The 288358-nt window shown below is 34.9% G+C and overlaps 1 protein-coding gene across 2 annotated transcripts; it reads right to left on the bottom strand.

Moving 5' to 3' along the window:
* Positions 1-74668: 74668 nt before the first annotated feature.
* NOVA1 (NOVA alternative splicing regulator 1) lies at positions 74669-225898 on the bottom strand. 2 transcript variants are annotated; one of them, XM_055309294.1, is made up of 5 exons: positions 224982-225898; positions 223007-223150; positions 113193-113359; positions 103189-103260; positions 74669-80466 (listed from the first exon to the last, which is right to left on the bottom strand). In XM_055309294.1, the coding sequence occupies exons 1-5, from the start codon at positions 225115-225117 to the stop codon at positions 79462-79464; spliced, it is 1524 nt and encodes a 507-aa protein (XP_055165269.1). In that variant the 5' UTR covers positions 225118-225898; the 3' UTR covers positions 74669-79461. The 2 variants fall into 2 exon arrangements, with proteins under 2 accessions (XP_055165269.1, XP_055165270.1); XM_055309295.1 differs by lacking the exon at positions 224982-225898 and adding an exon at positions 178400-178501 and having other exon boundaries at positions 223007-223121.
* Between the last annotated feature and the right edge of the window lie 62460 nt (positions 225899-288358).

Raw genomic sequence — 288358 nt, 5'->3', positions numbered from 1 at the left:
TATCTTAAGCAAAACAAAAGAAATCCAAAACACAATTTTGGTAAGTTTGTTTATATTGAAATTGAAAATTTCTATATGACAAATGACATCATGAACAAAGTAAAAAAACAAGCAACAGAACAAAAGATATTTGCATTATGTATCCCTTATCAAAAAGGAATATATTTAAAGAAACAAATATTAAAGAATTCCCATAAATCAATAGGAAAAGGGAAATTAGGTAAATAAACCAAAAGAAAAAAAATCAGCAAAATATATGAGCAGGTAAGTGGAGAAAAGACATCACATTTATGAAAAAGATGTTAAATATTTTTATGTTGAATAAACCTGCCCTATAGTCCAGTAACCTCACTACTGGATATTTACACACAAAATACAACACTAATTCAAAGGAATATATGCACCCTTATGTTTATCACAGCACTATTTACAATAGCCAAATTATAGAAGCAGCCAAATGTCCATCGATAGATGAATGGATAAAGAAGATGTATAATAATAATAAAGAATGAAACCTTACCATCCACAACGACATAGATGGACCCAGAGTATAATGCTAAATGAAATAAGTCAGAGAAAGACAAATACCATATGTTTCAGTCCTATGTGGAATTTGAGAAACAAAACAAAGGAGCAAAAGGAAAAAGAGAGAGAAAGATAAGCTAAGAAACAGACTCTTAACTCTTGAGAACAAACTGGTGGTTACCATGGGGAAGATGGGTGGGAAAATCTGAAATGGGTGATGGGGATTAAAGAGTACACTTATCATGATGAGCACTGAGTAATATACAGATTTGTTGAATCACTATATTGTACACCTAAAACTAATACAACACTGTATGTTAACATATACTGAAATTAAAATTTTAAAAACTTTAAAAAAATAAAGTAAATTTTAAAAATACATTTTTATGTTTAAAGAAACATTTATTTAAATACATGAAATTCTATTTTATATCCTGAACATTAAGAACAATTAAGAAAAAAAAACAATTAAGAAGTCTGATAACACTAATAATTTGCTAGCATATGGACACATGCAAATTCTTCTACATTGTTAGTGTATGCCATTTGCATCACTGCAACACTTTGTAAGGCCATTTGGCGATATCTGGAAAGTTAAAGGTGTACATTGCCTATCTCCAGCAAATCCACTTTTAGGGGATCCTAGAAGAGTTTGAACAGGGGCATAAAGAATCATATAGATAGAAGGAATTCATTGAGTTCCACTTTGTAATGGGAAAGTACTGTAAACAATATGAATGGTCATCCATAAGGGAGTAGATAAATTTATAACTGAGTATGTATTGTCTGCTTACATGATTATTGTATATTTATAAATGAACTACATTTACATAGAAAAAAATCTCTAAATAATAATATTGATTTTTTAAAGGATGCTGTAAAAAATACATACTGTATAGCATCACCATGTAAAATATTAAATCTTACAAAATAATTCTAAACATTGAAAAAATGTATATTGTTTTTGGATAAATATATATGTTTTAGTGTTATAAACATGGACTGGAAGGATACATATCAAGTTCAGGATAATATTCACTTTTTTTTTTTAAGATTATATTTATTCAGAGAGAGAGAAGAGGCAGAGACACAGGCAGAGGAAGAAGCAGGCTCCATGGAGGGAGCCCTACGCGAGACCCCATCCCGGTCTCCAGGATCACACCCCAGGCTGCAGGCAGCACTAAACCGCTGCGCCACCAGGGCTGCCCTAATATTCACTTTTGAGAAAGATGAGGAAGGAATGAGAATGAGGAGCTTTTAATGAAATATGCAATATTTTGATTATATTTGTAAAATCTAAATGAAATATAAAAAATATTAACATCTATAAACTCTGGTGTTAGGCAGTACATAGATATGTGATACATAATTTTCTAATCTTTTAGGATGTTTGAAATATTTGGTCAACAAAATAGAGACAAAGAAGAAAAGGAAAAGGAAGAAGGAGACAGGAGGCAAGAGGAAGAGGAGGGAGGAAAGTGGACATGGTCTTTGGACACAAATAGCCCTGCAAGCTAATTGTGGCAAGCCACGTGGTTTAGTAGAAGGAGCTTGGCTGTGGGCTCAGATAGACTTAATTCTAGCTTTTTTCAGCTTGGGCAAGTTAACTATTCTAGGACTCCATTCATTCACCTATAGGAGGGACATATTAAAATTTAACTGACCATGTTCTGTGAAGACTAGGTTATGGGAGGTATCTTTTTAGATACCCTATGCAGGGTCCACCAGGTACACAGAGTGCTCCATGAATAATACAGCCTCCTCTCTCTCCTTTTAAGCAATGGGAAACAGTAAGTTCTGTGCAGGAAGTATACCACCTTAACTCACCAGATGGAACTCAACTCCTCCTTCTGAGGCAGTCTTTTTTTTTTTTTTCATCTCAGTAAAAGTAATTTTGAAAAGAGATTAAATGCCTTTGGCATGAACAAAGATGCAGACTATAGAGAAAATTGTAGGGCTTCAGTCTCCACCAAAGTATCCATTATAAAGGCAGGTGAGGAAGTTCCCATGGCTCTGCATTTAAGCTCAAACCACTTATTTAAAGAGATCATGGCACAGGCCCTTCACCTTTGGTTGTTAATGACCTTACTTTGAAGTACTGAATGGAACACGCGGTAGGGTCAATTGCAGACTCAATGACAAGAATTAAAGCGCAAAGCTCCCTAATGAGATCTGTGCTTATTCCTTGTGGTTCAAGGAACACTGTGGTTAATAGTTTACAGCCTACAGGGTCAAACCCCTTGCAGAAGCAGAGTTAACTTAGGCATTCCCTGGGCTGTATAAACAACACTGTCTGTAGTAGAAAGCTTGACCCTCCTTTTATCATGCCAGGAAATTCTTGGAATGTAGCCACTGTCTGATATTTATGGTTCCATAAGCATTTGACTCTGAAAAGTCTCTAATTCTGGAAAACGGCCACTGATCATTTGTTAATGCACAAGCAGTAGGAAAAAAGTCACCCCTTGAAAGGAGAGAGAGGACAAAAGGAACAGCTTGTGAGGCTAAAAGTATGGCAAGTATGACGTCTACCTATACAGGAAGTGTATATGCATCTTTAATACATACATACATACATACCAAGGTCCTATATATGTATTTCCACATATAGACACGAAAATGGTAAAACACATGCTTAAACATATAAAAAAAATTTTAATTTTCTTTTGTATAAAAAATTATGGCATATAATATTTATCAAAATAGTAGAATAAGACAGCCTAAATTTACATAGGCTTCTGTCCCTGTGTAAACTTACTTTTTTGAGCTCTTTGGGCTGAAAGGAACCTTGAGAAGTCCTTTCATCCATTTCCCTCTTTGCATTAACAAGGATCTTCAGGGAAACCCAGAGCATTGTTCACCTTATCGTTTAAAAAAAAGAAAAAAGATTTTTAAAACTTCCTTGGATATATGTATCTCCATGTCTAAAAAAAAAAAATCATCCATTTTGAAATTCCTTACCAATCTTTTCTAAAGGATTTTTAAATTAAGCAAAAAGAATCACATAAGATACCTAATAACTGAATCAGAGGTAGTGGTTTCATACATTTTCCAAACATCTTGTCTCCAAGGTAACCTGTTCCTTCCTGACAGGCTGGAGGGCTAGAGACAAGTGAGAAGATGGAAACATGATGAAGTCGCATCCAAGGATGAGGTGGCCACTGGCTGATGGATCGATTCCGACAAGAATAAAACAATTCATAGAAATCAATGTCAGTGGCCTGCAGGTGCATCTCAGAATTGCTGCTGCGCTGGAGATGAGTTGCAAACACTGCATTCTTTTCTCAGTAACACTAACATCCAGTAGTCAGATACTACCTTTTAAGCCTGAACTCCATGGGGTGGGTCGGGGGGTGGGGGTGGGCGCCTGAACTCCATAATAAAGTCACCTAGAGATCTTCAGCAGATTATTCTGGTCTATATAATCCAGGCAGGTGATGAAGAAATCAGAGGCATATTGGTGGAAATAACTGGTATCTTGCTAGGAATTTCTGGTATTATTCAAGGAAATGTAGAATCTCCTTTCCAAGAGTATTTGAAAATATCCAACCATACAGGATGCTGTCATCCAGGAAGTGGCCCAAGTTTGAGCAGTGGAGACTGGTTATAAAAGTACTGTTCAAGGTGGAAACCACACCAAACCTGGCCCCGTGTCATGCATTCAGCACTTTTGGCAAGTTAAAAGACCCAGGCAGGGTTTGTAAGATAAAGATACTCAGTTCTCAACCCAGCAGTTAATAAATTTATACACGTTGCCCCTTTTCTGCTTCAGGGCAGCCTCCAGTACAACCCCTGTGTCTCCTTCCTAACACCTTACTCCTACCTGCAATACCACCAGCATTGTGAAGACACAGAGCTCCCAGTCTGAGTGAGTTGGGGCATCCTGGAGACAGCTGGCCTACAGAGGCAGAAAACTCAATAATACCAGCTCCTATTTCCGGGCAGCCACTACATACCTACATACTGGACACTGGGCTGCATGTCAATATTTCATAAGATCCTAATGAGGGAGTATTATCATTATCCTTTTTAAAAAGATTTTATTTCCTTAAGAGATAGCATGAGTGTGGGGAGGAGCAGAGGGAAAGAGACAAGCTGATTTTGAGCTAAGTGTAGAGCCTGATACAGGGCTTGAGACCATGACCCTGAAATCATGCTCTGAGTGAAATCAACAGTCTGACGATCAACTGAGCAACCCAAGTGCCCCTATTATTATTTTCATTTTAAGAAGAAGGAAACTGGGGCTTAGAGAAGAGAATTTATTGAAGGATATGCAGTGAATAAGAAGAGCTGGAAACCTAACCTTGGGACTTTTACCTTGAAATTCATACTCCTTTTTTAAAAAAAATATTTTATTTATTTATTCATGAGAGACACACACACACAGAGAGAGAGAGAGACAGGCAGAGGGAAAAGCAGGCTCCATGCAGGAAGCCTGACGTGGGACTCAATCTCGGGACTCCAGGATCACGCCCTGGGCTAAAGGCAGGCGCCAAACCACTGAGCCACCCAGGGATCCCCAAAGTTCATACTCTTAATACCATATTCTACTGCCTAAATTTAATAAGACTGCCACCAGCTAGATGTGGAAAGTCAGGCCAAAGTCTCTCTGAATCTCAACCTTTTTATGCATAAAAAAACCTCTTCTTTTTTTTCAAGTGAATTTTAAGAAGTCTATGTGACACACCCCGGCTACTTACTGGCATTAATAAGCAAAGGAAGAAGGAGGGGGAAAGGTAAAGGGACTTAAGAAAGAAAGATGAGAGCTAAGACTGTGAGGGTGAGAAAGGGCCTTTGTTATGTTAATGAAGAGGCTTTGGAAAGCTCTAGATCACCTAAGTGGAGGCTGGTCATCAGAGGAACCAAGTGATTAGAGGGTTGGAACTTTCATTCCCATCCCCCTAACCCCCAAGAAAGAGAGAGGGGCTGAAGGTTAAATCAATTGCCAATAGCCAATGACTTAATCCATGTTGTCTACATCATGAAGCTTCCATAAAGTCCCAAAAAGACAGGGTTCAGAGAGCTTCTGGGGGATGAACACGTGGAGGTGCTGGGAGAGTGGCCCACCTGGAAAGAGCATGGAAACTCTGAGCCCTTTCCCCATACTTGTCCTGTGCATCTCCCCTATTGGGTGGTTCCTGAGGCATAGCCTTTCGTAAGAGACCATAAACCAAAGTTCTAGTAAGTAAAATGATCATCTGAGCTCTGAGAGCTGCTCTAGCAAATTAATCAAATCCAAGGTGGGGGGTCATCAGAACCTCCAATCTATAGTGGCCGGTGAGAAACACAGATGCCTGGGCTTGCAACTGGCATCTGAAGTGGTGGTGGAGCACTCAGGTGAGACTGAGACCTCAACCTGTGGAATCCGAGGCTATTTCTGAGTAGATTGTGTCAGAATTCAGTTGCACTATGGGGAACCCAGCCAGAGTCCACAGAATTGCTCACTTATTGGTGTGGAGAAGTGCCTCCTAACTACATACACACACTGGAATTGGGTCTGAAGAGCACAGAAGACCATTCCTAGCAGTGGTGATGCTATATACAAAAGCCCTCAAAACAGGAAGAAGTATGAAAGTGAGAGGCATGAGCCTGGAGGGTTCTGGAGGTTATTCTAGGGAGTTTTTGGGTGCAACTCTATCCCATCCTACTAATTCAAAAGATATTGATCTATTGCCTACATTTATCAATACTAACAAGATTCTTGGAAACAGTAATGAAAAGTGTTTGATGTAGAAACCTAGAGATGTAGGAATTGATTGAGGGGGAGTGTGAAAATGCTTGGGGAAAGCTCAAGTTTTAAACAGTTTAAGTTATTTCTGTGAGCAGTGCTTTGGGGAGGGGAGGTGCTTTGTTTTGTTTTGTTCTTGCCCTTCTCTCTTTCACTGGAGGAAATACGCAGCCTGAGGTGGCTGGTGGTAAGGCATGTTATTCCAAGAAGGAGCCCTGAAGGTTGTGTGGAGCTCTAATGCCAGACTCCTAAAATCTTCATCAATTCATCCAACAAAGTTTTATTAGATGTGTGGCAGTCACCGACACCAGCTGGCCTTGTGATCCTTGCTAATGATACCCTGTTATTTTGTGACATTGTATTCTCTGCCCCAAACAGTAGGCTCAATTGCACAATTCCCCAGCCTCATTCCCAGGCAGGGAAAACCATATGACCCATATGGAAAACCATCTGACCCAACAAGACATACAGGGAAGGTATCTGGGGAAAAGAAGGCTTACCTGATACTAAAGCGCCTTGCAAACCTCCAACTATAGGGGACAGAGCTGACTGAGGCCCCATCTGCTACACTTTAAAATTTATCTCAGTGTTTCCCAGGAGTCCATGCTATCCCTGTCTGCTTCCAGATCACAACCCAATCCATCAGGGACATTCTTGGGAGACTGGAGACTACTGACAGGTAACTGTGACCAAGGGCTCCCTGACACTCTTGCCAAACCGGATTACAATCTAAAACACACCCAACCAACTTTCCTTCTCTCTCTTCCACTTGAAGCAGACTTGTATTGTGATCTGACAACTCTCCTACACCCCTTTTCCCACTTTCTCTTACAGGCATTTCATGGTGAATCCAGTTTTGGCATCTGCTTCTCACAGGACCCAGACTAACACAGAAAATATGTAATGTATATTGTTATAAGAAAATCTCCAGGATATATTGTTAGGTGAAAAAAATCAAGGTTCTGAACAGTATGTAAAATGCGCTACCTCCTGTGTCAAAACGACGAGGAAATAAGAATATTATGAATGTGTATTTGGTTTTGAATGCAAATAGAGTAGTTATTTATGATGATGAGTTGAGTAGGGCCTGGAAAACAGATGGAAAATGGAGAAGAGAGGGAGAGATTCTCTATATTTTTATACACTTTTTGTTTTTAACTGACAATATTATGTATACCTTTTTTTTTAAAGGATAAAAGAGTCAATGTCTTAAGAAACTAATACGGATTTTCTGGGTTCTGGTTGCTCTGGAACGTGTGACACATATTCTTAATAAGGCAATTTAAGAGTTGGAAAAGCTTTTTGTAAGCTATAAGAAGACATCAATTACTCAATGCCGTTGCATGCTAGAGCCCCAAAGCAGCAACACTCCCTGAGAAGCTGAGAAAACTATTTAACACCCTTCTAACAGGATTCCGCCACCACTCACGGTACACACAGCCACGTCAACAGAGCCTCTATTCAGAATCTGAAGCTAACATCTTCTGAATCGATTCCTGCTTATAATTTTAAATATGTGGTCATATAACCTTTCATTCTAATCCACAAATCCTAAAGATGGCAGGTTTCATGATGACCTGTGTTCATTTGCACTCCAAGGAGGTGATTGTGTAATAAGAAGCAATGCTGTTTCCCCTGGTGGACACACCATCAGGAGCTGTAAGATGGGCTTTCTCAACCACCTCAAACCGGCTTGCAAGACTATGATACTTGTAAGAATGGATGTCAAATTATTGATAAAAATGCTTTATTAATAATCTTGCTAAAAGTTTTATTAAGGCTTGATAAATATTCAGTGGTAGTGTTTGGAGAAAAAAAGTGTTTATGGTCTTTTGTGCCATTTCACATTAGGATTGATGGGAAAAAAATTTGATTGGGGGAAATAGGGCAGATAACTTATATTGTCAAGCTTAAATCTTTCAAAATTTCAGTAATTCATCTAGTATATTTGGGAAAAGAGACTGTAGATGGTTTTAAGAGTAATGGTATAGGAAATTTAGACTACAATTACTCTGTTTTTCAACCCTCTAAAAGTTATCCATCATGTTTCCAAACAGGAATCCTATATATTATAAAGTAGCTGTGTTCTGTAAAGAAAATTTTACCATCTGGAGCTCATTTCCCTATTAACTCTGGTGAGAACTTTAGAAGGTTTTTGAGATGGTATTGGGAATAAGGGCTACTCTTTATTGAGCTTCTACTATGTTCTAGGCCCTATGTTAGAAACTTTACATATATTATGTCCAAATTTCATAACTATATTACGAGCTAGGTATTATCTTTCCTTTTTTAAAAGATGAAGTTCTGAAATCAAGTAACCCTGATGGGGCAGAACAAGATTCAAACTCAGGGCAATCTGGCAGCAAAACCTATACTCTCTCCCCCATGCTAGTCGCTTTACAGCACAGACAAGGGGCATACACCCCTCACAGTACCTGCCACAAAACATATGACGGGAAATTGTTAGTCTCCTTGGTACTTGTTTTTTATTCTCTAAGCACAGAATTCACCCATCTATCCAGAGGTTGTCCTGACAATTGTATTTCTGTCCACCCCAGTTGGATTTGTGGTGGATCCAGGGAAGCTCAGCGGGTGGATGCATTCTTCCATGTCATTTGGGTAATATTTTCCAGCCAGATTAGAACCAGTACCACTGAGTCTTACTCTTTGAGGTGAGGCCTCCACATTGTAGGGAAGACAGCCCTACAGGATGACTTTTTCCACCAACATCGGAAAACAAATGTTCCCCGGGCAAGGCTGTTCAGCACACCTCGTGGGCATCACCATGGCCCAGCTCTGGTTAATACCCACCATGGCTTCCAAGGAAACCTCAGATGGTGATGTTAATAAGAGCCCCAGAGAGTTAAAAGCACAGGAATGAAATACCTTAGAATTCCACTGTTGGAACACTGGAGACCTTTATATGGTATTTCACTTAAAATTTTACTATATAACACGTTGATACATGGCAATAAGAAAGAAAACACAATCCAGAAGGTGTGTTCAACATGAAAACTAAGCACATTGGTAATTATTTTTTTGCATATCCTTCTATCTTTAACTCTGTAATCATGTATAAAGACGTGTTCTTCATATAATACTCATTATTCTCCATCTTTTCACTTCACAATCTTTGAGATTTTGCTATATAAATGCATAAAAATTGCACCAGTCAAGGTTGCCGGTCATAAGCAACAGAAATCTGTCTGATTGAAACAGATGACATTTATACAAATTAAAATGAACACTTTCAGAATTGAGAAGGCCTGAGTACTAGGCACAAGGCCCTCCCCACAGAGGCATTCTGAAACTTCCCTGTGAAGCTGGCTACTTTGCTCAAAGCCCCACTGCAGGGTGCTTGGGGCCAGCAGGACTTCCTCAGGTGACATCTCTGAGGCTGCCCAGGCACCATTCCTCCTCCAGAAACATTGCCTCTGCTGCCCCTGCAGGAAGAATGAGCCGTCCCCTCTATCACCTGTCTTGTCAGAATGGACTCTTCAGTCCTGCTTCTTGGCCTCACAAGCTTCTGCTTGAGAGTCTATGGTCGTTTGTTCTGAATGGAAGAGTCTAAGATGGGTGCCCACATCACAGTGAAGGGAAACTTTCCAGAAACCACAAAAAGCCACAGTCCCTTACTGGTGAAGATCTTTCCCCCAAATTATTATTTTAAGGCGGTGTCACTGGGAACATATTGCTTTCAAGTCAGGGACCAGCTGTATACCTTAAAGGCTGGATTCCTGGAGAATAGCTAGGGAAGGCAGGAAAATGAGATTTCTTTTGTTGAATTTAACATTTAGCCCTACAATGGGAGTAATTCTGCATAAAAGTGTCTCCCTTATAAAAGCTCTCCAATTATTATCATAATTTTATCTCCTTCCAACCTTCTAAAGTGGGAAAATGAGGAGACATAAGACTGCGCCAGCTCAACAGCAATACCTATAATTTAGCATTTCTCATCAAGTGCTTTGACATCAACAAAATATGTAAAATTGGGCAAATAGAGAGAGATGCCTTCATTTAAGGTGGAGTTGTGTTTGCAACATGCATGCAAGCATCCAGATTGGGTGTAGGGTGATCATAAATCAGTGTGCTCAAAGTGGGGTTCCCAGGCCAGCAGCATGAACATTACCTGGCAACTTAATAAAAATGCAAATTCTTTTTTTTAAAGATTTTATATATTTATTCATGGAAGACACACACACACGAGGGGGGGGCAGAGATACAGGCAGAGGAAGAATCAGGCTCCACGCGGGGAGCCTGAGGTGGGACTCAGTCCGGGGTCTCCAGGATCAGGCCCTAGACTGAAGGTGGTGCTAAACCGCAAAGCCACCCAGGCTGCCCTAAAAATGCAAATTCTTGAGGCCCACCCTAGCAAGTCCCCCAAATCCACTTGTATTTATTCATTCATTCATTTTTAAGATTTATTTATTTGAGAGAGAGCTAAAGCACGATCAAGCAAGGGAAGTGGCAGACAGGGAAGAATGGGGAGAGAATCTCAAGGAGATGCCCCTCTGAGCACAGAGCCTGACTTGGGGCTCAGTCTCATGAGCCTGAGATCATGACCTGAGCCAAAACCAAGAATCCCATGATCAACTGACTGAGCCACCCAGGCACCCCAACAATCTATTATTATTTTTTTAAATTTATTTATTTATTTATTTATTTATTTATTTATTTATTTATTTATTTATTTATTTATTTATTTATTTGAGGGAGTGAGAAAGGAAGAGCACAAACCCCAGGGGAAGGAACAGAGGGAGAGGGAGAAGCAGGCTCCCGCTGAACAGGGAGCTCCAACCCAGATCCCAGGGGATCATGACCTGAGCCAAAGGCAGATGCTTAGCCCACTGAGCCACCCAGGCACCGGAACAGTCCACTTTAAAGAGTCTTCCAGGTGATTCTAATGCAGGTTAAGGTTTAAGAAGTGGGCTGTGTGGAGAAAAGCTGCCGTACTTCACCTGTTATCCCTCCTATGGCACTCTCTGCATGCAAGTGGCCTTGCAGAAGACAGAGAGCTCCCTGCCCCCCAAAAGCAGCCCAGGTAATGATAGTGCCTTGGATAAGCTTGCCCTCCCTAGGACTCAGGGTAAATTGCCAAAGCAAATACCTGGAGTGAATTTGACTTTCACCCAAGCTCTTGAAAGTCTTGCTGTGGCTTTAACTCTGACATACCTATTTAAGAAGGGGGAGTTCAATGCATGTCTATTTACACATCCACATACGTAACTATGTCCATCAGTAAAACCACCTGCAGAGCAGAGCTGTCCAAGGGAAGTGAAAGATTTGCCTCCATTAAATTTGCTCACTGTGTTGCAACTGTATTTTTGGACTTCCCTTATCACAGCGTGACGTCCATTTGCACAACCACATTTTTTCAGTGACTGGAAAGTGATCGCCACAGCTTGGCAGCCTATACTGCCGCACGATCATTTATTTCTCACAGCACTCCATCCTGGACGTTCTCATTGAGCACAGAGCCTTTGAAGTCCATGGTGCATATAATTCAGCTGACAGTGGATTGGATTGGAGACCATCTAAATAAAGCCCAAGCCTGAGCAGGCATCAAAATATCTCCCCCATAATTGGCAAGCACTATTATTCTACTGAACTTTTTTTTTTTTTCAAGAGAGACATTTTCTTGGCTACATATTTTATCGACTTTTGCTATAATGATTTTCTCTTTACTTTTGAAGGTGTTTTGTTTTTTCTGAGTCAAAATCTTCTTCCACTCTAACAAGCTCTCCAACTTTGCCTCGGTTTATGTTTACCGATTTGCCCACTGGAAGAAAACAGGTAATATTTTAAATAATTTCTCAGGCTTTTTGACCTATGAAGATCGCTTTGGTCTCCCTTGAGCTTTTCCATCTAATTTGCTTAAATCCTTTTTAAATTGGGGTTCATTTACTTAATGTTCGATGTCTGCATTGACTTCCTAAAGCTAATTTCAGAAGGCAGGGGCAGTTCCAGGAGAGAGCTTCTTCTCTGAATGGCCCTATAAAAATGAGAGAGGACTGGAGGGAAATTTGGAAACATGGAGACCAGGGATGCTAATTTATTGTAATGGTAACGTAGTAAACACCAAAAAAGCCACAACAATAACCCATAGCTTTCTACTTCTTCCCTTCACAGACGCAAAGTTAGGATATGAAACATTCTGCCTATGTGAGTATGTTTAACTCTGTGTTGCAATATAAGTAAACCGAGCCTAAGAAACACCTGGGGTAATTTAATAATAAAGCAGGACACAGAGGATGCTAACAGTTGGCACTAGGGCATAAAAACACAGAGAATATAAAATGTAATAGCAATTTCAAAATGTAATACAATTGCATGAAAATGCAATTAAATCAGGTTGGATAAATAGCTTCCAGGATATAATAGCAAGAAGAGAGAGTTCATTTCAATGAAGTGAAAATGGCAAAAAACTGAATAAATAATTTAAAGCTGGAAATGAAAAAAGTTCTGCGTGGAGTTTAGGAGACAATTGAGCTCCTGTGACCTTGTGCAAGTCGGTTAACCTCCTGAGGCTTTATTTTCCTTATTAGGAGGAGGGGACAGAGGGAGGGTTAGACTATGTGATCTTAAAGGTCTATTCAAGTTCTAAATTCCCCTCCTGGGCATGGGAGGGAATGGAAATGTAGGGCATCAACACAACAACATTAGTGGCTCTGGAAAAAAAATGCACTTACACAAACTGTAAATTTGGGTTTCATATGAAGCATTGATTTTTTCTGCTGAGATTTCTTGTTATTCTTTACAAAAATAAAAGATAAGAACAAATGCCCGCAATGGCTGGATTTCCCTGTTTCCATCTTAGTCTGGCTACAGTTTTCCCTTATCTGGGGTTACAAAAAAGGCAGTCTGCATACAGATAAAACAACTCATGTGGATAATGTGGATAATGCTATGCTGAAGTTTTGGGCTCACTCATTCTCTTCCCTTTCTACCCTTCCGCCACGTTTCATTCACCTGATCCCCCCAGGGTAGGAAAGTTAGCTGGGTGCTAATCAGTGGACAAGGAAAGGGGAACCGTATGTTATTGCAACCTGAATGGATCATGGATCATGGGTCAAGCAAGCAAGGATTCCAGTGAGGGTTGTTAAGAGATATAATTCATGTAACTACAAAGACATGGTGAGGGAAAGAAATGTCCTCACGCAACACATAGACATCAATCACAGAGGCTAAGGGGGAAATGTGTTTATAATGCTTATTTATAATGGAGGATAGTCAGCAAAGGCAGGGAGGGGCAAGCCGCAACCTCCATCCACACCCCCCATCCCAAGAGGAAAACTACCTTTAAAAGGAAAAAGACCTCATCCTATTATTCTACACCACTCTGGAAGGAGCCCTCCACTTTTTCCCACATGAGCAACTACTTGATAGGTAGATAAGCAAGGGAACAAAACCTGATTGGGTTTTTAGAAGGTTAATCATATTAAAATAGCTCGCCAACAATCTCATAAAAACTCCTAGACTTAGAAACTCCAAAGGCAGTCCTCTAAGGCCCCTCTGCCTTCCAGAGCTTTGTACTATTACTCAATAAACCTTGCTTGGCTGCCCACTGCTTTGTCTGGTCTACCTCTTCATTCTTCCAAAGGATGTGACCAAGAACTGTGGGCACTAGAGGAAAAGAAATCCTGAAACATTTATATAAATCTATGGGATCTTGAGAAAAAACAAAGAGGTGTCTTTTGGGCCATATTATGCTTTAATAGAAATAAAAAAGCAATCAGTTCTTTGTTCTTCATTGTCACTTGAGGATAGATTGACTTCAGAAGGATTTTCTACCCTTCTCTACTCCCAAGTAGCTAATCAGCAAACATGATATTTAAGCCCAAACTCTGTCAATGAAAGGCTGTTGGCTATGTCCAATGGTTTAATACTTCAATTCCTGATTTAAAATGCATCTATTTTTCAGTTATGTGATGATTCTAACTGCTGAAGATGATTTAGTAGCATTAATATTTTCTTCTTCGTTGAAGAAAGACAGAGGATATACTGGAGATGGACGTCACTGCAAAACTATAGGGAAGAGATTGGGTGATGAATCCTGGCATCAGACTACCTGCGTTTGAATCTGGTCTGTCACCAGCTAGACCTCAAGACCTGACCTGTGCTTCCCACATGTCTGTACTCACCTGTCTTTGTCCCACATTTTTTCTTAAGCTCCTCTTCCATATTCTCTTTTAATTCAGGCAAATGGAAAGTGAAAACCACCCCTTGAGTTGTAGCGGCGTCCCTGACAAGACCTTCAGCTGGCCCAGACCACCCAGACCAGTTGGAGAGAACTCACATTAGTTTGGATATAGGTTCCTTCTTAGGTATGTGACCCAGGCAACATACCTAGGTATCAGTGTCCTCAAATATAAGGTTGGTAATATTAACAATAGCACCTTTCCCATAAATTTATTGTGGTGATTAAATGAGGTGCTAGAAGGCAGATGTTTGGAACAGTGCCTAGAACATAGTTAAGTACCCTTTGTGAGCAATTATCACAATAAAGAGGCTTTGGGAGGAGTTAACAATAGCAATAAGAATAGTCCTGTATCTTAATTCCAAGACTCAAATAGCTCTGAATTATGTGCAAAAGTCACAATTACAAAATATCTGTCTAATATCGTGTCCTTCTAGACACATATTCTCCATCCCCAGTTGTATTATAGATTATTTGCAAAGGAGTTTGGAAAGGAATCCTATGAGCATATATTAGGAGCTATTGTTGGTGTTTTGCTTATGGGAACCAGACTGGGGAAATTATAGTACATTCCCAACAGAGACACTTGAGCTTGCCTGGTTCTTTTCAGGAGGCAATAACATACTCGGGTTACCAAGGATTACAGGAGTTAATCTTACAGGAACACAAGGAAGAAATACAGCTCAGGAAGATGTCTAGTTTTAGAAAACAGAGCTTATGAAGAACTGAATCATCATTCAGAACAGAACAGCAGTCTAGAGGTCTCCTTTTCTCATGACTCAGCTTCTCTAGCTCCAATTTCTTTTTCCACTTATTTTCACTACTAATTGAAAATCCCCACAAAATACAATTAGTTTAGTTACGTTTTGTTTGTGTGCTCTGCTTTTGTAGGAGTAGATGCATCCCTTGGACAGTATTTCCAATCCAAAGCCTCCATAATTTCCCCCTCTACCTTGTTCATAGTCTTAAATTCAGTCAGTAGTCCCTGGTCTAATTGGTTGTGCTCAGTAAAAGAGTCTTGTGGTATAAAGCACAGCAAGTCATATGCAAAGAATGGCTCCCTTGTTGAATTGTTCAGAAGGTGGAGATGTGAGTGTGGCAGATATTCATAATGTCATAAAACATCTTTCTAGTGTGAGACCCACAGCATTTTTGAGAGTTTGAACTCAAATTAGGTGCCACATCTTGCCTTATTGATAGTGATAGACCAAAAGGCTAATATAACTGGCCTATAAGTTATTTCTGATTCCTCACTATTTTGTTTATTTCTCCAAGGCCACAACTAACTGAAGTAGGTGCCATGGCACTAAAACTAATGAAGAAAAAAAATCCTAATAGCAGTAGCAGGAAAGCTTTGATGCACATGAGTTATATGGGATTTTACAAAATGTATAAACCAAGATAAGCTAAGTTAGTAAGCCAAAAATAGCTAAATTACTCCTAAGTACAAATAAATATTATTATGAAGAAGGTTCTTTTCAAAAGAAAAAATCTGCCTCTTAAACAAGTCGAAACTTTGAAGTATAGGAAAAGCCAAAACAAACAGACAAACAAACAGGTGCAGACTGTGCCCATATTACTAATAAGATTACCTTTCTGGGTTTCACTTGTGTTCATCTCTGAACCAAGTTTCACAGGGTTTCAAGATATGCAAAACTCATGAGATTTGTCCAACTCAGAAAGCGAAAAATTTACACACATGAAGATACTGAGTATTGTCACACTGAATTTGTAATTTATAATTATATTATGAATAAGTACCTACATGAACAACATAGTTTGTGAATTCTCTAGGACAGTGATTTTCAGTCCTAGCTCTAGCTTAGACTGAAAAGCTTTTAAACCGTGATGATGGCAGGAATATATGATTTAATTGATGTGAGGTAGTTCCAGACATTGGTATTTTTATTAAATGGGAACATTTATCAAAGTTCTCTAGGATTCTCATATGCAACCAGCACCCAGTGAAGCAGAGGGGATTCCTGTGTGCCAGAAGAGCCTGAGAAGACTGCCAGAAAAGGTTTTAGAAAAGACCTTTAAAGGATCCTCTGGTTATAAAAGAGGCAAAGTCTATTCTAAGACAAGGAAAGTTTGAGCAAAATTGAGATTCATGTTGGGATAAGTGATTTGTTTTGTGACTATGTGAGGTAGTTACAGTGGAGCAGGATAATAGAGAAACACAAATAACAAATTGAGAATTTGGAGCTTAACAAACAAACCAGGGAGGCTAAAGGAGAGACAGTAGAGGCCTTCAAAGAAAAAGCCAACAAGACTCTGGAACTGGTTAGATATAGTTGCTAATGGACTGAGACATCATCAATTCACTATTGCTTTGAAGATTATGAAACATTTTTTCACTCTGAGGGACTCTCTGATTCCACTCAAAGCTCAAAAAATATATATAGCAAGTTAATGTTTGTACACCTAGAGCATTTAGTTAATGCTTAGCCACAATGTCACCCCTGACTGGTGGGTTTTACTCTGAAACAGAGTATACCCAGTCTACGAAGTCTTTAATAGGGGAGTCAGGAAATAAAAAATAAATTACAGTCATTTCCTATCTTTCAAGTTCATCTAAAATGAGTAATATCTGTACTATACATCATGTACAAGGACATATTCTTTCTTGAAGCTTTCTGTGTCATTTATAATTGAACTTCTATTTGGGTGGCTTTTGGTCTAGGTGCAATATCAGAAGACAGCAATCTCATCTTTATGAAAACCTTGAAATTGTATGATAGAAGGGAAGTAGCAATGGATTTAAATCAAGTTCTCTCATCAAATAACTGTCTGGACTCTGAGCCACTCAGTTAACCTTTTGGGACTTCAATTTCCTCATCTGTGAAATCAGGAAAGTGACCCAGATGATGTCTAACAATCTTTCTAACTCTAAAATTCTATGATCCATTTGCTCCCCTAAATTCTCTTTCACTGGGGGTTAAAGGTTTCAAAAATAAATATTCTTTGGCTTATCTACTTCTCTTAACATTTTTTTATCTCCCAGAATTTCTGTTTTCTTTATATTTAACATATGTAAAAGCAAATATTGTATGAGTTTATTCAATGTACTCAAGGGACCTGAGATCAGGGTCATCTCAAAACTTTCCACAGTAAACAGTCAGTTGTGCTGCCACAGCCATTGTTCCAATCTTATCAATATCTCCTTTTCTGGTACAGTCAGAAGCTAAGAGTACATGCTCTAGAAATGCCATTCCTTCTGATTTTCCATTTAGGTTTTCTCTAGGTATTCCTCCCCTGCCAAGTATTTTCCGGGTTCCATGAAAACAAAAATATTGCCTTCATTTAAATAGCAGGAATTTTTGACACTCATTGCCTGGATTGTGACAAAGAAAAGGATAAAAAAACTGGAGTTGACAAGACAGAGTACAGCAATCATTCAGAAATGTTTACCAGGACCATAATATAGTACAGTTAGAGCATTCTTACTGTATAACTGCCAAAGTGATTTGGGCCATTGAAAGTATAATAGTGTGATATTGTAATTTGTAATAAACAATATATGTTTGACAGAGCTCCTAAAACCCTTGGAATTTCCTAAGTGAAGTAAGAGATAAGGGTGCTTTTTGACAGGTAGACAGAGGATGGGGTAGGGGGGCTTGTTGCCAGGAGAACCACCAGGTAATTAGAGGGTTGGGAGTTTCAATCCCACCTCCCACCTTCACTTTCACACCCTTAACCCCTGGGAAAGAAGAGGAGAAGGACTAGAGATTGAGTTCAACAACCAATGGCCAATAATTTAATTAATCATGCCTATGTAATGAAGCCTCCATAAAAACCCAAAAGGACAGTGTTTGGACAGTTTCCAGACTGGCATACGTGGAGATTTTGGCAGAGTGGTGCCCTGGAGAAGGTACGGAAGCTCCAAGCTCTTTCTATGTACTTCACCCTATTTACATTTTCATCTGGCTATTGATTCATATCCTTTAACATCCTTTGTAGTAATCTGGTAAATAAAATGTTTATCTGAATTCTGAGAGTCACTCTAGCAAATCAGTTGCACCTGAAGAGGGGTGTCATGAGAACCCCCAATCTGTAACCATATGGTCAGAAGCATAAGTGATAACCCAGGTTTGCATTTGGCATCTGAATTGGAGGACAATCTTTTGGGATTGAGCCTTTAACCCACGGAATCTGATATTGTCTCCTGGTAGATAGTGTCAGAATTGTGTTGAATTGTAGAACACCCAGCTGGTGTCTAGGGAATTGTTGGGTGTGTGGAAAACCTTACACACACAAACACATACACACATGTGCACACACGTTAAAATAGGTGATCAGAACTATTATAAGGAGTAAAGACAAGTTAGGTCATGCTGAGTTATGAAACCCCATAATCAACAACAAAGGTTTCTTTCTTGTTCAATCTACATATACTCTGCATATCATTTGCATATGAACAGCCAGGCCAACAACGTAGCTCCCATACCAAATGGTTACTGCCAGAGTGCCAGAACAGACCAAGACCCTCAGAGTTTGCAGCAGCAAATAAATGCTCAGCTCCAAAATGACACACAAAATTTCCCTTATAATGCATTGTCTAGAACTTGTCACAAGCCCCTTCCATCCACAAGGGCCCAGGAAGGGCAATCCTACCACGTGTTTAGGAGTCAGAAAGCTGGAAATAATGAGTGGCACCAAAGACTACTCTAGAATGTAATCTTAGAGATATTTTTTTCACATACTAATCTCCTAGAGGAATCTGAAGATTTGAAGTCCTACCCTGGTGCTTAGGAGAGTTCCTATATGTCAAATAAATGAATTTTAATAGATTAAAATCTTAGGCTCTAACTCTTTGAGAATCATTTGTGATTATCATTATATTATCATGTCCATGGCTAAGAAGCCCTGAAAAAAAAACAGAGTGAGGCTAGATGGTGATGGATTGGCTTCAACCAGTATGACAGAAAAAAATCCAAATTTTTTACCCACCCTGCAAATGTATTACCCAGTTAGCATTTCTGTATGCAGTGAACAGCACATTTGAATTGCCTTACTTTTAGAATAAATTCATGTAAAAACTCATTAGAAAAAGAAAAGTTACTACCTAGGTAGACATCATTATTTTGTTATTTCACACATCCTATGACACAGAGTTTATATTTTCTGGAATGGAAAAGAAGCAAGATGTGAAACCTCAAATATGAGAAAACACAGAGAACTGTTTGTCTTTAGCATTAAACCCACAACTCACAAGGACCCAGATATTTGTTGTGTCATTTAGTTTTGAAAGAGTAAAAGTTGAAGGGTAACCATGAAACTGATTTAATCAATATGATTAATATGGAGATTCATGCTATTTCAAACTTTTAAAATCCATATTGTAATAGCAATTTAGCTGGACTAATTTTCTTCATTGATTAACTGTAGATTAATTGCTCCTTCTCTTTTTCATTTTGCATGATCTTAGAAGTGTGATTCTGGTTAAAGAAAAAATTCCTTTTCCCTATAAGGAAATAAATGGCTCAGGCTAGAAGAAAATACAGGAATAGTTGACTCCAGTGCTTTCTTCTTAGAGTTCCCTATATTGTCTGGTCTGTTGCTCTTCTTGTCCTCTTTTTCCTTGAGTTCTGATGGGGCCTTAGGGATTCCAACTGGCTTCAAAGAAAGGTGATTTCTGACAAGGAATACTGAGCTCTAGATACTCTCTATTCATCTTCAGTTCAACATGCAGTCAAAGACAGAAGCCCAGGTTAACATTGGAATAGTTCGCAAACCTACACAAATTTCTAGATTTAAATAATCCTGGGTCAAATGATGACACCTCAGGGGCTGGGATCCTTAGTCACTTCTAGAACCTGTCTTGTTTCTTTCACTTCCTAAACTCTTCCTTTCCCCCATTCACTTTAACCTTTCTTTTTGTAAAAACATTTTGTTATAATTGATACATGCACATAATATATGCAATGTAAATATATAATTAAGCAAAATAATGAAATAAATATTCATGAACCGAACACTATAATTAAAAGTAGAATGTTATCAATCTCACTATACTGCCTGGGATCTTCTCCCCCCATTATCCTGTTTTCTGCCTTTCACCACCATCACATATTTTGTGTTTATTGTTTTATTGCTTTTATTTATAGTTTTACCACATGCATAAATATCACTAAATCAATAGTTTTCCAACTGCAAGTTATGACTATAAAATCAAAATAATGAGTCACTGCCAGAATTTGGTTTTCATGATATATAAAACAATGGAATGGCAATTGCCACAGTACATTGGATATGGTAAGGGTAAGTAATACATGTGCTTGTGTGTGTGTGTTTGTGTGTGAAATTATTTCTTACAGTGGTCCATGAATCACAGTATAAAATGGATTTCTTCTTTTGGCCAATTGTCAAATAGTTTTAAAAACACTGCCCTAAACACTATATTATCAATTCTGTTTGTTTTGACCTTTATAAAAATTGAAAAATGTTGTATGTATATACTTTTTAGTTATTTGCTCTTTATGGTCTAGGATTCATTTATGCTGATTGATTTTTACTGCCAAATAATATTCTACTGTGGGACTACAATGCAATTTATTTATACAGTCTTCTGTCACTCATCGTTTGAGTTGTTGCCAATGTTTCATCACAACAAAAAGTGCTTTTGTGAATATTCTTGTAATCTCCTGTTGTACTGGTATAATTGTTTCTGTAGAGGATATATCTAGAAGTGGAATTGTTAAATCTTAGGGTGTCTGCATGACGTTGCATATGATAAATATAAAAATATCTTCTAAAATAATATCTTCCTTTGTGTGCCTTTTGCTTTCCTATTCCCATATGCACCCAGAAAATACCATCATGGTCTAGAATTCACAGCACTGCACTTGTACTCTGAAGCTACACTGACCCTGAAAGTTTTTTCCTAATGCTTTAATCTGTGGCACATGGAAGGCATTCTCCTGTCTGAGCAATGAAATACTTTCTTTGAAATGGATTCTTTTGTAATTCTGATAGAGGTCTGCTCAAACAGCTCTGGGCCCCTGAAAGTACCTCCCTGATCCATGATCTGTTTGATTCTCAGGAAAAGTATCATACAACTAGCTGCCATTAAATCAAGCCCTGTCCCTAAATTTAACTTGCTCTCCCTAGTATTTGTCAAGAACTGTGAAGGGTCTGAGATTTTACCTGACTTGCAAAATAATAAGATACTCCACCATATTTCATGGATGCTGGCAGAAGACATGAGAATCCTGGGTCATAAACAAAGATGTTTCTTACTCACAAAATAGAAGTAGCCAGAGTATCATCAGCATTTTCTTGAACTGGTACCCAGGTCCCAATTCCCGCAGGGCAACTTGAAGAGGAGTAGGTAACACCTGAACAGGCAGTGGGCTGCATTATAGAAGAGGAACTCTCAAGTTAGGGAACCTGAATCTCTTATATATAACATAATAAGCATGGCTGTTCATTGTTCCAGAGTGGTATACTATTATCTATTATCTTCCAAGGCTGAATGTAATCCTACCATTTGCTCCAGAGAGGGACATTATTTCTATTTTCCAAGGATGTTCACTCTACAAATATCCCTAAAAAGATAGTACAGAAAAAGCCAATCAGTTCCTCTGATCATAAGACATGCAGACATATGGGGGATCCATGGAGGATTGTCTCTCAGTAGTATTCTGTAAGAGTATTCAGGTCTAAATGTCCTTGGAGAAAGACATCAACTTACCTGCATTAAATTACTGTCATCCAATTTTAAGAAGGACATTTCTATGTCATTGTTTTTTTTTTCTAAATCCTCTCTATATTAGGATGATCTAGATTATGCTGCAATAACAAACACCTCCCCAAATCTCAGAAGTTTAGTATAACACTTTTTAGTTTTCATATTAGTCGGCACAAGGCTCTGTCCCATACCATGACCCAAACTGATAGAACACTACCTTCTTTTAGATGCAACATGTACAGCATCATCTCTTCAATTGCCCTGACATCAGAAGAGAGAAAGACTCATGCATAGGCTTTTCACTGCCTTATTCTGGAGGTGACACATGTCACATTTTATTAGTCCAGATTGTTTACGTGGTCATATCTAATAGCAAAGGTGCCGGCAAATGTAGGAAAACTGATGAATTACTGAGTGAATACTCTTCTCTCAGCCATGCTTTATTTGGCCCTCCAAACATTTTCCTACTTTCTGTCTTATGAGAAATTCCAATATACTTCTTTTTTTAAAGATTTTATTAATTTATTCGTGAGAGAAACATAGGGGCAGAGACACAGCAGAGGGAGAAGCAGGCTCCCTGTGGAAGCCTGATGCTAGACTCGATCCCAGGACTATGGGATCACACCCTGAGCCAAAGGCAGATGCTTGATCACTGAGCCACCCAGGTGCCCCTCTAATCCACTTCTTAGCTTAGATTACCAGATGTGCTTTGTCTAGGTTCTATAGGAATCTTTTTGTTGATATGCTCAGTCCTCAGAACACAAAATCACAATCCTATCCCTATGTATTTTTATTAAATGGGCTTTATGTTTGTCATTCTTTACAAATCCTTTACAAAAATATACTTTCCATCAAAGAGAAAGGAAACTTACTCCCTCAGAATGAGTTTCTACTGGGTTTGATCTCTTACTGTGTGCCATATATTAACCTTGGCTTCAGGAATAAAAAGATTAAAAAACAAAAGTGAAAACCAGAACTCTGAGAGTCCACAGGACAATGAGAGAGACACACATTAGCCAATGCTGTACAACAACATTGTGGGTGGGATAGTTGCTGGAACTGACTTTGGGAGCTCAAAGCAGAAGGTATGTAGCCCAGGTCAGGGAATTTTGAAAAGACCTGATTCTCCAGGAAACAGTCGCATTCTCTCACACCTCTGCCCTTGGGCCAGTTATTCTTTACCACTAGATTGGCTTTCCAGCCACCTTGACTTTTTCTGGTAAGCATAAATGGCCATTCCTTGTCCTTCAACATTCAAGCGACTGTTTTTAAAATTCAAGTACTTTGTTTGGTATGCCTGGGAGCGAGTGAGTATTATGTGAGTATTAGGAAGTTATAGGAGATGCAAATGGACCGAAGAAGCAGAACAGATTCTGCATGAAAACAATGGGGAACTATTGAAGGATTTTCAGCATGATGGGCGTTTTGTATTAGAATGATCACTCCAACAGTAAACTGAGGGATTAGAAGTAAGTGAGACTGAGTCAGTAGAAGTGATAGGAAGATTTTACAATATCCCAGACATTAGTGGCAGTGTGGATAGAGAGGACAAAGTGGATATCTACAATGTTAAATAGATACACTATCAGAGCATGGGAGTTAAATGGAGATTGGAGATGTGAAAGAGAGAAGACTTAAGTGTAACTCCAAATCTCCAAAGTTGAAGAATACAAATTCTAATTTGAAAATAAGTTGGCTCTTTGATTGGTGGCTATGAAACACCATGGCATATAGTCTTGTGTGGAGCTCAGCTGAGGCTGTGAATGCTGGTACCACCCCGGTCCAGGCAGATGAAGAGAGAAGAGAAAATGGGGATCAGGGATACATCAGCATCCTAACTGAGGAAAACCACAGTAGAACTGTGTCTACCAATAGTATAAACAAGCTCCTAGTGCACTTATGCATTAAACAATATAAAATTTTTGAAAAAGAATCACCAAAATACTTTTGAGATATTTTGCCTGGCCAACTTTCACCTCCTAAGCATGCTGGGCATGAACTCCATGATGAAGAAAATCAGAAAGTTAAAGTAGGTAGCAAATTGAAAGCACTGTTAGTCACTGGCAAACACTAAACATATTTTATACTTCCAAAGCTCTTGTCTTCTCTGGTGTGCTGCTGGAATAATCATGATAAACCTCACAAAAGTCCCAGGAGGTAGGAAACGAGCGTGGCAGTACTCTGTAGCATTCTTGTAAATAAGAACAGATGCTCATCCATCCACAAAATCATTCTGTGCCAGACTGCCTTAGGTCATAGGGTGGTTGAACAAAGGAAATCCCAGGTTTCTACCTGTCCCGGCTCAAAGACATTGGCATTAGATGTAACTGCTGTTGAACCAACTGGAGTCAGGAAATCTTGCACAGAGTAACACCTTGGGATATTTGAACTGTGCCAAGGAGCTCAAAGCACATCTGAGTCATTGATTCACTAACACCAGGAAGTCCTTGTGGGATAGGAAATGGTTTTGTATACAATTTTAAAAGATCTGAAGCCTTAAAGTCAGCAAGTTAGTGGCCAAGCCTAAATCCCAGTAAAGTCTTCTTTTCCTAAAACCCAAATACCTGGCACTATCAGAGAAGTACCTAGAGGCATCTTGGAAGGTGTATGTTTTAGAAATTCCCCCCATGAGCTCAGTCACATCCCCAGTTTGCTTGGTGTGAAACCATTTGACTCATTCTCTAAAATGGCTCAGAGAGGTGACCTTGTCGGCACTACACTCCCCTTTCTTCTATCCTCTCTTGAATTACTGCTGTTCCTTTTAGCCTGGTTCCAAGCCAGAGATCCTGCTGTTTTTACTGGAGGCAGAAAATGAGCAAGAAGAGTGACAATTTCCATCAACAAGTACCATGGGATGTTCACTTGTTGCTTTGGCCTGGCACCTCATGACATTCTGAGCTTCCACTTCACTGCAGTGGGGATTCTGATCACGCTATCCTGCCTCCAAGGCATATTCTGTGGTTACTTAAAGACTAATCTAAAAGCATTTAAGCTCCGTTGTCTCAGAGTTTACAACTTTTGATAGAACTTTCTCAAAATATACCTTTCAAAAGAAGAAGAAGAAGGGGATCCCTGGGTGGCTCAGCGGTTTAGCACCTGCCTTTGGCCCAGGGCATGATCCTGGAGTCCTGGGGATTGAGTCCCACATCAGGCTCCCTGCATGGAGCCTGCTTCTCCCTCTACCTGTGTCTCTGACTCTCTCTGTGTCTCTCAGGAATAAATAAATAAAATCTTTAAAAAAAAGAAGAAGGAGGAGGAGGAGGTGGAGAAGGAGAAACATCACTTCTTTAAAAACAGAAGAGTGGAAATCACATCAGTCATTGTCCGTTTCTACTCAGGGCTGAAACTGTTCTTGCAAGAATCTTTTCCATTGTGCTTTTACATAGTGTATTATGCGACGACGTCAAATCCTCTTTTAATGCAACGTATTGATTCTCTTATGGGCTAGGGTATTATCATCTTAAAGAGATTCAAAGTAAATGATTAAACATAGTTTATGCATTGCAGTCCCCAGCAATTTGGCATTCTCTTCTGATTGGTATGTTTAATGGCGAGCTGCTCAAGCACTGAGGGATAGAACACCTTACGCTCATGGCGATGAAATCAAAGTAACAGACACCCCAAAGTCTCTCGCTGTTCCCACCCCACCCTTTACACAAAAAGCTAACTTACATTAATTTTAGAGATACCATAGGCTTAATTCCTTCATGATAGATTTATCTCACCACGATAGGTATAGCTGAGAAAGCAAAGAGGAGAAAGTGAAAACATCCTTTATTTACTTGATGAACTTCTGTGGCAATGACTAGGGTTATGCTGATGTTCAGCAATCTTCAATGTGCTCTCACTAAAGCACACTTTATGGTTTTAGAAAGCATGGCTCTGTGGGAAGGCATTGAGGTAAGAATATGATTTCCTTACTGGCAGTAACATATAAAATGCAGCCAGTGTTAGTATCACAGAAAAATGCTGCCTGGAGAAGATCGGGGAAGGCAGAGAGATCAGAAGCACTGCTCACTGACTTATTTGGAAAGAACTGTCTGAACCAGCCCTTACATGAATGGCACTGTCACCTGTCGTTTGAAAGATACAAAATCCATAAGGGGTAGCTCCCCCTGGAAATGGTTGAAGACTGCTTGCTTAAGATGGGTCCTTGAGACCAGCTATGTAATTTTTCATGCCAGTTGCTCTTTGGCCACCAGCATCTATCAGATTTGCTAGAAAGCACAGTAATGGAGAAAGAAATAGAATCAATAGCACAGAGGTTATAAAAGTTGAAAATCAGGAAGTCATCACCACATAGAAGACAAAGAGGATGTTGGAAAGAGGCATTTTATCCAGGGCAGGAGTGTGTATCTTTTTGACTCATTGGGAACTATTCCAAAGTAGTAGGAATACCGTGTTCCTTCCAAGGACGATTCTTGAGAGATCATCTAACTCAGCTTCTCAGTTTACGTTGAGAAACACAAGGTTTTGATCAGTTGTGATTTAGCGAAACTCACTCATGGTTCCTTTGCAGAGCTGGGGCCAAGCCCCAAAGTGACCATTCAGTGAACCTCTGCTTTCATACTGACATTTCCACGTCAGCTTCGTGCTGTTTGCCTGAAGGCCAATCTCTATTTTTCAAGATATACAACCCATTTTAGGTATTTAGAGGTAAACATAAGCACAAAATCAGAACGGTGAAGTGAAGGAGATAAAGAAGAGTGCCAAAAGGATTGTTCCTAAATTAGCAGGGTATTTAAGAGTATGGGGCAGGGAGGGTCAACCATTTCTAAGAAAGAAATATGCCCTTTGGTGGGCAGAGTGGGGTCTGTGAGAGAGCAGGAGAACAGGAAAGAATAAGTTGGCATGTGACAGCCCGACATGGCAAATGAGGTTTTCCTACTCTAAGACGGGTGTGTTGTTCAGTGGGCATTTGGGATGAGAACTTGAAGGGAGAAGGAGAAAGTGATGATTTATTGGAATAAGCATTCCGGAGAAGCCTGGGTAGGTTTGGAAAATGGGTATCTCTTTTCAAATGTAGGTTTTGTTATTATTTAGGTATGGTTAAGCCCTACAAATCAAGAGATGGGTGCCTTTGAAAAAACCATTTATTACTCACAGTTCCCAGGAGGAAGGCAGGCCACATGGTGGAGGATCGCACCAGGATGCACCAGGATCGGTCAGCAGACAGAGTGAGAAAGGGGAAAGCATGGGCAGGAGCCTTTATTGTAGTTTTTGAGGCAAGAAATGGGCAAGGCAGGGTAAACAGGTTGAGGGTTGGTTGGTTTGATTAATTTTAGTGGAGGGGGTATAGGGTTTATCTTTAGTTGTCTGATCCATGGCCCTGGGATGCCTGGAGTGGGGAATGGTGACCTGGAGTGTAAGTCTGGTTAAGAGGTAGCGCAGAAAGGCCCTCTAGCAAGTGAGTTGCTTATTCTATCTCTAGGAACTGGCTATAGGGTTAGCTAAGCCCCAGATGTCAAAGCATCAGAAATATAGAAAATAAATAGTTACCTAAGGGTGATGTCCCTAATTTAAATAAGGAAAGAGTTTTCTGATGACATACCAGTAAGTGGCGTCCTGTGGAAAGAAAGTGCTTAATCTGACTGGACATATTATGAGAGGTGATAATATCAGGGAGTGTGAAGGCAATCCTGCGAATGAAAGACGTTGCCCCAGCTGTGGTGGGAGTGGTCATCTGCAGGAGAACGTCCCCCAAAAGAAGTGGATGGACCGTCTGCTGAGCTTGGTGAGCACAGAGGGAAATGCGCCCACAGTAGGAAATGACAAACTATATCAAATTGTAGGCCAAACAGTAAGTGGCCACCCGCTACACTCAGCACCCTTGAGTGCTGGCTTGGAACAGTTAGGATCACCACCACTCCCTTTTCCCTGGTGTCACAGTCAGGGAAGCAGAGTCTCCGAAGGCAGCCTTGCTAGTTGGGGAAGGTGGCGTCTACTGGAGCCGTACAACAGGGTCAGCTTGTACTTTTGGGTTCACAGCGATGTTCTCTGGGCCCTGATCAAGGAATTTTACTTGTGCTGTGTTGAGCCATTAAGGAAAATTGACTTTTCTATTTATTACTTGTGAAAATCATGAGAAGAAGCTCAGGGGGAGGGAGTTTGTGAAAATAAATAAGGCTTAACAACAACAACAACAACAAATTCTCTGTGCTCCACCCCTCCAATGCATGTTTTAAACAGCACTCTCCCTAGGAGAGTTGTGGCAACAGAATCCCTCCGGATTCAAATCTAGATGTGAACACTTGAGTGTAGTAGTTGAGAAAGTGGCTTTCAACCACCTGGTGAATGAGAAGTGGCAGCCAAGGAAACACAGCCATGAGTTGTGTTTCCTACTCCCAAATCAGGAAAACTATCGACATTTCATTTATTATTTGAGTGGCTTGGGGAAAGTACAAACTACAAAATGATTTGCAGTCAGATTTTCACTGTACCTCTAGAAGTTACAGTGGCATAAGGTAGGGCAACATTTGAGACTGCAACGATCTGGAAGGCAGGTTTTAAGGTGGAATGCGGGGAGGCAGGCAGTGGTAAGCAGAGCCGCAGGGGATGGAGTGATGGACTTTGAGTCCTGGTATATTCACCTCAATCCCCACACCTGGAACACCCCCCTCCTCCACTAGAAAAATCCTCCCCGGAACTGCAGTATGGCTACACTATATAGATAATGCAGCCCCTGGAAACTAGGAACCACTAGGTGGCATTTGTGATTTATTACTTTCGAAGCTGAGATTTTTAAAATGTCTCTGCTGATCCTTTGCTTAGACTGAACAAGACATTTAACGTTCCAAAGCATTTCATTCAAGAAATGCATAGTTCATTCTCTTTATCGCACTCAGAAGGGGTGGGGGCAGGGTGACTGGTTTGAGAAGCTGAATTTCAGATCATCTACATTCTTCTGCAGGTCCTCTTTGACCCCACACCATCAGCTTACATAAGTAATTACTTGTCTACAATTAAGCTGTAAATAATGCAATCACTCCATTCTTGTCCCGTCACTCCAGTCCCAACCACAACAAATAGTGCTAATCACATACTTATTCAAGTGTGTAATTATTCACAGTTAAACTTCTGTCACTTTCACCCTGTTTGGAAACAGCAGAACACAACCTGTAATTAGCAAATGTGGCTCCAGGCACTTTTGCTTGGGAGTACGCCAGGGATTCAGCACCTAGGCGCTCCTTTGATCTGGAAGCTGGCAAGGCGCCTCACCCTGAGGCCAGTGCTATCAGCACTCTGCAAGTCACCAAGATCAATGAATATGTCAAAGGCATCTATCCCAAATCACATATTACTTCCCTTTCTCACTGTGGTTTCTGGCTTTAGTATATATTTCATAGACTCTCCGTTTCTTTTTGAACCCTTTGACTTCAGTTTAAAGGGTTACCAATAAGGTCTGCAAGTCCCTGTGTTTTCAACTCCAGTTAAAGATGAAAGTCCCGGAAGTCCTGCTTGATGGTCCCTGTTCTTTCTTAACTTTGCAGTTTCCTTGGAGGGATGACCTTTGCTGCATCGCCTGGACCACAAGGAAGAGGAAACCAAAGACTTTTGACCAATTCCAGTGTGTATCACTTTTCTCCAAACCCCCACTAAACCATCTAGCATACAAGTACCCTGGTTACAAGGGAGACCAGATGTTTCAGAGCAAATCCCTTATATTTTGTCAGAGGAGCAACTCGGTAGCACAGACCCTTCCCAAGGAGGGCTGATAGTACCCTGCTAGGTAGAAAACAGGACACAGTAGCCAGCTTCTTTCTCTGTAAGAAATTGAGATATGAGGTATGCTTTGAGATAGCAAGGAGTGCTTTTCATAAAAGTATATTGGACCCATAGAAAGGAACAGTGAGGCATAAAGTATGTACATCCATGAATTAGACTTTTGTTTGCATGTTGTATTAAGAGTGATCATTTGCTTGTTTGAGGAAAGGTTATTTTACCTTCATTAAGACTCCAGCGCCAATTACCTAATGAAAACAAGTTTGCATATCTAGCCTGGGGACATCTTCCTTTCCTGACATACCCAATTAGGACAGAGGTTTTTCACTTCAACCAAACATGAATACTTTTCACAGTAAAAGGGTAAGCAGAATTGCAGTTCAGTTCTTTGTACCTACACACTAGTCAGCCTTGGGTTCTAACTGTAACAAAGCCAGCTACAAAAATAGTATTTAGAGGTCTCAAAAGGAAGAACACCTCTGTAAGCCTCTCTATCAGAGAAGATTGTCCTCAAAACGGCTCCCTAGAGTGGAAGATGTAGTGTGAACAATGGAGGGGGGCTGCCTGGCCAGCTAACTTAACCAAATGAGCCAAATTAGCCCTGGCAAACAGTGTGGTGACAGATGTGTGAGCCAGATTGCCATGATGTTTTTATTTCATAATTTTTTAAAGATGAAATACTATGACTGCTTCTATGTGAGCAAAGTGGAATGCTACTGAGTAGTTATCTGATGATTTTGATTAATCCAGACTGACAAGCAATCTGGAGGATTAGTTTAAAAACAGGACAAGAAGACTCCTATTTTCTCCAATGGCAGTGATCTTTAACAGATCTTTGCTGAAAATAGTATTGAGGATTTTAGGAGCTCCACTTAATTTAGCCCACATAGACACAAACGAGACTCTTATTGCTATTTTCAACTAAAGTTTAAAAGATCTTAATATATAGTTCACTAATATAGTAATAGTATGACAAAGAACACCAGCACTGTGGATTTGGAAAAACAGTGCAAGATGCCTTATCTGTACCACTCTGTATTGCTACTTGGAAGGACTAAAAACTTTTTACAAACTCCTTTCCATCCTGACTTCAGGACACAATTAGGGCATTTAGTTAAGAAACTGCTTTCTGCTTTTATGTATAACTCAGCAGAGAAGTCGAAGCAAAATAGGCCTGTTCAGCCCCCAACCAGAACACATTACTAGTCAATGTACTTTCTTTCACTCCCATAGCCACCATCTTGGCCTAAGTCTCTGTCATCTCTCCAGACAGTCTCTCCAACTGATCTCTCCATTTGGATTCTAGCACTGTGTCTAATGCTTGCTCACCATTAACAGGGGCAGTGATTTTAAAGCATAAATCTGATCACATCATACTCTGATTTAAAATTCTCCAGGGCCTTCCCATTGCATTAGAATAATACTCTTTGCAATGAGTTATGAGGCTCCACTGATCCTGTTCCTGTCTGATTCTTCAAATTCATTTTGTAGTCCACTCCCTTGTCAGCTTCACTAGTCCTTTAGCTGTTTGATGACGGCAAGTGTCATGCATACCTTGTACCTTCCATGGATTGCTCTTTTCCTAACTCTCTAAAGAACCTCATCTTACAGGGATGGCACTTTGTGACCATCCTCTTTAGGATGGGTTGTCCCCTTGGCCTCTTCAGTCTCAGGCCTGTTGACTCTTTTCATGACAAATCACCATTTGTAGATAGTCTATTTATCTGCTTATTAAATATCGGCACCTACTACAATGTAATCTCCATGGGCAGAGTCTAAAACTATCCCATTCACTACTGGATCTTCAGTGCCTAACCTAGTGCGCACTATAGAGCAGATGCCCCCCACCAAATTCTTTGTCAAATAAATGATAAATAGAACTTAGCTTAATCAAGATAAAGACCAAAGCGTGTAATGTAGAAACTGCCTGTTGAGAGTTCTTTGAATAACTACCAGTGAACTGAAGCAGTAACACTCCCCCCTCACCATATTTTATTTTGAAAAATACACATGAAAGAATTTTATAGTCAACACACTCCAGATTCTACCATTCACACTTCATTATGTTTACTTTAGCATATAAGTATGGTTTTATCCATTGCTCTATCTATACTTATAACTATCTCATTTTTGTCACCTCTCAAAGCCAATTGCAGATAGCAATACAGTCCCTTCAGAAATTTCAGCATGCTTATTATTAACTAAACTTCTATATTTGTTTAAAGTTTTTCTTTTGGTATAAAGTTCACAGCTCATGAAATGTGTAACACTCAAGAACTTTTATGAATTTTTAATAAATGCACACATTGCCCACATTGCTTTCCAGTTATAAATAGTATCAGGCCTCTTAATAATCAATTCCCTGCTCCAGTGACAATTATAGTATTTTTTACCAAGGATTAATTTTACCTTTTCCAGAATTTCATGTGAATCATACAGTATTTTTATTTTGTGTGTGGCTTCTTCCCCTTAAAATAATGTTTCTGAGATTCATCTATGTTGTTGCATATACCATTTATTATTTCTTTTTCCTGCTGAGTAGTATTCCATTGTGTGAATACACCACGGTTTGTTTACCCATTCTCCTGTTATTAGACACCTAGGTTAGTCCCGCTTTGGGACTATTATGAATAAAGCTTCCATGAACATTCTTGTACAAGTATTTTTGTGAACATAGTTTTCATTTCTCTTAGGTAAATACCCAGGCATGGAATCATGGGTTATGTGTAATGTTGGACATATGTTCAGTTGTACATGAAATTTATAAACTTCTACCAAAGCGATTGCTCAATTTTCCTACCAACAATGCATGAGTTTCTTTCTTTCTTTCTTTCTTTTTTTTTTTTTATCGGAGTTCAATTTGCCAACATATAGCATAACACCCAGTGCTCATCCCATCAAGTAATGCATGAGTTTCTTTATAGCTTTGCCAACACTTGCTGCCATTGGTGTTTTCAATTTCAGCCATTTTCATGGATGTTTAGTAGTATCTCATTGTGGCTTTAATTTGCATTTCCCTGATAACTAATCATGTTGAGCACTTTTTAATGTGCTATGAGTCACTTGTATATCTTCTTTTGGCAAGTTTTCAAATATTCTGTTTATTTCCTATTGAGTTGTTGTTGTTGTTGTTATTGAGGTCTAAGATTTCTCTAAATACCCTGGGTATGGAGTCCTTTGTCAGATATGTTTTGCAAACATTTTCTCCCTGTCTGTGGCTTACCTATTTTTTTCTTAAGTAAATTTTTTAATAAGCAATTGAGAAATTGTTAATTTTGATGTCTTCAAATTTGCCCATTTTTTGGTGGTTATTTTCTGTCACCTAAGAAACCTTTTTTTATCTCCAACTCATGAAGTTATCTCCTGTGTTTTCCTCAAAAACTCTTACCTTTAGATATGTCTCATTTTGAATTAATCTCTGTGTATGGTGTAAGGTAGGGATGGGGGTTCATGGTTTTTTTGTTTTTTACATGCTATGGATATCCATTTATTCCAGTAACCTTTATTTAAGACTTTCCTTTCCCAATTGCCTTGCTTTTCATCTTTGTCAAAAATCAGATGACTATGTAAGTATGGGTTAATTCATGGGTGCTTTATTATGTTCTATTGATCTACATGTTGACACCAGTACTATTCTTGATTACTGTAGCTTTATGGTAAATCTTGAAATCAGACAATTTAAGTTTTACTTTGCTTTCTTTTCCCCCTTAAAACCGCTTTGATTATTCCAGGTCATTTGTATTTCCGTATCAATTTTAGAGTCCGTTTGTCAATTTCTACAAAAGTTCTGCAGGAATTTTGATTGGAATTTTATTGAATCGGGGATAACACTTCTTTGCTGCAATTGTAACATGCCTGAAAGGCGATCCCCTTGGCCAGTCCTCTCTTGCGCATGGGAAGGTGGGTCCAGTCAATTCTCCGTTAGAATTTATTTGTTTGGATTAAGATGTTGTGTCATTGGATTTCCTTTGCTACAAGTAATAACCAGTATTTTAAAGTGCACTTAAGAGTATTATATTCATAATCTTATTAAATCCACACATACCAAAAAGCCCCTTAAGTGAGAAATTATTTTCTCCTAATTCCATGTGAGATGCCTGAGGCTCGAGGAGTTTAAATAATATGTCCAAGATCAGGCAGCTAATAAAGGAGGCTTTGAATTCAGATGCCTCTTACTCTGAAGCTGAAATGTTCCAGGACACTGAATTTTACTCTCCTTTCTTACCCATCATCATATGAGTGTGGACGTTTTGTATCAGCTGGGATCCAAATACTGAACAATAGTAAGGTGAGACAAGGTCATTTGGTGAGAGTGAAAAAAAGAGATCTTCCAGGACAGAGCCTGTGTGGCTTTTGTTTCAGGATATCCAGGGTCAGAGGATACCATTAGAGCCTGGGATCCAGGAGTGAGCAGAACCTTGAGGAGACTGAGGGGAGACAGCCTTTCTCCCAGATTGGCCAAGGGAGGCCCAGACTAGAGGTGATCATCTAAAAACAGCCTGTTCTAATGCCTTTAGCTGCCTGGGAATATTTATATCTTGAGAAACTCACATGTGATACACTTGGCAATAGCTGCAGGGCACTGGTTCCTCCTCCTCCCCTCAGATGCTCTCAGGGCAGCAGAGAGAACACAGAGATTCACAAATGAGCTTTCTTTGTAGGGCACTGGCTGCTTTGAAATTCTTCATTAAATCTTTTTCACAAATAAATTGCCCAATGTCCATGGGGAATATTTCCATCTTTTAATCATATGCAGTTTGAATTGACTCTAGAGTTGCAGTGTGCAGGGGTTGGTAGGAGGGCCTTGGTAAGGGAGGGGGGCAGACCTTCAGAAGCCCAGCCTTGGTGATTTCTTTTGAATGTAAGTAACAAAAGGAGAGCCTTAAAGGGAGCAATTGGGGTGAGCTTATATTTCGGGATGTATTTAGCACCTGTCGCAACTACAGATTTTTGAAACTCTGAAAGTTAATTATGCACCTTACCTATTGGTTTGATATTGGTTCCAGAATTGAAATCGTGGGCTTTGATTTTCCTCTCATAGGCTGGTGAGCCATTCTAGATTAATAGTTTAAATAAAATGTCAAGTATCTGATTACCATGGAAACATTAATGCAAAGTGGACCCTGTAGCACTTGTGCTGTAGAATTACAATGATATGAATTACCTTAGTCTCAAGACACCTTCTGAAATGGCCAGAGCTGCATCCCTGAAAAATGAGTCATTCATGCACAAAGCAAGAAATCATGTGAAATGCTCCTATTCAGTCATGTTACCGTGTACATAGTTATGAGTTGGACAGATGTCACTTTCTTCCAAAGGACAGAAACAGGTGATGTAGGCAGAACGTTCTGTGCTGTGGTCATTGCTTATTGTGGAGGAACCTGTGAGGACAGAGTGCCAGCTCCAGGGTCTCCAATTCTAGAGAGGGAAAGTGTCTTGAGGGGTGTGCCAGTCACCTGGGGTCAAGCTCAGGAACGTGCAGCGGCACTTTGAGGACTGCTCCAAGACCTCTCCATGGAACACATGTTCCAACTGCCTCCCCCAGCTTGATTATCAGAGCACTGCTGATTATGTTATGCAAATGATGGGAGATGGATTTCACATTTCTCCCAGCCAGGCTTCACACAGCTTTGCATTTATTATCCCCCTTTAAAAATACAGAGTCCTCAGAGAAGGGGAATGGCTCATTTTTATTTGTTCGCCAGCAGAGTTGGCACAGACCTGTCAAGCAATCATCCTGGGCTGTGATCTGCAAAGCTGCCCTTTGTTGTTTGATTCCCCCACCCCCTAGATTGTTTACAAGACACACACAGACATCTGCACGCCTCAAAACAAGTTATTTCCTGATTCGGCAAAACTTGTCAGCCTGGGTGATGAAAATGTTACAGCATTTGCTGACAAGCCATCAGATAAACCTGGAGTTACATCCCCAGCACCTTGTCCTCATTCACATCTCAGGATGGTAAACACTTAGCAGGTCCTGGTCCTAGATGATTGTGCAATCAACCATCTGCCCCTAAGCACTTCTGATACTGCTTCCCACTCATAGGTGCTGGTCCATCACCAGGAAAACAGTGACTACATTTCCCTCCTTTTGGAAACAGAGAACTAAGTTTGTTTTGGTATATTACCAATAAGATCTAAAAATCAAGGTCGGGTCTCTTGATTTTTAGATGAAAGTCTAGCCTCCCCAGTGGACATATATCTGAACCATATATCCATGGTAAGATGTTTTCCTCATTCTTACATAGTGTAGCTTTCCATTAACCTCTCCTCCCTCCCACACTCTCCCTCATTCTGCCTTCAGCTCCCACCCCAGGGAGAAACTAATATAATCTGTGTAAAATGAGCAACTGGAAATTAATGGGGCAGAGATCAGCTGACATATCCAATTCCTCCAGAAGAATTTGTATGATGATTTCCCCTGATTTACAAGATACAGTCCAGCAATAGTATGAGCTCATCAAAGTGGGGAAAAATAGCCTCTTGTCACAAGTTGGTAAGAGCTCCACAGATCTTCGTCGAGTGGGAATAAAACTATGTGGCTCTAGAAGGTTTATTAAATCAGAGATTTATAATCCAGCTTTGCAAATAGCTACTCGCCACCTACGTCTGGTGAATCATGACTCATGCCAGATTCATGGCACAGAATACTGATGTATGTGTGTATACGTGCACACACTCGTCATAGATGTACATGGGCATATATATGTGTGTGTGTTTTTTAACAATCACTGCTGACAATTGCATTGCCCATAAATGTGTAAAGCACCAGGACTTAGTTTAAATTGATAGCTGATGATAATAGCAGCTAATACTGGTTGAACCCCCTCATGAGCCAGGTGATTTATAGAAATATTATTGTTATATAAACTCTGCAAAATTGATATTATCTCCATTTTTTAGATACAAAAACTGGACAGAGACTCTGAGTTTATCTGACTATTCAGGTTATAATGGAATGTAGTCAGGATTCAAATACAGGTCTGTGCTGACTCACAGTCCATGCTGTACACATCAATAAGGAGCCTTGTTTTCAATGGCAGCAAACCCAGTGCAAACTGGCTCAAACAATAAAGAGAATTTATTGTCTCATATACTGAAAAAGCCAGAGGTTGGCTTCAGTGGAAGCTTGCTTCTGCAGTTTAAATGATATCAGCAAGAGCATAATTTCTTGCAGTCTATCCACCCTTATCTTTCATAAAAGGGGTTCCACTGGGCATAGCAGCTCTACCTCTTTCACAGGTTACCAAAATGTTTCCCCAGTGGCTCTAGATGGCATGCCTTCAACATGTCAACCAGGAAAGAAAGACTGATTCTTAATTCTCAGAAAAAAGAGAAGCTCCTTTTTCCTGAATCCCAACAAATATCTTCTATTAACTCATTAAATATGATAAGATTACATTTTAATCCTTGAACCAATCCCTTGGCCAAGGGAAGTGGACTAATCAGAGCACACATCTGGAGTTGGGGTTAGGTCAATCTCACCCAAACCACCAGGATGAGAATGAACAAGAGAGAAGTTTTACCCCCAAAAGTAGTTCAGAAGAACAATAGCAACAGCAAATTTCTCATTTTATGTCAATTAAGGAACATGTAATAGAGATAGATAAGGAAGCAAAAGATACACCTATGCAACAGATTTAAGAGCACATACAAGGCAGGGTAGCCTGGGTGGCTCCGATGGTTAAGCCTCTGACTTCTGCTTAGGTCATGACCTCAGGGTCCTGGAATGGAATCTGGAATGTGTCCAGCCCCACCCCTCCAGCCCCACACTAAGCCCAGACTTTGCTTGTCTTTCATCCTCTCCCTCTCTCCCTCCCCCCCACTCATGCTCTCTCTCTCTCTCTCTCTCAAATGAATATATATATATATATATATATATATATATATATATATATATATTTTAAAGAGCACATACAGGCAGCATTCAAACAGAGATAGTAAGCAAAAATTGTTAGATAAGAAATAAACAATACTAGAATCCCAGAACAGAAAGTTTGAGAGGTTTTCTTATCCTTGCTGTTGATTTGCTTTTTTAGTAGGAAATGGCTCAGAATTGGAAGAGAAAAGCTAAAGCGTAAAAGCAGAGAAATCTAACATCTGAGGATGGAACAAGGGGGAAGAAACCATGTGCACACACTTTTGGGTATAGCAGTAAGGAATTATTAGGTGAGATTAAGTTATAGCGAAAAGCTGAGCAACATAGGCTTTTTGAGAACATAAAATATCAACTTGTTACAGACTTTTAGAGTGAAAAGTAACAGGGAAAATGTTTTTGAGGACTCTTCCATTCTACCATGGGTTAGAGAGGAAAGATGATCAATATAAGGAGAAGACAAGTCAAAGGAAGTAAACCCAGTGCCCAGGATGTGAGGACATTACCTCAAAAAGCAGATGTTAAGCGCATACTAGACCATGTGTCAGGCTGTATACGAGGCACAAAACTAGGAGAGAGGGCACACTAATGAATTAGGTGTAGAATCTGTCTTCAAGGAGCTTACAGTCTTAAAGTGTAGTTTAATATGCAGATATCAATTGCAATCCAGCTGGGTAGATAGGATATGGAGATAAGAGAAAAATACCATGGGTGTGCAAGAGCAACGTTAGTTGCTGTGTCAACAGCCTAGAGATATTTGAGGAGTCCATAATTGGGCTGATTCTTACAGAGGCAACAATAGCATAAATTAGCATGGTGGCCTCAGAAAGTGAGCAGTGCATCCCAGTGAAGTTATGATGCAGGGGAGGCAAGTTGATTTTTAGAAGAGGAAGAAGAAGAAAGAGGAGGAGGAGGAAGAGAAGAAAATAGATTTTTTTTTTCTGATTGCACTCATTGGTCCTGTGGTTTAACAGTCCAAAACTTTCCTTTTTCTGTTTTTAAAATTTTCAGTAGGCTCGGCCTTAAAATATCACCAGTGGGAGCAGAAAATGGTAAGGAATAAAATAACATTTACAGTTAAAGTAAGCAAGAGAATGTGGTTGATTCAGGGTACTGTAACAAAATTTAGTTTGTACCCATTTCATATTTTTCAACCTTCAATCTGTGCCATATAGTAATTAAAAATTTTTATTTAAATTCAATTTAGTTAACATATAGTTTCAGGGGTAGAGTTTAGTGATTCATCAGTTGCATATTAACACCCATTGCTCATCACATCATGTGCCCTTTTTAATGCCTTCACCCCCGCCCCCTCCCCTTCAGCAATTCTCAGTTTGCCTCCTATATTTAAGAGTCTCTTATGTTTTGTCTCTCTGTCTGTTTTTACCTTATTTTATTTTTGCCATATGGTAATTCTTGATATAATATGTGATGTCACCTAGGAAAAAGGGACACTTTTTAAAAACAGAAACATTGGTTTGGCACTAGGGAGGGAAGACACAGATCAATCAATGATATTATTTTTCCACTAATTGATACTCTGCCAAGACACTAATGTATGCATATTAGACAGAGAAAGGGAGGATAGCAAACTGGTGTTTTGACCTTGTAAAGAAAACATTATAAAGAAATAATTTCAGATATCAATAGTTTCAACTGAGAATTTTTCTCTGTTATGATTGAGGAATGTCACTCTGTCAGAAATTCTGGAAAGTGGATCAGAGGTGAGGAGTAGAAGACCAGCAACAATATTGCCTGAACCTGAGATGTGTCATTCTCTAGCTCTGGAGTTTCTTTTATTCTTACAAAAATTCTTTCACTATAAGGTATTACTAAGAGACACATATACTGTATTTATATCCTACTGAACCCATCACTTATTAATATAACATTAAAACAGTGCCAATTATACGGTTTCATCTTGCATTTTGTGGCCGGCATTACAAACTTTCTGGTCCCTTTCTTCTGCAACTCATTTTTGTTCAATTATTCATTGAAATAGTCTCCCCAGAAATTTGGGAGAAATTAAATGTTATATCCACATTCATACCAAATTAATTAATCATGATTAATGTTCCTACAATGAATACAAAAGGAATTAATCATGATTAGCAACATATTGAAATGTGCATGCAACTCAGAATATGAAGTTTCCCCTGCTTAGTATGTACTGTAGAAGCCTTGAAAGGGCATTCATAGGTTTCTGCTTCTTTGTCCTTTCTTCTATTATTGTAGCTGTTTTAAATCATTGACTAGGGCTTGAGAAACAAACAGTGTGTCAATAAATAAAAATGGATAGTGAGTTTTTTGCTCCTGGGATTCAGGAGTAACTAACTCTTTTATAAAAATGGCAATCATAAGCCTTTAGACTAGGAATTGGCACATGATGGCCCGTGAGCCAAATCTGATCCTCTGCCTATCTTTGTCATTTATGCATTGCCTATGGCTGCTTAGGTGCTACTAGGGCAGAGTAGAATGGTTGTAACAAAGATACACCATATGGTCCACAATATACTATGCTTCTTTATGGAAAAAAATCAACAACTTGCCAACCTCTGCCTTAGATGGGCATGAAGGAATAGATTTCTCACTCATGGTTTTGTTGATTATCTCAACTATTTGAGGTTAAGGACACTTAAGTGATTCTAATTGAAACTTCCTTGAATATAGTGACTCTGAATTTGCCTTCCATGCCAAATTGGTAGCATAGTGCTTGGCACATCACAGGCCCTCACTCTGTTGTGTTTCAGTGAATGAATGAATGAATGAATGAATGCTTCACCCTATAGATCTTGAGCAAAGACTTTAACACCTGACTTTCATACCTATGGAAAAAGGGAGAGGTTTTTGTTGTTGTTGTTATAATGTATAGCATGTTTTGAGATTAGATACAATTATATAAGATGCTGTACTGTTCTGCAGCATTCACTTCTCCATTAGTTACTTAATAAACATATGTAGTGACAACCATGTGCTGAGCATCTGCTTTGCAAATATTAAGTCATTTAATCTCCATGCAACCATTGGCTACAGAGTTTCAGATAAGAAAAGTGAAATACAGAGATAGGAAATGTGTAGTCAATCACACAAGGATTAAGTGGCAGGACCAGAATTTGGACCCTCGTGGTGTAGCTTCAGAATCTGGCTTTTCTCCACTATGCAAAGCTGCATTGCATTTTGTGTAAAAAGATACATTACTTTTTAATAATTGGGCCCTCTTCTTTGAGTAATGATGCAAATGCTTTGATATCATCTAGCTTTCTTTTTTCTCTTCTCATTTGAAAGGACCCTATTGAAGGAGCTTGGTACCCCTAAATCTCCAAAAGTACATATGGATGTAGTAGCTTCTTTTCATAAGTTGGCCAATTCTGGTCAAAAGAAATCCTCCAGAAAATATTTAATCCTTCAAGAAATGCATTCTATTCTATTAATTCCTGATGTGAAGATTTCAAAGTTAGATAGGTAAAATTTCAGATGTTCATTCAACTTATCCATTTGATTCACTTTAAAATCAGTTTGAAGGATTGAATTAAATGAAGAAAACATAAAGATATATGATAAACTATATCAGCTAGTTAAGCATCAGGGAGTAACAAAATTAAGTAGGAAAGAAAATTCCTAAGAGGATAGTAGGTGGTTTATAGACTTGACTCCTGAGAAATCAGGCTCCAGTAATGAGTAGGAGTCTAAGCATCAGGGACAGACTAATTTTACAATCTCATAGCTCTCTGGGTAGGAACACCATCTCAGGTTCTACTATTCCCTGCCACGTCTCATTGCCTGAATTGACTCATAGGAATATTACTGCCATTTGTTGTAAATATTTTCTCAATTATCCATGTGTTTTTATGTTGTTCTCTCAAGATTTAAAGATCTAGAGGGTCTTACAGATACATATTCATAGATTCACTAGAAGTCTAGTTCAAATTCTTAGTGAAGAATTTAAAAACTGCTTTTCAAGTGTATCTCTGACTTTACTTTTTGTATTTATAATTGGACTATATATCTATTTCCTTTTTCATTTATTCCACAAAAATTCATTGAGCTTCTGGTAAATGCCAAAGTAATGTGCAGTCAGAGCACCTACTAGTGGCGATATTATGGAATCAGGAAAAACAACACTGGAAAAAACCTGTTTCATAGCATGCATTGTATTTTGATCAAATGTATGTATGGTTCAGAAATTTGGTAGATGGTTAGAATAATGACCTCTAATGAATCGTACTCCTTATAATGTTTGTTGTTGCTTCTTCCATCAAGAGAGGAGGGAGGTAGGAGGAAAGAGGAAATAGGTGAAAGGGGTTAAGGGGCTAAAAAAGAAGTAGGATCTGTTTGCCAACCCCTTAAATCTGAGCCAAACTTGTTATTTTCATTGACCAGAAAGCAACAGAAGTGATGAAGTGCAAATTCTGGAGTTCAGTTTGTGGTAGGCCCTACTGCTTCTTCTTTCACTATCTTAGAACCCAAAGACTATACCTGGCCATGAAGAAGACCAGTTTAGCCCACTTGGCAGCCAAATGACATATCCCAGCCAACAGCCAGCACCAAATGCCAGACTTGCGAGAGATGCCATCTTGGATCATCCAGTCTCAGTCAAGCTGCCAAAGGGCTGCAGCCATGTGAGAGCAGCAGAAAAACTATCAAATCATCCTTTAGAATTGTGAGAAATAATAAAATATTTTTGTCTTAAGTTGCTAAGTATATGGATTTGTTAAGCAGTAATAAATTACTGGAAGGGGAGGTATTTGTTAAGTGTCCATTAGCACTAAATTTGCCATTCTTAGATTGATTCAAATTCTCTGACAAGATCTGATTTCTCTGTGTGTGTTTTTTTCAATATAGTATTTATTTATTTGAGAGAGAGAATGTGTGTGAGCAAGTATTTATAAGCAGGGAGGAGGGGCAGAGAGAAAAGGAGGAGCATACTCCCCACTGAGCAGGGAGCCCAATGTGGGGCTCAATCCAATCACAGGAGTCTGAGATCATGACTTGAGTGGAAAGCAAGTGCTTAACCAGCTGAGCCACCCAGGCACCCCAGATCTGATTTCTTCACATTCATCTATGAGCCATTTCTAAAATTGGGTAGAATTCACTTACCTGATAAAATTAACAATTTCTGATTAAAATGATACTGAGAATTTTGTTTTCTCTTTCTGTATTTACCCCTTTTTCTTGGAAACTAATTGTAGACTTTTACATAGTCTCATAGATATTTAGAGAAAAAATTATATGTTCATTTTTCCTAATTATCTACAATTATAATTTAAGGGAAGAAAGAATACAGAGATGGAATTGGACAAAATCTTAAGAATGACATTATTATAATTTCAAAAGTTACTTGGAAAGAATACTTGTGAGTCTCTATGTCACGTCCTGTTTCTAACAATGTGAAGGCTGCGTGTATATCCGTGTTTGCACTTTACCCAACACAATTCAGAAAAGCCCATAAAGAAATGGGATTTAAATAAAAGCTAAAAGGTTTGTTTAACATAGAAGGGTTGTTATGACGTGTTAAATGATTTGCATGAAAACCACACCAAATATAAAAGAAAAAAATTAAAAATACAAAAAACAATCTTCACAAAAACAAAAAAAAATACTTTTTTCTGCATATGTCTTTCAAAACATACGTATGTATCCTTAGGCCCAGGAATTTCCAATAACTGTGTTGCTGTCTCCAAAGCAGGCACAGAAAATTGGCCTCTGGAATACTATCTCTAACCCTTTCGACCTGAGTTTGTGTCAGAAATGAATCGTATGTCTTGGAGCACTTGGCAGAGTGAGTGTGAGCATGAGAAAGCATCAGAACTATCCCTTTCCATGCTGAAGCAAAAACTATTTTGTTTCCTGTAGGTAAAACATTGGAGACTTCTTTCCTGTTCTGTCTTTTTTCATTTTGAAGCTGAATCATTGTTGCTTTCTGCTCTGTCTTGGAAAGAAGAGTAGGACATCTACTCAAACCCAAGCTCTTGTAGTCAGTGTGGTACATGTGAAGTGTATTCTGTACTGTCATTACATGGGGCAGGCCAAAAATAGCAAAATTCCCCCTGCACTTACGTCTGACAGGTAAAAGCCTATTAAACAGTGCCTCAAATTGTCTCATGGAAATTAGGCTCAATTTTCTAAAATTGAAAAGATCCACCCAATCTTGCCTTATTACATAGCAAATTGATAGGCATATTGAGATCACACTTTTTCTTTTTCAGCTGTGAATACCTAAAGTTCATCACATTTTCAGCTAGTGGTTATTAGAAACCTGCAAGACAATAAAAAATAATTTGAAAAGTTATATTATAAAAGAGAACACCAATTTTAAGCATGATCTTCTAGAATTTGAATTGTTGACTTGAATTGCATCTCAGAATTTAATACATCCAGCCCCAAGGTAAATACTGTTAAGCAAGCTTGAACTAAGCTTAACAGAGTTTAACATGCTCAGTTATAATGTTTGCTTAAGAAGAATTATTTCTAGCTCTTCTTACAGGTATGTATTTGCTACAACTCTTTAGAGCTTTGCTTTTCAGATGCAATCCCTATGCTTGAATAAAATGTTCATTACTTTATCTGGGAGGGAGTGTGAGTGCTTTTGATTTTACTATCAGGATAACTGGGCAAATAATATGTCTCAATCTGTGTGAATCTTTTTAATAGGATGAGTTCATTTTTCAAAGTATAAGTATTTATGATAAGCCATAGCTCATTGGATCCATCCAAGCAACAGTAACTTATGGTCCCCATATGTCTCAAAATGACTGGAAGGAAACTTTGAGTTATCATCAAATATACAACATGTCATTCTATAGGTAATCCGGAACAGATACTCTCCATCCTCTCTGAGGATAGAGAAGTATGCAATGGGCTTACACTCTTTTAACGAAATTCAACTTAGACTTTCCTCCTGATGCCTTGTTGAATATTAGAATTAACTGATGAGGGAAACTAACTATATGGTCTCCTTCACAATAGGATGTAAACTACTACTCCCTCTCTCTTTCACTCTCTCTTTCTCTCTGTCTGCCTATTTAATCTTATTGCTCAATGGTAATCAAAAGTTCAGTTGAGAAAGATACTACTTAGGAAGGATTGCCAGTAGAATGTGAAGCTCATTATGGAGAAATTCTTCTAGATTATCCAGTTTCTTGGGATCAAATAAGATTTGAAAGGAGCTAGGTACTTAAAGCATAGGCAGTTGCCACCACTCTCTGTCCCTATAGAATTATTTTACTAAATTATACTTTGGTGTGGTGCTATCACACGGCATAAGAAATTGGACTCAGGGATCCCTGGGTGGCGCAGCGGTTTAGCGCCTGCCTTTGGCCCAGGGCGCGATCCTGGAGACCCGGGATCAAATCCCACATCGGACTCCCGGTGCATGGAGCCTGCTTCTCCCTCTGCCTGTGTCTCTGCCTCTCTCTCTCTCTGTGTGTGTGACTATCATAAATAAATAAAACAATTAAAAAAATTGGTCTCACAGTAATGTCCATGGCGAGGATGTTGTCAAGATAATTGTTTTCTGCTCTACATAGTCTACTCTTTATAAGGGTCCCTCAAAGAAATGACTCCCAAGTCTTAGTAACCAGGATGGTTCCACCTTCTGTAATGAATACTGTTTGTTGAATAAACACCATGATTGTGTAAATCCCATTATATGGTGACAACTAGAAAACCTAGACCAATTTTGTGGTATACCCATGTGCAGACACTACAAACACATTTCAGCAAATTTTCAAGCTTAGTTTTGTATCTCCATCCTTATTATTCTTTATTTTTTCCCCTGCTTTTAAATTACATCATTTTGTAATAACAATGATAATAATATTTATAATAATAATTTCCATTTATAGTTTGTTTACTATCTGCAAGGATATATGCTAAGAGCTCAATATATACCACTAACTTAATTCATACAAAATACTAGGAATAATTGTCACCTTTTTTTATGTATAAGGGAACAAAAGGTCAGGACGTTTAATTTTTTTGAGATTTTATTTATTCTTGAAATACACAGAGAAGCAGAGACATAAGCAGAGGAAGAAGCAGGCTCCCTGTGGTGAGCCTGATGCAGGACTCGATCCCAGGACCCCAGAACCATGACCTGAGCCAAAAGCAGATGCTCAAACACTGAGCCACCCAGGTGTTCCAAGGTCAGTGCATTTTAGTATTTCCTAATACTAAAGGAAGGGGAGGAATTGACATTTCTTTAAAGATAGGCTCTCGATAGTAAAAACAAACATGTGGAGGATAGAGTCTAGGTACCAATCACTGTAATAAGTGCCTTATACGGGTTATCTTAATTAAAATCAGGAAAACACTATGCCATAGCTGCTATAATAAGAACTAGTACCAGTACTACTTATTAATAAAAAGGACTATTATTATCTTCATTTTCCTGATGAGGAAACTGATGCAGAGAGAGTTAAGTCACTTTCCAAGGTCCAAGGTCAGGGTAGAGCTGGGCTATGAACCCAGGTAGTTCAACTCCAGACTCTAACATGATAACTGGGACATCATCATGCTTATATTTTATATATCCTTGTGAATCACCTAAATTCATTCTGGAAGAGGTGAGGGATATCCTTGTTTAAGTACCTGTGTATTTGCATTTATGCCATTTTCATCTTTCCTCTGTGGAAGTGATCTTATTCAAGGCTGAGGTAAAAAGGATTTCTCCTTTTAATGGAAGAAGTAGCTCTGCCTGCAGTCTGGAGGAAGAGCTAGATAACTCTTAAAAATTCCTTTCTGCCCCAATTCAGCTGGGTTAAATGCTCCTTGAGGGCAGAGACTATGCAAATGTGCTTTGAGCAATATTAAGCCTAAACTGCTCTTTCCCTACTTGTTCGTGCCCCTTGGCTTTTCATGGGTCCCAAAGCTGGACAACGTTCATGTTCTTGATGTGACTCTTCATTAACCAAGAATGACTTCATTTCCTTTGTAATGAACTCTGCTCTGCTCTTAGACCACACCCACCAGCATTTTCACCGTGTGACAGCTGCCTCTGAATAGCTCTGTCTTCAGGTTCTGAACTTTTACCTACAGATTGAAGCTTTTGGTCTGAGAATGCACTAGGGCACCTGGTTCTTGTTGACCTGAATGATGTGTGTTGGATTCTCTTCTTGCAAATCTGGGCCAGGTCAAGACAGTGATGTCAGTAAGTCAAGTCTGAGTTAATTAGTACTTTTGGTTGCAAGTAAATACCAACGAGGTTAAGACAAAAATGGAATATAGTATAAACCCACCACTAACATGGAACATCCAAAGTGAATGAATTCAGGCTTTTGGTGATTTCGTTCCCAGGTTTTTTTTTTGTCTTTCTTATAAATTTAACCAGATACTCAGCAAACCACAATGGACCAGAGTCACTTGTCAAAAGAGAGAGGGTTTTGCTTTAGGTTTCTTTGTTTGCTTACTTTTTTGTATAAAAAATAAAATGGGCTAGAATAGAAATGAATTCCTTAGGGGTAAACTATTATGGTTTATCCTGGTTCTGTGGAATCTACCACATCCCAAGTAAATAAAATGTTTAATTTGCCTTTGGTGGTTATTTCCTATTTGTCATCTGTAGGGGTGCAGTCAAGGAAAGTGTCTTGGAAGTGCTCAGTATTTCTCAACCCTGGAAAAGGAGCTGGCTCTTCTGGAAAATCAGCAATTCTCTGCAAGCATTGGCTTCTTCATTAGATGAGGAAGTCAAGAAATTCGTGTTTCACCAGCACCTAGGCTGCATTTCTCCGAGGGGTTGAATATACTAACTGGGAGCCATGTGCTTTACAACTGTAAGGGTAAAGAAGATTGTCCCTCGGCACTTGGCTGTCTGTAAAATAATTGATAATGTCTATTCACGCTACCACATAAAGCTTATAAGTCACATGGGGATGACTATTTACCATGAAGGGCAGTATTGGACAGGGGTTAACAGCAGGGACTGTGGGCTCAGACTGCCTGGGTTCAGCTCTTAGTTCCATTGTAAACCACTTGTGTGATCTTGGCAGGTTTCTTAAGAACCTTGCTTGTGCCCTTTGTACGTCTCTTTCTTCCTAACAGTGTTCACCTCACAGATAAAAGACGTAAATCTGTGTAGTGTGCATAAAATACTTAGAAGTGTAGTAAGTGCCACATTTGTGTTAGCTGTTACTATCATCAGTAAGACTTCACACAAACATCCTCTGAAGGCTGACCTCATTTCCATTTTCATTGCTTTTACCTCCTGTGGATCCTCATCACCTCACCTATCTGTCTAGGATAATTGCTGCAAAACTGGTCTCTCTTTCCCTCCTCCTTTTGAATCAATCTGCCATGCTGATTTCTTGTTAATCTTTCTAAAATACCACTTTCCACTCTTTTCAGTGAAAAATCACTTTCTCCAGGGTAGAGTTTACTTGTCTTTGCCTAATACTTAAGACTCTCTACAGTTTTCCCCTTGCCTCGTTGTCAACTTGTATTTGCAACGATTTTATCCTTTTACTGCTCTACAGAAGTGGCTGTGTCTTTCATGGGGGAAGTAGGGACAGGGGGATCCAGTTGAAAGGAAGAGGCACAAAATGGATATTCCTAATTTCTATTTAGTAAATCAGTGCTTGTGAGGCTGGTTCTAAACAAGGCCTGGCTCTATTAATATTAAGGACTAAGGCTGGGTTGCTCTTGTGCAACTGAAGAAACCTCTGTGGACAGTGGGGCCCCAGTCACCTTGTGACATGTACAGTGCTCCTAAACCACCCTGGGTCATGAAAAGCTGAGCTGCATGGCATGTGATGGGGTCAGCAGCTTTTCTGAATGCTTTCTTGCACAGTGAGAGGTAACCACATTAGCTGCAGTTATAACTTGGCCTGTACATTTCATTAATGTAATACAATTTTATAGCTTTAAGAAATATTAAACGGGAATGAAGTCAAGCACTGCATTCCTAATGGGTTTACAACATCTCTTTTTCTTATTCCTCTTCACTCTGCCTACCTGAAATCAAAATTATTTTCTTTTTTTTTTTTCAGTGAAGCAGAATGGATTCATTTCCAACCTGGATCCTGTTATAGTTTCTGATGGAGTCTTGTGCATTGGGAGAGGCAAGGATACCGATATTAGATTGATCTCATTTCTCATCTGCAAAGTGTGTGAGTGCTGTGTATTGCATCTCAGTGTGTGTTTCAGTTACGTTTTAGAGATTTTCATAGTTGGCAGAGGCGCCTCGCTATGCTTCTTGCTTGTCTTATTCTGCTCCCCATGAAACTGATCAGGTTGCCAAGTTCTTACTGACATCAAAGCAGGCCCTGGGCTCAGATCATCTCTGTGGGATGCAGAGGAAGAGGAGAAATAGCTCTTGCCCAGAGAACACTTCTCTGACCAAATTCTTAGTAAATTCTGGAGCTTATCTGATCGTTTTTTCACTGGCCAGGCTCCTAGTGAGGTCAAATATTACAGCTGACGTCAATCGGCTTGTGGCCAGGTACTGGCCTATGCTGGGCAAAAATCTCAGGGCGACAGATCCACCCCCTTGGATCTTGATTTTTATAGTTCCGTTTTGCATGATGTTCTTTGAAATAGCAATAAAACAGTAAACAGATTACAAAGGGCGAGTCACCCATGCGTATATTCCTTTCTCCTGAACCCGAATGAATAAGACACCAACCCTAACAAAGGTTAATTAATAGCACAACAGAGATTTTGATAAAAAAAAAATTCTTCCCACAGGCTGCAGAGCTAGGCGTCTGCCAGTCCTCTGTTCCTTAGCCTCAGATTTCTTTGCACTTATTCTTCACATTTGTGCAAAGACTCTTGATTACTTTCATACCTTCCATTCAGAGATAGTTGCAAATCTGAGGCTGGCTAAACTGAAGCAAGTGACCTTAATTTCTGTATCCAAGATTTCCCCACGTGGATACATTCCTATGCATTTTGGATTTTGCTCAGGAGCTCAATGGCACATGCTGTTCCCTAATTTTCTAGGCTCAGGAGTGAGAAACAACAAAGCCTTGTGCTGCTAAATGTATCTTTCAAAAATCTCCAAAATCTGTACGACTTCTCATCCCCACAGGTCCTTCCCAATTCATGGATCCTCATTGGTGACAATGAGTTTGTGTTTAAGGAGAGCTACTAGGGAAAACATCTTCTATGTGAGACACTGGAGAGATAGTTCTGGTTCCTATTTTTAAGCAGGGGACACATTCAAACAAACACAGGAAGGTGACCTAATGTAACACATATATATATACAATCATACACAGTGGGCAAAATGATTTAGAACCCTGCAGGATTTGGATTTCCTATGAGAACAATCAGGCATTTATCTGAAGTCTACTCATGACCTGATGTATTTTCTCCTTTCAAGTGGAAGCAGGAAGCTTACCACCCCTGGAAACTCTGTTTAGAATTTTTCCATCATGGATGTTCTCCTTGGCTATGTTGTAGGGATGAAAAAAAAATAGAAATTTTACCTTGTTTACTCAGCAGAACCTCTGGTGTCTGTTTTTGGTATGAACTGCCTATCAATAATGCTTTAAAATATTAGAAAACACCATTAAGTGTTATCATCTCATGGTTTTAGATTTTTATAGTATCTCAGGGACCACCTATTCAGACTGTTTATTTTATAGCTTAGAGAAATATGAGCCAGTTAGTGAAAAGCAAGCCCGAACCAAGATCTCTTTACTCCCTGTACCACACTCACTTACTTTAGGAAAATTATAAATGCAAGCTATTCTCATGAAAATTTTCCTAAGCCCCCTAAGTTATTTTTAACCCTTTGAAAAGAAAGTTTTGTGCAATTTAATGTTGTGTAACTCCAGATGCCTGGGTGGCTCAGCAGTTGAGCATCTGCGTCTACCCCAAGGCGTGATCCCGGGGTCCTGGGATCGAGTCCCGCATCAACTCCCTGCAGGGAGCCTGCTTCTCCTTCTGCCTGTGTCTCTGCCTCTCTTTCTGTGTCTCTCATGAATAAATAAATAAAATCTTTTGAAAAAATGTTGTATAACTCATTAATTTATTTCTCTGAAGTGTTTGTGAAACATTTTAGAAAATAGTGTGAGTAAAATAAAGCAAAGCAATGGAGCCAGTTACTGCAGCTGACAACAGAAATGTAATCATGTCCTTCGTGATTTCATTGTTAATGCTTTATCCTTAGTCTTCCAAATGTGCCATGGCTATCACATGCATAAATTTTTTAAAAAACTGCCTTATTCTTTTCAAAATGAACTGGTATGTTAAAAACTAACTAGATACTATGCAATGTGGCTCATTTTTTTTTTATTAAAGATTTTTAAATCTGCCGTTGCAGAACTCCATCCCAGGATGCCGGGATCACGACCTGAGCCAAAGGCAGACGCTCAACCACTAAGCCACTCAGGTAGCCCTGTGGCTCAAGTTTTATGTGAAAAATAACATACATAATTACAGTAGCCCTAAATACTTTAAATATTCTTATTAGCCATCTTTCTGTTCTATCCTATCCCCAAACTAATCTAATTGGATTACTCTTTTCACTGTCCCAAATTCACTTTTGGTGCTAAGATCAAGGTTATGTGGCCTTCTTTGAACTTTCTTTTCCTAATTTGTATGTATTTTCAAGTTCAAGATCAAATTCTATCTCTCCCCCATTAATTCTTCTCTCTAGAAGTTATGCTTTTCTTTCCTTTAAACCCTTAAGAACATACAATTATACCACAAAATTCCATGCTTAATTAATTATATCCAGTCCGATATAAATTGCTGTTTTATGTTCATCTAGCTAAAATTTGCACTTAGATTGTGAAAATTTTCAGGCAGAGATTATATGTCTTCTCTATTACTACAACATCCAGCACTATAAAGCAGAAATAGATGCCCAGTAAGTATTTGCTTTTGATTAGCCTATGACTGAATAAGGGGTTATGTGATATGAAGCACAGATGTTGCTACTCCAAGCGTAGTCCACAGACCAATAGCATCCTCTGGGAGCTTATTAGAAATTCAAAATCTTAGATGCCACTTTGGACATGCTGATTTTAAAAATTCAGTGATTTGTAAAGTTTGAGGAGCAACAGTTTAGGGGGAAGGACTTCCCACTGTGTTCTGGACAACATGATGCAGCTGCATAGCTCTTCTGGCCCACTACTGTTACATGTTCATAGAGGGAAGTGATTCAACATTTGTAGTCATCATCTCCTTAGAGAATCTGGTGAAAGCTTCAGACTCTCTTTTAAGAAAGTGAATATAAATACACACACATAATATTTTACATGTAATTTGTGAGTGTAGGAATACATTAAGCTTATAAAGAGACTCTTCAGGGTACAACTGATACTGTTATGAGTCCTTTTAGAAAGTAGAGTATATGGAGGATAAGGATCATTTATCTGTCTGAAGTGCCTGGTTGTGTGTTCTATTTTACTGTTGGAAAGCAAGGAGGGTCTAATTGGCCTTCTTCTAAGGGGGGCAGTCTGTGGTATTTGTACTAAGTGTAAACAATAATAATCACGTGTAATGTTGTTCTTGCAGGTGGCATGATCAGTATTAGTGTGTAAAAGCTAATTTAACCATGAAAGAGGCCTTCATGTAATAGATTTCATTCATCTCAGTAACACAGTAAGCTTTGATTTAAGTAATCAAGATTGTCTTTCTACTTAATTGTGTACCTAATTTTTTTTTAAAAAAATTCTTTTTGTCTTTCTTTTAATCCAAGCAAAGAGCCAAATGCTTTTCATGTATTTTTTAAAAGACCTTTGGGGTGATGATCTGAATTGCTCTTAATTATCAATTAAATTTTCTCCAAGTAGATTGTTAAAAGTTTAGGTGAGCCCAATTAGTGAGAACCTCACTCTACCAGCAAGAGTGAAGTTGGTTAAGTCTTCTTTATTATATAAAAAGAAAGGATCAGACATCTCATATCAATGTTAAGTGGGGATTATGGAAATAGATGCTAAAAATAAAAGACATAAATTAAAAAGGTATGACCAGGAAAGTCAAAGAAGTGAGCTCTCTTTTTGATATGAGTCTTTCCAGATTGTGATAATATTAGTTTGAAAATATGTCCCCATTGGGGCACCTGCGTGGCTCAGTGGTTGAGCATCTGCCTTTGGCTCAGGTTGTGATCCCGGGATCCTGGGATCGAGTCCCATATCGATCTGCCTATGTCTCTGCCTTTCTCTCTGTTTCTCTCATGAATAAATAAATAAGATCTAAAAAAAAAAAAAGAAAGAATATATGCCCCTGTTTATGCTAAAGGGAGTGACAAATTTACAGTTATATTTATGTTTAAAAATTATGCTGTTTAATATTTACTAGTGCTTTTTTCTTGAGAGAAATAACATCTAAACCTGTATTAAAGGAAATTTATATATACCCGCCAGTAACACATAAAATTGAGAGTATGCTATTTTATCTCTACAGTGCATCTGTGGGCACACTTAGAAAATATACCTGATACTCTTCTATCAGTGAAATCCTAAAAGTAGTGTCCAAGAAAACTTGGTGAACTGTACTCAGAATTTCTCAGAATAGATTGTGCCTCAGGGAAAACTAATAGTTGAATAAAGAAGAAAATTCTCACTAGCCATAGAAGAAATTTTGGAGTTAGTACCAAGGGTTGGCTAGCAATAACAAGGTGTATCAGATTACTTCTTTAACTATTAATCTCCAAAGCAAGTTTTAGACTATTTCACATTCTTTGTTATTAAAGTACTGGATGAAAATCGGGGCTGAAAAGAAAAAACTGAATGTGATTTAATTTGACTCAACTGTATACATTTATTAAGCACCAGGTATATGTTGGGCACCTTTCTTGGTTAGTGGAGGAAAACAGAATTAGAAAAAAGAAAGGTATGGGGTTGGTATAATTAATGAAACATGTTCTCTATACTTAAGAATATTGTTATCTAGTTGAGCAACATATATATACTAAAGGATTAAATAACTGACAACTTGTGGAATTGTTAACCATTAGGAGACCAAAGGAAGCGAAGAAGGGAGACTTCATTATTGTTCCCTTTCAATTTTTTATGCCTTTTATATATCATATTCTCTTCTTATTTCACTGTATTTTCATAGGAGTAAAATTCTTATTAAAGAAGTGAGTCTCTGTACAATATCACCCATACATCAGCAGAGGAGAAGAGATTATTTGAACAGCTAGTTTCCATGGAGTTCCTGAGATCACGTGGCTCAGGAAGTCATATCTCTGATAATGGAGGCCTTGGTAAAATTATCGAGACCGAAAGTCAGATCAACAGCTTGAGGTGTGAATTCTAAAGATGGCTTTTGAGATGGTTTTGAAAAGACCAAGACTGGTCTTGGTGAATTTCTGAATCAGATGAAGTCTAAATTTGGTGTTCCCAAAGGTATTCCTGTTCTAAAAACAAAAAACAAAAACAAAAACAAAAAAACAAAATAGTACCATTAGAAGGGAAAAGAGGAAAATGATGTGTCAAAACCTTCTTTTCATCTTTTTCTTAATTTGCCTAATAGTTTAAAATCAGGAAGCACTTACATGAAACTTATTACAGATTAATCCCATTTCTTTTTGCTTTCCTTAGTGGAAAGAGAACAATTATATACTGTCATACTCAAATACTTAAGAAAACATCTGGGTTAAGTCTTACAAGTGGAATAATGTGACCTGACTTGCTTGAGACTAGGTCATTTTTTTTTACATTTGTATCATATAGTAGCTTAAGGACAGTCACATGCCAAAACCAAAGGCAAATGATCATTTGATTTCCCACTCATTTTTCAGAGGGCAGTTGGTTCCCAAGAAGGGAATGATGTTACAAGAGTCCTAGCTTTTGCCTAAACTGCATAACATATTCTTAGCACTGAAAATAAAGTGGGATTTGCACAGTAATGACCACAGTGATGATGGTGATGATGATTTCTATGATGATGATAATGTTTACTACTTTGAAGTTAATATCAATGAAACAGATTTATAACAGTATAGTCTCTGAAATATGAATTCTAAATTGGTTATATCTCTGAGACATGCTATTACTAAAAGCAGCAATGGCCCTACAGGCAGAAGCCTGATAAATATCAGGACAAAAGTAATAAAAAATTTGCTAGTAGGAATTCAATATATTCCAGCTCTTTTTTTGACTTCCCCTTGGGAAACTATGTTGGAATCAAGGAAGGAGGGAAAATTTAAGGGTAAAGTTGGTAAATGATAGGCCACTTCATCTAGGACTGGAAAGCCAGAGAAATGTGAATGCCTCAACGATAAATTTGGACTATACATGAATTAAGAAGAAATTTATATGATGAAATCTAAAATGAAAAATGGTAACTCTATGTAAATCTGTAGGTAAGTATTATGGCCTTTAAGTTAATTTCTTTTTTTTTAATTTTATTTATTTATTCATGAGAGACACCCAGAGAGAGAGGCAGAGACACAGGCAAAGGGAGAAGCAGGCTTCATGCAGGAAGCCTGACATGGGACTCCAGGATCACACCCTGGGCTGAAGGCAGCACTAAACCGCTGAGCCACCCAGGCTGCCCCCTCTAAGTTAATTTCTGTAACTAAATTTGAAATACTGTCTAGAGCTGTAAGGCATCTTAGAAATCATTTAGATTCTCTCATTATATAGAGACAAGGCTTTTAAAGCTCAGAGAAGTTAAATAACTTGATGACTGTCATGTGGTCACTGACTGAGTTGGGGCAGCAATATATGTCTAATTTCCTTCTGACAGCTTTGAGAGGCAAGTGGGTTTTCACAGGGGCTTCCACTCTGTGAACATATTAAGTGGAATGTGACAGATGGACTGTGTTTATTGCTGCTCCCATCAACATGTACAATTATTGAGATGTTACATGGTATAAGATTTAACATTTATTTGTCGACATCTATTTGTTTTTTACTCATTGTTTATCGTGTTGCTTGGAGAATGCTAAACATTTTGTAAACAATAGAATTTATTTTCCTGAAAGGATATATAATCAAGTAAAACCACAAACTGGAGTTTCAAACTACAGTTAAACTTTATTTTCAAAGTAAATTACTTTCTCTTTTTGGGTGATTTGCTTTTAATAAGCCACATATAGGGGTGGAAAAAAAACCTGTTGTCCCATTGTGGTTTTTGTTTGGGTTCTGTTACTCCAGCATGAATTCTGAAACCTGGATCTGCTTCCTCCCCCACACTAGAAGATTCTAATGTAGTTAGTGTGAATCTGAATATTTTAATTTCTCTTTTGAAATGACATAATTGGCTTAAATGCCTTTAAACTTGTGTTTTTGTTTCTAGGGTTTTGTCTCTTTTATTTCTAAACATACTCATTCTTTTCATTTTATCTTCCACGCTCTTGGCCCTAGAACAAAATAACTGCTACTGCTTTCAGACCAATTAGCCATCTGGCTAGATTCTATAAAATTCTTTTATTCTTTTTTAAAACCTCAGTAAATAAGTTTTATTTGTTCATTCATTCATTCATTCACTCATTTATTCATTCATTTGATTGTTTAATTTACTTATTTAAGCATTGGCTCTATGTTAGAACCACTGTTATTTCTGGGGCTGTGAAGATGAATGAGATAGGGTATCCTACCTGAGAGGGTTCAAAAGTTGGTGGCCAAAAGGTCATTTCAAGGGAGTGTGTAATTGCATTTTATATGATTTACCTCATAAGATCTGACATATACTGTAAGCACACTTAGCATCCTTTTATCATTAGGATTTATCAGTTATGTTTTTTGCTCAGATCGCTTAGCCTATTTTGATTTCTAAACTGTAATCCTCATATTTTGATTTCTAAACTGTAATCCTCAGAATAGAGGCTTTCCATGAGTTTATTATTTAGCCCAAGAAAAATATATCTATATTTTCTCATAAAAAGATCTCAAGGTCCACAGACCATTGGTCCCAGGTTTTTCATGCATGAGAAGAAAATATATGGTATTAATTTGATTACACTATGCACTATGAAGGTCTTATTTGGTGAAGTTTCCCTTAACTTCTTCTGGTATGTGTTAATATATTCATGATGTAGTCTGGTTAAGAAATCCATTTTGCTGAGAAAGGACATTAAAAGTAAGTTTTTTTATATAGTTCATTTTTTTAAAAAATATTTTATTTAATTGACAGGAGCGAGAGAGCACAAGCAGGGTGAGTGGTAGATAGAGGAAGAGGGGGAAGCAGGTTCCTTGCTGAGCAGAGAGCCCAACGTGGGGGCTCAATCCCAGAACCCCGAGCTGAAGGCTGATGCTTAACCAATTGAGCCACCAAGGCCTTCATAGTTCACTCATTATAATAGATCTCAACTAGATAAACTGAGGGGCTCAAGCATAGGTAGAGGTACAAACTAATTCATAACAAGTGCTGCTGCTCTGGGAGGTTCTAATTCTTGTCTGAGATGTACAATCCTGACAATGTGTGTATAGTGAGAAGAAGGAGTTTTCCATTGATTGAAATACTATGGCAACTAAAGATTGCTAAGCAGACAACCAACCAGATAAATTAGTTGTTATTCCCAATGAGGTTTGCATTTATTTTCTGTATTCATGAGAGGACAGAAAAAGGAATAATTCCTACAACACACGGTCAGTGACTTATGTTTGTTCTTACAATGTTATTCTTACAATATTTTCTAATAATTAAATTCAGAATTTAATGGGATAAACTGATGAAGAAAAAGAAAACAAATCATTAAGAGCAATCTAGTAAGATTTAATAATTCATATTCTAAATAAGATTGAGGAGATTCAAGAATTAAGGTTTTGAGGGATGAAACTTGTTTTCAAGGGACTTATAATTTTAAGGAGGCAGGAAGTAAAGTGAGAGACATGTATTTAATTATGTAAAATGTTCTTTGGCTTGAAATTCACTGATTATAAAAGGAGTTTGAATACATAATTTTTGTGTAGAGTTCCCCAGCAAATGAGTATATATGTATGTATGTATATATATGAAGTCTACACCAAAAATTGGATCTTGCACTGTGTACCATGCATTCAAGACAAGACAGTATGATTGAAAAGGTAATGGACTATAATACCAAGAAGTGGAATCTCTCTTGGGAAGCAAAAAATGCATCAGGAGATCACTTAGTTTCATGCATTAGCAAAGTAGAGCCTATAAGTGGTCTTTGGCAGGAGTTTACATAAGCTAATGAATAAGGAAAATGAAAGCTTATACTTCATTAGGTTGACAAGAAATCAATCACATTTGATGAACCAGTAAGTTAGATTTAAATGCAAGGGAGTTCCCTATGAGTACCCAAATCTGATCCACTGTTGTGTATTGTTGTGTATAGGTCCGACAGGTACCTGAAGTTACTACTCACAATGTCAGTGCCTTGAGTTCATGGAAAGAACATTCAGAAGAAGTTATTACTTTTTTGAAAATCTGTGTGCACATCTTGGCCATTCTTTGAATTGTTTATAGCAGCAGCAGCTAAATGCTGCCTAGCTTCTTGGGTTCTATTACTATCATTTGGAAGAAAATGTTATCCTCCTAAACACAGCATAAAGAGAAATACAACATGTCAAAGGCAAATGCAACATTATACAACATTGGATTGGCTGTTTTGTTTCCCTGGCCTCTTCACAGCTAGCAGAGATTAAGTATTTCTTATTCTACCTCATTTATTTTGGTATTATCTCTGAAAGGCAGCTAATTGTATTCTTATCTTTTATTTTAAGATAAATCAAAACTTAGGTGACTTCTTCCAGTAACATATAAGAAAGGGCTGTCCTGAAGTCATTTCTCAGTTCTGTGAGCCAAGCCACATAATAGAAATTGGAAATCAAGTTTGGACAAAGTAGTATGGTAGGAAGAACCACCAGAATATGTATCAAACTCTATTCTAAATGTAATCTGCCGTTTTTCTACTTCTAGAATAAGCTGTGTCACCTTGGGCAATTTATTTTATCTCAAACTGTTATCAGGTTCCTCATATGCAAAGTCATTCACTCCTTTGACATATGTTCTTTCAACAATATGCTTTAAGATGTTCTCTTAACTCTAAAATTTTATGACTTTACGTCATTACATCATTTTCCTAACTAAAAAAAATTCTTTAATAAAAGAATGTTAATTTAAGGACCAGGAAAACCTTGATGGGTCAGAAGAAGAATGTACTGTTGTAATATTAACAACACTAGAATAGTGAGCCTGAATTCTTCCATGAAGTAGAATAAAATTCCAAGAATTTTAAGATTATATAATTAGAACACCGAAAAAACACAATCATACCTGATTCCAGGATTATTTGTGCTTTCAGTAGAGGATTTGTCGTGAACATAAATGAATTATTATAAGAAGTGTAAGCCAACAAGAATTGTCAACTGTAAAATATCCTCATATGGATAATCTTAGTCCAAGATTATAAAACACACAATGGATTGTAATCTCTCCTGGAATGAATATCCCTGTTTTCTCCTTTCTAGATATATCTTCACAAATCTTCACACTTCTCAACACTTTATTCATGAAGTATTAATAGAATACTAATGTGCAAGACTCAGCAGAGACATGGATGCTGTCTTTAAGGAGAAATATTGCTACATTTATATGCTCACTAGATTTTTTTGAATGATAGACTAATGGTTGAAATAATCCTCTAGGGGGATCCCTGGGTGGTGCAGCGGTTTGGCGCCTGCCTTTGGCCCAGGGCGCGATCCTGGAGACCCGGGATCGAATCCCACATCGGGCTCCCGGTGCATGGAGCCTGCTTCTCCCTCTGCCTATGTCTCTGCCTCTCTCTCTCTGTCTCTGTGACTATCATAAATAAATAAAAAAAATTAAAAAAAATAATCCTCTAGAAGAAAACTTGTTTGGAAGTGACTTTTTATAGATACTTTAATTCCATAATTTTGTATTGAATTCAGTATGAGGAGACTTTGAATAATTATTGGGGCACCAGAAGATCTGCTTAAGAATAAAATTTAGGGGGATCCCTGGGTGGCTCAGCGGTTTAGCACCTGCCTTCTGCCTAGCGTGTGATCCTGGAGTCCCGGGATTGAGTCCCACATTAGGCTCCCTGCATGAAGCCTGCTTCTCCCTCTGCCGGTGAATCTGCCTCTCTCTGTCTCTCATGAATAAATAAATAAAATCTTTAAAAAAAAAAGGAATAAAATTTAGAAAGCCACACACTATTTTGCTGCCATGGAAAATCTGTCCTTATAATAACTCAAAAGAAAATATGACTGCTATATTCTTAAAATATTGCACAAGAAATCATTTATGATAAAATATTGTAGTACTATATATTTCTGACAGTGAATAAGTTTCTTTGACTAGGTAACATCTTTTTAAAATTTAAGACTATCCCAATTTGTTCCATTCTAAGAGAAATAGAATATAATTGATTACTCACCAGCCATGGGCATCTAAAGTTAGAACTAGTTACCAAGATATTGCCAGCCATCTCTCATCCAACATATGTCTTTTCACTTTTCCTAACTAGGACTTTAATTCTGGATTACTAGCTAATTCTGATGAAGAATCTCTTTGGAAATTTCCTACATCACATTTCAGTGATAGAGGGTTTTTTTTTAAATGTATTATTTATTTTTAAAGATTTATTTATTTATTTATTTGGGAGAAAGAGTGAGCATGAGTGGGAGGGGCAGAGGGAGAGGGAGAGAGAATCTCATGCAGACTCCCTGCTGAGCACTGAGCCCAACCTGAAGTTCCATCTTGTGACTGAGATCACCACCTGAGCAGAAACCAAGAAACTGATGCTTAACTGACTGTGCCACCCAGGCACCCCCAAAACACATGTTATTTGAAGAGAAAATAAACAAATAAGGGTAGGTGAGGGCAGTAGGATTTAAAAAAAAAAAAAAAGGCCATTCACTCACAAGATGTTCTAGAGGTGTTAGAAGAGACTGAGTGTTCCACTGTAAATGGTTGGACCTGAGGTAGTTCAAGGAGGTAGCTGGAGCTACCATTGAGCTCATATGTGCTGGAAATTCAGTCTAGATTCTAGAGGCTGTGTGCAGGCTCCTCACTATGAGTAAATTCCTTAGGCATTTAAGGACTCACCACCACACTCACAATAGTAACTCAGTTGGGGTGGGAATATATTTTTGCATGGGGTTTTCTCATCAATTCTTCCAAAGTCAATAGGAATGCAGTAAAATAGAACATGGTATAATTCTGACCTAAATTCCTTCTTGTCCCAAATATGAATGTTCACTGTAACTTAAGCCAAACGGAGGCTAGAAGGGGGTCCCTTCATTTAGGACTTATTTATCAAAACAATAAACATCATCTATAAAACACAAAACCTGACAGTTTTTACATTTGGATATGTTCTTATGAAGTAGATATATTTCATATCAGTGTTTTTAAGATTTACTTGTTCAAATCTTTAACTATTATGAAATACTGTTTCAGAAAGGCAAATTGTTGTTAACACAATAAAGAGAAGGCAAGCATTTTCTTTCAGTTCTTTTACTTGACCTCAGTGGTCTGTTTTTTATTCTCAGGTCTTCACTCTGTTGTAGTTTATATACTAATGTACAGGAAATTTTTCTTTGAATTCTATTCTCTGAACATAAGAACATTAAATTTTTCTTTTCAGATTCTTTTTCAATCATTTCTGGATTATATGTCCTAATGAATGTTAAAAACAGGCTCTCTTTTATCGAGGCATTATATAAACATTTTCCCCAATTAGATTTATGGATTTGGAATGGATTACTAAGAAGGAAACTTGGCTGAGGAACAGAAAACCGAATTTCCAGTCACAGCTCTGTCATGGGTTTGCCTATGTGATCACTAACTAATCTGCAATAAATATATACATAGGTAAAATAAAATAAAATAAAAAAATAAGTCCATTTAACTTGGTCACTTCTCCATTTACTAGTGTCCCCTCCTTTTGTTTCTTCCTATGTATTTTGTAATGATCCTATCAGAAACTTTTATTTTATCAAGTGTTATAGTGTAGCATAATTTTTGGTCTCCTATTATGTTTCCTCTAAAGTTAGGTCAAGATCTATTTCTTTTTTATCTTAATAAACCCAAGACTTATCCCAATTCTAGGCATATTGCAGACACATAATGTTTATTGAATTCAAGAATGAAAATCACAGATAAGATAACTAGTCTCTGCTATGTATTTCTGTGCTCATCTAAAGATAGGGAATAATTTAACATCCCTGGTTCTTTCTAACCCACAAGACAGATTGAATGACTTCATAAAGGAGGTCTTTCCTTCTTCAGCTGGCCATCTCCAATTCTGTCTAAAGTTGTCCTTCTCCACTTCTCTCCCATGCGATTTTCTTTCCCTTTACCCTGTTTTATGGTCTTCATGATTTAGTTTTTTACTTCCCGACTGAAATGTTATCTCTATCAGATGGGCACTTATCTGTCTTGTTCCATCTAGAATCTGTTATGCGTTATAGAGAGACACACAGTAGGTGCTCAATAAATACTTGAGTGAATAATGGACTTCTTTATGTGGCACTGGGGGGACTCACTCAACAAATGTAAATGCCTTATATTTTTATGTGACAAAATTGCTACGAAAATGCAAGTTGCTTTTATTATTTTATTGTCATTAACCTACTCTGAGACTTTCCCTTGTTTATAGCAAGAAAATATATGCTAAAGGAAAAAAGAATCTTATTTGGTACTAACTTTTATCTTACTTAGTTCTGTAGCTATTTTTGTTGTTGTTGAAAAGATCGTAAATATATGAACCTTTTAAAATGCAACTTCTGATTTTCTTGAAATTTCTCAGATTCCTTTTCAGGAAACTAAGGAATATTTCTTGAATCCTTAAGTCTTTTTTCAAAGTTGGAAGATAGTATTTAATATGAGAAAAATGTAAGTCCTTGTTTCAGGAACTAAACATATGCTCAGTTTTGTCTGGTATGAGAATTCAACTGGATACTTAATTGTTATGTTGGATTGTGATTTGAAGGTAGCTCCAGGAATAACACATAGGTGAAGGTGATTTCATGCTTCTTTCGGGTTAGTTTTCTGAATTTGTATCTGAATATAGATGCTTATGTAATTTGTAAAATCAAAATCATGTAGTCACAGATTTTTAGTATTGAGCTTTTGTGTCCTCAGTGTTTTAATAACATCAGTGTAAAAACTTACCAGCATAGATGTGCGTTGATTTGATGTTGCCATCAAGTAGTGTTTGACCCCACTCATTCCTCACATTTATTTTCACATCTAATCAATGATGATGTTGTTGAGAAATATTTGAACATCACAATTATATATTATAAGAAGTTTTAAGAAAGTTGATCATCTTCATGCTTAGGAAGGGAACCACCATATCTATTTGTATAGAATGTGGACTTTGAACTATGTCTACAGGGGGACAGTTTTGTATTTTGTGTCATTATTTAATTTGTTATAGCCATGTTATAGTCTATAAGCAACAAGCAACCTCCAGTGTCTCCTCCCCTGAAAAGAAGAGCTCTTAGGAAGCTTTTAAGCATAAATTTGATTAGCTTTAAATTCAGCCAGGATACTTCATCCTACTGTGCTTCACCATATCATTCAGCAGGAAAAAACATTTAAGACCAAAGTGGGGTAAAAAGGGTGGAGCTGGGCTTCAACCAGTCATGCTTCTCAGATTCAGCTGCCATACCCCCCAAATCTGGGCTTGTTTAATGCAAAAAGGAAAAAATTCTTAAAGAGATATAAAAGATTGTAGAGCCCATTTCCCACTTTCTATGTCCTACTTTACTTAATTGTGCTATATGAAATATATAACATCAAAAGGCCTTTTAAAATTTTATTATGTCAATGGTTGATATTTACTTATTTCTTGAAAGTCAGGCCTCTATAATGAACAATAGGACATAAAGAGTGTAATCCAAGCACACTTTAACTTACCTTCTCAAATTCTGGATTATTTTTGAGAGCTGCTGATCTAAGTAGGCATGAAGCAGGTTAAAATTTTAATACATTACACATTTAAATATTATTATTGCCATTGTTTCTGAATAATGTGTCATATTCTTCATGCACACTAAAAGCTAACAGACCCTAAAGATTTGGCCTTGTCAGGTATTCAGCATATATGTTGTCAGAACTTTAGATAAGTATATATACATAAAGATTCATATTTAAAATTATATTTTTTGCCTTTAAGAGAAATACAAGGAAAATTATTCTTGAATGATATTATATACTACAATGTAAAATTATATGTAGAAATAGATATATTTTAAATTAGTTGATATTCACCTTAAGAATTTACACAAAGTAGTTTTTGTTTTTGCTTTTTATTTCAAAGTCAGTCAAAACAAAATTTATGACATTTTATGAAAGATAAAAATGGTAAAAGCAAATTTTACTTAGTTTTTATTATCTTTCTTGGTTATGCTGAAAGCCAGGACACAAAAATTCCAAATATGTAGAAACTGAAATAACTTTACCGATTTAGAAATGAAATTTGTGAATAGGTCAAGAGAAATATTCTTTGCTCAAAAATTTGGAATTATAAAAGTAAAACAAGCTTACCTATTACTCCTTCAGTGTCATCAGTACACAACCCATTCAAGGCTTAAATGTTGGGGAGAAGGGTGTGCTATATGGGATTATTTGTGTTTATTTTTTGGGTGCTTTCTTTGATCTTTATTCTAAGGGAAGAGGCTAGCCTGCATAAAGCATTCCTATCTGTTAATTTTGTTCCTCTGATATTTTAAGTTCAATAGTACTAAAGTCAAGGCATATTATAAACAAAAGAAAATTTCATTCTTTTCTTACCGAAGGTTTTCCTGGAAAGGCTTCTCTATAAACAGTGTAAAACTAATAACAGTGCACAAATTTGAGAGAACCCAATTTATGGGCTAGATTTTGAAACTAATTTTTTATTTGATGCTTTATAAAATCTATGATGTGTGATGTAAACTTTTAATTTTCTTATTAAGTGAGTTTTGCTACTTTAATGGAGTGTTGTGAGAGATCAAATGAGATAACTGCCCTTTGTGTAGTAAAATACAAATGTAAGGTGATATGGTCATCTTCATCTTTGTCGTATGCATCCTGAAGATCATCTTCAGTCTTCTCACTGACCACAGTGTAGAACTGCTGTTTCTCTCAATATGCTGGGCCCATATTTCATCTTTTTCATGTATATGCAATTTTCCCTAGTGAATGCTCACACCATTTTTAGACAGAGAAGTCAGAGAAAACTAACAGCAAGAAAAATACAGTTGGATCATTCTTTTCAAGTACATTTCTGTACTATTGCTCCTGTTAACATAATAAAAGGTGTTTTCTTATATTGTGTAGTAACCAACTTGACATATAATTTTAATATATTTGGGAAATGAAAATCTTAAAATATCTTCTAATTAGATCAGTAAACATAGGTCTTTTAATTGAAATGCTCTTTTCCTCTTTTGCTTTTGAAGTAAAAAAAATATTTCTCGTGAATCAAAGAAAGTGTCTTAAGCTTTACATTGAGAATTTCCATTTGAAATGCCCAAAGACAGAGATAGCAAAGGGTTCTGAATCACAAATAAGGAAATTCCTTCAAAATCACCTCCCCCTTTTAGAATCATGGGTAAAATTTCACAGAGTTAAAAAAATATGCCTTCTCTTCAAAATCAGCTCTTAAAAATATTTGGTATGATAATCCTTTAAATTGAGTCACTATCTGTATTTAATTTTTACTGCACTTATTATAGACTGTTTAGAATTCCATATTCTATTATATAAATCGCTTTTGAAACTATGTTATGTTTTAGAACTATCTTTATTGGCAATGATAATAAGAGTTGGTCACTATAGCATTCATGCCATTAAGAAATAATGTTGAAGTGTTGATTTTTATATATCTAGGTTGTAGAATATTCATTTTCTATCTTCTTAATGAATATAATCACCTACCCAAAATGATTAAGATGATTACCATTGCTTATTACACACCAGAAATAGTAATAAGCTTAAATAAGCTAGGCCTTATAGTTTAATTTGGGAATAATTCATTTCCTTTTTTCCCCATTAACTTTGTATTCATAGATTTGTTTTTATTCAGACACCCTTTCTTACCATTTGTAAAACAGTGCATTTTGAACATTTATCACAATATTCAATTTAATGCTTTTAAGACCAGAGCAAGCAAAACTCTCTGAGATTACTATTTCCCATATTTAAATTTAATGAGAATGAAAATCTACTTAATTATTAAAATCTTGTTTTCAAATATCAAGAATTATTAACAATGTCTTATGTTTGGATATACATCTTGTCCTTTTCTCATGTTCCTAATGTTTGCTTCTTTCTCATACCATTGGTCTTAGAAAACATTTTAATGGCAGCAAATATACTTTTCCTTTACCCAGGAGATCTAGAACTAGGCTTTTATGTAATAAGTTATACTGAATATCATTTTTGTTAACCTCTATATAGTGCTTGATACATCCTTCACAGTGAATAATTCCTGCCCAGAGTGGAAAAGCAATCCTGTGTCCTTGAGTTTCCATTTTGTATGCTTTTCAAAAACATCTTTACATCATGTAAATTTTGTAATCCGATTTCTACAAAACTAGTAACATATTATATCCATAGTAAAACTGAACACATTTTAGCAGAAAAAAAGCACTGAACCATGTTTTAAATCTTTGCTTGTATACCAAATCATATGCGTAATGATGATTGCTTCTTACCCAAATATGGGAACACAACTTAAGAGCCAATTTCAGCAAAGGTATTGATTGTTCAAATTAGATGGGACAATGAGTATTTTAAAAATATATTTTCATTAGAGCTTTAAATATTCCATAACCAGTAGCTGTCGCTAAAACGACAGATATTTTGAGGATTTATAAGTCTGCTTAATACTAATCGAAGTGCCAGTTTTTCCTGTGGGATTGTCCAAATTACTTTGCACTTTCTGTTCTTATGCTGGTGAAGAACCTGACTGCAACTTTTAAATTTAAATATGGGGGTTTCTACCTGCCCAAGAGCCACCTCTGAATACCTCAACATGCCATGTGGCGTGTGTTAAAATTCCCTCAGTGAGTACACAGTGCAGTCTGCTCTGCCTTTCTCCTCATTATTGAAATTGGGTAGATTATTATCATAGCTTAAGGAAAGAACATTAAATTTGATGCTGGTTCTGCCATTTTCAAGGAGTCATTGTAAAGAAAAAATCAAAATTGATGTAGTGTCAAAGCACTTTGTAGATTTTTGGAAAAGCGTGGGATTCTTCTAACTTATTAAAACCTTAAATTATCTATGTGAGCAGTAAATACACTCTGTGGAATGCAGTACGGATAAAATTGTTCTACAAAATATACCCTACAAAGACTCCCAAAATTCCTCTCATTTTCCTTGTTGTGTAACTTACCTTTGACCATGTGCAATCTATTAATGACCTGATTTTTATCTGCTTTCTTACAATTCTCCCATTAAGGAAAAGAGAGATACCCCAGAATCTTTTTGTTAGCTTTCAAGAGTTCTTTTTTAGAAGTAGATATTTATTATCTTAAAATATTTCTGAATCAAATTTCCTTTTACTTATAATAAGACATGTGCACTAGACCTTTTAAATGTAAAGGTCTGTTGTGTTTTTTATTTTATGACATATTAAGTTCACTAAAGATAAAATAATAAATAAATAAATAATAAAAAAATAATAAATAAATAAATAATTTACAGAAATTATTTATTTGAAATGGAAAACATTAAGCACTAAACCCACAAAAACTTTTGCTGAGATACTACTAGTCAGATTTTATTAGTTTTTAATATAGTGCAATTATTGATGAATTTCAAGCTCTTCATTATTCTTTTGTTTACATGACATGATAAAGTAGAATTGTGTTTTTTTTTGAGAGGTTTATGAAAGACTTAAATTAAAATAAGACTATTAATAAACAATCTGATAGACTTGTCAGTTCACTAAACTTACTGTCTCAGATAAAGTCACTGATTGCCAGTGTTCATTTCATTTCAGCAGGTCTTTTTTTTAAGTGTGAGTTTTTTCTATAATAAACTTTTAGAGTTTTACAAGAGTTCATTTTCTTTCATTTACTCATTGAAGTCTATGGGCAAAGAAATTAAATAAGTTAAATAACTTATCTATATAATTAAATTAAAAAATGAGTTAAAATATGTTTTCCTTGAGTGTTCTTAAACACTTCCTTCTACCTATAATTACGGTTCTAATTCTACTGAGTTAATAAACCAGAATTAAAAATCTACTTCTTTATATAGTCATTTTTTCCTACTCTTTAATTTAGGATGTTGCAGATGTTTTTAGTCAATATGAGCATTTCTATTAAGGCTTTAATAAAAACCTGTTGTAATAGGCTTATAGGATCACTGAAATGGAAGTATAATGAATAAGTGGATATCAGCAAATATATAATTCTTCTTTTGTGTTTATATTGTACTTAGGCATTTTTCTATGAGATCTAAGGTTTTGATTTTAGGTCTTCTCTTTAGGTTCCTTCATGCTCATATATTTTATAAAGTGTATTTACAAACTTTACCAGGCTCTGATTCAAGTTTTACTAACTTATAAATTTGTTCCCCTTTAGTTTTAAAGGCAATTGATATTTATTGAAAATCTCTTATCTCCTTGAGGTTGAATTTAGGTACTAAGAATTAGGTATTTATTTATTTATTTATTTATTTATTTATTTATTTATTTACTTATTTATTTATTTATTTTTTAAATTTTTATTTATTTACGATAGTCACAGAGAGACAGAGAGAGAGGCAGAGACACAGGCAGATGGAGAAGCAGACTCCATGCACCGGGAGCCCGATGTGGGACTCGATCCCGGGTCTCCAGGATCGCGCCCTGGGCCAAAGGCAGGCGCTAAACCGCTGCGCCACCCAGGGATCCCCAAGAATTAGGTTTTTAGAACAAGTATCTCATTTATTTTTTATATCCTGAGGTAATTGTGATATCCATGTACATGGTATTGACATCTACAAAATGTTTAGCAGCAGTAGGAGTGAAACTAAGATTCAAATCCCTATTTGGGGACGCCTGGGTGGCTCAGTGGTTGAGCGTCTGCCTTTGGTCCAGGGCATGATCCCAGAGTCCCAGGATCAAGTCCCACATCGGGTTTCCTGCATTGAGCCTGCTTCTGCCTATGTCTCTCTCTCTCCTTCTGTGTCTCTCATGAATAATAAAATCTTAAAAAAAAAAAAACCAAAAACCCCAAATCCCTATTTGTCTACTCTAAGACCTTTTTCCCCTATATCAAGCTCTGTTGGGTTGTATTCTCTAGATTATGTTTAGTTAAAACTTCTGATAATGAAAACTTAAGAAGAGTCACAAAACTTTTTCTTAGTTATGAAAATAAGCACACTGACATTTATGTTTTTATTTTGAGATTATAGATACCACATCTATAACTTTTAAATTCTTAACCATGTTTCAATTTGGATATCATTTATTCTAGAAAATTTATTTCAATCTATACTTCTTGCCTAGGACAGCACAGATTCTGCTTTAGGGTAGATTAAAAATTGGAAGATCTAATAAAATGATTTATATGTCTTTTCATTTGGACAACAAGGTGCAGGAAGTAATTGTTTTGAGATTTAAGTAATTGTAATTTTCTTAGTAGGACCTGCTATTGATTGATAATTGCTATTTTAGAGAAAATAATTATCATATTATAGAATGGCTACAATAATCCTGAAATTTTTGCTATTATTCTTGAGTGTAAGGCAAATAGAATGTTTTATAAGGAGCATTTTCAGTGATAATGTAATTTGCTTTTCCTGAAGACCTTTGAAAATGAATATAAACATATTTTTAATAGTGAATATACAAAGGTTGCTTCCTAACTGGAAAACATCATCATCATTTGATGAAAAAGTTAGAAATAATTTTAATTCCTTTAATACTGTTTATACTTTAATTTTTAGAAATTAAAAAAAAACTTGGTATAAGGAATGTGTGAGCAAAGTAATCCTTTTAAAACAATTCAGCTACTTCTAGGATTTGAAAATTTAAGTGTTGTACTTATTCTACAAAGAAATAAGTATCTGTGGATATGCTGAATGTGATGATCAAACGTCTATGACAGAGTTAATTCAGTTCTCAGAAGTGTTTTGATAATCCAGTACGTAAGGAAAGATGAAATATATAAAGAATGCATTTGATGAGTAAGGATACTAGAAAAAATTGCGAACATTATATTAATGTTCAGTTTATACCACCTATGGAAATTGCCACATATTTTTAACTTTCCTGACTCTCAGAAAGAGAAAGGACAACAAATGATAGACCAAGAATTATTATTGCAGAACTTAAAAAAATTTCCTTTAGATCTTGCTCATATTTTAAAACTAGTCTCTCATGTCATTCCTGAACTTTTTATAACATGTAACTTTTTAAATTATAGAAACACATTAGTAATGTATTTTATACAATAATGTGTATAATTTAGTACACAAGAATTTAATAAATTTTAAAAATATGACAAAATGCTTCTTATAGATGAATACTTGAAAATATAAATTCCCAACAGAATTGTCAGGAAACTGGTATCTTCATGTATCGAAAGAAATTGAGATATAACCTCCATTTATTTTTCCATATGTGCTATTTATTCAATTTAATATTAATATGGGTTAATATTAACTAATTAACATTAATTCTTTTGGCTTGAAAATGTGTACTTCCGAAATAAAGCACCTTCCGAATATATTAATAACTCACTTTCCTCCCCACGGGTTTGGAAGATAAATTATCCATGTAAATGTTATTAAATTTTCCATCATTTGATTCTTCTATATCATATGCATTCTTTGATAACTTGAAATAATTTGTTTTTAATTGAAAAAATAGACTAAGTGAAAAACTTTTTTTAAAAAAACGTCTAAGAGCACAGTTGACCAACAATAGCACTTAGAAATAGTTTTGAAACTCTGTAGTAAATTGCATTTTGTAAGCACTCAAAATGAAATCTGAATTTTCTCTAGGGTCACAAAATTAATCATGCATTGGACAGAAGAAGAGATACACATTTATCCCAAATAATTCCATATGTTCCTATGATGTTATTCCAATTATTTAAATGTGTTATTTCCATAAAATGCTTTAGTTCTCATAAGGCTTATGGCTTTACTTCTCCACTTAAGGTATACCAAAGAGGCAACATATACTGTAACAGCCTTAAAGGTACAATTTAAATGGAAACATGCTTACTAGTTTTTTTTTTTTTTTTTTTTTTGCTTTCTATGAAAGCTATGGTTCTGAAATTTCAGACTATTGAAATTTTTTGGAAACAAAAACACAGCTTGTGTTAAAGTTATATTTTAAAATATTCTAGAACATTTTATGATTTTAATTTATAAATTCAAAACCTTTATATTCTCAGTAAAATGGGATATATCCTCAATTTATTAATTTGATCCTAGTGGCTTGAGGCTCAGTGATTTATATTATTCCATTTTCTAAGATACAGGGATAAAATTAATATCGATACCTTATAATATTGTGAGAATTAAATAAAGAATAAAAGTGTGTTATGTATATGACAGAAAATAACATAAACATTAGTTATTACAATCTCATCACATATTGGGAAATAATTTCTGAAAATACTTGTCCTAATAATACTTGGGAGAAAAATGGTCTCCTTTTTATTTAATTTTAGAAGTTCACCCTTTTAAATATACTTAAGAATTAATGGCAATAGAGCTTGTACTAATAAGGAAAATATTATAATATAAGGTTTTAGATGTAACTTTGTCTTAAACATTTGAAATGATATAAAAGAGGCATGATACACTTAGTTACACCACTCTTACTATTTTACCACAGACCAGTAATGACATTTTTATTGTTAGTGAAAATAATGTATTCTCAGTTCCAAATCAGAATCAGTATATACAGAATATATATTCACAATTGTTATAACATACTATTCAGAAAAACAGGGGTTTTGTATCTGTACTTTTTTGTCATTTTTGTGCTCTTAAATATAATACTGTGCTTAAAATTTAAAAATTGGTGGGTGTAGGTTTCTCTTCTCCAGGATTTCATCATGCTAGGATAAAAAGTGATGCATGAGAAAAAGTGATGAATGAAGAAAGAAAATTAAAAAAAGTGTGTGTAAATCTGTAAATATTTGATATAATGAAGACACCTGGGCAGTACTACCAATATAATGTAATAACATGTTTTTTCTGTACCATTACATTCCACATGCCACTTCATTGGTAATTTAATTATTGTTTATCTTTGCTTTTCACTATAGGAGACCTATCAATATAGTAATGATTTGAAAGTAATACTCAAGACATATTTGTGCAAATCCACAAAATATGAAGATGCGTAACAGAGATAACCTTACATCGTCATCAACCTCTGTATGCCTAAGGTCTCAGGATGCGGTATCCTTGGTTAGCTCAGGGATCTCTGATTTGATTATTCTGCCACTCTTCAAAAGCCTGGTTCTCCAGTGCTTTGCCTTCTTACACCCCTTCCCCCATTTTTGTCTGAGTTAAGTATCTAGAATACTTGACTTCGTTCACAATGAAAAAATCCACATGAAGACTAATGCCTAACAGATTCAATATTTACCAGCATACTGATGATGACTGGATCCATCAGTACCTATTATTCTTTCCAGAAAGTCTTAAAGAAGCATCATTATAATCATTTACCCAACCTTCAAATATCTCTAATAGCTAGAGAAAACTATTGTAAATAATAAAAGTTAGTGCATGAACTAAAAACAAATTGAGAAGCCAATGAAAAGAAATGTAAGTACGCTTTTTAAAAAGCTATTCAATTAAATTATCTTAAATGAAGTAGTTCCTAAATAGGACAGGTAACAATAAAATTTTTAAAAAAATCTTAAGGTTTTAAAATTTCACTGAATTTTTGTTAAAAAATAACAACATTGGTGATAATTTAAAGCTTTGAAATTATAAGCATGTTCTTAAGATAATGAACAATAGTTATATTTAACTATCTGCTAGGTGTAAAATGTTTCATGATTTTGAATATAAAAAATAAATTTTATAAAGTTCTCTAATTTAGATTAAGTCTTTGTAGTGTATACACAAGTAACATTTTCTAGAATTCATAAAATCAAACTTAAGAGGAAGCTCAACCTCAAAGGTTTTTTATCTACTGACAAAGCAAAGGGGAAATTTCATTGAAACTAGCTAATTGAGAATTTGGCTTTCCAAACAATTTTTTATAAAACAAGTAGTTTGAATGCAAATAGTTCTGATAATTGCTTCTATCCTCTATTTGCCTATGTGTAAATATCCCCCACTCCAAAAAAGAATCCCACATATAATCTTGATGTACATTAGAAATGTTAAGAACTTCTAAGAGTAGTGTCACCTAAGTGGTGAATTTATTAGCAAATACTTTTTACTAAGGACTTGAACCCCACAAAATGCATCCTGTATTGAACTGACTGGGGAGTTTTTACTTTTTATTCTAAGATGTTTTGGACAATATGGTGGTTAGGCTTTGATTTATTAGATTCAAAATAGTTTGTTTGGTTTTCTTTTTCACAATGAGGTATGTTAATTTGTACCCAACTATTATTTTTAAAACATTACAATTTGTTTCTTGTCTCTGCTTTAAACTCTAAAAGCAGTGGTTTATTTTACAATAAACAATCCCAGCATGTGGATTGGTCTCACTACAAGTATATTCAATCAGAACCTTTTTAAGCATTTATATTGTAAAATAGGCAATTAAAATATGTAAATAACAGAAAATAATAAAATCTATCCAAGATGTTTTGGTAAATATATATTAAAATATTGTTAATACATTACTTTATGTATTAAAGACTTGATATATATTATTTAAAAAGTTATATAACATTAAAAGTGTGGAAATTTTGAGAAGTAATTTTGAAATTTAGGTTACAATAATTTCTTTCAAGAAAAAAAAAGATATAATTACCCACCATCTCAAATATCGACAGAAACACTATTTTTGCTATTGATCAAAAGCTATAAAAATGGATAAGCCAATGAATGACAATCTTAGAAAATGCCTTAAGTTTTCATAAGCCAGATCTCCCAAAACATTTCATGAATACAATTAAATTTGTAGAGTAAATGACTTCATTATAATTTGAAGGCTCTTTGTAGTTCAACAGTATTGGAATACTCAATTGAGTCCTTAAACAAAACCTTAGCATTTCTGCCCAACCAGAATGACAATTTAAAAAATATATATAGGGCAGCCTGGGTGGCTCAGTGGTTTAGTGTCGCCTTCAGCCCAGGGCGTGATCCTGGAGTCCCGGGATCAAGTCCCACATTGGGCTCCCTGCATGGAGCCTGCTTCTCCCTCTGCCTGTGTCTCTGCCTCTCTCTCTCCTCTCTGTGTTTCTCATGAATAAATAAATGAAATCTTTAAAAATATATATATATATAAAAATACATATGTGTGTGTGTGTGTATATATATATTTAGTATACTTATCGACAAGGCTGTTTTAAAAATGGGGACTCTACATTATTTAATAACAGAAATAGAAACTGTATTTTATCCTAAAACATTTTCAACATAAATTATTATAAGGTCACAATGCAAGGGAAATATATGTAATTTATATAACAATTTCAATCATAATGTGTAAATCACATTAAAGAAGATGGAGACACTGCGGTTCAGAAGAATTCAAATTTCTTCCTTACTATATAAAAATAAGTCAATTATCTATATCAAATAATCTTTTTATTATCAACCATTTCAACATGTGATTTTACTTATTTTTTGTTCTTTTCTTTGATACTGAACTAAAGCTGATACAAATTGGCCTTTTAGTTTTGGGCAGTGGCCAAACTGATGTGACGGGGGAGGGGTGGAGAAGTGTGTCTTTTTGTAAAAATTCTTTAATCATTTCATAGAGGTAAACATACTTGAATGCTAAATACCTGACCTTTTCAAATAAATGCAGACCTACCTTGATTTTTCACAATAAGCTCTATTAATTTCCATGAGACAATGTTTTCACAAATGTAAGGCAAAACAGATGTTAAATTACTTAAGAGAACTCATAATTTAAATAATTAAAACTAATTTGTGTTTAAAGCTATTTGCAGATTTATTAGAGAAACAAATACAAATATGCATTTCTACAGAACTGTTTTTTTTTTCCAAAATGAGCTTAAAACTTGTTCCACAGTTTTTACTTGTTTATATATCTATGGTAACCCAAGTATTGGCTTCTGTACCACTTGTAATGAGACAATTGCCCTTCCATTTCAATTATAAAAAACTATTTAAAAAAAAATTCGGCACATACACGTTAAATATTTTTCCTTAAAAAAATAATCTAATCAAAATATTGAATACTTTAGATTTAAACAATATTTTATTTACAAATCTGATTTGATTACTTTATTAATTACACAAGGTAATGCTTCAATTTTCAAGAACAGTTTTTTTTAATATATAGACCAGTGGAATGACATCCTACCTAGTAATATGTACTACACTTCATTTTTTTCAAAATTAACATGACAAGTTTTCTAATACTTTCATTTTTTTGGAAAAAATGTTATTTTATTGGGGCACATATCTGATGAAACAAAAAATAACATGCAGAATTCCAAAAATAATCTGTTAAAGTAACGATACTTACCCTTTATGTAATAAGACATCTATGAACAACAGTGCATAACAATATTATGTATTCATGTTTATGAGAAACCAAGCAGGAGGCAAAATGAATTCATTCTGCTTTCTAATCATGTGCAATTTCATATGGCTGTTTGCATCATTTAAATAAAGTGTGTACATTAAATTTCTAAGACTGCATTGCACCCAAAATTATTATGGATAGCCATGCTTGCCCTGTATTTAATGAGTGATGAATTTCTCCTACTAACAGAGTAACTGCTCTCAAATCGTGTCTGTGATGTAAAGAGTATTAAATTATATTTTCATTCTTTTCAATTGCTGCCTTGGAAAGCAAGAATTCCCTTCTTGGAGAAGACTTACAGTAAGTAAAATTTACTTAAGGACTCAGTGAGGAATCAGCACATGAATCAAGAATGCAATATAAGAATGGATTAAAAAAATGTGATTATCAGTACCTTTGTTGAAATCTATTACCACCATTAAAATTTCCAAGGAAAGATAGGGCCTGTAACATAGTGATTCCATTCATTGTTAAATTACTAAAATCTACCAATTTAATGCTTTCATACTGTTTATTTTTTTCCAATAGAAAAATAAATCTCATACATTAGAAGTGGTACACAAAAAACTGGGATAAAATTTATCAGATTCTTGATAGCACCATTTACACATTCTTAAAGTAAACATTAATATGCACTTTCTTAGAAAGCGATATAAATATATAATACAGGACTTGCTAACCTCTGTTAACCATCTGAATACGATGGAATAATCTATCTCTACTGTGCAGGTAGGCTGTGCATGGTGGTGTGGCAATATAATTTTAAAAGTTTGTTACAGATGTGATGGGAAGCTGGAAGGAGTCGAATAAGCAGAAAAAAGAGCTTAGATCTATTGTAAGCAATGAGTCGAAATGAGCCGTTACAGGTTAGAATTTATCTTTGTTTCTGATCATTCAATGAGAAAATGACTTCCACAGAAATAGATACATTTAACTGTTTCAGGAGTGGGGTGGGTGAGGTGAAGTAGGATTGAAAGTCCTACAGGTAATAGCGATAACTGGAAGTGCAGACGAAATTGGTCTTCAGTGCAAAGAGGAAGGCAGCCGTTTTAAAAAGTCTAGGTGCAATGTTGTGGTGCTGAAAGAAAAGCTCCCAGTGATAAAGGAAAAAAAAAAAACTGCAATGCAACTTCAAGCAGTAATTTTGTGGTGCTGAAAGGACAGCTCCCAGTGTTGAGGAAAAGATCTTGGATCTAGAATGAGGTGTCCAATCTGTATGATAAACAGCACACTGTGTCTCAGAGCGCCCATTCAATCTCAGTAAGTAAATGAAATATTGATTGAAAGTGACCCTGAAACAGAATGCATTAAAAAGACATAGAAAGCTGCAGAACTGAGGTAATTCGTATTCAGCATGTTCACCAGCCTCCCTATAGCAAAACAAGTCTATAAATAGTTGCATTTCATAAGATGTTTGGCCCTTGTATCATCAGTTTTCTCCATTTTGGATCAGTATAGCTGAACAGCCATTGTTACATGCCTACCTGTGGCAGTTTGAAGCCATACTAATTTTCTTCCAGTAAATTAAAGCATCACATCACAAATCAATTCTACATGGTCTATAAATTTCAGAGAATAAGTTTTTAGACAGCATGAAGCTGACTTACACATAATGCACACAAACCCTTATCTGTTACCATAAATTAAAATGTAAATATCTTCAATTTAGCTTTCAGATTTAACTAACATATAACCATGCCAACTAGCAAAAGTTTAAAATTCCCATTTACAATTAAAATCGAACTGAGTGCATTTTTAGCAATACTAGCTAATAAAATACACATAATTGTTTAAATGGTTTGGCTTCAAAGTAACATTAAATTCCAGATGAAATGCATGGGCTCCACAGTGGACTACTGGAATTTTGAAATAAAAGGTTGAAGATTTGCTAAGACTGAACAAAACATTTTAAAGACCCAACATTTGAAATGCTTCTAATACACATCCTAGATCACTTCCTTTCTCTTTTTCAACTAAGTGGGGCCCCAATCTTTGCCTTTGTTCACTGCTGACTCTGAGACAGCATGGTGAAAGAAATTTACATAGATATTATTTACTGTTAATGTATTATAAATGATCTGAGACTTGTGACATGCAAGGAAAAAATGAGACGGGAGACAAGTGATGCTACATGATGAACTAAGCACATTTATAATGATAAAATGAGTAAATATAATAGCGGCAATGCTAACCACTGATTCCACGAGATACACTATTTGTCAAAACTTACACAGCTACAGAGTATCGACGATAAATAGTCATTACCAATTAACACAGTTTACTACAGCTTTTCTCTTTCATTTAAACAAGCATATCATTCCCTTTTAAAATCATTCTCTAAATAAATATTTAGAGATAGAGAACTCTAAATGAAATAACAGTCCAATGTTAAAAACTAAAAAAAAAATGAATCTACTCTTACAGTTTGACAGAAATGAATTATTAATAGTGGAAGGGGAAGGGATCAGGAAATAATTTCAAGTTCTCAATGTCCAAAAGTAAATTGCACAGTAAATCAATATGAAATGAAGAGTCCATATAGTTCAATGAACAAAAGGGAAAGTTCATGAGGACAAAGATCACAGTTCAGAGAGAGGCTGGACGAAATTCAGACATGGAGCATCACACTCATTGTTCTTTAATTGGTTGCACAGAAAGGAGCAGCTGGGATGCCATTTAGCTTGCTAGGATGGACGTAATCAATGGGTTGAAGTTGAGATGGAAGTAATTCTCTTTTGTAATTCAGTTGCTCAGCCAGATGATCCAGAGGTAGCCAGCATTTTATTTTTGTCCATTGAATTTAAGACTGCATGCACAGCATGAGGAGGTGCTTGGGGATGGATGCCCCTATGAGTGGCCTTGAGTGGGCAAACTCAGAGGTTAACAGATGGTGTGTCAAATGGCCTGGACAGTTGGCACTCAGGAGAGGTACAGAAGAGGGTGACAGTTGTTGGGTCTTGGGAACAAAGGCTTACTTTGAAATGACCTGTCAAAAAGCCTGACAAAGGTAGATCACACTACCTCTCAAGATAAACTGCCTCTTCTAAATAAGCATGCAGGAAATACTGTCTGGTTGGTGACATAAAAATGCTCCACAAAACATGCAAATTACCGAGTATTAGAAACTGCATTGGCTGCTAGCGCCATGCTGCAAAGACTCCATCATGGGAGCAAACAGCTAAATCACAGATAGCTTCACAGTAAAATCTACATTCACAATACTAATAGGTTTCTAGTGTTAACAAATTATACACAATTATAAGCTCTTAAAATGCAACATACTTATCAAGCAGTTGCAGATAATGAAACATTATCAGCTATCAATAATTTGTTGGCACTTTCACTTTTGTTTATAAAATTTCCAATACACTGTACCACAGTTATGTGTCTAAACAGTGAGGATGTTAATGGAGTAATGACTGTTCTACTGGCCAGGCGATGGGATCAGTAGTGAATTCAGTGCTTAAAAACAAATGTACAAACCTCTGAAGAGGTGGGACTCCATGTGAGAACTTTTGTTGAACTTACAAATGATGAAGAATGGGCCATGGCCAGCATGCAGCATTATTTCCATTGTCTAGTTCAGATGGAGAACAGGTGCTTTTATTGATCTGTAAACTTACCAATATAATTTTCCACAGTTTTAACCTTTTAAATATTTTACAGTGCTTTTATGCAACTATATTGCTTTTTGATCATTTTAAATTTAAAACTTATTTTCAAAATATTGTTTCCTACTTCACTGTGCCCTAAGCAGGAAGTAAGACTTACATGACAGTGCTTTGGCCTCACTCCATTTTAGGTCACTGACCCCACCATACTCAACCTAACAGTAGTTAATTTAGTGTTATCTAGAACTAATACTGAAAACTATACGCATATCCCTGTCTACATTCAATCATTAAACTACAATAATGCTGGTAAAATGGCAGGCTTAAATCTTACACTAGAAACACCTCTGACAAATATACACAAGCAAAGTATAGAGAACAAAACAGATCAAGAAAAAATTCCTTCTATGAAACATCTGGTAAAACACATATTATTTACATATACACATTGTCAACATAGTCGCATTCATTTGCATAATTATATATTAATAACAGAAAAACTTCACTTCTGCAAAGTACAGTACATCCTTCTTGAAAATGGGGTAAAGGAGGGGTTAAAACAATCTGATGTATAATTGGGGCACTCAACCCACTTTCTGAGGATTGGCAGCCCGCACTCCTTGCTCATATGTGATCCTTTGTGTAATTAAATACTGAGCAGCCTGTGTTGCAGCTGGTGTTCCAGTAATGGTTACCTTCCGATTCCTTGTGCCAGGTACGAATTCTCCTTTTTTGGAGATCTGTATCCTTGCACCAGTCAACTCCTGGTATTCCACTAATGTTTTCCCTCCTTTGCCAAGTATTGCACCAACTAAGTTTTCTGGCACTGCTATTTCAACTACATCCTTTGATCCATCTGTGGATTTTTCTGTTCCTAGAATGGCACTGGCAGCTAGGGGAGAAGCAGCTCCAAAATATCCATTGGTTGCAGCAGTAGCAGCAGCCAGGCTACCTAATGCAAATGTCCCCGCCGTACCACCAGCTGTGCTGCCACTGGCTGAGGCTTCACTGGCATAGGTGGCCAACAAATTGGCTGCTGCTGCTGCTGGGTTGGCGCTGGCAGCTGCTGCAGCCAAGGCCCCTGTTGCTGCTGCTTGACTGAGACCTAAACCTAAAGTGTTGAGATTATATCCGTAGCTGGCTAAAGTATTAAGTGCAGAGGTGATGGCCACCAGGTCATTGCCTGTGAAGCCAGATAAGACTGCTGGAAAGGCTGCAACGCCAGCAAGGTTAGCATGTCCTAATAGCCCTGCGGCTGCGGCAGCAGTTGGTAACACTTCAGCAGTGTTTGCATAAGGAGATCCGGTTGGATTGGAATTTGCCACTGGACCTGTAACATTGGCATAACTGATATTGAGACAGCTGCCACTCTGTGGATCCTCTTGTATCTTCTGGATGATAAGTTCAACAGCTTTTCGGTTTTGTTCAGGTTCTCCACTCACAGTGACAACCCTCTCTTGCAAGTTGATCCCATCAGGTTTCTGGGAAAGCTGCACCCAAGCCCCTGACTGCTCCATTATAGCCTTCACAGTAGCACCTCCCTTCCCTATAATCAGACCTGCTGTGCTGTTGGGAACTATAATCTTTACCTGTAATTAAAAAAAATACGTATAAATAATACTTCTGTTTTGCACATATACATTATAATACTTTGCTATCCTAAAAAAATAATAAATTGAAAATTAGTTTAAACATAAGTTATGAAAGAGAAATATCACAACTTCTAAAGTGACTTTTATCACATTTTAATACAATTATCTTGTAAATCAGAATTTCTGAAAAGCAATTTTCAGCTTAAAATTATTAAAAAATTTCCTGGAGTCTTTGTGCATTGTAGTAGAAGTTATAAGAAATTACTTTTTAAAAAGGTATCATAACTATACATCAATGGTAACATTTTTATATAGCTCCAAAATAAAAACACTGTTGATATTCTTAACCTATTGTAGCTTTAATACCTTCGATCTAAAACCTATAAAAACAAAGAGTGCTGGATTATAATACAAAGTTTGTAAAGATAAAAGTAGTAAAGTTCTAGCTTGAGTCCCTTCAGAAAATTAATTTCATGTTCCTTACCACCTAGCAATTTTTGTGTTATTCAAGCCTTACTTGTTTCGTGACTAATATTTTCAGAGATCAACAAAATTATTGCTAGTAGTATTTTTGATTTTTCAACTAAACTGGCACAGAATATGGAACTTCATAAAAATAACAGCTATTTCTAAATAATTAATATAAAAAATTTCAATCACTTAAGGTAGGTGAAGAATGATCTGGGAATGATATTACCTGGATGTTCTATTTAAATTTGTAAAAAGACTATCTTAGATAGGTAATTCTCTTTTTTGGCAGTCACAGCTACATTTTAAAAAAATAGGGATCACCGTTATATTATCAAAGGTTACTAAAAAATTACTGAAGTCACAGGAATAATTACAATGATGCAATGTGACCATATGAATAGAAAGGCATTTTAGCTAATTTGTATTGAAACATACATCCCCAAAACCTAGCCTATTTTATTTAATTACAATCAAATACTATTGTAAAAAGTATAAAATCAGTATGATATTTTCTATAAACCCTAAAATTAAAATATAAATATTAAAAATTTTATTTTGGCAGCACAAAGATACACAGGCACTGTTTTATGACTCTCCAGGTAGATAAAAAACTGTGAGTGTTGTGACACTGGCAAAGCACTGAAGGGACTGCTTTCCTTGTTCTAGATATTAAAATGGGCAGGTTGAAGCAACTTGTTGAAATGTGAGCAGGGATGTGGTAGAGATATTCTCTGAAATAATGCATTAGCTCGTTTTTAGCAAGTATTGTCATGTTATCTTGAAAACACAGATCTGGGTAAAAATATATTAAAGAAATGCCACCATGCATTTCTAGCAATTGTGCTCTTGAAAGGAGCAAGCAGTCAGAGTATAAATTCAAATTCTAGACTGGGTCACCTCATAAATATGTTTACATGTATTAACACTCATGTACACACACACACCCAACTTTTCTTTTCACACATACAGTTTATAGGAATGAGATTTTGTTTCATTCTAATTTGTCTACAAAATAATTTCATTTTATTGAAAACAAGCTGAGTTTTCTAGAAACATTTCTTAGGAATGTCAAATATATCCTTCATATTCCTGATTAGGTGCATTCAGTTCCAAGAAGCAGGCTGAGAAATAATTTTTTAAAACATGTTAATTTTGTTCATAGACTTTTTTGTAGAAAATTATTTGTCTAAAATACTGCAGTATGTTAAAGTATTACAATTAGAAAGTTTAACCATGATTACTTCTTACACTAATTATAAAGATAAATTAGAAACATCCTTACATTTTATCCTGCACACACGAAGTATTGAGAAAATTTACTTTTAAGATTTTAAATATCTGACTGTTAAATATATTTTATAAATAAGTACTTCTTTTCAAAATCAGAACATTTTTTATATAGTTGAAAACATTTATATATGGCAAACTGTAGTTTTTAATTTAATTCTTATGTTTTAACATAATTTTTATGAAGAGAAATATATTAACCATAACTTTTAAAAGAGTTGTTTTTAAATTATTTAAAATTGGGCCAGCCCCGGTGGCGCAGCGGTTTAGTGCCGCCTGCAGCCCAGGGCGTGATTCTGGACACCCGGGATCGAGTCCCACGTCAGGCTCTCTGTGTGGTGCCTGCTTCTCCCTCTGCCTGTGTCTCTGCCTCTCTCTCTCTCTCTCTCTGTCTCTATGAATAAATAAAATAAAAATCTTTAAAAAAATAATAAAATAAATTATTTAAAATTTTAACATCACTATTGTTTTTGCCCAATATTATGATTACCTGCATGATTATAAACCAAGAAGAAAAGAACACATGAAGGGTTAACTATGGGAATGCTCCTATAGACTGACAATAAAAAGAAATGAAATATATAAATACACAACATCCATCCTAAAATCACCTAAAGCTTCTATGAGATGCATGAAAATGATAGTAATTTCTACTATACTCCACATCAGTCTCCTACTATATTTACTGCATCTCCACAGCTTTTTTTTCTTAAAGTCTAGTATTAGTTCTATCCTTTCAAAAGAACTTGCAGAGATCCCTGGGTGGCGCAGCGGTTCGGCGCCTGCCTTTGGCCCAGGGCGCGATCCTGGAGACCCTGGATCGAATCCCACATTGGGCTCCCGGTGCATGGAGCCTGCTTCTCCCTCTGCCTATGTCTCTGCTCTCTCTCTCTCTCTCTCTGTGACTATCATAAAAAAATCAAAAGAACTTGCAAACGTGTGCACAGCACTTCTATTAGACATTTGTCTTCTCTTTTCTTGCTTTACCCTTTTTCATTTTTCTTCTTTCAATATTCAAAAATTCTGAAATAACATATAGTTCAGAAATGGTGTGTGAACCTCTCATATCAGTAAACATCTTCCAAAAAAATCTCTTTGGAAATTGAAAAATGACATCATGCCATCTATCTTTATATTAAAGATGTCCTTCTAATTAGAATTACTGTCAGCCCACAAAAAAAAAAAAAAAAGATATCTTCATATAGTAAGTACTAGTCCCTGGATTTTAGTTTTAACTATTTGAAATGATTTTATATAAAGTACTGTCACCATAACTGCTATTTTATAAATAGTGTTGTGGTTCCAAAGTTTTGTTGGTAGAACTTACATTTATCCACATATAACTATGTAAAGGTGTGTTATGATTTAAGAGAAGACATTAATTATTGCATATTAATATTTATAGTAGCACTTCCTAATTTTAGATAGTAATAATTCTGTATAAGGTTACTGATCCTAGAAATTAAATTAATGAATTAAAGAAAATATAAATATAAAAGTTAATTAAATTCCAAATTTAAAAATATAAATACTTAATAGCCTAGCAGAGGGAATATGTCACTTAATTTTTACTTTTGACCCAAGGAAATGAAAAACCTCTCAGATTTATACTTTTTTCCTTGAAGAATTAAAAAAAATGTATCTATTTTCACACTTAATCTAACATGGACACAAATAGGAAACAAACTCTCTGAAAAGAATAAAGTGAGACAAAAAGAAAAATTAATCAATTTGCATAATATCTCAGAAAAAGTAGAGTTCTAGTTCAGGTTCCATTTTATATGTCATTTTATATGTCAGGTCAGAACCAAGAGGTGAGGCACCAGTGTGGAAACTTGGAAATGGTGGGCTACTGAATACTGGGTGGGGTACGGGAGAGCAAAAAAGGGTGGAAAATTGAGAGGAATTAAAAAAAAAGGCCTGGATTCTAATTAGCATATAAATTATATGGTGTCACATACACCAACTAAATAGATATACTGTTGACAGCTACAAGTCAGTTCTCAGAACTATGCTCTAAAGTTGCTACCATCAATTCAATCTTTTATGGAATGCTTACTGAGTGGTCCGGGTCCTCTGTTGGGAGTTAGAGATAAAGGATATATATGATGCTGCTCCTGCCTTTATGGAACTTTAAGATTGGGTGTAGAAAAAGATATGTAAATGTAACAGGGCAGTGAAGTCTTTTTTTTTTTTTTTTTTTTTTTTTTTTTAGGGCAGTGAAGTCTTAAAAGTGCTGGTACATAAGTACATGAAGACTACACAGTAGACACAAAACCTAACTGGAAGGAGAAGGAGTAAGAAAATCTTTGAGACACAATGATTATATTTATCTAAATGTCTTTCACATTTTTGTTCTGTAAGAATCCTGCTCTTTACTATCAGACATTCTTGAAAGATAGGTCTCTGTTCTATGTTGGAGGATTCCCATTCGCACCTAAACCCATTTCAATAGTGATCATGTGCCTAAGTATTGTTTTTTTTTTTAAGATTTTATTCATTTATTAGAGAGAGAGTACGAGAGAGAGAGAGACAGAAAGAGAGAGAGAATGCGCGGAGGCAGGAGCAGGAGAGGGAGAAGCAGACTCCCTCATGAGGGAGCCCTGATGTAGGGTTCTGTTGCCAGAGGGAAGATCAGCACTGTTGAATGAATGAAATAATAAATGAAAGGTATCCACTGTTGATAGGCATTGCTTTATAAATATATGTCCATGCATATGTGGTACATAATATGGCAGCCCTAAATAATCCATACTATTATATACTAAACCTCCCAGGGTCCTGAGCCAAAGGCAGATGCTTAAACCTACTGAGCTACCCAGGTGCCCCTTAAGTATTTTTTTTTTAAGAAAAAAAATGTTTACTTAAATTTTCTCTATTCCTAGATTTAAAATTATGGACTATGAGATAAATATGAGCTAAGATTAACAATTATGCTAATTTTATTAGTATCAAGTGATTTTTCAGAAAAAAGGTAATAAAATGGCTATTTTTCTATGTACAGCCAAAGAAGAACCTCTATGGGAATCCTATGAAAAGTATTAAAAATTACAATTAGGTAGGTTTTAATGTTGATATGTTTCTGATTAAAAATAAATATTAAGCAAAACAAATTCAGTCTTAGCCAAATAAGAATTAAAATTCATTATTGTCTTACACAGCAATATAAGTGTCTGTAGTCATCATAATTCTTCATCATCATGACAGGAAAATTATTTATTTCGCAAAGCCATACTTTCATATAAATTCAAAACAAGCTCCATTATAATTTAAATGATCTCAATTAATAGTATGGATTATTTAGGGCTGCCATATTATGTACCACATATGCATGGACATATATTTATAAAGCAATGCCTATCAACAGTGGATACCTTTCATTTATTATTTCATTCATTCAACAGTGCTGATCTTCCCTCTGGCAACAGACCTAATTTTCCTTTGGGGAACACCCTCTCACTCTTAGTACATGTGCTTCAGGTAAGGCTGACAACTTTCTAAGACTCTACTAGTGGAAACATAACAGAGCCTCACACATCACAATTTCCATACCCCTGGCAGTTACTGATTTGGGACTATGCACGTAGCCCAGAATGGTCCAATGAGTGAAACTGAGAATTTGGTAAAACTGTTGGGACAGAGATAATTGTGTTTCTAATCTATCAGAGCACAAACCTGACATTACTAGTGACAAGATTGTCACCCTATGGAAAGAAGAAGAACCTGACTAAAATAAAGTTAACCTAGATAAAAGGAGACTACAGAAATGGAGGAGAAAAATTTCTGACAGCATTTTGGCATCTGAATCTAACCATGTCTATAGCTAGCACAAATCAATATAATTTGTGTTGGGTTTCTATAGTTTATAACCAGCCAAGTAGTATATTAGAAAATGTTTTTACATTCTTGTTATATCATATACTATTTGCCTATCCAAATGAAATACTGACATCTGTTGTACCTGTTGGTGCTCTAAAAGTCAAAACATTACAGCTCTGGTAAAGAAACACAAATGTATTCCTTAATTTACCTTTTACCAAGATATACCCTACATGATCTAACAGAATAAGTCTCTATCATTTCCCCGATGTATTACACCTTAAGCTACCAAGGACCATTTTGTAGTGTCCAATGAAGATGTATGTGTCATTTTGGGGATCCATATTGAATTGATGACCAAAGTAAATTGAAAACCTTGTATCTTTTGATTATAGATTTTTATACACATAAATAACTGCCTTCCTGGAAAGTACTGATTGAACAAAATATTTACAGGACTGTTACATGAACACAAGTATCCAAATAGAATAAAAATAGCAACTCTTCTAACTCTCTACTAGTCTATTTAATCTACTCATTTTTGATAACCAAATCAAAGGCAATACAGTTTTCATAAGCATGCATAATATTATTGTAAAATACCATGCTGTCTTATATATCTTCACCTGTTCTTCCCCCACCACAGCCAATACCAGGTTTCAAACCTGGGAGCCATCTGTGCCTTTTCTTGCTCCCTAGATCCACATTCTGTTATGTACTGTTTTATTTTTCTCTCCCTGAAATGCTTCTTGCCCAGACCAACTGCTTTATCCTATCTGAAGAAATGTGTGGTATAATAAAAAGGATCTAGAATAGGCATTCAAAGATACAAGCCCTCATTCTGGCTCTGCTATGTGACCTTTGTCAAATCACTTCAGTTTCATCATCTATAAAATCAGACAACTTGGTAAGATTATGGATGAAGAGCTTTTATTTTATCATTATAAAAAACCCTACTCAATAGCTGTCAGTGACCACTCCCCCATTCAGTTATCCACCGAATTATCTAGAATTCTTATGTAGACATTCCAAATTCTCTATATCCTGTCCTTGACTTGTCTTTCCAACCTCATCTTTTAAGACTGGTATACCACGCTGAATCCAAACTTTACCTTCTAGTTCTTGGATATACTCTTTATTAGTCATTTTTCCATGTCTTTGCTTATTATTGATTCATTTGGTCCAATTGACTGAAATGTCATCTACCTATATTCCCACACTGTTCTTTCCCTGTTACATGTTCTCTAGGCCTTTAAGAAAACATGGGGAGTTGATCCTTTGGTCTCATACATGTGAATCTCCAAGAAAGGTGACATTGTGGACATCAAAGGAATGGGTATTGTTCAAAAAGTAATGCCCCACAAATGTTACCATGGCAAAATTGGAAGTCTACAATGTTCCTCAGCATGCTGTTGACATTGTTGTAAACAAGCAAGTTAAGGGCAAGATTCTTGCCAAGAGAATTAATGTACGTATTGAGCATATTAAGCACTTCGTGAAGTGAAGGAAACTGATCAGAAAAAGGAAGCCAAAGAGAAAGTTACTTGGGTTCAACTGAAATGTCAGTCTGCCCCATCCAGAGAAGCATATTTTGTGAGAATGAGTGGAAAGGAGCCTGAGCTGCGGGAACCCATTTCCTGTGAATTCATAGCATGATAAGTGTAAAAAAAAAAACAAAAAAAAAAACAAAAAAAAACCCTCAAGACTATAAAAAAATAATTCAAAAATATATTATAACTATACTGAAATACACAAAAGATAAATGTATAGATGTTTTAATCTTATCAAATCACTGACATTAGTCACACTCACAGATTTATGGTCATTTAAAAAACACTAACATTATGAATGGATGTTGCACTTTGTCAGGTGCTTTTTCTGCATCTATTGAAAATTATATGGTTCTTATCCTTTTTTTTTTAATTAGTGTGGTGTATCACATTGATTGATTTGTGAAAACTGAATCAGTCTTGCAACCCACAAACAAATCCCACTTGATCATGGTGAACTATTTTTTTAAATGTATTGTTGGATTTGGTTTCTAGTATTTTATTGAGGGTTTTTGTGTCTACGTTCATCACATATTGGCCCATAGTTCTCTTTTTTTAGTGGAGTCTTTATCTGCTTTATCACCTTTCTCAGGGTGATACTGGCCTCATAGAATGAATTTGGAAGTTCTCCTTCCTTTTCCTTTTTTTGGAATAGTTTGAGAAGAACAGGTATTAACTCTTCTTTTAAATGCTTGGTAGAATTCACCTGTGAAGCCATCTGGCTCTGGACTTTTATTTCTTGTGAGTTTTTGATTACTGGTTCAATTTCTTCGCTGGTTATTGTTCTGTTCAAGTTTTCTATTTCTTCCCGTTTCAGTTTTGGTAGTTCATACAAATGGTGTTGGGAAAACCGGACAGCAACATGAAAAGAATGAAACTTTCTTACACTTTCTTATACCATGCACAAAAATAAATAAAAAAATGGATTAATGACCTAAACGTGAGACATGAAACCATAAAAATCCTAGAGGAGAACACAGGCAGTAATCTCTTTGATATGGGCCACAGCAACTTCTTTCTAGATATATCTCTCTAGGCAAGGGGAACAAAAGCAAAAATAAACTACTGGGATCTCATCAAAGCAAAAGCTTCTGCATAGCAAAGGAAACAATCAGCAGAACTAAAAGACAATCTACAAAATGGGAGAAGATATTTGCAAATGAAATATTTGATAAAGGTATAATATCCAAAAATCTATAAAGAATTTATCACACTCAAAACCTAAAAAACAAATTATTCAATTAAAAACAGGCAGAAGATATTAATAGACAATTTTCCAAAGAAGATGAACTGATGCATGAAAAGATGTTCAACATCACTGATCATCAGGGAAATACAAATCAAAACTACAATATCACCTCATACCAGTCAGAATGGCTAAAATCAACAACACAAGAAACAACAGGTGTTGGCAAGGATGTGGAAAAAGGGAAACTCTCTTGCCCTGTTGGTGGGAATGTAAACTGGTGCAACCACTCTGGAAAACAGCATGGAGGTTCCTCACAAAGTTAAAAATAGAACTACCCTACAATCCATCAATTGCAACACTAGGTATTTACCCAAAGAATACAAAAATACTAATTCAAAAGGATTCTTGCATTCTAATGTTTATAGTAAGCAGTATTATCTACAATAGCCAAATTATGGAACCAGCCATGTATCCAGTGACTGATGAATGCATAAAGAAGATGTGGTATAGATATACAATGGAATGTGGTATAGATATACAATGGGATATTACTCAGCCATAAAAAGAATGAAATTTTGCCATTTGCAATGACGTGGATGGAGCTAGACTGAAGCGAGATAAAATCAGAGAAATACAAATATCATATGATCTCGCTCATATGTGGGATCGAAGAAACAAACAAAAAAAAAAAAGGGAAAAGAAAGAGGAGGCAGGCAAACTAAGAAGTGGACTCTGAACTATAGAGAACTGATGGTTACCAGAGGGGAGGTGGCTGGGCGTGTGTGGGGGGAATGAGTAAAATAGGTGATGGGGATTAAGAAGCACACTTGCTATGATAAGTAAATTGTATGGATGTGTTGAACTACTATATTGTACACCTGAATCTAATATTACATTTTATGTTAACTAACTGGGATTTAAATAAATCTTGAAACATTAAAAACATAAATAGAAGAAAAAAGATATACCCTGAAAATGTAAAAAAAAATGAGAAAAAATCACTATTATAATAATAGAATTTTAAAATATGTACTATTTGCCTTTTTCTTAAATTTTCACTGATTATGTTTTTCTATGATAATTTGTAGTTTCTTACTCACTAAGGTTTTGTGGCTAGGCTTTTTTAGTCATAAGAAATGTCATCAGGTTGGTTCTAAAAGTCCAGAATACAAATATATCTGTTTACTTAATTAAGTGATGAGTTGGAACAATTAATAACATGACTAAAATGATAGGTTCTACTGAGTCATAATCACAATTCATAACTGGTGCAATTAACTCCTCTCCCTTGTCTTGCTTCAAGCAATTACATTTTTACCTCAGAATAATTAACTCTAAAAGGTTTTTGGAGATAGTACTTCATTTTACATATTCTTTCAAAGGGCCTTACTTTACTTGTCCCTCTGGCTGTTAGATATGAGAGAGAATGACAGACTGTACACTGCTTTTTTGTGTCTCTCTGGAAGACAGAAAATGAATGATAATCCCCATGAAATTTCTAAAGGCAAATAAAGTTTAACTTAACTATTTTTTACTTAATACATTATTTCATGTTGCCCCTTGAAGCATTATTAGAAGTTTTTATTTCTTCTGATGACTGCTACGTAATTTAAAGATACATCACATCACATTCCAGAGAGGAATACACTTAAGTATAAGAAAAATCAGAAAAATAATCTTTTTATAGGTAAGAACAAGGAAAAGAAAAGCACTTTTAACTATTTCTGTCAAGACGCTAAGCACTTTAGACCTAATTATGTCAAAAGAGAAAAATACTAGAAATCAAATAATTATAAATAAACAACAAGGGTTGTAAATGATAAAACACTTTAGGACAGCTTATTATTTACAGATGAAAATAATGTGGAGCACTGTCATCTTAATGCTTACTAAAATATACTTTACTAAAATGAGGTTTAATTTCTGGAAGTCCTATTTGTCTCACTGTCCATGTTTCAAATCATCCAAAGTCTCTCAGAAATTATTATTACTATTACTATTTTAAGCCATCTCTTCTTAGATCAGCTCTTTCAGAGTATATATAATATGATGTTTAGTATTCGTAATTCTGATTAGTGAAAAAATGTATTTGAAACATTTGCGTTTTTAATATGAAAACTAATGATTTTAATTTTGTATTTTAAAGGTTGTAATGTCAATTTAAAAAGTGAAAAACAGGGATACCTGGGTGGCTCAGCGGTTTAGTGCCTGCCTTTGGCCCAGGGCGTGATCCTGGAGTCCAGTGATCCAGTGCCACATCGGGCTCCCTGCAGGAAGTCTGCTTCTCCCTCTGCCTGTATCTCTGCTTCTCTCTCTGTGTCTCTTATGAATAAATAAATAAAATCTTTTTTTTTAAAAAAAGTGAAAAATAGCTATGAATATTAAAGTAGGGACTGTGTTCATGGAAGTGAATGATAAAAAGGGACAAAAGATAGGACAGAGGGAATCAAGAATTGTTTTGGATATTTTAAGTTTGAAATCCCCATCAGACATCTAAGTGGTGATACCAAGTAGGTCCAGAGATCAGAGGAAATTTGAGAGTTAACACCGAGATAATTACGTAAAGCAACAGGAATGGATAGGGTAGTCTAGGAGATGGTGAAAGTAAATAATTCATTAAACAGGTAACAGTAAAGAATTGTGTTTGACAAGAAAATACCCTGCTAAAATCAATAAAAAATATTCAAAGTAGATCAGCAAAATTAATCAATAAAAAAAAAGTGAACCAGGACTGGTCTCTTTCTTAAAAAAAAAATGTAGGGCAGTGTATTGCCTTATGGAGATCACACTACAGTATACATTAAGTTATAAAATGAGCATAATCTTTACCTTAGTTTCTCTCTTTTTGTGATCCTTCTGGGAAATAATCCAAAATACAGAAAACATCATACGCACAGAACAGTGCACAGGCACTATATGCAGTTGTAAAATAATGTGGAAAATAACACAAAATCCTAAAATATATATAAATGTGTTTGGTTTGGATTAAATAGTGTAAAATTATATGCAGGTAAAACAGATGACAGGAATAATAGAGGCTGAATTTCAGGTGTGTTTTTTTCCTTTACCATATAAACTTTTCCCTTATTTTAATATTTTAAAAGCAATGTAACAAAAGGAAATAATAAAATTACTCCCAAATTAGATGATAAATAAATCCTGCAAAAGCAAAATAAACGGATGAGCACTGGTTGTTATGCTATATGTTGGCAAATTGAATTCCAATAAAAAAATACAAAAAAAAGCAAAATAAACAATTTATTTAAAATAGTTTTAGTACATTTCTGCTATTCACTACACAATTATTTATTCAGTGCCTATTATATACTATGTACTGTTCCAGATGTTGAAGATTTTATAGAAGTAAATAAAAAGGATAAGATCTCACCCTTACGAAGGTTACAGTTAGATGATATCATAAAGACTACTTAATATTGAAATTTATATTATAAAATTAGCTGAGAAATGAGAGAAAGGAGATTTAGAATATTCTTTTAAATTTTAAGATAAGGAACTTTAAAATAACAGTTTAAAATAAGAATCATGTAATTAAAATAAATGCCTGTTTACAAAAACCACAAAGGTAATTTTGGAATTTAAAGCCTTTTAAAAATCTGAGTTTATTCATGGATTGATTTGACACACTATGATATAACCAAACTAATTAGATATTTTTAGAAATGAATGTCTCAACTATGTTTGAAAAGACTGATGTGCCATATTTCTTACATGATTTAAGATATTACTGAAATCAAACGTTAGTGCTTGTAGGTATTTTAGATTTACTAATCATGCTAATACCACATTTCTTATATTTAGTTTTATCAACTATTTTTCTGAATACATGTTTGCAGCTCAGAATCTTACTCGTAAAGTTTGATAATTTACTGTCACAAATGACTATTGTTAAGAAAATGAAAATTTCACGAATTATTATTTGATTAACACTTGGGATAAACAAATATTAACTAAACGTAAGGCTACAGAATAATGTCTGTAGCTTAACAAACTTTATTATTAGTCACAAAAATAAGCTTTTCCCCTATATATGGACTGAAAAGGTTCACTTCTAATATTTAATTAATCATAAATAAAAATACATTAATTTTATAACTTCTATTATTTGGCTAAAAACAATTTGCAGTTAGTTAATGAAATAGAATATTTCCTTTTCCAAAAAATATTTTCAAAGATTAAGTGAAAAAACTATCATCTAATTGAAGAAAAAACAATAGCTAAATCAAATGCTTAATAAAATGAATTATAAAGCCATTAGGTTCAGAAGAAAAGATGTAAAACATCAACTTAACATCTCCTAGAATATTCCTTAATCAAAGAAAAAATTAGAAAAGCCAACAAGGAGAAATAATTTTTTATTCTATAGTGAGCAGGAATCAAATTCTCTAATCAGGCAAAACTACTCTTGTTTGAAAGAATGTGTAAAGACATTCATTCCTATTTCTAAAGATTGTAAAAAGAAAATTAAAATGTTGAAAATAAGCTTGATAACTATCCCTTTTATATGGCTTTATTTGAAAGATTAGAAAAAAATTCTATTGAGCTGTACACACATACACACACACAGCAAGAAGACTGATACAGGGCAGCCCCCGTGGCACAGCAGTTTAGCGCCTCCTGCAGCCTGGGGTGTGATCCTGGAGACCCAGGATCCAGTCCCATGTGAGGCTTCCTGTATGGAGCCTGCTTCTCCCTCTGCCTGTGTTTCTCTCTCTCTCTCTCTCTCTCTTTCTCTCTCTCTGAATAAATAAAATCTTTAAAAAAAGAAGATTGATACACATTCTGGAATAAAGAGCATTAAGAGCTTCTATCTAAATGCATGTATAACGTTCTGTCTAGAGAACATGCTGTGGTGTAAGAGCTACTATAGCCACGACTGCAAGGAAAACGCTGATGAGATACATAAACCACCTTTACCTAGGAGGTAGTCCAGAAAGACAGAGTATTACAAATCTGTCACTTTCTTCAATCAAAATAACTGAAAAACCCTAGATTTTCCATAATCATGAATATATCCTCAGATGAAATCATACCTCAAAAAGGACTTTGGAAGGTCATATAATCTGGTATTTACCATATAGCATGTTATGAAAATATAAATTATTTGCTTTCAGCAGCAATTCTTAACTTGTCCTCTGATTTATCCCAACACTGGGTGTGAAGAACACTATCTACAGCATAGCAAACTAACAAACTTAGAAGTTTGCAATGGAATGAATATGGTCAGGAAGTACTCATTTAATCCTTTTCCATAATTTTGGGCAAGAGTATTGCTAAATCATCTTAAAAAATATTACTGTAATCTGCATATAAAGATCCCCAAGGTAAGAGAACTCCTAAACATACCTGATAATTGTCAAAGGCTACTACTGGTATCTGAAAAGATAATCATCCTTTGTATAATAATCCTTCAGATTTAAAGTATACTAGTTAGTAAATTCTACCATTCTCAATGCTGAACCTAATACCTACCCTTCAGCTTTTGCACAAATCAAGTATTTTTTCTTTAATAATTTTCAGATAAAGTGTGTTATCTCATGAAAAAAGTCTTGATAAAGTTTGAGAGAAGCAGCATTGTATAGTACACAATCATAATGATTTGAGTCAACTACGATGCAGTTTTCATACAGTAAACAGCTTCAGAAAGCATTTCTCTAGCTCTTTAAATATAGACGTCCAATCTTGTGCTAGCCCTGTTAAATAAGTATCTCCATAGGTAAATTTGATTGAAGCTAGGACTGAGAACCTTTGAGAGATGAATTAAGGAAGAATGAAGAAAACTATCACAAATATCAATCATTTAATTTGACATAACTTTAAAATATGAAAGTTTTCATTTCTTTATAGTCATTAAGTGCCTCCTCCAGGCCTGAACCCTTTCTCATGACCCTTCTTGAAAGTCCTCAATAAAGCAATCCGCAACTAGAAAAAGAAGGAACCAAGTAGCTCAAACAGATATATAATGTCAAAGACAGTCCAATTTTCCTCTTGGGAAATTTCCACTTTATATTCTTAAAAGCGGAGTATATACCACAACTGAAGTCATTATTTTCTCCATCTTGTTTTACATTCTCATAGTTAAGATTTTAAAAACAAAGTAGAGATATAAACAGAATAAGTTAAAAATGTTCATATTTCTTGTCATCACCCTGATGATACATGAACTCAAGATGTTTTTTGACTATTAAACATAGGGCCATATGTTTCTTACCAGCTTAATATTCTTTAGATAATATATTACAAATACTATTCTAGGCCAATTTATGAGGCTCTAACTCATTACTTTTAATAGCTTCACCACATAATATTCTGCAATACCATAATTTATTCAGTTACTCTCCTGTTAAGAGGTCAGGCTGTTTCCTAACTTTTGCCAGTGCAAATAATACTGTGATATATATATCCTTGTCTCTATATTCCTATGTATTGGTGCTTTAAGTTTTACTGGATAGAATCTCAAAACCTGCAATTTTGTAACATTTCTTACATCAACATCGTATAAGAATGATTATTTCCTATATCTGTGCCAGCACTTCTAATTTATAAACAAATGCATGCACATACACAGACTTTTGTGTTCCCAATATATGGGTATTATTAACACACATAGAAGTCTATCTAATTGGTAAAAAAAAGTATAATCTTGTGATGTTGATTAATATTTCCTTGATGCCTCATGAGGTTAAACATGCTTTCATATGTTCATTGGATATTTTCATTTCCTCTTCTGTAAAGTGCCTTTTCATAATCTTGGCCCTCAAATAAGAAAATTAGGAAGTGGCAAAGATTTGATTTGAAGCCAGGGAATTAGGACTCCGGATCACAGTTCTCTTAACCCCTAAGTGATACTACCTTTCTTAGTATATAATAAAATACAGTAAATTTTCATATGTACTTGGATTTCTGAAATCTCTATTATGTTTCACTGGCTAACTTTGTGTTAATTCCACATTCTTTTTATTATGATAGCTTTATAGTAAATTTTAATACTGAGTGAAGTATGTCATCTCACAAAATATTATTTTTCTTGATAATTCTTTTTATTATTTTCCTTCATAATTCTTTTTATTAATAGCCTTATGGTAATTCTTAGGCACTTATTTTTCATATGAATATTAAAATCACTTGCCTTTGTTTCTCTCTCCCACAAAACCAAAAAAATTGGAAGAAAATGAAAATTACAGTACATTTGCATCTTACTTTAAAACTATTGATATTTCTACATTAAATTTTCTCTTCCAAAATTATTTTAAGTCAATTCATTAAGGAAGTGTTTTATGTACTTTTCTGAAAACTGTACATTCTCTTAATAGGGGTTCTTATGCTTTTTTGGTTCAATTTATTCTTGGGAGTTTGAAGATTTTGAACTGCACTCAAATATTAGTGATTTCTTTAATATTGGCAATTTCATAAGGCTCTACTTAGTAGTAAGCAAAGTATATAAACTCCAACGTATATAGTAAAATCAGTAAGGTCACTTAAAAAGAACATTTTGATTTCACTGTTTTTCTAGAACTTTCTTAAATACACTTCTAAAGAACCCTTCCTGACATTTCATGTGCGTGCGCGTGCACACACACACACACACACACACACAAACACTGAAGGATATGAAAATTAATTTTGATGGTTGGAGAATTATAACGATTGAGATAAGAGATAAAAGCTTGACTGGCTTTCAAACTGTATTCTGAGTAAAACAGAAGTCTGAAGAAGGCTATGTCCCTTTCACTTAACCTCTTTATTCAATACAGAAACACATAAATCCAGAGAACAAACTGGTGTTTCCAGAAAGAGGGAGGTGGAAGAATAGGTGAAATAGGTGAAGAGGATTTAGAATTACAGACTTCCAGTTATAGAATAAATGAGTCACAGAGATGAAAAGTACAGCATAGGGAATAGGGCCAATAGTATTGTAATAACATTCTATGGTCTATGGTAACAACTGTAACCCCATTTTTCATAGAATTTCCAATCACCATGTTGAGCACCTGAAACATTGTATATCAACTATACTTAAGTAATAAAAATTTTAAAAGCACACTTTATCCAGTTGGTTTATACTTTTAAAGAACTTATGCTGAAAATGTCATTTGAGGGATTTTCAAAAATAAACAGTTTTAAACATATAGGCTATAAGCCTATTCTTCCTCCTAATACTAGTCATTCAACAAGTATTTACTGAGAACCTATTATGTTCCAGATTAGTGCTTTTGATACATGAGATAATAAAACAAAGATCCCTGTTCTAATGCAACTTACTTTCTAGAAAAGGGAGAGAGACAATACACAGCAAATACGACAATACACAAAGTATATGGTATTCTATGAGGTGATGGAAAAAACACAGGAGTACTAAAAGAAGGGGTAGGCCAGTTTGTAGTTTTATATAGGGTGGTCAAGTAGGTCTTATTGAGAAGGTGAATTCTGAACTAAGATTTGAGAGCTATAAAGGTATTAGCCAAGTAGATCTGAGATAAAGAATTTCATGCAGAGAGAGAGAGAGAGAAAAGCAAGAGCAAAATACTGAGGCTAGACCATGCCTAATGCCTTCAAGGAAAAGCAAGCAGGTCAATTTGGCTGTGGCAGAGTGAGTGAGGACGTGAGGTAGGAAATGAAGTGAAAGACGTAATGTGACAAGGGCCAGATCTTGTAAGTTAATGGGTATTATTTTGGTGATTTTGTGTTTTACTGAGTGAAATGGGAAACTATTACAGGTATAGGCAAAGGAAAAAAAAAAAGACTGATACATTTTAAAAGGAATACAGAGTTTGTGGCGAAAAGACTTTTGGAGACCAAGAGGAGAAAGGCAGGAAACTCTACAAGGAAGCTGTTGTAATAATTCATGCTTGGACTAAGGTAGCAGCAGATGTAATGAGAAGTGATTAAGATTGTATATGCTTTTTTAAAAGTAGAGTCACTATTATTTCTTATAGGAACTGGATTTGGGGTACAAAAGAAATAAATGAGGTGAAACCAAGATTTCTGGTCTAAGCAAGTGGATGTATAGCATTGTCTTCTACTGAGATAGTAAAGGGGGATATAGATGGAGCAGGCTTGGGATAGTTTTTGGATTGTTGAATTTAAGATGTCCATTAGATATGAAAGTGGAAACTGCTGCATGGAAAACTGAATACAGTCTATCATTTCATTGTGATATCTGGATTAGAGATAAGTATGAACCCAAGTTATGTGGAATCTGAATTTTAAGGGACATCTCTGGGAAATATATTCAAAATTTTGAACATAAAATTAGGTATAGCATCTTGTAATAAGTTTGTGGAGGTGAGAAATCTTAAGGCTTAATTAAGCTTCATTGGTTCATAGGAAACCTGCCTCATACTGAAGACATAAATTTTGCAGGTTGTCAGCATATGAAATCCATGATATTAGATGAGGAGAAAGAAAAGTATGAACCCAGAGGTCATCTCAACTATTAAGATATGGGGCATTCCCAACATTAAGTGGGATGAGAAGAGGAACTAGCAAAGGATTCTGAGACAGTATATCGTATGATGTAGGAGACAAATCATGAGTGTGAAATATCCTGGAAATCAAGTAAAGAAAGTATATCAAGGAAATGGAAAAGATAAATCATGACAAATACCATGGATAGGTCAAGTAACATGTGGATTAAGAACAGACAACTGGAATTAGTAGTGTGGTCATCTCTGGTGTCCTTGGCAAACACAGTTATGGTGGAATGAAGGCAAAAATCTTCATGGAGTGGATTTAAGAAAGAATGGGAAGAAGGATATTGGAAAACAGTAGAGAAAATAATTTGTGAATTTTGCTACAAAGGAGTATAAGGCGTAGGGCATTAGCTGGTGGGAGAAGTGCGATAAAAAGAAGTTTTGTCTTTTAAGATGGGAGAAAAAAGACATATATGTATGCTATGGGAATGTGTCCACAGAGACAAAAATCGTGAAAGTTAAAGGAGAAAGAAGGTAGAACTGCTGAAGGGATTTCCTTGAGTAAAGGAAAAAGGATGAGATTTAATGTATAGCTAAAATTACTGGCTTTACGTAGAAGGTAAGATAATAGAAGAGAATGTAGAATATGTGGGTATAAATACTGGCTCAGTAAGTAGATGTGTTGGTGTGAGTTTGTGGACGTTTTCTTTGGGTTGTTTCAATTTTCTCAGTAAAGTAGGAAGTAAGGTTGTTGGTTGGGAGTGAGGATGGAGTAAGAGATATTAGAAGGTTTGATAGAGGAATTTTTAGATTGGCCCATGATCTCTGCCTCCTTGGTGCTACATTTTGTGCAATTCCCTCCATGTGAATGAGGGTGAAAATTGTGACTTGATTCTAATCAACAGAATGTGGCAGAAAGATGGAATGTCAAGTACTGTGGTTAGGTTATATTGTTGGCAAAGGTGGTAAGAAGTCACTCCTATGATTAAACACCATCTTGCTAGCACACACTGGAGAAAGAGTCTTCTGCTGGCTTTGCAGGATGAAAATAGCCATGGTGCAAAGTACCTAATGTAGAGAGGGTCAATCTGCAGGGAACTTGGGAGACCTCTAGAATATGACGGTTGCCTCTTGCCAACAAACAGTAAGAAGTCAGGGTCTCAGTCAGACAACTGCAAGGAACTAAATGCTACCATCAACCTGGATCCACTTTAAAGCAGATTAGGCTCTAGTCAAGCTTCTAGATGAGAATGTACTCCAACTGACACTTTGATTGCAGTTTTGTGAGACCACAAACATAGAACTCAGTGAAGCAGTGCCTAGACTCTTGACCTTTGGAAACTAGAAGAAAACAAAGGGTGCAACATATGAGTTGCCTATTTTTATGTTTTATTATATTTTGGTATATAGTTATCAAATTTATCAGTAAACAAACAAATGTCAATAAAGCACATATTTCTGCAATCATTATTTTTCTTTTTACTTGTCATGAAGAATCCCAGGAGAGCTGACAATCAGGAACCTAAAATTAAGGGTGGAATTTAATTTTTGGCACCACTAACTGATTAACAAAACCATTTTGTTGAATTTTGAAGTGACTGAAAAATGTAATAATAACTTAGAACTGATGATCAAACCCAACTCATTGCTTTTAATTTCTTTATATGTTTTTTGAAAACACATTGCTTAAAGCATCTAATTATATTTATTGTATGTTTTTATTTGCTTCATATTTACAATTCCATATATAAGAAATTTCAATGTTGCACCTTATAATAGGCAATACATGCAAAAAAAGTCCTAACTTTTCTTTCTCATTAGGGAAATAATAGCAATTTGCTTTATCATTAGACAACACAAAACTTAGTACTCTCACTAGAGAAGAAAATAACTGTAGAATAGTTTAAACTATCTTAAAAAGCATACAGAGACTTCTATTACAGAAATATTTTGGAGTTAAAAAAGCAGTTGGATTCTCAGCAACTAGTATCTGAGAATCCTTCTTTAAAGATAAAACTCAGTTTTCATAAGCTACATGTTATGTTATTTACCACCTTAAAGAATACTTTCTTTTTCATATCACTTATAAGATACTTTAGAAAAAATAAACATAAACTATCATTTAAGGTTAACATCACATTCTAGACACTGTAACACAATGAATTTCTTTTTTTCTTCAAACCCTATGAGATGCTATTGTTACTTGAATTTCACAAAAGGGGAAAGTGAAAACCCAATTTACTCAGCCAATAAGTGCCAGAACAAGGATTTGGATCATAAGCAATTTGGCACCAGTTTTGACTTATAACTATCATTCTGCAGGACTTCTCATATGATAGTCCTTCAGTTTTCAGGGGGAAATTATTATAGACCCACAACACTGTAGTTATAATCTGCCAGTCTGATCTGTGGAAATAGTCTGACCTGTATAAACAGGAGGGCAGAAAAACTAAAATTTAGTATGTACTGAAACACATAATCATTTTTAAAAGAATAGAAAAAGTTTTTGAATTTTGAAACTGCAATAAAACTTACTCCTCAGTGTATTTTCTTTGCTTTTTTACTTTTGTTTTTTTTGCGTATTAGTAGTTCCTTAGACCTTTTTATCATATTATGGTGACAATCGGACATCATTGTAACATAGACAAACTATTCTGAAAACAGAACTCAATCATAACTCATTTAGTTGTTATTGATGAAAATAACACAATCAATTGGACATATTATATATATATTTTGTATATATTTATATATATTTATATTGTTCTATAAAAGTTCACAAGGAAAAAAGTTTATAGTTTGGTAGTTTATATACAGAGTACCATATTAGTTGTAATACATAAAAGTAATTTTCTTATAGTTTTAAATGTTCATTTTAATTATGGAGATTTTAAGATTATCATACTGGAACCCATTTTTCTATCTTGGTTAGCCTTACAGATCTATGCTAACAGAGTGTGAATTTGAATCTACTGGGAAATACTGAGGGAATAAAATGATTACAAACTACATAAGGATGGGTGATGACTACAATTCCTTTAATAAATTTAAGAATCTTGTTTGGTTCTTCTTTTATATTTTGCCTCATGTTATCCAGGAGATATTATGCTTGTTTGCATAAAAACAGAAGAATTCAGAATATAAATAAAATATATTTAACAAATATAACTGAGTATAGTGGACAGAGTATGAAATCACAATGAATTATTATTTCAAACAGAAAACTATTAGAATTGGCAGAGGTGGATACAGTATGATATCTAGACGGTAAAAATATTAGTAAGCTCCAATGTATAAATTAGCCTTTTAAAGAAATCATTTAATAAAAATTCACGTGTTCAAATAAAATAAATAAAATACAAATCTAACTTCAAAGACAAAATTATTGAGATAGTTTTTCTTTTCAGATCCAAGATTGTTTACGTTGTACGTTGAGAAAACTCCTTAGTTTTTTTTTTTTTTAATTTATTTTTATTTTTATTTTTTTTATTGTTGCTGCACTCATTTGTCTTATTTTTGTTTGGAAAATAAAGAATAAGGTACAAGAGAAATATTAAAACAATTTAAAGTTACTTGTTCCAACAGTTTTCTATATCATGTAATTAAAGTTCATTTAAGAGATAAGGTAAATATAGAGAAAATATATAAATACTTTTTAATCTCATGCATTAATATTACAAGCTTCATTCTCACCTTATGTTGTATCATTTCTTTCAACTAGAAGTGCTGGGATTCATCACTAGAGATGTGTAGTATTTTAACTAATTTATTGGGGCTAAAAAGTGAGTATTATAAAGTAGTTTTGTCTAAAGGGAATGCTACTGCATAACATGAAAATCAAGCTCCTACTATAGAATAACATAATACCCTATGTTAGTTTTGCTTCCAGCTATTATTTTAATTTTTTTCCTGAGGCTGCAAAAGTATTAGACTCAATAAATAAGCAAAATAATTCTGATAGTCTTAGATTACATGCAAAAGGCACATTTAATATAGTTAGCAAATATAGTTCAAAGTTAATAATTTATTGATCAATTATAAGGAAAGTATATTTACAAGGTAAGCTTTTGTTTGATAATTGAATAATACCATAAGGCTTTCTTTGTATTAGAGAAAAAGTAGAAATATTAAAGAAAATAACATCTGTCACCTAAATGAAGCTCAACTCAGACAAAATGAAAATGTGTTTAATCATTTTAATGAATATATTTTTCAACATTTGTCAAGTACAGTATGGCTCTGAATTACATAAAATAGTTTAGATAATATACTTAAATGTGCCAAAAATAACTACAGTTTTGAAAAATGACCTACAAATATTTAGTACCAAAACAATCATCAAATCAAACTAATATATTTCTAATTGCAAAGTTTGCCACTCCACCAAAGAAAATGCTTGTATTAAATGAGAGAAAATAATACCATTTCCTAAGTTGTAAAACAGAATTAAAATTATAACAAACACCAATTTTCTGTTATTTTTAGATCGCTAGAAATGTTTTTCATTGAAAGTGAGAATTGTTTACATAGTAAGGCATGTCTGAAATAAAAAAACAAATGAAAATGCATTCACTTTTAAAGATATACCTTTGCTCAATAAGTCATATTTATACATTTTTTACATATATGATATTCTTAACTTATATATCAGTAATCCTAGGAAGAAACAATAATGGAGATTATAAACAGTGACTCAATAAATAACCCACAGAGCTCCATAAAGTCATAATTTTAAGGGAAAATCCAAAATTCAAGGAGTCTACCATCTGAATATATTTTTGTTATGTAAGTTAAAAAATGCATATAAATTTTCAGAAATAATTGATATTTCTTTCTCAGGTTATTTGGAATCTGATCATGGTGCACATATGTGAATGAACGAATACATCCTTAACCCACCATTATCTTTTTCTCCAGTGTGCAGGCAATCACCCGTGAAAAGTATGGTGTAGATGACAGGATGATACTGTACCTGATTAGCTCTGGAGGTGGTCATGGGATCAGATGGAGAGGACTTGGTGGTAGTTGGGGAAGATGGCAATGTCTGGGAACAAAGCAGTTCAGGAGCAAATCAACCTTTAAAAGCCTTAAACTGATTATTTAAATAAAACAAAATAAAATAAAATGTAATATAACGAGAACAAAATCCTATGAACAAATTTTTCTCCTACTCATTCAAATTTAATGGAATTTAAGATTAATTAAGTAACTAATGCATGTAAATATGCATGCATAAGCATGTAAAAATAAATTCATGACTTGAAATCATGGTGGTGACTGATAAAAATTCACATGAGTATTAAAGGTATCCTGACCATATTCATGAATAGTAATCTCTTTTCTTTCCCTCTTGTTTGCTTGGGGGAAAAGAGATGTCAAACAAAAATTCAAGAAATTCAATGAGTAAAACTGAGAGAGTCATCTTCCTATCAATGAATACAGTCCGGGATTGGAAGAAGTGGTGAAATGAAGTTTACTTTGGCATAAAAGCATCCACCTACTTAATATGTTGAACATCACCAACAAGTTGATTCCACATAAATTTAGGGATCCATACTTAAAAGTAACTAAATTTGTAGTTCTGAATTCTTAAAGCACATTATCTTTTAAAATATTAATTTTTAATAAATTTAGAGCCCATCTGAAAATGTAAACATTAACCTCATATTAATAAACAAGTAATAGCATTTTAACAAATTGCCATATTTTTATCATTTATGTTTAAGACTAAAAATTTAATATAGATGTGTTGTAGCACCATCAGCCTGTGTTGAAAATAAACACAAAATATTAGGACTCATATTTATTGTTCACTTCATTTTGAAACATTCCTACATACTATATATAATATGCTGTATGAGGTCATTAATATACTTGTTGAACAATTCATTAATACATTTTAAAAACTTCTCAAGTTTGATAGAATAATGTTGAAGTGTACCATGTTAAACATCTTTCTTTTAAAAAATATTTTTTCACTTAGCAAATAATATTGCTTATGTAGCAACCTCAATAGATAATATTTCCTTATAGGTGAAATGGGGTAATTTTATAGTATAAACACAATTCTATGTGGACATTTTATGTTAATAAATATGCATCAAAATTACTCAGATATGAGCAAAAGCATAACTTTAAAGGTTCAGCAGCATCAGGAAAAGCAAATAAAATTACTTAATAAAATCACGTTTCTTCATTTGACATTTCAAAAGTTCTGATTTGGGTAGAACAAAGCACGTGTGCATAAAAGAAAGAATAAGAAATTCACAGGCTTCTACTTAACTTACTGTTCTCCAGTAACAAAAGTAAGATTGGTTCTAACATCAAATCATGTTATAAACAGTCCGCTCCTCAAGTGATTCCTGGTTCTTCTAAGTTAAAACCTAAAATACTTTGAGGAAAACTAAATGTTGAGTCAAACCAAGGCTTTTGTTAAATCATATTTAAAAAGGGCACAGGAGCTACTTTCAGAAGTAAAACCTCATAAAAGAAGAAACAAAATCTTCAAATCCTTTTTCTATTTTTGCTCTTTGCAAAAAGATTCCCATCATTTCTCCAGAGAGACTTTTCATTTTCACTTATTAAAGATTGCTCTAATATTTCCTTTTCGTGCAATTTTATGCTGGAATATATATCATTGACTTCACACTACTATATGTTGAATAGTAAAGATTTTATTTTCCCATCTCTAGTTACGACGTTATTACAGAGAATTCCTCGGAGTAGTTAACATACATTTAAAAATCTGTTCTGAAAAAAAAAATCTGTTCTGTACTTATCTCAGATTATGAGGTTGCTCATGAAACGATGTGAAATGAATCTAGAGGTCATTTCTCCCCAAATAGGTTAGAATTTAAGTATATTAACCTACAGAAGCACTAAGTATGTGTTGGGTTCTTGTACGTCCATCAGGGTAAAATCAACCTGAAATATTCACTATGACACCCACCTCGTCCTAGATATGAATTCTTAATAAGGTACTGAAACACTGCAAAGAATGATGTTGTAAAAGTAGTAATATCAAGTGGCTCAGAATTTGTAGACACTTAGATTAATATTATCTTCTGTCAATTTGTTCAATTCCTTTCTTTTTGCTTGGCATATATATGAAATACTGGACATGTATTATTAGTAACTGATACAACTCATAGTCATCAACACTGTCCTTAATAATTCTGATGCTATTTCTTTCTCACAGAAACAAAAAACAGTAGCTTTGAACTTCAGGGAAAATATTGTCTTTAAACCATTAAAAATTTGCTTATTAAACATAATCTGATAATAAATTAAAGTTTAATATTTTAAATAAACTAGTGAAAATTATATAAATTTGAGCTTCAAGGGATAAGATTATCAAAATATCACAATAGATTGTCTTTAAATATATTTTCTTCATTTAAATTCCTAAATTAATGAACACATAATGAGTTTTGTAGCTATTATTCATTTTGATACTTTAAACACAAAATGTCTCCTCCCTTTACCAATTTACTTATAACAATAAAAAGATACCAGAGAGTTCCCATTTGGGTTGATATTTTAAAGTACTAGCTACAAAAAAATTGTACTAACAGATAAATGTAAATATATTAAAATAATGCCTTTACTTTAAAATGTTTATTAAGTAGTTTAAACAGCTTTGATAGTTTTCTTAACAAAAATAGAATCAAAGAATCCATAAGAAATATTTCAATGTATAATATAAATGATATGTTTGTTCCCCTATATTTTATAAACAAAACATTTACTCCTTCTTACTACACAGATTTAAATTTAGTGGTTTCAAGTTAAAGATCATTTAATAAAATTTGACTAAATATCCATTTAAGCAACAGTATATTAAAATAGTTATTATAAATAACATGTACAAAGGACACTCTCCTCTAAATTTTTTTTAACATTTATCAAATAGTGATTGTGAAGGGCAGTCATTTTGTAGCACAATTTACTTTTCAAATGGAAAAGTATAACATAGTGTTGTTTAGACAAATTGACTAGCTGTCTAAGAATTCTACTTTAAAGATTGAAGGCTGAATTACTTACTGCAGAAAAATTCAAAGTATTTTACAATTTCAAAATAGTGAATCCTTTCAAATGGTTTTAAAATATTCATGATTTAACAATAGACATTAAGTGGGTCTATAACTTGGCTTCTGGGAATAAGAACTAAAAACCGATCACAAATTGTAAAATGCGTTCTTGTTAACAAGTAACAAGTGTTGCTGGATCAGAAAATATTACTATAAATAAATTCTGTAATATATGCAGCTTACCTTCAGGCAAATCTACAGTAACAGACTGTTAAGAACCTCTGATATTTATAGGTATAGTGAGAACAGCAATGAACAATAAATCACAATTGTAATTCAAAATCTATTATTAACTGAGTAATATTACTCAAATAATCACTTTCCCAAACCTGTGTTTTGAGTTCTGTTAAAAAAATCTGTATAGTCCTCTATTTAAAAAAAGGAAAAAATACGTGAATATGTAATTGTCATCTTTGGTTTTTCATGGTGGTAACATTTTCCCCTTCTTCCAACATCTGGACTATCTGGAACCCATCAGCACTAATATGGTGCTGGTGTCCAACTCACACAGGTCTTTCAGAACTTATTCTATAGCTTATTTTCCTCATAATTACTATTTTGCACCTTTATCCTTCTTCTCAGCCACTCAATCCCACGACTTTTATCTACCTTTCAACTGATAGTCTTCATTACCTAAAAGAAATCATGATTTTTCAGAATGAACATACTTATACTTTTTCCTTTTCTAAACCATTTCCTCCCTCAACCAATCTTCCTATTCTTTTCATTATAGACAAAACTGCCTACTCAGACTTCCACTCTTCATAGGTTAGGATCTTAACACCCTAAATATGAACTTTCCACCACTCCTGAGGCATCTTGAGCCATCACAGTAATCTCATCTCTAATTTCTCTGCCTTTTCAAGCTCCTTTTTATTCTTTAACATAAGCCATTTCCTCCTGCAGGGGTTACATGAGCCTTCCTCAGCTAACTTGTATTTCACTCTTTTGCATATCCAAAATTCCAAATCAGCATTTCTACCCTTCACACCATTTTTTTTTCCTCTTTACCGAACTGGCCTCTTTACTTTTAGGAAATAATATTAGTAGGATATAATGACTTTTCTCTCACCATGTGGTTAACACTAACTTTAAAATCTTCAAATATTTCCTATTAAAAGATAATTCTTGTATTTTTCTCGGGCATTTGATCCTTCTTAGCGTCTTTCCTTAAACCTTCCCTCCTTATTTTTCACAGGGAATATTACTGATTTCCCTTTTATCCTTATCTCTAATAAAGAGCACTTACTAGGAACTGGTATACTTCTACTCAGTTAATGCAATATCCTTATGAAATAGATTATTATTACTAGTCCCATGTTATAGGTAAAGAAGTTGAGGTTCAGAGAAGCAAAACAACTCACCCAAAGATATGTAGCTGATAAATTAAAGAGCCAGGAATTGAACCTGGGCAGTCCTGCTCCAGATCTTATGCACTAAACCCCTATACTAATAATGCCTCTGACTACCTTTTCTGAAAATTGCTTCTTTATTTCATTTTGTGCTTCTTTTTTCTCCCTCTCCTACAATGAAGATGGTAAAGTGAAATTAATGCTTCAAATATAATTTAGGACCTATATTTTTGAGTTTTACACTCTCACCTGTACTTCTATAAAAGACTACTTCAAGAGAAAAGTACACTACGTACAACTTACTCAATTTGCCTGCAACACACAAAAATATTATCTCAAACAGGCACCTAACTAAAATTCAGTTATTGCTTTCTAGGCTTCACCATTCTGCTAAGCTCAAAACCATACGTAATCAGTATTTATTCTTTTCTCACCATTTTGAAACGGGAACTAACCTGTTTCAAAGCCTTACAGATTTTACTTAGGAATATCTTTTAACTTCAAGTATTTGTTTCAAGTTCACTACCAAAAAAGATTAGGTGTTCATCATCTTCTTAAAATACTGCCTAGTCTCTTAAATTAACCTTGACCCAAGATATTCTATTTTAAATGAGGTTCTCTTCTTGGATAAACTTATTCCAGATACTGTAAAAGGCCCCAAAGACAGAAATCTATTTGGTTTCATTTTATGAACATTGCTAAAAAGTGGAGACCATATAGTCCAGTGTTAAGATCAATTACCAGTTACATTTCCTTGGGTAAGTTACTCAATTCCTTTAAACATCAGCTTCTATAACTTTAACATGGATTCTGTACTCTACGTGACTCATAGTTTTTTGTGAAGATGGATAAAATATGATAATACATGTAAAGTGCATAGCACAATGGCTGGCACAGAATAAACATCACAGATATCACTATTATATTACTGATCCTTCATTCTTGACCACCAAACCTTTATTTATTTATTTAGCCTGACAAAGCTTAACACTCCTTAAATTTGTGTCGCATAAAAGAAGAAGAAAATATTATCTTACAAACCTTCAAACCTAAAGATCCACATAGTAGATCACTAGGCTAATTGTCATTATTCTTTTCTCATATCCATAATTGCACCTACAGGCACCCTAAGAGTCCGTCTGGATTTTTAGCCAGAAGAGAACAAAATGCAGAGGTGCCTCCTTTTGTCCTAACTTTCCAGAGAAAGTGAAAGAGCTCTTTTGGGAAATATTAGGAAGTATCCGTGATCTATAGAATGCCCCTCAGCCAGACATCCAAAGTTCACCATGATCTGGTCCCATCCTATCTATCTAATATTAATTTGCTCTAAACTCTAACGCAAATGTTCCTCTTCTGTCACGAGGGTCTCCTTACTATTCAACCATTATATCTTTCTTCTCAAATCCATATTGTTTCACATGCCTAAAATAAGCTTTTTACTTTCTTCTCCACTAATTAGGAAATTCTTATATAATCTTCAAGGTCCGGTTCAAATCTTCACCTATTTTATAAGATCAAGTGTCACTCAAGCCTACATTTCTTTCACATGCGTCTGAACTTTTATGCTACATTGTTTACGTTGTAGTTTTGGGATATAATACAGTCTGACATTTTATTAATTATTTTAGCAATTTATGATCTCTCACAACTAGTTTTAGAGAACAAGAGCTAGAACTTAATAAATCTTGCAATTCAATAAGAAGGAACTTAATAAATTCATGACAGAATAGGTGAATAATGAACACATTATGTGCTATTTTTGCCAATTTTTCATGACAGGACTAAAATTCTTGACTAAGATTTCTGATACCTTCATTTGATTTCTTTTTTAAAATACAAGTGAATTCTCTAAATGCCTATAACCACTTCATTCTTAATGTGGCTTTCCTTAAAACTACATTTGAGGCAAGAGAGAAAAATACTGCTGAAAATCTGTAACAGACACAAGAAATTAACAAATATTAACTATATTACTAATTTGTGGTTTCTACCTTGTTTTAGGGTTTATTGTACTGATTCATTATGTAAACAACCATATTTAGAGGAGGATTTGAGGGACTTAGAAGAAGATTTTCAATAATTCTAGGAGGGGGAAAAGGTATCAAGCTCAAAATATAAAAAGTTGGAAATGGAAAAATGTGTACTACAGAGTCTGAACTAAAGACATGTTCCAGGAATGAGTCCAGAACTTCTACAAATAAGGTTTAAATTATTTGAAGATCACTGAATGTTTCTATTTGTGTGTCATGAAAATAAGAAATAGTATGTTCTATGTTGTAATAAATTATGTTTTATTTTGGTTTACTGGCTCTTGATGCCTATCAGTTTCTTAGTATACTGACTTGTAAAATGAACACAATGGTATTAGGTACTCCATAATAATAATAACCTTAATAATTCTAATTAAGGTTATAGAACAGAATCTACAATATTTTAATTATTCAACAGCTGTTAATTATTACTATTATCATTTGAATATATAAAAATTGGAGTCCCTATTAGTGAATAAATATTTTTAAAATAAAATGGCAACAAGAAACACTTGAGAGGAAACAACATCTAATATTCAAAGTTGGATGTAAGGCTGTCATGCTAGATTTCATCATTCCACTACCTGAAAGATCTGCAAGACCAGTTTGCAGTATATTCCTAAGACACTATATTTGAGCACTCATTCAGTTAATAAGGATATTTGGGTAGAATTTGGGCAGAATGTTCTGGTTCATGCAATTTATTCAATTAACAAGTGTATCTAGATTCAGAATATAACATTCTGTTAAAAGTCCAAAATATATGGTTTGAAATAATAACTTTTAAAGTAACTTTTATTTATTTAGAACTAACTTTGACTTCCTGTTTTAAGTACGTTACATACATATTATACATTTTTAGGAATGTATACACCTTAAAGTTATCTATCATAAAAAACAATACACATTAGTAATAAACATTAAGAAAATATATAATTTCATATTCAACATGGATTCATTTCTATGCAGAAATTATATTTTCTCTCATTTTTATATATTCTAATTTTATTCTTTGCAAAATTTAAATAAAATTCTAAAATTTTTTTTTAAAATTGTTTTTAAAATTAACTTCAGGACTAAATAAAGCCTAAAGCAGAGATAAATGTTATCAGTTAAATGAAAGGCCACCATTTTAAGAAAATGTTACTGTGATGCTATGTTTATAATCTACAATATATATAAATATCACATGAAATATTTTTATATATTCTAGAACAATTTATTTTGGACATAGTATTTGATAATGGATAACCAGTATTTCTAGAAATAAAACTATAGTATTTAAATTTATATACCTGACTTACTATTTAGAGGCTAATTCAACAAAAAATCTTTTTGTTAAAATAGAAAAACTTAGAACATAAAAAACTACTGATCTATAATATCTTGGAAACATTTTCGATCTTTTTGCCAGATTTTTCAAGTAAATATTTCAATTTTTAGATTTACAAAGAAAGGGATTAAAAATTAAATATGTTGTTCTACTAGATTTAGTGTACTTGTCTGATAATTTTTAAAAATGATACTCTATTTACATACATTATTGATTACATGAATATATTAAAATCAATAATAATTTTAATTCCATCAATATCTACAGGGCTTACAAATGAATGCAAATACACAAAAGTCAACCAATCACTATTTTTTTAACACTTAACTTGAATTTCAATAACATTATCTGAACAAGGCAAGTAAAAATAAACCAAACAATTTCAAAATCTAGTTTTCATCAATCTATACTGGTACTGGATATATGGTAGCCTTCAAATTTCATATTGCATAGAGACAATTGGAATTTTAGCAATGATTCATATTCTATTATTTAATGGTACTACCCATTATTATAAAAATAATAAATAATTCATATCATTGTCCTAAATATATCACCAGTAATATCATACTACTCAACTTTACTTTTTTAAAAATAAAAATGATCACTCTTCTCTCTAAATATTTGAACTTTTCTCACAGAAGTCATAAAACAAAAGAGAATAGGCTGGAGTAAGGCAGAAAGTCAATAAACTTACACCGTAGTGCCAACTCCGTAAATTCTTAGCCCCAAATGATTTTAACCCAGAGGTCTTTAACTAAACTCATAGTTTTAGAATCTGGATAGAGTCTTGGGGTCAGTTTTAGAAATATTCCTCGTATTCACTTAGTAGAGACAAACTAAATATTTCAAAACTATAAATGGCTGTGAAGAATAAAAAAATCTACTGATATTTAGAGCTCTAAAATATTTACATTCTGCCATGCATAAATTAAAAGACAACTCCTTGAAAACTTATGAAGGGTATACAAATTGAACCATTTTGACTGTGACAAAGAGTATAAAGTGATGATTTTATATGGAATAACAGCTACCTGATGTAAACATGGAAAAATATTTTTTAATAGTAATTAATATAAAATGGAGTGTTAGCCTATAATTTGAAAATATATTACCTAATTATTAATTCCTATGTCTGTATATGATTAGTCAGGCTTATTATTATATATGTTGGTAAAATTATAATATATTCATAACATTGTTTAGTATAAAATTTTTTCTCAATTCAGAAACATGAAATTAATAAGATTTTGAGCGTCATTTCAAATTTATTACAATAAACATAAAATTCTGTAACTTAAATACTCCATGAATTAATGAAGAATAATACATTTTTTGAAGGCATAGTCTATTGATAGCATAATCACAAATTAAGTAGCTAATTAAAAAGGGCAAATGCAGAAACAATAATTATAATCATAAGGTATCAAAAAAATTTCAGAATTTAAAAGAGTTTATGGGGAAGAATTCGCCTAACTTAACATTAAAGAATGTCATTTTTCTCCTACGTCATGTCAGCCATTATTCAACCTTAAAAGCTCACATTGTCTTTTATCAAGTAAAATTTCTGTTACAGAAAAATCTCACACATTAAAGATTAACATTGGCCCTTTATGACATATATATATAAATACTACATCTTATACATGATGTAATAGCTGATTTAAAACAAAGTACTATTTGTTAGGTACAAAAATTTACTTACACATACTTGTTTATAAAAAATGTTGAATATAACAAATTAACAAAACAGTAGTAACTATACTGAAGACTACAAGTATTATTAAAAATATGGTAATTGAAATGTTGAGGATATTGTTTCAATTTTTATACTTTAATAATTGAATGTAGTCTAAAATAGATTAAATTCCTATAAATTAATCAATTTTGTGTCTATAAATTTTTTAAAAGGCAATCACAAAAGAACCGAGGCACATAATTGTTCCTCAGTGTAATACTAAAAAACGAGTTGTTAAATCAATCAATAAATCAACTGATCAATCTAAGGAAGAGACTGGTAGTCTTTAAGTACATAAAATGACAACTTTGTTATGTATTACGTATGCTTAGGAAAAGAAAAACTTTATATGCTAAGATGTTAATGCTTCTTTTATAAGGAATTCATACTATCCTGTGGATATTTCTCTTTGATTTCCCAACTAAACACTCACTTGTTTGATGCGATCTGGATTAACAGTGGTCTGGGGTTGTAGAATGCTGACTGGTTCTGTCTTGGCCACATTTTGGGGCATTTCTCGAATTTTTTCTGCAATGAATCCATGAACTGCATTCAGTGCTTCAACTGTTCCCTGGATCAAGCATACTCGTTCAGTAGTACCTGTGGATGAAAGATTACTTTTCAGAAAACCTTCCTTATTTTATTACTTTATTTTCAAAAAAGCTATGAGAAAGGATGATATAGTAAGGCCAATAAAATAAAAATGCAGAACTCTTAATTAACTAGAAATGTTCATTTGAACCAAAAACCAAACAGAGTGAAGACATACATAATATTCCTTTCTTCATTTTTAACTCATTCTTTTCTTTCTCAAAAAGGGTCTTTGGATTCCAGTAGAGCCAGAGATCTTAAGAAGTTCTGAGCATATCATTCATTCATCAACACACACAAAAAAAAATACTTGCTGAGCACTTATAAAAGGACTTAGGGTTAAAAACTGGTAACACAGAGATGAAGATTGATGGACCCAGCTTTCAAAGAGGATATCTTAAGAGTGAAAAACTAAATTAACATCAGGCAAGACAATTATATGATCGTATGATATGAAAAATAATGGATGTACCTACATGAATGGCACACTTGGATGATCTAGAGTGAAAAGAGCATTTAAATTTGTGGGTAGGGATGCCTGGGTGGCTCAGCGGTTGAGCATCTGTCTTCGGCTTGGGGTGTGATCCCAGGATCTGGGATGGAGTCCTGCATCAGGCTCCCTGTGGGGATCCTGCTTCTCCCTCTGCCTATGCCTCTGCCTCTCTCTCTCTGTGTCTCTCATGAATAAACAAATAAATCTTTAAAAAATAAATAAATAAATTTGTGGGTAGAGGAGGTCTTGGAAAGTCCAGGTTAATTTCTTCATTTTATTCACTTACCCTGCTCTTTTTCTAATCATAGCAACAACATACTATCATAGCAACACTATTTGATATTTTAATCTTTATTTTTAACTTTCTCACTAGAATGTAAGCTCTCAGAGGACAAGAGATTAGCTTGTTTTGTGTTACAGCTTCCCCAAGCTGTCAACAGTCCCTGGTACAGGGCAGCCCAGTTGGCTCAGCGGTTTAGCGCTGCCTTCAGCCCAAGGCCTGATCCTGGAGTCCTGGGATCGAGTCCCATGTCAGGCTCCCTGCATGGAGCCTGCTTCTACCCTGCTTCTCCCTCTGCCTGTATCTTTGCTTCTCTATGTCTCTCATGAATAAATAAAATCTTTAAAAAAAAAAGTCCCTGGTACATAACAGGTGCACAATAAATATTTATTGCATAAATGAGTCAACGTGGTCTTTATCATGTAATTTTAATAATAAGACAGAATATCAGAGTTAAGAACAAAATTTTAAAATAGTTTTTGGGGTAGGTGGGTGGTAAGCATCCAACACTTGATTTTGGCTCAGGTCATGATCTCAGGGTTGTGAGTCTTCGTGCTCAGCATGGAGTCTACTTGTCTCTCCTCTCAAATAAATACAATCTTAAAAAATAATTTATGAAATTTGAAATTTATGGATAATTGATGAAGATTAATAGTGTTCATCTCACATCAAGTGAATAAAATGTAAATATATGTGAGCATGACTAAGATGAAACTGGTTGGGTCTAATACACAGATCCTATAACTCATTTTATATGATACAGATAAGCCTTCAGACAGAAAAAAAAATCTTAGTTTTCAGATAATTCCGAGTCTCATTATAGCAGCTTGGTATTAAATTCAGCATCCTGGGATGCCTGTGGGTGGCTCAGTGGTTAAGCGTCTGTTTTCAGCTCAGGGTGTGATCTTGGGAGTCCCAGGATTGAGTACCACATTGGGCTCCCTGCATGGAGCCTGCTTCTCCCTCTGCCTATGTCTGTGCCTCTCTCTGTGTCTCTCAGGAATAAATAAATAAAATATAAATAAATAAATAAATAAATAAATAAATAAATAAATAAATAAATAAATAAATAAAATTCAGCATCCCAACACAACACATAAACTTACATCTCAGGAGTATTTCTTTACTAAGCAGTTACCAAAAAGAATGATTATTTTTAAATTTATAAAATATTTGTTTTTGAATTAATCTGAAAACTTCCAGGGCAGCCCAGGTGGCTCAGCAGTTAAGCGTCGGTCTTCGGCCCAGGGCATGATCCTGGGGACCCGGGATTGAGTCCCATGTCAGGCTCCCTGCATGGAGTCTGTCTTTGCCTCTGCCTCTCTCTCTCTCTCTCTCTCTTTCTCATGAATAAATAAATAAAATCTTAAAAAAAAAAAAAACTTCCAAGTACTAACACATTTTGGTACTACAGTTTAAAAATTCTAAGCTACTATATAAAACATTACGAAAGTGCATTTGGACAACAAAGTTGCAAATCTACAAATATTTTAAAAATCATAAGGAGTTTATATTGCTTTAAGAATTAGCTGCCTTGATAAGCCATTTTTCTAGTATTTTTGAATTTTTAAAAAGAACAGTAAAGGATTATCATTCTTCTACAAAAAAAGATTTATATCACAAGAATTTAAAGAGTAATATATGGATAAACCTAAATTAAATCTTCATATTTTAAACAATGAGGATTTAAGTGAATGAAAAACTAGGTTTCTTAAATTGTACAAATATTTCAGTAGAGAGCAAGTATGTCTTTCATTTGGAATGTTTAAAAGAATCTGAAAAATATAATGTGAGTTCGAAGATTTAATATTTCCTGGTTTCTCCTAATCTGCTTTTTTCATCCTTGTCTACCTAGATGTATCTATGTGGTTCTTGGGTAAAATGGTCTAGGGAAGTCTTTACAAGGTTGTATTAACTGTCCAATAAATGACTAGATGCAATAATAATTAATAATAACTGATCAATGTAGTTCATGCAATATGTTCTCATCTAAGTCTGGAGGCAAAATAAAACAGATTGCATTTCTGCTTTTGGGGACAAATGCAGACTGCTCTTTTGCAGATGGCAAAGCAGGAAAGGAAATCAGTTCAACCTCAATAGGGATTCTGGAAAAACAGCAACAACATGGCACTAAGTAACTAAAGAGATTATATAATCCATGTTGCTTTTAAAATTCTAATTTAGGACAGTGTATATCATGTCAGACAATACAGTAACCCCAAAAGAGTAACAATACTCTTCAGAGTATATAGACTAACAGGAAGTAAATGGAAATCACTGAGCCATAAAGAAATGATTATCTAAAACTGAGTTTCATATAGCATATAGGAGACAATTTGGAGATCATTTATAGGTTCAAACTTGCAATTTGTATTCTTCGAGAATTAAATTATATCATTGTCATTAATACTACCAAAAAAAAAAGAAAAAGAAAAAAGGAGACTGTACATTCACCCAATGGGATTGCTGTGATCCTCAAAAGAGATGCTATCAAATTCTTCAACTGAACTCTAATGGCCTTTTCATTCAGATAACACAGAAGTATAATTTTTAGGGAAAAGTCACAAAGAGAGAAAACTGTCAGGTATATGACCAAACTGTGTAACAAAAATGCACATATAAATCATAAAAGTTGCTGTTTTTGTCACTTTAAAGGCTTTTAGGTTCCATTAGTGTCTAAACTAAACTGCCAGTTATTTACCATTTTATTTGTTTAGTAGTAGCATTTATTTCCCTTTGCAATAGACTAGCAACAAAAGCTGAAAAACAATTACATAGAAGTACATGCCCACATTTTTTAAAATGTAAAGATACAGATGTATAAGACACATTAATTTAAAAAGGCACTTTTGAGGAGGAAATTAGAAAAACTCTCACAAGCAGGGTCAATGTCAATATAGGCAGTGAAATTTAAAATAGTTTCCATTCTAATTTCACATACAATATCATATATTGAAAATGCATGATTCTAAAATTAGGTACAATTTATCAAACAGATTCCATTGCAAAATTCTGATAGAAACTTAATAAAATATATTCACTCTGTATTACTGTAACTTTGAATAAGTCACTTAAACTGTTCCTGCTCCTATCTGAAGTATTTTATCACTTACGCAGTGAACTCTATTCCTTCTTATCTATCAAGTTTGCCTTTTCCCCATGTGTCAGAGTTCTTTCTTATACATCGTAATTTTTCCTTTTCTACTAGATCAATTCCATCAGCAGAAAAACATTATAATTTCTTCAATTTTTAAAGATTCCTCCCTTATGACAATTAAAAATTACCCTTTGGTAAAGTAAATGAAATAACTGATTTAGGCAAAGATCATCAAAATCACAGATTAAAGGTTAATAGGTAACTTTCAATGGAAACATAAGGCAGTCACCAATTGACTTCACTGATAATCATTAGCATAAGTAAGAAGATGAAGGTGAACCATGTGCCTCTTGATATGATGAAATAGGACACACACGGCATTGATTACAAGGATGTTTCCCAAAGTAGATGAAACTAAATCTAATCAAAACATTTACACTCCATTACAGTTTGCCAAGAATACTGAAAACAGAAATAAATGAAATGACACCATGAGGAAGCCAAGATACAAATCAAGAATGTAGATAGTAAAAAAAAAAAAAAAAAAAAAAAAAAGAATATAGATAGTCTACAGGCCTATTGATCTAGCTTCATCAATAACAGAGGGACTAACCTAGAAGAGCCTTCAGAGATATAATGATCAAATGTAAATTAGAATTTGGCTGGATCTAGAATCAAACTTTTACTTTAAAACAATTATAGCAATATGATAAGAACTAGGTATTAGTATCAAGGAATTACTGTTAATTTTAACAGGTGTGATTATGGCATCAAGTTGTGTAAAAACTGCTATTTTTTCTTTCTTTCTTTTTTTTTTTTAGATGCACACTGAGGTATAAACACCAAAATGACTGGGCTTCACTTCAAAATATTTCTGCAACAACAACAACAAAAATGAGTAAATAAAATAAGTATACAACAATCTAGATATTGCTGATATATGTGAAAGGTATAAGGGGATTCACTGTATGATTCTTTCACTGTATGTTTGGAATTTTTAAAATAAAAGAAGAACATTTTAAAGGCTTCCTGGACCTCATACCCCTCTCTCCAGTTATAGCTCAATTTCCTTATCCTTCAAAATTCCTTGAATGGGTTTTAAATATATACATATATAAATACACACACACACACAAACACACATATATATATTCTTCACCATGTCCTTTTTCCTTGAATCTACTCTAATATGGCTTTTCTCTCTCACTCCATGCAAACCATCATCACAGCTGTACCTGGGTAAGTCCAATATTCATGTCTTTATGTTGTTTGCCCCATCAGCAGCATTTGACACAGCTGACTATTTGGTTCTAAAAACATTTCACTTAGCTTTCAGGATATCATACATTCTTTTTTTTAATATTTTTTTAAATTTTTATTTATTTATGATAGGCACACAGTGAGAGAGAGAGAGGCAGAGACACAGGCAGACGGAGAAGCAGGCTCCATGCACCGGGAGCCCGACGTGGGATTCGATCCCCGGTCTCCAGGATCGCGCCCTGGGCCAAAGGCAGGTGCCAAACCACTGCACCACCCAGGGATCCGAGGATATCATACATTCAATTCACTCATTCATTTGACAAAATCTATTAAGTCCCTACTAAATTTGGGGTACTATAATAGAAGCTGAGTGACCAGATGAATCCTCTTGCTTTCATGGAGTTCATATTCTAGTTCATGTAGACATTATACACAAAACAAAGAAAATATATAGAGAGAATACAAAATAAATTCATGCTATGGAGAACATTTGGGAACAGTAACAGCATGAGCAAAGATAAAAATTAAAGTAAAATAGGAAAGGGGCCTTGTCTGTATGTTCACTACTGTATCAACTGCCTAGAATAGTGCCCAGTATACTGCAGATGCTTAAGAAGTGTTTTTTGAAAAAATTAAAAAGTCTAAATGTTCTTATCTATATAATGAAAACATGTAATTGATTTTAAGAACTATTTATTCATAAAATGTCTATCAAACCAATTACCTTCTTTGGGTTTATAACATCAGCCAATGTGTGTAAAACAAATATATTTGGGGAAATGATTTTAAAAAGTTTAGTAAGTTATAAATTATCATGTCTATTAGAATGAGTCTAATCTAGAATAATGGGTATATACTAATCATATGATTCACATATTTCAAATTGTTAGGTATAATGAAAATTAGTGAACATTTTGTTTGGGTATAAGAAAATGTATTGGTTTATTTTTTTTAATTTTTTAAAAAAATGTATTGGTTTATACTCTTATTGAGAATATAACCTAGTTAAGAATGCAAATATAGGGCAGCCCTGGTGGCGCAGCGGTTTAGCGCCGCCTGCAGCCCGGGGTGTGATCCTGGGGACCCTGGATCGAGTCCCACATCGGGCTCTCTGTATGATGCCTGCTTCTCCCTCTGCCTGTGTCTCTGCCTCTCTCTCTCTGTCTCTATGAATAAATAAATAAAATCTTTAAAAAAAAAAAAAAAAAAAAGAATGCAAATATATAATTCTTGAAGAAATACCAGTATAAATCTAAAGTAAAAGATATCTGGTTGGATGAATTACAGTAAAACATATCAAAATAAAAAATCAATATAAAAATCTAGTCCAATATTAATAATTCTAGGATAACTTATTGACAATGATTTTGGCCTTGAAAAGGACTGGGAAAGTGGAAGTGTCAATTAATTTTGCAATAGGCAAAAATTGAGATTTAAAATAAGATATGGCATACAGCTAATTTTTATAATAAGATAATAGCTTCTAATAGTACTGAGAAATTACTTATCCTAGACAGCATGTATTCTGAATAAAGGTTCATTTTTTCAACATAACATTTAGTTTCTGTCATTTTAAGAAAGATCTCCCAATTTATTATATATTTTCAAATATATTTAACATTTCCACAATAACTTGCGCTTAACTATGTAGTTCTGGGCAGTAATAAAATGGTAATCTCAAGACTTATGTGCATCAATTTATCTTAAAACAAATGAACATTAAAAAATTTTTTAAAAAGCAGAAACAGACTCATAAATACACAAAACATACTGATGGTTGCAAAGAGAGGGGGTGGGGGATGGGTGAAATAGGTGAAGGAGATTAAAAGCTACACACTTCCAGTTATAAATTAAGTCACAGAGATGAAATGTACAGCATAGGGAATATGGTAAATACTATTATAATAATACTAATATAGTAACTGGATGGTGACAGAGGATGACTCACACGTATTGTGATTGAGCACTGAATATTATACAGAATTGAATCAGTTTGTTGTACACCTGAAACTAATACAATATTTTATGTCAACTATATTTCAATAATAAAAAAATAAAAGAGAGTATCACTTTTTTAAATGAATAAAGCCATTTTCAAGGAGTATTTCACTAATTTCAATATATAATCATGGTAATTTAATTACTTGCATGTTTTTGTGGTTTAAAAAAGCAGAAACATTAGCTTTGCTTTCCTTCAATTTATTAAAAATATACTACATATTATCCATCATTTGTAATAACATGCATTACAAATTTCAGGTTAGGTTGAACAAAATGTAACTTATTTTAAAAGATGGAAATAACAGTAATAATGATAAATTTAACAGATTAAAACTGTTAAAAGATTTTAATACTTGAAAACACATGCCTTTAACATACCCCCTTTCAACAGATAATGCTACTTTGTCTTTAATATGTACCCTCTACAATGATCTATATCTAAGAGATACCTATTCCTATTAATGCCTTTATAAATAGTTGATTTATATGTATTCCATATTTATAGCTGTCATTACATCAGCAAAAGTCCCATTTAAGGGTATTTAAGGAAATTATACCAGCAAAAGCTCCACCTAAGGATATTTATGGGTCTGGTAGCTGTAGAAATATAGTATTGCTTTTTTTTCAGGGGAAAATATATACTTTATCAATTCCAAGAAGTGAAGCCATTCAAAGGTCTCCTTTGAAGTTAATCACCATATATCTTTTCCTTTGGCTTGCTTTCTTTTCCATGTCCCTATACTCATAGGGAAGAGCTAACTTAAAATTTTAAGTAATTTTATAATATGTATCTTAGAATATTATTGTAAGATAAGTGTTTTCAATATTTATTATACTTAGTTAAATTTGCAAGCCATCTTACGATTTATATAAAAATGTTGTAATATATGTACTTAATATATTAATATAAGTATATATTATATACTATCTAACTTAATATTCACAATAGCCAGAGCAGATAGTATTATCTTGAAGTAGTTGGGCCAAGGACATAAACTAACAAATGTAGAGAGATGTAAGCTTTTGTCAAATACCATAGTCTTTCCATTACAACATGTACTTTCTGAAAATGTAATATTAGGGCAGCTACCAAATTACCTCCATTTAAGAAAGTCACATATGTTTCAGCTTGATGATGGGACAATAGTTTTCACTGAAGTCTGATAAGTTTTTTTACATACACTGAATCATATCATTGGTATCACTTCACTGATTTATTCCAAATCTGGCATAAAATGAAAGAAATGATTGACCTTTCTTGAAGAGAATAGACAACTACTACAGGAGATAGTTAATAACTGTGTGGACTATTAGCAAATTTTTTAAAATAAGTTTTCAAATCAACAAAAGTACTTAGGAAAATTGCCATAAAAAGTAAGTTCAATTTGTAATTGCAGCTTTTATACCATTGTGCAGTTATGCACATTTGATAATGTTTCCTCCTACTCTTCAATTTCTAAGGAAAAAATATACTATTTCAAGAAAAGGCTTTTTTAAAAAAGGAAATCATAGGAATTGACATTTTATGATACAAAGTAATAACTGCTTTTCTTCTCCAGGTAATTAACTCTCCACACAATTCTGTGTCTATTTCTAAACTGTAAAACTATGAAAAAGGGCCGTTGTAACATCCTTTAGTCCCAATATCGCAAAGGCTTGATTCTGTTTCCAGAGCATGGTTTAACGTTTATATATACTCAGTCAAACCAAAGAATGAAAGTATACTTTTCAGAAAAATCAAAAGTACTCATTCTTCAAATAATTTAAGATGAGAGGATTAATGGGAATCAGAGTAGATGTCCAGATTCTTATAAACTCATTCTCTGTTCCATGCATGCAAATGGCATGGTCATTTACTTTTAAACAGCCATTCCCATAAAGTAGTATCAGGAGCAGAGGAGATACTAACTTCTGAAGAACACTGAGGTTTGAAAGCAGACATATCTGAAAATTTTAACAATTGCAATTGTTCTCCTATATATTATAACTCATTTCTACTTTTTAAATTCTGAGGCCATGCAAAAGGACCTAGCAACAGTTATAATGACAACTAGTTGTTCATTCATCCTTAGCACAAGTTTGTGTTGAAATTCAGGCATTGCAATGCTAGTTTCATCAGTATTATTACCTTTGAACTTCCATCATGGATTATAGGAATATAAAACTGCCTTGACTAAATTTTATTAAAAGTTTAATAAAATAGACTTCTTGACTTTCCTGCCACTATCAATCACTGTCACCCCCTTTTTTAAAAAAAGATTTTTTAATCTATTTATTCATGACAGACACAGAGAAAGAGGCAGAGACAGGCAGAGGGAGAAGCAGGCTCCATGCAGGGAACCTGACGTGGGACTCGAACCTGGGTCTCCAGGATCAGGCCCTGGGCCAAAGGCGGCGCTAAACCGCTGAGCCACAGCCACCTGGGCTGCTCACCATTTTTAACATTGATTTTGTACTCTTAAATTTTTGCTATAAGAAAAACTGCACTTAGAATTCTTCTAGCTATTCCTTAGGCATTAACAGGAATTCACTTGCAGAAGTTTGTGGACCATGCACAGAAGCTGGGAAAACAGCTCGCAACAAACATGTAATATCAAATTAAGCTTAGAAACTCAGAAGCATGACCAATGGTAGCATGCATAGCTAATCAAAGTCATCTGAAGATAAGTAAAGAAACATACCACTGGACATGCAGCATGGTAGAAAATCTGACAAGTGCTGCTGATGTAAGCTGCAAGATGATGAACATCTCTGGTGACAGTTCTGTTCCTAACACATAAGTTATCACTTTGAGATCCAATATAGATTAATGAATTACTGCAGTTTAAGCAGTGAATTTTTATTTTTTTGTTTTTTATTCCGTATTTTCTTTAAAAAGAGTCATTTTGAAAAGGCTCCCATCTTTATCAGGAATCTATAAATCAAATATGAAGACAAGGTCCACATTTGCATAGGTTTTAAGAGGGAGTGAATTATTCAAGTTACTGAATGATAACAAATGTCATACTCTTGCTCACATGTACTATATCAAATGAATGTAGAGGAAACATGAAGAATTGTGACCCATTAACTTGCTGGGGGAAGGAATATGGGAAGGCAAATTTGTAAAGTTTGGAAAAATGATAAAAATTTCAAAAGTATATATGCAATCCTTCATTCAAGAGGATTGTTTTATTAAAAATGTATTAATTTTGAGCACAGTTTTAATTTGTGTTGAGATGATATAAAACAGTAAAATATTTTATAATTGTGGTAAATTACATATAACATAAAATTTGCCATTTAAACTATTTTAATTATGTAATTCAGTGGCATTATATTCATAAGGTTGTACAAACATCACCACTATTTCCAATTTTTTTTAATCATTTCAAACAGAAAACATGTAACTATTAAGAAATAAATCCTCATCTCTTCCTCTCCACATTCCTTAGTAATCTCTAATCTATTTTGTTTTTATGAATTTGCCTATTCTAAATATTTCATACAAGTAGAATCCTACAGCATTTGCCCTTTTCTATCTGGCTTATTTCACTTGACAAATTATTTTTTCAGTTATGTTATAGCAAATATCAGGACTTCATTCCTTTCTATAGCTAAATAATTTTCCATTGTGTCTATATATTACATCTGTTCATCCACTCATCTCTTGATGGACACTTGGGTTGTTTCCACCTTCTGACTATCTTGAATAATGCTACAATTAACATTAATGTACAAGTATCTGCTTAAGTCTATTTTCAATTCTTTTCGGTATATATCTAGAAGTGGAATTGCATGGCAATATGGTAATTCTGTGTGTAGTTTTTTGAGGAAGAGCTAAACTGTTTTCCACAGATGCTGCACCATTTTACGTTCCCACTATCAATGTATGAGGACTCCGATTTTTCCATTTCCTCACTAATACCTGTTCTTTCTTTATTTTTAATAACTAGCCATCACTTGTACAATTGATTTGCAATCCCCTAATGACTAATAATTTTGAATATGTTTTCACTGCTTATTCACCATCTGTATATTCTTTGTGGAGATATGTCTATTCACCCCCTTTCCCCATAATTTGCTTTTCTTTTTGTTGTAGAGTTTTACTTCTTTATTTTATAAGAAGCTTTATCATACATATGATCTACAAATACCTGCATATATATATGCATACATATATTAATTTTTTTATGGACTGTCAATTACATTCCATTGGTCTTTAGGTCTATCACTATGTAAGCATCACAATGTTCTGATTACTGTACCTCTGTAATAATGTTAGAAATTGGGAAGAGTGAATCCCTAACTCTGGACTTTTTCAAGGTTGTTTTAGATATTCAAGGTCTCTTGAAATTCCATACGAATTTGAAGATTGGGTTTTCCATTTGGGTAAAAAAAGGCTGCTGGAATTTTAATAGAGAGTTAACTGAATACAATTGTAGATTGTTTTGGGTAGTGTCAACATCTTAAGAATATTAGGTCTTCCTACTAATGAACACTGGATGCTCTTTCCACTTTTTTAGGTCTTTGGTCTTTCATCTCCTTGGTTAAACTTATTCCAAGGTATTTTATTCTTTTAGACGCCATGTACATGAAATTGTTTTCTTAATTTCCTTTTGGTATTGTTCATTGCTAGTGTACACAAATACACGATTTTTGTGTGTGTGTTGATCGTTATAACTTTGCTAAATTTACTAACTCTAACAGTTTTTAATAGATTCTTTGGGGTTTCTTATATACATTTGGGATCATGTTATCTGTTAAAACAGAGTTTTACTTCTTTCCTTCCAATTTGGATGCCTTTTAAAAACTTTCCCTGTTCAATCATTCTGACTAGAACTACCAGTACAGTGTTGAGTGCTGAAAGTAGGTATCCTTGTCTTGTTCTTGATCTTAGCGCTAAAGCTTTCAGAGATTCAGTATTGAGTGTAACATTAGCTGTGGATTCTATAAGTGCCTCTTATCATGTTGAAAACAAATGGCAATATTTTATTATGAAATAAAATGTAAACAAGCACTAAGACATCCTACTAATCTATACTCTCTAACCATACATGATAGTTTTGCTGTGACCATAATGCTGAGAATAACTAGCAAAATATCTTATTTAAATAAATGGCTACAGCATGCCACAACAGATTTGGAGAAAAATGTGGCTTTGAGGCTGAAGGTGAAGTTCAGAAGTTTTTCAAAGTTCTTCAACTCAATTGCTAAGTTATTTTTTTATTCTCTGTTCTGAAAAGGCAATGGAGTAGGTTGACAATTCATTTTTTCAACACAGAGAACTAAAGACTTATAAACTAAGGAAAATCAGAATATATTAGAGTTAAAAGGGCTAAAGGTGAGGTATGAAAATAGATAATACATCTAACACCAGTTTGTAGCTCAAAACAGGTAGCTATGTTCAGATGAGTTTCTGTGATATCATGAACTAAAATTAATGGACTTACCCATTATATTTTTAGTTTCAAAAATATGTCCTAGAAAATGGCAAAACTGTGTCTGTAAGAATAATTTTCTATAATTTCAATTCCTGTTTCATATAAGCCTGTCTCCTATTTGTCTCTGATACTCTGAATTACTAAAAAGTTATGAATAAAGTCTGTCAACTGGAGAGATCTCAGGCTAGATACTACCTGTTGTGTAATAGAGTGATTCCTGGTCAAGATATATTCATGCACTAACATAGGAATACATAAGTCTCCATAGACTTAAACCTCCTGACCCTTTGATTAGTCCTTTTGACTTCTAATCCACTTGAAGACAGATCCTTGGACTCCTGATAACCCATTGGCTTCGGATCCATGTGAGGACAGATGACTGGCTTGCTTTCTCCTGGTCTCCTTTCTTTTAGAAGGGATTTAGATGTTTAGTTTCCTGTCCACTCTACTCTCTATGTAGTTTCTGGCTTCCTGTCTTTACTCATTAACCTGCCCCTGTAAAGAAGTCCTTGAATTTCCTTCAGTTAGTTCATTTGAGCCAACTGTTTTCCTGTCTAGTGATTACCACACCACAGTACCTCACTACCCCTGCTCTTCTCCAATCAAAGACCACCATAGCATTTAAGGAGAAAAAAAATAATAAACTGGGGATGCCTGAGTAGCTCAGCAGTTGAGTGTCTGCATTCAGCTCACGGTGTGATCCCAGGGTCCTGGGATGGAGTCCTATCCCATCTCCCCCTCCCTCCCATAGGACTGCCCGCGGGGGGCCTGCTATTTCCCTCTGCCTATGTCTCTGCCTCTCTGCCTCTCATGAATAAATAAAACCTTAAAAAAATAAAATAATAAACTGGACTAAACTTTAACTGTTCATCTTCTTATGTAGAAAGATTTCTATTCCACATATTCCCATATATATCAGTTACCAGAAGTCTCTAGTCATCACATCAGATTCTTATACTGTCTTCTCTATGTCTCTAAATTTGACCCAATTCCCTCCCTTTCTATATCCCTCTAAACCTCTTCATTGTACCCTCTGTTACTTCTAACACATGCTTCATATCCAAAACCTCTTTTATGAATGTTCCTTTTAGTTTCACCCCTTGATTATACCTGGCTGTTCCTTTAGTTCTTTATGTCCCACAGAACATTCTCAACTGGGGCAGTTTTTATTCTGTCAAATCCCAGGTTACTCAAAGCCACAAACTATATAGATATTTTCCTTACTCCACTTTGCCACTCCCTTGCTGTCCTTGCCATTACATTTTCTTTTAAAGTTTTTGGAAACAAAGTCTGAACAGGAGTACAGGTATAGAGTTAGATAGTAAATCAGATGCTAAAGTTTTCAGTCAACAAGAAAGAATGATAGGGATGCTGGTAAATTATGCAAGGAAGACAAATAGTAAATGGTATACTATTATGGTATTTTACTTTTCCTCTCCATACAGTAGCCTTGGTTAGCCATTTCTGCCTTATGGAAACACTTCCTTTGGCTTTCTGGTTGCTATACTCTTGCTACGTTAAGTAATTTAGTTCCCTGGTTGTAAATATCATAAAAATGTATTATGATTTCACTTCCTACTGATACTTCCCTAGTCCAAGCCATCACTGTCTCTAAATAGGACAGGCTGCTTCACTTCTTGCATCTCTATAAATCCACTCCTTGCTCAAAGTAATTTCTTGAATATGCAAATCATATGTAATTTACCAGTTTAAAATCAGTGTATTCGCATCTTAGAGTTAAATCCAAATTTAACTTTCAAAACCCATCATGATTTGGCCTTGGCTTAGTTCTCACTCCTCAGCTCATATTACTTTCTCTTTTTCTTCACTCCAGGGAGTTGGGTCTTTTTTAGTCACTAGAACCTGCCAAGGCTTGTTCTCACTTCGGCTTTTTTTCCTACTGACTTCTACCTTAGGAGCACTTTCCTTCTATCTTTTCCTATAGCAGCCCCTTTCTCACATTAAGGCTATGGTTCAGAGACACTTCATCAGAGGTCTCACTCAATAACCATAAAGTAGCCCACTCTCATTCACCATCACTTTAAGTTCTTTAGTTTCTCCATGATTCTTATAACTTTCTGAAATTCTTGTTTGTTGTAATTTGCTTACTTCATTGTTGCCTCCCCCAATTAGAACAAAGGTCAAAGAGGGCAGGAACCCTGACTGTGTTGTTTTTATCTATATCCTCAGCCCAAAACTTACCAGACTGTTAATAAAGAATTATTTATTTAATGAATAAAAACTATGGCTTTGCATAAACCACATTCTAGTTAAGATTTTATTGATCCAACTTGATTCCATTAAACTCTATTATAAATGCCAAAGGAAGAGGGAATATACATACAGAGAAAAGTATTAAACGAACTACCAACAGAACCATGTACAATAAAGGGCCATTATTAGACTATTTTCTATTTACTAAGGGTCATTATCATACACGGTTTCCTATCAAAGTCTACAAATGAATATATCCACCATACATTTCTATTTCAAAAGATATGTTCTTTCTACCCATTGTTTTAGAAACATCCATGGATGGGAACTCAGCTCAATGCCTAGTGACTATTTTTTCTAAAGTACACCCATTTCCACACAATAATTTTATAAAGGGTTTTCCCAGGGAAAAAGATCTAAGTTAGTCAATTCCCAGCACTAGCCAAATAAGGAATATAGTTTAAATTTTCCAATTAAACTTAATAATTATAATGATAAAATATCAAATCCTGACCATAAATTAAGGCTTTCTTAAAATATTGCTGCATATCAAAGTGTGACATTTTAAGTTTAGCACCTACCAGAATACCAAAGCTATTCACTTCTAAGAAAAAAAAAATGTCTTTTTCAACTAAATTATTTGACCAAATTCTGCTAGATTATATTAGAGCTAAATCAGAGTTTTAATGTATTGATCATGACCATTTCTATGTAAACATTTGAGAACATCTGACTTTAAATAAGAGTTCATCTCTATTTAATAGATGAAAAATAGTGATATTATGGGATATTTCTAAAGGGCCATTAAAACATTAAATTATTAAATGAGTCTCAAACAGATCCAATGGAATCATTATTTGATAAACACCTATAATCAACTCAGATATTCTGAAAAAAAATGCTCACGTATTAATAGTAAAATAATTTTATTTAGAGTAAAACTACCCCTAGTCTTTTTCTTTTGTTGAGTCAAAATTATAGGCATCTGCACATATTGCAAGCAAATAGTGTATTACACCAAGCTGAAATATCACAGAAACACAAATGAATACAACACAAACTTGACATTAGGAGCAAATTTGTCAGAATACTTTTTTATAAAGAGTCTTATTTCTGAATAAGACTTATAAAAGAGCCCTGATGGGTTAAACCTGGAAATATTGTTAAGAAATTTTCTGTGAATTGATTTAAAAGGAATAAACATTTTAGAAATTTACCTATAGTCTTCTTATAAATTGTTCCGACATATTTAAAATTAGAGACCAATAATCTAGAAATATACATAACACACTGTGAACGTGGAAAGTGTAACAGATTGGTTTTTCTTCTAATTTTTAATAACACTGGGGAGAAAGTCCCTACTGACAGGAAACTTTTAAGCTATATGCTACTATTTTCTTTTAAGATTTTATTTATTTATTTGAAAGAGAGAGAAAAAGAGAGCATGAGAGAGACAAGTGGTGGAGAGGGAGAAGCAGGCTGCCCTTCGAGCAGGGAGCCTGATGTGGGGCTCATAGGATCATGAGAACTCTGGGATCATGACCTGAGCCAAGGCAGCTGCTCGAATAGGCTGAGCCAAAGGCAGTGCCCTATAGGCTACTCTTCTTTACCTGTAACACAAAAAAGGAAAATAACAAAGTGATATAGAACTTCATGGCTACAATAATATGTAGCCTGAAAAAAAATTTACAAGGACTTTGATTACATTTAGTCTAGAGAAAATATACATGACTTTATGTACTCCTATGTTTCTCATACACAACTAATCTATTCCAAGCTTGCTGAAAATCTGTTCTTTTATGAAAATCCAATTAGGGCTTCCTTTCTATTGCATAGTTGTATGGCTATGATATAGAGAAACAAATTCAATATATATAAAATGTTGCAAATATAGTAGAATACCAGCTTAGTAGTTACAATCAATTCCAACATGGTTTCAAAGTTTAGACTAGGGTTCTCAAAGCCACAGCATTTGGTAATATTACAGTACTATGGTAACACTAAATAACAACTACACGACATAATTATCAATGTCTGCTTGACTATTTCCCTAGTAAATCCGTGTATTTTCAAGCAAGTACATCTCTGTTTTTAACTCTTTTCTTAGATGTTCTGCTTGCAGTTATCCTTTTACCAAAGGAACTTCTATTTCTCTCTTAAAATCTCTGGCCAGTTATCAGTTTCCTAAGTGTTACCACATTTCCATACTCTAGGTTAAGTGCATCCGCAGCCCTCTGTACTTCGCCAAAATAGCAATTATCACAGATTACTATAGTTGCCTATTCCCTAGTCTGTCCAGCCCATGAGAATGTGAGCTCTTTGTTGATACATTTATATTGTTCATCCTTACACTCACAGCATCCTGGAATATATGTATGTGTGTCAAATACTCAATAAATATTCATAATCTAGTAAGTGGCTAAATGGAAGTATATAAATAGATAGCAGGTATTAGCTCAGTAAAGCTTTACTGAGTGGTCTCACTTAATCTGAGTTCTAAGTCCTATGAAGGAAGAGTTCACCAGCAGATGTGAAGTAAGAAAGGGCCATTCCAGGATGAGAGAAGTACATGTGTTAAGGTAAGGGAGTCTGAGATCAAAAGGTTTGTCAGAACCACGATGTCCATGTAAGCAGCTCGACAGAGTTGGGAAAAAAGTTCAAGTGAAATATGAAAGGAGATGAAGATGGAAAGAAAGGAAGAACCCAGATCAGACAAAATACTTTTAAGAAAAATAGATATTATGAGCTGAATGATATGACTACATTGGTAAAAGTTTTGAAGTTGTCACCTCAAGAAAACTCAATAATTATGAGAAGTATTTTTTAAAAGAACGAAAAGCATAATTGTGTTATACAATCACCTTTTTTAAAGATAAGTTGAAGAAGAAGATACAAGATTTTTTAAAGCATTAAAACCCCCAAATGCTAGTCTAGCACTTCTCTAAGTAAATTTTACATAACACTTGCCCTACAATATGCTCCATGAGAAAAAAAGGAGTTTCTCGTCCAATACTGTTGAGGGGAAAAACTACATATAATAACCTCCTCTCTGAATGATTCATAATACATACTAGCATATTAAAAACATTAAGTCCTACAATAAAGAAACTCATTTAACTTTTAATGAATACATTTATTTATCCATGACAGTTTTTTTTGCATGTAACATCTGTTAACATCCTGCCCAAGCAAGCAATATTTTGCAGAATGTACTCTCCAAAACTAAAATGCCACATATCAAATTCATATTTGAAGGGTTCACCTTATAATTTAAAAAGGCAGCATTCCACTATTATTTGTAAAACATAAGGCCAAGATATTTTTAAAAAAAGATATATCATCTTAAAGTCGGAAAAAATTTCCATTACCATCATCTAGATATTGTTAAGATAATATTCTTATTTTACTGGCATATCTAGGGCCAGAGAAAATAAAGAGGCCACAGAATGACATCTAGTTGTACAAGTGCTAGGAAAGAGGGGCTACATGTTAGTTTAATTGCATAGGAACAGGCATACAAATCCCATATATGAATGCATATACGTGTACAAATATTAAGGGATGATGAATGCTAGCTGTTAAGATTATTTTAATGAAAAATTTCCTGGAAGTACACTTAACTGAAGCAAACAACAGATTTGTTTTGAATTTTGACACAATTTTTAAGTATAGGGAAAGAGTGGTCAGATTATTCAGCTTCTTGTTAATACAGCTAGGAAGTTCATTTATTAAATTATTATCTTATTAAGAAAAAGACAGGTATTATTGGTAAAGAATCAGGTCCTATCCTTTTTTTGTATTGAGAGTTTTTCATTCTCAATTTCAGTAAACTTTAAGCAAAATTGACATTATATTTGATCCGGCAAATTTTAAACTTTAGTAATTATTTGAGCAGAACAAAATATTTACTATGCTGTTATAAAACTTTTCAGCTATCAAATCTTAACTTAAGAAGTGTTTCTTTATTATTAATTCAAAGTATTCAGTCATTCTTATGTCTCTCATTTACAAAAATGAAAATAAGGGAAAAACTAACATGGCCTAGAAGTTTATATCATTAAGTGTTACAAGAGCCATGTGAAAACATTTCAAATTAGAACAAAATGAGAAATTTAAAATAATTACAACATTAGCTGCTCAGAGTAACAGTATCAACTAAATTGGTTTCTTCAATATTGCTAGTATGATGAAAATGGTTTGTTTCTACTGTTATTCAGCTTTAACAGAAACCAACTACTTTTTCTTCCTTTTTTCTCTTTCATCATTTCCTGTCTCCTATACAGCCTGCTGTTTATCTGCATTTTATTTGCTTCGCTAATCATGGATACTATATGAATTGTGTTCCATCTTAGAACATGAGCCTTTCTATATTTGTAAGTTTCTTGCTAACATGTCATGGAATATAAAACCTATGGGACTTTGGGACCTTAATTTAAGCCTGTGGTGCTAAAGATGCAGCTGTTCATTTGCAAGTAATCTCTGCTGTTAAAGCCATAGTATAGCCAAAGAAAAAAAATTCATTTTATATTACTTTTTATTGTATTTAAGTGCACAATAGTCAGCATTACATAGTATTAGAATATTTTAACTTGCTAAGACCGTATTTTCAGAAGAGAGTATATAGAATATCATTTACCCCAAAGTGTAAATTTTACTACAAGTTATGCATATAACTGACTTTGAAGGTAATGTTTTTCTAGAACTTATAAGTATTTCGAAAAAGTCACATTTTTCACCTTGCTTGAAAGATGATATATACAATAATGTCTTCAAGTTTTATGCTATTTTTCTTAAAATGCCATTTTAGAATCAAGAGGTACATCATTTAGCTCTATATAAATAAAGTACTATGTTAAATAATGTTCTTCCTAGCTGTTTTTCTCCTTAACTGAAGATCAATCAGAGATTATAACACATATTTCTTGCCACCCTTGCTTAGTCTCCCTTAGTCTCTCATCAGCAATGTATAAAAGTCCCTGTTTCCATACAGATTCTCCAAAACAGTTCAACATATAATTTACTACTTCTGTAGACACCAAAGTTAGAAGACTAAGATCAAAGTAGGGGAATCTACAAAGTATGTGATAAATACTGGATTGATATCTAGTACTTATACCTCAACATGTGAAGTACTTTGAAAAACCTTAAGGAAAAGATAAATATCAAGCAGAATAAAATGAACTAGGTATACAAATGGCCATTTCATTTACTCTCTTACAACACACACACACTCAGACATATGCCAACATATCCTTATATCATGATCATGCCACTAAAAGGGAAGCCAAAGGAAGGAGTGAAGAAAGACTGATTTGCTAATCAAATGAAAAAATATTCAGTTCACTGTATTTAAAAAAGCAAATCAATCACATCTGACTATAGTTCTAATTGGCAAGTAATTATAAAGGTTTGGTATGGATAATGTAGGAGTGGGTACTCTAGTATAAATAATCCTGCTGGAATTACAGGTTGGCACACTCTTTCTGGAAGGCAGTTTAGCAACAAGTATCAAAAATATCATGACTTCGTAATTTCATTTATACATCTTTAAATTTACATGAAACCACTGGAATACACGGATACAAACACAGACTTGTTCATGACAATATTCTTCTAATGGCAAAAAAAATTAAAGTTTAACAACAAAAGTTTGGTTAAATAAATTATGCTTTTTTATAAGATATTTATTTATTTATTTATTTATTTATTTATTTATTTATTTATTTATGATAGACATAAAGAGAGAGAGATAGAGGCAGAGACACAGGAGGAGGGAGAAGCAGGCTCCATGCCGGGAGCCCGACGCAGGACTCGATCCCGGGACTCCAGCATCGCACCCTGGGCCAAAGGCAGGCACCAAACCGCTAAGCCACCCAGGGATCCCCCAATAAATTGTAATTAATCATGATAAGTTAAAGGTATGATGAGGACTTCTATTTACCAGTATGGAAATAGATTCAGGATGAATTAAATGAAAAATATCAGGTAACACAAAAGCAGGGACAACCCAAAACATGAAGTGCCCTGGGTATGTTTGGTACTTCTTTAATAATAGTTGTTCAAGGTTTTAGTGAGGGCAATCTTGATACTGGAATTAAGGGATTATAAAATATGAAATTTTCTATACCAGAACTTTCTGGAAGGCATACTAGCCATTCAAAATCAGATAAAAGTGTAAGTTAATCATTACTATAAACAACTCATTACTTACATACTATGCATAGCTCACTCGTAGAATGTCAGTTGGCTTTTCTAATGTCAGGTCAATGTCAACTACCTACCTCATGGTCCACAACACAGCGTGTAACTATACCATGCAGCTTACATGTGGATATTACAAAAATATTCAACAGATTTTATTTTAATTAAATAGGTATTTATTTCAGTGGTAGTGGTACTACTTACAGTTTTTATACACATTATTTATATGCACATATGAAAACCCAAGTTAACAAAAAACATACTTCCAATTTTTTCCAGTGATGTTTTGCATATTAAACAAACACAGATGTAACTTAAGGAGAGACACTTCAACACCCTCTTCTTCCTTGTCTCAAAATTACAGAAAGCTATCTTATTGGACCAGAGTTTATGAAAAATTCCTGAGTAAGGAAGCTGTTTATTCTTATTAAGCAGGTCCTCTTCATCATAGGTATACACTCCTTTTCCCTCTAGTACTACATTATGTCTTTGTAAAATTACTTATGCTATTCATTATTTGTTCAATTCTTTATCCTTGAGGACAATGGTCTTGTATGACTCGCTATTGCTTGAAGTATGCCCTATACATGCAGTCAATATCCAACAAATAACTGCCAAATGAACAAAAATGACCATGAATGAAACAGAAAAAGTATAACACAGCCCCAAACTTACAGAAAACAGAAGCTATTCAAATAGAAGTAAGAGAGGGTTAGTAGAGCAAGAGATAGTATAGTTCTTTGAAACATGTGTAGGAGGGAATTAATCTTTGCGTCCTTCCTTCCTTTCTTCATTCCAAATAGTAGAAAAATGGGCTTCTGATCCCAGGTTTCTGAGGCAGTGATTACAGAAACTTTGGCTGGAGAGGCAGGAAGTGCTTGACTAGACATACTCAAGTAAAACAGATGACTACAGACATACTGAAGCAAGGCCTTAGTAAATCCTATTCAGAGAGGCTAACAGGAAAGCTCATATGTAAAGTATACAGAACTTAGACATCACTACATATTTGAGAAAAATAACAGCTGAACAATGTTTATACAAAATTTATGAATGAGCTGAACAGTAAACGGAACACAGCTTTAAATTCACTTCTACTAAGCACAATGCTCATTTTATCAAAAAAATAAAATATACACATATGCATGAGAAAAAGTATGAAATAATATACAGTATATCAAAATTTAAAAGTAATTATCTTTGAACAGTATGATTTGGTTTAATTTTTGCTTATTTTACTCAACTACACTTTAAAATTTTCCTATAATTTCATGTGTTCTTGAGATCAATAATACATATTAATAAAATGACCCCATTGTAAATAATTGAAACATACCATTAGAAATATCTTACTCAACTCTGTAATTCATTCAGAAAAATAGGATTCAAGTTTAAACAATCTTTTAAAAACTCCTTTTCCTTGTTTTATTTGTATTAAACTATTTTAAAATCTTAAAAATTAGACATTTGGTGAAATTTAAAAAAATGTTCAGTTGTACATAAACATAGATGCCCATCTAAAACATACTAGTCCAAGTAATCAAAAAATATTAGCAAAAGTTAATAAAATCAATAAATAACACTATCCGATTAAAATACATTAAAGGGAATATAATGTTTACATTACAGTAATTACAGCCTTCTAAAAAATGCCAAGTTATTTATCATTTCTCAGAAAACAAATCTCAATTCTTAGAAATCTTATTCTTAGGCCAATGCTGTGTTACTAGTACCTGAATAAACTATTCCTTCTTTAGCTAAACTTTTTTCCAGGTTAGGAATTTAAGGTATTTTTGAATTAGGCTAATCTTTGACAGCATAAAACAACTTCTGTAGGCCTTAGAAGAATAATTTGGATCTGGAGTTCATAAAGGGAAGTAAACTCAACATCAGTAAGATAGACTTGGGGATGAAATTTACTTTAAGAAATCCAAGAACTTTTCATGCTTAACCTAGTTAAGCCTTGCTACATTGCTGGATTTAAATCATAGTCCTCTTCATCTCTCATGAGTACTCTAGTCCTCACCGATAAAGAAAATCTTGACCCATTGCTGACCTTGAACCTGAATGATCTCTGCAGATAGGAAGATAAACAACTGTCCCTTAAAGACTGTTAACATATCATATTTGATATTAGATAGGTATTAGATACCAAATAAAATAAAAATCTGGAATAGTTTAAGCAGTCAGCAGTTACCTGAAATTTCCTGTATTTCATTTTTGTACTAATCCAGATTATTCACATAAAAAGATTACTTGAACATCACTCATCATCAGGGAAATACAAATCAAAACCATGATCAGATACTACCTCACAACTGTCAGAATGGCTAAATTAACAACACAAGAGCGGGTGGCTGGGTGGCTCCATTGGTTAAGTGCCCAACTCTTGATTTCTACTCAGGTCATGATCTCAGGGTTTTGAGACCAAGCCCATTTTCAACTCAGTGCTGGGCATGGAGCCTGCTTGAGATTCACTCACTCCCTGTCCTTTGCCCCTTCCCCTCCCAAATTAACAACACAAGAAAGAACAGGTGCTAGTAAGGATGTGGAGAAAGAGGAATCCTCTTGGAGTATTTGTGGGAATGCAAACTGGTACAGCCACTCTGAACAGTCTGGAGGTTCCTCAAAAAATTAAAAACAGAACTATCTTACAATCCAGCAACTGTACTACTAGGTATTTACCCAAAGGATGCAAAAATACAGAAGGGGTACATGAACCACAATGTTTATAGCAGCATTATCAGCAATGGTTAAACAATGGAGAGACAACAACACAGACAACAAATATCCATCAGCTGATGAATGGATAAAGAAGATGTGATACACACACACACACACACACACACAGGAATACTAATCTGTCATCAAAAAGAATGAAACCTTGCCATTTTAACGATGTGGATAGAGCTAGAGTATGTTTTGCTAAGTGAAATAAGTCAGTCAAAGACAAGTATCACATGATCTCACTCATGTGGAATTTAAGAAAGAAAACAGATGAACATGGGAAGGGGGAAAAGAAAAAAAGAAGAGAGGGAAGAAAGCCGTAAGAGACTCTTAATGATAGAGAACTGAAGGTCGATGGAGGGAGGTGGGTGGAGGATGGGCTAGATGGGTAATGAGTATTAAGGAAAGCACTTGTTGTGATAAGCACTGGGTGTTGTAAGTGATAAATCACTGAATTCTACTCCAGAAACCAACACTGCACTGTATGTTAACTAACAAAATTTAAATAAAAAACAATAAAACCCCCAAAATTCTATATGCAAAAAAAAAGATTACTTGACATGTTGCAAGAGATTATTTCTGTGTATCAGTGATTTGAGATGCCTTAGAGTTCCAAGTTAGTGTTGTGATGAATATCCGCGAACTAGCAGTACCCGAAGTCTTAACTGAAGAGCATCCTGGTTGCTATGTGCTAAGGTGACTAGCGTTAAGAGATGTGAAATCCCTTAAGTACTGATTTATCATAAGTTACATTTGTTTTAATGTTATAATAAGCAAGAACTTAGCACTATTTCCAAACTTTAAGAAACGTATTTAGCGCTCAAATAAAGGGCACCCCTGCCTAATTAGGATGATTGCAAAAGAATACCTCAGTAAAATATTTTATCAACTTGAAGAAATAGATTAATGGCAAAACTAGGTTCTAAAAGGCATGTCTGATGATTTCTGCAAATCTTGTCAGAGTGGTTAACAGATCTGAATTGCTAACTGAAGCGTTTCCTGCTATGCAGCCCTTTGTTCATGTTAGGCTGCTACTTCTTATAGTATTGTGGGTAAATACTTGATTTAAATAAAAGCTTGATTTAAATTTTTAAAGAGTGTTTTTTTTAATGTGTCCAAAATAAAATTTTAAAGTAATAGTAAAATAACACATGCTACAGAATGTGATTAATCATATTTCATTATTTTTATTGAACTTCATGAAGTCTATCATTTGGAAACATACATTTTTAAATAGCTTTGGTTCATCTCATAGTAAAATCATACTATATTATTTGCTTTGTCAGGTCAAGTTAATATTCTAAATAATCAGGCAACATATTCAGCAAGAATGTTTTCTGCTGTTTTTCCATTTTATCATAGCCACTGGTGCGTCATACTAACTTCTACAGAGGAGACCCAGAAACAAAACCAACACAAAATGTTTACTACCATAAATGTACTATGTTAACAATACCACAGGAAACATTTGTGATGAAAACCCCTTCCTTTGATGAAGAAATGAGCTAGTGAAAGGAATAAAATTCTATGTGAAACAAGATCAAATTTGTTTATATTAATTTAATAATAAGTTAATTAATAACTAGTAGGGTACTGACTGGTAAGAAAAAAAGGTTATTATTTGGTTTCTCTTACAAAGATGAATATAGCATTCTTACCCTCTTTCTTAAAATAATATTTTGCTTTTTTTATTGATAATAAAGTGAAATATTCTTAAGGATTTAGTATATAAGTTTCCTAAGTATTTACAAATAGTGTGTATGTTACAAAAATTTCTGTTGTTGAATCTTGGTGCTCATCAAACACAAGTAGGATATAGGATTGTTATATTCTTACATCAAACCAGCAATTAGAGCCTTTCTAAATACAAATCTTCACATTATTATGAATACTTATTTCCTGGATCAAGGAAACTTCTGAAAGATCTCAGTTAATGATATAAAATTATCTGTGTATGCAAATAAAGATGAAGAGTAAAGTGAAATAATAATAAAAGGAAAGTTTAAAATTATGGAGGCCAAAGACACATATTTTCTTTTAAAAAGCTCACATATAGTTGGCAGAAAGAAAATATAAAATATTGGATGAGAAGGTGAATAGTATTTAAAAGAAAAAATGAATTAAGGATAAAGTGAAAACATCTAAATCAAGAGTCAGCATGAAGAAAAGTCTTCTGCTTTATCTCAAACATGAATAAACTAAAGGCAAAATGAATTTGTGGGCATAAAGGTTTCAAATACATTTCATTAAAAGTCTTCCATTTCTTGCTGCTCAACTAATAATAAAAGACTACATGTCAGCTACAGATTTATTTTACATTTTCATTAATAAGATTGTAAATAATTTTTACAAAATTAAATTTTTTTTTTACTAATTATTGAAGTATAGTCAACATATAATGTTATATTAGTTTCAGGCACACAACAATCCATACATGACTCAATGCTCATCACAATAAGTGTAGTATTTTAAAAATAAATATAATTTTCAAATAGCATTTCATATTGATATATAATTACAAATAGGACAAATCACATTGCTTACCACTGATTCAGTGATTCAATAAACAGATTATATAAGGAAATAATATTTTCTTTTTTTTAAGATTTCATTTTTTTATTCATGAGAGACAGAGAGAGAGAGAGAGACAGAGAGAGAGAGAGAGAGGCAGACACACAGGCAGAGGCAGAAGCAGGCTCCACGAGGAAGCCTGATGTGGGACTCGATCCCTGATCCGGGGATCACACCCTGAGCTGAAGGCAGATGTTCAACCGCTGAGCCACCCAGGTGTCCCAGGAAATAACATTTTCAGATTAGAAAGTCTATAAGAAAATATCCTACTATATTGTACATGTACTTTTAATTAACTTGATAATGTCCCTTTTAAGAAAAAAGTCTCAAAAAGCTAGCATCCAGCATGGTATGTTCAATTAAAATGTTCAATAAATACTGTTAAGTAAATCAAGGAGTAAAGAAAATTTCTCACTTGGATTTATTTTTATCTAATAGAATATTTTCTAATATCTATAATTCTGAGCAACATGCATAGTTAAATTGCCCAGATGTACAGAAAGTATGGCAAACTAATATCCCTAATGCTAAAAAAATGAGGTATTTTACATTATTTGATGTAGTTGTAGAAAATATACTTAGGAAAAAAATACACATCTATTCGTGTACTTTCTTGGCCACACAAAAATTAATCAATAACTAAAACATAATACCTCTATTCTGATTACATCTTCAAGTACATCTTATATTTTTAACTCATTCATCATAATGAATTTATAGATAGGGTATTAATTTATTAAAGAAGAGTTTCCCAAATTATACCAGCAGATTTTTACAGCATATGTGGGAGAGGGAGAGGGGGAAAGCAGGAAAATAAAGATTGCAATTTTGACTGACATAGTCAGCTTTCATAGTCTAGCAGTGTAGTAAATATGGGACAGATGTAAACGTCATTACAGAACTGTTTATTGGCTCTCTGTACATTTAACTCAATAGCGCATATCATGAATTCTTGGGAGAAATACAGCACTAGCATGTTTCAAACTTGCTTGACTAAAGAACACCTCTTTTTGTGAAATTTCTCATTCTCTTCCAACTACTGTTCCACAAACTATATTTTTGGCTATATAAAGTCACTTTAAAAAAGAATATACTCGGGGTGCCTAGGTGGCTCAGTTAAGCGTCCAACTCTTCATTTCAGCTCAGGTCATGATCTCAGGGTTGGGAGATAGAGCCTGGTATCAGGGAGTCTGCTTAAGATTCAATCAATCTTTCTCTCTCTCTCTCAAAAAAAAATACACTGAACTTTAAATTTGAATATATACTTTAATTCATATCACTGGGAAACTACTTATTCCAGAATTACACTAAATATTTAGTTAACAATTAAGGACAAGTTTATGAGCATATAAGCAAAGTCAGTTCTATTATTTGCATTATTTAGGAATGCTTTTCATACTTTTTCAAAGAAGTCCATCTAACTATAAAGGAGCAAAAAGCAAAACTTGGGGACTGGGGGAGAAAGTGATTCTGAGGAAAAACAGTTTAAAGCAGAGGTCAGGTCAAATTCAGCTCACTGCCTGTTTTTTTCAATAGATTAACTGGGACAAAATTACATTCAATTCCAGTCACCTTCAACAGTTACAATGTGATATTAAAATATCTGATTTTCTATTGGTACTGATACCACAGATATCACTAATAACAGGCTTGTAGACTAAATTTACAATTGACAGACATCCTAAATTTCAGGTGAGAGGTCGATGAAAATAAAGACGCAATTTTTTACTGACCGGGTTAAAAACCTTTGTTTTAGAAGATTGTGAAAAGATAAACGACACTTTTAATTATGATATCAAAAAAGTAAGAAAAATGTAAAGCTACAAAGTAAAATATGCCCAACTTTTTAAATAAATTAAAAACTAAAATAAAAAGTAAAAACACAGATTTAAAATCAAATGGTATTTTGCACATAATTTATGAGATGATGCATGGCCATTAGTGCAAGTTCTAAGGTTTCTTACTCGGCAATATTTTCTTAAATTTACATAAAGCTAATATTTTGTGTACCGCAATTGATTATTCCAATAAATGATAAGTTTGTGCTCAGAAGTCATGAAAAATTTGCATGACGCAATGAAAATTTTGCTTCCCACCATATCTTATTCACCCTAACTGCTATCAGACAAGCAAAATAAATATAGACAATTAGTATACCTTAACATGTAAGCATTATGAACGTTTATGTAGAGGATAAACTACACAGATGACTTTTTTTGAACATAAAGAGAAATAGCATGTATTAAATTATATTATTAAATTCCCAGTGTTTTAAATTATGCAATATTACATAAATGATACTACAAACCATCATACTGCAACTAAATATCCTATTAAAAGCTTTAAAGATTATATAGAGTTATACAATGCACACAGTATGATATAATAAATGTATTTATCCTAGAGCAAAGTTTATAAAACTTAGGTTTTATTTTCTCTAGATATACCATGATTTATGAAGCAGAATATGTGTGTAGTTATCACCAGTAAATTTTATTTGAAGAGACATAAACACACTATGTCCAATTAACATACTATAAGATGATAATTGAAATTTTAAATACAAAATGATTTATACTTTCTCCTTCCAGGATGATTTTATCTACAACTAATTTTCAAGTACATATAAAATACTTTTAAAATGTCTAATATTTAATATTATATCTATCTACTGGTCAATAATTCCTACTGCTTTCAACATCCAGAAAAGTATATACAAAAGTTATACATTACAGACTGGTTTAAACTTTCCATCTGTAAAACCAGAAAAGGACATTGGGAACTTTATTTAATTTTCTGTTGTACTTTACCTTCTGTATTTTAACAATTAACAGAAACTGATCCTATATGTTCTTACAAGAGTGATTTAAGCAGTTAGTAAGAAGGTCATTTTACTTTTATGTTTTAAAACATAATAAATTCAAATTGCTTCTGGTGAAGTCTAATGAAAGATGTTTATTTAAAGAATTTGTTAGAAAACTGAGACAAAGCGAGTAATTTTCTAGAAATAAGATAGTATAAAAAGGTCTCAAGGGGGGATCCCTGGGTGGCGCAGCGGTTTGGCGCCTGCCTTTGGCCCAGGGCGCGATCCTGGAGACCCGGGATCGAATCCCACGTCGGGCTCCCGGTGCATGGAGCCTGCTTCTCCCTCTGCCTGTGTCTCTGCCTCTCTCTCTCTCTCTCTCTCTCTCTCTCTCTCTCTCTCTGTGTGTGACTATCATAAATAAATAAAAATTAAAAAAAAAAAAAAAAAAAAGGTCTCAAGGGGATCCCTGGGTGGCTAGGCGGTTTGGCGCCTGCCTTCGGCCCAGGGCGTGATCCTGGAGACCCGGGATCGAGTCCCACATCAGGCTCCTTGCGTGGAGCCTGCTTCTCCCTCTGCCTGTGTCTCTGCCTCTCTCTCTGTCTCTCTGTGTCTCTCATGAATGAATAAATTAAAAAAATCTTTAAAAAAAAAAAGGTCTCAAAATGCTACCACTATTACATTTAATTTTTTTGAAACAAAGCAGGAACACACTTGATTAACCACTTGGTAAAAACTTTTAAAAAATTATTAACGTATTAAAATAAGGAATCTGATTTTTAAAAATCATCTGGAAGCATGCATGAGAAAACCTGTTGTCATGGAAACAGCCAGTGTAAATGGCAATAAATTCAAAGAAAATGTCAGTGCTTCTGAACAATGAATGAACGCAAAATAATGCTGCTTGTGAAATAAAGCGCCAACAATGAAAAAAAGTATAGTGTTAAGACATTTCAAAATATTAATTTCCCTCTAAAAATGTTACTTGTTATAGTAAGAAGTCAGATACAAATTTTGATAAATACGTGTAATGAAACAAATGAAAAGTATTCTCAAACATTAATTGGGAACCGGAAATGACACTATTGTTAAAAGAAACTACAAATTCGCCAGTTCTTGTACTTGATAAGTTCCAATCAAAACCATTAGACTGTTCATAAACATCAATATATAAATTAAGTTATACTTAATATAGACACAATAGATAGCGTTTACCAATAGTAAATCTTTTGAAAGTGCTAATTCTTACAATAGTATAATATACTATTGCAATTCTTTCAGCCAAAATATTCTAACAATTTCTTAATGTAATATTCAAGAGAATTAAAATGCTTAAAAGATAAAATTAAGATGCTAATTAATTTAAAAATTCAGTTAAACATTACCTAAACAAATTATATTATATACCAAAATCATATAGCTAAAAGTTTACATCATCAGTTTAAACATAGGCGACAATATATAGATCTGATCTCACATTATCTGAATTTTGTCAATATTAAAATAAATACAAATTTCAGATAATAACTCTATTAAACAGTTTTTTATGCATGATATCCATGAGGGAAAACTGATATACATGTTCATAGTTATGGTATACATGTACTCTCACAGATTGATATTTTAAATAATTACAATAAAATATTCAGGTTAAATAAAAAATGTAATTCTCCAACAGTTGGGCACTGACTTGTTAATATAATACTAAGGAGTTAAAATCTTAAAATTATGACATTATATATTTATAAATAGATAATGTTCAAGATTCATTCTTTCATTCTGAGTAAAGGCATGTGTGCATTGTTTGACAGTTGACATAAGTAGTACTTTGCCTTTTTCTCTCAAAAGAGTATTCAAATCATGACACTGGGTGATGAATGGAATTGCTGAGATCACTATATCATACACTTGAAACTAATATAACACTGTGTGTTAATGAACTGGACTTAAAACTTTAAAAAAAGAGTATCAAATCAAAATCAAAGTTTCCATAGAAATAAACAGGTTTTATACTAGTATGGCCTTATTACATAAAAGTTGCCTTAATTTATTTTCTCATTCTTTTACAAGTTTAACTCAAGTATTTCAAATGAGTTTTGCTAAAGAAAATTGAACTCTATTAATTAAAAATAAATATGAATTGGGAAAGAACAGTATAAACTATACATATTTGCCTTATTTATCAATCCTTTATTATATCTGCCCTTATCTTCAAAAGCAAACCACAACCCAGCAATATTTCTTTCATTTTCTTCATATATCATTTTACCCTATTTGTTTTAATACACTATTTCATTGTTATTTTCATGTTACTAATCATTCTACTTTAATTATTTTCCCCCTTTTTCTTTACCATCTACTTACTCTTCTTTCCAATGTCTCTATAAACTTTCATATTTATTTATTTATTTATTTAAAATATTTATTTGAGAGAGAGAGAGAGAGAGAGAGAGAGTGTGTACATGGAGGGGGAAGGGGCTGAGGGAGACTGAGAGAAAGTCCAGCCCACCATGCTGAGCACAAAGCCAGATGTGGGGTTTGATCTCACCACCCCAAAATCACGATTTGAACGGAAAACAAGAGCTGGGTGCCTTACCTACTGTGCCACTCAGGTGGTCCCCTCCTTTTTTAAAAGATTTACAAACTTTTAAATAATACTCCCCAAATGGTCAATGAAGAGTAGAAATGGACAATATTTGTTACTTTCAAGCTATGAAATCAATCTCAAGAGAAATTCTCATTTTATTCTCCATGTTGTCATTAGGTATTACTTTTAAAAACTGGCTGGTTCACAGTGCTCTCCTTAGGGTTCCAGTTCACACAGCCTATTTATGATGTGTTAACTTGGGCTGTATATTGTAAGGTCTGAGCTTAAATTTATTTAATGCAAAAATTATACAAGTCTAAAAGTTGCTAAAATCAGGTGGTGCTCCTCAGTAAATTTCCTGAAACACTGACTATAGAGAATATTTCTTTATTATATGTGCATTACTCAGTTGATCATAATTACACATTATCTACTTTCTCTCCTATGTTCACTAGATGAAGTTAATTGCAAGGCAAACTCAGTTATTTATAATTTACTCATCAAATCTGTAAAGAGAAACTCCAAGTTGTTATCTAACAAATGATTGGGCTCAAAGATTAGTAACATGCAAAATTTTATGTTACTAATCTATATAGTTATCAGTATGTATTTATACTTTGATCATAGTTATTTTACATTTTTATAATAGGAGATCATGAACATGCATCTTATTTTTTTAATTTTTTAATTTATTTTTTGAACATGCATCTTCTATTAAAAGCATGATAAAGAATGAATGATAAAAGAAAAAAGTATTGGTTAAATTATCATTTACTTTCCCATGATGATTACTGCAATGCTTTATCTGTAAAGAAAACCAGATCATGGCTGCTCCTTGGAACACTTTACGAAGTTTGTAAATTTCTCTTCTCATATTTATGTCTACAAATATTTGCTATTTTAACACTTATTGAGATACATATAAATATGTACATAAAGTGAACAGCCATTAGAGTGCACCTTAAATTTTTCAAAAACATATCCATGTAACCAGCATCTAGATCAAGAAATAGAGCATTAAAAGTTGTACCAATGCACCCTGTTCCAGCACTACCTGCTCTTACCAAAACTAACCACTATCCTGACTGCTATAGAGATAAATTCTGTTTGATTTTGAACTATATAAAAATGGTATCATACAGTATTAACTCTGTTATGTCTGGTTTCTTCATCTCAATATTGCATTTGTAAGATTCAGTCAGACTGTATTTGTAGTAAACCCATTCTTATTGCTGTATAGTATCCCACTGTGTGAGTTTAACAGAATATATTTTTACACTCTATTGTTGATGTTTAAGTACTTACTTTCTAGTTCAGAGCTATTGCTAATAGTGTTATTGTGAATATTTTTGTGTATTTTTTGGTGAATGTAGGTACACATTTCTGTTGGTATGTTGTAGGAATGGAACTGCTAGGCCATGTGGTAAGTGTATGCTTAGCTTTATGAGATACTCTCAAATGATTTTTTACTGTGTTGTACCAACTGAAACTGCTAGCAGTTTACAAGACTTATAGTTAATCCATATGTTTGCAAACACATAGTATTGTCAGTCTTTTTCACTTTAGTCACTCTGGTGGATATACAGTGGTATCATAACTAATGGATCTGTCCTCTTTTAAGGAGTTTATTGACCATTAGGATCCTCCCTTTTGTGAAATTCCTATTCAATTGTTTGGTTCATTTTTTCTAGGTTATAGTTTTTTGATTTGAAAGTAATCTATGCATACTCTAAGTATAAGTCCTCATCACACACACACACACACATATATGGACATCAAATATATGTCATTTTTTGGCTTGTCTATCTGTTAATGATAATCTATTGATGAACAGAAATTCTTAATTTTAGTAATGGTCCAAATGTATCATTTTTCTCTTTATGGTTAGAGCTTATGTTCTACTTCAGTAACATATGCCTACTTTAAGGTCATAAAGATGTTCTGTGTTTTTTCCCAACATCTTTATTTTCTGATCACTGACATTTATATTAGCAGTCTGTTTGTAATTGATTTTTAACAATAATGTGAGGTGGGAGACAACAAATGTATTTTTTTCCCATTTGGTAACTCGATTGACCTAAACTGTATTTCCACAACTGCACTACAGGATCACCTTTGTCACAAATGAACTAACAGTATATAGTCTGAGTTTGTACCTGGTCTCTTTACTGAACAGATTTTTCTATTCTACTGGGCTACATCTATCCCTGCAGCAATACCACTGTCTCACTGGGTCTGGGTATCTGGCAGTGTAAGTCATTTAACTGTGTATGTCTTTATTAGGTTTGAAAAAATGAAGCCCACATCACTTTCTTGATCAGTGTCCTTCCGTATTTAGAATAAAATCCAAACTCCTTACTAGGGCTTACAATGCCATTCAAGTTCTGGCCACTGCCTGCTTCTCTGATTTTATTATCTTATTTTATATCTTAACCTCTTCTCCCCATTCCCCACCATTTGCCCTGTATGCTGTAGCTACACTGGCCTTCTTGCAACACTCTAGCTCTTTTTGCTAGAATGCTCTTTCCCCAAACACTATCATCTTTGTACAGCTTATTTCTTCATAAATACCAGTCCTGAGACAGATCTTTGCTATTCAGTTTACCTACAAATTCTCCTTCTCAAATGCTAGTACTTTAGTTATTTACTGGTATCCTTGGTCACATTCGTAAGTTTCATAGGAGCAGGGCTTTTTACAGGTCCTGTTTCCTTATTCTATTTCAAGTGCCTGGGTATGTAAGTGTTCATTAAATATTTGTTTACTCTAAGTATCAATTAATAAAGACTGTACACTATGGTTGAAAGAAAACAAAATTATAAGTCTAGAAGACTAAATGGAATATGTACCTCAGAATGCTAATTAAGATAATTTAACAATTGTAATTAATTTTATTATAAATACCAATTTACTGCTTGTCACTTTCCAGCTAAAACTGAAACGCTATTCTTACCATTAATAATACATGTCTGAAAAATGTACTCATAAATAGGTTACATATTCCATGTGATGGCATAATTATATGTAAATCACTAGCCCATTTCAACAGGTATATATCCTTTGAACTCAAAGAACTTTACAAACTATTATGTTTCCTCTTCCTCAATTTCAGAATAAAGATACTATGCATTTATTTTAAACTTCTCAGAAAATGTCTGTTGAAATAAGTATGTGAAATCTGGGTTATAAACAGGATTGGAAAGACACCAACTATTCTTATGAAATGCCACTTATAATTGAGACTATACAGTTAAATGCACTCCCAAGTTTTAATCTCTATCATAAACATGGCATAAATCTAATACTGTATTTATGTTAAATAGCTTATTTCAAAGTAATAATAAATCATATTATTTTGTAATAAGTTTCTTAAACATGCTTATTCCAAAGTGAAGAAACATTTTATGTAAAGATATTTTACTTCTGATAAAAATTTTTATTAGTGGATCACTTTAGTTGTAGTTAATAGGAAAAGAATTTTAAAAACTTCATACTACTTATTTAGCTAAATGTCGACATTAAAAAATCTTAATAGTGTTACGATAAATAAAATAATAATTTTCCCAAATAACAGATATCATAAGTGATAATAAACATTAAGAATCATTAATGATGTTTTACAAAATAAAATAATTGGTGATTTAAGTATTTTTATGATAAAAATTGAAAACTGAGTTTTTCTTTGCAATTTCAAATTCTAACTGCAAAATATAGTCTAAAAGTTCCAAAACCTGGATGCCTAAATCCAAATCTACAAGTATTAACTGAAAATAAAATTTAAAAATGACCGAGTCAGATAGTAACCATACCTCTCCAAAAATAACTTTCAATAAATAATAATTAGACAAGAGATATAATGTATAACTTACAGAAAAAAAATACTTAAAATCTGCATTGCTATCCTTGATGAAAAGACTAAATTCATTCCCAATTACATTAAACCAAGGAACTGATAAAAAAAAAAATTCCTACTGCAGTTGATCTTGGAAATTGAAAAGGTGATTTTACTGCTCATTAAAAAATAAGGCATAATTTCCTATTTTTTTTAAAGGACACAGATGAGAGTACACATTATCCTATTAAGTCTAAATCCATAATAATTAGAATATTTTGATATTCATCCACCACTATCAGCACCAACAAAAAATGGGTCAGGAGAAGAAAAAAGGCCTGAAACATATTCTGAAAAATAAATTATGTATATGATAAGGTATTATAAACAAATGGAACTCAGATGATTCCTGTAAAAAGGAAATTGGAAAAGCTATTTGAGAAAGAAAAAAAGTGGATTTGCAACATATTACAGAACACATTACATAATAGGCATATTAAATAATTAAAGGTTTATCTAATTTTTAGAAAGCTATTTGACAATAAAAATTAGGAACTTTAAGTTTTCATATTTTGGCTCTACAAAGGAATACTCAGAAATGCAAAAATTTATGGGGGGAAGGAGTTCATAAGCAATGTAAAAATATTCCAAACAAATTTAATTTTCAACAATAGAACAATAGTTGAAAATTTATGTTACGTAGGATATTATACAGCTTATGATATATAAATAAAAAAACCCAGTAATTTCCTTTGAGAATAACAATTATTTAAATTTATTTATTTATTTATTTATTTATTTATTTATTTATTTATGAATGATAGTCACACAGAGACACAGGCAGAGGGAGAAGCAGGCTCCATGCACCGGGAGCCCGATATGGGATTCGATCCCGGGTCTCCAGGATCGCGCCCTGAGCCAAAGGCAGGCGCCAAACCGCTGCGCCACCCAGGGATCCCAATAACAATTATTTATAAAGAAAAGGACAAAAAGATAGTTTCTGACACAGAAGAAAACAGTTAAAACTTTACCAGTATTTGTGTCGGGATTACAGGAGATTTTTGTTTTGCTTTCTACAGTTTTGTGTTGTCCAAATTGTCTATAAATAAGTCCACTTTCAAACAACTATAATAATTACATAAAAGCATTTTAAAATAAAGGAGTGCCTTTATTCTTATAAGTTAGGTTGAAGATGTCAGCTTATTTTACACAGCCCTCTTTTATTAATAACCATTTCTTTTTACCACTTTTATGACCTAATAAATATTTGAAATTTCTTGCTTTGGAGTAAACATTGGCATAACAAGATTAAATATCATCTTTTAAATTATATTTGGAAATAAGGAACTACTGCTAAGATTTCTCATGCATAAAATGTGAGTACTAGATTACATGTTTTCATATTTTTTTGAAATCCAACATTCTGTATATCTATAGGGTTTGTCTATGGAAAGAAATGCCTATGTTCAATAGTGAAATAATTACTATCAAAATTTTATAATAGAGAAATTAACACACCAGAAAACATTTTCTCCCTTTAAGATATTACTTTATTTTTAACCTAAATGATTTACTCGTTTTTTCATGTAAAATGTTCTAATAATGTATTTAGAACATACAGTTCGCCCAACATAACTATATAATGTAGAATTTCAAAAGTAAAAGATATTGTCAATGCCCAAGCAATCAGGGAAGAATTTTTAAGTTACATTTACACATGAACCAATCATATTACAATCTGTGAACCTTCTGAAGGATCAGAAGAGACAGCATGAGTGAAAGTGGATGTGAGTGTAGAGAGCAAGTGAAGATAAACAGTGAGATCGAGGTAGTAGCAAATGATGTGCATTAGAGAATAAATAAAACAGATTAAATATAGGTAGAAGAGGACCAGTTTATAAGGGGCTTTGAAGTTCAGACAAAGGATTTTGGATTTAATGTATAAGTTCTGAGAAAAATGAAGCCATTCAAATTTCTTTTAAAAAAATTAGACTGTTAACCTCTATGCAAAAAAATTTAGGAAACACAAAGCCAAATAACGGGGGTGAGAAGTCATAATAAACTATAAAATGATGGACTAAAATAAAATATGTCTTCCTTATAGTACTTTGAATTGTTTTTCTAGAGATGGTAACAGATTTGCAGGACTCAGTTTCTCTCCCCTTGGATTCCAAGAGAATAATGAGAAATACTAGTAAAACAACAGCCAGCATTAGAGAATCATTCTATGGCTAAGAAAAACAAAAGTTATATGACCTTAAGAGGAACAAATAACTATCTGGAAAACGACACAGGAAAACATATTTTCTAAAACAAGTAACAGAAGGGGAAATGTTTTTCTTAATTTACATCCCCATCAGCATGATCTTGGAAAAAATTATGGTAAATTGCATGAATTAATGAATGGGATAAATTTCTCTTGATATGCATATATGGTCAGTTCTTACTACTTGCCGTAGTTATGATCCACAAGGTCACTGCAAACACTAACAATGAACTAGAACTCTTCAAGCAAATACAGGCTTAGGTTTCTGTGACCAGAGTCACACATTTTCATCAACCTTCAATATATAACTGTTTTTTATCGGTGTTTCTGCTTAGGAAACCTTTAGTATATATTGTCGATTCATAAACATTGAACTTGGAGCCAATAGCCCTGTAAGTCATGCCTGAATAAAGATTACCCATCACACGTATTTTCTCTGTAAAGTACATCACAGCCTTCCTGCACTGAGAAACAGTAGACAGCTCAGACAGCACTCAGCACCATGCTTGAGGCCATTTGAACAGCGTAATCACCAGCAAAAAGCACAAAATTGTGAAAGACGTGGCACTACACTGTGAAAAGTATACTTGTTTGGAGTATGAAAGCTGAAACAAGAAGGCAAAGCGTTGCCTTGTTTGACATAAGCTGTGAATGTGTGCGCTAGGTGACCTAAATTTTTCAGGACTCCGTGGAAGTCTGCAAATGATACTGAAAGCCCCGTGAGTATTAATATTGGGTTTACAAATAAATTTAACAGGTGAGCAAATTTGCAAATATGGAATCCATGAATAAATAATACAAATTGACTGTATTTAATGGAATGAACCTTGTATGACTTGAACTTAATTCCTGTTCTTTAAATAACTGGATACATAACCAGGAACAAGAAACAAATTTTCCCATCCAAATAACTGAAAAGCCCTCCACTTTTATTTCTAGATTCTTCCAGCTCAAGCACCGTAGAGCTCTTTGATGTAGAACTCACAGTCTCCTTAATGAAATTTTCTTTTTTTTTAAATATTTTATTTATTTATTCATGAGAGACACACTGAGAGAGACAGAGACATAGGCAGCGGGAGAAGCAGACTCCCTGCAGGTCACCTAATGTGGGACTCGATCCCAGGACCCGGCAATCACGACCTGATCCAAAGGTAGACATTCAACCACTGAGCCACCCAGGCATCCCCCTTGATGAAATTTTCAAACAGGCTCTGACAATGGTAAAGTCTAACACTAGATTTGGTAAAATTTATGCATATCCAAAAATAAACAAACTGAATAAAGTTTGATCCCAAAGTACTTCAGAGAAAAGTAGTCAGAAATACTAATTTTCCAAAGAGTAGGATTTGAAATTCAATGTCCCCTTGAGATAGTTCAGTATTTCAGCTCACAAGCTGAAAAATGTATAAAGAAAAAATGACCCACCTTCTAAATTTCCTAGCATTAGAATTAGCTTCAAAACTGCCAAGATTGTATATTGCTTGCCTTGTAATCAGTTTACTGGACTTATTATTCTAACACAGAAAACCCAGGAGTTATCCATAAACTTAAGGTAATGTTGTTAGCAAAATTAGTATCAATAAAAAGTAAAAAATGATATAAGGATTTAATAATTACTTAACCATTGCTTTTACGCAACAAAAAGAAACAAAACTGACTCATGATTTACCTCTCAAAAAATGTTTTCCTTTCGTTTGGGCTGGACACATTTGGTTTTTTTTGCTGGCATTAAATGGTATGAAAGTACTAGCAGATTATTGCTTTTCTCTGTGTATCAGACTTGACTATCTTGTTTTTAAATAATCAATGTTTGCAAAAATATTTTTTTTTATAAATCACGATTTTTAAAATTTTACTCTTTATCTTCCTCTTAAAAGGTATGCAATCAAAGATATAGTATGGAAATATTTATTTAAAAACCTTGTAAGTGAAAGTTGGCATGAGAGAGCAGGGATTGGCAAATTTTTTTCTGTAATGATTTAGAGAGTAAATATTTTAGGCTTTGCAGGCCCAAAGATAAAATCAAGAATATTATGTAGGTCTACATAACAAGAGAGAAAACAGATTTCCACAATTTTGTATTGACAAAATTCAAATTATAACAATATTGCTACTACTAACAACAGCAACAGCAGTGGAGAACAACATACAGGTCTGATAAAATTCTTTTTTTGGGAGGGAGGGCAATAACATTTTTCTTAACTAGGGTTCAGTCAAGGTTCCTAACAAATCACTTGCAAATGTTCATCTGTTAACATCAATCTAGAATGAGATTTTACATACTTTGTTTTGGAAAATGAATTGCTTTTTCACACAGACAGGTACTGCCAAATACTGATCAATCCAGGAGCATATGATATTTTGATGGCATAGCCATTTCTTAGGCATTTATAGAATTCTAATAGATTTTTCCCTTAAAATTTGCTTTTAGCACATCATTACATTACAAATTAATCATTGTCAATTGAAGATTAAGTGGAAGCTCAATTGCACAGTTAAATAGATTTTCAAATATGGAAATCTACTCTACCTTGCATTGAGGTCTGAAAGATGCTGCAAGAAGTATGGGTTGAACTCAGAAAATATATCTGCTGTAAATCTGTGTGAGAATGGAGATATCACTTCTTATTTTAATTGTTGATTGCACAGAAAAGACATACTTGTGATGCAAAAACTTAGTTACTGTAGGAAAGACTTTACTGCAGTTTTATGTTTTGCACAGAAGTGTTGTTTATCAAGTCCACATCAAAAGCTTGGACATTATCAAGTCCACATCAAAAGCTAATTTTCACAGCTACTTAATGTCAGTAACAGTGGTTGAGGGTTAGAGTCATTTTTCCCAGTCAGAAAAATTTCCACATTGGTCAATCAACTTTATCACTGCTAATTTACTGAACTGCTATGTGGTAGGACAAATCAGGATAGTCATTTTTCATTTTTTTTAACTTTTTCTTTTTTTTTAAAGGATTTTATTTATTTATTCATGAGAGACACAGAGGCAGAGACATAGGCAGAGGGAGAGGCAAGTTTCCTGCAAGGAGCTTGATGTGGGACTCGATCCCAGGACCCCAGGATCACAATGTGAGCCAAAGGCAGACGCTCAACCACTGAGCCACCCAGGTGCCACTCCCTGGGCTTTTATTTCTGATAAAAATTCAAAGAATGGACAATGATGAAGTCCATGTGAGTGAAGGAAGTCAACCAAATTACGAGCTTGATAACACATGATGAATTCAATATATTTTACAAGATATTTGCCAGTTTAATAATACAATGAATAAGGCACAGGTTTTCAACACATATCCACAAGCCACGTACATTTGTAATACATATTTTTACTACCATCAGTAGTAATACATCTTAACACATTCTGCTTAAAGTTGTTATGAATTGATGTTTTCTCAACTTCTTTGAAAATAGTCTCAGAGACGATTAACAGAAGTTTACTTACCAACCACATTAATTCCTTGAATGAAAGTTGGCTTTAACTCCTTGAATAAAGTTTATATTCTCTGGACACGTTTTAAATTACTTACCATTGAAAAATGCCTTCTTTGCTTGACTAACAAATTAGCAACTCATAAACTTATTTTGGTTGCAACCTCATTTCATTTTTAATTTTCGTAAATAAAATATTCCATTTAAAATTTTTCTAACTGTTGCTTTTTAGTGTGTTGGGGATGTTGTCATGACTGCATTATCTGTTAATGTTGACATTTACTCTTTAACACAGCTACCTGTGTGATTATGTAACACAATGCTCTGTGACCTGATTTGTAACAAAATAATCCACACCCCATGGTGCCTTAAAAGTACAACACTTGAAGTTCATATTTCTCTTCTTTCCTTGTTTTGACATTATAGATATGCACTGGTAAAAACAAGTAAGTAAAATGCTGTGGTACAGCAAACACTGCTGAGTTATTACAGTGTCACTATGATTTGTAGTGCATGGAGAAGCAGTGAGAAGTGATGAAAGTGCCATATGTGATCTCTGTTGCAACTACTCAATTGCCAGTGTAGTGTGAAAAAGGCCACAGACAATGCAGTGTGGTTAGGTTCTAATAAATTCATATTTAAAACACTGAAATTTGAATTTCATATAATTTTCAAGTTTTTTAAAATACCATTCGTTAAGATTTTTTCAACCACTTAAGATTTTTTAAAAAGATTTATTTATTTATTTTAGGGAGGTGGAGAGGAAAAAGAAGAGGGAGAGTCCCAAGCAGGCTCCGTGTTCAGTGCAGGGCCTGACTCATGGCTCTACCTCTCAACCCTGGCATCATGACCTGAGTCCAAAGAATCAGAAGCTCAACCAACTGTACCATCCAAGTAGGCACTCCAACTCCTTAAGATTTTAAAAACATTCTTAGCTTGTAGGCTGGGGAAAATAACACATGAGCTAGGTTTGACTCACAGATCAAACTCTACCAACTTGTGGTACAAATAAAACAAAGTCTCCCAAAAAAGGCTTTCTGAAAGCTAGTGATCACAGGTTAATTAAACAAGATAGAAAGCAGTCTGTGGATCTGGTGCTTGTGGATTAAATATTTCTGGAGAATAGAACAGACTGTTGACTGGTGACTGAAAGTCACATTGCAGAAAGACTTTTACCTGTATTTTTTGGTGTCGTTAAAGGGGTTTATGAGTTCAGATGAACTAACATGAGTCCATCATAAAAATCACTCAAAGGACATGTACCACTAAGATTTTATTCAACGTTAATATTAATATTAATCACCCAATAGTAAAATGACATCACATATTTTACATCTGTCAAATCACAGGAAGATGCAGAAGACCTTCTTAGATCAACTTACTAAAGTAGTCAACATGACCTAGTAGTCATAGGTCATCTTCTGGAATAATAATAAGGTAAATCTCAGAATATCCAATAAGTTCTTCAAAGTGTATTTAGGACACTTTTTTCCTATGCAACATGTGATGGAATCAATGACGTGAAATGTCTTTTAAATGTGGTTTTGCATATTTATGGGAGCCGCAAGAAGACATCCAAGGGAATAATTCAAGTAACCATTAAATAAAAAGTGAAAATTTGAAGTTAGAGGAAGTATTTAAAAAAAAAACCCAAAAAACCGAGAAATTACCAATATTTTAAGTGTAGATATTTCACTACCTTAGTAGTACAATAATTATTTTCTCAGAAATATTACTACTGAAAATGTAATAAACTGCAATTAGTCCCATCTGCACTTGAAAGTATAATGCAAAAATAAAACAACAACAAAATCATTTCACATACACATTTTTGGAAAGATAAAGTATTAACTTGAGTTGATATATACTTGGTTTCAAAGTAACAGTACTCATAAGCATCTTAGTTTTGTTAAAAAAAAAATTTCACTCTTTTACCAAAATGCATCTGTCCAGTGCTATGTAATGAGAAAAACATCTGTCTGTTTTACATTAGCAGTCATTGTACTTTTATTATCAGCCAACTTATTTTGTATTGGATGTCTCAGCTGCAAACATTAAAACAGATGTGGCCAATTCCTATAAGAGCTTTCTCCTGTAGTCAACAAAGAACTTTGCTAACTTCTCTTCCATTTCTCAAATAAAAAGCAAGTTTCTTAAGACTCAAATGCCTACTACTATATTTATAATGAAGAAAAAATACAAACTAGATTCAGGAAAGGTCCAGTGACAATCTTTCTAAAAAAAACTTCTTTCTTATCACACTTTTATTAAATGACTATGACACACTTCAGATAACAGTTACATGTCTGAAAGTTATTTGTGAAGTTATTAGAAAATGAAATCACATTCTCCCATCAGAGTATCATTTCTGCTTATTATAAGTCCTCATTTTCTCTTTCCTTCTCTTACTATCTTAATGATTTGCATCTATCAGTAAATGTGTAACTTCTTGAGTATCCCAATCCCTGAGATAAAAGTATACCCAATTCATAAAATTGCATTTTTCATAAACATCAAAACAAATCATTAATACATAATATATAAAACAATCAAAAGTTTTTTGTTAAAAAACACAGTTTTGTGGGCTTCCACTTTTAGAAAATTCCTATTTTTTTTTACTAGATTAACATGTAGTAAGCAACCTCTTATATTCAAAGCTCTCTAACATTCTTTATAGCATATTTTTCCTAGAGTCCCTCAGCCTTTTCATCTCTTAAATCTGCCTCCCTCTTTGTTTCTGCAGCATTTTTGTCTCCACTCTTCGTCTGCTTTGTAACCCATAAAGAAAAATGTCAATATATTTGTTTTGGGAAGACTTGGGATTCATTTGAATATGACTGTATAATGGACAATAATACATGTCCTTTAAGTTAAGATTCTAAAATTCGAAGTGTTACTAAAAAAGTGTAAGTTATAAGACTACATTCTTTCCAGCTGGTAGTTTTAGTTTACATTGTTATACTGGAAATTATACAACTCTTACTTTTTCTATTGCTTGTTTTTTTTTTTTTTAAGATTTTATTTATTCATGAGAGACACAGAGAGAGAGAGAAGCAGAGACACAGGCAAAGGGAGAAGCAGGCTCCACACATGGAGCCCGACATGGGACTCAATCCCGGGTCTCCAGGATCACGCCCTGGGCTGAAGGCGGCGCTAAACCGTTGAGCCACCCGGGCTGCCCACTACTGCTTGTTTTTTAAGTTAAAGTTCAGTTTAAAAAAAAAAAAAACTGCACGCTAACTTGTGATGTACTCAGTAGAAATCTTAATATGCTAATAAATGAGAGTTAACTGACAATATTAAGAAATCAATCCTAATATTGCTTAGCAAACAACTCAAATTTGAGAAATGTTAGATATGAGGATATATTTTTAACCTAGTAAACTGGGTGGGGTTTATTGATGACTAACATGGTTCTGTTTTTCATCAATTACTAAATACCAAAAGTGTAACAAATTTGGATCAGTTACTTTTGTATTCAGTCATTTTTCTTACAATTGCAATGCTGGTGTTGCTTAGAAACCTATATAAACACTTCATGTCTTTTCAAAGGAGGAAATAAAAAAAATCTTGGCATAATTTTTAAGCTGAAATAACTACAGAATTAGATCAGAAACACCTATATTTATTAGAAGTTCTAGTATTATTTACAAAATTCTTAAATAAATGAAAAATATTTTCATTATTTAAAAATGTGTTACATTTTTTAGTCAACACTTACTGAACATTTACTGCCCACACCATATTAAGTACTTTATAGTCATGGATTTCTTTAACCCTTGGGATAATCCTACAAAGTTAATTTATATATGTCCCTCATTTAGTGACAAAGGAAAAAATCTGTTACATTTCTAATATTAGAAAAATATATATGCTTACTCACTTTATTAGTATATGAACTGTATATAGTTACTCATATTCCTCTGTAATTAGCTACACTGTACTAGAAACTAACACTTATATGGATGGTGAAAATTGTATGATTAAGGTTTGCCCTGAATTTAGAATCTAGAGAAACAGAACTAAAAGCAACTTGTCTTTATTTTTTAATAATAACTACTCCCTTCAAATTATCTAAAATAATTAATGGGCAAATCTAATTTCAAGACAGTGCTCTTGAAAATGCACATATAGATTTTATGATACTAAAGCAAAACAGAGAAATACCATATGATTTCACTCTTATGTGGAATTTAAGAAACAAAACAAGTGAGCAAAGGGAAAAAATAAAAGTTGGGGGACCCAAAACAAGATTCATAGAGAATGAACTGATTGTTACCAGAGGGAAGATGGGGTGGGTAGATGGGTTAAATAGGTGATGGGGATTAAGGAGTGCATTTGTGATGAGCAGTGGGTGATGTATGGAATTGCTGAAATACTGTATTGTAATATCTGAAACATAACACTGTATGTTAACTATACTGGAATTAAAATAAAATTTAAAAATTCATTGTTTGCCTTAAAAAAATAAAGAAAATCAGAGACATACCAGCTACATAAAAAAGTGGCTAGTCAAGTCTAGAATGTGGCTATCGCAGACACAGCGTCTGTACTAGAACCCGAGAGATCTTGGGAGGGCTTCAGTCCTTTGAAGTTCCTAAGGATGCCTAGATCTGGTTCACAAAGGAATGAATGAGGTAGGTTAAAATCCAATGGAGCATACTGAGTGTTGCAGCTGTGCAGTTCTGAAGAAAATTGTTTAAAACTCAGCATGGAAAAGGGAATTCTGTTCACTGGGTAAAGACATGAGTGGTGATGTTTACCCTGGAAAATAGCCAACAATGTTTGTAACATTTTAAATGGCTCTGGGGCCTGGCAGTGGGACAATTAGATAATCAAATCCCAGTTTGTGTGGAGTTCAATACTATGGTTGCAGATTGTACAAGACCCACATTTTCTGTTCATGATCTATGAGGATGCCTCTAGGAAAGAACCTTTTGAGGATGAACATTAGTAAAATCAACAGCTGATCAGATCTGCACTGCCCAGGTAAAAAATCACAGCCACCTGGTTATACCATTGTCCAGGGCATAGTCATTCATCTACCATTTAGAATAGGTCTAAAAGACAATGTAAAGTGATTCTAGCACATGAGACCAGGGAAGCCTGGCAAATATATCCAGACAGACAAGTGCACAGTCAAGTAGAAAAGGGAACTTTAATGAATACAGCCAGGGGCACCAGATACTAGTCCTACCAATAGGCTATCTCTCTTTTCTCCTATTGAGGATACTGCGGAGTGCTGACTGTATTAGACACCTTTCTGGTGAGCTACCTACAATGGAGTCGAAACCTTACTGTGTGGGTAAGACATAAGGGAGAATCAGAAAAAAGAGTGAAATGACTGCTGAAGGGACTAATTATGATGTAGAGACTGAATCACATGGCTGGGGAAGAAGAGCAACAACCTTGGCTGTGGAAAAGTGAACAACTTAGCTGGGGGCCAGGGGTAGAGAAAGGAAATAATTTCTCCCAGCTCTTAACCACAGAGCATCTGGCCCAGAACCCAGCCATCATTCTCAACTTGACCACTTACAAACATTAATTCATGAACTCTCAGAAGCCTCCCAGAAGATACTGACATCAAGAGTGAACAGAGTAAGATTAACTTTCTGGACACTATTATGACTTTATTCAGCCTAATCCTATTATTCTTGGTAATTGTGGCCCTCCCTCTGCTACTTAAGACAAACGCTTTTGCATGTTTCTCAGATTATAGCTGATTATTCTTTTTTTTTTTAAAGCTTTTTTATTTTTTATATATGATAGTCACACACACACACACACACACACACACACACACACACAGAGAGAGGCAGAGACACAGGCAGAGGGAGAAGCAGGCTCCATGCACCGGGAGCCCGACGTGGGACTCGATCCCGGGTCTCCAGGATCGCGCCCTGGGCCAAAGGCAGGCGCCAAACCGCTGCACCACCCAGGGATCCCTATAGCTGATTATTCTAAATTCTCTAGCCTAAGTGGTGATAAAAAACTGCAGTGCCCCTGTTGCAATTTTTTGCTCCCTGCTGGCCAAAGTGGGGTACGTGTGATTGCCAACATCTCTTGCTACACTTGGATTAATGACAAATGTAACTGGCTTGGCTATGGATGAGGAGCCTGGCTGAGGTCTTGCCTCCAGAAAGTACTGATTACCCAAATCGGGAGTTATATTTGATCTAAGCCCTATAAGGACAATTAAGTGTCTGATGAAGTGTTTAATGTTCATGAGATTTGTTATCTGAATATGGAAAGGCTGGGGGCAAGAGTTGTAGGAGAATGGCTCCGACATAATGCCCTGGAATCTGTGAATGTATACTTATAGGCCACATTGGCAATGTCTTAAAACGTAACTAATGTGCATCTTCCCAGAATGTGTTGCCATCTTTTTGAAACAGAGAAAATGGGAGGTTTATGAGGAGCTGCTATGAGGCCACCCCAACTCCCCTCCCTATCAATCAGGGAGGCTATCAGGAAACAGTTTCTCGTAGCTTCACAGGTTCTGATGAGCTAGCTATAAAGTTTCCTACCTCAACCTGACCGACTCTCAACCCCTTAGGGTATGGCTGCAGACTAATAAGTATTTAGCTGCAGCCTAGAACTGGCTCCTCAGTAATGGGATACCCCATTACTCATACTCCAGTCATCTAGCATCTTTTGTTTTCATGTTGTCCTTTTATTGTGTGGGACAAGAACCTGGGAATGTAGTACCTTTGACTTCTCCTCCCTTTGTTGTCTATGTTAGTAATAAACTGAATCTAAAAGTAGCTCATTTTATGTTTACCAGTTCATTTTGTCAGTCAAGTATTGGCCTTGCCCTTATCTGTCTGCTGCATGCTTGGAAGAAATATAAACAATAGTATATTCATTCTGTTAAATACTATGCAGAAGTAAAAATGAATGAAGATATCAACATGTAAAGACTTATCAGACATGCTGTTAAGATAAAAGAAAAGCAAGTATAACATGCTTATTTCAGGTTTATATTTTTTAAAAAACCCTACAAATATATATATATATATATATATATATCAGATTGTACAAGACCCACAATTCCTGTTCATGATCTATGAGGATGCCTCTAGGAAAGAACCCTTTGAGGATGAACATTAGTAAAATCAACAAGCTGATCAGATCTGCACTGCCCAGGTAAAAAAAAAAAAATCACACCACCTGGTTGTGTTTATATAAAGTATTTGTTAGTAAAAATATATTAAAAATAATCAGAAAAGAAATACATCAAAACTTTAACCATTATGTCTGGGAGAAGACCAAAGGAGTAGGTAGGAAGGCATTTTCACTATTTATTCTACATCAGTATTATCTGAACTTTTCAAAACAAAGTATTCATAAACTACCCACAAAATTAAAAGAGATGATTAATTTGATTCCGAATATATATTTATTGGTACCCCTTAACAATTAAGCTCTCTGTTGGGGGGCAGAGGTGGAAAAAACATGAAATATAAAAAAGTATGAAAACTATGTGTTAAGTAAATGTTAGAATCCATACCTATCTCATCTAAATATCATCCTCTCTAAACTTCCTCACGTCTGAATGTAATAACAATAACGATATTGGCAATAACAGCACCCAACAACATTTTCTGATTATTTCATATCTGACAAGAACAATGATAATATATTTATATGTATAAATTCATTCAAGACAGAAGCACCCTTTCATTTGTTGGATGGGTAAAGCAGCTAGAATAGTATTTCTTACACAAACCCATATCAAATCTATCTTTAAATTCAAAAGAAATTGTCTACTCATTTCTCTATATTCAAAGCCCATCAAATTTGTGAAGATAACTCTTTCAGCCTTCTATTAAATATACTTATTGATCAAATTTGTTTTCATACTGTGGTCAACTATTAACTTAAAACAGATCTTTCAAAAGTTAAATAATAAGATTTCTAGGAGAAAACAGACGAAAACATTTGCAAAAGTTTCTTAAGACACAAAAAGCAAGAAACATAAAAAGGCATTTATAAACTGAACTTCATGAAAAGGCACAGATAAATGAAAAGATAAGCCAATAATGTGGAAGAAAATATTCATGACACATATATCCATCAAAGAACTTGTCTCCAAAATAAGTAAAGAACTCTTGTAACTTAGTAAGAAGAAAATAATCCAAAAAACATGGGCAAAAGAATTGAAGAGACAGTTGACAAAAGAAAATATATCAATGGCCAATGAGCACAAGAAAGCCTACTAGGGAAACACAAATTAAAACTACAATGTGATACAACTTCATACAATTTATAAAGGCTACATTATGAACTACCAAGTACTGGTAAGAATATGGACCAACTAAAATGCCCATATATTGGTCATAAAATGGCACAACCTCTTTAGAATAATGGCAGTTTCTTATGAACTTTAATATTTCATAGGATCCAGCTAGGCTGTTCCTAAGTATTTACTTAAGAAATGAAAACACCTGTCTGCACAAAGACTTGAACTAAAAATGTTCACAGCAATTTTATTCTAATAGTCAAAAGCTTAAAGCAACTTAAGTGTCCATCAACAGGTGAATGGGAAAAAAAAGCACTACATATTCAGACAATAACTACTCCTCAACAATAAGAAGGAACAAATTATTCACACATGCAACAGGGATGAATTTCAAAAACATTATGCAAAACAAAAGCAGACACAAGGGTACATAATATAAGATTCCATTTAAGTTAAAACCCTAGAAAAGTCAAATAAATCCACAGTGGCAGAAAACAGATCAGTGATTGTCAGTGGCAGGAGTGCATGTAGGAAAGATGGGGTTAAGGTAACAGGGAAGGTGTAGGTTGGTCTGGCAATGGACACAATGAAATTTTTAGCATGATGGAAATATACTACATCTTGACTGAGGTGGTAGTTACATGGACTTATATTACTTATATATATAAAGTACATAAAGACTTTGAAATCATTCTTATTAAACATGTCTTACAAGCCTTTCATATCTTTTAAGGACAAAGATACTTCATTTTGATGTCTATATCTCATGTGTCCATATACATTTGCTGAGAAATTACTTCAAACAAATTTCAATATTATATCTAAATTCCCTCACTACAGACTTTTTCATTTCATTTTTCCAGATAAAGATTTATAAAAAATATTACTAAATAAAGTATGATTTTTTAAGATGCTATATGGGTTCAGAAATCTTATTAGGATGTCTATTTCTAGACATCCCACTGGCTTCAGTAGAGTCCTCCATGTTGCCAGTGAACTAATCTTTTAAAAATATGAATCTGTTGATGAAAAACTCAGAATTAATGTTATTAACAGGCTATCTATAGGAAAGTACAAATTCAAGAATAATCTACAATATAGCTTTTAAGTTCTATCCATTATTCCTTCCTGGTAGACCTAAATTCTAGCTGTAATGATGTACTCACATCATTACACTCTCAGTCCTTCCTGTATTCAACTTTTTGTGGCCTTGGTGCCTGCTACCTGCATTCATAATGAAATCTTTATCAGAAGTTCTATTTCTTTTGCTTCCTCCTAGCAAAGTTAACTTTTCTTCTCACTTCAATATACTTCCTGAGATTAAGAATCATATATTCTTTATTTTTTGCACATATAGAACATAGCACAATGCGTAACACATATTAAGAATGACAAACGTCCCTTTGAAATCTTGATAGAACAGACAACTCACTGGGAGCAATGTAAATTTTCAAAATTGACTTCAACAAAAATGAAATAACCAAAGAAATTTAAAAGTCTGTCAAAGAATTATGTTCAAATAAGCTCTGAGCTCAGAGCTTTATGTGATCTTTCAAACTTTAAACTTCAACAATTTTCATGCTATAAAAACTATTCTGGTTGATAGAGAAAAATAAAACACCTTTAAATTCATTTTATTAAGTAGCATAACTCTGATATTCCAAATGGAATAGCAAGTCAGACACAAAAACACACATAGATGAATCACATTTATTAATATAAATATTTAAAAAAATCATAAGGTACTGGTAAATTAGATCCAGCACTACTGAAAAATCAATATACTAGAATGAATACATCTTAATCCAGAAAAGTAAGTGTGGGTTAATATTTGGCTGTACATGAAAGTAACACAAATATGTCAAAAGAATGGAGAGTGAGGAGATAATGAACAGTGACCAAAATACTTTCCTATGATTAGAAAAATGTCTATCCGAAACCAACAGCAAATATGATACTTAAAGGGAAAATATCTTGGGCTTTGTATTAAAAATTGAAAGCAGCAATAAGACAGAAATAGAAACAAGAGGCATAAAGTTACTACTATAAAATAGAGAAAAAGTTATGATTACTTATGTTTATGACTGTTCAGAAAATGAACTAAATGCAACCATACTTAATGTAATAGTTCAATAAAATAGAAAAAAGCAAAATAGTATAGAAATTTAGTGGGATTATCCTACATATAGCAGCTGAATAATAGCCTTTCAAATAATACACATATGCTAATTCATAGAATCTGTGGATGTTCTCTTATATGGCAAAGGAAACTTGCAGATGTAATTCCATTAAAGATCTTCAGATGGGGAGATTATCCTAGATTATCCAAGTGGACCATAAATATAGCCAAAAGGGTCCTTATAAGAGGGAGACAAGAAAATCAAAGATGAACGTAGATGTGATGACAGAAGTAAGACTTTGTAGTAATTCAAGGAAGGAATCACAAGCCAAGGAAAACGGGCAGCCGCCAGAAACTAGAACAGGCAAAGAAAGGGATTCTCCCCTACAGCCTCCAAAAGGAACCAGCCCTGTCAACACTTTAGCTTCACCCCAGTAAAACTGATTTTGACTTTTGGCACCTAAAACTGTAAAAGAACAAATCTGTATTGTTCTAAGACACAAAATTTGTGGCAATTGTCATGTGACCATAGAAAACTAATACATTCAAGAATTATAATAATAGTTACATATAGGGCAGCCCCGATGGCCCAGTGGTTTGGTGCCGCCTTCAGCCCAGGGTATGATCCTGGAGACCAGGGATCGAGTCCCATGTCGGGCTCCCTGCATGGAGCCTGCTTCTCCCCCTCTGCCTGTGTCTCTGCCTCTCTCTCTCTCTCTCTGTCATGTATAAATAAAATCTTTAAAAAAAAAATAGTTACAGATAAATAAAAAATATTTAAAACAGTAAGTAGGAATGACCTTAAAGAATTTTAATCATTAAAGAATGATCTTAAATGAAATGTGTTGAACATCTATATAGAAAAAGCTTTCCTGAGGCAGAAAAGAAAAAATAATCTCAGTTCATATATGAAATCCTAGATATTTTTTAAAAGATTTATTTATTTATTTATGATAGACAGAGAGAGAGAGAGAGAGAGAGAGAGAGAGAGGCAGAGACACAGGCAGAGGGAGAAGCAGGCTCCATGCACCGGGAGCCCGACGTGGGACTCGATCCCGGGACTCCAGGGTCAGGCCCCGGGCCAAAGGCAGGTGCCAAACCACTGAGCCACCCAGGGATCCCCTGAAATCCTAGATATTATAAGAATATCTTGTGCAAATAAGTTAATAGTTTTAACACAATTTCACTAAGAGAAAACAAGAATACCATACTTGGAAAGGATATTTGGCAAAATGATTTTAAATTCATAAGTAAAAAAAATGGAATAATATACTAGAATAGTTGTTAAAATAAAAGATAATAAAATCAGGGAATTATAACACTAGTAGATAACTCAAAATAAAAAGATACTACAAAGCAATAATGAGTACCATAAGAATTAAAATAACAATGGACCAGAATAAATAACCCTTCCTCCTAAATCCCAGGAATACATAAAAATTTAGTGTGAAAACAGTATAGGTGATTACTTATAAATTATATGGCTGGTATAACTGGATTACTACTTAGAAAATACAGTTAGAACTTTTCCTCTCAAATATCTTAAAATAAATTCCACATAAACTAGAGACCTACAAAGTAAAAAATTAGACAAAATCATATGTAATCAAATATATAACCTCAGAATGAAAAAAGCTATTTTAAGTACAGACATGAATATATGGAAATATGGAAAAATGATAGATTTGACCCTAAAAATACTTAATTTTGTATTTGAAGAACACAAAATTATTGGGGGGTGGCAGAGATGGGGAGGAATTGGCCAATATTTTAAATGCACATAATTATCAGGAATCAGAAAATTAGATGAGAAAAACACCCATACACTTCTACTAGGAGTGTAAACTTATTTAAGTTTTCTTAAATATAATTTGGCACTGAATCCTTAAATATCTAAAATACTGCATGCATGCCTATGACCCAGTAAATTCATTATTCTATGTTTAATAATTTATGAGAACAATCATAAATGAACACAAAAACTTAAATACGATACTTGTACTGTTATTTAAGTCAGAAAGGATTGAAACAAGTATAAAGTAAGAGACTGATTAAGTATATTATAACAAATGCCTAAGTTGGAATATTCTGTAGACCTCAAAAAATTACACTTCTGAAGAATATATATCCTCTAAATAATGCACTGGGTCCAATATTAAGTGAAAAAAAAAAGATGAAAAGCTCTCTATATAGTATGAACTCTATTTTTATAAATAAATGCACAGATTAGAAGAAAGCACAGAAACACATTTATAAGGGCTATTTTTATCTTCAATACTTTCCTTAATTCATGAAAACAAATGATAAGTTTATATTCAGAAACACTTTAATTAAAATACAGGAAAATGGAGTATCTCCAGATTGGAAAGTTTTTCTTTTCCTTCTAAAAGTAAGGAAAAGGTCATTTACCAAAAAACAAAAACAAAAACAAAAAAAAACTTCACTGATTTGACTCCATGAAAGTAGATAATTCTTCATATAAAAAGTGCCATGAACAAGAATGAAGGCACTTGACAAAAAGGGAAAAACATAAGCATATGGGACAAACAGGGAATATCCTATCCTTATATTATCCACTCTACAATATATATTAATTATGAACTAATACCCAACAATATTCTAGCCTCAGAGGGCACAGCAGTAAACAAATAAGAGTAGATGCTTGCCCTCATGGATCTTTCATTCTCATTGGAAAGAAGAGGTAATAAGTAAGTAATGAATAACTTCAGACAGTGGTAAGTGCTATGAAGACTAAAAAAAGCCTGGGGGGAAAACAAACACAATAGAGGCAGTAATGTAGCAGAATGTGAAGGGTGTGAGAAGGAATGTTATGTCAGAAAGCTGGGGACAGCTCCTCTAAGGAGGTAATATTTAAGCTGAAACATGACAAGACAGTCAAGCATGTAAAGACTGGCTGAAGAGGGATTCAGAAAATGGAGAATCACTAGTGCAAATTCTATGAGGCAAGAAAGAGGTTAGCTTGTTTGAGAAACAGCTGAAGTGTCTAGAGCATAAAGGACATGGGGGAGACTAACATAAGACAAATTTAAAAATCACAAGGCCGAATAATGTTGGGATGTTTATATCTCTATAGTTAATGTGACCTTTCAAATCAATACGGAAAATAACATCTCAAAATAAAGCTAGAAACAAGTCACAATTAGAAAACCACAACCTGTTAATAAACATATTGCAATTTCAATCTAGCTAGTAAAAAAATATAATTTTCTACCTTTGAAATTGACAAGCCATCACAAATCATTATTTATGTACAATGACAGTGAGGTGAAAAAATGATGAAACATTAATGCTGTTTATGCTAGCAAAGAGTAAGGAAAAAATAATCAAAACCAAAGTGTAATTTAAATAAATTATGGTACATTTTTGCCATGGAAAAGTGTAAGTCCATTAAATTGTATCTTCAAAAAATATTTCATGTTCAATTATGTCTGATATTGCTGATTACACCATTTCTAATCCATTCACAAATTCTATCAGTACTCCTCTAAAAACATCCTGCGTCTCATTATTTCTACTGCCAAAAGCCCTAATCCTAGATACCATAATTTCTGGGACTACTGCAGTAAACTGCCTAATAATTACCTCCCCTAGACCCTAACTCCTTTTCCCTGTTGATCTTCCACACAGCAAGAAGAGTGATGTCCTCAGTGTTAATTATCACCAAACTCTAGTACCCAATGTCTTCACATTGTAACTATAATACAATTCCAACTTCTTACTATGGCCCATTTAATCCGGTTCTTGCATTATTTCAAAGACCTCACCTCTTGCCACACTCTCTATCTCCCCTCCCAACAATGTTCAACACACACACTTCCATTTCTTTCAAATTTTTTCAATATGCCAAACTCACTCAGATCCAAAGACCTCTGTCCTTGCTCTTCCTGATGCCTGGAATGTGATTTTCTTCCTCCTAATCATTTAGATCTCAATTCAAATGTCCCATCTTTGATATTTCCTCTCGCTATCCTAGCTACAGTATACTCCACCTCAACATTTTTTATTATATGCATTTATTTCCTTCCCAGTACTTATGCCTATCTAAAATTATGTATTTAGTGTCATATGTTTCTCTGCCTCTTCAGCAACAAGAATAAAAGCTCCATAAGAGCAAAGACTTTCTGCATTTCCAGCATGTCAGACAGTGCCTAGCACACAGTATCACTAAACACATTGAATGAAGAGTAAAAATAATTGATTGTACAAAAATAACCGAATGTTAATTATATTTAACTTACTAAGTGACATGCAAACCACAAATATCATATAATTTATAGGCTACAAAAGCAACATATGCTATATTTTATATAAATCTGGAAAATAGATAAAAAAACCTATGTAGGCTTTATATTTTATTTTTATTTTTATTTTATTTTTTATATTTTATTTTTATATAGCAAAAATAAAATTAAATGGATTTGAAAATTTTTCAAAGAAACTGAGATATGAGAATATAAAAAGGTGAATTTACAAAATTAAAAGCTCATGCACACATGTGTATAAGTAGATGATAGATCTGGATAAAGGTACATATATACTAAAAGAAACAGGAGAGGAATGAGAAAAAAATAGCAATATACTGATCAAAATAATCAAAATCATAAACTGAAAATATTTTCGAGAACACATTTAAAAGGTCATCTTATTTCTTTATAACACATTCACTCAAATAATTTTATAAAACACTAAAAAATCAGAATAAGCACATATTCAATCAAATCTGAAATGAGAGCAACTTCATAATGTAAATTTCCAGAAACCAGTGATTATCTTCAAAGACTACAAGGAGAAGAGGCAAAAGGGAAAAGTAAGTTCTCTGTAAAGTTCTACTACAGGAAGCACTAAAATAGCCATACCGCAGTTATACCTCTTAGGAAGCCACTGTATCCTCTTACTAGGATAAATTAGATCCACCTGTGGGACTGGTCGTTGGGTTGAAGACTTTTGCAAGACTGCAAAAGAAGCTTCCTTCCCATTTGTATTATGGGAATAATACCAGCTCTGAAAGAGCTAGAAAGGGACTAATGTAAAAAGTGAAGTAACCATAACTTGTTAAATTACATTGTCAAAATGGCATATAACTATTTTTTAAATGGTTATCAATGAGAAAAAAGACTCAACTTTGAAAAGTTATAGCAAGAGCCACAAACCATCATCTATACCAGCATATTGCCAGGAAATTACATTTTCACATAATTAGGACCAAGCCAAGTGTCCAAGATTATTTAGAATTCACTTAAAGCACCTTTCCTGGTAGCATTAACACTAATATCAAGTTGGAATAATGCGCGATTAATTTTAACTGTGGCACTGCTCTGTATTTTAGCAATCCATCCAAAACTTTTAAGGCTTAAATACAAGGAATCAACTACCTCACAATTAGTTGAGTGAACCTAGAAGGGATTTACTGAGACTATAATTCATGGGAAAGCACAAAGGTGAATAAAATTCGGTTCTTATCTTCAAGAAAAAGGTAATATAAACAAAGACAAATCTTTTGTTTTTTTAAAAGATTTTATTTATTTATTCATGAGAGAGAGAGAGAGAGGCAGAGACACAGGAAGAGGGAGAAGCAGGCTCCATGCAGGGAGCCCGACGTGAGACTCGATCCTGGGTCTCCAGGATCAGGCCCCGGGCTGCAGGCGGTGCTAAACCACTGCACCACCGGGGCTGCCCAACAAAGACAAATCTAAAACATGATTCTTGGCAAGTGATAATGAACTAGAGTTTATCAATGGATATAGAATGAAGCACACTGATTCAAGATAATATCTTAAAAGCAAAATAATTAAGATCTAGAAATAAAAAAGATGACACTGAAGTCAAAGGAGAGGAGAAAGTGGTATTATTTTGATTCTGGGTCACAAGGTATATGGTGAAATCATAAGCAAGAATGACTGAGTTGGGAGTCAGAATGAGAATTGAGAACTGAGATTTATTTTGTTTTTCAGACATGCTGAATCTGTCATGACCTGCAGCACAAGAGGAAAAACATGGAGCTAGGATTTCAGAGAGAAGTGTAAAAAATATCAATTAATGGTCAATTCCCTTAAAAAAAAAAAAGATTTGTTTGTATACTTATTTATTTAAGAGAGAGAGAGAGAATACATGCATGAGCAAGCAGGAGGGGTAAAGAAAGAGGGAGAGTGAATCCTCAAGCAGACTCCCTACTGAGCACAGAGCCCAGTGCTGAAAACGGGCTGGACCCCAGGGTCCTGAGATCATGACCTGAGCCAAAATCACAAGCTGGCTACTTAACTGAGCCACCCAGATGCCCCTGGCCAATTTCCTTATTATGTGCACTTATATCTGTAATATGAATAAGGCATTTTGCCTAGGAACATTACCTAGGTTTAAGTAGGTTTCAATGAATTTTACTGTTTATAAGATTTTTTTTTACATTTTTCTTGACTCAGTAAAAGAGGGTTTTTAATTAAAATCCTACTCAAAACCACAATTGAAAAACAAAAAGAGGGTAGCCCGGATGGCTCAGCAGTTTTGTGCCACCTTCAGCCCAGGGCCTGATCCTGGAGACCTGGGATTGAGTCCCAGGTCGGGCTCCCTGATGGGGCCTGCTTCTCCCTCTGCCTGTGTCTCTGCCTCTCTCTCGCGCGCTCTCTGCGTCTCTCATAAATAAATAAATAAATAAATAAATAAATAAATAAATAAATAAATAAATAAATAAAATCTTTAAAAAAGAAAAAGAAAAACAAAAAGCCATTCAAAAGGAAAAGAAAATGGAATAACAAATACTTAAAAGAGAATTACATTTCAATTGGCATATTTTGAAAAACTATTTTTTAGCATTAATTTTCCTATTTGTCCCTACCAGATGCTTCCTAAAAATTCTCCTGATTTTAGTTTTCCCAAGTATGCTCACAAAAACTTAGAAAAATAGAACTTTGTTCTTCCTAGTGTCAAACTTCTGTCTATAGTAATATTTACCTTAAACTAAGTGAAAACCAATGTAATTAATTTTACTAATTTTGTAAATAGAGTATCTGAATAACTATAGTGATTACAGAGTGGGGTAACTAACAGGAACAAACAGTGTTTCTTGATATCTAAAGCTGAGCAGCATTAATCACTTGGCCATTTCTTATAGTTTGTTCCTTCTTATGTAAATATATACACAAAAATTTACTGGTACAAGCAATATGACTTTAGATAAATAATAATTACAATTCCTGGCATCTATACTGCTTAAAATTTAACTAACCCTGAGATCTTCCACATTTATTTATTTATATAACTTTCAACCTGAACCTGCTTGGAATACGTGGTTATCCTACTTACCATAGTTATATCAATCAACTGTAATAAAACAAGGAAGAAAAATAAAGAATGCAGGGAGCTAAGTGGAGAAAATTGAGCCCAAAACAGAACTGAAACCTAGAATGAACACGTCTAAGAATAAATAAAGTGAAATGCCACTGGGATAAAAAACATCAGAGGCATAACATATAATTCTTGCCCCTTCAATTAGTTTTTGAAATATGGACAGAAATAATCACTCAGTAATAATTTTACAAACTTCAATCTCATGTGTTCTGAAGGATTCATTAATTTAGCAAGTAATGTATGGAACATGTAATAGAGACTAGATGGTAAGGGGTTCACCATGAAGTCAGTGGCTGTCTCAGAAATGCTCACAATCTAATCAGAATGACAGACAAATTTATAGGTACTACAATAATAGCTTACACAAAGTATCTGTGAGAACACAGTAGAGAAGTATTTATTCTAACTGCAAAGACCAACAAAGACTTCACCTGAATTGGGCATTGATAACTGGAAAGGATTCCACCATGAGGAAAAAGTAGAAAGGGCATTCCAAACTCACAGAATAGCCTAACACAAGGCATGGAAATATAGAAATGGATGAACCTTCACAGAAATGTATAGAAATGCAAGCTGCCTGTTAATCGCCTCAGTGTAAGTAGTGTAACAGGATATTAAAATGGGAGTTTTTTTGTTTTCTCTGTTTTGGTTAGGACCCAAAGCTGAGAACAACAGGTTCCAAATACTAGAACTGAGGTAACAAATAGACCATTATCTATGCCATATTTGGAAAAATGTGGCCAAAAATTGCTCAGGCATTGTTTGCTCCACTATTCACATAAAAAATATAAATACATATTGGAGGAGAGGAGCTTATACTGTTTGAGGAAGAAATGGAACACCAATTTTCTCAAAGTCTGGTCTATGTCTTTTAGAATATAGAACATTTAAGAGATGACACAGGAACTGGACTTTGGCCTAAAAACAATCTAAGAGATTGTTTAACAAGGCAAGAGATTAAGGTGCCTTTCGTGTGGCGCTACTAATTTAGAAATGGCCAACAACACTTCAGAATTTGTGAAGTAAAGAATTATCTTTTCCAATGGGACAGGTAAGGATTCCTGGGAAGGGAACTTGCACTGAGACATTTTTAAAGGAATTCTGCACAGAGGATTGCAAAGGAAACAAGATAATCCCAGAAGAAAGAGGTCTGAAACAGATTAAAAAGTCAGAAACCAAGGATAGTAGTCAAAAGAAGACAAAGGAAGTTATCAACTGCATCCAGGAATTGTCCTCAAACAGTGGGAATCTTTGATAAACCCAGAAAAGCAAAAGAAAGTTACATTTCCAACATACCTTTACTATCAATTAGCTCTTCTCTATTTCTAACCTCAGACTCTGGGAGACCAAGGAGTACTACAAGGTGAAGGAGAAAAACTAAGGCAAAAACTAATACAAATGTCTACTACTTCACATGTCCCCACTCAAGTTTTTAAGCCTTCTTTGAACAAAACTTACAAAAAAAAAATTTCACATTGGATGAGAGTTTGGAATTTTAATTTCTTAGCCTTTTTTTTTTAATATATATATACCTGAAAAGTAAAGAAAGAATTAAAGAGAGAATGAAAAGAACAAGAAAGAGAGAAGAGAAAGAGGAAGAAGAGCAAGAGCAGAGAAGAGGTAAAAAAAACATTTGAGCAGCATGCATTAAGGGGGCAGAAAAGAAAATATTCAGGGGGAGATTTCAGGTACAGTGACAGGAAAGAATAAAGTAACTTTCTACTTGTACCCTAGTGAGTTCACCTCTTAATAAATCCATTAAGAGTGATAAATGGTGAACAAAGTAGTTGATTTTAAAATACCAAAAATTTCTTAAAGATTTATTTACTTTGGGGGTCGGGTCTGAGGTGGGGGGAGGAGAGAGGGAGAGAGAAAGAATCTCAGATTCCCCAATGATTGGGAGCCTGGATGCAGATAAAGGGCTCGATCTCACTGCCCTGAGATCACGACTGGAGCCGAAATCAGGAGTTGGATGGTTAAAAGAATGAGCCATCCAAATGCCCCAAAAGGGGCAATTTTGATATGATTATTGTGGAGTTTAAAATCTTTTCTATAAATATAGAAGAATTAAAGTTTTTTAAGGAGTATAAATCATATGTTGTGGATTTGTTTAGGGGAACTTAACATCTATTTCACTCTGCTTCCTGAGTTGCAGAAACTCTGTTAAGTACTAGGTAAAATAAGTTAAAGGCAGACTCCACTCTCAACAAGTTCACAAAGAAAATAGGCACAAAGGCCATTGTAATACATGAGATATTTGCTAGAACAGGTATAAGCAAAGCCTATAGGACCATATGGAAGGGTCATCTAACCAAAGTGTAAGGGATGAAGGAGAAATAAGAAACATCTTACTTTTAGTTAAGGAGAAATCTAAAAAGTGAGACCTGAAGGATGAGGTTGAATTATACAGATGATAGCAGCCTAGGGATAAAGGGGTGTTGTGAGTGGTTGGAAAGAATGCTGCCCAAAGAAAGCATGACATATTCTGGGAACTGCAAAGTGATGAATATCAATTAATCAATACATGCAGTTTGCAAGGAAAAAAATGAGGTTGAAGACATAAGGGGGGAGCCAGATCACATGCACAGAATTTAGATTTTGTTGTAAGATAAAAATGAGGTCCACTAAAGTTTTAGTAATACTCACTTTTCTATATACTGTGTATCTGGCATACACAAAGCACTTTTTCACATGTTTTATTGTTTTTCCTCACAACAACCCTGTGAGGTAGGTGTAGTGATTTCTTAATAACAGATTGAAAAAAAAAAAAACCTTACAGTTGTTAAGCAATTTATGCTTTATTAAATAGCTACAAAGTGGCAGTCAGGATTCTAGGCCATGCTTCAGAAAATATATTAGGAACATTACTCACACACAGGCACACAAACACACACACATACACACGCACACACACTTTATCTATGACACATAAAAATTTCAGAATTGAAGGCAAATTTTACGTAATAAATGTTTGTTAACTTAGTATTAAAGATAAAGAGATTTGTGGCATAAGTAGTACTTCATCCACACTTAGATTTTATCCACACTTTACATTTTTCAACTAATTAAATTACTTGGGAAATAACTGAAGAATTCATAAAAAAATGATAGGAATTAGTTGATATATAAAACAAGAATAACAAACATTCAGGTAATTATATGATTATCTTATCTTCATATAACTAGCCTGGGGTTTTTGGGGAAAAAAAAATTCACATTTATTTCTAAAATATATAAATTCAAACTGCAAGTATTTTTCTATGGATATCAATTATGTTTTGGATGATAGAAAATATTCTGAATACTAAAGTTTATTAAAGTAACTCAAATACTAACCATTTAGTGTAAAAAGAATTGTCTACCCAATGTTAAGTTGCAAAGCATCTCCTCAGTATTCACAATAAAACATCTGAAAGTATTCATTTCCCTATCACATGACAAGAATCTATTCAGACAAATTTGAGAAGACAAATAGTTTTTTAGAAATTCGTTTGGGATGAATATAAAATATGTCCCTAACTACAAAGATGAAAGTATATATTTTATAAAACTAAGAGAGTATCCAAGAATTTTAAAATATAGATTGAAAGTCTCTATGAAAATGTATGCTCTGTAAAATGAGTTTAAGTAAATTCAACACCTAAAATACATTCCCTTATATTTTATTTTCTCACCAATTTCACTATTTCTTCAATTGGTGCTACATTTTGTTTTAAAGCCTCCAACTGAAAGCTAGATGTTACTAGAACATTACTGAGAGACATCTAAGTACATAGTATTAAGTATTAAAAATTCATTTCATCTATGTACTTGTTTCATTTTTTTCCTATTTCAAATAAGAGATTATACTGGGAGAAGATGAAAAATACAGATTTAAGATTTAATTATTCTTGATGTAGTATTTCTGAATTCCAAAATTATTAAATGAATATAAATTATATAATAAGCCCAACCACAATTCTGGTTCTTCAGAATAAGATGAAAAGCCCCTCTCTTGGAAAACAATCAAATAGAAAAATTAAGTATCTATAAGATACTTTATGCAATGAAGATAATTTCTAAATAAACTAAACAAATGCTCCAAATATACAGTTTAAATAAAATACCAACATTTTCCTTTATTTTTGATTATACAAGTAGTACATGTTCATTTAATTCATATAATACAGAAGTATATTCAATAAAAATGAAGTTTCCGTCTAATTCCCTTTTCCAAATAACATATGTTGGAAGTATATTAAATTATATGATTCATATGGTTAAAGATTGAATCTATTAAGTTGTTAAACTTACATCATCCACAGAAGGTCTAATATATAACAATTCAGTATAAATGAAAAATATATACTCAGATATGCACAACAGGTATAGTTTGTACTTTTTCATCAAAAAAGAATAGAAAGCATGTGGTCTATTCTGTCAAATATAATTATTTCAGTTAATAAAATAAATGGGATTAAGCAATACTTACAATTACACTGTTTGTAGAAAATGCAAAAGAACCAATTATAGCAAATCAAGTTTTACATATACTGATAAAATACCTTCTTGCTAGATATACATAAGTACATTATGCTATGTCTAAACTATATTCTTTAAAATATTAATGTTTACTTCTTTGGTGATTTAACTGTTGAATGAAGTATTAAGACTAATTAAGGGGGAAATCTCATTAAAAAGTTAGATTTTGGTAATATTTAACTGCACTCTACTTTGAATATAAAGAAAGCCTAGTTTTAAAAAAAATTTACAAGATACTTCTATGATGAATAGGATATTGAGAATTTTATTTATTCTCAAAAAAAGTTCATTTCAAAACACTAGGGTAACTCCACTATAAAATTAGAGATAGTTAAAAATCTTGATAGGAAATCAGACCTCTTTTTTTTTTTTTACTCTAAAATACTATCACTGGGCTTTTAATTAATACAAATAATGTTCTAACTAGGTAAATAGTTAGAACATTTATCTAACTAGAACAAAGTTACTTGCACCAAAATATCTGGATTACATAACATAAGTTACAAATCTGAATACAAAGAATTCTGCCCCTGAGTTAAACAGAAAACACATAAAGAAAGGGTCTATAGAAATAATTTCTTCCACCCACCTCGTTTTACAAGTAAGTTAACTGTGGCCCAGAGAGGCTTTTATCTGCTTTGATTGAGAATCTAAAGGCATAGAGATGTACACAAATATCATTTAAATTAGGATATAAAGTTACCTAAACAAAGACACTGTATTTCATATAATTAAGGTTCTGTGGAAACTATGAGATCCTAGTTTCTTGCCATAGAAATTCTACAGATGCACAAAAAAATAGATAGTAAGTCATACTGCTGACTAGAAAAGCAAAAACAATGAAATATAACAATCCATATCATATTGTTTGACAATAGACACAGCAGTTCCTAATGTTATTTTCCTATCCTATAAGACATAAACATGCCGAACTGTTACTAAAGATAGCACTCTGGTAAATGCTTTTACAAAAGGAACAAGTAAATCATTAAAAAATGAAATGGGAGAGAAAGACTAAACTACATTAAGTGAAAGTTCAAATATTTACCATGTCTTCTCTCCCAAGCTGTTTCAATGTGTTAAAAAAAAAATTCAAACTCATTGCTTCTTAAACAAATAATCAAAATTAGGTTCATTATAAACTGGCTTTGTTGCAAAGCTTTCTTTTTTTTTTTTTTTGTTGCAAAGCTTTCACCCAAGAATGAAAGTATTAAGACTAAGACATAAAACAGTGTAAGCAAAACTAATTAGGATGTTCCTGTTGAATTTTAAGTTGATTTGTTACTTAAGAACACAGCTCTAAAATCTTAGATAATATTGGTTTGGTTATTTGAAAATATTTAAAAACAAATTGATTCTTTTAAGTTTCATTAAAAGTGAAGTATTTATAAAAGCACTTTAGTTTCATATGCTTTTAGAATAAAACAATCGCCAAGGAGTGCATCCATTTGTTTGTTACACCAATCACAAATTAGATGACCTTAAAAATAAAATTTAGAGCCAGGGAGAGCAGCACTAAGTTTAAGTGACCTCAATACATTTTTAAATGATGCTTCCCAGTTATTATTCTCTTATTGGGTTTTCCAGTCTAGGACGGGTACACAAGAAACTTACAGTCTATGTAGTACTCCTAGTCAGTTTCACTCTGCAGATGGCACAGTGGAGAAATACCTTCTGTACAGGACCATGTACAATTTCTTCCGCAGCTGTCAGCACCTAGGGGAAAGTGCGCTGTTAAACAGTTGCTGCGTTCCACCTCAGAAGTGGCTGCAATTCGGTGGTGGGTGAAGTGACTCCTGTACATATATACAGGGATGAAAAGTACTATAGAAAATGAAAATATTTAACAACAAAAGTGGCTGTCCCAAAAACTGTGCCACAGAAAAACAGAATACATCATTAAGTACCAAGAGCCCTTACAGATGGGCTATCGTTCATTTAAAAATTCGATGTTAAGAATGATTGAGGAAAAAAGTAGAAATACAATTATTCAATTCACAATGTAACTATAAATCAATATTAAAACACATAATGTTGAAAAATTAAACCCAAACATAGTATACTGATTTATAACATTATTTCTATAGTAATTTACCTAATAAAACCAAGCAAATATATACAATTAGATTCTTACTATGTTCAGCTATTTTAATGCTGTTGTTTTAGATGACAATTCAAGAGGGTAAAAACAAAATAGGTGAGATAACAGAACTGAAGTATAAGTGACATGACAATATCTTAAAAATGTAAGGAAACTCATCCTGAAATTCTAAATTACTTTATATTAAAAAAAACACAATTTTATAAAATAGTAAGTCCTCAAAACTAGCAATGGTTATTTTTCATATAATGGAGCTTTTTTAAACTCAGATAAAATGACAACTTTTCTTCTTCAGAGTTAGAGTTATAATCTAAATACAGTCTTCATCCTTAGCCCAAATCAATGTTACCTAAGTACACAATACCTTGAATTCATTCATACAGAAAATTATTACCTCCAACTTTTACTACAACTATACCTTTTCTACATATTTTATATTGATGGAATCATTAGATCAAATTTAAAAATTATTCTCTGAGAATATCATTGACTCAATCACAAGGCCGGAAGGCACTATCTTTCTAATTTTTTATCTCTAGGCTCAGCTACTATGTTTATACTACTATAAAGAAGTAACAGTTTACGTTACTTCAAAATATTCACATTTAGATTCCTGAAACAGATTGAGGATGCTGAGAAGCAGAGCCCAACAAATCTATTAAAAAGCATCCCATCCATCAAACTTCTGAATCTCACTTGCCATACCAGAATTTATGTATTTGTTTTGGCATATACTCAATAGAGTTAGAGATAGTTCACAATTTCCTTTCAGCTTCCTTAAATTCTTTCTAGAATAAGTATAGTGTAAATAAATATTACATCCCTTAAGTTACAAGAGGTTGTAGAGGAAGAAAAAAGTATAGAGTTTATCAGTCTCTTTATTAAAAGAAGACATAGATCAGAGATTCTCAATCTGAAGTCCAGGTATGGGATGATTTAGGTAATCTAGAAATTCTACAAAATTGCATGCTAAAACAAAGACATATTATATGGGTCCACAAGCATATTTTTCTAAGGCAAGTGGGTCGTTTTTGTGAAGTTCTCAAAGGTTCTGGGACTTCTCCTCCAAAATTTAAGAACTACTGATTAGTGATATGAAGATACCCAATTGAGTAGGCATCCGTATTCATTTAAATTAAATGTCTAACTCTGAGCAGCCGTTTCCTTTTTGTACTATGAATAACAGATACAGGGATGTTCCAACAACTAAATGAAATTATTCACATAAATACATGGTACAGTATCTGATCTATTATTGTCAGTAATAGTAATAACTGCTCAAAAAAAGCTCATCTCAACGTAAACTTCCTTATAGGGTCTCATCTTGTTTACTTCTAGGTAACTTCATAGCTGTGTCTTCTACTTTTATTTAGCTCTATCTTCTAAAAGAGACCAATATCACGAGCTCTACATTTCTATATTATTTTAGATGTTAATGCTAAATACAAGTTTCGGAACACTGCTATGTATTCCTAGAGTCTATATTTCCAAGAAAGTCACACTGGTCCCTTCTATGACATTGTACTTACTTTGAACAGGCTCAGATAATGGAAAATATTCAGCTTCAATTGTCTATATAAGATAATTTAATTTCCTTTATGGGTCTTTCTTTTCATGCATACAATAACATTCAAACAAAAAAATCTAAATTTGAAGAACCTATCAAAAGGGATCACATTTTCTGAAAAGGTTGTACAAGAAACATTCTTACTTTCATAATCATTTTCTTTATTCCTTTCATTTTTGTCTTTCTGAAGGTAAATGATTCAATATACAATCATACCGGTACATCCTTTAAAAAGAATCTGTGAATTATGACATCTGTAGATTACCATACCCTTAAAATAAATTCACAATATTATAAAGAGCATTACAAAATAGTGTTTATGGTGCTCTTCAAGATTGTGGCAACTTTTAAATACTTATCAAAAATGTCAAATGAACTTTTACCACATATTAAAGATTCTCAGTGAAGAAATTGAAAGGTTTGCTTATGTATGTACAAAATAGTAGGATATGATGCAACTATATAGTTGGTTCCCAGTAATTTCAATTGGGAAAAACGTTTTTCTAGAGTCTTCTCACAATGAGTTACATTTTATGTATTCACACACTAATAAAACACTTAGCAATAAGATAAAAAGGGAAAAGCCTTCAAGTAAAGTAAGAGAGAAACCTATTAAAGCATTCAGAGTATTGCAACACAAAGGACAGGAGTAGAACATACAGTACACGTAGGGGTCAGTGAGGAGGAGGACAGTAAACACAGGCCCAATTAGGCTAAAGAGTTTTAGAATATTTTACTCCAAAGGGTGACATGTTGAGAAGCATTTTACAAAAATCACTCTAGCAGCATCACAGAAAATGAGCTAAGGTGTGGATGGTTCAACTGGGATGAAAACAATGGGAATATATAATTAGGAATAATAAAAAATCCTTAAAAAAAACCCAAAAGTATACTATTATGTAAAAACTAGAAGAGTAAAAATTGTCAGATAAATCAAAGCTATTTCTAAAGTTTGAGTATAGAAACTAGCATTCCTACATTCATTTATTCACTCAATAAAAAAACTGTCTCCTATGAGTTATTTAAGACACTAGGTAAAACACTGAACAAAGGAGCCAACAATTTGCCCTTTCAAAGATTACATGCTAATGAAAAAGAAGATAAACTATTAAATTATAATAAAATAGAAATATATAGAAATGATTCAGGTATAAACCAAAAAAAAATGTTATAGGAACACACTGACAAATATACTATTTTAACAGAGTAGTCAGAGAAAACCTAAAGCAGCAGCATTAAGTGAACAAAGAATGAAATGACATGAGTCCACAGACTATCTGGGGTAAAAACACTACATATAACAATAAGAGCAGAGTTCTGAGACAGGAACAAGTGATCAAAATTTTAACCTAGTGTCAGATCACATAGAACCTTCCTTATAGGCCATAAATAAGGCCTTTGAACTATTTAAAAAAAAAAAAAAGAAAAAAAGGCCTTTACAGAAAACCACTGCAGTATTTGGACTGGGGAGTGATATAATCTGTTTTATCTTTTATAAGGACAATAGGAGCTACTGTGGTAGAATTGATAGTAGCCAACAAGAATGGAAATACAGTAGCCCCCCTTTATCCACAGTTGTTATAACCTTCTGCAGTTTCAGTTACTCATGATCAACTGCTCTCTGGGAGCATGTGATCCTCCCTCTAGCATATCATCGGAAGGTCAACAGTAGCCTAACACTACACATCACAATGCCTGTCACTAACTTTACTTCTCATCACATAGGCATTTTATCATCTCACATCACAAGATGGTTGAGCTCAGTGCAATAAAATATTTTGAGACAGATCACATTCACATAACTTTTATTATGGTATATCATTATAATTGCAATTCTATTATTAATTGTGTTGTTAATCTCATACTGTGTCTAATTTGTAGATTAAACTTTGTCATAGCTATATTTGTACAGGAAAAAACAGTATACATATGATTCAGTACTATATGTGGTTTCAGGCATCCACTAGGGCCTGTCTTGGAAGATATACTGTATTGGTACTACTATACTAGCAGGACTATGGTAAAATTTACGTAACAATATGAGGTGAGATTAATAACCAGAACTCAAGACTAAGAACAAAAAATCATCAATCACATATTTAACATTCAGAAGTCAGAACATGTGAGAACCAACTGCTCCTCCATAACTGAAACATGTTCACTTTTCTCAGTTTCTTTTAAACCCAGAACTCTCTACTTTTGTCTCATTTTGAGTGAGTCTACCAACTTGAGAATTTGTTTCATTGTCTTAAAATGTAGTTGGGCTGTGTGTTGTCAAAGAATTCAAATCCAGAAAGAGGGGATCCAAAAGACTGGCAAGAGGGAAGACAGTTATCTCATCTCTCTCAGCGGACTTCTGCTTCCATTTATACTGCTTGTCATCCCATGCCCACTCCCCTTCCCCAAGCTTATTTGAGAGGGAAAAAAAACCCTCAAATTTGGAAATCAGGGTAGAGAGAACCGAAGTCACTACCTGTAATAGCAAGAGTGCTTTGACTGTGAAGACAGCTGAACTTGAGCCTCCAGACAGCAGGGATCCTAGCAGCCTTTTACATCCAGAGATGTAAAAACTGAGAATGAATAGAAGACAAGCCAGAACTGGATGGTGTGACACTCCAAAAGTATCTTACCCCTAAAACAGGTTTTACACACATGCTGCATCAGAATACCAGTGTTTGTCTCTCTTTCCCCACAGAAGGCATAAAGTCTAGTCAGTGTTTAGCAGAGAAGCAGAAGTAGAAAAATAGAACAACACAAGTTCTCCTGAAAAAGTTCTCCTATATATAAGTCTCCTCATAGGAGAACTTTTCCCCTTTTCCGTCTCTTTCCTCTAGATATCAGAACCCAAGAGGAGAAATAGGAATTTAAATGAAAAAGCAGATCACCTGCCACTCACTGGAGTGGACAGACTGAATGACTAGATACAACTCTTTCTATAATCTAGAGCCCAAGTGGCACTGAGTAGACGGGGAAAATAGGAGTTTTAAATTGGGCTATGAGGTTAAAATTCAAATTAGGCAGATTAAACAGACTCCACTAGATTAAAGTCAGATTAAAGTGATTTTCTAAAGTGTCCAAAAAGCTATAACATTTTCTTGAGATGAGTTAAGAAACAAAGTGGCTTGACCAATCATTAACAAAGGTGCTACTGGAGAAAAATATAACCATTCCATGTTTCCATCTCCACTTAATTCTCCACCTCAATTCATACTGTGTTATGAAACATTGTTAGCACCAATAGGCTATTGAGTGATTCTGACTTTTTATCGCTCTAAAATATTCTACCAATATCACACTAAATGCCTGCATTAACAATTTTACTTCTTATTCTTAAGAACGACTAGTAATGACGTAACTATAGGCATTTTATAAGGAATTCCTTAGATTTTTCCCTTAAATACACGTTAAATATTTATTTTCAACATTTATAATTTTAGATCTTATTACAAAAACTAACAAATACTAGGTTGTATAGAAGCTAAAAAGTAAAATGTCCTTAAATAAGACTTAAAAGCTTGCAGAACAAAAAGGCTCCCATGCAGGATAAAAGGCAAAAGGGCAAAAAAGAAAGAAAAAAACAGACTAGACATTCACAATGGAGTAATTTAAAACACAAGTTTAGAAAATATTCTGTGCTGACTCATAGCTTAATAACTAGGACTTTCCCTCAAACTGAATCATATTCTTTCCAGTCATTTAGTATTTAATGTTTAATGGGAATTCCCTAAAAATTCAGATAAAACCTTTAACATAAGTTAAGAAGTATCAGTATTTCACATGACTAAATTATACATAACCATTTTAAATTGTCACATTTTTAGAGAATTCAGGATCCTATTATATTGGTTATTTTATAATACTTTATGTAAAGTTTCCATGTATTTTATAATCATTCATCATCCTAAATTATGCCATGTATATTCAAGATATATTTAATCAATTGGTCCTTCTCAGAGATACAACATAATGAAAAGAAAATAATGTGAGTCAAAATTACAAAACTAAGTTCTATTTATACCTTTTTCCTAGGCTATATTTTAATAGGATATAAAAATCAATATTTTGTTGTAAGTTAAATTGAAAAGTAAGGAAAATCGTGCAAACTCAGGTCATCCAAACCTACATGTTAATTCACTGTTAGTAAATAATATTAGCCAGAATGTTAACACAATATTAAGGGGAATAACATAGTTGGAAGACGGATGCTAAACAACTTTGAGACTTACTAAACAGCCACAGTAGTCAATATATGTGGTATTGGTTAAAGAACAAATTGGTCAATGGAAGAGAACAGAAATAAATGCAAGCAAATATAATCAGTTGATCTTTGACAAAGGAACAAACAAAATTCAATGAAGAAAGCATAACATTTTCAACAAAGGATGCTGGCACAACTGGCATACACATGCAAAAAAAAAAAGAATCTGGATACAGATAATAAACCTTTCATAAAAATGAATCAAGACAAAGTTAATAAAACTCCTGAAATATCACATAGGAGAAAATCTTGGCGATATGGGATTAACAATGACTTTTATTTTTAAAGCTTTTTTTTTAATTTTTATTTATTTATGATAGTCACACAGAGAGAGAGAGAAGCAGAGACACAGGCAGAGGGAGAAGCAGGCTCCATGCACCAGAAGCCCGACGTGGGATTCAATTCCGGATCTCCAGGATCGCGCACTGGGCCAAAGGCAGGCGCTAAACCGCTGCGCCACCCAGGGATCCCAACAATGACTTTTTAGAAACAATACCAAAATCATAATCCATATAAGAATAAAACTAAATCAGAATTCATTAAAATTAAAAACTTCTGTAAAAAAAAAAAAAACAGGTAAAAAATTTTAAAAACAAGCCACAGGTGAGGAGTGTGCAAAACACACATCCAAATGTATATTAAAAAAACAAAGAATATACAAAAACTCAAACTCCAATGAGAAGACAGTTTTTAAAAATGGGCAAAATATCTTAACAGATATTTCATCAAAGATATCTTACATATAGCATGTAAGCATATGAAAAGATGCTAAACATCCTAAGTGTATCAGCCTGTTAGGGCTGCAACAACAAAGTACCACAAACCAGATGGCTTAAGCAATAGAAATTAATTGTCTCATAATTTTGGAGGCTAGAAGTCCAAAATCAAGGTGTTAGCAGGGTTGGTTCCTTCTGAGGGCTGTCAGGGAAGGATCAGATCCCAGGCCTCAATCCTTGGTTTTATAGTTGGCATCTTCATGTTTCCATGGAATTCTTCCTGTATGCATATCTCTGTGTCCAAATTTTCCCTTTTTATAAGGACATCAGTCATATTGGCCTAGGACCCACTGTAATAACTTCATTTTACTAATTCTGTGAAGACCCTATCTCCAAATAAGATCACATTTTGAGGTACTGGTGGTCAGGACTTCAAAATATGAACTTGGGTAGGGAGGCGATAATTTAGCTCAGAATGGTGTATCACAGGGAATTACAAATTTAAAAATCAATGAGATACTACTACACACCTATTATAATGGCTAAAATCCAAAACATTGATACCAGCAAATGCTAAGGAAGATGTAGAACAGAAACTCTTATGTACTGCTAATGGAATGAAAAGTGGTACAACCATTTTGGAAAACATCTGGCAGTTTTTTCAAACTAAACATACTCTTACCACATGATCCAGCAACCACACTCTTTGGTATTTACATGAATGGGCTGAAAATTCAGGTCCACTAAAAAATCTACACAGAAATGTTTATAGCAGCTTTCTTCATAACTGCCAAAACTTAGAGCCAACCAAGATGTTCTTCAACAGGAGAATGAATTAAGAAACTGTGGTATATCCATATTACAGAATATTAATCAGTGATACAAAGAAATGAGCTATCATAGCATCAAAGGACATGTAAAAATTTTATATGCATATTGCAAAATGAAAAATAAAAAAAGCTAATCTGTATGAATCCAAATATACAACATTCTGGAAAAAGCAAAACTACAAAGCCAGTAAAACAATCAGTGATTGCCAGAAATGTATGGGGAGGGAAGGAGAGAGGGAGGGAACATAGAGGATATTTAGGAAAGTGAAATTGTTCTGTGTGATACTGTAATGGTGGATACATATCACTATATATTTGTAAAAACACAAAGTGAATTCTAATGTAAAATATGGACTTCAATTACTAACTTATCAATATAGGTACATAAATTGTAACAATTGTACCACATTAATGCAAGATGTTAATAATAGGAGAAACAGTGTTCTGGGGGTACAGGACAAAAACTAAATGGCAACTCCTTGGACTTACTACTCAATTTTTCGGCAAGCCTAAAACTGCTCTAAAAATTGAAGTCTGTTAATTAAAAAAAAAGAAAAGTGGCTGTTATATTAAGACGATTGAGAAGTGAAAGGTTTAGGATAATTACATGGAAATAGAAATAGACCTAAAAATCTATCATGCAAATGATGACAATATTATTTTTGCAGTAATTGTTATGAAAGTAAATTATGCAAGAAATACATTATATCTAATTTTAAAATATGTGACTTGAGTATAAGGCAGGTAAGAAACAATGGTAACATTGTTATGATGGCTGATATGCAAATGAGCTTATCAAGGTAAAACTTTTTTGTTCCTCATTTTCCCCTGACATTCTTTTGTAAAGCTATTTTTTTTATAGTTTTACCAAAAAAACATTTTCATTCTGAAGCTTCTTTTTCAAGTTATTGCACTTGAAATGGAACACAGTGAAGGAGAATAAGCATTTCATGTATTCAAAGTAAGAAATTTAAACATACATCTAAACAAACTTGCTTTCATCATACATAAGTTTGTAGGATCTCGGTACATATTAAGCTATATGTTTATAAAGGTAATTTAAGCCACAAAACACAATAAAATTATAATCTAAATATAGGAAAGCTGTGTCTGGGAAACAAGGTTTAAATAGGCCAAGACATTTTGTTAGGTTTAATGTGCTATTTTAATTTCAGAAGCCCAGATAATGCCATGGATATAACAGTATCAAGAGTTTGAGGTTATTTTTTAAAAAATATCCATGCTATACTTACTTTAATCATTATAAAATTCCCTAGCTTACCTGATGATATTAGGATGGAACAAGGTGATATCGTTTCAGCAAAATGAAACAGAAAACTTCTCACTAAAAGAATGCAAGGATAAGTTTTTCCTCCCTGCCTACATATTATATGTCTTACTTGGACACAACTGAACATTTATATAGACAAGGGAATTTGAAATTAACTATGACATGAATTTTCACTGAGAAGTTAATAGTTCTCTACCCAAAGATTTTATTTATTCATTCATGAGAGACACAGAGAAGAGAGAGAGAGAGAGAGAGAGAGAGAGAGGCAGAGACACAGGCAGAGGGAGAAGCAGGCCCCATGCAGGGAGCCCTATGCGGACTCCATCCCAGGTCTTCAGGATCAGGCCCCTAGGCTGAAGGCAGGTGCTAAACCGCTGAGCCACCTGGGCTGCCCCTTCTATTTATTTTTAAATATTCTTCAGTACATATAGGACTCTAATGCGTCTTTCATAAAATGAGAAATAACCATTAAGCTTATGAAAATATAAAATACCCTGGTAGCTGTATTAAAGATAATGATTAGATAAAGTCTGGTTTGGATGCAACAATGTGGAATTAATCTTACTCTGATCATTTATTAAATACTCTACTGGCTCCCATAATTCTGGGAAGGATATTGAATACCCATTTATAAAAATATAAGATAACTATAAATTTTAATATCATTTTCATCTGATGTAAACAGGTTTATATTTGAGATTGTCTTATTATCAGTTGCTATTGACATTACCAAATCTAAATATCCATGAATGATATTCAAGATATCATACACCAAATTTGTACTTTACGTGATACTAAAAATAAATATATGCTTTATCATGACTCTAAGACCATCCCCTAATTTAAGAATGCCAAAAATGTACATGAATCTCTCAGAACTCCTTATAATATCTATAAAGTATCTTATCATATTTAATAATACATGTCCTTAAATAATAATTTCCTCAAATTTCCTCTACAAAGTTATAGGAAATATAATGAGATCATTCATTGTGATAATTTAGTAAAACTTTATTGAATAAAAAAATTAAAATTTATTATCTATGCCAGGTAAAGACACAGCACAGAGACTATCAACAAAGAGATAATCTATAACTTTCCAAGGTTTTTATAGATAAAAATCAAATAATGGCAGTCTTTACCTAATTCATAGAAAAATTAGATTAAGGTATAAAACTGCCTAATTTTAATATTACACCTAATTCTTAATATTTGGCAACTCCCTCCTATTGCCTATACTAGAATATTCTATTAGTATAACATGGTAGTTATGAGGAGAGACCTTGGGGGGCAGACTGTGAGCAAATCCTATCTCTGCTTCTAATTTTACAGACAAAAAAATTTATATATATATATGAATATATTTACATAGATTTATGCATATACACATTTCATGTACATATGTATATGTTAACTAATGCAATTAATGTGTATATACATTTATGGATATGTATATATGCATGCACACACAAACACATATGTATATAGCGCATATATATATATATATATATATGCTTTGAGCAAATCACTTTATCTCACATGATTATTGTGTGAACTAATTCAGTTAATATACAGAAAGCATGTAGTTATAACTGTCCCTGGCTCACAGAGAATTCCATATAATTATTAGCTATTATTACTATTACCATTGCTGCTGGTCTACTAATGTTAAGTTTAATATACTGATGTTCCCAATGTTCTGCAGAATATGATTTACACATATTCTATCACTTGAGTAAGGAGATAAGTTTGGGGACTACTGTCACTGAAACAGAAAAAAAAGCATGGAATTTTGAAATATACTTGGAATTTTTAGAGGGAGTAGAGGAATTTTTAGAGGGAGTAGAGGAATAGCTGTATGCAGGAAGTATCTCTTGTCACAAAATATTTTGAACTCTCTTGAATTTAAAATCTATTTGCATGTCATATGAGATTTGTGAGTAGAGATAATAGAATTGCATCCTATCCCAAACCTTCTTTATTCTTTAACAGCAGCAGCTGACACAGGAGAATAATTTCCTGCTTCACTGTGCTGACAGTACATCGCCTAGATTCAGAAATTATATCCTCAGCAGGAAGGCAATAGGTTTCTGTCTATACTGAAGAAACAGGAGGATAGAAAAATTACACAAATAGAAATGATTTATTATTATTATAAAAGAAAAACCAAACTATATTGAATAGATTTTATTTTTAGCTGGTGACTCTAAGTAGAATCAAGTTTATTTTAAATTTCAAGTGTTTGGCCATAATATATTTTAAAAATAAAAGATTTATGTTTTCATAATCTTTAAATCTTGGAAACAAACATCATATTTCTACTTCTCCTGAAATTTTGAAACAAAGGAAAAATTCTAATAAGATCAACTAAAATTTATTGGTCCTGATTTTTTTAGTTATACCTAGTGTGTAGAACACTTTGTCCTTGTTCAGACAGTAAGTGTCATTAAAAAAAAAACAACTCTGAAAAATGGTGGTAAACGATAATTTTTTATGTTAATTTTGTGTTACCAAAAAATTACTCTTCATTCAATAAGTAACTTCTAAATGTACATTTGTGAGTGTGCCGATATGCAGTATATTTATAAACTACTAGGTTTTCCTCTAAATACTCTAGTGACTTGCTTTATTTAAAGTGATTTTTAAGATGTACATTAGTTTCAGTAACTCTAAATGTCATGAAGGTATTGTAGACTTCTTGCCTATAATGATAAAGTAGCAATCTCAGGTTCTAGAAGTAAGTTTCCAGATTCAAATTTTTCTGCCATTTATCAGTCATGTGGTATTATGCAAATTACTTATCATTTTGTTCCCTCATCTATAAAATGAGGATAATAATAATGTCTTTCTAATGACATCTGTTTGAAGATTAAATGAAAATCTACATTACAATACTTAGAACAAATCTAGCACATGGTAAAGCATTAGATAAATGCTAGTTGTTAATATTACTATCATGGCTGAGTGTGGCAGATTCAGCATATTCCCTTCTGAAACTTCACTAAAATGACAAAAAAGTACAAAACCAAAGGACAAAGAAAATGGCAGAGAAGACAAGAGTAAACAAGAAATTAAACATGGTTGTGAAAAATAAAAAACAGGCAGAAGACTAGAGACTCAGCACAGCAGAGGAAGCTGAAAACTAAGTGGCAGAAAAAAAAAAGGATAATAGAATTTGCCTAGTAGAATTTCAAAAAGACAAGACGTAATTTTAGCAGTGGATACTGAGGAATTCTCTAAAAGTCTATACAGAGAACACTTTCACACATGGGTTAACTACTGCATTCCACATGTCTTCCATTTCCGGATCAGAGGGCTGAATGTTTTGAACAGAGATATTCCTTAGAACTAACAAGTACAACATAGATAAGGAACAAGGGTCAACTGGATCTCAACTGGTTCCTAAATGTTGGTAGGTAGAAGTAAACTATCCAGAAAGAATATTTGCAGATTCACTGGAGAATATTTAAGACCTCAGAGAATAGACCTATAGATACACACAATCTGGCATCTCCCAGAAAAATTTAGGCTCTTTGCTTAATCATACTCATGAAGCCAGCAAGGCAACAATTCTTGTTCCCAGACACACAGCTTCCAACCAAATCTGCAGTATCTCATTAAGTCAAGGCTTTCAGAAAAGTCTCTAACATTAAGGACTAAAATTGTATTGAATAAAAAAAAAGTACTCAAAAGAAACAAAACACAAAGAGCAGAATTCTTAAAAAAATATTAGCCTCATAGATATAAAATATACCAATTATAGCCTCAAGATAAAAACAATGTGCTATGTGAAAAAAAAGAAAAAGAATAGTCAGAGAAACAGTAAGAACATTTAGAAAATAAAGATGGCTGAAATAAAATATTTAATTAAACAAAAATTCTAGAAAATGTCCTAGTAAGTAGAATATAAAGGAATGAGAAAAAAAAAAGACAGAAAAGAGAATAGAATTAATGTCTTTAAAATTCTGAGGAAAAATTATTTTATAGACTATAACTATATACATAAGCCAATATCTAATCAAAAGGGATGATGGGATGAAGATATTTTCAAGTAAGCAAATTTGAATGGCTCCCTTATCAAGAACACCTGAAAAATAAAATATACTTCTCAAAAAATGAAAGAGAAAAAAGGAGCGGGGGGGAGGGGGAGAGCAAAAGATTCAGGAAATTAACGATCTAGCTCAGAATAGCTAGGCAAAGTCCCAAGATGTTCACCAAGTACTAGAAGTAGAAAGCAACCAATCTAGATTGAGAACAAACCATTTTGGAAAAAAAGAACTCTATAAAAAAAAAGACAAATTTGATAGTGTTTGAAATCATATTTGAGCATTCAAAAAAATACTGATACGCATATAAGATGCTGAAACATTTAGGGGGAAAATAGTAGGTACACAAAAAATGAGCAAATAAAAATGAGGTAATTACTAACAACTGAAAAAAGAACAAGCTGTAGGAGAAAGGAGACAATTACAATGCATCACTTTACTCGGAAAGAGCAATGTTTATAATATGATATTTTAATACAAAATTATTGGAGATGTTGAGAAAATGGAGTGATTACTGTGTAAGTATATGAGAGAATGAAGTGACACAAATGTAAGAATAATCAACTTCCAACTTATCAAAAGGGAAATTAATAGAGGAAAAAAATTGATAAATCAATAAAGAACAGCACCAACAGAGTGGCACATAAAAAAATCCAGATGTGAATTGAAACTTATGCCTTCAAATGATAAAATTTTCCTTTTATCACAATTTATTAAAGAGATTTTTTTAAAAAAAATTACCACATATAGGGCAGCCCGGTGGCTCAGCAGTTTAGTGCCGCCTTCAACCCAGGGCATGATCCTGTAGACCCGGGATCGAGTCCCACGTCAGGCTCCCTGCATGGAGCCTGCTTCACCCTCGGCCTGTGTCTGTGCCTCTCTCTCTCTCTCTCTCTCTCTCATAAATAAATAAATAAAATCTAAAAAAAAAAATACCACATATATTCTTGAGTGATCAAGTATTATTCCTTACCTTTTGATGATTAGGTGTTATTGTACATACCAATTATCATACTTGTACCAGAACCTCTGGGGTATACAGAATACTCCGTCCTGCATTAAACAGACCCAGGTCTGTCTTTTTTTATAATTTTAAAGTAAGAGTAAGAAATAAAAATAAAAGAGTAAAAGGTTATCATTACTGCTATGTTCTAACTTAGCCTTACAAATCTACTGAACACAATATACGGTCTTTGATTATCTGGAAAACACTTTAGAATTTTGTAGGCTCTAAAGAACATACTATTATGTACATGTATAATATTATATACTTGTGATATAGAACAAACTATTATTATGAACATATTAGAGATATTTGAAAGTGTGTTCAAAATTAATATAATGCCTGGGGTGCCTGGCTGCATCAGCTGAAAGAGCACAAAGCTCTTGATCTCAAGTTCATGAGTTCAAGCCCCACAATGGGTGTAGAGATGAATTAAAAAATAAATAAATAAAATTTTAAAAATTTAATGCCAGATACCAAAATTATTCATCTTATAAATTTAAAATAAAAATTTCTCCCACAAAAATTATAAATTGACAAGCAATATATGTATTATCTAAGTATTTACATACATTGTTTGTCGTTTTCTATTTTGCCCTTGTAAATAGTAGTACCAGTATTATATCTGGTAAAGTCAATTAAATACAAGCAGTATAACAAAAAGAAAAACATTACCTTTAAAAGAATCACAATATGAAAAGCTTATTAAATATGCCTATCTAATAACAATACTATAATCATTGATTCTAAGACACATTTTCTTCTACATTTTTTTTCTTTCTTGTTACGCAAAGTAATGGTTTATCTTACAACCTATGGTACTTTAGACTTAATTAAATATGGTAACTAACATTACAATATGTCAAGCACTGTTCCATTTGCTTTATATGTATTTATTAATGTAATCCTCACAATTCTGTGAGGTAGGTATTATTGCTATTCCTATTTTACATATGACAAAACTCAAACCCAGGTTAAGTAAATCGCTGGAGTTTACACGGGCTAATGAATAGAAGACAGAAAATTCCAAATTCAGTAGGAAATCTAGTTCCAGAGGCTAAGTTTTTAAATATTTAATAGTACTGTCACATCACTATACATAATTTGTCCCTTTCTCTAAGACCTCCTAACTTCTAATGCTTTTTTCTTCTCTGAAACTGCAACTGCTTTTAAATAGAGCACTTTCTGTAAACAGAACCTCCTGTTTCTTTGGTTGTATAAGAATAAAGACTAAAATTAAAAGTAGAACTACTTGGTTGCCAGTGAATAAGGAGCATAAATGGGACAATTAGTCAGCATTCATTCTTCAATTCCCTGCTCAGCTGCTTCTCACCCTTTCTGTTGTAATCCCTAGGGATATAAACCCTCAATATACTTTCAGTTCTGATGAAAGATGTTTAAAAGCAGTGAACTGGCATACATGTGATATAGAATAATTCTTTTCTAAAAACAAAAGTTCCAAAGTTTTCCACTACACGATTTCAAATTCATGCCTAAAGTACAATGGCTACTTTAATTAATAAGGAGTACTGAAGGAGGAAATGTCACACAATTTTAATTACAATTAACTTTACTAATAATTGTTATGTGGATACAAATAATTTTTTTTGGTAAATAGAGAACCTCAAGCACTGCTAATGAAGGTAAAAATCAAGAAGCCATTCTTACGCAATTTCATTATTTCGTAACTGCATGCTGCTCTACACTAAGACAATACCAGTTCCTGAGGGCTTAGCCTGCATTCTGATAGTTTTTACACCATCATTCGTTATAGCCTCTTGCAACCAGTACTACCATAACCATGCATACATTGGGAAACTGTAAAACAGAGAGATAAAGAAACTTACTCAAAGATCAAATGATATCAAATGATAAGGCAGGAATTCACACTCAGTTCTGCCTTATTCCAAAGCTTCTGTTCTTTCATATACTGAATAAGTAAGGTAGTTAAACAGGTGAAAATTGTAACAAAAAATTGACATTAATCCTATTAGTATGTAATATATAAACAATATGGTAAAGAATTATTTTTGGTATTAAAATATGTCCACACATGTCTGGTTTAGCGTTTCTGTCAGATAAGAATGTTAAACCTTTCATACACATAATGTTATATGTCCTTTATGCCTCAACAAAAAAATTATATTAATGCACAATTTGTATTTAAGTAAAATGCCTTACATCCTTTTTGACAAAGTTATTTAAAAATCCACACAATGAGGAGCATCTGGGTGGCTCAGTCGGTTAAGTGCCTGCCTTTGGCTCAGGTCATCATCCCAGGGTACTGGGATGGAGTAGAGCCCCACATGCAGAGCCTCACCCACCCTCTCTTTCCCTCTGCTGGCTGCTCCCTCTGGCCTACTGCTCTCCCTCTTTGTGCTCTGTCAAATAAATAAATAAAATCTTTAAAAATAAATAACTAAATAAAAATCCTCACAATAAAATTCACTTGAGGGTCTCTGCATTACACATGACACATGCAAGGTTGATTTCAGGAAGGGACTGTGTTTTCTTCATCACAGTATTTTTTAAAAAGTTAAACCTTTAAGTACTATACCTGAATATTAAATTCACTTATGGGAAATTTTCTAAAACATTATCACACATATCCCTAATTTCTTTTTTTTTAATTTTTTTTAAATTTATTTATTTATGATAGTCACAGAGAGAGAGAGAGAGAGAGAGGCAGAGACACAGGCAGAGGGAGAAGCAGGCTCCATGCACCGGGAGCCCGATGTGGGATCCGATCCCGGGTCTCCAGGATCGCGCCCCGGGCCAAAGGCAGGCGCCAAACCGCTGCGCCACCCAGGGATCCCCCCTAATTTCTTTAATGAAACATTTCCTGGGGATCCCTGGGTGGCTCAGCGGTTTAGCGCTTGCCTTTGGCCCGGGGCGCGATCCTGGAGTCCTGGGATCGAGTCCCACGTCGGGTTCCTCGCATGGAGCCTGCTTCTCCCTCCTCCTGTGTCTCAGCCTCTCTCTATGTCTATCATTCATAAATGAATGAATGAATGAATGAATGAATGAATGAATGAATGAATGAATGAATAAATAAATAAATAAATAAATAAATAAGTCTTAAAAAAAAAGGAAACATTTCCTGATGCATGAGGGTCATCACTGTGAGCCTCAATAATTAAACTGTGCGGCAAAGTAGTTAGTGTAAATAGTGAAAGATAAAACTTAACAGCTACTGAAATCAATAGGAGTTCTGCAACTTTGTTAAGAAGTCCATACTGAGAGAAATCTCTTCTGTCATTGGTCCTTCTGTTTTGAAAAGAACACAACAGTTTGACTTTGTTCTCTATTTTTACCGACTGGGAGTTTTACTATTTTACAGTGCTGCCCTTGAGGTCTGTTAAAGCACCCTTTCCCTTTCCAAGATTACAAAGATATTTTATTTTCTTTCCTCCAGTGGCTTTCTTTTGTGCTGCTAGATCTGCTGTAGTCCTAGCACCATAGCGCTTGCTTGCACACCTGCTCCCACAGTCCACCCTCTCTGCCTTCTTTCTTTCTCCCACCTTTTTTCTTTCTTGTCTACCTATTCTATATCTATCTTATTACTTCTTCGTTTCCACATATAAAAGACCAAATATTCAGTGTGATATGAGGCCAAGACATGATAAGAGCCTGGATAAGACAGGAAAGAAAAAAGGCACACCATGCTCATTCATTTTTGTAACCTAGCATTGAGCACTCTCCTATTTTAAGGACCAAATGATACTGTGTGGAAATGAACACTTAATAAAAACAAATCTCTGACAGATGAAAATAATTAACTTAAAACCAGGACCACCACATTGTCTCTCTTACTGCTTTTTTTTTCCTAACTCCTATTTAATCTCTGGTGCTGAAAATTTGACAGAAGAAAAAAGGAGCATAAGAATACAAACTGAAGGTAAAGTTCTTAAGACAACACAAAATGGGCATCCATATAGAAAAAAATATAACTCAGAAAGCTATCTATGATTGTTACAGGGCATTTGAGTGAGCAGAAAGAAAGAAACCATGATACAACAGAAAAAATGGTAAAAAAGAAAATGCTGCATGACAGAGAAAGATAGAGATAACATTATAATTTGAAAAAAAAAACTATATGAATTACACGAATGACAAAGCATTGTTTCAGAGTAGAATAAAAAAACAAAAACGTTATAGGAAGTACATAAAACAGGTTAGCAAATTCTTTAAAATGCCACGATTAAAGAATTTAAAAGAGCTTAAGCTATATTACAGATCTGCAATTTCTAAGAAAATATACCTATTTTGAAGACTATTAACAGAATTATTCTATATGATCAGCTTCAAATTCCAGGTCTAACTCATTGCCATCAGAACAAGAACTATCCCTAAAAATCAACTACATGCAGAGTCCCATACACATATGCGACCTAGTCTAACTCCAATGGTTCGACTACCCAGAGAAAGTGATTTGACTTTTGTACTTCAGTTTTCAATTTACAAGAATACACCTCTACTTTATAAAGTTATTGGGAAGAACAAATCATATGTATGCAGTGTGTTGAATATGGCCTTGTAAATAGTAAATGCTCAATAAATGTCAGCTGTCACTACCATCGTTATTATTTTACTATACTCTTTCCCTTATCATCTATTAATTCACTTCTTAACTAATAAGAAAGTTAATCCCATACTATGATCAAGACTGTGGGAGCAAAAACTGTAATTCTGAAAGTAAAAAACAGATACTGAGAAAAAGGACCCACCATATTTCTTCTTTCTTATTCAGTATTTCTTATTGATGCTAGTAATTTTTACTATCAATAAAAATTATATGAAAATAGAAGTCATCATAATAAGAGATGAGAAAAGCAAAAAGAAGTAATCCATTTACCAACTTTTTTAAAGGGCTAAAAGCTACTTTCAAAAATCTTCCCTAGGAGACCAGTTCTTAGACAAACATTCTGCTTTTTTCCCCCTCTCCTAAAAGTAGAACCTAGTATATTATCTTCAACACTACCTAGAAATATCTCTTACATAGGATGAGCTCATAATAAATAACTAGAAAATGAGAAAAAGATCCATTTAATTTCCTATAAAAAAACACACTTGCCTTCAATTCAGCTCACTTTTAATAAACTTCACAAGAAGATGCTAAGTTATGATTTAAAAACCAATATATTAAAGTCTATATACTTTTATTTAAATTTTAAAATCCAACTTAAAATAACACACAGTATAATCAACTTTAAATGTAATTTTTAAGAATGCCTTGAGAAAAATTTATAGTTCTTATACACTTTATCCTGTGACATTCACAGGTCTTGCCTGATAGTTTGGTAGTGGTTAGAGTAACCTAATCTGGACAACTGTTAATAAGATCACTTCCATTTCATACATGGTTTTTATACATGTTTCATCTCTACTCTTCTGCTTCATTAACTTTCCATTTTCTCAAATCTATTAAATCTGAAGTAGCTATATCAAAATGCAAAACATCTGATAACATTTTAGGCGATGTTTCTCTTGTTCAATATGAACTAGTAATGCTTTTTTTTTTTTTTAATTTTCCTACTTGGTAATCAATAAAAGCTCTCTTCACTACTGACAGATGAGAAAAGCTTAACAAATTGCTATATTACGTTTATTTCCACTTGTAGTTACAACACCCAAAGAAGTTTCTTGATGTTTACTACGTGACACATCTTAACATAAATACTGATAGCACTGCTAAAGTCAAGGAAAAGGTGGCAATAAGGAAAGGATCTGCTGGGATGTTGGGGAAAACTAAGTAGACAATATTGAGGTAAAAGGAGAGATTTAGGGAAAATAGAAAAGATTCTTTTTTTTTCATAAGGGAATCACAATGCAATAATTACCTGTTTTTGACATGTATTTCTAACTCTACAGTACTGTAACTGTTATTACATGTTCTTTTTCAAAACTCCTTGAGATAATAATTCAGGATTCCATTTCCTTACATACACCACCAATGATCAACAACATAAACACTATTTAGAACAAATATTTATAGATGAAAAAATCTAACCCTACATGTAGGCAGTGCTGTACAATGTAGAGCAAGGACTCTGAAGTCAGATAGATCAATTTGCGTACAGAGCAATCTTCTTCAATTACCAGGTGCATGACGGGTCAGGTAACCTCATTTCTGAAATGGTTATAATACATGTATAGACTACCAGAGTACCTGGGGGAAACAGGTTAAGATAATTTTGAAAAAAAAAATCTAGTATACTTTTATGTTTGGCAATACAATACGTTAGATAATCAGACCAGTCTTTCTGCCTGAAACATCTAAATAGGTTGGGCAAAAATATTAACACACATTACTCATTGGCATTTGTTAGCTGGCAAGAAAGTAATAAATATTGAAGTCAAGACCTAAATGAATGCAGGAACCCTGAGGAATAGCAGAGCATTTGAGAGAATATTTACCTTGAATACATTTTATGAACCAATGTAATTTGAGCTTCTATCTTTTTATGTTCCTGAATATGACGATTAGGATAAAAAGCACAAGAGTATGTTCAAGGTGGGCAGCCTACTAAAGAGTCTCCAGTAACCCTGATACCAATCTGCCATGTCATCATTTTAAGAATTAAACAGAAACATCTTTTACTATGACTATTCCCCCAACATACACTCTTGGAAAGAAGGAAATAAAAATTTCTAGTAATTCATAAATGCAAGTCCACCTTCAAGCAGGTTTCAGCCTGAATTTATACCTCAGTAATTTAAGTGACCTCAAGCCAAGAACTCAGTTTCAAGTTGTTCCAACTAGGAGTGACCGCAGGCATCTTACAAAAGTAAATGCAAAGCCACTCTGAAGGGAACTACCTTTATCTGAGGTTTCAAAAACTGTTAGAAAACAAATAAACTTAAAAAAAAACTGTTAAGAAAAAGTAATAACAAAAATTTATGAAGTGTACAAGGAAGCATGGCTACATGAGTGAGAACCAGCAGAAACAAGAGATAGCAGAATTATCACAGAGAATTTATTTAGTCTTGCAAACACATGAGCAAAGAGATCTGAAAAAGAATCAAACAATACTTCCAGAAATGAAAAATAACCAAAATTAAAGAACCAAGGAAAGTATCTTGCATATAGAATACCATACTATATTTTAATTCATTTCTTTCCCATTTTCCTCCCCAAAACACATTTTGATTAAATGAGCAAGAAATCTGAATTATTTAAAAGGCTGAATTATAGTTTACACTTGCATGCAGTTTATTAATCATACTTCTTGACAACAAACCAGATGATGAAAATATTAATAAGCACTGAGAAGTGGATAAAATATATTTGACTGTTAACGTTTCCAACGTAATTTCTAAAAATTCCATGCGCCCTGCCATCTTTCTTTCTTTAGAAAATTCTGTTTATCATGGAAAGTAACTGGATAAGCCTCAGATCTAGATACACAAACTATCAGAAAGTTCACAGTGACAAAAATGAAGATGTAAAACTTGCCCATTATTAATAACAAATAATTACCAAACCCAATTGCAATTACTGTAACAGTTGAGAGGATAGCCTAAAGCAATTTTCTATTTGAATTAGTCCCAGATTGTTTCAAATCTTTACTTCTTCAATAGTATACTATTTCTTTGTGTGGAACTTCCCTTTCAGCATCTAATGAAACAAGCAAAAAAATAATTTTGAAGTTCTGATTAAGTACATACTTAAACAAGAGTCCAGTGTTTTCATTACTTAATGACTTTAAACCTTCCACTCTTGATTCTTCACCTTAAAGGATCTACAGAAGTAAATGCCAGAAAAGATAACAGGAGGAAATACTTCTCTACCTCACTAAAATTTTTCACTAATTGTAAAAGATACAAATCATTAGTTTCTAAAAACTGAACTAAAGTAATCCATCCTCTATCACTGTGGTGATAGCACTAAAAATCCCATCAATGACAAAATTACAGTTGTCAAGATGAAGTTGTCATAGAAACAGATTAGGGAAAAAAAGGGAGGCTTTTACCTATATAATACATATATGTGTACAGATACATATATATGCATATACACAGACACACATACACATATGTCCATATGTTTAAAACCAATAGATAAAAGTTCCAGACGCCTTTTGTTCATATAACACATAAAACTAAATTACTCTATCTCCTGAATCACCTCTTTCAATTGTTCAGGAAGCAATGTTAGGATACTGTAACATGAAGAAACAGAATCTTTCATAATTTATACTACATAGACACTTCACCTTTGGAAGGAATTCCAAACCAGGCTTTACTAAGTTCAATATTATCATTTATGTTCTCCTTTGTTGAATCCTCCTAAATTCTGTGAAATGATTCTTCTCCCAGACTGGTGAAGTAGAAGGCAATGACTAGTGATCTATTATTCTGGTTTTTGAGACTAAATAATATAGATTAAAATATTTTGGTAATATATAATATATGATTAAGGATACTTTTCCTACTGCCTGAGATTTGGAAACTAGGACTCAAAGAAGGGAACAAGAAGGAAATAACCATCCTTACATTCTGAAGAGAACAAAACAACTGAGGTCAGTCTCTCTTTTGTGAGTATCCTGCCCCTGGGGTGTTGCAAAATAAGGGAATGATCTCTACATACTGAGGGTACTCAAAAGAAGAGATTACCTTTTCACTTAAGAACCCATATTAAAATATGAGGGATACACTGTAAATAAAGATGCTTTGGTCTTCATTGTCATTGAGCTAGCAGCGTACTGTGCTAGACAAGATTTGCAATTACTATGAACACGAGAAGTACAGCATGCTTCATGAACAAAAAGATGGGTCCCTAACTAGATTTACATGGTCAGGGAAGAATTCCTAGATGATGAAATATGTAAGTTGGAACCTTAACGGTACACAGGAATACTGATGTGTGTGTCTGTGTGTATGTGTGTGTGTGTTATGTGTTTCATTCAATTAGGGGTAGGTATAGAAATAAAACCAACTATCTCTGGAAGGAAAAGTAAAAGCCCCAATCATGTGAACCATTTAAAGAATTTGTACTTTTAGGATAAGGTTATTTGCAAAAAGATTTTAAATAAGGTTTAAATAGATTTGTTTTGAAATACATGAAATCTATGATGAGAATTACACAAGTAAAAGTTCAAAACAGTTTTGATCTAAATATATGGACTTAAGGACGACCTAAACAAAATAATTAAAGTCAGAGGAATCTTTAGGGGCAGGGACAAAATCTAATGTAACTACTACGTTGATGGGATGATTTAATAGAGAAACTCATCTAAAATGCTTAAGAAGGTACAGTTAGAAAGATAAAAAGAGAAATGGGATCTTTGTCAAGAAAGTCAAAGGAAGCTAATAGTATCAAGAGAGTGCTTATCAACATGGAATGCTCCAGAAAATTAAGAGGGTGATCACTAGATGGCTGAAAAAGTTAATCCAGTGAGTTGAAGAACTAAGAGCTAACAAAACTTTAAGAGAACTGAATAACTTCAGGAGTAGCAGATTGCTGAGAAAATTGAAATTCAAAATACCAATTATGCGTTCAAGAAATCTGCAGAGGGGAGGGAAGCAGTAAACATAAGAGAATTATCAGAATCAAAGAAAGGATTTAGTCTTTTGTAATTTAAGATCAATAAAAACTGAACATATTTCTAAGCAAAAGAAATGATCTAATGAAAAAATAAAAAGATCCAAAAAGAATGAGATGATATAACAAGAGTCTAAAAAAGGTAAAAAACAGGATAAAATATAGCCTCAAAAGATGAGTGAATTCCCTCTCAAGAGATAAATGTAGGCAAAGAGTAAAGGTAAAGTTATAGAGTAATAAGAAGTATAAAAGAAGTTGATGGAGGTCCTTAAAGATGATCTAAGGAAACTGAAGCAAATTCAGTTAGAGGGTCTGAAGGTAGTGCAATGAATTTACAGGGTGACAAAGATGAAAAGTTTGAAAAGTAGGCACAGGATAGAAAGCTAAACAGAGATAGCTGAAAGGATAAAAACAAGAGCTAGCTCAATTGGATAAATACATGTTAGACTAAAAACAAACAAACAAAAAAAATCAAACTGGTCCAATTTTAGTCTTTTATCTAAGGGATGCTCAACAACTCCGGAGCAAAAGTACACAAAGTGGATGACAATAAAAGTATGAGGCTGAACAACATCAGATCTTACACTTACATTTTAAATACTGACAGTTCAAGAAAAAAAGGACTGCACATTTTTAAAGATTTTCAAGAACAGAAATGGGTATCACAAAATTGAAAAAAGTAAAACAGCAATGATATGTTTAATGTAGAGTGTAGTACATTCATTACTACCTTGGAAATGTCATTCAGTTTTAATTTCAAATCATTTCATTCTGTTAGTTTCCACACATATCCTCTTTACCAGAGTCTTAATATAAAAATATATTTTGTACAAACAACTTTGGGTTCCAGTTTTAAACAGAGCCACACAAATTAGCGGTTGCTTAAAACTGAAGAAGTTATCAGAAAATAATTACTTAAAAACTTCAAACTTTTAAAGTTAACCAGTTTCTCCAAACATAGTGGCTTTTTATATTAAAAAAATCCTAACTGTATTGTCACCTATCTTCTAGGTAAATTTTAACTAAATAATTCTCTAAAAATTGCAAATACCCCCTACCATTTAGGAGTTTTGATCATCAATGTAGGTTTGAATATGTAATAACTAGTGATTTAGAAAGTTGTTTTAACATATTATGCACTGAAAAAAAACATTATGCACTGTATTAACATATTATGTGCAATCTGATTTAAAATAAATAAGAGTCCAAATTAATTTGACATAGACTAAAAGGCCCTCTAGCCCTTGCCTGACACTCCAGCTTCATTCTGTAGCCTTCTCTTGATAAGAAATTTGGTCTTAAATGCCTCCGTATATACCAAAATGACCACTACATAATCCATACTTAATAAATATTTGCTACACGGATAAATAAATAAATTACAAATCAGGAATTATGTTAAAATTCAAACATTATTTCCTACTTATATATAACTCTAATTAAATATGATCATAACCATAATCTGTTTTATTTGCTTATGTAGACAAATCTTAAAACTATTTTGCAAGGATGAAAAGTAAAAGCATGATATGAGTATGATGAAACCAACCATGTTAAATAACGCTTTAAAAACAAAACTTCAATAAAAAAAATTAAAAACAAGTCAACTATGGGAAAATTGCTTTCATTGAAAGAATTTTTTGACATCATAATAGGATATGTTAAAAAAGAAAATGGGCTTTTGGATCAGAAAAATCTGTATAAAATCTGTCTCTATCAGCTGTGTGAAAATTGATATTTCCAAAGTAGTATATAAGAATGATGTGCAAACTCGTATCTCACATAAATGAACACTAATATTAACGGATGATTTAAGAAAGAAACACGTAATTAATAAGCATGCCAAAATAAAATGTTTTAAGTTACAAATCTTAAGCTATAATCTTGAATCACAAAATTAAATCTCGAGGTTAACTTAAAAATGTAATCAAACACATACACACGTTCTTACCCCTTGTAAAACAGGAGGCCATGTCCACCAGTTTTTCCTTTTTTGTGACAGTGACTAAACAAACTTCTACTGAATCATCTACATATTGACAGGTATACAACAGATTGATTTTGTCCTATTCTGGCAGATTATTTCCAGAGATCAAATATCTTTTGCCAGCAAGACATACCAATGAAATGTATAATTAGAAAAGAAGTCAAAATTGTTATTATATAATTATTTGTTAAAAATAAAATGGTGCTATAAAAACTCAATTATTTTTTTCTCCTTGTGTATGAAATAATGTGGTTTCCTTTAATAACTTAGTTCAGAATGAAAGACATAAAATAGTAGAGTAAAACCTAACTGATTTATTTTTTTATTTTTTTTAACCTAACTGATTTAAATTATAAGGTGAAATGAAGTCCATTAACTAGAATAATTTTTCATGGGTAGTAAGATGAGGAAATTCCCAGTCGACAAGCAACAAATGTATCTCAAAATATTTTATAGGAAAATAATTACAACATGAGTAATATATTTTTTAGGTATGTAATTTCTTTAAGGTAAACCCTCAAAAAAAAAAAAAAAGATGAAGTTTTGACTTAGCACAACATTCCAAATAGTTCAATATACATTCTCAATGTGTGTGTGTGTGTGTGTGTGTGTGTGTGTATATATATATATGCGCCACCTAACAGTTTGCATTTTAAGTTGTGTCCTCAAGGATTGATACGTTCCACTTTGCTACAATCCAATGAACTGGAATTATTTAGAGCTTTCTTAATTCTACTGCTTCATATTTATTCTTTGAAAATCAATTCCTGCAGGTATAAAATATTCATGCTACTATAATGGATATACTGATACTGATATTCCTTAGAATAAAGATTCTTTCCTATAGACTTCCCTATAACATAAAATTAAACATGAATCTAGATTTCCAATTGTTTTATCTTTTGAAATTATAAACAATTTGAGGGCTCAGTCTGGTCAATCCAGTAACTAGGAGAAGCTACTCTCTGGCATTCTCCAGAGTTTTAACAATGAATCCATTCCAACCACATCTTTAGTTGACTTTCTACCTGGCTAATCAGAACAGAATGCATTTTTGGAACATTTATTTTTGTTTTTAATATGTGCTTTTGACTTTTATAAAAGGTAAATAATCTTGAACAAAATTAGAATCGTGATGGATTAAATGTAAAGTCTGACAGAAAGAGAGAAAGTAAGGAAGATTTTTGGCCTTAGAAACTGTAAGGATGAAGCTGCAGTTAAGATGGAGAAGTAGATTTGGTTATCTGAAAGACCAGAATATTTAATTCTAACATATTTATTAGACATACAAGTGATATCAAGTAGGTAACTGCAACATTCGTCTGCAGATCAGGTGGAAGGTCCAGAATGGATATAAACATTTGGTAATCATGGAAGAGCAGATGGTTATTTAAAGCCATGACACTGAATAGGATCACCAAGGGATAAATATGTATAGAAAAAAGTAGAGAGCAATCCAAGGACTGAGCTCAGGAAAATAAGAAGAAATCAGCAAGGGAAACTTGAGGCTGCCTTAGTGAGGCAGAGGTCTGCTGGAAGCAAAATGAAATGCTTCAAAGAGGAGAGAATGATCACTGTCAACTGCTGTTGACTGGTATATTGAAAACGTAAGAAAAAAAAAAGAAAGAATTGCTAAAACATGTCTGAGTACCTAAGAGGGAATGAAATCCAGAATAAAAGTGGAGGATTAGCGTTTGTTAGGGGCAGGGACAGTTTATCAGAATGAGAGAGAATGTAGACTACAGGTAACTGATGTAGTTAGGTAGATAGATCTGGTGGTAGGAGCTTATGACGTTTTTTAAAAATTACTTTTATTTTCTCAGTGACACAGGACAACAGATCATGAATCAGGATGACACAGGAAGTTTAGGAATTAATACTTAAATCCATCATATATTGTGTAGCCTGCTACCTTAGTTCCAAAGAAGAGTGTAAATGTTCTAAGTGACAAGGAAGTTGGAGCTATTTTCAGTTTTCACAGATTATCTCAAATTTCTCTCTTACCAAGACCATACCCTAATATAATCAGAGATAAGCCTCAGTCATCTCTACCCTAGACTAATTCAGCCTCCTCTTCTATAAACTGCCAACATTCAATATTACTCTCAATCTAATCAGACTTCAAACACTCTGAATATCTCTACATGTTCTAAGTATCTAAGAATAAATCCATCACTCTAAAGATTAGGCCCACAATATTTAATTATTCTGTAATTAAATGACCTTTAGCAAAGTTTCTCACTTTATTTTTTTTGAAAATATTTAGTATTCTTACAAATTCAAAGGTATAAAATTCTAAATAAATAATTGAATTTTACTATGGCAGACATTCACTAAGATTTTATATTTTTGACAAAATAATAAGAATTAGTATGATTTGAATTACATTTATTGTCCTTAAAGGCACATTCATACAAAACAAGATCATATCTACACTTATTCTTACTATGGAATTAAACAGATCTTCAATATTTAATACATAAATAATATTTAATATGTAAGGCATTTGTTATACACTGATTATAACAAAATGGACATATCATAAAAAATTTTTTCACCATAATGGCAATCAAGAATTTTTGTGATGAGTCATGGAGAATATGAATTTTTTTTTAAGGAATGGAAAGTAATAAACCATGACCCCAAAACATATTCTTAGTAAAACTATACCACTAAATTTTATTGGATCTTTCATAGAAGTTGTAGGAACATGAACTATAAGTGTTTTATATAAACAATTAAAACAATTTTTTAAGGTTAAAAAAAGGAACACTAAGTCTTGTGAATTATCACCTATATTATTAAACATCTAGCATCATCATTTATACAGTATGACTTCCTTTTTGACTAACGGAAAAGATTTTCAGAAGTCTTGGTATCTAGAAACAAATGATGAAAGAAGTATTCAATATTCTATATGCCACTTGATTTCTTCCTCATAAAGCTCCAGTCAATATTTTTAATGTTTTATATTTGACTGTACAAAGATGAAGGAGAGATTAATAAATTATGTTAATTTTCAAGAGCCTTATACATACAAAGAAGCCCATATGCTTCACATGAGATTGTAATATCCTTTGGTATTATAAATTCATACCCCTATTTTTTCAGGTCAATGATATGGGCAATAAAACTCTATCTTCAAGGGTATCATAGAACAGATTTTTAAGTCTGCACACAGAAATATTCACATAAAATACCTGCATAGCTGCGAATGGAAGGACATCTTTGAGTATTCAGAAGTTCTACATTCCATTAACCAACAGAGGTGATGTGCTAAAAACTCATTCCTAAATGTAACAGTGAATATCACTTGTAATCATCTACTAAAATATGAAGTATATGAAAATTAAATACATACAAAAAGTGAATTGAATATATAAAAATATAAAGATGTATTTATAAAGTCTAAATGAAAAATACTACGTTATTTATATTAATTATCTTAAAGGGGGTGGGATGAGAAATTAGCTTTAACTTTATATTGTCTGCATTTTAATAACAATCAGTTATTATGAAAAAAATTATTTGAAAGAAAAATCCTCACAGTAGTTGTTTTCCTTTTTAGGGTCATATTTCTGTAATTGATTTGACATTAAAATGTCTGTTGTATATTTCATGTTATTAAATGTAACAAATATAGGAAGGAAGAGATTTTAAAAAGATAGAGTCATAAAATGCTTATTGGGTCAAGTATCATGTGACATACTTTTACATCTTGCCTTTTGTGGTACCTGAACCAACAACTTATAACTATATGAGAGGTACTAATAGCTCCATTACACAGATGAGAATGTGCTAGAGAAAATTTATAGGTCCCAGAAGATTAAATGATTTGACAAAAATCATACAGCAATTGTCAGAGACCAGATTCAAACTCTGCTCTGCTACCACATGTTCCGTCCTACATACCCAAAAGGCACTAAAATGCACTGAACTGATTTGATAATTTCTTAATAAACTTCACTATGTAATGTCCAAAACATATTTTCCTCACAAAAATTTTGATCATAGTAAGTATTGTCATAGTTATTTGACTAGACCTTTCTAACCTCAGGTATAATTTAACAAATCTCTATCGGTTATGTGATTTAAAAAGTGAAAGCCGAATTGTATAATGCTAAACTAAGAAAAATTAAATAACTTCACATAAATAAACTCATAGGTAAGGTGAAATTTCAAACTATCTTAGAAATTTTGTATCAATACAAAGATGGAAAATTATATAAAAGATATCAAATTCAATGTTTACAGAGGTCTGGTCAGGAGAGAAAACTTGTTTTTATGCCTCCATTTTGCTTGATTATTATTACAGTTTTTATTTTGATGGCAAAATTCAAATTTATAAGATTTCTCTATTATATGAATAGGGAAAAATTACGAAGCCATCAAAAATATCTGTTATTTCCCAATGACGGACTAACGTGGCAGTTGGGTGGATCTTACCTAAATTTTGAATACTGCATTTCTGAACTCAAGTTTGTAAGTAATATGATGGAAAGATTTACAGAATAACAGTAAACAGGTTCATCATTAACTTGCTATATCTCAAATCATTCTAACTTTCACTGTCTGATTTTTCCTGAACTGTAAAGCAGAGGTAAAAATTCTTGCCAAAAACAAAATTCTTAACTACCCTGATATTTAAAGAGTTGAAATGAGATAAAATGTAAGATCTAACTAAGCCATGGTTAATAGATTACTTTTATGTATTATTTACTTTATTAAATAACTTTTCGTTATATGGTCTTAGAGTTTTAAAAACAAGACCATCACTTTTCTCATTAACAATAACAGAAATAGTTTAAATTCAGACTCAGGCTCTTTAAAAGATACTGCACATAGAAAACTGTTACTGAAACATTTCCCCAACTCAACATTTCTTCAAAAATTTTCTCCAGCAGAATTGCATTTGCCCTGCATATTTTAAGTGGCCAAAAAATGTACATAGTCTTTATATTATTTATCCCCTTAAATTACTTAATTTTCCCCATCACATTACAGTTTCCACTTATTTTTAATGCAGTCTACTGAATTATTTGAAGGGCCTTCAGAAAAATCTTTGTTAAAATCAATATTTAAAAAAATCAAACAAAAACATTATGTTCAGGAAAGCTGGAATATGATTTTAAAGTTGAGTATTTTGTCATAAAGGGGCAATATTTATTGCAGTTTGCTTCAAATGGCTTCACTGCCAAGACTCTTAGAGAACCTCAAAGCTTTTCCTATCAACATATGTACATTTTCTAAAAATAAAAATACTGTTTTCAATTCTTAACTATTTATTTTGCTAAACCAATTTTTTGTCATACAAATATGTCAGCATTATTACTCCTTAACAAAAATACAACGTAAGGATTGCTATTCACATAATCATCTGTCAAACTACGTACTATTTGCAATATTTTCATTAACTTTCACAAACTTCAGAGAATAAGTTACTAACACAGATCCCATGTAGATCATTTCAACAGTGAAAAAATTTTTACAAGGGCTGAAAACAGGGATTTACAAAGTACAAAGTCTCTCAGTATTCTAAGCCCACCAGCATGAAACTATATAATAAAAGTAGCAGCCTTCCACTGTAAAATTACTGATCTTAGTAATACAGTACATTAAACATGCCATTTGAGATATATGCCAACCTAAACTGCCACATATGGCATATCTAGCTTATTATCACAGTTTGTGTTTTCATATCCAGAGTCATTCTAGTTCTTAAACAAGATGTCAAATACACCAGTGTAGCTAAAAATGTGATAAAGCTTTCAGAGGAACATACCTTTCCTTAAACAAAATAGGTATATTCTTCAGAAGAAATTTAAAATATTACTGTAAAGAAAATCTGGCTGAAAATTTCTAGTTTAGAGGATAAGGAGCAAATACAAAGGAGAATATCATTTAAAGGCAGGATTCATTAAAGATGTTAAATTCAAATAAATGCTACTTTGAAACGATTCACAAACTCAAAATTTCTTCAAAATTTTTCTCAAAGAGAACTGTACTGCCTCTGCAAAAAAATGTATGCAGTTGTCTTACCTATATTATTATCTTTTTTAAGAACAAGTCACATCATACAATGATATGAGTATCAATTTGAAGGCAATGAGACTTTGTGCTTCCTTTTTATATTGAATTCAACTTTGAGTTATACAACTGGTATTATTGAATTATGAATAGCACTTAAATAAAGATTACACAGTGAATATTTTTATTTCAAATCCCCATCTGGTGCTTAATGTCACTTCAGCTGTTCAATTTTTTAATGTTTCTCTACACAACTAGCCAATAATTTCACAAATCAGTATAAAATGCTAGATAGATTTTTTAATCTAATTTTCTAAATGGAAAAACAGTACCATATTTTGGTCTTTTAAAAATTAATCTGATTTTGATACAGTATTAAGACTGATTCCTATATGAAATAAGTATTTATCAATTGATGGAGAGTCCTTCTGAATCTCAATAATCAACTGAAATCCCAAATTAAAAAATGACATAGCAGAGAATCCACCAACAATGAGTAACAAGTTTTAATTTTCACTTTCATTGACCTAACGCATACCAATGTGTCTCTCATCTACCAAACTGTAGTGTTCAAATCAGACGACATCAAATTCATATTAAAAAATGTATACATTGTGTAAACCACAAATTTTCATCAAATTAAAAGTGAACATACCTGTTCACATGCCAAGAAAGCTAAAAAGGCCTACATATTCATTTAATTTAAGAAATGAGAAAAGTTTAATCAGATATATGATTCTAAACAGCCATGATTCAAAAGCAAACCAGTAAAAGAAACCATTCAAGTCCCTAACTTTAAATGTACCTGCATAGACAAGATTTATAAAAATGAACAAATGTCAAAAACAGATTTCTTATCCACACTGTCCTGAATACAGCACAACATTCTTCACTGGCAGTTGTCCTTCACTAGGTACCTATACTTTTTTCTTCTACACTTGGCACATAATTGCTTAATAAAAGACAACCATCATATTTCTTAATATCTCTATTTTTCTGTATTCTAGTTGCCTCACCTTTCTCTTCATCTTTTCCTTCCAAAACAAATTAGTCTTCTCTAATCTTACTTATATTGCCTAAGCAGAAAGCCATACTCCTCAACCTCAGCTCTACTTTTAGATAATTAAGGTAATCTTTCTCCAAAGTACAAGTATCCTTCTATATTTAAACAAATAGGTACATAAATTTTAATTCCAGTACCCTGCCAGTCATTTCATAGATGCAACCCATATTTTTTCTTTAAAATAATTTTTGCTAATAAATATATCCAAGATGAGTATTTTTCAGACAAGCTTTTACCATTTTCACATGTAATACATTTTCTCTTATCTGTACAAATATCTATAGTATCTTCCTACCCACTTTCCTCACCCCTTCCCAGCAATATCCACTCTTTATCCCAGTAATACCAAACTAACTTTTGGACCCCTGAATATAACAGGAATTTTTCTTATCTACATGGATATATATTTTGTCTTTCAGCCTCAAATGACCTTACACTCTTGTCCAGCCAGCCAATTAAAACTCAACCCCCAAAGTCCCCCCTCTTCTTTGAAGTCTGCTTTGAAGTCCACCCTCTCCTCTCAAGATCTGGTCACAGATGTAGTTTTACTTCTAGACACAATTCTGTCATTATACATTTATTAAAATTTATTATGACCAGGTATTTACATTTCATTTCTTATTGCTTCCTTGCTTGAGAATAAGATCTTCGGAGCATTGCAGACCTAGATCTAACCCCACTGCATACCTAGTTCATACCTAGTTGATGCATATAAACATTCATCAAAATGTTAAAATCTGGTCATGGTAGTAGCAGGGGAAGCAGCCAGGTAAAGAAACCCTACAACAAAGTTATTTTAACCCACTCTTCTCCACTAGCTTAAAAATAATAGCACTTATAAAAATGTGGGGGGGGGGGCTAAGTATAAGACTAAATAGATTTATCTACCAAATCTTGGACGTTTTCATTGGTTTATTGTAGCAGAACTCAATATACTAATACAAGAAAAACGTTAGTATTTCATGCATTTCTCTAAATTTTAACTGTTTAAAAAGTATTTAAAAGACTAAAGCAGCACAAATTTGGTAACTTTCCTAAAATTTTAATTTCAAATAAAGTAACACATTAGTATGTTACACCTTAATATTCAGTTTAGTCAAACTCTAAGCAAACAAAATTCTGCTCTACTATGTAGCACTACGATGGTGAAAAAGACATTAAAATACATTAAAAATAAAACATTTATTAATCATATTTTTAATAGTGTAACTCTAACTTAGTGATTAATAATCTTTGATTTTCAGGGTATCTCAAGAAAAGTCATCAGCCAGCAGACTTCCTTACTTGCCACAAATAGCCATGTGGCAGTAAATAAACTATAAAGTGACATAACTATAAAATCTTGTAATGTAGGTATTTTACATTACTTTTATTAATAGATATTAATTAAACTCATATTGCTTAAGTCAGAATATTTTAAAAGTTATTTTCAGTTTTGGAGATGGCTTTTAGTACTCTCCATAATACCGGCTTCTGGGTTTCCTTCACACAGGGCAACATGCTAAATACAAAGCAAAACTCCTTTCTCAAATTCCACTCTTCTTCCTTAATACCTGGCCCATGTCAGGTATTAAGGAAGTTGTCCTAACACTTCTATGACCATTTCTGGTTTGTTCCAATATCTGAACCCATTAGTTCACTTACCTGAAATATAGACTTTATATACACACGCTACCCTCTATTCAAGGTACTAAAGATAAAATGCTTTCTCCATCCACTGTATTGATATTACGTGATCACTTCACAGAATAAGCCTCAATCAGTTATTTATTCATTCATACATGCATTGATTTAAATGTAACTACCACCTACGTTTACAGCACTTGGCGCTACACTGAACATATAGCAAAGGCATGAAGGATGACAGAAATTCCTTCACACCAATGGAGCCTAATTTAATTAATCAATGTAAATAAAGAACTATCACAAAAGATTTTTTGTTTTAGTTTAAAGCTGTAAAGAAAAAAAAATCCTCAGAAATCACATTAAGTATTTTTATAATTATGTTAGAAAGTAATCCTTAAGCTTACAACACAATGCAAACATCATCAGAACTCTAATTAACTGAGAAGCAGACCAATTTAACGAAATGGATAGACTAAAAAGAGAATATAGTGATGTTTTAAAATTAATAATTACTGGGGATCCCTGGGTGGCTCAACGGTTTAGCACCTGCCTTTGGCCCAGGGCATGATCCTGGAGTCCCGGGATTGAGCCCCACATCGGGCTCCTGCGTGGAGCCTGCTTCTCCCTCTGCCTGTGTCTCTGCCTCTCTTTCTCTCTCTCTCTTTCTCTCTCTCTCTCTGTGTGTCTCTCATGAATAAATTTAAAAAAATTCTTAAAAAAATAATTACTGTGTAATATACCTTCATTTTTACTTAGATTGCCTTACCACTAGCCTGTTGCTTATTTTTTAACCTTAGTATCTTGTCCTTTTAAAATCAATTGTTATGAATACCCAGCCAAATATGTAATACTTAAGGAAATTTTTATATAAGTCATAAAAATATGGAAAATACATATACCCTTGAAAACAGAATTTGAATTAGAAAGTCTATAGATTTTTTAAAAATCAAGGTCAATAATCCATTTAAACCCAAATAAAGAAATTTAAAAAAAAAATAAATGAACTAAGGAACATGGAAGAAAAAAAAGGAAAAAGAAACTTCGCAAATGAAGAAAAATAACAAAGTGTAGAAATCAAATTACCCTGAAAATACTGACATTTTCAAACTACAACTATGGAAAAACAAAAAATGACCACGCCATCTTCTAAGCAAATATAATCTGTCATATCTTTTTTTTTTTCTCATATGTGGTAATGATAAAGAGAACCTTTCTATGGCCCTTCAGTTGATTCAGTGAATCAACAACAACAAAAATTGTCCTAAAATAGGTAAAGTGCTTTCAACTTAATGTTCAAAATGGGGAAGGGAGTACATTCATTTTAAAACTAGGGAAGAGAAAAAGTAAAAATGTATTTCCTCAGAGAGTCATATCCAGGAAGGGAGGGGGAAAACAGAGTAGAGCACAAGAAGAGAACAAAGTACCTACTAAAATTCCACAAAGTACCACAAATTTAGAAAACATATTTAAAAGTTACAGGACAAGTACTGGCATACATGACTTAATCTGGTATCTTGGTTTTCTCAATAGTTAAATAGAAATTCTGGAAGAGATCAGATCTAAGATCCATTCCTTTCATCTAGTTCCACAATTCCATGATCTTGCCAGCCTCTTCACATGGTAATAAGCCTATTTGCTACTTCTAAGTGTCCCCATTAAGTCTTCCACAGAGATGCCGTAGAACAGAAAAAAAACTTAAGAAGACAGAAACAATTAAAGCACAACTTTTTAGGGAAAAATAAAACCTGCCCATATTCCTTTGACAAAGAAAAAGATGCTCTGCAGTACCTCTAAGTCTTGATGACCAAAGAGCTATCTACAGCTGAGCTCATAGGAAGCATCTGATAAATACACATAATAATTAACAAGGGGAAAGCTTCCAGACAGATTTCACACTAGGTTTCTCAAAAAAGTACTTCCATGACTTAAAAAAAAAAAAAAAAAAAAAACACATAAATCAGTCTGAGAAGGGCAGTACCGGTGGCGCAGCAGTTTAGCGCCGCCTGCAGCCCGGGGTGTGATCCTGGAGACCCAGGATCAAGTCCCACGTCAGGCTTCCTGCATGGAGCCTGCTTCTTCCCTCTGTCTGTGTCTCTGCCTCTCTCTCTCTCTCTGAATTAAAAAAAAAAAAAAAAAAAAAAAGTTTATTTTTTTAAATTAGTCTTAGAAAAATAAAGAGTTAAACAAAGAGTAATTAAGACTAAATATGTGAATGAACAGTCTCCAAGTAAACTTCATTATTTCCAATACTAACTCCTCCAAAACAAATTATTTCAAGAATGAATATAACCAAAATTGAAAAGTTACAATTCCTCAAAATATTTAGTAATATAAAACAAAAACGTATACCACATTCCTTACTATATTCAGTGTTAACAAAATGTACTACCCTAATTCCTTTCTTTCTACCCTTCCCCCAAATTACTAGATCTTAAAAAAGGTCACTGAATCTAATTCCTAGAGCAGCAAATTATTAACGATTTAAGTGAAAACTTTCTTCTTTATGATAAGAATGACTTTTTAAAACTGAATCAACGGAGAGTCAGCATTTATTATATCCTAGAGGGAATGCAGGATTTGAAGTCTTATTTAATTTATAAGCACATTATGTGAAAATTTCTCCTGCAAAAGAATTATGGAGTATCCAATGTAAAACTGTTCTCAAAAACCTTTAAAACAGAAAAATTACTCCTCAAAACTTCAAAAAGTGGTTCAATTTCACAAGGAAAGTAAAAACCACCACAGTCTAAAATTTAAAAATTACTGAGTTCAGAATGAAATTCATCATAAATTACAAATACACTGAACATCAGTATGACATAGATCTTAAAATGAGAACAAATATGTTAATTTTAGATATCAATTATTAAATAAAATTAGTTTAAGAATAGTAAAAAAAAAAAAGGTTTATTTTCCACACCAAATAATCTTACCTGAATCATTTTGCTGTTAAAAAACTTAAGATACTGATTTCATTTATCATCTGGTCCTGTCAACGATGCTATGACAGGCCCTGCAGGAAGCAGCAAAAGATCAATGATGGAGTGTAGCTATTACGTGTTTTCATGATCAAGTTTTGTTATGGAAAAGGATATCTGTATAGTAGTTTGAAACTCAGGGAATATTAAAAATACCTCAAAAAGTTTGTCAGTGTACATAATGTTCTTTTTTTTTTGTACTCTGCAGTCTTAAATGCTTATTTTTATTCAATTACCTTCTTTGTCAAAAATTTACAAATGATGGTGCAGTATATACGTGAAATTTTAAAGAATCATATCTATATTGATAAGAATTGATAAGAAAACAATTATCCAGAGTGTCAAAAATGAAAAATGTTTAAAAGTGTGGAATGATTCTCTAACTTCTAGAGATAATTATTTTAATCTTATTTCCTGTGATTACTATAATTACCAATAAATTATTAACTATTCATAATTTAATTAAAATAAAAAATAAACTTTAACAGACTTCTTATAAACAGTAACTTTAGAATCAAATAGTTACTGGCAATACTGGTAAAAATTCCTTCAAGAAAAGCATATGGGGGGGGATCCCTGGGTGGCGCAGTGGTTTGGCGCCTGCCTTTGGCCCAGGGCGCGATCCTGGAGACCCGGGATCGAGTCCCACGTCGGGCTCCCGGTGCATGGAGCCTGCTTCTTCCTCTGCCTGTGTCTCTGCCTCTCTCTCTCTGTGTGTGTGACTATCATAGATAAATAAAAATTTAAAAAAAAAATTAAAAAAAAGAAAAACAATTAAAAAAAAAAAAAGAAAGAAAAGCATATAGGTTACAAAAAAAAAAAAAAAAAATCTGTACAAACTCCAGGACTTAATTACTCTTTGGTAATTGATAGATTATATTCAATAAAGACCAAAATTTTAAAATTAGTAAAACTAACAGAAGATTCAATACTACAAAACTCCTTCACAAGATTCCAAATGATATTTTAAATTTCAGAATCATTTTAAAATAGTATAGCACCTTGCCAGATTTAATTTAAAGACATATTTACCTTAGGAATTAGTTTCTATTCAAGGGCAATTAAGAAAACAGCACTGTAATAAGACCCCTACAATAAGTGCAAACACTATTGGAAGACATAAGAAACTTCTATGTTTGTCATGAAAGTATACTGAACTCAGTCTTTCAAGTAGATGAAGAAATTCAAAAAAGCAGAAATAAATGATAGATTAATCTTCTCAGAGTTTTTAATGCTATGCCTGTCTTGTTTATTGAAACACTTTTTTTCAAAGCATTCAGCAGAGTTTGCTTGCCAAAGTTCCTAACATGCTAAAAAGATGCAACATAATCTTACAATGGGTTCTTTCTCCTATAAGAATGAATAAATGCGAAGCTAAGATAATAATAATAATAATAATAATAATAATAAATTACAATGTACCTCTACTTATTTTTGTCCACTCATGATTTGAAAATGTACTTGTGGAATAGGGAAATTTAAATACTTCTGACGTAAGATTATTTTCTATTTCTATACAACATCTCTTTTTTTGGTGGATTCTATCAGATTCATAGAAATCATTTTAGTTTCTAATGTTTCCATACAAAGAAGTTGAAAAGCCGATACCCTATCTTTTAAGAACAAGATGAGGAAAATGGAAATTTCATCAACTCAAGCATCAGGAAGTACTGAAAAGTACTGCTTCATTTCTTGCATGTTGTGTTTTATACCATGACACTTCAGTCTCTGAGGGTCAGGTTAATTAAGCTCCATAGCAGCTGCAGTGCAATGTGAGACACACACTGCTGCGGTTCCCACCAGTCCAGTCCAATTACCTGTAGTATTCCAACACTGGACAAGTGACAACCAACCTCTTCTCTCCAGTCACTTGCTCCCACTGGTCTACTGATAAATGTTAGAACAAACTAACCTCTTTTTAGAAAAGACTGCAAGCTGAATGCACCTGCTGCAGGCTGCAATGATGAGTCCCAGAGAGATGTTTGTCAGTCAGATCTCTGCAGATGTTGTTTAACTTTATGCTAGAGCTGTATCCAAAGATGGAAATGAGATGGCAATCAAGCACAAATCTCCCACCCTTGTCCCCCCAATTTTATTTTGAAAAGCTGCACTTGTTCATAAAAGTGCTTTAAAACAACTCTACTAAACTGAAAACAACTAAGACTAAACACTATGGTAAAAAATAGTTTATTAGGTACTGAATTTTAGGTAACAAGTGGCGTAACTGTGTTTCAATAAGTGTTATTCATGTTATTGAAAAGCTTAAAAATTAATTCTCTTAAGCCAAAGCAAAACAAAACAAAATAACACAGCTATAAAATAGACAAGTTTTCAATGGGTGGTTTATTGCTCGCATTTTATTTTCAGTGATACCACATACTCCTAAGAGTTCCCAAGACACAGACTGTTTTTCCTCTTGTATATTATACAAAACATCTTCCATACATAAATATTGAACTATTGCACCAATTGCATTCACTACTTTTAAACTATTCCTGAAACCTTTTGGGGAATGATATTTGCAAGGCGATGTTGTTAGGTATACTGGATTTCCTTACAACGTCACATATTTAAAGGAGTTATTTTTCCAAAATCCAGAAGGCTTCAAATAGCAAATACCAAAGTGACACTGTACATTATAATTCATGAAAACACCAACACTGTAAATGATGTTCCACAACTTACTAAATCAATGATAGAAGATATAACATCAGATCAAAATTAAAAAGAATCAAATAAATGGAATACCTAAGATTTTTAATGCTAATTCCATTTTTCTAAAAATTCTATGCTACTAACTAAATATTTGCTTACATGAGTTAAGTATCAAAATTGTATCTTTTGGGCTCTACATTTTAGCATAGATTGTGCTAAGCCAGTTAAATTCCTTCACATGTTAAGATTTCCTGTTACTTAAAATGAGAAATAAAATATTAAAAATACAGCAGATTTTCGGAGACATTAATGTCCAAGTGAAAGATTATGGTTCCTCCCCCAACTGAGAGTATAGAGAGACAAAATATAAAGTAATCCACAACAGGTAATATGACAAATATAATACCACAAGTTTAAGATATAAAGAAAAACATATTATGTATTAGCAAATCTTTGATCACACTAAAATCAAAGGTATAGCATGATGTAATGATAACTATCATATTAAACTCAATACTAGAAATTAAACTGCCTAATTTTTCCTTTTTACAACTATTTATCTACTAATTTTGCCTTAAGATATTTATCAACAAATTTCTAAGATGCTTTCCATCTAAAGTGTTTAGACTGCAACTTTTAAAAGCTGTAACTAAAGTATTCCTTTTGTACTACCAATATCATAATACTCTTCCTTCAACAATATAAACAAAAGAAGTGACCCATTTTAAAACTTCATCAACTCATCTGATTTCGCAAAAAAAGATCATTTTTCTGCTATACAGTCCCGATCCTAAAAGTTAAATTGGCCACTGAATTCTCCCCATGTTAAAACTAAGGCAGTGTTGGGTATTTCCTTCACTAAAAGAAAAATTCACTTACGGTCTGCTTTTTCATGAGTTTTAAGATTTTAACATATAATTGGTTTGTGATTTAAAAAAAAAAAAATCACCCAAGTTGGACAATGCTAAGATTATGATATAATAAATCTAGGAACATAAGTTCAAATTTTAACTTAAGGACCATAAAAAAAGTAAATACTTTACATCAAATGTGATCCAGTTTCATTATCATAAATATGAAAACAATATAAGAAACACACTAATATATGCTGAGATTATAGTGAAGTATTTCTGTTTGATATAATGAATATCTCTACTATCATACAATGGAATAACAATAGGTACATTACGAAATGTTCTAAAATCTAAGGCACACATGAAAATACATATTTTATAAACCCTTTAGTATTCCCAACCAATAACGTATTCAATAAGTTTTTGGATTATCTATGTTAACCATGCAATACTTTTAACATATAAAATCAGTCTATTTATTAACAAAAACTAAACACATCTTCAGATGCCAAATAAAAGAATAAAAGAGAACACTATCGCCATTCTGAAAATGCATTCAGTAATATATTCCCCCAAATGAGAAAGCTGTTTTTTTACTACAAAGCAACAACTTTAGGGAAACCATTTATAAAAAAGATATATAAATAAATAAGCTATTTTAATCAAGTAAGAAAAAAAGACATTCACAAATCACAGGTGGTAAGTGTTCTGTAAGATTTAGATTTTTAAAAAGATAAATGAATTACGAAGCACAGCAAAAAATAAAGCATGTCTACTTGCAGATCTTTTCTTCCTGATTACAGTAATTTAAAAATGCACCTTACAATCCTGATCATACAATTTCCCCAAATTATTTTACTATGAAATGTGAAATATACAATGCAATATACAGTTCTACAAATTCTAAATCATACCAACTAATGTGCACAAAATGTTTTCTTGATTTCAACCATAAATACTAAAAATTACTCAAAAAAGCAAGGTTGCTTAAGATATTTTAAAGACACAGGTTGAGCAAAAAAAAAAAAAAAAAACAAAAAAAACTACAAATATGATAAATACGAATAGACTATATTTGCTCTAATAAAAACAATGGACATACATTTGAGTTGAAATTTGTTAAAATATCCTCAAAGTGTGGCTGTAGTCTGCATTATATATTCTACAGAAAATCTGTCTTACATACACCAGTTATTTTAACTAAACCTTCTGAACACAATTACACTGTTTCAAAACTTAGGTAATTTGGGAAAATCCATTAGGTTATACAACTAAAGTACACTTTTCCACAAATACACTGTCTTACCAAATGAGAAACAGAAAAACTCTTCATGAAATAAACATTAAGCATATTCATTCTAATCCAACAGGAGTCATAAATGCATACATGAAACACAAAAATGGGCTTCCCAATAAATTACTGCATAATCCTACAAGAAAGTCCTTATAACTCGGTGATATAAATCACGTTTTTCTAATTTACTTCATCTGAGATGAGCAGGTAGTTATCCCTTAAATATATCTGAGTACAAGAACTTGAAAGTAGCTCAGAGGCTGTTATGTTGAGGAATACCAGGACCTTGGATAATTCCATAGCCTTGTGGTCAAGTGTAAACAGAAAGACCATTAAAATTGAAGTCTATCAGAAGAAGAGAGATGTATCTGTCTGAACAGGTAATAACCTAGTTAATATCATATTTAAATAAAAATTGTTCAGAATTAATACAGCTTCTTATTAATTACAGGCTTTATTTTATCCTTAAAATTGATTCCAGTGTGTACTTGGTTTCCACCTGTTACAGGCAGAGGATAAGCCTTCTTTTATCCAGACATTTCAAATCACATTTGATCAGGTTACGTCACTACACACACAAAATTTTGTTCAACGCGTTCCAGCTTTCCATTTTTTCCAACGGATATTCTTGCTCTATATGAATAACATGCCTCAGAACTATAAATAAGCAATTTCAATGTAATAAAAAAAATATGCATAACTAAGTGGACTAAAAACAAAAGATCTAATTCTCGGTGCACCCTTTCCAACCCACTGAAAATAAACTATATTCAAATGAAAAGGCATTTAATTTACTATTTGGAATATCCTTGATAAACACCAATTTTCTGTAACATCCCTGCACATCTGATACCACCTCATGTTTAATGCAGAAAAGCTATTTCATTTTCATCTATTGACAGTGAATTTAATTTACCATTGCAGCTCTTTTCCTAGAACTATCACGTTATTAATTCTGTAATCAAGCTCTTTTGAGTGCTTTTATTTGTACTACGGTTTTCACAATTCCACATTGATTTTTTTCATCATAATATATCTTTTAAACATACAATCGTGAATACGTTAGTAAACTTTCTTAACGCATAAGGAAAGTTTCAGAGACAAGGAAAGCCATCTACAAAACTACACTCACAGGAGCAAACTTTCAAAGGACAGCATATCTAATAAATTACATTTCAGTGTAATATTTGTAGTGTTTACCAAATATACTACATTAATTTATGTAACTAAATGATATTTTCAACCATCCTAAACCTTATCTAGCATAATGGTCCATTTTATACCACCAATCCATTGGCTATGAAAAAGAAACCCTCTGTTAAAGAACCCTTACTGAAATTAGATCATTGAAAGGAAATAAGCTTTTTTTTTTTTTTTTCCCCAACAGGAAAAAAAAAAAAAAAAAAAAAAAAAGGCAGTATCAGTTCCCTCAGCATTGAGTAAATATTTTTTATGGCCAATAAAGACAAAATAACAAAAAAAAAAGGCAGAAGCTACACCTGGGTAAAAGCAAATCAGTTCATGTTTTTTACCTAAGAGAATACTATTCAATTATGCAGATTTTCCAGTTAAACTTAAAGTCCATATACTGAGTACCAAAACGATAAAAAAAGAAAAAGAACAGACACGCAAAACTATGTACACTTGAAATAAAAAGCACACACTGAAAAGTACAAAAAAAAAATATATATTATACCACCTAGGAAACTTGCCATATTCCAGTAGGTTACAGTACCACACAACTGTTAACATAATTTAACCCAATACAGCTCTTCATAACACAAATTCTTAAGTATTATTTTACTTCTTACATAATAATATATTTCCTTGTCACAATTACATTAAAAACGCAGTATTTTAAAAATCTGAAGAGGCAGCACTCGTCCTCTTTACTTCACTCCAGGGCCAACAAACAAAGCAGTGAAGCAGAAAGAGGTACATAATGGATTTAGAAGTAAATGGTCCATTCTTTAAGAAGCCTTCCTACCCCCACTTCTGAATTCACTCTAGACTAATTGTCATTACAATGATGTCTGAAAACTTCAAAAGAACCCTATTTCCTGATGCCAGCTGTCCACGTTTCTATCTTTAAATTTTAGAGTTTTTTTTTTTTTCCTAATTAGAAAAAAGTATTGGAAGTAGTATTTAGAAATACCCAAAAGATGCACCTCGTAATTGTTCTTAAATCAGACACAGTATATCGATTGAAACAAAACATTAACACCAACAGTAGAAATGTACTTTAGGATTTTCCACAAATACAACATATAAATAAAGTCTATACTCTTAAGAATTTATCTGAATACAGCATACAACACAGGTAGATGTTCTCTTTCTTTCCGTGGGGATTTATCAAACAATCTCTTCATCATTGCACCTACCTGGGTAAAAATCTTTGGACTTAGACAGCTTGATGGTGGCTCCAGTTTCTTTTTGCAACTGAACAATTGTCTGTCCTCCCTTCCCAATTATAGATCCAGCAGCATAACTAGGTATGAGAACCTTTAGAAAATACTGGCCGTCTTCTGAAAAATGCAAAGAAATATACTTGGTTAACATGGTAATTTTAAACTTTGTATCCCCTCTCCACCCTCAAGAGGGAAAAACATCAATTAAAACACAGGGCACACAGCTGCAGGAAATACGGGGTTAAATTTTTTCAAAGAACAAAAGTAAGCCAATTGCAATGAAAAATAAGTAAGTACTAAATGTTTCCCATTTTGTAGGATTTCTACTTTCAAACTTAGAATTAAAGACTAAAAACATGTTCTATCATTTTGCAGCACTGTAGAAACTGATGACTAAATTCCAGTTGTTATTCCAAACATGGAAGTCTTCCAATTCTATCTGTGGTTACTATGGCAAAATGAAATGAACTGACCCTTTAACAAAACTTCAGAGATAGATTTGTATGATGACAAATCTTCACTTAACACATTGCGATACAATAAATAAGTAAGAGGGCCGTAAACAGTGATGAGCTACATATATTGGTTTGACACTAGCAAACACCTAAGGACTACACAATTAGCCATCGCCTATATTCTACTTAAAGTATGCCAAACAAACATTTCTCCTACCAAATAATCCACCCAAACTGTAGGGTGTATTCCAAGCCTGCAGTAACTGCCAGGAAATAACTCAAAGTGATGTGAACTGGCAAATCTAACTAATCCTGGGGTATTTCTTTAGCAGTTCTTAGCCTACCATGATCTCGTTTAAGCTCATTAATTAAAGGACCTTGAGAAGAACTCTGCCAATACTAAAAAGCTTAGGAGTCATTTATATCAAATACACTTGGAAGTGACCCGACAGATTATGTCAGTTCTCCAAAACAGCCGCGATTTCTAAAGCGGAGGGAGTGGATGACCCAAGAAAGAGTGAAATGAAATGTGCTCGAAAATAAAGCCAACTCCGTAAACTTCAATTCCCGACAAACTGATGGAGTCTCAAACGGGAAACGGCCCGGTAAATCCAGCTTCCTCGTGTGAATGGACGTCCCCGGTTTTTGCGGGTGTGCCGTTCGCAAGACCCCCATCCGTCTCTAACGTGCATGCTGTATGTAGACACATTCATTCACCTCTGCCTCGATGCATTGGGTGCATTGTTAGGATGACTCCAGTGCAAACGAAGAAGCGATACCGGTCCCGTTATAACTCATCTTCCCAGGAAGCGCAGGATGTCAAACTAACAAGCCCCAGTACCAGACACCCCCACCCTCGTATGCACACCTCTGAAGACAAATCAATGAGATATTTGCAACGACAATCCAAGTGCGGTAAGAGCATGCACTCCTCAAGATTTTGCATACTACTTGTGGCCCAAAGCAAGGGGGATGGAGAGAGGAAAACTCTCCGGTGCCCCAGTCATTTGCTATCCGCTACCCAAGCGCCATTCATTCATTTATTTATTTATTTTATCAGACTGTTAAATGCAGCGCGCATCTTCGGGCGGCCATCACCTCACTCGGGGGTCATCCTCCTCCTCCTCCTCCTCCTCCTTCACGGACCCCCCGGCCCAGGTCTAGGATATTTAAATGGTCAGTCTTTAGACCGATTAAAAGGAAAGATAGGTCTGTTCCGAAAACCCGGTCGCCATTTTGATGAATGATAAACAGAGACATGGAAATGTGTCCGGGACGGCGCGGTGCGGGGCAGGTGCAGGGGAGGGGGCGCGGGGCAGGGGCGCGGGCGCCGGCGGGTTCGGGCTGGAGGTGTCCGGGCCGCGGGAGGGAGGGAGGCCGGCGGGAGGGAGGGAAGGAGGGAGGGAGGGAGGGAGGGAGGGAAGGAGGGAGGGAGGGAGGCAGGGGCGGGCGGCGGGGGATGGGGCCAGCGGGGAGGTGGAAGCGATACCCACCGCCCGTATTGGTCCTCTTGGTGCTGCCGGCTTCAGGGGGGGCTTCCAGCGGCCTTTTCCGCGAGTCCGGCGGGTCCAGGTCTATGGGAACCCCAGTGTGGGTCCCGTTCTGCTGGATGGGAGCTGCCGCCATCATGTTTGCAGTTCCTGCCGCTGCTACGGGGAGAAGGTTCTCCCTTTTGTTTTGGCTTTTTTTTTCTTTCTTTCTTTTTTTTTTTTTTGCGTTTGGGGTTTCTTAAGGTTTTTTTGTTTTTTTTTTTTTAATCGGATCAATAGAAATCTCTTTAGGAAAAAAAAAAGCGATGTTGCTGGTTTGTTCTCACTGGGGAGGGGGCAGGGCTGAGGAGCAGCTGCAGTGCAGTGTCAGAAAGGAGACAGGGGAATGGAGGGGGTGTGAGAGACGGAGGGTGAAAGAAGGAGAAGAAAGGAGAGAGGGGGAGAGAGTGAAGGGAGAGGGGCGCGTGAATGAGCGGGAGGAGGGGACGGGGAGGACGGGCAGAGGGAGTGGGAGAGCGCGAGGGCTGGCGGGGCGCGGGGAGAAGCCGAGGAGGAGGGGAGAGTGAGGGAAAGAGTGAATGAGCAGGAGGAGGGGAAGGAGGTGGCTGCGGAGAGGAGCGGAGCGGAGAGGAGCGGAGAGGAGCGGAGCGGAGCGAGCGGCGGAGGAGGAGGGCAGGAGCCGGGAAGGAGCGCGGCGATCCCCGCGCCGCGCTAGCGCTGCGCTCGCTCCCGCTGCTGGTGCTGCCGCCGCCGCCGCTGCCGGAGCGGTTCTGCCGTTGCCTGGGCTGCTCGGCGATGCTGCTGCTGCCGCCCGGTCTCGCTCATTATTTCTCCCGCTTGTAGGGGGGGCTGGCGGGGAGGGAGGGGGATGGCTGCGAGGGGAGGGTAGAGAGGGGTTGAGTTCGTAGACTCCCACACACTTCGCGCTCGGGTCCCTGCCTCTCAGCAGCGCCGCCGCCGCCGCCGCCGCCGCCGCCGCCGCCTCCCAGCGCCGGTGCCTCAGCCTGCGGGGGCGGAGGGGGCCGCGCCGGAGGCGGGGGAGGGGGTGTGAGCGCGTGCGCGCGTGCGTGTGCGCGTGCGTGTGCGCGCGCGCGGGCCGAGCGCGGGCCCCGGGGGCGCGCGCCGGCGACGGGGGCGGGGCCGGGGCCGGGGCCGGGGCCGGGGCCGGGGCCCGGGCCCGGGGCGCTCCAGTGGGAAAGGGGGGGGGTGAGAGGTCGCCGGGCCGCGGCCCCACGGCTCAGGCAAACGTAAGCGGCTCGTCGCAGAAACCGAGGGGTCCAAGAAACACGCTAGGCTAGAAGGCGGGAAGCGGAGATTACTGACAGCCGCGCTAGCCAATAACATGGGAATGTGAGGGACGCTCTTCAGGCCCCTTCCCAATCAGGACCCTCGGGTAGGAGAGGGATGAAGGGGCGGGGTGGGCGCTCGGGCAGGCGGGGGCCGGGGCCGGGGTCGGGGCCGGGGTCGCGGCCGGGGTCGCGGCCGGGGTCGCGGCCGGGGCCGGGGCCGCGACACTGTGGGTCAGTCCGAGACGGGCGTTCGGGTGCGACAGCGTCCAGGCTGAAGGGAGAAGCTTAACTTTGGGCTCCCGGGACTCCCGGCTGGCTGGGCGCTGCGTGAGGTAGGAGCGTGAGGCAGAAGACCGCGCGTCAACTCACCGGCGGTTTTGCCCGGGCGGATCTCGTCCAAAGAGCGCTTGTCGGTGTCGCTGTGCAACCTCGTGGGGGAACTTAGAGTGCGCCCCGCCGCCTTTGATCCTTTCGGGGCGAGCCAGGTCATGAGTAAACGAAGCGAGGCGCCGGCAGGCCGGCAGGCTAAAGACCCGCAACGGCTGAGTGGGCGCAAAACTTAACTATTGAAGTCTGAGTACAAACTCCTTGCGAGGTGCACAGCCTGCGACGACACGGACCTTGGGTAGACGGGGAATCTGAGCCTCAAGTGTACAGAGCTACAGTAAAAAAAAAAAAGAAAACAAAAAACAAAAAAAAAAAAGGCACAAAATTACATGGCTACGGTAGACTCCGCAAGTCAGGAGAGACTCCGTTTACGGATCAGTATTTTGCTCAAGGTCACCTGTCAGATTACTCGCCTAATTAATCAGTGTGCTAGGAATCGGGTAGGGATAAGCGGGAAAACATGGGCTTTGGAGCCCAAAATCTTGGTTTCAGGTCCTTGCAGTCATGTTCTAAAAGTGTCTCGGGCGAACCCTCTAACATGTTGGCTATTTATCAAGTGCTTACCATGTGCCAGGCAACCCCTCTTACATGCAATGCTCTTTATGTGCAGTACCTCATACAGTTATTTCTGTCCCTATTTTATGAGGCAGTTTAGGTTCAGAGACATTAATGATTCAAAGTCACATGGGAATGAATATTGTCGCAATAATTCAAACTCAGGTCTTCTTCCTGAGTCCGGAGTCTGTCCCCTTGAATATTGCAGTACTCTGGAGCTTCGGTTCCTCCGCGCTTAAAAACGGGGGCTGCAGCCCTGCTTTCCGCAGGTCTTAAACGAGTCAAATGAGATAATGTAAGATGTGAAATGTGCTGTAACGTGTGAAAAGGTATGAACATACTCGCTAGATTCCTAGAACAAAGATGCCCCTTCCTCGTACTTTTCACTATAGCCCTTCAACCTGAATGATGGCTTTAGTAAAAGCTAGCATAATAAAGAACCTCACTGTAATTCTATGTTCTAACCAAGAATACCTGCGTATCTGAGGCAACAACCAAAGAGAATAGGATAGAATTTGATTCCTGACAGAGAAGGGAATGGAAAAGAATACTAACCCTGCTCATATCCTCATAGCACCCCTTTATTGCAAGGAACATGTAGGCGGCATTGGGATTTCTGGTGCTTTTTAAGTGATGAAAGATAGATTATTGCCCACTGAATAAGGGAAGAAATAACAGTTTGGGAATAAAAGTTCATCTGGAATTATGAAAAACACTTTGCCTCCAGTCAGAGAAGAAGATGTGCTGAGACTTCAAAGAAAGGGAAAGCAGGTAAGTTAGTACATATTGGTAAAGGTCTGTGAGCCTTTAAAAAGTCCAGGACTTTTATCTGATATATGATGTAATAGGAAACCATGATATGGCCTTCATGACCAAAATAAAGAGGATTTATACCCAGAATTGGATTTAAAAAAAAAAAAAAAAAAAAAAAAGAGCCACAAGGGAGCTGTGATGAAAGAAAATCAGGGTTTGGAATAAGTATGTGGTAGTCAAGATAGAAAAAGCTGATGCCAGACATTGTGTAATCAAAGTGTTCTGTGAAGTGTACCAAAAATATGCGAGGATGTTTTCAAATGAAAAATTAGAAAAAGGCTGGGATTTGCCACGAGATTGTTTTAAAACAGTGAAAGACAGGGGACAAAGATAATTCTAAAATGAAGATAGTTCAAAGCTGTATTGTATTAAAGCTTGGACAAAGTATTCAGCATAATGTAGTTTTGAATTGGGGAAAGACTGAGAACTGGAAACTGATGTTAACAAATTTCTGAAAATAAAATAAATATTTTATTTTAGAAAATATCTGTCATTGCCATGTATAAGTTAAATTGAAAATGAACTTTCTAAGTTAAATTAGCTTCCTGAGAGTCATGACACTGTATTCTTAATGATATTTATTTGACCCTTCTCTTATTTCCTTCTTTAGACTTAATATTTAAATGCTACCCACCATTCCATGGGGCCTAGAAGCAGAAGGTATGATTTTAAATGTGGATAGCATGCTTACCAACAGTTTATTTGACTCTGATATGCCAGGGATTGCAGAGACTATCCTAAGACCTGGTTGGACATCTAAGGGTCAGTTAGCTTATGATCTGATTTGGTCAATTTAGGTTATCAGAGAATACATTCTATTCTCCATTCTCTATTATGTTTTATTGTTTGTTTGTTTGTTTGTTTTTAAAAAAAAAACATACTTCTCCATTTCACACAGTGTATACCTCTGCCATTCTGATTAAATAGACACAAACATTTTCTCTCTTATTATGCATTTTAACCAGCTAATAAAACTGGAAAAAAAAATTTAAAAAGCAGCTCCCAGTTTATATAGTATGCTATACCTCTTATGCTGCAAATAAACTGTTTGAATGAATTTTTTAAAAATATAATAGAAATATTTGACCTTTTAATTCTCTCAAAAGAAATATTTTATTTTTTAATTAACCAAGCAATTGGCACTGCAAATTTAATGATATTTTCTAACACCATACAAGAGAATGTGTGCTTTTCCTTGCTTAATTGATGAAAACATAAGCAACTCTGATAGAAAATGATATTAATCTGAAGAACAAAATCCTTGGTCTTTATTGGCTTTCAGAAGGGGTTCTTTTCTAAGTTTTAGAGTAAAATGGACATAAGATAATCTATTTTCAATAATAATGCTTGGATTTTTAGAGAAAACACAGATGGTCAATGTCCACAAATATTCCTAAGCCCATTTGCCTGCTTACCCCCGTCTTTCTTACGGTGAGTCCTATTAACTATAGAACTTAATGCTGTCTCTACTTGAGTGCCTCTTCGGCCCATGCTTTGGGAAACTTTTCGGAGTTTGTGTTCTACCAAAATCAGATCCTGAGTTAAGTATTCAAGCGCCAATAGTGTATTTTAGAAAGTGATTTCAGGAAACAGTAAGGATTTGGGTAAATGAGACAGGGGATGGAAGGAAGGCAAGGAAGGGTGAATTACCAAGCACGTTACACTGTGAGCAAACAGAGCTTAATCTTACTGGGATTCCTGGGAAACCATTTAAAACAGTAGCTTCAGAACTAGCCCGCTCAAGGTGTGAGAAAACTGAGGTATGTATGTATGTACCAACTCTCTTCAGTCATTGATGGAAGTCTTTTCCTAGGGTGCATTAATTTAATGCATGCTGGCTAGTCTTCCAATTGCCAGAGCTGCATCCTTTTCTGACAACTTTCCCTGGCCGCTGGAGTCTATTCTGCCCTTATACAGGCTGGAAATGGCTAGGGAATCAATACTGTGCTATGGACACATCCCCCACCATTGTGGAAAATCAGGCCACTTATGCCCTGGGAGGGTAAGGAAATATGGATGGGGCACTAACATTTTGTTACAAATATCAACATAAGTGTATGAAAAACGAAAAGGAGAAGACAATCTGTTACTGCAAACTATTGTTGGAAGGCCAAATAAATATGAAGAATTTGGAAAGCTGGAAATACTAAAAAAAATTAAGATTTTATAAGTTTCACAATCCAAATATTGTAACCATTGGTTGTAAGAAGACTGAATATTTTTTTTTGTTTTAAAAAAACCACATTTTTAATTTTTTAAGATATAGACAGGAAGAATCAATGTACATACTCTATTTTTTCATCTAATGCAGCACAAAGAAAATAGGAGCAAATATATACCAGAAGAGTTTATCACCCAATCCCACCTCTTGAGTTTGTATAACAAGTTCTACAAACAGACATATTGATTAGAAATACTTTTCTAAGATTGCACTTCTTAGAAAAATTATTTATTAAACTTTATCTTCTCAAAAATTCAAAGTTTTTATGTTTATGTATTTAATCACATAAATTCATTGTTGGCGAATATGTTTATGAAACAGTCTATGAAAGCTCACCCTAATTTATATGGAAACATAAGTGTGTTATTAGCATTATTCCAAAACATCCCCAAGCCTTAATATTCATCCCAATACATAAAGAGATATGTTAATATTAAAAAGAATCCTAAATTTGTTGGCACGGAGTATATTTCCTTGATTTGCGGCATTTTTCTAAATATTATGAAATACATCTTTTCACACTTACCTTAAAGACAATAAATCTGAACTAATACTTTATACAGTGCAACAAAAAGAACTTTGTGATAATTGATACATGATTATGTAAATAGTAAACATTAGGAGAAGTTGCATGAGGGGTATTGGGGAATTTTTATCTTTGAAACTCTTCTGTAAGTCTAAATTATTTCAATAAAAAAAGTTGAAAATAAAAAGAACCTTAAACTGATAATCTGGTTCGGACTCTTACCTACTCAGCTTTGCGATCTTAGGTCTTGGAATAACTCATTTACCTGCTCTGGATTTCATTTTCTTAGTCTATAAAATGGGAGAGTGGGTAGATACTCTGTACATCTCTAAAAACAAATTTCTATCGCAGTATGTTTATGACCATAGAATCTTACAAAGAAAATTGTCAATATCAAAATGCATTAACATGTGTTTGTAAATCTGTTAATGATACACATTTTGAAGGTATATGTACTTTAGGCACAATGGAAAATGATATACCAAGGAAAACAATTTTGATACTGTAAAGAATATATTTGATATATTTATTCTCTGTTACATTTTTAAAGCAATCACTCATTGAAATCTATAGTTAAAAATATTTTATTGGGACGACAATTCAAAACGTGACAGTTCCATCTTTTAAACTATTTGGATATGAAAAATTCCTGGAGTAAAAACAAATGATAAAGATGATAAAATGAAGAGAGAGAAAAGTTAAGAAAAAACAACTTCAAAAGTAGATTAAAGAAGTTGTAATTAACTAGTATTCATATGTAATGTCTACTAAGTTGAAATCACTTATTTCTTGCATCCATAAAATACCTTCCTCTACACATACTTTTATTCTGATAATGCCTAGAGTGATCCTGAGTTTCCGTTTGTTCTAGTCCTGGCTTAGGCCATCAATACCTTCAAAATTGTCCTAATTTGATAGTAAATTATATAGTGACCCTAATACACTCAAGAGTTTTGACTTTTTGTCTGCTAATTATAAACCTAAAATATTTTTTATTCATCAGATTCTTTTATATGGCAATTTCTCCATGAGTAATAGTAGAAATGTTTATTATTGTTTACTCTTATATTACATTGTGGTGTAATAAATTAGTATGTCTCCACATCCTCTAGGCTTCATGATGTTTTATTCCCTATCTATACTTTTTTTAGTTTCAACTAAGCTAGAGATCAAGAACAGAGGTAGAGAGTAGGAGGATAGAACTTCAAAATTTATTTTTTCACATTTGAATGTGGAAACAATCATTTTGATAGATTCTTTATCAGGAAGTACTATAGCAAGATAATGTGAATTGAAGAAATAGACATTATAAATATAATGAAATATATCTTCAAATGATAAACCATTAGACCCACAAACAGCATCAGGGAATTGCATACATTATGGATTATTCAGATTTCCTGAGTGTTTACTTCCTGCTGTTCAAATAAGCCTTAGTCCTTCTTGAATTCTAGACAAGGTTTTTACAACTCTAGTCAAGACTACTTTCTAATGTAGTCTGCTATTTCCACTGCTTATTACACGTCAGATAATAGGAAGTTCCATTTTTCTTATGATAACGTTACATGTGTTTATAAGTACAAGAAGAAATTGGTATCCTTGTATATTAAAAAAAAAAAACTACATTACCATACTCTACCTTGCTGGATTCTGCCTCGCTATTTAATCCTTTGGTTTCACTGTGTAAGCATTTCCGTGGTAGGTCAGAAGTGTCTAATTGACTTCATGTAATTCTAAATTATTTTATCCATGTTTCATTTCATATAATTGAGAATGTGTAGGGCTTGCTTATTAAAACCTGCATTTTACATATGGATGTTAAATGTCTGTTGTGCAGAAAGAAGAGGTGCAGGGCGTGTGTGTGTGTGTGTGTGTGTGTGTGTGTGTGTGTGTGTGTGTTGTAAAGAGACTGGGTATAGCAGATCTACCTAATGTCTGAAGGGGGACTAGAACATTTAGTAAATGCATAATTTGCTTTACTTAACTTTTTCCTCTCAGAGTCAAATACTTGTAGGCTTTAAGAAAAATTATTTTTTCATTCTTATAATGGAAATTCTTATTCAAAAGGAGATAATATAGTATAATGGATCCCAGGTACTGTATACCTACCTTCAATACTATAAACTTCTGATCAATCTTGTTTCATTTAACCTCTTTCTCAGGCTAATTTTTAAAAGTATTTATTCATGAGAGACACAGAAAGAGAGGCAGAGACATAGGCAGAGGGAGAAGCAGGCTTCCCATGGGGAGCCTGATGTGGGACTCAATCCTAGGACCCCGGGATCATGACCTGAGCCATAGACAGACCACTGAGCCACTCAACCACTGAACCACCCAGGTGCCCCTCTCAGGCTAATTTTGAAGCAAATTCTATCATTAGATTTTTATTCTTAAAAAGTTATAGCCTTAAAATAATCCAAAATACCATTATTATATTGAAAATAATTGACAAAAACTCATTATTATCAGATATCCAGTCTGTGTTTAAATTTTCTGAATGTTATATGAATAACATTTTTTATATTTTGTTTTAACCTCTACCCAAATAAATACAACAGGTTCATATATTACTTAAATCTCTTTTAATCTATGTCAGTCAAGCTTCAACCAGAGAAGCAGACTAGTAGGATATATATTTTTTTTAAAATTTTATACACACACAAAGATACATAGTGATAATGATATTAAGGGAATTGGCTCACACAGTTGTGGGCTTTGGCTAACCAGCCCTGAAATCCACAGATGGACACTCAAGAAGCAAAGATACAGGAGGAAGGGAGAGCAGTTGCAGGCCCAACTATGCTTTAAGTCTCTGATTTTCAGAGACCTACTTGCTTTGATGGCTACCACCTGATTAAGTCAGTCCCACCTACGGTAATCTCCCTTTTAGTCAAATAAAAATTGGAAATTTAATTATATCTCCAAAATCCCTTCACATCAGGCCCTAGACTATTGCTTAATTGAATAACTGTAAGAAGTTGTACATATTCTGCAAATGGCTGCTGCTTCCTCTCTGTCTTCCAACCCTCACAAAAGAATATCTCTTGTAGACTACCCTAACTACAAACATCCTAGACAAGACATTCTGTGAAATGTAGTTCAACCTAACTAAGTTGACATATCACAAAGCTATCACAGCCCACCCCTTTTCACCTTGGCACCCATGCACAGCTTCTTAAACCATTTGAAGTTACCAGGGAAATACAAAACCAAATCATACTTGTAATAAAAAATAATGATATACAGAATGAACTATCCCATATAAAACTAAAAACATGCTAGTCATTTCCCCAGCAGAGGATACAAAATCTTTGGGTGATGTTTCCACTTCTCTTGTGATCTCCTGTCCATTAAATATGGAAATATAATAGTAACTGTTATTAACACATTTTATGTTACACAATAAGAGAGAGATAATAAAGTAATATATAAGTACTATAAACATTCACATCAAAAATATTATTAATGATTATAGTCTTCATTTCCTCATATGGCCACATCTTCAGAGCTGGTATTTCTAGTCTTCCACAACTTTCTTCATTTCCTTTTCCCACTACCTTTTCAATATCCCCTTTGCCCTCAGCAAACACCTCACCTGGTTGTGGGTCTTTGCCAAGTGGGATGATCCAAATCTTAATTCCTGAAGGAGCTGGGCTAGTAGAAATCCTATCTGAATTGAATCGTTATAGTTTTCCACTGACTTTAATCAAAGGACATGAGAATGAAAGAGATGCTCTAGGGGATCTCCTGTACTTCAGACAAAATCCTCTTTACTCTCATTGTATAATAGCACCCAATTTTCCTTGATAGCCAGGATCAGTCACTGCATCCAGCACAGTAACTCCTTTCTCATTCTGTTGATTCATAGGGTTGAGCTGCCCAAAGTGGCCAGATGGCAGTCTCAACTTCTAGTTCAGTGGAATCTTTATTGTATCATCTGGTGGATGCATTCCTTGCTTTGAAACTAAGATCTCTAGACCAAGGACAATAGTGAGAGGAGCCATTCCCATTTCCAGGCTTTGGATTTACAATGTAAGGATCTATAAATTCTGGTTATGGGAGAAATAGCACTATATGCTAAGTCTGATTTAGAGCATGGATCACTGGGACATTGCCCCATCTCAAAAGGTATTGCCACATAACTGATACTATGACTGAGTTTTCAAAAGGGCAATCCATAGCCCTATCAAACCAGCTGTTTCAGAATGATGGAGGCTATAAGACAGTGAATTCCATGAGTATGAGCTCATTGTTACACAGTATAAAAATTTTGTAATATAGCAGGATCCTTTCTCAAAGTATCCTTCTTGGATTTGTAAATTGCCTCAGGTCCAGAATTTGGGGGCCATGACTCTGTTTTGGTGGTTCAAGTCAGACTTCTGGTCACTAATCTAAAATTTCCACCTATATGGATCAGGTAAGAATTAGTAGATTTCCCATCTCAGGTAGGCTTCCCATTTCAGATAGTAGGCTTCTCATCTCAGATCAGGTAAGAAGTTAGTAGGCTTCTCTCTCAGCTCTCTAGAAATTAAGCTTAGGTCTTTTTTTTTTATCCTCCAAGTATCCACTTAATATATTGAATAAATCCTATATATTCTGGAACATATGGAAGACAGTTAAAATTGTTATTTTAATATTTTTGTTTATTGGTTGTATTATATGTCATTTCTGATATGGTTTTGATTGTTTTTATTCTCTTCAATATGAATCATATTGTCCTGTTTTTATGCATGTCTGGTAATTTTTATAGGATGTCAGGTATTATTAATTTTACCTTGTATGTTGGATATTTTTGTGTTACTATAAATATTCTTGAGCTTTTTCCTTGAATGTGGTTATTTTGGGGTCTTGCTTTATGAGGTAGAACCAGATTACCATCTAATCTAGTGCTAACCTTACCTCAGAACTGAGGCAAAACCATCTTAATACTGTAGCTGATGCACAATGAATTATGAGGTTTTTCCATTATAGGTAGAGGGAGCAGGAACTATTCCCAGCTCTGTGTGAGCACCAATCCCTGTTTCCTCATTTCCTTAGATAGTTCCCTCCAGTGCATCTGCTGTTTAGTACTCAGCTGAAGACCCAAGGAGACCCTTTCATATATCCAAAAGTCTATTTCTGTGGACCTCTTTTCTCACAGTATTCTGCTACCTTATGAATTTTAGCCACTCTATTGAGTTGTTCCTCAAAAAGCTAAACAAATCTCATATGACGCAGATATTCGACTCCTAGATATGAAGTTATCCAAAAGAAAACAGGATCAAACACTTTTACATGAGTTCTAGTGAAAGCATTATTCACAATAGCCAAGAAATGGAAGCAACCCAAATCTCCAGCTAAAGAAGGGATAACAAAATGTGGTATAGTCACATGTAACATAAACTATTTACCATTCCACAATGGAATATTATATAAGTACGATATGGATGAACCTCAAACACATTATACCAACAATATAATATGCATGTTATTTATTGAACATAAAGTATATGTTTATTGAACATAAAGTATATATCCTATATGCTAAATGAGAACATATTTATCATATTTGTGTGGATATTCTAAATGATAGAACAAAGAATACTACACACACACACAATATGTGTCTGTTTAGCTTTCAATACCTGTCAAAAATATCATTTAAGGAAAAGTATAATACATTTCCTTTCAGAAATTCAGTATTTTACAGTGGGTATAGCCTTTATAATCTTCTTTGAAAAAATGTTTATTCAAGTCTTTTGCTCATTTTAAATTTTTGTTGAGCTGTAGATGTTCTTTGTATATTCTGGATACTAGTCCCTTGCCAAACATATGATTTACAAATATTTTCTCTGATTTTGTAGTCTGTCTTTTCAGTTTGTTGAAACTGTCCTTCACTTTGCAAAAGTGTTCAATTTTGATGAAGTCCAACTTGCCTATTTTTTTCTTGCTTCTGTTTATGGTGTCATATCTAAGAATCAATTGCAAAATTTGAAGTCATGAAGATTTACTCCTGTGTTTTCTTCTAAGAGTTTTATTATTTTATGTCTCATATGTAGGCCATTGATTCATTTTGAGTTAATTTTTTATAGTGAATTAGAGTTCCAACTTCATTCTTTTACATGTGGAAATCTAGTTGTTTCAGCACGGTGTTGACTATTCCTGTCATGTATCATAGAAAACATGAGAAGCCAGAGGATCATAGCTATGACTTCCTAATTACCTAAGTATTAACAATACTTTCTTTCTTAATTAAAATTTAGGAAAGTTTATGTATTGGTACCTGGAGGAGAAAGATAAAGGAAGATAAACTTAAGAAGTAGATGGTAAGATTCTCTTTTAGATTGAACAGAGTTATCAATACCCATATCAATGGTATATTTCAGAGCCTCCAAAATGACTCTCTATATCCTCCATTTTCCAGAAGCCCCACTATCCCACAGGAAAGAAAAGCCTGTGGTGCTGAGAGATAAATATTTCAAGTGTTCCAGACTTTTCCCATTCTATGTTTCCACCTCTTTGTTCGACTAGCTCTTAGAGTGCTAAGCCAAAATGAATGGTACTACCATCATCATCATGCTAAACTTCACACTCAGATTTCCTTTATGCTTAGGGTTTGGTCTCACAAAATATTTTGCGCCTTAAACTGAGGAAAAAATGGACTTCTTTCCTTTTTTTTTTTTTTTGGACTTCTTTCCTAATAGAATTTTTGGAAACTAAGAAAAGAAGAAACAGAAAGTGTAGAAAAATAAGGTTACTGTGTCCCCTGTGTACTGATAACTGAATTTTATCCATAAATTAGCTTAGTTGGTATATGTTTATGTAACACCAGGGCTAGCACCCCTTTTTCTTACTTCAAATATGCCATGGAGGCATGTTTATCCAGGTGCTGTTAGCTGGAGATAGATATCCCCACAGCTAGATAGTACATTTTTCAATTTGATATTCAGGTTTATTTCCAGCTCTCAGTCCCCCACCTGCACCCTGCAGTCAGTCCCAAGCCCTAATTTTTATGCTTCAACCATTTGAGCCAAGATGTGGTCCCATATTTCCCTAACTAATTTCAAAGATTGCAATTGTTTATTTTATTAACACAACCTTCCACCCCACCCCTCGCCCAAACAGCATCTGAATTTGTCTGAATCATTTTTATTGATCAGCTATAAAGTTAGTTCTATCTCTGTTCCTTTATCCTGAATTTTTGTGTTAAGAATTTATTGCACTATTACCTGCTTTGTATCACCTAGTACATAGGATACTCTAAGGATGAGAGAGATTTTTCTTATCAGAAGATAGCCAAGGTGGGCAGCCCGGGTGGCTCAGTGGTTGATCATCTGCCTTTGGCTCAGGGCTTGATCCTGGAGACCCGGGATCGAGTCCCGCATCGGGCTCCCTGCATGGAGCCGGCTTCTCCCTCTGCCTGTGTCTCTGCCTCTCTCTCTCTCTCTCTCTCTCTCTCTCATGAATAAATAAATAGATAAAAATCTTAAAAAAGAAGATAGCCAAGGCTTAGTATTCTGAATCCAAAATCTCTGCCTTAAGTCGGGGGACATAGAGGTTTCTGTGTTTCAAAATACAACACTGTTAGGTAACTGGAAGAACACCCAAGAGCTTTTGAGGCAAGAGAGGCTCATTCAAAAGAAGAGAGATGTTGGTGCTGAGAGTTGAGAAGGAGAAAGTGACTCCTATCTGAGAGGCAGGGAGAGGTATAAAATGTCAGTCCTCTTGCATGCATCTCTCTTAATGGAGAATGACTAAGTGATGCTATGAAAGACTAACCACTTATTTAGTATTGCAGCCTACAGGGCAGTAGTATAGGTGTTTGCAGCTCTGCCCTCAATGAGTGATGTCACCATGGTAAGCTTGTTGAGACTGCCAGTGGATCAGCATACAGCAGAAGATGAATTGCAATAACAGCATCATGGAGCATAAAGAAATAATAACTGCCATGACATAAAGACTAGCCCACATCCCCACAACCCCAATTTCTAGATGGGTACCAACTATGCATCCTCCAGATCCTTGAATATTCCTAAGAAAGAAAATAGCTCCTTCCATTAATTTCAACAAATATAATCTTGTACAACTCTAAAGGGTGGGAATTTAGACTATAATTTGGTTTGTTTTAGAATAAATAAAGCATACTACTTACTATGTGGAGCAAATTCGTACTGGCTATATTAACATCCTATCCTGGTCTCTCAAGCGGCTCTGTGGTTCTGATAGAAAATGCCATCATTCCCTGCTGGAATCTGTCTGAATCCTGTCAGCTTTTCTGACATAAGCGGAGTTCTCATCTCTCACAGTTTCTAAAGCCTTTTATATATTGAACTGCCCACTAAATTCCTATCTTTCTGTCAATGAGAAATCTCTGAGTTCCTAGTTTATTTGCAAAACAGAAATAAATGACAGATACTAAGTTTAAGTACTACTGAGGGTCAGGACCAGTTCTGTCCACTGCCACAAGTCATTTTGAAATTCCCCCAGAAGCTCACAAATGGTACCCATCCAGAATTCTTTCCCATGTTGTTACTTGGAAACTGTTTTTTCACCAACCATAAAAATATTAATGAATGTCCACTAAAAATAAGGCTAAGCTTTTTTTAGTTAGGCCTCCTAGTAAAATTTATCCAGGTATGTGTGTATCTACACCAGTTGTATATTTTAACTTACTACATATGCTACATTTCCTCACATGCTGTGTTTGCATGTTAGTCTTTTCACAATTTTAGTTTGGAATATTAAATGTTACTTCTTTATGCTATTTGAAAGGATTTTCAGTTCTGCTGTTAATGATCTGTAATATTGGACAAGCACTTCCCCTCTCTGGATCTTATTCATCCATAACATGAAGGGTTTTATTAAATTATTTTTTAAGAATCCTTATAGTTCTGACTTTCTGTAAGGATAATTTGAAGACACTATGCATTATGATTAAAAAGTCAAGGAAAATGCATCTTTATTTTCTAAGGAGTAATGTGGTTAAATTAAGTTTAATCTATTACTTTTGGAGAGGATATTCACTTATAGTTTGTAATATATTACTGGTAGCCAAAAGTAGAAGAATAAAACATATGGAAATAGATATTTTCAATAAATGTATAAATGTTTAAGTGGCTTTACATATTATGTGTGAGCCTGAATTCTTTACATGATTTTAAATAGTGAATGTATTCTTTGGTAATACAGACTTATATGTGTTCCTGTGATTCATACAAAATGAATTTTGAAATTTGAAATAATTGAGCTTGATTTATACAGTTGAGAGGTTACATACTGACTACTTTGTTTTATTTTGCCAGCATTATATTTCTATTTGGGAGCCAACATTTAAAATAAATAGATATCATGTTGTAAAAAAAATATGTTTTGCAGTGTCATTTTGAAAAATCACATATTGTGGTAACTCTGGTCCTACGTTTCCCACATTTCCATGTAGCAATGATTGGCCAATGCTAAATAGCAGTTGTCCCTCTAGGTAGGACATGAGTTTGGGGCCTTGCCCTGGTTCCCATCACTCAAACCTAAACTGGGCCACTTCACTCATTATTACCTGCCTGGAATTTCAGCCAATATGTTTACCCCCATTTGTTAAGACTCATAATATTGAATTCAAATACTTTTCCTCTGGATTTATAACCAACAATTTGGATTTCTTGTCTTGTCATCCAAATTTAGCATGATTTCTTCAAGCCTTCTGAAGTGAACAAATGTCAAACTTTGATTGGCATAATGTCTGAGTAGGCAGGCATTGAGTTATATATTCTTCACAGATACAATACAGAAAAATATTAGTATTATAATTTTTCAATTTGAATTTGAATGCCAATTAAATGGACATAATATCTTCATTATAACCTTGTAAGCAACATTAAGTCATAATTATGGTCCTTCAAATTCCCACTTTGACACATAGAAACTTGTTCAGGTATTCAAACACTGAAAATAAAGGCTAAGCTATATATCATATATAATATAGGTTGTAGTTTTAAGTAGAATCTTTTTTCTAATAAATATAAAATCTTTTTATAAAATAGGAAGAAAGAGCCTTTTATTAATATAAATTTACAATATGAATTAAAATTTACAATATTTACTTTGAAACTAATTATGAAGAAAAACCAAACCATTTGGTAATATAAAGATTTGAAATTAGAGACTGTAAATAACAGGTTTGGCATCTGATTTATTTCTTTATTTGGTGGCAGAGTAGCAAGAAAATCCTGATTTATAAAGACAAGTTGCAACTAGTATTAATAGATTTTTAAAAAATACATCTTTTCTGGTAATTTTATAATTCTTTTTATACTATGAAATTTATATATTTATAGCTTTACACATTTATAATTTTATTAATTATAATAATAATTATATTATTATATTATATTAATTATAATTAATTTATAGCTTTATAAATTTATAACTCAGATATCCCAGAAAAAGTTTTTTACTAAAGCAAATGCCAAAAAAAAAAGTTAGGATGACAACACAAATGCAAGTATTGCTGGTCACCACCGTACTAAAATTTGATGAGTGACACATTTTATTAACATGGCTTAGAGGTGTTAAAAATACTTAGAAGCTCAAAAATTCAAATTAAGTATATGCAGAACCTCAGCTCTTATGGAAAATAATAGGAGGCATACAGTTTGCAAAATATTGTTCAATAACCAATTAGCACCAGATAAAAATATTTGGAGGAATAGAAAACATTTTACTTAAAACTGGGATCATTTTTCTTTTATCTTTCTCCTTTCTTAAAATATATTTAATTCTGAAAGAGAAATCTAGAACCAATTGAAGTAGGAAATTATCTTGATGTTTCAGCCATATTTGTGCTCTTTCCACTAGAAATTCTAAAATGAGTGGTAGAATAAGAAATAATATGTTGTGTCTATAGAAGTTTATGTAGAAGGAAATAGAGACTTCAGGGTAGATACTCCAAGCTTTTTTGAATAGCGTTGTCCAAAAATTACAAAAGTACTTTTGTTTAATATTATAACATATACTTTCCAGCCTTCAGAATAGGCCACTTGGCATAGATAATTAGTTTTTCTGGGTTATATTGCTTGTTTGTTTGTTCTGTTTTATTTTGTCTTGAGAATTTGGTGGTGATGCTGGAGATAATGAGATATCCTGAAATGTTCCTAAACAGATGTGCAAATATGAAAATCACTTCACTATGATATAAGGCTGTTTCCTTTTTCCTAGTTCTGATTAAAATACCATCAAAAAGTTACATTGGCCTGGCCAGTAGATTGCCATACAGGTTGTTCTAGTGTATTTCACAAAGTCTATGTTAGATATTTAAATTTATTTGTACTATGAGGTTACGAAATCCAAGGCTGATGTCTAGCTAGGTCATAATTGTTATTTCTTAGCACAATGCATGGCAAAAATATGTGTGTGAGAAATATTTTTTAAATGAGTCACTGCTACTATTTAATTACCTATTGATTTCATCTATAGTATGTGAGAACTCAAGGCATTTGGGGGATACTTTCAGGGTAATGAAGACAGATGCAAACTACTCAGGAGGAGTCAAATTTACAGGGTTTATGCTACACGTAAGCCAGCTACATTTTGATGGGTAGCCCTTATTTTACTATTAGATCAGTACTTGTCATTATCTTAAAGCTAAATCTACACAAGCCTCCACATTCGCTAAATGTATAGATTTAGTACTGTTTTCCATGTTGTTCCACAGTCCATATTGTATGAGAAACTATATTCACACAGATGCTACTGCCTTTTGTAATTAAAAAGGATGAAAGATGAAATTTTATTTATTTAATTTTTAGGTAGTATACTTAGTACACAATTTAAATGTCAAAAATAGCAGTTACTGTTGTTGAAACAAATTTGTAGGCCTAAGATGATTCCTCTTCTGCTTCTGTCTGGAGTGCCATGTGAGCAAACAGACTGAAGTAACTTCTGTGTCCCTGTAAATGCTCTTCTTGACCAGTATATCTAGTCAGCTGATTCCCAAATGCCAAGCCAGCTCTGGATCTTCTTACTCTGAGATGGCCCCAGACAATCAGATATTTTCTACTTTTCTCTTGCTTTTCATTCTTTATCCCATAAAACCTTCCTGCCTTCCACCTCATTTTGCAGTTCTCCGAAATGAGACCGTGTGCTTCACCAAGTGTTTGTTTGTATTATCTAAATTGTCTTGAATCAGTTTTAACACTGTCAAAATAGTGAGAAGCACTAAATTATATGTATGTGAGATCTCAAAAATCAAGATATTATCATATTAACAAATTGCTAATATGAATTTTCTATCAGTAACCATGTATTGGTATTTAAATATCACTATTAGTTAAGTATATCATAGTAGGATCCTTGAAAAGACGATAAAACCACTGCAGAACTCTACCTGCCAGTATTCCCAAAATAGTAAGTTGCCTAAACATAAGTTTACGACTCCCAGGACTTTAGAGTCGTGCCTTGTCCCCAGTAATATCCTCAAAGCTAACGCTTCATCTGCGAATTGATTTTTTTGGCGTATGAAACAGTCAACAAAATGTCCATTGCTGCCTTCTTTGTACTGTTTGGGCCATCCTTATCCCGATTTATTATACTCACCTCATTGTCCCATTTTTCTTGCTTCCTCTATGCTCTAGCCGACCTCCTCCCTCTTTTGACTCATTTTTTCTACATATCCACAGAGACACAAATAACAATTGAGTACCGCAAACCTTCTACTACTACCTTTATCTTAGTTTCAACTATAGGTGAGCTATTAAGTAGAAAAGAAGGAAATTATTACTGGATTGAACATAAATAAATGTTAATGTATATGTGTATATATATGTACATATATAACGTATGTGGGCATTATTTGATAATACTAAGAATATTTGTTTATAGTCATAAATTAGATTGGCTATAATTTTCAGTTATATCTATAATAGATATCTATAGTATTTTTAGTTTTAGTACCAGGGTAATGCTGGCCTCATAAAATATGTTGGAAAGTATACCTACTTTTTCTATGTTCTAAAAGAGTTTTTATATAGTTTATATAGTTTTATATAGTTCATCCTTAAATATTTGATATAATTTGTCTCTAAAGCTATCTAAGACTGGAGGTTTCTTTGTAAAACATTGTTAATTTTTGCAAAGTCTAGAGCTGTTCAGACTTTTGAAATTTATTGTTTTATCACATTTGGAATTTCAAGGATTTTGCTCATTTTGTTTGTTGTTGATTTGGCATGAAATTATTCATAATATTTGTTTACTATCCTGTTAATATCTTTAGGGTCTATGGTGGTGTCGGTGTTCCCTCTTTCATTGTTGATATTAATAGTTTGTATATTCTTTATTTTTTTCTTTTGTGTCTATAGATTTATCAACTTCATTGATTTTTACAAAATATAGCTTTCACTTATTTTTTATATTATTTGACTATTTTCTGTTTCACTGAGTCTCATTTTTATTTTTATTATCTCCTTTTTTATATTTAGTTTCGGTTTAATTGGTCCTATTTCCTAGCTCCTTATAGTGGAAACTTAGGCCACCGATTTTGCCCAAAAAAGTTGAAGAGGAAAAGATGTGTGACATCTCTGATAGAACTACTGCATATATGCTATGATTGCATTCCCTTTTCCCCTCTCCTATGAAACTGGAGAATTATCCTTTCATGGGAATACACCATTAGCCAATCCTCAATTGACATGAATGTGATGGGGAAATAACCTTTATTGTCAAAAGATTTAGGGTTGTTTGTAACCCCTGGGATAATCTAATCCAGAGTTTCTTAATGTCAACACTCTTAACAATGGGATAGGATAATTCTTTGATGTTGAGGGACTGTCCAGTGAATTGCAGGATTTTTAAATCTTTACTCACTTGAATCCAGAAGCACCCTCTTTCCCATTATGATAAGCATAATTGTGTCCAGACATGGTCAGATGTCTTCTAGAAAGCAAAATCCATCCCTCCCTTCTCTGGCTGAGAGCCATCTGGCTGACTCATACATACTCACATGGAAATAACAATGTAAAAATGAAGCATTATATCATTATGCACTAAAATCAATTCTAGATGGATTAAAGGCATATAGATAGATACAAAGCTATGAAACATTTAGGAGATAATATATTAGAATATCTTAATTTCTTCAGGTAGGAGATTTCCTAAGTGAGACATGAAAAACAATAAAATGAAGGATTAATAAATTTGCCTAATTTAAAAAGATATCTGTTCATGAAAACACACCTTCAAGAGATGGAAAACATAAGACACAGAGTTTCAGGAAATATTTGCAACACATAAAACCAATAAATAATTAATATCCAGAATATGTAAATATTCCTCCAAAGCACTATTTTAAATTTTTGGAAAAATGTTTCTGCTTTTGATGTCAAAAAGATTATGGCCTTTTTTTTTTAGGAATTTTATGAAAAAAAGAAAAAAAGAAAAAAAAGGAATTTTATGGTTTCAGGTTTCATATTTAGACCTTTAATCCATTCTGAGTTTATTTTTATACACGGTATAAAGAAGTGGTCCAGTTTCATTCTTTTGCATATAACAGTCCAGTTTTCCCAACACCATTTGTTTAAGAGACTGTATTTTTCCCATTGTATATTCCTACCTCCTTTGTCATAGAATGATTAACCATACATGCTTGGGTTTATTTCTGGACTCTGGACTCTGTTTTATTGATTTATGTGTCTATTTTCTGCCAGTAGCATACTGTTTTAATTACTAAAGCTTTGTAGTATATCTTGAAATCTGGAATTGTGATACTTCCAGTTTGATCTTCTTTTCAAAATTGCTTTGGCTATTTAGAGTCTTTTGTGGCAAGTTTTAGGATTATTCTAGTTCTATGAAAAATACTGTTGCCTTTTGGAGGAATTGCACTAACTCTAGATTGCTTTGAATAGTATGGGCATTTTAGCAATACTTGCTCTTCCAATCCATGAGCATGGAATGTCTTTGTATTTACTCATGTCATTTTCAATTTCTTTCATCAGTGTTTTATGGTTATTAGAGTATAGGATTTTCACCTCCTTGGATAAGTTTACTCCTAGGTATTTTATTCTTTTTGCTGAAATTGTAAATGGGATTGTTTTCTTAATTTCTCTTTCCATTACGTCATTATTAATGTATAGAAATACAACAGATTTCTGTATGTTAACTTTTCTAGATATGTCTCCTAAGGCAAGGGAAACAAAAGCAAAATTAAGCTACTGGAACTACATCAAAAAAAAAAAAAAAACGACATCACTTTTCTACAGTGAAGGAAACCATCAATAAAACAAAAAGAAAACTAACTGCATGGGAGAAGATATCTGCAAATAACATATCCAATAAAGTGTTAGTATTCAAAAATATATAAAGAATTTATACACCTCAACACCAAAAAATTCCAGGTAATCCAATTTAAAAAAGTGAGCAAAGGATATGATAGACATTTCTCCAAAGAAGACATTCAAATGGCCAACAGACACAGGAAAAGATCCTCAACATCACTAATCATTAGAGCCATGCAAGCACTGAGCTCAAACTGTTTTGAAATCAAAGCAATGAGCAGTCACTTCACACCCATCAAAATGGCTAAAATCAAAGCCACAAGAGATAACAAGTGTTGGCAAGGATATAGAGAAAAAGGAACTCTCATACATTATTGATTGATGGGAGTGCAAACTGGTGCAGCCATTGTGGAAAACAGTATGAAGGTTCCTCAAAAAATTAAAAATGGAATTACCATATGATCCACCAATTCCATGCTGAATATTTACCAAAGAATATGAAAACATTAATTTGAAAAGATAAATGTTTATTTATATATGTTTACTGCAGAAATATTTATAATAGCCAAGATACTAGGAAACCTAAGTGTCCATTGATAAATGAATGGATAAATATGTGAGATATATATGTGTGTGTACACACACACACACACACACACACACAAATGAATATTGCTCAGCCACAAAAAGAATGAAATCTTGCCATTTGCAGCAACGTAGATGATCTAGAGAATAGGATGCTAAGTGAAATAAGTCAGAGAAAAATACCAAATGATTTTATTAATATGTGGAATTTAAGAAACAAAGGGACAAATGAAAAAACATTCAAATATAGAAAACATTGGTCATTGTCAGAGGGGAGATGGGGATAGAGCCGGGTGAAATAAGTAAAGGGGATTAGGAGTACATTTATCATAATGAGCACTGACAAATGTATAGAATTGTTGAATCATATTGTACACTTGAATCTAATATAACATTAAATTATACTTGAATAAAAATAAGGAAAAATTAGAATTGCTTAACAGAAAAATGGAAAAAATATTAAGAGTAATTTTACAAAAGAATTTTGTGTAAGTACAAGGCATGTATCTAGTTGCTTGATCTTATTACTAATCAGGAAGATGCAAATTAAATCTGCAGTGAGAGAGTTCATATCAAGCAGATTTATAAAGTCTTAATATCACATTTGGCAGCATATGAAGCAACAGTATACTCGTCTTATAGGTGTTTTAATTTGAGCAATCACTTTCTAAAAAGTTTGTAATCATCATTAATAGACATTCAGACTGTTCATAAGTATTTCTTATTTTTTTCCTGAATATATGGTAATATTGTATTACCACCTTGAAGTTAAGTGTGGCTATGTGGCTATCATTTCCAAGTGGGAGGCTTTAAAACCTGTGAGTGAGTGATCAGGCTTCTCCCCATTTTCCATGGCTACTTCCTTTCTTGAAGGAAGGTAATGTAGAAGAAACTCTCCCTATGCAACCCCCATTTAAGATGAAAACATAACACCAGCAACAAATAAGCCTTTGATGTGTATACTATAAGATTTTGAAGGTGGTTCTAGCCCATTATGATTTCTATAGTATCAATGAGTAATATTGAACATGTTTGAATTTATTAGTCAGCCATTCTAGTAGTTGGCATTTACCCTATTGACTCTGTGCACAAAGAAGCCATTTAGAAGAATGCTTTAAAGAACATTGCAGTTGTACCAAAAAAACCTGGAAAAATGGACTATCAACTATAAAATAATAAACTGTAGTATATTCATGCAATGGAATCCTATAGAGAAAATTAATGAAATACACATAGCCAAATATGTCAACATAAACCTCAAAGTATATTGATCAATATAAGAAACAAGTGAGAATAGATACAGTAAGATTCCATTTATGTTAAATGCAGTGTGAAGAGTCCATGAAAGTTATGTATTGTATTAGAACTCATGCATAGGTTGTAAAGATGTAAAGATAACTTAGCAAATGATTAATACAAAATTTGAGATACTGGTTTTTCTCTGGGAAGTGGAGGAGAAAGTAAAATGTAATTAATTAGGGGCAATAGTAGGATTTTAACTGGTAATATTCTATTTCTTAACCTGGGTGATGTAAATATGGGTGTTCATGTTAGTATTACATTGTCACCTGCCCTTATATATTTTATAAACTCTTCTCCATATATTCCATATTTCATACACAAAACAATTTTTAAAGTTATCAATAATGATTCTGACACACAATGACCCCGAAATAGGTTGAATCATATTTTGGTAAAAGTGGCTTATATAACTCCTTTAAGGAAAGTCTGATTTTATTGTCCAAGGATACAGATGGAGATGAAATTATATCCTAATTCTGCTTTGACTTTTGCAAGATGTTAGGAAATTCACTTATTAGCTCTATTTGCATCTTTATGTTTATAGAATAGCAGTGATGTGCCAGCTTATTTGTAGATTAATGTCTATAAAACACCTTGTACCTCCAATAGCACCATGTAGTGTATTAATATAATAAAAAATACACCTTAGCTTCTGAGTAATGGAGTTTTGTTTGTTTGTTTGTTTGTTTTTTAGTGGATACTGGATATGTTGGCAATCTAGATCATCACTGGCTTGGTTATAAGTGATGATAAACATTTAGCTTAATGTGAGATAAAAATGATAGCAATTAGATTTTTGAAGGCTGAAAGTTTAAACACATAACAAACTATGAAAACACTTTAATAGTGCTTTTTGTATGATGAAAAAATTTTTCAGGGTCATACAAGTCCCATAGGAAGAGAGTTTTCAACAGAGTACAAAAATACAATCATCCTACTTAGGATGTTAGCAGTGAATGTCAAAATGCCATGCTGTTGGCTTTTGGTTTTAACTCTTGAAGACGACAGGTAACCATCCATACAGCAATAGTTTTTCAAATGGTCATGACAAAAAGTACTGTCACTGCCAAAACCACAGATAAATGACCAGCTGTCCTTTTTTAAAAGTGGGTGAGGTCTAATACAGTGCTTTCTTCAAAGGCAGGCCATTACAGAGAGAAGATTAAGTCAGGCATGAATGAAACAGGTGTTAGAGGACTGACTCCAATATGAGTGACCCAGACATAATGTCTAAGACCGTATGACAATATCAGGTAGGATCTGAGGTGGCAACAATACACCCTTGTGATGTGATGGATGGAAGTGCTCTACTAGTATCTAGAAAATAGCCATACAGTAATAGGGCCCTGTCTCTACAAAAAGTTGCAGATAAGAACTGGGGAGACTGAAAGGCTGAGTAGGGCTTGCTATCAGGGAGGTAGAATGTAAATCTGAACACAAATTAGGCTAATAATCATAAAGAAAAGATATATAATGTGACTATTCTAGGGAGTTCACACTAAAAACATTATATTTTTATTCTAAATCCTTCTTAGCAAGGAATGGAAATTTGAATAGCCTGCCAGGTATCTATGATTCCCAGTTTTACATAAGGAGGAAGAGAGACCATCTGACCTAGTTTAACATGTACAATCATTAAAGATAATAAAATGGTTATTATTTTAAACCATTAAATTTTGGAATGTTTTATTTTGTGGTAGTAGATAACAAAAACAGAAATTGGCACCAAGAAGTGAGGTGCTGCTATAACAAAAACCTAAAACATGTGGCATTGGCTTTTAGATCAGAAAGGTCTTACAGAGATAGTCAATGGAGGCTGTAAAACTGAAGAAATTGTTACTTGAGCCTGGAGCAAATGTGAGCCTCTGCCCTATTATGTAGAGGGAGAATGTTTGACAATGCTGTAATGTGGTACAATGAAGATAGAAAATATACTTATGACCTTGTGTATTTGGCTCAGGAGGTTTCCAGACAGAAAGTTGTAAGAGTCAACTGGTTTTTTTAGGTTAAATGAACTAGAGAAGAAACCATTTAATTTTCAAGTAGTATCTAGAGTTCAAGTCAGCAAATATTCTCTTTAATGGGCCAGATAGTAAATATTTTATGCTTTTTAGGCTGTATGCTGTCTGTAACAGCTACTCAACTCTATAGTGGTAGCATGAAACTGGACACAGACAATTCGTAAGTGAATGAGTGTGGTTATGCTCAATAAAAAAAATTGATTGACAAAAACAGGTGATATCCTGTATTTGACCTATGGGCTATAGTTGACCAACCTCTGATCTAGAAGAAACACTTTCAAATAAGGATTTGTTGGGTTGGAACATAAGTTATTCTCATATTCATCTTTTCCAGCCCATATGAGATTTTCAGAGCAAATTAAAACCTGGGGGCAAAGATCAAATCCACAGTGCTGCCAGGAAAACAGCCACAGCATGAAGATCAGATCAATAGTGCAGTTGAAAGACTCGGTTTAACCTTCAGAGAGATTAAGGATTTGTCCCTTATACCCTCTCAGCTAGACAATAGGGCTTTTAAGAATCCTAAGGGCTTGCCTTATTGACCTTCTCAGCTAGACAGAATTTTTAAGAGTCTTTAGATAATGCTTCATAGGTCCATTCAGCTAGTAAAAAGGAATTTCAAGTATCTTAAAGGTTTGTCCCTGTAGCATCCTTATTCTAAGTCCAAAGTAGAGAGGGGTGTGTCTTTAAAATCTGTCATAAAATGTGTTATAGGTACATTGGAAGTCCAAAAATTTTCACAGAAATTTTAAGAGCTTGGACTAAAAGGGACAGAAGTAGTTCAAAATGGAAAAAGATCTTGGTGTTACTAATCTCATATGAATAGGACACAGCTGAGAAAATAACAGCAACACATTCTACTTCTTATGGGAAAGTAAAGGTGACAGGAGGCAGAGCCATGAAGAATGATTCTCAGGGAGCACAGGTGGACTCCAAGTGAGAAACAGTCTCTATCCCTGGAGAAGGAAGAAATGGTGACATGTCCTGCCAGATTTCAGAATTGCTATGGGCCAGTAATTGCTATGTGCTTTCAGTTTTACACTTTAGAGTGAACGTTTCTGTTGCAGCTACCATGTGCTTTCCTCATAGTTGTATATTAGGTGTGTATGGGGCAGATTACGACTGTGTTGGTGTTTCAGTTTTTAGTTCACAGATGCTCCTGAGGAGTTTGAGGAATCTACCTCATCTACATTTGATTCTGATACATGTGACAAGATTTGGATATGAGCTGATGCCACAAGGGAATGGGAATTTGTTCGGGTACTGGGAAATGTTAAGCATACTTTACATGAATTGTTACAACCAGAAAGCAGAATCCGGAGTGCCTTTCCAAACTCCTCTCTTTTTGTATGCACATTACTCCTAATTCAAGTGGTGGAGTTTATTTCCCTTTTCCTTGAATGTGGGCTGCCCTTGTAACCAACTTTGAGCAATCAAATGTCCATGAAATTGGTAAAATTATTGTTTTGGGACCTAGAAAACCAAGCTTTAAGAGGATTGATAGTATGGCATATATAAAATGAGCCACTCAGATCATACTTTAAAGAAGAACTTGCTGTTCAGCAATGATGAATGAAGACAGCCATCAAGTGTCAGTTCCTTCAGCATTTGCCTCAGCTACAGAGACCTGCCTCACCTGAGGTCATGCCTTTCCTGAAGACTAAACAAAGATGGTACAAAGGTCTGAACATTTTGTTCTATTTTAAAATTTTTTTTAATTAAATTTATTTTTTATTGGTGTTCAATTTGTCAACATACAGAATAACACCCAGTGCTCATCCCATCAAGTGCCCACTTCAGTGCCTGCCACCCAGTCACCCCCACCCCCCACCCACCTCCTGTTTCACCACCCCTATTTCATTTCCCAGAGTTAGGAGTCTTCATGTTCTGTCTCCCTTTCTGATATTTCCTACCCATTTCCTCTCCCTTCCCTTCTATTCCCTTTCACTATTATTTATATTCCCCATATGAATGAGACCATATAATGTTTGTCCATCTCCGATTGACGTATTTCACTCATCATTATACCTTCCGGTTCCATCCGCATCAAAGCAAATGGTGGGTATTTGTCATTTCTAATGGCTGAGTAATATTCCATTGTATACATAAACCACATCATCTTTATCCATTCATCTTTCGATGGACACCGAGGCTCCTTCCACAGTTTGGCTATTGTGGACATTGCTGCTAGTAACATTGGGGTGCTGGTGTCCCGGCATTTCATTGCATCTGTATCTTTGGGGTAAATCCCCAACAGTGCAATTGCTGGGTCATAGGGCAGATCTATTTTAACTCTTTGAGGAACCTCCACACAGTTTTCCAGAGTGGCTGCACCAGTTCACATTCCCACCAACAGTGTAAGAGGGTTCCCTTTTCTCCACATCCTCTCCAACATTTGTGGTTTCCTGCCTTGTTAATTTTCCCCATTCTCACTGGTGTGAGGTGGTATCTCAATGTGGTTTTGATTTGTATTTCCCTAATGGCAAGTGATGCAGAGGAATTTCTCATGTGTTTGTTGGCCATGTCTGTGTCTTCCTCTGTGAGATTTCTGTTCATGTCTTTTGCCCATTTCATGATTGGATTGTTTGTTTCTTTGCTGTTGAGTTTAATAAGTTCTTTATTGATCTTGGAAACTAGCCCTTTATCTGATACGTCATTTGCAAATGTCTTCTCCCATTCTGTAGGTTGTCTTTTAGTTTTGTTGACTGTACCCTTGGCTGTGCAAAAGCTTCTTATCTTGATGAAGTCCCAATAGTTCATTTTTGCTTTTGTTTCTTTTGCCTTCGTGGATGTATCTTGCAAGAAGTTACTGTGGCCAAGGTCAAAAAGTTACTGTGGCCTAGGTCAAGAAGTTACTGTGGCCTGTGTTCTCCTCTAGGATTTTAATGGAATCTTGACTCACATTTAGATCTGTCATCCATTTTGAGTTTATCTTTGTGTATGGTGCAAGAAAGTGGTCTAGTTTCATCCTTCTGCATGTGGATGTCCAATTTTCCCAGCACCATTTATTGAAGAGATTGTCTTTTTTCCAGTGGAGAGTCTTTCCTCCTTTGTCGAATATTAGTTCACCATAAAGTTGAGGGTCCATTTCTGGATTCTCTATTCTGTTCCATTGATCTATGTGTCTGTTTTTGTGCCAGTACTGCACTGTCTTGATGATCACAGCTTTGTAGTACAACCTGAAATCTGGCATTGTGATGCCCCCAGCTATGGTTTTCTTTTTTAAAATTCCTCTGGCTATTCGGGGTCTTTACTGATTCCACAGAAATCTTAAAATAATTTGTTCTAACTCTCTGAAGAAAGTCCATGGTATTTTGATAGGGATTGCATTAAATGTGTAAATTTCCCTGGGTAACATTGACATTTTCACAATATTAATTCTGCCAATCCATGAGCATGGAATATTTTTCCATCTCTTTGTGTCTTCCTCAATTTCTTTCAGAAGTGTTCTGTAGTTTTTAGGGTATAGATGCTAGAATGGATACTGTATTTTGTCAAATGCTTTCTCTGCATCTATTGAGAGGATCATATGGTTCTTGGTTTTTCTCTTGCTGATATGATGAATCACACTGATTGTTTTACGAGTGTTGAACCAGCCTTGTGTCCCAGGAATAAATCCTACTTGGTCATGGTGAATAATTTTCTTAATGTATTGTTGTATCCTATTGGCTAGTATCTTGTTGAGAATTTTTGCATCCATGTTCATCAGGGATATTGGTCTACAGTTCTCCTTTTTGGTGGGGTCTTTGTCTGGTTGAGGGTGATGCTGGCCTCATAGAATGAATTTGGAAGTACTCCATCTCTTTCTATCTTTCCAAACAGCTTTAGTAGAATAGGTATGATTTCTTCTTTAAACGCTTGATAGAATTCCCCAGGGAAGCCACCTGGCCCTGGACTTTTGTGTCTTGGGAGGTTTTTGATGACTGCTTCAATTTCCTCCCTGGTTATTGGCCTATTCAGGTTTTCTATTTCTTCCTGTTCCAGTTTTGGTAGTTTGTGGTTTTCCAGAAATGCGTCCATTTCTTCTAGGTTGCCTAATTTATTGGCATATAGCTGTTCATAATATGTTTTAAAATTGTTTGTATTTCCTTGGTGTTGGTAGTGATCTCTCCTTTCTCATTCATGATTTTATTAATTTGAGTCTTCTCTCTCTTCTTTTTAATAAGGCTGGCTAATGGTTTATCCATCTTATTAATTCTTTCAAAGAACTAACTCCTGGTTTTGTTAATCTGTTCCACAGTTCTTCTAGTGTCTATTTCATTGAGTTCTGCTCAAATCTTTATTAACTCTCTTCTTCTGCTGGGTGTAGGATCTATTTGATGTTTTTTCTCTAGCTCCTTTAGGTGTAAGGTTAGCTTTTGTATTTGAATTCTTTCCAGTTTTTGGATGGATGCTTGTATTGCGATGTATTTCCCCCTCAGGACTGCTTTTGCTGTATCTCAAAGATTTTGAATGGTTGTATCTTCATTCTCATTAGTTTCCATGAATATTTTTAATTCTTCCTAATTTCCTGGTTGACCCTTTCATCTTTTAGCAAGATGGTCCTTAACCTCCACGTGTTTGAAGTCCTTCCAAACTTCTTCTTTTGATTTAGTTCTAATTTCAAGGCATTGTGGTCTGAGAATACGCAGGAGACGATCCCAATCTTTTGGTATCAGTTCAGACCTGATTTGTGACCCAGTATGTGGTCTATTCTGGAGAAAGTTCCATGTGCACTTGAGAAGAATGTGTATTCAGTTGAGTTTGGATGTAAAGTTCTGTAGATATCTGTGAATTCCATCTGGTCCAGTGTATCATTTAAAGCTTTTGTTTCTTTGGAGATGTTGTGCTTAGAAGACCTATCGAGTGTAGAAAGCACTAGATTGAAGTCACCAAGTGTAAGTGTATTATTTTCTAAGTATGTCTTAACTTTGGTTATTAATTGATTGATATATTTGGCAGCTCCCACATTCGGGACATATATATTGATGATTGTTAAGTCCTCTTTTTGGATAGATCCTTTAAGTATGATATAGTGTCCCTCTTCATCTCTTACTACAGTCTTTGGGATAAATTTTAGTTTATCTGATATAAGGATGGCTACCCCTGCTTTCTTTTGAGGACCATTTGAATGGTAAATGGTTCTCCAACCTTTTATTTTCAGGCTGTAGGTGTCCTTAGGTCTAAAATGAGTCTCTTGTAGACAGCAAATAGATGGGTCCTGCTTTTTTATCCAGTCTGAAACCCTGCGCCTTTTGATGGGGTCATTAAGCCCATTCACGTTCAGAGTTACTATTGAAAGATATGAGTTTATTGTCATCATGATACCTATTCAGTCCCTGCTTTTGTGGATTGCTCCATTGGACTTCTTCTTTAAGGGGAATTTTAAGAGTCCCCCTTAAAATTTCTTGCAGAGCTGGTTTGGAGGTCACATATTCTTTCAGTTCCTGCCTGTCTTGGAAGCTCTTTATCTCTCCTTCTATTCTGAATGAGAGCCTTGCTGGATAAAGTATTCTTGGCTGCATGTTTTTCTCATTTAGGACCCTGAATATATCCTGCCAGCCTTTTATGGCCTGCCAGGTCTCTGTGGAGAGGTCTGCTGTTAATCTGATATTTCTCCCCATATAAGTTAGGGATCTCTTGTCTCTTGCTGCTTTAAGGATCTTCTCTTTATCTTTGGAATTTGCAAGCTTCACTATTAAAGGTGTCGAGGTGTTGAATGGTTTTTATTGATTTTAGGGGGGGATCTCTATTTCCTGGATCTGAATGCCTGTTTCCCTTCCCAGATCAGTTAAGTTTTCAGCTATGATTTCTTCAAATACGTATTCTGGACCTCTGTCCCTTTCAGAGCCCTCGGGAACCCCAATTAAACATAGATTTTTCTTCCTCAGGCTGTCACTTATTTCCCTTAATCTATCCTCATGATCTTTTAATTGTCTCTTTTTTCCTCAGTTTCCCTCTTTGCCATCAACTTGTCTTCTATGTCACTCACTCGTTCTTCCACCTCGTTAACCCTTGTCGTTAGGACCTCTAGTTTGGATTGCATCTCATTCAATTGATTTTTAATTTCTGCCTGATTGGATCTAAATTCTGCAGTCATTAAGTCTCTTGATTCCTTTATGCTTTTTTCTAGAGCCAATAGTGCTCCTGAATTGGCTTTCTGGCATTGAATTGCAATCCAAATTTTGTAATTCTGTGGGAGAGAGGACTGTTTCTGATTCTTTCTTTTGAGGTGAGGTTTTCCTTCTAGTCATTTTGCTCAGTGCAGAGTGGCCAAAAACAAGTTGTATTGGGAAAAGGAGAAAAAGAGAGAAGAGAAAGAAGGAAAGAAAAAGAAGAAAAGAAAAAAAAGGAAAGAAAAGAAAAAAGAAAAAAAAGGGGGGAAGCAAACAGAAATCAAAAAACAAAAACAAAAAAAAAAAAAAAACAAGGGGGAGTATCCTCTGATTCTGTATACTGTAAATCCCTCGACTTCCCCTGGAACTTTCCAGGGCTGCTTGGTCAATAATTTGTTTTTCCCCTGTCTGTCTAGCTGCTCTTCTGGGCTGTGCTGATTTTCAGGTGTTAGCACTTGGGGGAGCTGCTCTGCCCCCTGCCTGGTGCAGGGCCCAGTGGGGGTTGTTTACCCTGTGAGGCCCCAGGAGGAACAACACAGTGGCCGCAGCCAGCTCTGGAGCCCTGGAGTCCGCTCCCGCAGTAACTACGGAGCTCTCCGTCTGCAGGGCCTGGATGCTGCGAGGTCAGGGCCGCTGATCTGCTCAGCTCGGGGCAGGAGCGTCCTTGCTGTCCTGGGCCCTCCTGGCCTCTGCCTGTCCCGGGGGAAGCCGGATGTTGGGCTGTGTCCCCGCTGCCCTGTGCTCCCCGCCTGCGTTGTTGGATTCGCGCTCCCGCCCCGCAGCCCCCTCCGCGGAGCCGCCGCCCGAGCCCCTCCGAGCTGCTCCCAGGTCCAGCCCGGTGCGTGCTGCAGCCCTTTAGGGAGCTCTGCCCACGGTGTGTGGGCGCTCTCCCCTGGGGCGCAGGTGTCTGTTAGTGTCCCTGGGAGCCTGAGGGCATCCCCGCCCCTCCTGGGATCCTGCTCTAACTCCCTGCAAGCGCCTTTCCGCCCGGGAAGATTGGGGAAGCTCCTGCTCCTTTTTTTTTTTTTAGAGTATTTTAATTTTTTTTGTTTATTTATGATAGCGATAGAGAGAGAGAGAGAGAGAGAGAGAGACAGGCAGAGACATAGGCAGAGGGAGAAGCAGGCTCCATGCAGGGAGCCCGACGTGGGATTTGATCCAGGGTCTCCAGGATCGTGCCCTGGGCCAAAGGCAGGCACCAAACCGCTGCGCCACCCAGGGATCCCCTGTATTTTCCCTTTTTATAGGAAATAAGACAAAGGAATACTGACTTTCACAATAGGTGCACAATAATCTAGGGATAGCAAGATGGAGATGTTACCAGTTAACAGAATCCAAAGGATGTAGCTACAGGGGAAATTTGCCAGAGAAATGTAGCCCTCACTAGAGAAGCACAACTTGCATCCAGCAAGGAGAGAGCTGGGAAATGATTCAATTAACTATTGCTGGATAGCACACTGCCCCAAAACTTAGTGCTTTATTTTTTTTAAAAAGATTTCATTTATTTATTCATGAGAGACACAGAGAGGAAAGAGCAGAGACACAGGCAGAGGGAGAAGCCGGCTCCATGCAGGGAGTCTGACATGGGACTTGATCTCAGGTCTCCAGGATCAGGCGCTGGGCTGAAGGCGGCGCTAAACCGCTGAGCCACCCAGGCCGCCCCAAACTTAGTGTTTTAAAACGACTATTTTATATTGTTCATATATCCATGGTCTTACTGGGTAATTCTTCTAATCCATAAGATGTCAAGAAGGGCTACAGTCATTTGGAAGTTCAACCAGGCTAGAGGGTCCAAGATGGCTCACATCACATAGTTTCCAGTTGGTAATAGCATTTGTAACAAGACACTTAGCTGGATTCACCCACCAGAGTATTCCCCATCTGGCCTTTCCATATAGATATGGCTTCTGACAACATGGTTACTGAATTTTAAGGGCAGATAGTAGAAACTATATGTCATAGATGGACTCTCCAGAAAAAGAATCTGGGAATTTTGGGGTACAGGATGTTTATTATTGATCAACACCTGAGGAGAAACAGTGGAAGCAACAGGATTAAGCAAAAGAAGAAATCCAACTGTGATGCAGGTGGTTAACCTACAAATCTGTTGCACATTAGAACAAAATGTTTGGAGGGCGGGGCAAGATGGCGGAAGAGTAGGGTCCCAAGTCACCTGTCCCTACCAAATTACCTAGATAACCTTCAAATAATCCTGAAAATCTATGAATTCGGCCTGAGATTTAAAGAGAGAACAGCTGGAATGCTACAGTGAGAAGAGTTCGGGCTTCTATCAAGGTAGGAAGACGGGAAGAAAAAGTAAAGAAACAAAAGGCATCCAAGGGGGGGGGGCCGCGGGGACCCAGGACAGGAGAGCCCCCTCCAGGAGAAGCAGGAGCTTCCCCAATCTTCCCGGGCGGAAAGGCGCTTGCAGGGAGTTAGAGCAGGATCCCAGGAGGGGCGGGGATGCCCTCAGGCTCCCAGGGACACTAACAGACACCTGCGCCCCAGGGGAGAGCGCCCACACACCGTGGGCAGAGCTCCCTAAAGGGCTGCAGCACGCACCGGGCTGGACCTGGGAGCAGCTCGGAGGGGCTCGGGAGCGGCTCCGCGGAGGGGGCTGCGGGGCGGGAGCGCGAATCCAACAACGCAGGCGGGGAGCACAGGGCAGCGGGGACACAGCCCAACATCCGGCTTCCCCCGGGACAGGCAGAGGCCAGGAGGGCCCAGGACAGCAAGGACGCTCCTGCCCCGAGCTGAGCAGATCAGCGGCCCTGACCTCGCAGCATCCAGGCCCTGCAGACGGAGAGCTCCGTAGTTACTGCGGGAGCGGACTCCAGGGCTCCAGAGCTGGCTGCGGCCACTGTGTTGTTCCTCCTGGGGCCTCACAGGGTAAACAACCCCCACTGGGCCCTGCACCAGGCAGGGGGCAGAGCAGCTCCCCCAAGTGCTAACACCTGAAAATCAGCACAGCCCAGAAGAGCAGCTAGACAGACAGGGGAAAAAACAAATTATTGACCAAGCAGCCCTGGAAAGTTCCAGGGGAAGTCGAGGGATTTACAGTATACAGAATCAGAGGATACTCCCCCTTGTTTTTTTTTTTTTTTGTTTTGTTTTTTGATTTCTGTTTGCTTCCCCCCCCTTTTTATCAAATCAAGTAGAAATGATTTCTAAATATAGGAGGTTTAGAGGCACCTGGCTGGCTCAATCAGTAAAGTATGTGACTCTTGATCTTGGGGTTGTGAGTTTGAGCCCCACATTGGGTGTAAAGATTACTTTAAAAAATTTTAAAAAATAAGGGCATGTGGTGGCTTAGTATATTAAGTGTCCAGCTCGTGGTTTTGGCTCAAGTCATGGTCTCAGGGTCAAGGGATCGAGCCAGAGTCAGGTTCCATGCTCAATGCGGAGTCTACTCGAGCTTCTCGCCCTCTCCTTTTGCCTCTCTCTCTGCTCATTGCATGCATGTGCTCTCTCTCTCTAAAATAAATAAATATTTAAAAATATTAAAAAATAAATATGAGGTTTAAGTAGAAATCTTCCAATAGTCTTTCTCTTCTTTTTTGCAAATTTGTCTTATTTCTGAAAAGAAGTACTTTGGCTTACCCCTGCTTACAAACAATAGGCAAAAGGTAAAGTATATTAATCTCATTTTCTTTCCCTAAAAGGAAAAACAAATGTTAAATGTCTGTATCAAAAGTTCTTAGCTTTCAAGTAGGACATGTTGTTAAGGGTTCTGCCAGTAGTGTTTGACAGTCTGATATGCTTTTAATAGACTTTGAAAAATGTGGCCTTATACAAAAGCAAATAATGTTTAATGATGACTTTTTAGTTAGGTGGATAAGTTTGGAGAAGGAAAACCTTTTAAAGATCTTCAATATATTTTTATTTATTTATTATTTATTTTTTTAGATTTAATTATTTATTCATGAGAGACAGACTGAGAGAGAGAGAGAGAGAGAGAGAGAGAGAGAGAGAGAGAGGCAGAGACACAGGCAGAGGGAGAAGTAGGCTCCACACAAGGAGCCCAGTGTGGGACTCCTGGATCATACCCTGAGCCAAAGACAGATGCTCAACCACTGAACCATCCTGGCGTCCCTATTTATTATTTTTTTAAAGTAAACTCTACCCTTGATGTGGGACTCAAACTCACAACCCTGAGATCAAAAGCCACATGCTGCACTGACTGAGCCAGCCAGGCACCCCTCAACATATTTTTAAATGGTTCCATAAGATAAACAAATATTTTGCTATCTTATATTTAGTCTCCCAGACTTCATTAATAAGCTAAAATCAAGCTGGTCTTCTAATTGTTACACAAAACAGTATCAGCAGTTTGGCAAATAAATTGCATCTTAAGTATCTACAATCAATGACAGATTATTATATTTGTGCCATTTAATTCTAGTTATTTTGTAAGTTTTGAGTATTTTTGGAATGTTTGACTCAGATTTTTAAAATTAAGGTTAGACCAAATCCTTTACTGAAGTTTGCCCAGAACAGACTCAGTTTATGCTCACTGTCTCATCATTACTATTATCATTATTATTGCTTTTTCTTTTTCACAAAACTGTATTTTGGATGATAAATTGTCTGGTTATCTTATCTCAAGTGTCAGTTATATCTAAGACATAACTAAGCATACTTATACCAGAAAATAATATTAGTAATGTTTAAACACTGTAAAGGCTATTTTTTTTGTTATTTTTGCCAAATAACAGGGTCAGAATATCTTTAAATGAACTTGAAATCTTTAAAAAGGTTAAGATGAATTTTAAAAAAGAATCTATACAGTTTTAGACTTAATTGGTTGAAAATGCCCTTTCTCAAGTTGAGATAAGCTTAATAGTAAAATTATGTTCGAGAAACTGACTTTTATAACTTTTGTCTATGGAATATTTTCCTATATTTGAAGAAGACAAATGAGGTTTGAAACCACAAAGTAAATTAAAGCTTTTCTTGATTGGTAGTTACATAAATTAGAGAGAATGTCAGTTTTATATTAATATTTAATAATAAGTTGATTAAACTTTGATTGAAAGCCTGTTTGTTTACATATTATGTAAATCAATTTTGAAATAAAGTTTATAGATTTAGGTGATGTTTACATTTTTCCAGTTTCTAAGTTTACATGTGCTGTATAAATTTTGATGGCATATGATAGTCCCTAAATAAGTTTGAATTTGGGGAAAAATAGCAAAGTAGTAAAATTAGTGATTATGAAGTTTTTCAAAATTAAATTTTAACCTTTTTTAATCCATAAGCTTCATTTTAGTAATTTAAAATGAAAAAGATCATATGTACTGATGTGGACAAAAATCTCTATGATGGTTGTTCTCTCTTTTGGGTTCATGTTTGCCAGTCTACTCCTACTCAAATCTATCTTTGATCTTTGCTTTGTGAGTCTTACCCATATGAACTATACCACTCAGTCTTCCTTAGCCTGAATATGAGATATGGGACTAAAATATTCAAAGACTTCTTAAAGCTCAAACAAAAGAAAACTAATAACCTAGTTAAAAAATAGTCAAAATATCTGGACACCTCACTAAAAAATATATGATGGCAAATAAGCATTTGAAAAGATGTGCCACTTCATATGCGATCAAAGTAATGCAAATTAAAACAATGAAATACCAGTACCTACCTATTAGAATGGCCAAAATCCAGAGCACTGACAGCACTGTATACTGTCAAGATGGAACAACAGGAACTCTCATTTATCGCTGTGGGAATGTAAAGTGGTGAAGCCATTTTGGAAGACATTTTGGCAGGTTTTTTTTCTTTCTTTCTTTCTTCTTTCTTTCTTTCTTTCTTTCTTTCTTTCTTTCTTTCTTTCTTTCTTTTTTTTTTAACAAAGCTAAATATAGTCTTGCTACCTATAACATTTCCATGACTAGGTATTTACCCGACATATTTGAAAACTTATGTCCACAAAAAAAAAATCTTCAAGTGTTTTTAGTAGGTTTGCTCATAATTATAAATAACTGAAGGCAACAAAGATGTCCTTCAATACGTGAATGATAAATCAATTGTGGTACATCCATACAATGGAATATTACTTGATAGTAAGAGAAATGAACTATCAACCCAGTTAAAGACATGAAGCATCCTTAAATGCATATTGTTAAGTGAAAGAAGATAGTCTGAAAGGTTACATACATTAAGATTAATTATATGAAATTATTAAAATGGCATATAAGATTAAAACTATATAGACGATAAAGAAATCTAGTGATGACTAGGTTTGGGAGGAAGGAGAGAAGGTGTAAATATTTTTTTATTTGAGGGACTGAAATTACCCTGTGTGATACAAGTATACTTGTACTCTGAAAGTATAATAATATACTATTATATATAAATATATAATAGTATGCATCTGACAAAAACCTTTATAATTTTTTCACACAAAGAGTAACGCTCATGTATATAAACATTTAAAAAAATTATCTAGAAGGTCGGAGAATCCCAAATTGGAATACAGACTACAATGGAAGGATCTGCCCATATGACAAGTGTGTGTGTGTGTGTATATATATATATATATATTTCACAAAGAAGGAGGTAGGGAGGAAAGGCGCTAATGTAAATAGCTGGAAATGAGTGGAGCCTCTAATTCTTAATGCAAAGCGTTGTACTTTTAGCTGTTTCCAATGGGAGTATGAGTTAATGCTGATAAAACTAATATATATATATATACTTCAATTATATATATATATATATACTTCAATTGAACAATTAAATAAATGAATAGAAGATAATGCTGATAAAACTAATATATATATATATATATACTTCAATTATATATATAATTTTATATATAAAATTTCCAATGGGAGTATGAGTTAATGCTGATAAAACTAATATATATATATATACTTCAATTATATATATATATATACTTCAATTGAACAATTAAATAAATGAATAGAAGATAATGCTGATAAAACTAATATATATATATATACTTCAATTATATATATATATATATATACTTCAATTGAACAATTAAATAAATGAATAGAAGATAGTGGAAGCCAGGTTTCTCACCATTAAGTGGAGGTTAGAGATAAGCAAGGGAAAGAGAATGATCCATGTAGTAAAAGGTCAGAGCTGGAAACATCAGTATGAACTCATGTTTAGCTTAATATAGGTATATATGGTTGCATACAGAAATATTTATAGATATGTGTATATACACAGATTAGTATACACAATTATATATTTTTTAACCTGGCAATTGAGAGATCCTCAAAACAATGACATCCAGTAACAGCAAGGATATCTAGTACCCAGATTTTGGTTTCTAATACTATCACCAATAAGAGGAACCAGAGCTTCTTGGATAAATGGTTGATTCTAAGACTGGATCAGGAATTATATGAGTCCGGAGCATCACACAGTGCTAGAACATAGAGAAGTGTAATGGACTGAAAGTTTGTGTCTCCCCCAAATTTCTATGTTGAAATATAATCCTCAATGTGATGCTATTTAGAGGGAGGGCCTTTGGGAGGCTATTAGGACATGAAGGTGAAGCCCTTAAATGGATTACTGCACTTATGAAAAGAGGCAGGAGAGGTAGTAGCTCTCTCTCTGCCATGTGAGAATACAATAAGTTGGCAGTCTACAACCCAAAAGAGGTTCCTTACCAGAACCCAACGGTGCTCGTACCCTGATCTTAGACTTCCAGCCTCGAGAATTGTGAGTTATAAATTTCTGTGGTTTATAAGCTATCTAGCCTGTAGTAGCCTTTATTGTAGCAGCCTGAACTAAGGAAATGCCCAAAACAAAACTAACAAAACAGAAACCTACATTGATGAGGTTTGTTGAAGGGATAAGAAAGCCAACTGAAAGTATTGCAAATAGCCAAAGCTAGAAAAATTTGAGCAACAAAATAAATAAAGGATTAGATTGTAATCCAGAGTATAAGATAAATTCCCATGAGTCCATGATGGTATAAATATGATTGAATAAATAAATAAATAGGGTAGAAGAGACAAATCTCCTTTTTAGAAGAATTATAAATAGTTTATGTAGATTCTTTGCCTTCATGGAGAGGGGCGTATAAACCCCCTACTCCTTAAGTGTGGGATATGTATAGTGACTTTTTTCCTAAGGAAGGCAAAATGGGAAGGGGAGGATAATGAACAATGAGAAAACCTGACAAATACTACCTCAGCGAGGTGTTCAACATCAACATCAACATCAGTTTTAAGTTATAAATCAAGTTGGTAGTATATGCCTTTGATATGATATGATAAAATGGCAGTTTACCTCTCTGATTTTCCTTGCTAAAACTCATAACCCCAGTCTAGCTATGAGGAAAAAAAAAACCCTGCAAATTACCTAATATATATATCCTTCAAAACTGTTAGGGTCATACAAAACAGAGAAAATAAAAAATTGTCACACCCAAGAACTCCCTAATGAGACGCGATACCTAAATATATAGTATCCTGGATGGAATCTTGGAACAGAAAGAGAATATAAGGCAATAACTAAGGAAACTGGAATAAAGTATGAACTTTAGTTAATTATAATGGCTCAACATTGGTTCATCACTTGTAATATATGTACCATACAGGTGTGAATGAGGAAATTACTTGTAGGGTATAAATAAACTCTGTATATCATCTCAGCTTTTTCTCTTTTATACTGTAAATCTAAGACTGTTCTAAAAAACAAGCTCTATTTTGAAAAAAGTAGTTTCAGTCTAACACATAGTAGTTTGATTGTCAATGCAAGGTTAGGAAAGGAATACCTTCGTGCATTTAAGAACTGCGCTCTTGAGAATAGAATAAAACATTACAGCTTAAAACAACCCAAAGGACCATCTTGTTCAACTTCTGTATAAAGAAGGAAGATGAGGGACTCCTGGGTGGCTCGGTGCTTGGGCGTCTGCCTTTGGCTCAGGGCGTGATCCTGGAGTCCCTGAATCGAGTCCTACATCGTGCTCCCTGGATGGAGCCTGCTTCTCCCCCTGCCTATGTCTCTGCCTCTCTCTCGCTCTCTCTGTATCATTAATGAATAAAATAAAAAATCTTAAAAAAAAGAAGGAAGATGAGAACAAGAGATGTTAAGGGACTTGCACAGTATCATGGAGTAATGGAAAAGTAGGTGCATTCCACAAACAGTATTGCTCAGCTAATGAGACCCCAAATTATTGGAACATCTGTGTACCTGTGTAACAAACTATCCTTTCTAATTTGAATAATTTTAACATATTGAGAGGGAAAAGTTGGGACCCACCCACAATTAGAGACTTTTAACAATCTGGTTGTACAACAGCAGGTTTTAGAAAAGAAAACCCTCTCAGTGTAAACTAACTGTTAAATAATTGAAAATTGAAGGAGCTTTTGGGATAGAGTTAAAAATATATGGAAGTATGATTTCAGATAATTCACATATTTTGCATGTTGTAATGTTCTATTTAGACCTTGGAAAACAGTCATTTGGTGGAGTTACTATAGGGATCATTTGAAGAACTGAAGAAAAAACAACAAAAACTTTTCTCTGATAAGTGCCTATAGTTAGTGAAAGGTTTTACCTCCATAAATCCAAAGTTCAGAATGATTATGGAACCAGGAGAAATTCATAACACATGAATGAATCTCCTCATGTGTTGAGCTAAGCTCTGATTGCTTACAGATGAAGCTATCTGTGGTATTAAGGTATTGATATTTATTGAAACCTTTTATATATTACATATCTTTTAAAGTTTTGGTCATTAAAAAAAAAGGAGACTTTTTAATCGTTTATACTAGAAAAAGCTCAATTAAGTTTAGCAACTTTGCTCCATCTCATCACACCTTCTCCATGCAGGTTTGAAATAGGTCTAAATGTTAAAACAATATTTTCCTAAGTAGATGTCACATCAAACAATGATAAAAACAAAAATCACAAAGGACCTAACCAATTTTCATGCAGCTTGTCTAACCCTTTTATGCAACATGAATAGATTTGATACATGGGTCATCAATATCTTATAGAAATATAATTGGCAGGGATGGTAAATTCTAGTTACCCCATATTCTGATAGCTGACATATGCTTACATGATGATGGCAGTTATTAAATATTGCCTTCAGATTCATATACGTGATAGAACAATGTTAGAGATTTCTTGGGAATAGAAGAATGCTTTAAAAAAAGATCAACAATTCGAAACATGCTGTTGAAGCAAAGGTTCAACAAATATAGAGCTAGGTCATAAGAAGTCTAAATGTCTAACAAACACATGCCAATTCAGGTTTTCAAACTAGGAATTTTTTTAAAGTTCTTTCGTGCAGAAGTTATTTTATTCTCCAATTTTGATCATTCAAACTGTTACTTGTACTCTGAATGTACCTATAAGCTAAACATGGATTATAGTTTACATAGCTTAATTATTAATTTTACATAGCTCAGAAAATAATGTTTTTAAGGAAAGCCAAAAGACTGTGAAGCCATATATATGACATACCATTACACCTCTGTTACACAGATGGTCATCCAGATAAGCACATACAAAGAAAATCATCAATATATAGGAAATCAGATGTTTTCCAGTTGGTGATCAAGGAAGTTTCCTTCATCTGCTTTTTATACTATTAGGTTACTCCACTGTATATAAATGGTATCTTTTGTTACACACTTTTCACAACTAGTTCAAATGTTCTTGTCAAATTATTTATTCTGTAAGAATAAAATTTTTTCAAATACATTGACAATATAATTTAAAAAAAATCTAGAAATACAGATCTGCTGTCCCACTACCCTGCATTGTGAAGATAAGCAGTTTTCTGCTAAGCCTGCTGGCGCCCAGCCCGCAGAAGGGCAGCTGCTGGAGTTCAAGGGGCCGCAGGAGGTCCAGGATTTCTGCGTGGCCTTTTGGATGAAGGTGTACAGCTGAGGAGTGGCCACCTTTGGGCACTTCGATATCTACTACGAGGGTGGCTCTTGAAGACGTGCCCCCAAATCCCCGTGGACTGCCTCTTCTCCCCTCCGACCTTTTTGTTCCTGACCAATATGTGGCCCCTTGACTTGTACATGACGGGGGACGTTTCCACCTCCATTCTCCACGGGCGGCCCCTGGAACAGGGAGCCACCTTCAGGGAGATAGAACCCCACTCAGAACGCGAGGATGGGGCAGCCCGGGTGGCTCAGCGGTTTGGCCTCGGGCATCATCCTGGAGACCCGGGGTCGAGTCCCACGTCCAGCGTGCAAGAGCGGAAGGACAGCCGAGCAAGGGCGCGAGGCCGGCCGAGGAAGCTGCCCGCGGTGCTAAGTCCCGCGTGAGCGCCAGGACCCGGCACCGCGCACCCCGCACCGCGCACGCCTCACCCTGCACCGCACCCCCCGCACCGCGCCCCCACTCCGCGCACCCCGCACGCCGCACCCCGCTCCGCGCTCCGCGCACCCCGCACCCCGCACCGCGCACCTCGCACCGCGCACCCCACTCCGCGCACCCCCACCCCCTCCGCACCGCCCCCCCACCCCGCACCCCGCACCGCGCCCTCCGCACCGCGCACCCCGCACCGCGCACGCCGCCCCCCCCCGCCCCCCCGCGCCCCCCACCCGCCACCCCGCCCGCCCCCCCACCCCGCCCCCGCCCCGCCCCCCCGCACCCCGCCCGCCCCCCCACTCCGCGCACCCCCGCACCGCGCCCCCCCCCCCCACCCCGCCCCGCACCCCCCCCGCCCCGCGCCCCCGCACCGCCCCCCACCCGCGCCCGCGCCCCCACCCCCTCCGCGCCCCCCACTCCGCGCACCCCGCACCCGCCCCCCCCGCCACCCCGCCCCGCCCCGCCCCCCCCCCCCCTCCGCCCCGCCCCCACCCCGCACCGCCCGCCCACCCCGCCCGCCCCCCCACCCGCGCACCCCCACCCGCGCCCCCGCACCGCGCCCCCCTCCGCCACCCCGCCCGCCCCCCCCACCGCCCCCCCACTCCGCGCACCCCGCACCGCGCCCTCCGCACCGCGCCCCCCACTCCGCGCACCCCGCACCGCGCACGCCGCACCCCGCTCCGCGCCCTCCGCACCGCCCCCCCTACTCCGCGCACCGCGCACCGCCGCACCCCGCTCCGCGCCCCCCACTCCGCGCACCCCGCACCGCGCCCTCCGCACCGCGCCCCCCACTCCGCGCACCCCGCACCGCGCCCTCCGCACCCCACTCCGCGCACCCCGCACCGCGCCCTCCGCACCGCGCCCCCCACTCCGCGCACCCCGCACCGCGCCCTCCGCACCGCGCACCCCCACCGCGCACCCGCACCCCGCCCGCCCCCCGCACCGCGCCCCCACCCGCGCACCCCGCACCGCGCACGCCGCACCCCGCTCCGCCCCCCCCACCCGCGCACCCCGCCCACCCCCCCCCGCGCCCCCCACCCCCGCACCCCGCACCGCCCCCGCACCCCGCTCCGCGCCCCCCCCCGCCCACCCCCGCGCCCCGCACCGCCCCCACCCCCGCCACCCCGCCCCGCCCCCCGCACCGCCCCCCCCGCGCACCCCCACCCCGCCCCCGCCCCGCCACCCCGCACCGCGCCCCCACCCCGCCCGCACCCCCGCCCCGCCCCCCCCCGCCACCCGCACCCGCACCCGCCCCCGCCCCGCCCCCCACTCCGCGCCCCCGCACCCGCCCCCCGCACCGCCCCCCCCCCCGCACCCCCGCCCCGCCGCCCCCCCCTCCCGCCCCCCCCCCGCCACCCCGCACCGCGCCCTCTGCACCGCGCACCCCACTCCGCGCACCCCGCACCGCGCCCTCCGCACCGCGCACCCCACTCCGCGCACCCCGCACGCCGCACCCCGCTCCGCGCCCCCCACTCCGCGCACCCCGCACCGCGCCCTCCGCACCGCGCACCCCACTCCGCGCACCCCGCACCGCGCCCACCGCCCCGCGCCCCCACTCCGCGCACCCGCACCGCGCACGCCACACCCGCTCCGCGCCCTCCGCACCGCGCCCCCTACTCCGCGCACCCCGCACCGCGCACGCCGCACCCCGCACCGCGCACCCCACTCCGCGAACCCACACCGCGCACCCCGCTTCGCGCACTCCGCCCCGCGCACCCCGCCCCGCGCACCCAGCGCCTTGCACGCCGCGAGGGCGTGGCCCCCCGGGCCGTAGAGCGCCGAGTGAGCACGGCGAGGCCGAGCCAGGGCGGGCTCCAGACCCAGAAGTTGACTCTGCGGCCCCGCCCTGTACCCTTGCGGGCGCCCGCGGTCCCGGCAGCTGGTGCCGCCCCTCTCCGTGGTTTGCTTTAGCTCTCGCTTTTCTTTTCCGTATTGGCGTTGAGCTTTCCTCCGCCGGGGAGGGAAGGGACCACGGCCCTCGTGCCTCGGGGCCCCTTGGGTCCGCGGGAGGGAGAACCCGGCGGCGGCGGAGGGACGCGCACCTGGCAGGAGCCCGAGACTGGGTTCCCAGCTCGGGAGGGGACCGATCGGTTCGTGCTCACCTCTTCCGTGGTTCGTTTAGGATCTAAGTGAGATGACTTTAGGAGGACAAACAAAAAGGTCACCTCTACCAACGGGGCTTTGGAGACTAGATCAATGGGAGGTCGTGGCCTCTAGTCCCAAGCCTGTATGGTCGGGGTGAAGGAAATTGCACGTTATTTACCAATATTCTTTAATTCGTCTTGTCGATTAGGCCACCATCTACTAAATCAAAGAAATCATCAGTGTTGTTGCTTAGTTGTGATGGATTTTCATCCTTAGTAATTTTTCAGTGAGTAGAAAAGGAAAACTTAACTTTTTTTGTCGTTGGTATTTTTATGAAAGCAAAGGGACTGTCAGTGTCTCTTCTTGAATTTAACTCTGATTATTTTACATTCCCCCCCCCCGACCCATTTTGTTTTGATTTTTCTCCACTTAACTGCCTTTTCTCATTCCAAAGTTAGCTCTTCTATACTTGAATATCTTCTTCCGAAATACTGTCTGGCAATCTGCCAATGTTTTTCGCACCGATATGTGTCAGCCTTCAGGATTGTTCAGTCTGTTGGTCTGTTTCTCTTTGAATTCATCTTTCCTCCCCCTTCTAATAGCTCCTGTATTGTAAGTTTCAGTTTGATCTTGACTGTGGAAGGAACCATATTCCCTACTTAGCAGATAAATTACAGAATTCCTTCATCTCTGAGAAGCCAGAAAGATCAAGGTACGGTCACACGAGTTTGATCACCACCTAAACTTGGGGGCAAACTGAGCAGAAAGGAGCTTCCCGGTTCCATTAAATTTTATTCTTGCACACTCAGTGAACCAGGAAGATGGTTTTAAATTTATTCAGCTATGCTTTCTATTATTTGCAAAACCTCCAATTTAAAGTCTTGATTGAAGGTTCTCTAATTTACCCACAAACCACAAAATAGAATTTTGCAGTAGCTACAGTGAAAGCTCAGAAATTCCCAGATTGTTCTGGTGATAAGGTCCAAGCACTTGGCCTGTGGTCCATTCCTTCCAGACCCCCAGGACTGTGTTCTATTTACTCAGTTTTTTTTTTAATATAATTCTCAGAAATGGCTAAGGTCAGATACGCTGTCATAAAGTCCTAGCATGTGTAATACCCAGTTTGTTCTTTGCCGTTGTCTTATAGGATCTAAACCTGTTATTGTATCCTTCTTTATAATTTATTCTAGTGTTAAAACACTTCCATTAGATACTATATTTTTTATGTCTGAAGAACATTTTAATAATGAATATTTAAATATTTACATGACATTGTAGAAAAGCTACTGAACGAAGTATTAGGGGATTGGGATTCTTAGCCCTGTTTTGTTTCGGCTCATTTGATTTTTACCATACTTATGTGCTAGTTAGGCTGCTTTTGTTGTTAGGAATAGAAACCTATCCTAGCTTACATAGACAGAAAGTAATTTTTTTGGGAGGGAGATATAAGAATCTGTTACTTAAAGTCTGAAAAATCTAAAATCTAAACATCAGGGCAGCTTTTTGAATTCTGGTAGTAACAATGAATAGACGGTCTCATCAGGTGTTGCTGCTGATCATCTTCATTCCTTCCTTCCCACTCCCACTCTCAGATTTCAGAGATCTATCTTGCTGGTCTAAACTGAAGAATATGGAAGAAAACAGATCCTATTGATTGCTCTAACTAGCATCTAATGGGAAAAGAGCATTTCCCTGGAAGTAAAACTCAGGTGTTGTTAATGGAGGAAGAAAAAAGATATTGACAAAATAACAAGTTCCAAAAGAAAGTGACAAAATAAAAAATTGTTTATTCAATCTTCCAAAGATATCACCTCATATTGCTATAGTACGTTTTATATGAAATATTGGGGAGATGGCATAATAATTTTCAGTTTCGTGACTATCTTTGAGCTGGGGCCTCTTTCCAGCTGTCAGTGTTGTGGGCCAATTCCTCATTCTATCTTTGCTAGGCTACTGTCGTAGCTTCCTAACTGACTGTGTGGGATCTAGTTTTACTCATCATCTTCCTAGTTGCTCCTCCTTAACTGTTAGAGATATATTTCTAGAATACAGTTTTGTCTCATGGAAACTGTAGTAGCTTCAATACTGTCTAAAAGGTCCTTAATACCCATTCTTATCACCATTCTGGGCAGAATTAGATGCTCATTTCACTTGACTATTATAGCATTTTGTACATACCTTATTTAGCATTTTTGATTCACTGAGTAATTTTTGTGAAAAAGGGATAAACTATTTAAAACAGTAAATACAATAAATTCTCAGATAAACTCACATAATCCTACTTGTCTTGTTACTTCTGTTTTCTAAAGCAATTTGTATCTGTCCATATAGCTACTTCTCACCCACAGAGCTTGATAGGAGAAGAATAAAAACTTGCATATATTTAAAGGAAAAAGACCCAATTTCAAAACGTCTGTAAATGCTTCTGCTAAAGAGTTTATATTTGGAGTGAACAGTCTTTCATTTAACAGACCACCTTAATGAATTTGTATATATGCAAAACTGGCATGAAACTAATTTTCTGCATAATGAAGTGACAGGTTATGGGGATTTTGAATATCCTGGTGGTAACATGAGGGAGAGGGGTTTAGGGAGCCTGAGAAGTAATATGAAGAGGAGATATGAGAAAAATTTTGAAGGAAAGAAAGTTATACAAACATGGAACTCGTGTTGGGGAACCTCAGTTAAAAAAAAAAAAAAAACAGCCAGTGAGATTTCCCAAGGATAGGAATTGCCAAAGGGCTTATAAGAATGGTTGCATCCAGTACTTAATATTAAGTCATTTGCTCTTCTGTGCATTTATTTATTAGAGATTTTATTTATTCATGAGAGGCTGAGAGAGAGGCAGAGACACAGGCAGAGGGAGAAGCAGGCTCCATGCAGGGAGCCTGATGTGGGACTCAATCCTGGGACTCCAGGATCACGCCCTGGGCCAAAGGCGGGTGCTAAACCACTGAGCCACCCAAGGATCCCTCTACTGTGCCTTTCCATGGGTGTGTTGTGCCTGTCTTTATGTCTCTTTCACTCTTCCCTGATTATGTAGCAACTGGTTGGTTTAGATAGGATTAAGCTTTCTTCTCAGCATATTGGTCTAAACAAACAGGTAATCCCATAATACCATTTAGATGGTGATTAGTTTGAAAGTAGTGTAGACTTAATTCAGGTTTAACAAGTTTCCTGACATTTTCTGAGGCACAGGGGTTGGTTTAGGAAAGATCTATTTAGCAGACACTCAAGACACTTTTTGTCTTATGGTTATGAGAATTGCTGTTCCTGTCCTACTGCATGTGGAGACAGAGTTCCAATTTCTGATGGCAGTTATCCATTGATCATATGGGAAGCCATCCTTTGGAAGACTGACTGTGAATAACAGAGATGGAAGAATGGAAAGAAAAAAATTAGTTTTTGATGACTTAATTTAATCACTAAGATCAAATGACCTATATAAACTGATCTTGAAGCCTTCCACACCTCTGGTGTAGATTTCTAGTTAGATGACCCAGTGAATCTCATTTATTGAATAAAACCAAACTCAATTCTCCCCCTTCGAAATAAACTTCTCCTATAGCATTACTAATTTTATTTATGGATCTATTGATTTATTTAATTGAATAATTGATTTACCATATTGTATTAGTTTCAGGTGTACAACATAGTGCCTCAGTATTTCCATGCACTATGAAATGGTCACCATAGTAAGTGCATTTACCAACTGTCACCATGCAAAGTTGTTACAATATTATTGACAATATTACCTGCCATGTATTATATCTGTATGTCTTACTTATGTAAAACCAGAAGATTGTACCTCTTAATACCCTTCACTTATTTCAGCCATTCCCCTACCTTGCCTCCCTTCTGGCAACCATCAGTCTGTTTCTGTTTTGTTTTGTATGTTTATGTGTTTTGGTTTTTTAGATTCTATAAATGAAAAAATATCATATATCAGTCTTTCCATGTCTGACTTATCTTATTTGGCATAATGTCTTCTAGGCCCATTCATGTTGTCACAAATGGCAAGATTTCATTCTTTTTTATGACAGAATAATATCTATATCTATATATCTATATCTATCTATCTATCTATCTATCTATCTATATATATATATATCTCACATCTCCTTTATCCATTCATCTGTCAATAGCCATCTATGTAGTTTCCATGTCTTGACTATTGTAAATAATGTTGCAATGAACATAGGGTGTATATGCCTTTTCAAAATTAGTGTTTTTATTTTCCTCAGGTAAATACCAGGCAGTGGAATTGGTGGATCATATGGTAAGTCTATTTTTATTTTTTTTAGGAACCTCCATATTGTTTTCCATAGGGCTGCACCAATTTACATCCCTACCCACAGTACACGAGGGTCCTCTTTTCTCTACAGCTTTGCCAACTGTTGTTATTTCTTGTCTTTTTGATAACAGCCTTTTTGATAAGTGTAAGGTGATACCTCATTGTGACTTTTATTTGCATCTACCTGATTGCTAGTGATGTTGAGCATCTCTTCATGTGTGTGTTGGCCATCTGTATGTCTTCTTTAGAAAAATGTTTATTCAGGTTCTCTGCCCATTTTTTTACTTGGATTGTTTGTTTTGATACCGACTTTTATGAGTTCTTTACATAATTTGGATGTTAACCCCTTTTTGGCTCTGTCATTTGTGAATATCTTCTGTTTAGTTGGTTGCCTTTTCTTTTTGATCATAGTTTACTTTGTTGTGTGAAAGTTTTTTGGTTTAATGTGGTCCCATTTCTTTATTTTTGCTTTTGTTGTTTTTGCCTGAGGAGAAAAATCCAAAAAACATCAATAAGACCAGTGTCAAAAGGCTTAGTGTATTTTCTTTTAGGAGTTTTATGACTTCAGGTATTAGATTTAAGTCTAATTCAGTTTGAGTTTTTGTATATGATGTAAGAAAGTGATTCACTTTCATTCTTTTGCATATAGCTGTCTAGTGTTCCTAACACCATTTATTGAAGAGACTATCTTTTCCTCATTGTATATTCTTGCTCCTTTGTTGCAGATTAATTGACCATATAATCTTTGTTGTAGATTAATTGACCATATAATCTTTGGCTCCATATTCTGTTCCATTGATTTACATGTCTGTTTTTGTGGCAGTACTATACCGATTTGATTACTATAATTATGGTATAGTTTGAAACCTGGGAGCATGGTGCCTCTAGCTTTAGTCTTTCTCAAGATTACTTTGGCTATTAGGGTCTTTTGTGATTTCATACAAATTTGGGAATTATTTGTTCTACTTCTAGGGATTGTATTGAATCTATAGATTTTCAGTAGTATGGACATTTTAACAATATTCTCCAAATCCAAGAGAATGGTATTTCTTTTCATTAATTTGTATTGTTTTTAGTTTTTTTTTCACCAATGTCTTATAGTTGTTAGAGTGCAGGTTTTTCACCTCCTTGGTTAGATTTATTCCTAGATATTTTCCTTTTGAAGAGTTTGTAAATGGGATTTTTTAAAAATGTTCTTTGTGATAGTTGTTTTTGTGATAGTTTATTATCAGTCTATAGAGACACAACAGATTTCTATATATTTTGTTGCTAATTTTTCTATTGATTTTATTCCTTTTTTTTTCTAATTTTGTCAAATGATGTCTTTGTCCTCCCACTTGTTCCCCTTTTTTCTTATAACCCACATGTAATCTGTTAGCAAATTTTGAGAGTTTTTCCATCAAAATATATCCAGACTCTCACCATTTAATTATTTCTGTCACTACTACCCTAATCTAAACCCACATTATCTCTCTCTTGGTTTATAACCATAGGCTCCCAAATGCCTCTCAGCTTCTACTCTTGCCATCCTTTTCTCTATTCAGTAACTGCAGTGATTCTCTAAAGTTACAATTAAAGCAAGCCAGTCTTCAGTCATAAACTTATACTATCTGTAAAAGCCCAAGTCCATTCACTAGCCTCTGTCTGATATGGACCTCAGTTATAGTCCAGATCTTATATACTACTTTCCTGGTGTGTCACACTGGCTTCCTTGCTTTTCTTCAAATCTGCCAAGTTCATTGTCTCTGTGTTGCTGTTTCATCTGCTTAGAACTCTTGTTTTTAAAATGTTCCCATGGCTCACTTCTTCAGTTCCTTCAAGTTTCTCTTAAATGCCACATATTTAACAGATTAACTAAAATAAATAAGTAAATAAGTAAGTAAGTAAATAAATAAATAAATAGACGAACCATGCCTTGTGCCCTCCTCTCCCCTAATGTTGTCTCTGATATGATCACTGCTTATGTTAATGATCATATTGGTTATTTTTGTCCCCCAAGAAAAATTCATCTTCCCAAGATTTTTTTTTTTATTTTTTCATTACTAATTCCCCAATGCCTGGATCAATAATGCACTATTGAATTAATGAACAGTTTAGCACTGTTTGACTTCATTTTTTTTCTTTTATTGATTACAACCAAGAGATCCAAGGAACTATAGTTCTCACTTAATACCCATTCACCGTTCCCAACTTTTTAGAAGGTAGGATAAATATTAATGTCTTCCATTTACGGATGCTTTGGGAAAGATGAAACGCATAAAAGATGAAACACAATTCATCAAAAGCAGGAAATTGCAGCAAAACTTGAGAAGAAAAACATGAACTTTCAGAGAAACCAAAAGATGGGAAAGAAGACAATGATTTCCAGTATACACATGATAGGAGCTTAAATGAGTTCATTTAAATATAAAGGGGAGTATGGTAACCCACAGCTGAAGGAGTTGTTAGTTGGGTTATATTATTTGCAGCAGTTGTGATTTTCCTTTTGTACTGTGGGCTTTTGGTGAAGAGGATGCTTCTATTTATCTTTGCTCTAGTACATGGAGAAGGCATTCAGTGGATAGCTGTTGCATAAATGAAATGGCATTGGAGAAGAGGTCTAGAGTTAGTAATGCCAGTAACTAGATGTTAGATGTGTTATTTATTCTGCCTTTGCTGGGCCTTGGTACTTTTATCTGCAAAATGAGAATGCTAGACTTAATTAATTAAGTCCTTCCCAACTATAAAATATTCTATAATTTTATCTGCTTATGTATGAGTGGAGATATACATATACTTTCATCTAGTAGAAATAAAGATATACTTCTTAAAAATTTCCTTTGCAAATATATTTTGGTTAATATAGCTGCCATCAATTTGGCTTATAAAATAGTGTTTTCAATGATCTTTTAGCATGATAGATTAACTTTTATGTTCAGAAAGCCATTTCCTCTGAATGCTGCTGAATTCACACTTCACTAATGGCAAGTATCCGATTAGAACTAATTTCAGTGATTCTTTGACATTTTCAAACATAGAAATGTGTGCTTTTTTGAATAAAAGTGAGAACATATCATAAATTGTAAAAGTTCCTGTTTAAGTTCAGTCTAATATTGAAGAATAGTTATAAAATGAAAAGTGCCTTAAAGGCTAACTAGCCTCTCATACAACAAGAGCTTTCTCTAAGTTTCTCTATCCCTCTATTTCTTTTGCTTTCAGCTACCACATTCTCCATACCTGGATCCACTGGAGCTCTGTCTCTGGTCTATCTCACCAGCCACTTGGTCAGTTTCTCAACTTCACTATTTGATAGAACTTAAAATTAGAGAAGCTGATAGTGCCTCACAGAGAGCAAAGACCAACAAATCAGCTCACTGAGTGAATTTCAAGGCAGAACCTCAACCTGTGAACAAGATCAGCAGAGGAGAGAACAGAGACTTCCTGTTAACTTCTGGATGACATAGACACTGGCAATTTATCCTTCAGTAAAAAAGTAATGGGCCTGAAAGATAACAAGAAAACTTGGGGGAGCAAAACAGCATCTTGACCTTTGTGACTGGGTCACTAGAATCCATTACCTAGGACCTAGGACTTTATTTCAAGTATACTTAAATTGGTGGAGTTGGTGCTACCAGAAGACCTCTACCCTTGGCTGAAGTTAAGTTAGAGACTAGGTGATGGCCTTGTTCTACAACTGGTACCCATTAGTGGAAGAAGCTAGAGAAAGAGAAGGAAGAAAGAAAGGGTTAAAAATGCCTTCATTTTTAGGGAAAAGAATCAGGAAGATCAAGATAGAAAACAATAAGATAAAAGAGAAAAACCCAGAGGAGAATACCTTGTTGAGGCTAAAGAAGGAAGTAGTTTAATGAAGAATATAGTTATACAGTGAATTTTCATCTTATCTATGGTTTCTGTAATTCTTACTTCAAGACATAAGTTGAAAATGATGTAAAGTCAAGATTATTTTACAAAAGTGCCACAGTTGATATAGACACATAGTTTTTCTGTAAAAATTCAACACAAGTAGTTTTTTCCCCACAAGTTGAAATAGATGCTCCCTTCTTTTCTTCCTTCCCTTCCAACCTTCTCTTCCTTCCTCTTTTCCTCTCTCCTTCCCTTACTTCTTCCCAGCATCATAAGTCATAGTTGAATTTCATATAGGGACCATGTTGCATGTAAAAGATAATTTCAACACTGGATTTACACACTGATCAAGTAGTTCACACTGTATGAGCTACTGAGATGACAGTAGGTTGATGTATCCCATCTGGTGCCGTTTGGGACCAGGGCTCATTGTATGGAATAACACATCAATCACCTGCTTATGTTATATTTTCTTTCCTTTGGTCAACTTTTGAAATTTCAGAAGTTCAGTGCTTTATTATATGAATATTCTTTTATGCTGTAAAGAGGTCAGGAAGAAAAAATAAATCAATAAAGAAGTCAGGAAGAATAGAAACTGGGAATATGTCATTTTAGTGCCCATTTTAGGGAGTTATAAGTAATCTCAATGAATATGTAGACTATATTGGGGAATGGGAGTCAAATTTCAAAGACAAGAGAGGAAGCTTCTGGATGTGTTAGAGTAAGAGGTAATCATTGAGAGCAGTGTTTCTTAAATCATCAATATACATGAGAAGTATCCAGAGAATTTAGGTAAGGGTGACAAATCTGGGCCTTGTTTCAGAAATTCTGGTTCGGTAATATCAAAGTAGAGACCAGAAAAGAAAGCTTTAAATGAGTAAAAGATGTTTTAGGTGCTGGTATCCTCAGATCACCTGTTGATGTTCTCAGGTCTTGGGGGTGGAAAGGAGAGAAGACCAAGACCATTCATTGGGGTTAGCTATGACAAGGAAGGAAGGGCGTTCTTCCTGAGGAGTAAGGGAAGATAATGAATATCAAGAAAGAGCTGAGCTATGGTAGAATGAAGATGATGTTTTAATTTAAAGACTGTAAGTTGATCTTTCAGGAGACAAGGACAGGGAGAGGAGAGCAAATTAAAAAAATATTTTATGTATTTCAGATTGGTGTGGGGGGGATGGGGGGGACAAGCAGACTCTACACTGAGCACAGAGTGTGACTTGGGGACCCTGAGGTCATGAACAGAGCTGAAACTGAGTCGGACTCTCAACTGACTAACCCACGGAGGTGCCCAACACTTCCATAATTCTTCTACAGAAGTAGTCTCAAACATTTGTCAGCATATCGTCTCAGGAATATTATGTACCCTTATCTGTAACAGTAATTATTTCAAGTATTTTCCCCAGGGAGGGCAAATCCTCCAAAGAATGTATATATTTATCTTAAAATGGTTTCAACTGTATCTTTTTCCTCATAACCTCCCTCCTGAATTTAAGAATTATTTTCATAGAGACTAAACAGTAAATTAAAGACAGAATTGCTAAAGAGCGGTGATTTGCCAGTTTACATTTAGGCAATATAAATTTTTAGAAAACTGGGTCTTGATGAGTCTAGGACTTTGTCCTATTTCAAGAAGCAAATCAATTGATAACTTGGAGGGCCAAGGTGAAAGTTTGTCTCTAAATTTGTTTCTTTGTTTCCTCCTTATACTCCTGTTTTTTCATTAAGGGCACTGTTTTTATTTGTCTGTTTCCTGTCTACTTATCTTTTGACTTGACTAGTTCATCTTGTTGACATTACCCAATATGAAATAGGTTTTATAGTATGCATGATATATCGTTTTGCACAGTGGTAAAGAAGTTCAGACGAGCTTTTGGAGGACAGTTAGGATAAAGAATTGTAGTCCATTCTTAGCCAAAGTATGGTAGGTGATCTCTCTCAGATCTGAAGTCAAAGAGCAGGCTAAAATGTACAGATACAAAGCTAACATTTATTGAATGTTTATTGTGAGTCACAATACTACTATCAAAAGGCAGTACTACCAGAAAGGTGCCCTTGGGCATAAAGAGTATGATGATTAATTTTGTATGTCAATTTGCATAGGCCTTGGTACCCAATTTTTAAAAAATCAAATGCTTGTTTTAGAGTTGCTATTAAAACATTTTTTAGATGTGATTAACATTTACATGAGACTTTGAGTAAAGCAAGTCATTCCTATAACGTGAGTGGGCCTTAACCAATCAGCTGAAGGAAGCTGAGAGAAATCAGCTGAGAGAAAAGACTGAGGTTCCCCAAAGAAAAAGGAATTCTGCTTCCAGACTGCACTTGAACTCAAGATTGCAACATCAGCTTTTGCCAGAATATCCAGCCTGACAGCCTGCCCTGTGAATTTCAGACTGGATAACCTTGTGTATTACATGAACCAATTGCTTAAAATCCCTCTTTCACTCACTCTTTTATCTATCTATCTATCTATTATCTATCTATCTATCTATCTATCTATCTATCTATCTATCTATCTCTACACAGTTTTTTGTTTTCCTAGAGAACCATAATACAAAAGGAAATTGGTGAATCTTGGTTCTTCCTAATGGTTCAGGGCTTTACCTATTTGGGATGAAAAACATAGTTAAGACACAGTGAATGGTACAGAATTTACCCAGGAAAATGTGTATACATGTACATAACTGTAAAATTTTGTATACATATACATGGTGCCCAGGGATAAGAGCCCTTGTTCTGGGTTTTGATGTCAAAATGATTTGCTTCTAAGTAAAATGCAATGAGACCTTCTATGTCAGAGGTTTCATTGAATTTCACTCAGGTCATAGGTAAGAATCAAAGGCCAAAAATATGGTGAGCAAATAAGGATATGATTTGTGTTCTTAAGGGGGAAAACAAATGCTTCTATCAATGTACTTTTGAAGGACAATAAAATGGCAGAATGCATATATGTCCAGAAACACTTTGCCAGTGTAGAGTATGAAGCCGGAAAGTTAATGGGCAGAGAGGGCTCCTGTATGACAGTTGATTTTTATCAAATCACAAAGATTTTACCAAATTTACCCAGAAACCCAACTACCTGGAGGGAAAACAGGAAATAGGTTGAAATAGGTTGAATTCTAGCAGCTACTTATTTTTAAGTCCCAACTATCAATGAGAGGTTATTTAATTCCTACCAGAGTTTAGAATATGCTTATTCCTTATTATTAAGTGGAAAATTCTTCCTTTCCAGATGGTCTCATGGATATTTTACAATTTTAGAGTTGATGTTCAATGTGCTACTTTCTGAAGTAATGATCTGTGACCCATAAATAAGAACAAAAAGTGGCTGCTAGGGATTAGTACAAAGAGGACTCAGAGTCTGTGAAAGTTAGTAAAAATTTAATAGAAAATAACTTCAACTATAAAATAAAGCAGCACAGTCTCTCAAAGATGTTGTATGCTGTATTTAAAACATCAGAAACTATTAGTTAACTTACTTTGCCAGGTTAACTCATTTTTTATATGTATCAGAAAAAAGCTTGTTTGTCATCTCTGTGCATATATTTGAAACTTTTCATTGAATCATTGCAATATAATTTAATGCTACACCGATACCAAAAAGGTTCAGACCCTTGCATGCTAAGAATTGTAAACTGTGAAAGGAAGTGTATGTCTTTGCATTCAATTTAATGCCAGGTGAGGATCAGGCATATCTGTGAGTGCAGGATCAAATCATAGGGTAATATTTTGTTGTGGGTTTGCGAATAATGATATAGCAAACTCTGTGTATATAATATGGTGTGATGATTAATCTTATGTGTCTACTTGCCTGGGCCATAGGCTGCCCAGATCTTTGGTCAGACATCCTGAGTATTTCTCTGAGGGTATTTTAGGATGTGATTACATTTAAATGGGCATATTGAGGAAAACATATCACCCTCTGTGATATGAGTGGATCTCATTCAATTCATTGAAAGCCTGACTAAAATGGAAACAGGCTCTTCCTGGGTCTCTAGCCTGCCTGCCTTCACACTGGAACTACACTATTTGCTCTCCTGGGTCTTGAGCTTGCCAGCTTACCCTGTAGATATTGGAACTTCAGTGTCCATAATCATTGAGCCAACTCCTTGTACTCTCTCTCTCACACACACACATGTCTATAATCATCCCTTTGATGCATTTTTTGGAGAACTCTGACCAATACACATAGTGTTAAAATAGTTTTAGCACTTATTTTAAATTTTAGATTCTTCTATGACTGTTTATGGTAGCATTATAAGCTTTGTATTCTTAACTTTTTTATTACTTTTTTCAAATAAAATATAATTTTTAAAGATTTTATTCATTTATTCACAAGAGACACACAGAGAGAGGCAGAGACATAGGCAGAAGGAAGAGCAGGCTCCATGCAGGGATCCCCATGTGGGAATTGATCCCAGTTCTGCAGGATCACGCCCTGAGCCGAAGGCAGACACTTAACCACTGAGCCAACAAGCAACCCTCAAATAAAATATAATTACTTTTAAAACTAAAATTATTGGTAAAAAATGAAAAAAAGGGAAGAATTTAATTATGAATTTGCTCTGGTTTAGGATGAAATAACATGTACTATATTAAACATTATGCCATGATGTAACACATTATGCCAGAAATTCTTCTACAAAGTCATTAGAAATTTAAAGAAAAAATGGAAAAGAAAGTTAAAGTTATTTTTGTTGGGGATCATTTTATGGCAATAAAAATTACTCAAATCCCCAGTGTGGTATGCAGTGAAATTTTGAAAAGAGTTCTACAATCTCTGCCAAGTTACAACATTATTTGAAACAAAACAAAGTAAGCATAAAAATAAAGCTTTCAAGTTCTTTCAGAATAAAAGAAACAGCTTAATGTTATAAAAAATGTATGCAAACACAATTTGAATCTGATGCTGAAAATGCACTTATTAAATGACATTCTATTATATTGTAACAATTGTATTAGATTAGCAGGCAGCTAGGAAAACACAATTAGTGCATTGTCTGAAAATAAAGCTAAGAGACTACAAGACTGTGCATACAAGTTACTTGACTAATTAATTCATAGGCTGACATACATGAAAATCTTTACAATTCAACTGGACAAGAGAAAAAATATTCCAGAGCTCTCCATTACTTGTTTTTCTTTATATTGTGTGAATGTAAAGACACTTGTTACTCTCTAAATCACTTGCATAGAAAGAAGAAATTGTTTTGAAATTTTGAGGGAAAATTTAACAAAAATTAGCATGTTATCCAAATTAGAAACTTTCTATGTGAATCAGGATTTTCTCATAAATATAGACCAAATAAATAAAATTTAAACACTTTCATCTGAATTATTATTTTATTTGACAAAATCACATTTTATGTAAAACAAACATTTATAGTTATGTCGAATTCTGTATTATCTAATATTCATGACAAAAAGTGATATTCAACCAAAAATCATTTCAAGTTCAGGTTTTCAGATTGAATCCTAGATTCTTATCAATAAACCATGTTGTTTACAGATAACATTATCTCAAAACATCAAAAATATTTAAACAATCAAAGTTTTAAAAAGAAATCAAAGACAATTAGTAGTGTTTACATAAAAGCAAACTCCTGTCCACCGATAAAAGTATATGAATTATTCATTAGTTAGTGATTTACTAAGTTACCAAAAGTAAAGATCTTTCTTTTTAGTTTTTATTTATTTTAATTATTTAATATATATGTATACTGTATTTCAGTTTTGCTGTAATCATAGATAAAATTTTAAAAAAATCAAATAGAATATTTTTATGATTTTAATTATATATATTATGCATGTATCATTTTTTTGTAGCACTAAATCACACTCTATTTCAAAAACTTATTTTCTGTAATCTGTTATTTCACAATAATAATATCTGGAATTTTATACTTTTGAAGGAAATTATTTTCTTGCTTTTCAATCAGACACAGCATAGAACACTTTATAAACTCTTAAAAACGCTTTTTAAAAAAATTGGTGATAGGTTATTAAAATAAAGCAATTCTAAATTATTAGTATGTATCAAATTCAAACAACAAAATAAGTACAATAATTATTTTTTTATCTTCTTAATACTGCACAGCCAATTTCACATTCAACTGTGTTAGAATTATCTGTGACCAAAATATGCAGAGCATCAATTTGCAATGCCTTGTAAATATAGGCCTACATGTTGTGGGATTAATATTTTCATGCACAGCAAATCAGAACAAACATATTTTCTTCAGCCTATGTCAGTCAGACCTTGACACTGTCATATTCACATGCCCTTCAAAACCAAGACCAAGAAATTCAGTTTGTAAAAAGACTGATTTGATAATGACAGAAACTGACAAGTATCAGCTTTAGATATCATTTTAGAGATTCCAAATTTATGATCTCTGTGAAAAACATGTCTTGAAATATACAAATCAGTGAATCCAGAATTACATTTCTTGGGTGATATAATGGTAATATACACATCTCCTTTCAAATATAAAGAAAATGAATGCAATTTCCTCTTTCCTTGCCTTAATAGTTAACAATTTAGGCATTTGGTAATCTTTACTATAGCTTAAATATTTATTGATAATAGTAAGGATATTTGCTTTGAGGAAGGAAAGAGGGGTGGACAGAGGATATCTTGGGTCCAGATAGACTTTTTAGCTGGATGACTTTTGACAAGTTTGTTAAACCTCCGAGTGATAGTTTTTTCATCTGAAATATGAATATATTAACTATTAGACATGTTTTTGTGAGTATTAAATTTTAAATCTATGTGAAATTGCTGGTAAAGTCTGGCTGGAAGTAGGTACTCAGTAAATATTCCTTTCTACTCTCATTTATCGATATTTTCCCTCAAAAAAGATCTATAAATGTGCCTGTCCAATATGGTAACCATGAACCACATAAGGCAAATTGAGCATTTAAAATGTGGCTTTTCTGAATTGAGATATGCTATAAGTATTAAGTATACACCAGATTTTGAAGACTATTAAAAAAAAGAAGGCAAAATATCTCATTTAATTATTTATATTACATGTTGAAACTGATATATTATAGATATATTAGTGTGCATAAAAATATTATTAATTTCACCTGTTTCTTTTTTTAATGTAGTATATAAAAGTTTTAAACTACATATGTATTTGTTCCTCACATTCTGTATTGAATAGTGCTGATCTAGAAATGAGAAGATATAAAAAAAATCCAAGGTTCTAATAAAATTCTAATCGGTAACGGAGAAGGAAAGATTTTGTTATGTTTTAATACTTTAGAGTCCTTGGAGAAAGGAATCACATTGTATTAAAATCTTGTAAAAAGCAAATTATGCCAGATAGCAAACATTTTTTATTAGTCTCCTTAGAGTTAAAAGGTGAAAGAAGTTTTTTCTTATTGTCTACTATAATTTTAAAAATTGTAATAAAGTACACAAAATTATGTTGCAATCCCTCTTCTCTGTGCTTTGCACATAATGACTTCATCGGCAACACTTAAGCACATATTCCTTATAGCTAATGGAGCCAAGTGTCTCTCTGAACTACCTAAGATTTATTGAGGTCTCAACCAGCCAAATTTCTTAACCTAGAGAAGCCTTAGCCAATTTCTCAGAAGGTAGAGAGTGACAAGAGGAACTGCTAATAGCTAGTCTGACCAACTTCACACTATAATAAAGTATACTTTCTAAAAGACAAGTCTGATCATGTCTTTTCTCTTAAAATTTTCCTCTAAAATCTTGAATAGGTTTTAAGGGAAAGTTGAAGACTACTTTCTTAAGAACTTTCCATTGTTACATTCAAATCTGTTTTCTGTCCCTGTCCCTGTAAGTATGTAGAGCACTGTTGGGTAAGGGTTCCTCTCCAGTGCATGTTTGCTATAGGGTATGCAGTCTAGCAACACTTGGCCTTGCCACATCTCTCCTGGATAAGGAGAGCTCAGGAAAAATGTTTGTTTTCTTCTTTCTCGGCTTCTAAGTTGTGTGTGTGTGTGTGTGTGTGTGTGTGTGTTTTAAACACTCCTGTTCTTTGCATCTGTCTCTCTGGAATTAATATTATAGCGGAGAAACAGATAATGAATAAGAAAGATAGGTATCTTAAATATATGGAATATTAAATAGGGTCAACTGCTAAGGAAAAACAAATATTTAAGGAGAATGGGGATATATACATTGGTAGAGGTTTGGATTTTAGATGGAATGGCCACAGAAGACTTCATAGAGAAAGTGACATTTGAGAAAAGATATGAAGGAAGTGAAGTGCTATTATTCGGTGGCCTCATCCTGTGCCCTTGTAATTAGGAATACTTCTTACCAGGAGTTTCAACCCTTTCCCCCATAGATTCAGTATGAATAAATACAGGAAAATGTTAAACAGGGCAGAAGATGTGTGGATGAGGCCTGCCAGAAGGTCTGGGAAAGGGCACATGAGCCCTTTGAGACAAAGGGAACAGTTTTACTTCTCCATGTATTTCATCTTCAAGCATTAATTTGGTCTTTGATTCAGGATTTTTCAAAATATGGCTCTATTCTAGTTTTATTTATTTTTTAAAGATTTTTTTTAATTTTTAAATTTTAAAAAAGATTTTATTTATTTATTCATGAGAGAGAGAGAGAGAGAGAGAGAGAGGCAGAGACACAGGCAGAGGGAGAAGCAGGCTCCATACAGGGAGCCTGACATGGGACTCGATCCTGGGTCTCCAGGATCAGGCCCTGGGCTGAAGGTGGTGCTAAACCACTGAGCTACCAGGGCTGCCCTATTTTAGTTTTAATAGATGGCTATGAGGTTAGTTAGTAGGTAATAATCAATAGCAAGAAAAAAAAACATAGAAGAATAAATAATATCATTTGTTGCAGTAGGGATAGGAATTATTTCAAACACATGCTTGCACACATAGCTATGTGTTTGCTGGGCAGTGATATAAAACATATTTCTTACCATGGGTCATGGATAAAAGAGTTTGAAAAATACTGTGCTAAGTACAAGAAAACTTCTGAAGTGGTAGTTTCTAAAGAAGGGTTAAGAGAATGGACGAGGTGGGGTGCTTGAGTGGCCCAGTTGGTTAAATGTCTCCCTACAGCTCAGGTTGTGATCCCAGGGTCCTAGAATCAAGCCCCATGGGGGTCCTTGCTCAGCAAGGAGCCTGCTGCTGCCTCTCCCCTCTGCTCATGTACACTCTCTCTCCCTCTCTCAAAAATAGAAAAAGACAATGGATGAAGCAATAAGGAAGGTGTAATGGGCTCTTGTCTCTGAGAAAAATGAAAACATATGGCTAACTGAAGATAATCAGGTATCCATTTACCCCTACTTGTTCAATTAAGGCTAAAAACTACATTTAATGGCTTGTTTTTCTAGTCCTTTTTATTTTTGATGTCCCTCATGTGTGCATATGTGCACATGTACAGTTGTGTATATTTCTGTGTATGTTTGTGATTTATTATAGTGGCCACTGAGACTCTGAGGAGAAAGATAAGAGTTTACATAATTTTCAAAGGAAGTTAGAAAGTTGGGGAGACTATGCTACTGTTTAGTTGACATGAAGAATCCCAAAAATTGGAATGGTGGTGGAAACTACCAAATGGAGAAAGCTGAGTCTATGGGAGCTTCTGCAAAGATGGAAGGAAATGAAGAACACAGGGAGCTAGTAGAGACCATGGAAAGGTCTAAGGGCTGAGCTGTGGAGAGGCTCAAATGGGTCCCCAAGCCCAGGTCACATTGGCAGTTTTTAAGATTGAATCTTAGCCCTGTGTTCTCTCTACACTGCCTGCCTTATTAAATATATCTCTTCTGATTCTTCAGTTACTATTTTAATGAAGATAATTCTTAAATCTATATCCATTGGCATAGTTTCTCCTGAATCCCAATGTAGTATCTTCAAATTCTTGCTGAGCCATTCTTTGAATATGTCTTTTATTATGTTTTCTGGCTTCTAGCCTGAGAGCTTAAAGTACATTCAGTGCTATCCATATATATCTGGAAAGCTGGCAGGTAAATCCCACTAGGAATATCTGTGAATGAGAAAATAAAGCATCTTTTGATCTTTCCTAAAAACATAAATAATGGAAAGTCACATTCTTCCAGGTTGGTTAACAAAGTAAGAGAAAGACCTCTACAGGCCAGGTTATGAGCCACACTAGCATACATCAGGAAAGATTGCCTCTGGTGGAAGGAGCCATCCATTACATGCAGCACAGAAGAGGAAGGGGAAAGGAAACGAGATTTCCTGATAGAAGGAAGGCTAGTTTCTTGAACCAGTGGAGTATGTGGGCAACTGTTTTCTCAAAAGCAGTATCAAACCATTTTTGTGTATTTCCTGTGACCCTATTTTACTCATAAATCGGTGTCTTTTGAAGAAACACCAACTACTTTTAGATTAATACAGTTTCAAAGACGTTGAAGTCTCCCTCATTTGTTAGCTTTTGTCTTTCCCATTGTATCTACTGATGCCCTTCAATTCTGAGGAAGTTAGTCTTATTATCATTTATAGTCTTAGTATCATTGAGTAGAGCTTGGAATTACATCAAACTCTCATACTTAGAATCTGGACCTCCAACTGTGAGTTTCTTTTTAGCCAAGACCTGAAATCCAGTGATCCGTGTGTATGCCCTAGGTGCCAAACTTATTAAGTTTTCTCTCATATGATTTGAGATCTAATCCTGGATTACAAGAAGGTCCAGCAAGGCCATCAGGGAGCCCTTGAGTCAAAATCACCTCTCAGGGAGTCCCACAATTTCCAGGGACAGACTTGCTTCAGTATCCCTGCCAGGCTCAGTTGTTGATTAGGAACAGCCCTTCCGAGACGTACCTTTAGCATAAACAC

This window comes from Nyctereutes procyonoides, unplaced genomic scaffold, assembly GCF_905146905.1.
Source record: "Nyctereutes procyonoides isolate TBG_1078 unplaced genomic scaffold, NYPRO_anot_genome, whole genome shotgun sequence".
NCBI classification, from domain to species: domain Eukaryota; kingdom Metazoa; phylum Chordata; class Mammalia; order Carnivora; family Canidae; genus Nyctereutes; species Nyctereutes procyonoides.
Note: the sequence above shows the minus strand (reverse complement) of the source record. Positions and strands in the feature narration are given on the sequence as shown.

Coding starts and splice junctions, on each gene's coding strand:
- NOVA1 (XM_055309294.1), bottom strand. CDS start 225,117: ATGATGGCGGCAGCTCCCATCCAGCAGAACGGGACCCACACTGGGGTT. Junction 113,360..223,006: donor GTCCAAAGATTTTTACCCAG/GTAGGTGCAATG, acceptor TTTCATCCACAG/GTACTACTGAACGAGTATGC. Junction 103,261..113,192: donor ATCCAGATCGCATCAAACAA/GTGAGTGTTTAG, acceptor CTTTGTTCCCAG/ACATTGCCATCTTCCCCAAC.